The following is a 254,101-nucleotide window of genomic DNA, read 5'->3' as shown; positions in this document are numbered from 1 at the left end:
TAGGTTAGGAATAACACACGATTATTACCTGCATAGAGTAACTTATACTAGAGCGGTACTGTCATAGTAAATTTTGTAACCCCAGTAAATTCACTGTCATCTGTCGACACACTTTAAAACTAAAAATGAAGATTTATAAAAATACGATAGAATGTATTTAAATATAGATAAATGATTTTTTTTATTCGCATTAATTATTTTTATGATTTTGACCCATGTTCTTTCACTGATATGCGTTAAAATTGTTAAATAACAAACGAAACCGTCAACGCCATCTATACGACTGTAGGCCAAAACTAGTAGCGCCCTCTGAACGAGAATCAAATTTTCTTGATTTTCGAGGCACGTTTTTTCCTTAGACTGTATCCATCTATTACGGAGTTATATCTATCTTTATTACCTGTATGGTGTAGAGATGCGAGCACGGCGTTGGCGGCACGTTGCCGCACGGCGGGGGAATCGTCTTCCAACAAGATGGCTACCGTCGCAAACAGTAACGCAGACCACTCGACTGTAACAATATATTGTTAAGTATTATATCAAACTCTCCCTTTGTGAGGTAGGGCTCAGCACAGCGGATGTCATTCCAGATCTAGAGCAGAGCCCAACTGGGGAAGTACAGAAAACCGTTGCCAGTGAGTAAGGTTGCCAGAGCTCAACGAGGGTGCGGAGTGTTAGGGTCGGCAACGCGCATGGAGTTGCAGGCGTACATAGGCTACGGAGACTGCTTAATATCAGGCGGGCCGTATACTGGTTTTCCACCGGCGTAGTATTAAAAACTTAACTCCTATGACTTAGATAATGATCAACGTTAAATATTTGCATATGCATGTCTTATTCGCACGGGATCTACATCTAAATACATTTTCCCCTCACTAGCTCGGAAAGTTGTCTTTTATCCTTCAATACAAGCGGGGAAAAACGCGTTTTATCCACTAGTGGGGAAAGTAATTTGACCTTGGATGGAGCGTGTTTAAGTAGCTTAACAGATAACAAAACGTAAATCGTTTATGATAATGATTCGTTCGATATTAATTATCATTAAATAAATGGTTTGAGAATCTAATAAAAAATACCAAATTTAGCTTTATTTAATGATTTTAAGTCATAAACCTTAAAATTCCATAAGAAACGTTTGTTTTTTTATAATGATGTTAAATATAATTCTGAACGCACAAGTTGAGTCGATGCAATTTCAAAACGCATCGTTGACATTTCATACGTCAGAAATGTCAACATTGTCAACAAATTTTTTACTTAAAAATTTTTCTCACTGACTCGCGTAAAAATACACAACTTTCAGAGTTTTCTGTTATAATATCGTAAAGAAATAAGTGATTCCAGTGATGAAGATGATCTAACGCCTGTGGATGTTGCACTTTCCTCGCTATAGTGAGGTGAAAAGTTTTGTGTTATACACGGTTGCAAATGTATTTTACTTCTCGTGTGTTGAAACACTCGCTACGCTCAGGATTCTATTTTAGAACCACTCGCTTCGCTCTTGGTTCAACTATAGAATCCTTTCGCTTGCTCGTGTTTCAATTCCACACTCGCGGGTAAAATACAACTTTGCACCCTTGTATAACAAATAACTATTATTGCACAGGAAAATAGTCTAGATAAACGCTTTCTCGCTGCCGGTCAATTAGCTGCCTTTAGCTCTATGTCACAAAAATTACAAATACACCAGATAATAATTTTACATGAAGTTATTGCACGACCGGTGCGAAGATATGACAAACACACACACACACACACAGTAACAACAGACACACACACGCGGTGGGAGTGACAGTATAAACGAAAAAGTTGACTGGGAACTTCGGTATATCATATGGTTTCTAGAATAAGCCTTAACTAAAAATGTAATACTTACACATGTCCGCTTTTTTCGCACTCGGCTTTGCCTTCATCAGCGCCATCAAATGCTTTTCCAAATACCCCACCACTATTTCTCTAGTATTCTCCTCATTACCTGCCGAGCTACACTCATATAACAATCTGACTACCTCCAAAACTGGCTTTGATACGAAACTCAACAAACTAAGCAAGTAAATAGAGCTCAAACTCGCATGGCCATTTCTAATCGAATCTATCAACTCCAATATCACAGTTTCATCAGTTAATTCTACGTTATTTCCTAGCTTTAGTTTCACTATTTCTCTTTGCGTGTCTTTAGTTAACGCTAGCACTTTTAACGCTTTCTGTTTACACTCTAAATATCCGTTTTTCGTGACTTCACATAGAATTTCAACATAATTTGCATCACATTCTAACTCTAAAAGAGTTTCTTTGTTTAAGATTTTAGATAAGTGGTCTAGAAATGGGCAGGAATCTTCTTTATAGCCATGTAGGATGAGTAGAAAGTTAAGTGCAGCTAAGTTGACTTCGTAGTCCGTGTGTTGGAGGCACCGTGTTGTCAGTGAGGCAGGTGTAGTGGTGATGATAAGTGTCAGGTATGTGGCGTTTGTGAGGAACACTTCTCGGCCGCTAGTGATGGTGGGGGCGGGGCTGAATATGATGGTTTCGAGAAGAGATGACATTGATGGGAGGTCGTCGTCTAAAAGTTTTGGGAACCTGCAAAACAATGTATTTTGAAGTAATTTTTTTAAAATAAATTAATGAATGACTATGATTTACACAAGTTTAAACCTTTACGACGCCGTGTCAAACACAAAAGCTGTCACTCGGACGCCACGTCACCGAAGTGTCAAAACTGAAATTGCACTTTATGCACATGCACGTAGGTCTATGTTGCTCTGTGGTTTTTGACCGATTAATTGGTCTTTGGCGTTGGACCTGCGGTGCCGACATATCCGTCATTGGCGTCCAAAATGTTAACAACCATCGCTGGTGTATTAATCCGCATCTTCTCAAATGATTTGTGCGAGCGGTCGGCCTTTGTGTGCCATTGTGTGTTGTCGCGTGCCACAGCGCGTGCGGCGCTTACACACAATTGCCGACCGCTCACACAAAAGAGACAATGGCTTTTGTTTAACAGATTACCGTCTTAAACGTAAAAATCATTTGAGAAGATGCAGACTATACCACAAATCTCTTTTCTTCAAATACACAAGTAAATAGACAAAATTTATAACACCCCTCTTTTTTCGTCAAGGGTGCATATTGGCGCCTGCGAATCTTCTTATTTTCGGGACTTCGTTCGTGTCTTCGGGTGGTAAACTGTTAAATAATTGTATTGGCAGAGACACATTGTATAAATACCTTAGCAGGACCAAGTTAATAAACTTGAGCCACTCGTCAGCCACTAAAAAGCATGGTGCATCGCCCTTCAAGTGTGCGGGGATCCAGAATGTTCCACGAACAGCTGTCAGGAGCGTGGGTCTGGAGTCTTCGTCTAAGGTCACATCGGGTTTAAGGTCCAGTAGGACAGTTAACTGAAAAATATTAGGTAGGTTAACTTTTAAGTGACCAAAGATGGTCAAAGACGCGCACGGTTACGGTGTAATATTAACCTTCTTGTATTCTGATAAGGTTTACGATGGCGCGTTGTATAGAATAGGCGTCCTATGCTATATATCCTAATGTTTAAAAACTGATTTTTAAAATCGTAGGTAATTCATTACGTTATTTAAAATAGCGAACTCTTTTCTCTTGCTCTGGCAACATGTCAAATAAAAATTATTTTTAGCTATTCTTAAATAACTTTTAAACTATTTATATTTGTTTTAAAATTACAAAAAATATATTTAAGATTCTCATAATGAGCTCTTTCATTCTGTAAGGTGCATTTGTGTAAAATGAAACGTATTGAGTGAATGAGACAGTATACTTGAATAGACATTAGAAAGAAAGGGAAGAATGATTGATTGAATGAAAGAGATAGAAATAGTATTAGGTCTAGAGTAAGTGAAAGAGAAATATATTCATTATGGCCGAAAATGTTGTTTCTTTCTTACAATTCGATATGTAACACAGTTTGAAGTTTTATTTTTTAATTTTCTCATTCACCCCCCAAAAGTGGCCCCCATGTTTAAAGTTCATTTGTTTACGTTTACATGTCCGTCTTTGGGTCACAAACTTACATAGGTACCAAAAGTTTAAGTTCACCCCTTGTTTTTGGTACAAATGAGTACTTTTGTGCGATATGTTTTTGCAGTTCGGATGTCGAAATTTGTTTTCAACTGATCCGTTATTGTTTCCAGATATGTTTTTGATTAGTCAGGCACGTAAATTTCTTGCTTGCTTGCTACGCAAGTAGCAAGTAGCTACTTCCGAGCCTCGACAGTAATGTACTATTAGATTATGCGTAATGCGACGATGCATGTCGAATGACAGATACATTTCATACATTACCTACCTGACAAAGAAGTCCGTGGCAGAGATTCCTTTTGATCTTTGGATCGGAGAGTGTCACCAGCAATGACTGCATGTGAGCTATACATCTGTAATTAAATGTAACGTAACTGGTAATATGATTGTTACCCGAGTTATTATTAATAGCACAAAGAAAAAAACCTGTTCTTCGTGCGGAAATCGTCAACTTCCGGCACGCTGCGCTAAACGAAGTTGTCGCTTTCCGGCTCCGTCAGACAGAAAAATAGTACACTCCTCGGCCAACAAACTCCATCAAAGAGTGTCAAGCCCTTGACTGAGAGTGAGGTAATGGTCGGTGTCGGTGTCGGGTGTACATACTGACCGGTGCGGGGGTAGGAGCGGGGCGGCGTCGCGCGCGCCCGCCAGCGCCACCACGACTGAGAGTGAGCGTGAGGTAATGGTCGGTGTCGGTGTACATACTGACCGGTGCGGGGGGAGGAGCGGGGCGGCGGCCCGCGCGGCCAGGCGGCGCGTGGCGGCGTCGCGCGCGCCCGCCAGCACCACCACGACTGAGAGTGAGAGTGAGGTAATGGTCGGTGTCGGTGTACATACTGACCGGTGCGGGGGGAGGAGCGGGGCGGCGGCCCGCGCGGCCAGGCGGCGCGTGGCGGCGTCGCGCGCGCCCGCCAGCACCACCACGACTGAGAGTGAGAGTGAGGTAATGGTCGGTGTCGGGTGTACATACTGACCGGTGCGGGGGGAGGAGCGGGGCGGCGTCGCGCGCGCCCGCCAGCACCACCACGACTGAGAGTGAGAGTGAGGTAATGGTCGGTGTCGGTGTACATACTGACCGGTGCGGGGGGAGGAGCGGGGCGGCGTCGCGCGCGCCCGCCAGCGCCACCACGACTGAGAGTGAGAGTGAGGTAATGGTCGGTGTCGGTGTACATACTGACCGGTGCGGGGGGAGGAGCGGGGCGGCGTCGCGCGCGCCCGCCAGCACCACCACGACTGAGAGTGAGAGTGAGGTAATGGTCGGTGTCGGTGTACATACTGACCGGTGCGGGGGGAGGAGCGGGGCGGCGGCCCGCGCGGCCAGGCGGCGCGTGGCGGCGTCGCGCGCGCCCGCCAGCACCACCACGACTGAGAGTGAGAGTGAGGTAATGGTCGGTGTCGGGTGTACATACTGACCGGTGCGGGGGGAGGAGCGGGGCGGCGTCGCGCGCGCCCGCCAGCACCACCACGACTGAGAGTGAGAGTGAGGTAATGGTCGGTGTCGGTGTACATACTGACCGGTGCGGGGGGAGGAGCGGGGCGGCGTCGCGCGCGCCCGCCAGCGCCACCACGACTGAGAGTGAGAGTGAGGTAATGGTCGGTGTCGGTGTACATACTGACCGGTGCGGGGGGAGGAGCGGGGCGGCGTCGCGCGCGCCCGCCAGCACCACCACGACTGAGAGTGAGAGTGAGGTAATGGTCGGTGTCGGTGTACATACTGACCGGTGCGGGGGGAGGAGCGGGGCGGCGTCGCGCGCGCCCGCCAGCGCCACCACGACTGAGAGTGAGAGTGAGGTAATGGTCGGTGTCGGTGTACATACTGACCGGTGCGGGGGGAGGAGCGGGGCGGCGGCCCGCGCGGCCAGGCGGCGCGTGGCGGGTCGCGCGCGCCCGCCAGCGCCACCACGACTGAGAGTGAGAGTGAGGTAATGGTCGGTGTCGGGTGTACATACTGACCGGTGCGGGGGGAGGAGCGGGGCGGCGTCGCGCGCGCCCGCCAGCGCCACCACGACTGAGAGTGAGAGTGAGGTAATGGTCGGTGTCGGTGTACATACTGACCGGTGCGGGGGGAGGAGCGGGGCGGCGGCCCGCGCGGCCAGGCGGCGCGTGGCGGGTCGCGCGCGCCCGCCAGCGCCACCACGACTGAGAGTGAGAGTGAGGTAATGGTCGGTGTCGGGTGTACATACTGACCGGTGCGGGGGGAGGAGCGGGGCGGCGTCGCGCGCGCCCGCCAGCGCCACCACGACTGAGAGTGAGAGTGAGGTAATGGTCGGTGTCGGTGTACATACTGACCGGTGCGGGGGGAGGAGCGGGGCGGCGGCCCGCGCGGCCAGGCGGCGCGTGGCGGGTCGCGCGCGCCCGCCAGCGCCACCACGACTGAGAGTGAGAGTGAGGTAATGGTCGGTGTCGGGTGTACATACTGACCGGTGCGGGGGGAGGAGCGGGGCGGCGTCGCGCGCGCCCGCCAGCGCCACCACGACTGAGAGTGAGAGTGAGGTAATGGTCGGTGTCGGTGTACATACTGACCGGTGCGGGGGGAGGAGCGGGGCGGCGGCCCGCGCGGCCAGGCGGCGCGTGGCGGGTCGCGCGCGCCCGCCAGCGCCACCACGACTGAGAGTGAGAGTGAGGTAATGGTCGGTGTCGGGTGTACATACTGACCGGTGCGGGGGGAGGAGCGGGGCGGCGCCCGCGCGGCCAGGCGGCGCGTGGCGGGTCGCGCGCGCCCGCCAGCGCCACCACGACTGAGAGTGAGAGTGAGGTAATGGTCGGTGTCGGGTGTACATACTGACCGGTGCGGGGGGAGGAGCGGGGCGGCGGCCCGCGCGGCCAGGCGGCGCGTGGCGGGTCGCGCGCGCCCGCCAGCGCCACCACGACTGAGAGTGAGAGTGAGGTAATGGTCGGTGTCGGTGTACATACTGACCGGTGCGGGGGGAGGAGCGGGGCGGCGGCCCGCGCGGCCAGGCGGCGCGTGGCGGGTCGCGCGCGCCCGCCAGCGCCACCACGACTGAGAGTGAGAGTGAGGTAATGGTCGGTGTCGGTGTACATACTGACCGGTGCGGGGGGAGGAGCGGGGCGGCGCCCGCGCGGCCAGGCGGCGCGTGGCGGGTCGCGCGCGCCCGCCAGCGCCACCACGACTGAGAGTGAGAGTGAGGTAATGGTCGGTGTCGGGTGTACATACTGACCGGTGCGGGGGGAGGAGCGGGGCGGCGGCCCGCGCGGCCAGGCGGCGCGTGGCGGGTCGCGCGCGCCCGCCAGCGCCACCACGACTGAGAGTGAGAGTGAGGTAATGGTCGGTGTCGGTGTACATACTGACCGGTGCGGGGGGAGGAGCGGGGCGGCGGCCCGCGCGGCCAGGCGGCGCGTGGCGGGTCGCGCGCGCCCGCCAGCGCCACCACGACTGAGAGTGAGAGTGAGGTAATGGTCGGTGTCGGTGTACATACTGACCGGTGCGGGGGGAGGAGCGGGGCGGCGCCCGCGCGGCCAGGCGGCGCGTGGCGGGTCGCGCGCGCCCGCCAGCGCCACCACGACTGAGAGTGAGAGTGAGGTAATGGTCGGTGTCGGGTGTACATACTGACCGGTGCGGGGGGAGGAGCGGGGCGGCGGCCCGCGCGGCCAGGCGGCGCGTGGCGGGTCGCGCGCGCCCGCCAGCGCCACCACGACTGAGAGTGAGAGTGAGGTAATGGTCGGTGTCGGTGTACATACTGACCGGTGCGGGGGGAGGAGCGGGGCGGCGGCCCGCGCGGCCAGGCGACGCGTGGCGGCATCGCGCGCGCCCGCCAGCACCACCACGAGGGGGAGGAAGCGCTCCAACTGCAATACGGTATTTGACTACTACTCAAATCAATTTCTTTTTAGGGTTCCGTACCCAAAGGGTAAAAACGGGACCCTATTACTAAGACTCCTCTATCTGTCTGTCACCAGCAGGCTGTATCTCATCAACCGTGATAGCTAGACAGTTAAAGTTTTCACAGATGATGTATTTCTATTGCCGCTATAACAACAAATCTCTACTGAAAAGTACGGAACCCTCGGTGGGCGAGTTCGACTCGCACTTGTCCGGTTTTTTTTTGAATTGTCAAAACAATTTTGTTACTATGGAATTTATATGAAACACTAGCATGTGACACCACAATCAAATTGCCTACTCTTTATTTAAAAAAAAAATTGTGTCTAAAAATAACTGCTGTCTACGTTACTCCATTAATCTTCTAGTGCTTTATTTCATCCACGGTATAATAGTACATTATGATACAAGTGTGCTAAGTTGGTCATTACACACGAGGCGATATTGTGCGCGCGAGCTGTGAGCGAGCGCGCAATAAAAAAGCCGATGTGTGTAATGACCAATGCACACGCGTTTCATACGACGTTTTTCAACACACTTGCGAGAAAAAAAAGAGACTCATATTAATCAAATTTTAATAGTTAAAACAGTTAGTATTGTGTGTTTCATCTGTCATACTCGTACTGCCGGCCGCCCCTCGCCCCGGCCGCGGGGTGCGCGGCGGTCGGGCGCGCCGGTGCCCGCCAGTCCGACCAATTAAAGAAGGCTCCCTTTCCATGCATATTATTAGCAATCAGTTAGCTTCTTAACTCAGTCGGATAATATAATGAAAAAGCACGAGTGGAATAATACACTGAAAGAGCACGCGTGTTTAATATCTAGGATTATGAACCAAAAATCGGTGAAATAAAAACGTCGTTTTGAGCAAGTGTGTTATTATTGGCTTGAAATATGCTTCTATAAAAACATATTTCAAGCCAATGAAGAAGATGTCACAATTCCTGAGGCCTGTAAAATGCAATACCCCACTACAGATTGCAGGAGTGTACAGGCTGGACTGTGAGTGTGGCCTATCATATGTCGGGCAGACGAAACGGAGCATTTCCACTTGGGTGAAGGAACACATAGCTGATGTCAAGCACCGTCGACCTAGGTCTGCTGTCTGTGAGCATGTCATGAATAAAGCCAATCACTCAATCAAGTTTGATAAGCCTCTGATTCTTGCCAAGGAGAAGCGTAACGCGTAATACCCAGAATGCTGCGCGAGGCCATTGAGATTAAGAAATATCCAAACTTTAATAGGGAAGATGGCTTTTCTCTACCACCAGTTTGGTATCCTGTAGTCCATCTGATAAAGGAGCAAGCGAGACATAGACTGTGAGACCTTAGTGTTGGATGATGTTGGACATTCTGAGTATAATATGTTTTGAATAGATGTGTCCCGCCGAGTTTGTTGCCGGTCCCATATTGGGATACCCTCCTACAATTTAGGAGGGAATGAAATCTTCTCGGGTCCGTGGTGTAGGGTTGGAGCCGGCGTAGTTTTTATCGCGTATATATATATATATATATATATATCTTTACTTGAAAATAATTGTAGTGTATAACTAGCCTTATGAACCGATTTTGCATGTACAACCAGCCTTAAAGTTTATAGTCTATGATTGTTCATTATTTTTAGTATGTGGGTATTTTTGGACTTTGTAATTTTTCCTTAGTCACCCGTTGACCACGAACGCTGTAAAGGGTTCGAAACGTCGGGATGTATTATAAATTCAATATATGCGATAAAATCCGTTTTCGTAGTTTTATTTCATAAAAATATACCTTCAAATTAGACACAGTTCCCTCAAGCGCAGAAGGATAAAGACGAGCCAGTAGTAACAGCGTAGGAAACAAGGACGGTCGCAGTGTCGACTCCGGAGATACTGATTTTAATTGATCCTGAAACAGAAGTTATATGTTTGGAGATTAAGGGACAGTTGCACCAACAGCGATTGACGAATTGATCATCTTTACTTGCTCCGCTCCACTTGTTTTTTAGGGTTCCGTACCCAAAGGGTAAAAACGGGACCCTATTACTAAGACTCCACTGTCCGTCTGTCTGTCACCAGGCTGTATTTCATGAACCATGATAGCTAGACAGTTGAAATTTTCACAGTAGATGTATTTCTGTTGCCGCTATAACAACAAATACTAAAAAGTACGGAACCCTCGGTGCGTGAGTCCGACTCTCACTTGGCCGGTTTTTTTTTACAGTTTGTGCCTATTCAAACGGGCTACAGGAATGTCAATAGGAACAAATTTGTAATAAATCATCTATGGGGCATGCGTTCGCATCGACGGCCGGGCGCAAATGAGGCGTGCGCAGGCTGCGCGCTTGTATTTACGCAACGGTTGGAGCGAGATAGAAGACAGGGCGTGCTGCTCTCAACAGCAACAAAGTGAGATGCTCCGCGGAAGGGTAATCTTGAATTGCTGTATTTTCCACTACCCACTTCATGTATCCGGCGATCGTGAGCGGGATAAAAGACATGCCATCGCTATCGTTAGAGGCGCGATTTACGTCAAAGGGTAGATTAGATTCTACAGTTCTAAGTCCTATCTTTCAGTTTTCAATAAAGTATGGCAATAATATATAAGGCGACAATTTATTACAATAAATATTCACTATAAAACTGACCGCTGTCTACTTCACTCCTGCCTGGACTCCTATACATCATAGGATACTTTATGAATGTTATTATTGTTACCAGTAGAAAGTCGTAGAGCTGCGGGTAACGCAGGAAGAATATCCGGCCTGTCATAGTGTTACGTGCGGATAGCTTGTGCCCGCTGGAGCGCGCCACGCCAAACACTCTAACTGCAAGTGCACTGAAGAGAAGAGTTGATGAGTTGCGCTCCTGGAAATTAAGTAATTTAAGCTATTTGACCCACTTTTTGGCCCACAAATGGTCTCGCCGGAAGACTAGCGCCGACTTTAAGGTTAGCATTATGCTGAGGCGGGACCATTTCGTGGTAAACTAGGTATATACTTTTTTGTTTTAAATATACGTTTTCTTTGTAATACGTTTGTATGAAATGTAGTTTACCATGAATAAATGAATTCTATTCTAAGCTATTTGTGTTAAATCTCTCAACCTTCTTTTAATACCACGTCGGTGGTAAGCGTTTGCCGTAACCGGAGGGCGTCGTTAACTCCAGAGATGTCACATGCGCATTGTCGGCCGAATAAAAACTTGTTCACAACTTTTTTGACAAAACCCATACTTTAATCCTTCGAAAAAACCTAGGCAGGGAGTTCATTCCATCGCCGGAGAGTATTTTTTTCCAAAACCGCACAGTCTGCGAGTTGCGTTGCGACCATTTAGGCTGAAAGGTGTGTAACGAATCCACGCTTATCGTGTGCGGTGCGTCATAGTGAGCCTCCTCTGAATGCTTGAACCTACAACTTACGAGGGATTTAAATCTTCTCGGGTCAGAGGTGTAGGGTTAGAGCCGGCGTAGTTTTATTTAACGTTCATAAGCGCAACAATGCTTACTTGGAAAATAAACTATCTTTATCTTTGATAACGGCTTCGGCGGTTCATCGTGTACTCACTACTCACCGTCCAAGTGTCGGCCTCGAACCCTCTCACCGCCACCATGATGGCCTCGGCCGTGTGCCCGGCCGGCGGCGCGGTGTGCCTGCACAGCGCGCGCAGCACTAGATGCGCGCGCGCAGCGTCGGCGGGGCCGGGCGGGCTGCGCGCGCGCGCCGCGGAGAGGCACAGCTCGAGGCAGCGGTGCAGCAAGCGGCCGAGGGGCAAGGTCGACTCCGCTGCTAGCTCCGTTGTTACTAACGCCTGGGAAATAGAACACACATTACGCACAGAATAAGTAATAGTATTATCATACAGAACGGCCCCGCACCGCCCCGCCCCGATACGAATGACCTCGCCCCGCGACACCAGATTGACGACCTTTTGCCGACCGCTCAGCACTTGTTTTAAGCAACTTACACAATGACGCGTGCCGCGTGTACAGACGTGCCTGTCACACATAGAAACATAGAAATTTTGATGTATAGCGTGTCCGCCCTGTGCTTTAGGAGCAGCGACTTAATATAAATAGACTAAGCTCTCCATACAAAATGACTTTCTGTACAAACAGCAACAATCTTAACTGTACATCGGTGGACCTTATGCCTTTTGTAATAAAGTCAGGTTACTTATTAATGGACAGTTAAAAGTGTAGGCGATGGTACAGTTGAGTCTAGGTATGTTACGGAGCTCCGGTTCCGTCAAGTCGGAACTTCCGATAATGCTGCCTCTCCCCAGTCTCCCCACCTGAATCATGAAGGGCAGACCGGCCCCGCGACGAGTCGCGCAGTACTCGGTGGAACCGTCAGCCGGTATCACGAAGCCCCTCTCTATAGATGCGAACCACTGTAACGGCAGTTGGTGCAGACCGCTTTTGCATTTCCATAATCTGGAAAAGTGATTTAAAACATGAAAACAAGAAGCAATCGCTTTACTAGAAGCATTGTTAGACACTATCTCCCAAAGAGTTATTGTTACATTGATTGTAAAATAATAGTTATTTGTTTCACGAGGGGGCAAAGTTAACCAGTATGTTATACGTAATTATTATGTGGTGGGGGACACTAACCTGCCCAGGAGTAGCGTGAAGCCAACATAAGCCTGCTCGAAGGCCCCGCGATGCTTCACCGTGGACAGAAGCATGATCAGATGTTCGCCGACGTCTTCAACTTGCTTCGCGCTCAGCGTCCACGAGGGGGCTTCGCCCTCGATACATAAGCGAGCCACGATGGAGCCAAGGAGGAGAGAGGTCTGTGAAAGCAGAGAAATCGTAAGGTTCGTCGCTTGCTAAGAACCTGCTACTTTCAAACGCCCACATTGTTATATAAAATTAGAAATAATAAACTAAAACAGTGTTTTTTAATAGTATATTATGATACAAGTGTGCTAAGTTGATCATTACACACGAGGCGATATTGTGCGCGCGAGCTGTAAGCGAGCGCGCAATAAGAAAGCCGATGTGTGTAATGACCAATGCACACGCTTTTCATACGACGTTTTTCAACACACTTGCGAGAAAAAAAAGAAACTCATATTAATCAAATTTGAATAGTTAAATCAGTTAGTATTGTGTGTTGCATCTGGGGCATTTCACGTCAAGCGGGCAGCAAAAAAATTGTCAGGTTCTGGATTTTGTTCATAGTTGGATTAATTGGACCTATATGTGAATTAAAAAATTTGGCATCATTACTTTTTTAATATATTGCTTCGTTAAAAATTTATACGCATTTGAAAAAACTACAAAATTTGAGGAACGGATTTTTTAAAAATTATTATTGCAATTCTTTCAGTGGATTTAATTATAACTAAATAGTGATTATTTGAGAATATTAGTTGATTTCTTTGAAAATTTATAAAAAAAGTTTTTTTTATCTTTTTTTCATATAACAAACCGGAAGTTAGTATTAAATATCTTTTTTTTTCCAACTTCGCATTTTTTTATATTTTTTATTTTTACACAATAATGTAGCTTATGGTGTACTAATGTCCTATAAAAATTTTTATAATGGCATCTCGATTGGTTTTGAAGATTCATGAAGTAATTCGAAAGTACTGCGCGACGCTCCGTACTGAGCGGTAGTTCTATGTGGCAGTCTTTAATGGCCAATTACGGGTTTTTTTACTTTTGCGTAACGGAATTAGAGCAATAAACAATATTTCATCGGTTAAGATGTAGAAAAGCTAATGATGTATTATTCAATCGTGCCTTGTAGCGCTATCACTGATCAACCATATCTTGGAACTGAAAACAAAACGTTTATGTTTTAACAAAACGCTATAGGTAACTTAATAACTATAGCTAGGTTTAGGCGGGGTATGTCACATGCTTAAGAGGTCACTTTCGAGTTAGGTCACGTTCTGAGGACGTCACTTTCTGTACGTCACATTCTGAGTTTGTCACATTCCGAGCTCGTCACATTCTGAGTACGTTACTTTCTGAGAACGGCACTTTCTGAGGACGTCACTTTCTGTGAACGCCACTTTCTGAAGCCCTCGCTTTCTGAGTACGTCACTTTTATAGCATAGTAAGATTAAAGCGTATACCTGCATGAACAATGGATGCCAGCAATCATAACAGCTGTACGGCATACGGCCGTTTTTATGCCGTACAGCTAATATGATTGCTGGTATCCATTGTTAATGCAGGTATACGCTTAAATATTACTTTGCTATAAAAGTGACGTACTCAGAAAGTGACGAACTCAGAAAGCGAGGGCCTCAGAAAGTGGTGTTCTCAGAAAGTGACGTACTCAGAATGTGACGAACTCAGAATGTGACGTACAGAAAGTGACGTCCTCAGAACGTGACCTAACTCGAAAGTGACCTCTTAAGCATGTGACCTATGTGAGCTATAGTTATTAAGTTACCTCTAGCGTTTTGTTAAAACATAAACGTTTTGTTTTCAGTTCCAAGATATGGTTGATCAGTGATAGCGCTACAAGGCACGATTGTATAATACATGATTTGCTTTTATACATCTTAACCGATGAAATATTGTTTATTGCTTTAATTCCGTTACGCAAAAGTAAAAAAACCCGTAATTGGCCATTAAAGACTGCCACATAGAACTACCGCTCAGTACGGAGCGTCGTGCAGTACTTTCGAATTACTTCATGAATCTTCAAAACCAATCGAGATTCCATTATAAAAAATTTTATAGGACATTAGTACACCATAAGCTACATTATTGTGTAAAAATAAAAAAAATAAAAAAATGCGAAGTTGGAAAAAAAAAGATATTTAATACTAACTTCCGGTTTGTTATATGAAAAAAAGATAAAAAAAACTTTTTTTATAAATTTTCAAAGAAATCAACTAATATTCTCAAATAATCACTATTTAGTTATAATTAAATCCACTGAAAGAATTGCAATAATAATTTTTAAAAAATCCGTTCCTCAAATTTTGTAGTTTTTTCAAATGCGTATACATTTTTAACGAAGCAATATATTAAAAAAGTAATGATGCCAAATTTTTTAATTCACATATAGGTCCAATTAATCCAACTATGAACAAAATCCAGAACCTGACAATTTTTTTGCTGCCCGCTTGACGTGAAATGCCCCATCTGTCATACTGCCGGCCGCCCCTCGCCCCGGCCGCGGGCGGCGCGGCGGGCGGGCCGGCCGGGCCGCGCACCGCGCAGGCGCGAGGAGCGAGCCCGTGCCCGCCAGTCTGACCAATTAAAGAAGGCTCCCTATCCATGCATATTATTAGCAATCAGTTACCTTCTTAACTCAGTCGGATAATATAATGAAAAAGCACGAGTGGAATAATACACTGAAAGAGCACGCGTGTTTAATATCTAGGATTATGAGCCAAAAATCGGTGGACTAAAAACGTCGTTTTGAGCAAGTGTGTTGAAAATGGTTTTACCTCTTTGACAGACCGCCAGGCGCACAGTAGCAGCATTTGCGCGGTCACCGCGCGCCCGTCCGCCAGACGCGCGCCGCTGTGCAAAAATAAATTTAGTTAAGCCAGCATTAAAAAAAAGTTATTAAACCGGCCAAGTGCGAGTCGTACTCGCGCACGAAGGGTTCCATACCATTACGCAAAAAACGGCAAAAAAAATCACGTTTGTTGTATGGAGCCCCACTTAAGTATTATATTATTCTGTTTTTAGTATTTGTTGTTATAGCGGCAACAGAAATACATCATCTGTGAAAGTTTCAACTGTCTAGCTATCACGGTTCATGGTGACAGACAGACGGACAGCGGAGTCTTAGTAATAGGGTCCCGTTTTTACCCTTAATTTGGGTACGGAACCCTAAAAATTGTAAGATGGCGTCGAATGTTAGGAGCAAGTCCTACTCAAACTTGACCGCTGGAGCTTTTTTATTCAATTGGCAGGTGTTTAATTTCAGAAACGGCTTCTCTAAGTATGTTTGAAAGCTTTACCCGGAGCTGTCGGAGCTGGTGTCTCCTGGCAGCAGACCCTCGGGGCTGGCGGCCGCCACCACGCCCGACACAAGGCTGTTCACCACCGAGCACGTCGCGATCACGTCGGCTATCAGGGCAGACCACCGGTCGTTGTTGGCTATGGCACTGGGGATTGGGGAAAATTAATATGAAAGAAAGAAAGAAAAAGTATTTATTAGCATAACATAAAACTAAAACTAAGAATAATTACACAAAAGGAAGTTGCGATGGTCCTTAATTAGCTTAGTGTCACGGTATGAGCCACATGGCACATTCCGCGACGCTGATTGTCAGTAAGGCCCAGTAAATGGACGTGGCGCTCAGTAAATGCGTTATACCTAAGTGGACACAATGTAAAAAAATATCGCTGTTGAATGTTTTTCTCATCTAATTTTTTCTGAAAATGTTTTTATATTATTATTATCATATGGAGAGAAGCATGTTGAAAATCAGAAAGATTAAAAAAATACGGCACTCTAGCATAAGATAAGCATCTGGAGTAATAGACGCCCTAACCTACTCAAAAAGAATGAAATGGCGGTGGGCAGGCCACGTAGCCCGCATGAGCGACGGTCGCTGGACAACGGCGCTAACTAAATGGCCAGGACCGCTAGGTAAAAGAAAACGAGGAAAACCAAGAGCCAGATGGGAAGACGACATCACACATACGGCTGGCAAACAATGGATGACACAAGCCAAAGATAGAGACCGCTGGTCATCTCTGGAGGAGGCCTTTACCCTCAGCTGAGAGGGGTTCTCGCTTGACATTGCTATTTATACTTTATTATTATATTACTATTGACTATTGACATTTAAACTATCAATCTGCATTTTGTTGACTCTATTATTCTATTAATTATAAGGCATGAAAATATTCAATTTAATTAAATGTATTAAACTTAATTAATAATTAATTAATGCCTACTAAGGAATTTATCAAAAATTTGCATGACAGAATAGGGAGATATAGAAATGTACTGTAACTTTTTACGAAGCACCTTTGACTATAAATTTAATTCTATGAGTGTACTCTTTCTTATATCTGCGAGAAATAAAAGGCTTTTTTATTTTATTTATTTATTATTTATATTATCGTATCTTACCTAGCGTCGAGGCCTCCTATCATCCTCGCGAGGCAGTGCACGAGCCCGTACATGGGTGCGTCTCGGGCCGCGCGGAGTATGTCCTTAGCTCTAGTACATTGCTCTTTTAACTCGTTTAGAATCTTGTGTAGGAGACCGAAACATGCTGGCGAGGGCACATCACTGAAAACAAAAACGGGGTAAATTCACGTTCCAGTTTTACGTACGAGTAGAGTATCAATTTGCTACATTTGGGTTGCACCACGAGCAATTAATAAACTGACTGTTGAAAGTAACTATGTAGTAACTACGCGGAGTCTTATGAAATATGTGTTGTTTGTCTGTTGTTTGTATATTTTTTATTAGTTTTTTTTTGTGTAATTCGACATTTAGACTGGATACATCTCTAACAAAGTATCTAATAATATTGTCTTCGGTTACCGCGATAGTTACTCATGAAATAAAACTATGAAAACGGATTATATCGCGTATATTGAATTCATAATACATCCCGACGTTTCGAACCCTTTACAGCGTTCGTGGTCAACGGGTGACTGAGGAAAAATTACAAAGTGCAAAAATACCCACATACTAAAAATAATGAACAATCATAGACTATAAACTTTAAGGCTGGTTGTACATGCAAAATCGGTTCATAAGGCTAGTTATACACTACAATTATTTTCAAGTAAAGATATATATATACGCGATAAAAACTACGCCGGCTCCAACCCTACACCTCGGACCCGAGAAGATTTAATTCCCTCCTAAATTGTAGGAGGGTATCCCAATATGGGACCGGCAACAAACTCGGCGGGACACATCTTTTCAAGACATATTATACTCAGAATATCCAACATCATCCAACACTAAGGTCTCACAGTCTATGTCTCGCTTGCTCCTTTATCAGATGGACTACAGGATCCCAAGCTGGTGGTAGAGAAAAGCCATCTTCCCTATTAAAGTTTGGATATTTCTTAATCTCAATGGCCTCGCGCTTGTTAATTTTATTGCTTGTAAAAATTGACATGTAAAAGTGCCCCTGTGGCCTAGGTATATACTGAATAAATGTTTGATGTTTCATACAATATGTTTTTGCGAAGGTTTTTCTATGACATACGGTCTGCTGCAACTGGCACTTTACTTGGACGCGGGTGGAAAAATTACACACACACGGGTAAAAAAGTACGAACATTTTTCTTTTAAATGGCACTGACAGTCTGATGTCTACACGGTGGCTAAACAATAGTGCACTCCCGTTGCCACGAAGGTTTTGGGATTATACTAAGCAACTTTTACTATGAAACCAACCACAGAAACGCGAAAAAAAAAATTGGCTGTTTCTATGGGAGGGTAATTTTTAGTGTTCCGTGCAAAACTTTGTTTTGACAAACGGAACACTTATTTTTTTCGTGATTTCGTGGTTGGTCCCATAGTAAAAGTTGCTAATACCAAAACCTCCCTGGCAACGGGAATGCACTTATTTTTAGGGTTCCGTACCCAAAGAGTAAAAACGGGACCCTATTACTAAGACTCCGCTGTCCGTCTGTTTGTCTGTCTGTCACCAGGCTGTATCTCATAAACCGTGATAGCTAGACAGTTGAAATTTTCACAGATGATGTATTTCTGTTGCCGCTATAACAACAAATACTAAAAACAGAATAATATAAATATTTAAATGGGGCTCCCATACAACAAACGTGATTTTTTTGCTGTTTTTTTCCGTAATGGTACGGAACCCTTCGTGCGCGAGTCCGACTCGCACTAGGCCGGTTTTTTAGTTACTCTGTACTCTATATACGTTGTGTACATAACGTATTTTTATGTGCCTCATCCTACGGAGTAACACCTATAGGCTGCGAACAGGAATCAATCAATGAAATGAAGGTTAAATTTTATAATATTCATAATACATAAGTTATATTTAGTAATACTTACTGTTCTTTATAATAAGGTTGAAACTCCTTAGGCAGAGACAGCAGTAGCAGCAGTTTGTAAGAGGCGGCCACACAGTCCGTCGGACGCACCGATGAAGCTTGAACTATCGCGTCCGCGACGTAGTCCGGTGACTGTACTGGCTGAAAACAAGTATTTGTCATAAATAGGGAAAATATTTGTAAATGACAGGTTGTTCGGCGAGTTGAGAGAAAGGACTCGGACTCGCGCACGAAGGGTTCCGTACCATTACACAAAAAAAAACACGTTGGTTGTATGGGAGGCCTACTTAAATATTTATTTTATTCTGTTTTTAGTATTTATTTAGTATAGCGGCAACAGAAATACATCATCTGTAAAAATTTCAACTGTCTAGCTATCACGGTTCATGAGCTACAGCCTGGCCTGACAGACGGACGGACAGTTGAGTCTAAGTAATAGGGTCCCGTTTTTACCCTTTGGGTACGGAACCCTAAAAATATGATTTTTTTTCTTAAAAGTGATGACTACTTTGGATATATAATTGATCAACTCTTTACGAAAGCAATATTAAAAAATATCAGTTGATCTATTTAATATTAGTGTTTGAAATAGTAGCTGTGTTTTTGTCTATAAATGGGGTGATTAATTCTCAGAAATAATAACTACCTATCCTTATTTTATATGACAGTACATACGGGACAACCACCAAACAGCAGCTGGCTCTGAAAGTTAGTCACAGCAAACATACACCTACTGCTAACTCGCTCTCTACCCTTCAGGCATCGGGTTTGTATTGGTTTAAATGGTCATATCGCCCTTACGACACAAGCGGCGTGCGGCGTGCGGCGTGGCGAGCGGAAAATCCAGGCATAGACATAGACATAGACATTTATTCATAATATTTTTAAATATTACATGTCAACCATTATTCAGCTCGTATATAACATTAAAATTTTATAAAATATAAGGATTAAATTATTCAATTAAACACATTAATTGTTGGGTGGGTAAAAAAAATCTGTCATAGAAAGAATAGTCTAAGAGCCATTTTTTTTTTAAGAATATTTGCGTACTACCCGCGTTCTTTATCTCCGCTGGACACATTTACATACTTACATACTCGTATATTTGGACAATTTTGGGATTTGGATTTGGTGGCATTTGGCTGGCATACATTTGGACGAGGGCAATGGAATGTCCTTGCTTTGCCGGTCGCCGCGTCGCACGCCGTCGCCGCTTAGGTCCCGTCTTCGGCGTTTTTGCTTAATATATCTTTAATCCAACATTAATTTACCTTTATCAACTCCGCTGGGCAGTTCTTGAGCACCTCTAGGGCAAGAACTTTGTTGTTCTCATAGCTATCTTCTAGAAGATTATACAATATTTCAGCCTGCTCCTCCGTCCATGTCCTAAAAGAAAAACATAACTATTACGACATCTTACATTTTCCATTTAATATTGAGAGTTTTTTCCTGAAAATCTTGTTTAGTTCTAAAAGTGACTTTTGGAACACTCATTGGATCATTTAGACATTTCAGTCATGTGAGGTAGCTGTCTGTCCGTCAAAGGCAGTCAAGAATACACTTTTTCTGTCTGTGGCTTAACAACATACTGCTACTAGCCTTTGAATTGTAGATGTCCCAACCAGCTATAGAATGGTACGAAGCCCGGAGGCCACATACAAACTTCATGTAGTAGGCTATATTATACTCTGCTGAATTCCCATGACTAATGTACCATATATACTTTTACTGTCTATCTCTGAAGGTCGAAGTCAGGATACTTTTACAGCCTGTGTCTCGGAGTCCACATACAAAGTTTAAGTAGTACACTATATTTACACTCTGCTGGTTTTCTATGACTAATATTGTATACCATAGAGTAACTTATACTAGAGCGGTACTGTCATAGTAAATTTTGTAACCCCAGTAAATTCACTGCCATCTGTCGAAACACTTTAAAACTAAAAATGAAGATTTATAAAAATACGATAAAATGTATTTAAATATGGATAAATGATTTTTTTTATTTGCATTAATTATTTTTATGATTTTGACCCATGTTCTTTCACTGATATGCGTTAAAATTGTTAAATAACAAACGAAACCGTCAACGCCATCTATACGACAGCAGGCCAAAGCTAGTAGCGCCCTCTGAACGAAAATCAAATTTTCTTGATTTTCGAGGCACGTTTTTTCCTTAGACTGTATCCATCTATTACGGAGTTATATCTATCTTTGTTGTATACGTTTCCAGCCTGAACATACCTATCTTCTGCGAGTTGTAGATGTCCCAGCCAGCTAAGTAGCTGGAGCGCGATATAACGCCGTCCGTAGCTAGCGCCACCTGCCGATACACTGGCGAAGCTTGAAGCTCGGAGTTCCGATATAAACTTTAAGTAGTAGGCTATTTCTTTTGAGTGTTCTTTCGGTTTTCTCTTAAGCACTTTGTAGCTGTCTTCGAGACGTTTTAATATCTGGAATTTAAATAAAAACTATATGAGAAGTAAATGAGAGATGATAAGACTCATAAGACTGATAGCCCTCAAGTATTTAATTCAAATTTTGTATTGGAGATCAAACCTTCGCGCTTACAATATATTGATTTAAATTAACACGATTTTCTCTCATAATTTTAAACGTGTTTTAAACTAACATGGGACTTAATCGCGTAAAAATCGCGTGTTAGTTTCAAATTACTTCGCGCTTGCATTTTAGAAGTTGTTTGCCAGAATACAATGAGGGCTAACGCGTATGAATTCGCCGCTAGGGGCGCTAGTGTAGATGGTGGTCTTTTCCATAGTTTGAAATGTCAAATGTCACTTGTCACTTGACTGACAGCTGTTCTTTAGTCTTTTGGACCACCAGCAACAGAGGCGCCAGGAGTTGCTTGACGACCGCTGACTGATATGTGGCATGCGATGCATGAGGTGGTATGCGATGGCTGATATGTGGGCAAAACGAGCGATTGACATTGGATCAATAAAGCAGGAAATTTACAGTACTGACCTATTGAGTTGTGCGCTATCCAATATGTTTAATACATGGCAGAAGCAATGGGATACCTCTAGATTACAGACAGGTAAACATTATGGCTGTGTACAACCTCGAATTACTCGAAAACCGTGGTTCTATCGTTTTCGTACTTCTCCGAAATGGGTAATATCGACCATTTGTCGTTTACGCTTAAGTATGTACTCCGTTATTTCTGGCTATGATTGGTGTCCGTGCGAACTCATTGTGTGAATGCGGGTTGGATGAGGGTAACTTGGACCACATCTTCTTTGCTTGTTCAGGGTTTAGCTATTCACTGTACGATGTATTACCCGAAAAACTTCCACGACCTATATGCTTTAGCTCACTGCTTTGTCACATGGATACTAGGCTTACTTCTATACTCATTAAATATTTACAAACGAACAACATAACTCTAAATAGCGTCTTATCTTTTATAATGTAATGCGTCTAATTATTTATGTTTTATTCTATACTTCATATTTATTTTATATATCGTTTTCTTCTCTTCCACTTCCTTCATGTTGGCACTATTAACGTTCTGTCACCCACTTCCCGCTTTTCTACTAATTTTTGTATTCGTCATGTGTTTGTCTGTGATGTTCATAACAATTATTCGTTTTTAGGTTTTCCCAACCACACCTCCCAGACTACCGAACATTCTCCTCACGTGTGAAAGTCAAAAACCGACATTGGCAAATTCACCCCGTGCAAAATTGCGGGGAGTAAAAGCCAGATAGGATAAAAAAAAAAAAAAAAAAAAAAAAACAGAGGCGCCAACTGGTGAGCAAAAAAACGATAGCCCTCATTATTATTTCAAAATACCGCTATCTTTAAGCTGCAGTAGGTTCAGAAAACGGATTTAAAAAAAAGTCGTAGCGCTTTTTTGGATCAAAATACGTCTGCCATAAATTTAATTAGCAATCTTGAGGCCTTTCTCTAGGGACTTCAGCGATTCCAATCCTGAGTTTTTGACTTTCGCTGTATAGGAAAAAAATCACGAACATAGGTCACAAATGCACTTTAAAAAATTACATATAATAACTTTTGTACAAAGGCTAAACATATGAAAATTATATTTCTAAAAATAAGCAATATTATGCTTGAGGGAACTCGGCGATTACTTTTTTATTATTTTTAAAACAATTTTTTTTAATCAAAAACATGATACTCGCGTTCGCGGACACGCACTTCCATTGGCTCACGCTTACGCTGAGTGAGAGTGGGAAGAACACGAACTTACTGCACCTTAACGACATGACACTTGAACTAGTGCATAAACACGCAAGATATCTTTATGCTGATGATCTAAAGCAAAGAGGATATAACTAGTGGCTCTGTGAGCTGTAGACCTCGCGTTAAGCTTAGAAAATGTAAAAGTGAAAAATACTTAGTTTGTTGAGTCGTTATCACAGTGAACCCACAATGGCCTTAAGCGCCATATAGATAGGCACTTTTAAGTCTTTTATGCCAATTTCCGCATTTTGAAAAATTTCCTAAAAACGTGGATCGACAAAAAAAAATATTTAATCATAGAATCTGGTCACAAAATTTCACGAGAATCTGTTAAGAATTGCAACCTGGCCTTAAAACGAAGACCTTCATAAAAATTATGGCGGACTAAAAGGTCAGGTTGCGAGCCCTGAAAAGCTTAAAAGTCGCGCTTTCCAGAAGAGAAGACCCGAAGTATTCCTGAATTTCCAGCAAGTCGCGCCTTCGTTTTAATTTGAGGGAACGCCAAAGGTCGAGTAGCAGGAGAGCCGAGATCACATTGGTTCCAAGTTCCAAGCCAATTATAATAGCTCTCCTCTCCTCCAGCTCGGTCTTCGACCTTGCATGGACGCTCTTTATGCGGAGCTCGGCCTTTGGTGTCACTTTAACGTGGTCATTGTTCCAATTCCAAACACAGATTTTTCCCACCTCGACCTTTGGCTTTGCGCGGAAGAGCGCCACAATTGGACGATCCGGGACTTTAGCACTATGCAGAGCTCGTCTTGGCCATAGGTTTTTGTCCCAGCTCAGCTCCACTGAAGCTCGCCCTTTAAGTCTCTTGGGTCCGCAGAAAACTTTTATCATATTCGTAGCTTTTTAGGCTCCCTTAGCAGTGCTTTAAGCTCTGTTCTTCTGCAGTTGGGCCACACAGGGCAGTACACCGCTATCGGACGCTCCAGGTCTCCGGCTTTATGCAGAGCTCGGCCGTCGGCATCGCTCACAATTGGCTATAGGTTTGATTCCAAGCTCTGCAGAAAGGCACTGAGAAAAAAACAGGGTTTTGTGTTTATTTCATGGGGCATTGGGGGGCGGCAGAGGCCCAATGGCCCGGGGCGCCAAATATGTAAATACGCCTCTGCCCGACGGTGCCAATTTTTTTTTTAAATTTTAACGTTCTCTTTCGAGTTATTTTAAGCGTAAATATTTTATTCTTATTATCAACTGAGTGTCGCGAATTCTTCTACTGATAACTACAAAAACGCTTCTATGCTTAGTGCTGTTGACGTGCGAGTCACATTTTTGAGTTAGGTAATAAAAGTTTTCATTTAGTATATGGAGAAAACGTGAAATTTTATTCATATCTTTCTATCTCGCCAATCAGTCCTGTTACGTTTAAGAGGGTAGAATAGCTAGAGACAATAGGTACTTTTTTCTTACAATTTCCATTTCGGGAGAAAACGGTTTCCACTAACTAAAACTTAACAAATCACTTTGATTTTGATGTTGATCGCTTCAGCATAATATATTTCAGGTATGTAAATTTCGCTTTAAAAATAATTGTAGGTTGGATAGGAATGGAATTGATTGGCATAAAAAAATAGCATGTGAAAAATATAAGTTTTCATTTTCATACAAACTGTATGGGAAAAGTTTTCCTCGATTTCTGGCTTTTCTAGTCGGAAGTTTTTTTGGTACCATACAAGCTTTTGATCGTGGATAGGAATGGGATCGATTGGTATCAAAAAAACATGGTGATAGGCTGTAACAGGGATACAGCCGCAGTGGTTGATGTGAAAAGTGGCGTGGAAATTATTGCGAAGACCGCATAGGGACCTCATATTTACGCTATGAGGTCCCTATGCGCCCAGGCGCCCTGTATGTAATAAGACTTGAATGTTGGGCTTTGCCCTGCCCTACAGTAAAAAGTTTGTAGGTAAGAGAAAAAGGCGCCGCAGGCGGCCCTGTACGTAATATCTACAGTGTAAAAGGCGCCGCAGGCGCCCTTTGTGTAAGGCGACCCTACGGTGTCAAGCCTGTATGAAAGAGCGCTCTTCGCGCTCTTGAATTCGCCCGACCCTACAGTGTCAAGCCTGTGAGTAAGAGCGCGCTTCTTTTTGATGGACACTTTTCATACATAGAGATTTGGCTCCTTTATACAGTCTCCATGCTTATGGCGCCATCGCTCGATAAGATGACACCATACCTTTGGACTTCGAGTAGATGGCGATACTTTTTGATATTTAACAAATTCAACACATATCAGTGAAAGAATAAGAATCAAAGTCAAATGGCGTTCTAAAAGTTTTATTCATCTGTCAAAAGATGGCAGTGAATTGACTGTGACCACAAAATTGACTTTGTCAATATGTCTCTATTTAAGAATTAAAGAATAGGGTTGTTTCCACATGTTGGATTTTATAACTAAATCTCGTTAAAAAGATAGAAAATGAGCAATTTATCACAATAAATTGAAAACTTAAAAAATGGGAATATGGGAAAAATAAATAAAGACTTTGACCATCATTTGTGACTTTTGTATTGCTTTAAGACAATGGGTCCCATACATTTGATCCTCAAAACAAACCTGATCGACTGATACTGATACCATTAATAAAAAATTGTGGAATACCTTATTAAATGCATACCTTCTTCATATTAGCGAGCACCAGTTGCCTAAAGCTTGGAGACTGTGCGTTGATATTATAATGCAGGAAATGCAGTACGAAAGTAAGTTCATCCTCCGTCAAAGGTTGTGTCGAGCGAGGAGACTCCGATACCAGCGAGAGACTTAACACACGGCTCTGTGGACAGTCAAAATAAGGTTTTTGACAAACATTTAATTTCTAGGGTTCCGTACCTTCAAAGATAGATATAACTCCGTAATAGATGGATACAGTCTAAGGAAAAAACGTGCCTCGAAAATCAAGAAAATTTGATTCTCGTTCAGAGGGCGCTACTAGTTTTGACCTACAGTCGTATAGATGGCGTTGACGGTTTCGTTTGTTATTTAACAATTTTAACGCATATCAGTGAAAGAACATGAACATGGACGGACAGACAGACAGACGCATGAGTGATTCTATAAGGATTCTGTTTTTTCCTTTTAAGGTACCATAGAGTAACTTATACTAGAGCGGTACTGTCATAGTAAATTTTGTAACCCCAGTAAATTCACTGCCATCTGTCGACACACTTTAAAACTAAAAATGAAGATTTATAAAAATACGATAGAATGTATTTAAATATAGATAAATGATTTTTTTTATTTGCATTAATTATTTTTATGATTTTGACCCATGTTCTTTCACTGATATGCGTTAAAATTGTTAAGAGCGTTCTTACAAGAAAAGTCGAAATAATGTAAAATTGATGATATTCCCGACAACATTTAAGATTTTACGCTCATTATTAGAAAAAAAGAGTACTTGTTCCAGTAAGAGCGTCTTCTTATCTCTAGGAATATCGTTGTACATTTTAGAAAAAGGACTAATTAAATTAGTAATGATCTTTTTTCTGATGGTCGTTTACGAAAAACCGCGTGAAGCACTGAATTGTGAGCTCTTATTTGTAAATTTTGAGAAGTTTACTCTGCTAAAGTTGGATATTTTGTGTTACTAATATCCTATACTTTAGGAATATCGAACGATATTCTTCCTACATGCTTTTAAGAAAGAGAAAATCAATGTTAAACGAATTGAATTTTCTCTTCGAAACAAGTGTAAATTCCTACGAAAATCTACTTAGTATCGAAGTCATTTTTATACACGAGCAATCTACAACGTTTGCTTATACTGTTGGTATACATTTGTGTTTATCAAATTCTACTTTAATTTTTTGGCAATTTTTTGAAAACTACTCTATATTGCCGATGACGCGCGCTAGCGATCTCAGTACCGCGGCAGAGCTTGAAGAGGTCGGACCTGTGTCGGTCGGCGCCGCACGTTTTCGACGGCGACAACGAGGTTTTTTATCGTTGTGTGCGGCAGGCGCCGTGTAAAACGCTATACTGTGTGCGTGTAAACTGCGACTGAGAAACTTTGATCCGAGTACTGTATTTGTTGTTATAGTATTATAATATAGTACAGTAACATAACAAACTTCCGAACAACAATAAAAATATTTGAAATTACCTGACATTTTATAGGTAGTAAATTAAAAAAAAACAGCCAAGTGCGAGTTGGACTCGCGCACAAAGGGTTCCGTACTACGCACAAAACGGTAAATAAATCACGTTTGTTGTATGGGAGCACCACTTAAATATCTATTTTATTCTCTTTTTAGGGTTCCGTACCCAAAGGGTAAAAACGGGACCCTATTACTAGGACTCCGCTGTCTGTCTGTCTGTCTGTCCGTCTGTCACCAGGCTGTATCTCATGAACCGTGATAGCTAGACAGTTGAAAGTTTCACAGATGTATTTCTGTTGCCGCTATAACAACAAATACTAAAAACAGAATAAAATGTGGTATTTCCTATAAAATGGGACCTTATTGTCGATGGCGTTTACGCCATTATAAACGATGCTCCGATATAACTAAGACTGAACTTGTATAAGTTTTGACTTTTGAGTATGTATTACTCATCCTCCTTATGAACCCTGGCAGTACCTACTGGAACTTAGGTTTGGTGCAACATAGGCGCACACTGTTTTGATCATTCGACTCGTCTTGATGAGCAACTTGGGAGAGCAGTACTCATGATAGAGCTGATGCTGAACCGTGGCAGTACCTAGTGGAACTTAGGATTGGTGCAACATAGGCACACGCTGTTTTAGTCATCCGACTCGTCTTAATGAGCACTTAGGAGAGCAGTACCCATGATAGAGCTGATGCTGAACCCTGGCAGTACCTAGTGGATCTAAGGTTTGGTGCAACATAGGCACACGCTGTTTTAGTCATCCGACTCGTTTTGATGAGCACTTAGGAGAGCAGTACCCATGATAGAGCTGATGCTGAACCCTGGCAGTACCTAGTGGAACTAAGGTTTGGTTGACATATCAGTCAAATTTGACAGATTGACAGTTTTTGTCATTTTCAGGGAAAATTATCTTTTTGGGATAGAATTTAGCACCAAGTAACATTGTTAAGTGTAGATTTATGCTATCTGTCAAAATTGACATTTTTGACAGTTTTGGATCCCAGATCGAAACGGCCTGTCCAATTTTGATAAGACCTTCAACATTAGTCATGGGATGGAAAATGTAGTTTGACACATCTGTCAAAACTGTCAAAATTGACAGTTTGACAGTTTTTGTCATTTTTAGTGAAAATTAACATGTTTTGTTAAAGTTTTGTACTAAGTGACATAGTTTAGTGTTGTTTGACATATCAGTCAAATTTGACAGATTGACAGTTTTTGTCATTTTCAGTGAAAATTTTCTTTTTGGGATATAATTTAGCACCAAGTGACATTGTTAAGTGTAAATTTATACAATCTGTCAAAATTGTCATTTTGCGACATATTGACATTTTTGGATCCCAAATCGAAACGGTTTGTCCAATTTTGATAGGACCTTCAACATTAGTCATGGGATGGAAAATGTAGTTTGACACATCTGTCAAAACTGTCAAAATTGACAGTGACAGTTTTTGTCATTTTTAGTGAAAATTAACATGTTTTGTTAAAGTTTGGTACTAAGTGACATAGTTTAGTGTTGTTTGACATATCAGTCAAATTGACAGTTTTTGTCATTTTCAGTGAAAATTATCTTTTTGGGATATAATTTAGCACCAAGTCACATTGTCAAGTGTAGATTTATACAATCTGTCAAAATTGACATTTTGTGCCAGTTTGACATTTTTGGATCCCAAATCGAAACGGTTTGTCCGATTTTGATAGGACCTTCAACATTAGTTATGGGCTGGAAAATGTAGTTTGACACATCTGTAAAAGCTGTCAAAATTGACAGGTTTTGTCATTTTTAGTGAAAATTAACATGTTTTGAAATTAAACTATGAAAACGGATTATATCGCGTATATTGAATTTATAATACATCCCGACGTTTCGAACCCTTTACAGCGTTCGTGGTCAACGGGTGACTGAGGAAAAATTACAAAGTGCAAAAATACCCACATACTAAAATAATGAACAATCATAGACTACAAACTTTAAGGCTGGTTGTACATGCAAAATCGGTTCATAATACACTACAATTATTTTCAAGTAAAGATATATATATATATATACGCGATAAAAACTACGCCGGCTCCAACCCTACACCACGGACCCGAGAAGATTTAATACCCGAGAATACAAAAACTGTCAATCTGTCAAATTTGACTGATATGTCAAACAACACTAAACAAAACTTTAACTTCAATGGCCATTAACATCTCAAAAATTTAATTCGAATTAACTTTAATGCAATTGGTGCGTAATGCAATTGGTTAATGGCGGAACTAATGGTTAATGCAATTGATCAATGGTTAATTAAAATTAACAATTACGGCCAACACTGCTACATATAGCTAAAATAGTTTCGCTACCCAAGCGGTACGGTTACCCTGTACCTGTACCAAATGTAATGACGAAACATAAACAAGCGAGTATAATTTCTTTCTTAGGTAGTATAAAATAATTCTTTTATAATACAAAAGTAAGTACATTTGCACTGGATTTAGTATTTTCGTACCAAATAACAATAATTAGGATTTTAAAATTTAAGTACAGTTAGTGTCGTTATAATTGTTTTCAGTATGCTTCACGAAGGATCAAGATTATTTAATCCATCATTGTAGTGCGAGCGACAGAGAAAACGTGGTAGAAGGGATCGGCATACTGAGCTCGCACAGCCCGCCGCAGCGCGTAAAATACCTAAACTCGCTCAACGCCGAAATGTAATAGCGCTCTTAAATAACAAACGAAACCGTCAACGCCATCTATACGACTGTAGGCCAAAACTAGTAGCGCCCTCTGAACGAGAATCAAATTTTCTTGATTTTCGAGGCACGTTTTTTCCTTAGACTGTATCCATCTATTACGGAGTTATATCTATCTTTGGTATTTGTCATGCTACTTCAGTCAACGTCAGTACTTTTTGTACCGAGACTGACTGAAATAGCAAGACACGTTCCTATTAAGTTTCCGTGAAAATACGAATAAATTATGCTCTAAATCTGTATTATTCGATATGGTTGCTGGTTGACTTCCCGGTATTAACATGGAACAGACTTCCTACTGACAAACGGCATTGGGATAAGGTGGGGGAGGAATAATTATTCAATACTATATATTTCTGAAAAAAAAAAAAAATTGTTTGACATGTTAACATCAAGTTAGTATCATTACAAAATGTACTTTATCAATATAGCAATAAGTGACAAATTACCTCGTCATCAGCATCATAGGCGCAGTGCCTGAGATCGTCGAACGTAACTCCCTTGTACGCGACACCGGATTTTCGAACTACGCCCAGTACTAATAAGATGCATTTTAGATCGCTCCCCTGGTATGAGCTTAGGGCGCGCTGCTCGGGCAAGCTGAAAATAAAAGTATAATTACGAAATAGTAGATTTTTAACCAAGGGATGAAAGTCACTCATGTCTGCATAAAAGTTTTTAATAAATCTAAATACATGAAAAGTATCCCTAAGAACCGGGACACTACGTAAATATACTCGTAGGTTCACTAGTTTACTACCTACCAAGTTCTGTTTTTGCATCCCGGATGCTAAAGGAGCCCACTGACTATCAGTCCGCCGGACGATATCGGCCTATCAATTATTCGGAACTGTCAAATTTTTGTTCTAACTGACAGGCCGATATCGTCCGGCGGACTGATAGGCGGTGGGCCCCTTTAAAGTTAATTAGATAATACTACCTCATCCTGCTCTGGTACCAGTTTTGTACTAAAAAAACAAATTGGTTTGACGAGTAGGTTGCGAACTCACATATATCTTAGTACACCGGTATCCCACTGCACCGCCTTAGTAAGGATCTTCTCCAGTATACCGAGCACCACCGGGTCCGACTCGCACTTGACCGTTTCGAGGATTACACAGATCCACTGTTGGTAGATGGTCTCCGGGTCCGATTGTTGCATGTGCTTCTTTAGAAGGGTTTCTAGGAATGTTGTCGCCTGAAAAACATATAAATGAAAAAGTTCATAAACTAAAACTAAAAAACCGGCCAAGTGCGAGTCGGACTCGCGCACGCAGGGTTCCGTACCATTACGCAAAAGCGGCAAAAAAATCACGTTTGTTGTATGGGAGCCCCACTTAAACATTTGTTTTATTCTGTTTTTAGTTTTTGTTGTTATAGCGGCCACAGAAATACAATATCTGTGAAAATTTCAACTGTCTAGCTATCACGGTTCATGAGATACATCCTGGTGACAGACGGACAGACAGACAGATAGCGGACCCTTTGGGTACGGAACCCTAAAAATAACGCCCTCCAAAAAGTAGTAACAAGAAAATATTCTCAGCGTTTTTTTGCCCTTAATACCTTCATAAAGGGCTCATATTTACAAGTGAAGAATTAATAATTAAGACATCCGGCCAATGACAAATACAACCAATATCAATAACCAATCCCAATAAAAAATCGTTAGCGCGATGTAGAAATCGCCCCACTCGGTACAACGCTATCTAGTGTGATATTGGGAAAACCTTTTTGTGCTGTACGTACTCACAGAGTGCGAAGTCCGGCAATGGATTTGGCTTGAAGGCGTGCTCCGGACGTCGGGCCGACTTTTATACTGTTAGGGCGCCGCAGTGCCAATATTTACCACTAGAGCGGGCAGCAACATGGTGGCCAGGGGCCAGAGTTGGGCAAAAATTATCTATTTACGAATAACCGGGAAGATTTATTTAGATAAATTAGTTGGGATTTTAAATAAAAGATGAATGTCAGTAGTACAGTGTCAGTGTGAAGGTTTAACCCGACGTGACATTATATGTATAAATTTATTATTATAAGTATGGATGGTATAGAAAGGATGGCAGAATCGTTGCAAAAGTGACCGCTTTCAGCTTTAAATAATAGTTCCTAATCTCTCCGGTGGCGCTAGTTAGGCTCTGGGACATGAGTATAACATGAACCATATAAGGCAACAAATAACCCGACCAAATTACGTAGGTTGTTTTTGGGAGTATTTCGGTGTATGGTGGCGCCGCCTAATTACTGTTTTTTGATGGACACTTTTCATACATAGATATTTGGCTCCTTTATATAGTCTCCATGATTATAAGCTTACTTCGATAACAAACGAGGCCAGTTATCTTCAACTAGATAATTTATCTAAATAAAAAAGTTTTGAATGCACTATTTGTGATTGAATTAATCTTCGAATAAATTTATTTGAAATGATTTTATTTGAAATAATTATCTAGATAAGAAATTATCTAGATAACGCCCAACTCTGCCAGGGGCCGATTGCATAACAACTTGTAACTAATATTATTAGCGAAAGTCTAAGTCTATTCTTTCGCTAATATTATTAGTTACAAGTTGTTATGCAATCGGCCTCAGGTATAAAGAGCAATAAGGTGGTCTAGTACTCACGCAAGCCTGCACCGCCTGAGTGGTCAGCGCGTGTATGACGTCACGGATGACGCCCGGCCGCCGCGCCAGCACCGCAGCCCCCATGGCCTCCGCCAGCGCCGTTAGAACCACGTAAAAGGTTTTGCGGGAACTGTCCACTGTAGAGAGTGATGCGAAGAGGTGTTCTAGGGTTGAAGGATCACCTGCAAGAGAAAGTTATTTATCTCGCATCCATTATGAGTTAACTTAACACATTCACTGCCAAGAACATGCTAGGTGTGTTCATTTTGTATTGGAAATGGTGCGCTTGGCACCAAAAGCACAGAATAAGTAATAGTATTATCATACAGAACGGCCACGTACCGCCCCGCCCCGACTTGAATTACCTCGCCTCGCGACAGCAGATTGACGGCCGTTTGCCGACCGCTTAGTACTATTTTTAAGCAATTTACTCACACTATGGCGCATGACGCGTGTACAGACGTGCCGTTCACACATAGAAACGCAAGTGATTTTTGATGTATAGCGTGTCCGCCCAGTGTCCATGAGTAGCTTAACCGGGCAGTATTTAATTTAAACAGAGGGTCTACCGCGAAAATCGAGAATTCGTTGTTTGCTTCTCTATCGCGGTTGATTCGAACGAAAAACACGCCGAAACCGAATTTTTCGCAATCTTATGTAAACACATACAGGACATAAATGCGTTCATTTGCTAAAAATCAGTTTATGTGCCTGTTGGGCTGTTTTAATTAATTCGAGCCTAAACCCTGAATCCCGCTAGTGCAGACACTAACACACAACACACTAGAAGCGCCGCTAGATCTGAGCTACAGAGACTGCTGCTCCTAACCTTACGAGTTTTGATTCTAACCTTCCTTTTGCAGGCGTACCTACGGCCGCGGTCACCACTCGAGCTTGGTGAGTGGCGCGGCCAGATGCCGCACGTTGTCCATCTGGTGCGCCGCGCCCGCGCTTAAACTCCGGCTGATTGAGCCAGGTATAGGGCTCCTAAGAGTTTAATACTAACCTTCCTTCTGCAACTGCACAGCAGCGGCCACCACTCGCGCCGTGAGCTGCGCGGCCAGATGGCGCACGCTGTCCATGTGGTGCTCCGCGTGCGCCCAGCACCAGCGCGCCAGCAGCGCCGCCAGCGCCGCGCCCGCGCTTAAACTCCGGCTGATTGAGCCAGGTATAGGGCTCCTAAGAGTTTAATACTAACCTTCCTTCTGCAACTGCACAGCAGCGGCCACCACTCGCGCCGTGAGCTGCGCGGCCAGATGGCGCACGCTGTCCATGTGGTGCTCCGCGTGCGCCCAGCACCAGCGCGCCAGCAGCGCCGCCAGCGCCGCGCCCGCGCTTAAACTCCGGCTGATTGAGCCAGGTATAGGGCTCCTAAGAGTTTAATACTAACCTTCCTTCTGCAACTGCACAGCAGCGGCCACCACTCGCGCCGTGAGCTGCGCGGCCAGATGGCGCACGCTGTCCATGTGGTGCTCCGCGTGCGCCCAGCACCAGCGCGCCAGCAGCGCCGCCAGCGCCGCGCCCGCGCTTAAACTCCGGCTGATTGAGCCAGGTATAGGGCTCCTAAGAGTTTAATACTAACCTTCCTTCTGCAACTGCACAGCAGCGGCCACCACTCGCGCCGTGAGCTGCGCGGCCAGATGGCGCACGCTGTCCATGTGGTGCTCCGCGTGCGCCCAGCACCAGCGCGCCAGCAGCGCCGCGCCCGCGCTTAAACTCCGGCTGATTGAGCCAGGTATAGGGCTCCTAAGAGTTTAATACTAACCTTCCTTCTGCAACTGCACAGCAGCGGCCACCACTCGCGCCGTGAGCTGCGCGGCCAGATGGCGCACGCTGTCCATGTGGTGCTCCGCGTGCGCCCAGCACCAGCGCGCCAGCAGCGCCGCCAGCGCCGCGCCCGCGCTTAAACTCCGGCTGATTGAGCCAGGTATAGGGCTCCTAAGAGTTTAATACTAACCTTCCTTCTGCAACTGCACAGCAGCGGCCACCACTCGCGCCGTGAGCTGCGCGGCCAGATGGCGCACGCTGTCCATGTGGTGCTCCGCGTGCGCCCAGCACCAGCGCGCCAGCAGCGCCGCCAGCGCCGCGCCCGCGCTTAAACTCCGGCTGATTGAGCCAGGTATAGGGCTCCTAAGAGTTTAATACTAACCTTCCTTCTGCAACTGCACAGCAGCGGCCACCACTCGCGCCGTGAGCTGCGCGGCCAGATGGCGCACGCTGTCCATGTGGTGCTCCGCGTGCGCCCAGCACCAGCGCGCCAGCAGCGCCGCCAGCGCCGCGCCCGCGCTTAAACTCCGGCTGATTGAGCCAGGTATAGGGCTCCTAAGAGTTTAATACTAACCTTCCTTCTGCAACTGCACAGCAGCGGCCACCACTCGCGCCGTGAGCTGCGCGGCCAGATGGCGCACGCTGTCCATGTGGTGCTCCGCGTGCGCCCAGCACCAGCGCGCCAGCAGCGCCGCCAGCGCCGCGCCCGCGCTTAAACTCCGGCTGATTGAGCCAGGTATAGGGCTCCTAAGAGTTTAATACTAACCTTCCTTCTGCAACTGCACAGCAGCGGCCACCACTCGCGCCGTGAGCTGCGCGGCCAGATGGCGCACGCTGTCCATGTGGTGCTCCGCGTGCGCCCAGCACCAGCGCGCCAGCAGCGCCGCCAGCGCCGCGCCCGCGCTTAAACTCCGGCTGATTGAGCCAGGTATAGGGCTCCTAAGAGTTTAATACTAACCTTCCTTCTGCAACTGCACAGCAGCGGCCACCACTCGCGCCGTGAGCTGCGCGGCCAGATGGCGCACGCTGTCCATGTGGTGCTCCGCGTGCGCCCAGCACCAGCGCGCCAGCAGCGCCGCCAGCGCCGCGCCCGCGCTTAAACTCCGGCTGATTGAGCCAGGTATAGGGCTCCTAAGAGTTTAATACTAACCTTCCTTCTGCAACTGCACAGCAGCGGCCACCACTCGCGCCGTGAGCTGCGCGGCCAGATGGCGCACGCTGTCCATGTGGTGCTCCGCGTGCGCCCAGCACCAGCGCGCCAGCAGCGCCGCCAGCGCCGCGCCCGCGCTTAAACTCCGGCTGATTGAGCCAGGTATAGGGCTCCTAAGAGTTTAATACTAACCTTCCTTCTGCAACTGCACAGCAGCGGCCACCACTCGCGCCGTGAGCTGCGCGGCCAGATGGCGCACGCTGTCCATGTGGTGCTCCGCGTGCGCCCAGCACCAGCGCGCCAGCAGCGCCGCCAGCGCCGCGCCCGCGCTTAAACTCCGGCTGATTGAGCCAGGTATAGGGCTCCTAAGAGTTTAATACTAACCTTCCTTCTGCAACTGCACAGCAGCGGCCACCACTCGCGCCGTGAGCTGCGCGGCCAGATGGCGCACGCTGTCCATGTGGTGCTCCGCGTGCGCCCAGCACCAGCGCGCCAGCAGCGCCGCCAGCGCCGCGCCCGCGCTTAAACTCCGGCTGATTGAGCCAGGTATAGGGCTCCTAAGAGTTTAATACTAACCTTCCTTCTGCAACTGCACAGCAGCGGCCACCACTCGCGCCGTGAGCTGCGCGGCCAGATGGCGCACGCTGTCCATGTGGTGCTCCGCGTGCGCCCAGCACCAGCGCGCCAGCAGCGCCGCCAGCGCCGCGCCCGCGCTTAAACTCCGGCTGATTGAGCCAGGTATAGGGCTCCTAAGAGTTTAATACTAACCTTCCTTCTGCAACTGCACAGCAGCGGCCACCACTCGCGCCGTGAGCTGCGCGGCCAGATGGCGCACGCTGTCCATGTGGTGCTCCGCGTGCGCCCAGCACCAGCGCGCCAGCAGCGCCGCCAGCGCCGCGCCCGCGCTTAAACTCCGGCTGATTGAGCCAGGTATAGGGCTCCTAAGAGTTTAATACTAACCTTCCTTCTGCAACTGCACAGCAGCGGCCACCACTCGCGCCGTGAGCTGCGCGGCCAGATGGCGCACGCTGTCCATGTGGTGCTCCGCGTGCGCCCAGCACCAGCGCGCCAGCAGCGCCGCCAGCGCCGCGCCCGCGCTTAAACTCCGGCTGATTGAGCCAGGTATAGGGCTCCTAAGAGTTTAATACTAACCTTCCTTCTGCAACTGCACAGCAGCGGCCACCACTCGCGCCGTGAGCTGCGCGGCCAGATGGCGCACGCTGTCCATGTGGTGCTCCGCGTGCGCCCAGCACCAGCGCGCCAGCAGCGCCGCCAGCGCCGCGCCCGCGCTTAAACTCCGGCTGATTGAGCCAGGTATAGGGCTCCTAAGAGTTTAATACTAACCTTCCTTCTGCAACTGCACAGCAGCGGCCACCACTCGCGCCGTGAGCTGCGCGGCCAGATGGCGCACGCTGTCCATGTGGTGCTCCGCGTGCGCCCAGCACCAGCGCGCCAGCAGCGCCGCCAGCGCCGCGCCCGCGCTTAAACTCCGGCTGATTGAGCCAGGTATAGGGCTCCTAAGAGTTTAATACTAACCTTCCTTCTGCAACTGCACAGCAGCGGCCACCACTCGCGCCGTGAGCTGCGCGGCCAGATGGCGCACGCTGTCCATGTGGTGCTCCGCGTGCGCCCAGCACCAGCGCGCCAGCAGCGCCGCCAGCGCCGCGCCCGCGCTTAAACTCCGGCTGATTGAGCCAGGTATAGGGCTCCTAAGAGTTTAATACTAACCTTCCTTCTGCAACTGCACAGCAGCGGCCACCACTCGCGCCGTGAGCTGCGCGGCCAGATGGCGCACGCTGTCCATGTGGTGCTCCGCGTGCGCCCAGCACCAGCGCGCCAGCAGCGCCGCCAGCGCCGCGCCCGCGCTTAAACTCCGGCTGATTGAGCCAGGTATAGGGCTCCTAAGAGTTTAATACTAACCTTCCTTCTGCAACTGCACAGCAGCGGCCACCACTCGCGCCGTGAGCTGCGCGGCCAGATGGCGCACGCTGTCCATGTGGTGCTCCGCGTGCGCCCAGCACCAGCGCGCCAGCAGCGCCGCCAGCGCCGCGCCCGCGCTTAAACTCCGGCTGATTGAGCCAGGTATAGGGCTCCTAAGAGTTTAATACTAACCTTCCTTCTGCAACTGCACAGCAGCGGCCACCACTCGCGCCGTGAGCTGCGCGGCCAGATGGCGCACGCTGTCCATGTGGTGCTCCGCGTGCGCCCAGCACCAGCGCGCCAGCAGCGCCGCCAGCGCCGCGCCCGCGCTTAAACTCCGGCTGATTGAGCCAGGTATAGGGCTCCTAAGAGTTTAATACTAACCTTCCTTCTGCAACTGCACAGCAGCGGCCACCACTCGCGCCGTGAGCTGCGCGGCCAGATGGCGCACGCTGTCCATGTGGTGCTCCGCGTGCGCCCAGCACCAGCGCGCCAGCAGCGCCGCCAGCGCCGCGCCCGCGCTTAAACTCCGGCTGATTGAGCCAGGTATAGGGCTCCTAAGAGTTTAATACTAACCTTCCTTCTGCAACTGCACAGCAGCGGCCACCACTCGCGCCGTGAGCTGCGCGGCCAGATGGCGCACGCTGTCCATGTGGTGCTCCGCGTGCGCCCAGCACCAGCGCGCCAGCAGCGCCGCCAGCGCCGCGCCCGCGCTTAAACTCCGGCTGATTGAGCCAGGTATAGGGCTCCTAAGAGTTTAATACTAACCTTCCTTCTGCAACTGCACAGCAGCGGCCACCACTCGCGCCGTGAGCTGCGCGGCCAGATGGCGCACGCTGTCCATGTGGTGCTCCGCGTGCGCCCAGCACCAGCGCGCCAGCAGCGCCGCCAGCGCCGCGCCCGCGCTTAAACTCCGGCTGATTGAGCCAGGTATAGGGCTCCTAAGAGTTTAATACTAACCTTCCTTCTGCAACTGCACAGCAGCGGCCACCACTCGCGCCGTGAGCTGCGCGGCCAGATGGCGCACGCTGTCCATGTGGTGCTCCGCGTGCGCCCAGCACCAGCGCGCCAGCAGCGCCGCCAGCGCCGCGCCCGCGCTTAAACTCCGGCTGATTGAGCCAGGTATAGGGCTCCTAAGAGTTTAATACTAACCTTCCTTCTGCAACTGCACAGCAGCGGCCACCACTCGCGCCGTGAGCTGCGCGGCCAGATGGCGCACGCTGTCCATGTGGTGCTCCGCGTGCGCCCAGCACCAGCGCGCCAGCAGCGCCGCCAGCGCCGCGCCCGCGCTTAAACTCCGGCTGATTGAGCCAGGTATAGGGCTCCTAAGAGTTTAATACTAACCTTCCTTCTGCAACTGCACAGCAGCGGCCACCACTCGCGCCGTGAGCTGCGCGGCCAGATGGCGCACGCTGTCCATGTGGTGCTCCGCGTGCGCCCAGCACCAGCGCGCCAGCAGCGCCGCGCCCGCGCTTAAACTCCGGCTGATTGAGCCAGGTATAGGGCTCCTAAGAGTTTAATACTAACCTTCCTTCTGCAACTGCACAGCAGCGGCCACCACTCGCGCCGTGAGCTGCGCGGCCAGATGGCGCACGCTGTCCATGTGGTGCTCCGCGTGCGCCCAGCACCAGCGCGCCAGCAGCGCCGCGCCCGCGCTTAAACTCCGGCTGATTGAGCCAGGTATAGGGCTCCTAAGAGTTTAATACTAACCTTCCTTCTGCAACTGCACAGCAGCGGCCACCACTCGCGCCGTGAGCTGCGCGGCCAGATGGCGCACGCTGTCCATGTGGTGCTCCGCGTGCGCCCAGCACCAGCGCGCCAGCAGCGCCGCCAGCGCCGCGCCCGCGCTTAAACTCCGGCTGATTGAGCCAGGTATAGGGCTCCTAAGAGTTTAATACTAACCTTCCTTCTGCAACTGCACAGCAGCGGCCACCACTCGCGCCGTGAGCTGCGCGGCCAGATGGCGCACGCTGTCCATGTGGTGCTCCGCGTGCGCCCAGCACCAGCGCGCCAGCAGCGCCGCCAGCGCCGCGCCCGCGCTTAAACTCCGGCTGATTGAGAGTAGGGTGCGCGCTACGGCTAGGGCGTGGCTGGGCTCTGATGAGTATCTGTGAAAATGGAAGACTGATAACATGGGATTTACAAATTGTACCTAATAAGGGTAAAGTGGAAGTCATTATAATTGCACTGAAAATATTATGTGTTGCCAAGCGTGTAAATAAAGTTTTTACACTCAAAAAATCAGATCTTGTAGTGCAAGTTTAACTCTATAAGACCTACCTTTACAAGCTCTAACTCTAGTAAACTCAAGCATCTCTAATTTAGTAATATGGGTTAGCCATTTAAAGAACATGTTGCAAACTATACTCTATACTAATTTTACTTGATATACATACGTAATATACCTAACCTTACTCCATTTAATATGTTTTATCTAACTGATATAATAATATTATATAGCAATGAACCTGTCTCCTATGGCTAGAATCTTTTCAGTCAGATCTAGGACGGCAGATTGATTGTTAAGCATTGTGACCACCAATTCAGCAGGAGGCACCACAGTTGCCACAGCGGAGTATATTGACAGGTTGACTGTACCATTTTCAACACTTCGATCTTCCTCTAATATCTGTGAAAAAGTACAATTAAATAATATTGAGCAAGGATAAACTTGGAAGCGCTGGTGGCCTAGCGGTAAGAGCGTGCAACTTACAATCCGGAGGTCGCAGGTTCAAACCCTGGCTCGTACCAATGAGTTTTTTGGAACTTATGTACGAAATAACACTTGATATTTACCAGGCGCTTTTCGGTGAAGGAAAACATCGTGAGGAAACCGGACTAATCCCAATAAGGCCTAGATTACCCTCTGGGTTGGTAGGTCAGACGGCAGTCGCTTTCGTAAAAACTAGTGCGTACGCCAATTCTTGGGATTAGTTGCCAAGTGGACCCCAGGCTCACATGAGCCGTGGCAAAATGCTGGGATAACGCGAAGAAGATAAACTTGAAATATACGTTGAGCATTCAAATTGTATATACATACTCAATGACAGATGACAAAAGCATTTTATCGTCGATGGCCATATTAGTAATTGAAAAAACCCTTAAAAAGTTTCAAGAAAAAATGTGCCTCATAAAACAATAAAAATTTCGATCTGTTGCTCCGAAAATTTTAGGATATTTTTGAATTTTGAATAAAAACAACACAAATCGACAGGGAACATATACAATAAACATACAATTGCTTATTGCACATGTTTTATGTATTTTTTTAAATGTTTTCTAATAATAACTACTCCATAGAACTCACCGTAATCCAAGACCCAGGTCCTTTTTCAAATAAATACAATGTCACATATATTATCCCACTCACAGACTTCGTATCCATGGGCACTTCTTTGCCCAACATCAGTGCAAAAATAATGGACCTTATCCTTTCTGACATAGAGCTCAATTTTCTTCTGTTTTCGTCTCTCACTTTCTGTATCATGTACAGGAGAAGTCTTAGAGTCAGGTGGACTAGGTCATATATTTTGTTTATTTCTGTAGGAGCGAGAGGCTCAGATTTTACTTCACTGCTGGAAAAATATGAGTATAATATAAATGGTTATAATAAAAATTAATTTCATTAATCAAAGAAGACTAATCAGTAAACTTAAGCAAAGAGCTTGAGCAGTTTTTTCATGTTACTTTTATTTATTTTAAGAATCAATAAAGTAATTATAATATTTTTAATCATTATTTAATTTTTATTTCAAAATATAGGATAAACTGCAGACTTAATGTTTTAAGTCAATCTTCTCATATTAGCATATTACATATGTAGAATTTATTTATTTATTTTTTAACCCTTTTAATGGAAACACATTGCAGATGCAATCTCTATTTGTGCCGTTTCCAATCAAGAACGAAAATTGCTTGTATCTTTATACGAAAAACCTGACAGAGCGTCCTTATGGCAATTCTTTATGTATTTTTCGTCTCCTTGTCTACTCACTATACCCGTAACTAGACTATTAACGGGGGATCAATAGGAAGTACTGGTACAGGAGGGGCGCGACAGTATCCTCGCCCGAGAGAGAGATTAGTTAAAAAGGGGCGGGCAATCTATCTCGCGGCGAGATACTGTCGCGCTAGCCCGGCTGGTCTACACGAAAAAGTGTTTTCAGTATACACTAAACTTACCCAACATTTTCTCCTGCAGCATTATTCTGCAACTCAAGTGTTGAAACACAGGTCTCCAAACACCTTACATAGTAAGCAGTAACAGCAATTTCTAATTGACTCACAGCCTCAGCACCAGGTGGAAACTTATCTATAGCGGCATCCAGCCGAGTTACGGTATCAATGTAACCCCCATACGGGAGGGTAGTTAAGTTGTCTGTCTCTGAGATAATCATTGAGGTTAAGGTTTCAGTGAACGGTTGGCGTAGTGTTCTGGAGTCAGTTATGTGCCTGGAATAATCACACTCGAGTCCTATATATTATGCACTTTTAATCAAATATTTTCTGTCTTTATTTTTGCACCCCCTTTGCTTTAGGCCCACCTCATGCAGTGACAAAACATTGAGATTATTTATATTGTTTATCTTAGGCTATGAAATGACTATATTTATTCAATATAGTTTGTGAATACAATATCCTAGCTTTATCAAACAATGGCAAAGATTAGATGTTAGCTGGCTGGTTCCCCGTGGGGGAAAATGACCAAAACCCTCCAGAAAGTAAAATACCCAACCTACACAAAAAGTATAAAACCCAAAAACAATTTATAAGAAATTAATCCAAGAAGTAAAAATTAACAACATTTATACTGCAACTTTAAATGTGAAAACACTGAGTGGAGGAGGCCTATGTCAATGGATGAGTTGAAGTTCAAGTTGTGAAACCAAATTAATGTACTGTATGTAACTAAAAACTTCAATAATAAAGGCTATTATCATACCATTATCAGATGTTATTACAAAACTAACATAGCTCTTAAATACATTAAAAAAACTTAGTCAGTATGACATTTAATTCAAAATTACTCTGGTTTTCAATATACTTATTGATTTAAAAAATATATTGGTGGTGTTACTGTAAACTTAGCCCCATTAGATAAATTTAGTTCCACCAAATTTTTGATACTTACTTTTTTAAGAACCCCTTAACAGGATGTTTTGCATCTGCATGCCAGAAAAGCAAAACGAGAAATCTGACTGTTTCCTGGTCAGACTCATCTCTGTGGCTGCTTAGATACTGCTTTAGTAACTTTAGCTGGTTATCGGCACTGTTGCAATTTAAAAAGTTATTGAAAAATTCACTAGGAACACCTAAAACAATGATAGTAATGATTAATGTACATTTTCTGAAAAATGATTTTAAATTTATTATAATTACAATATGTACCTATCTATAGTTTGGCAAAGGACTGTCTCATTTCAATCATAGACAGAGAGAATCATACTATCTTTGTCTTATACTAGTACTAGCACCCAAAAGAAAAGGATGAGTATAGTTTTTTTTGTTATTATTTACTGACAATTTGGTTTGACCAACTAAATCTTTATTGCACACCACACAGGTGAAATACAGGTCCTTAAAAAAATAAAAATAAAGAAAAACACAGGTAGAGCTAGCAGCAGGCGGTGTTATCGCTAAAGAGTGATTTCTGCCAGACAACTTTTGGGTCGTTTTATTATTAAACTTAAGAGGGTGGTAGGCGGCAACATGCAGTGCGTGACCCATATGGTTTATGACCGCACTCTATGGAGACGGAGCATACATCGTCGGGATCTTCAGAAATGCGGGACCGAGAAAAATTAGGAATTATTGAACTGTTAATTTTTTTGGTATTTTGGTACAAATGCAACATGCATTGGTACAAAAATGCATGTTGCATTTGTACTAATCACTGAATAAATTGATTCAATATAGGAAATAAGAATAAGATAAGTTCGCCTTTGTACTGCGTATTTCTGTGCCATATTTGTGTTCTGTGTTTTGTACAATAAAGAGTTTATACATACATACATAAGAATAATCATACCTTTCCTTCAGGTATATTATACATCTCATAATCAGGTATATTATAATTCATATTTAATTGCATTAATTAATAAAATATTACAAAATCAGGAAGTAATTAGTAATTACACTAAAACTATAAGAACATAAACTTTACAAACCAGTGTTCCAATAAGGAATAGATAACGGCGCAGCGGGTTTTTTGACCTTTTCGCCTATCCCTCCGCTAACTCTCAAGTTTAGATCATTCATAATAAATATAATTTCAGTTCATAAATTGTATATCTAAAGAGAAAACGTGAACGTTTCAACAATAACATAACCTCAATTTTTAGACAAAAACTTTGGACAGTTTGGATTTGGACAAAACGACCACAGACAATATTGATTGACAGTGACAGTAACGGGCAGATTCTGTGACTGTGTGTTAAGGGCCCTCCACACTCGTGTGCGAATCGCGACGCGAAGCTGCGAACGCGAGTGTGGAGTCTAGTTCGCTTATCATTGAAATCGACTCCACACTCGCGTTCGCGGCTTCGCGCAGGACTTATTTCAAACGTAGACAGAGAGAATCGTACTATCTTTGTCTTACACTAGTACTAGCACCCAAGAGAAAAGGATTACAGTTTTTTTTGTTCATTTACTGGCAATTTGGTTTGACTAACTATATGAAAGTATTTTTTTGATGTTGTTTCTAAAAAAACCTACTTGTTAAATCAAAAACACGCCGAAAAGCAGAAAAATTATTTTATTTACTTATTTTTAATCTAATTACAACTATAGTTGGTCAAACCAAATTGTCAGTAAAAAAGAACAAGAAAAAACAATACTCATCCTTTTCTTTTGGGTGCTAGTACTAGTGTAAGACAAAGATAGTATGATTATCTCTGTCTATGTTTGAAATGAGACAGTCCTTTGACAAACTATAGAAATTAAAATAAAATATAAGTGTACCATAGATAAAGTATTAAAAGTTTCTCGATTTCCGGCTTTCATTTCAAAGAATTTTCAAGTGTCTTACTATTTAAACGACAAATTAACAAATTAAATTATTCGTTACTAATCAGCGTTTAATTAATTAGAAATGAAATATATTCTCAGTCTCAATGCACTGAAACGAGAAGTTATTTTCTCTGTTGCAAGTTTAAAAAAATGTTTATTTCCGGTGTGATTCAGTTCTAGAAACATAAGAAAGTGTACATTTTCATTTATTTTCTGTCGTCAATTTTAGCCACGGTAACGTGTAAGCGATTGTTGAAAATTAATTTTACTTTATGTTCGTTCGGAGCCGGTCGTAAACCGCATTCTAATTGCGTGCGATCTCCTTTTGGAGAGGTTTCACGAGGTGCTTCGTCATAGATAGTGGAAGGTACGTAAAATCGAAGTCGCACACGATGCTGCTATGGTAGATTATTTATGTAGGTATTCTAGATCCGTAGACCACGTTTTTGCCAGCTGGTGCGTACGTTGCGGGAGTAGAGATTGGTTAGAATAATAGTTTATAGTGACAATAATGCTAAAATTTAGTCATTGAGTGTTAGAAAGTGTTTACTGTGGCTGTAATAGTGATTATGTGTGCACTGCGGCAGGTTCTCGCGGCCGGCGACTGCGGAGCCGTGTTTTCCTGGTGCCAGCTTCAGTGAAGCCAGGATCAACGATTCATCCAGTCTGTCAGCTCTCGTCCAGTGGGGCGTTACCGTTTTATATGACTTTAGCAAGATATATAGGTGAGTACAACCTTAATTAATTAGTATTCGCTTATTGGAAATCGTATACAAATTGTTATTGCCAATTTTATCAGTCGCAAGTCGTGTAGTAATGATAATGCAGTTTCACTATTGTTTTATTTGGGGACGTGTTTGTTGGTCATATCTATGCCCTAATCCATGAATAAATGTAAATTTCAAATTATGAAAATATTAAGCTTAACTGCAAAATGTATGATAAACTTAAGACAGTTCCCAAAGGTATTAATTTTATATCATATAGTTTCTCTAGGAATATCATGGCATAATGCATACATATTTGTATTAAAATCATGGTGGTTGAAAATTTTAATCTAATTTTACTCAAGTTAAAATAACTTGATGAATTGAAGATAAGATGATAAATCCATACTATCCATACTAATATTATAAATGCGAAAGTGTGTCTGTCTGTCTGTCTCTCTGCTACCTCTTCATGCTTAAATCAATTTAGTTGAAATTTGGCATAGAGGTAATTTGAGTCCTGGGGAAGGACATAGGATAGTTTTTCATTGTCATCCTTAAAGAGAGTGAAAATGGGGGTGGAATTGAGAGATTTAATGAATTGCCTGATAAATGATGTCAAGCAATTAAGCTTTTGCTCAAATTGAATGATTGTTATTACACTTTATCCAGGCGCTAAACTTAATCTAGCTGCTGTTACTGATGCCACGCAGACGAAGTCACGGGCAAAAGCTAGTTAGAATTATTATTTTCAGTGTGTTATAGTAAAAGCATAAACATTTTCAGTAAACCGGAGTGGATACTTCTATAATGTAAAGATGCAAACAGAAAGTAACAGGGGCTTTTAAAATTTTTGTTTCATAACAAAATCGAAATGCACCAATGAAAACATATTTTTTTATTAAAAATGCTTTCAATTAAATCTTAAATTTCCATTTTCCATGAAAATACTAAATTTTGTGACATTTATTTATTTATTTAATCTTTATTGCACAAAAGAAAATACAAATGTACAAAAGGCGGACTTAATGCTACAAGGCATTCTCTACCAGTCAACCTTCGGGCAAAGCAGATAACTTGTAGGCAGTGCAACATCATGTTGTAATTACAAAACAAAGTAGGTATTTACATTAATTGTTTATCATCATCTCCCTCGCGTTATCCCGGCTTTTTGCCACGGCTCATAGGAGCCTGGGGTCTGCTTGACAACTAATCCCGAGAATTGACGTAGGCACTAGTTTTTACGAAAGCGACTGCCATCTGACCTTCCAACCCAGAGGGGAATCTAGGCCTTTTTGGGATTAATCCGGTTTCCTCACGATGTTTTCCTTCACCGAAAAGCGACTGGTAAATATCGAATGATATTTCGTACATAAGTTCCGAAAAACTCATTGGTACGAGCCGGGGTTTAAACCCGCGACCTCCGGATTGAAAGTAGCATGCTCTTACCTCCAGAGATGGGCATTAATCGATTAATCTTTTAGTTAACTAATCAATCGATTAAAAATATCAATCGTCATTTTTTCATCGCGATTAATTTAGTTGCGATTAAATTAGTTGTGAGAATGTTCAACTAACAACTAAATTAGTTTTAGTTTCAATCGACTAAATTTCACGATTAAATCTATATTAAAACTACGTAGTCGCCCGTTTTTGCATTTTTTATCTTGCAATATGTAACTACAAGTACGTATATATGTAACATACGGAGGTACTCGTATGTTGTAACTATGTTAGTTTGGGTTCCCCAGTTCTTATTTACCCTTAGATAAGAGAAATTTAATCCAATTTCAGAGAGATGCACTACTTTAGTAGCAAAATAATAGTGAGAACAGATCTCACTCCTTAGAAACGGTCAAAATATCGTAAGTAAGACTATTTTATTTTTAAACATCCGTTAAGATGTCCTAATCAGTCTGTCAACATAGCCATACCGAGGTATTCTATTCAATTTGCTTCTAACATTAGTCGCGAGAAAATAGTCTAACTAATTAGTCGATTACAAAATTTAGTTGTCCGAAATCAATCGGCAACTAATTTAGTTGCAACTAAATTAGTTGCACTCTATACAACTAAGATTGATCAATCGTCGTTTTTAATCGTCAGTCGCAATTAATTCTTGTAATCTTAATCGTTAATCGTTAGTCGATTACATTTTGCCCATCTCTGCTTACCACTAGGCCACCAGCACTCTCAATTTTGTGACATTAATTGTTTATATTGTTAATAAATTACTTTGATTCTAATCACAATTGATATGAGGTGCTGGTATGTTAGAATCTCTAGGCACATTTAACTAAGGGTGTTCTGTGCAAATTGGTGTCATGAAAGGTATCATCATTGCTTGTCTCGTTTGTTATTGTTTATTTCCTATTTCGTATCATTCTACATTCAGACGTACTCTATGAGTAACCACAGTTGAAATGAAACAGTACACAATATTCATCGCTTGTTCTTTATTAGTCGTTTGTTTTTTGTCATTATCTTCTTTGGTCAAAGTCTGTAACTTGTCACTCATAATATGTCCTATTAGTTTTTCATCACATTCTTTATTAAAAAGACAGAACATCTGATTATGGCTAAAACAGCCGATTGCAGATAAAATGAGACAGAAAAAAAAAAACGTTCTTCCATGGTGTAGTATTTCTAAACATATTTAGAGTAAAACATTAATATCAGTTTTGGTAAAGCTGGTGGATTGCCTCATTACATATTCCATACATGTTCATTAGCATACTCCACAACGGGAACACAGGCTTAATGTATATTTATGATATCACGCAAATTTCCCTCTCACCAATCACTGAGATACCTAATTTACTATTATACAAAAATTTAAAAAGCCTATAATAAGATTTTTAAAACACATTCTACTCTGAGTCGTGTAATATTACATAGCTGTGTTTATATATCTGGTGTATATGAATTAGGTAATTTCAAACGCTTCATAATGTTAGGTATTTCCAAATATCACCCATTAATTAAAGCTTTATTTATTCCATAATTTTTAACAGTTTTATTTATATTATTTGACATGAATGATAGTTTTATATGGACCCCGTTTGGGTAAAAGCCCATAATAACTGCATATTAGAGTCAATGTTTAGGGTTCCATACCCAAAAACGGTACCCTATTACTAAAACTCCACTGTCTGTCTGTCAGTCTGTCACCAGGCTGTATCTCATGAACCGTGATAGCTAGACAGTTCAAATTTTCACAGATGATGTTTTTCTGTTGCCGCTTTACAAATACTAAAAACAGAATAAAATAAATATTTAAGTGAGGCTCCCATACAACAAACGTGAGTTTTTTGCCGTTTTTTGCGTAATGGTACGGAACCCTTCGTGCGCGAGTCCGACTAGCATTTGGCCGGGTTTAGAATTACCTGAATAATTGGAAGTATTCGGAATTACCTAATTACACCTTCCGCCCTATACCTCTCAAATGTCCGGGATTCCATTGTCCAGTATTAAGAGTAGATGGATTAAATGCACTGCTTCAGGTGGGACTGGAACTTGCTGCTGACAAATAATGGCGTTATTCATAGTCTGTTAAATCTAAGAAACTCTTAATAATATATTGTCTTTGGTTACCGCGATAGTTACTCATGAAATAAAACTATGAAAACGGATTATATTGCGTACATTGAATTTTGCACATTGTAGTTTTTCCTCAGTCACCCTTTGACTACGAACGCTGTAAAGGGTTTGGAACGTCGGGATCTATTATAAATTCAATATAATCCGTTTTTATAGTTTTAATAAAACTGTTAATAATTCTCGGTCTTATTCTTTGTTTTGACATTTCTGTTAAATAGAGACAAAATTTAACAGGTTGAAAAGTTTTAATAATAAGGGTGTAAGTCCCGATAGCTAATAAAGTGCTTTGTAAGATGCCTACATTGTAGATTCATTTATTTTTTAATTTTCATAGTTCGGTTTTCCAGCTTGCTGGTATCGGAGTAGCGAGTTCAAGTGAATTATTTAAATGTTTCTTTCATTTCTAATATTGTTGATTTGTTGGCAGACGTCATTAACCAAATGAAAAAAAAATCACGGCACGCTGACGGTACCTATTCGCCACTTTTCGTAACGTAACCGAGGCCTTTGATAATTAATAATGCACCGACGTTGATTGAATCTTGTGATCATTCTATTCCGTCGTTAGTTAGATTGCGTGGATTTACGATGATACGTTCTATATTAATATGCATACAATTTATTGCCCCTTTTCAAGGGGTTCTGTTGGAAAATATATACATATTTATGACCTTCTCTGTAGTTGCGTCTTATATACATATATTATCTACCCTTCGGGTGTAGGCGCGTTTATATACCTACTAATATTTAACTCTCATTTCAAGAGTGTTGTAATATACAGATCCTTATGAGAGACTGCACACCGCTTGCGTGACGTGTGCGTGCGCGGCTCAAACATTTTAGTGCACGCGCACGTGCATGTCTACGCACACGCAGCCGGTTTGGGTTCCCTCATTGGGTTCAAGTCCCTCCCAAACCAAAATCCTAGATTCTACGCCTATGATTTGCTTATGATAAATCTAGATAAACCTTTCGTTTGTTATTTAACGTGGTTTCAAATTCAATCTAAAGATATGGATTACTTTTATTCAAAGTTCTGCTGGACTGGAACAAAAATAAATATTATTAGCTAGTTTTCGTTCTCTCCATCAGGCATAACGTTTGCTCTTCTCAAAATTTACCCTTTATTTCTGAGAAGCCCAGTTGTTTTTCCCAATCGATGCCTTTTATTGGGCATTTACGTCAAAGGCACTGAGCCGTGTATAATAAAATCATGCCACTTGGGATGCCACTGCGTATATGCGAGAAAAATACGATATTGAATTACTGCTCCCATTCGGAGATGACATTTCCCGTACATTCGAGAATTTATTACATGCGATGTTATACAATTACAATCCTATCGGAAGATGTGACACCCGAAGGTATGTTTGTTTTCCGTTGATTTCGAATTAAGAACGAACCCGCCGCCAAAAAGTATGACTGCTTATGAGGTTCTTGTGACTTTTAAATCGAAAACTAAAACGTGAAATTGACACTTTGTGGCAATAAACACTAAGCCTTTTGCCCCCTACAGTGCCACGCACGCTATGTTGGCTCGGCCTAGACAGGCCTGGATGTCACGGATGCGTCGCGTATCGATCGGCGCGAGGATGCAACCCCCGCTTGACTCTGCTATGTTTCATTTGGCTTTACTCCCCGCTACGCATCTTTTTAGCTTTTGATGAACTTTGTAGGTTTTGGTCACTGAGAAAGTTGCATTTGCTGAATGTTCCTTCCATATTACAACTTAATGTATGAAATACAAAAACGTAGGTGGGTAGGTATTTACATTGTATAGAATAGTATGACAAGAAAGGCATCTGTAGGAACGTTTCTTCCTCGTTTTCACTCTTGATGGAGTGACAAACATTTTATCAGGTCGTCGTATGAACTTTCTGATATTGAACAACGGGACATTCATTGTTTCTTGCAAAACTGAATACAGTTGATTTTTCTACACTTATTAAAACAATGCTAACTGCCTTATGTGATGTCTGAGAGCTTCCCCTTATCTATATTCATTACTGCAAATAGTACAAATAATATCCTGCTCTCAATTTCTTAGTTAGGGACCTTCGTAGCTTGGTACTCTTTCTCTGGCCCGAATGTGATGCTTAAAATTTCGTAGAATTTGTCTAAATTAGTACGCTTGACAATCTAATAGCCAAAAGCCACAACCGAATACAGAACCTCCTCCTTCTTGGAATTAAAGTCGGTTAAAGAATGCAGACCCGAGCCTAACTAAAAAAAAATCTAGCTTCGCCGACTTTCCCAAAATTCGTGCAATGTTAATCGATCTTTTCCCCTTCAAGAACACGTAATAAGGCATGTCTGCCACTTGTAATGTGACTTGCAAGGCGGTAATATCCTGATATCCCTGGACCAAAAAATATATATAAAACGTAGGGGTAAACGGGGTAGGTAAACGTTAAAAATATATATCCAGAGAGGAAAATGAGCGCTAGGTATGTTTGTATGAAAAGGCGATTTCGCGCGGGTCCTCCACTTTCGTCTTAATATTAATCGATCATGTTCTCTTGAAGCAGACGCAATGAGGCCTGTGTGCCACTTGCTAGGATGCTAGATGAGAAAGGCAGGTCGTTGACCGCCGTGACATAACAGCTATTCGGCGACTGTAACATTTTGTAGGTACGCCTAGTTCATGCCGAATTTGAACCTTATTTATTGCTATTTAAGGTTCATAGTTTGGCGTTGAACACGCTGAACTGATCCTAGAGAGGCATTCAGCAACTTACATGCTTTTAGTTTTAACCGAATGTCGAGAACAAGTATCACTTTCGTTCCTACGCTGCACTGCACGGGTGTCTGTAAAGTTCATGACGATTTTATGACTTGTATAAGTTGTATACAGACCTTTTTGATTGAGTATGGTAAATAAAGTATAATAGGTACACTGTTTCCCCGCCTTTTAAATTGGGTACAGTCAAATTCCAAAATCAACTGCGCATGAAGAACAGAATGGAATTTCTCGACGGTAAGCATTTTACGCCTGGTAGCTTGTAATTGTTATGAGATGCACTATGCTTGTAAATAATTTAAATGGCATTTCAAACTCTTGTGAAGTCGTTTTTTTTTTCTATTAAAGATTATCTTTCTCATATATATTTAAAAAGCTTATCCTATTACTTTGGACGTCTGGAGGGTGTGATACGTTACGTTACAGCATATTTATGTCATTGACACAGTGAAAAGTGTATGTATGTTTATGACCGTGACTGTAGCTGCCACCATTGTTGCCATTGTTGTTTGTGACAATAGTTGGTAGTAATATTTGGTTTCCAGTTTCGGCTTTGCTTAGTTTTGTGGTACGGGATACATGCTTTCAATTTCTATTTTGTTGCCGGAAGGAAGAACATTACAGTTCGATTGACCAGTTAACTAATTATACGTCAAATTTTAATGTACTTTACTATTTTTTATGTAAAAAGTGCTCTTTTTGTTTCATTCGTTCCAAAATTCCAACATCCGAACTAGTCTCGGTCCCAATTCGGATAACGGATAACCGAGGTTCTACTGTACATAAGTTTTTGGTATACATTTCTAGATATTTGTTTCACTTGAATGACTCGTCCAATAAAAAGTTATCCAATGCGGCAGCTAACTTCGCAATGCAGTTCCCGTTTCCCAAGTTCCATCTTCCACACAATTACTGAGTACTGACACATCTTAAACCTTATTGCAAATATATAAGGTGTACCGATGCTCAGTGTTACTGTTCAACAAGTTGGAAGTTGTGCTGCCCAATTTGCCGCGAGGTTAGTGGGCAAACTTGCATCTCTTTTGTAAATCCTAGTTCGGACTACGTTAGTAATTTAGTCGAGTGGCGAGTATTTGTGACTTTGCATGCCTCTTAAGGCATGCAAAAAGATGCAGTCACAAATACTCGCCACTCGACTAAATAACTAACGTAGTCCGAACTAGGCTTAACAGAGGTAAACTAAGTGAGCCTTTTCGACAGCGGTAGTAGACAACGCGTTTGGGTATAGGTATGTGTCGTGTCACCATATGGCACCAGATACATTTTATCTCTCTCTAATCTAGAGTAGCCCAATCGGGCTTCATCTTTTAGGAGACCACTAGCCTGTGAAAGCGGTTAGGGACCTGCATTTGTCCTTTAACACTTTGAATCCTCGTATAACAAGTAGTGGCATTAAAACATGTAACCGTCGACAAAACTTTATCATTATATGATAATTATTATGTGATGCTAACGTAACCTAAAGATAACAGTTGAAATTATGACATCTAATTATAAGGCGACTTGCTTGATAAGTTGATAGGTCATGCTTGCCCGAAACAATATCCGGTTAAACAAAGCTATTAACTACACACGTAAATGTCAGTTATGCAAGTGGATGCTTGGCTGATTCAGCGTCGATGTAGCACCAGTGTCATTTACGAACTCTACCCATTAAAGTTTTTTTCTAAAAATGCCAGGAAACCAAATTTTGGTTTGTATAAAATTACATAAGCTATTTTTACCCCGAAATGTGGCTTAGTAACCAAACCATTCAATTAGTGTTCGACCAAAGTTTCGGCTACGTGTTCGATTTCGGCATAAAAATCATGTTTCGGTCGAAATTAGCGCAAAACTGAACCAGACTTATATTGACCGGGATATGGACCGTGATTACTGTTTGTATTGTATTCGAGCTCACGATATTTCGACGCAGTTACATGCATCTTGTTCACGGGTAACTGAGGGTGCCTTTCGACCAGAGATGTGCTATGCTTCCTATGCTATGTTTTCATACATTTGAAACGCAGCTCTAGCTACAGCTAAACTGAACCTGCTGTTTCGGCGAAAAATCTTGTTTCGGTCGGACACTACATTTAATATTATGGCCTCAAAAATTGCAGCTATATAAATGTCTTGAACGGGAGTTTAAATCGAATTTAATTGACTAGAGTCTCAGAAGCCTACATACACGCAATCAGAATTCTGGTAAAACTTAGTCTACGGATTTTTAAACAAATAAAAACGGCAAAAATTTAAAAACACATTTAAAAGCTCTTGAAAAACGGCCGTAATGTTTGGTAAGTTTCCGACCCAGTTTGATACGCTAGTTTTGCGAATGTGTCCTATTACAATTCTTTTGGACAATGAGATAATAGCTCAATCGCCGAAATAAATTGAACGAGTTCCCCACCCAACCTTCCAAATCTGATTGAAACTGACGAATTCCTGTTTTTGTATAGTGAGGATTCTGCTTACTCTGCTCTGTTGTCAGACAGTTCTGCCTACAGTGCCTACTCAAATTAGGCTGTCTGACAGTATCTGAGCAACGGAATTGTTTTATATCGGAGTTAGTTGGATTTAATGTCGCTATTGTCTTATTTCAGCACGCCTACATATTTAAAGGTCTCGCCCCAACTTGTAGCGGTTTTAAGTTTGACCTTATTTATCTTTAGGTGACCTAAAGGCATTTAATATACTGCGTTTGTTTTGTTTAGAACTAGAAATGAAACGAAGAAACAGTAATCAGTGGTCGTCAACTTATTATAACATGGTGGTATTTAAATACGAATCAGGCATGTCAGGACCAGTAAGAATTTCAAACAACAATAAGATTTTATTCCAATTGTCGATGTTACGCCCATGGAAATACGAACCATGTCCTAAAATTATTAAGCTGTTACGAATATATATTAAACTAACAAAATAGACTAAAAGTCAGACCAACATTCGTCTTACTACTAGCATTTTTAGAAATAGCATTAGGTAAGCGACAGGTGTGGAATATTTCTGGGTCGGTTAGTAACCAAAATTAGGCTTACATCCCCGAAATGTACCTACTAAGTCTGTGAGCTCATAATGCGATCGATATTGAGCATATTAATCCGTGTTTTAATCCCATTTGTAATTGGATTTAGACTAGAGTAACGCGTCCAATTTCACGCACCGCTTGCCGGTAGAATGGGTTCAGTGTAAAGGTCACCCTGCACAAGGATGGTTTTCCGATCGCTGTTATAACTCATCGCCTGTACCCCTAGACCAGGAGTTTCTAACTAGATGGGTGTGCCTCGCTAGTCCCAATAGCACTCTCTAAACTACGGCCCGAGAGCACTTTCAGTCTCCCTTGCCAGAAGGAAGCAGAAGTAACGTAAGAGTGAAAGTAACAGCAGCCCAGAAAACCTATGTTTGACCTGCACGAATTTATCTAAGGAACGGCACTCCGGCCAAAATGTTTGCAGTCTAGGGTGCAATACTGCATGAATAGCCTGAAATGACTTATCATCAACAAGTTAAAAACCGTTGAAAACTTTACCTGACTCCCGTTTATTCTGGTATCGAACTTACTGGATTAAGCATAAGTAAAATGTAGAGCGAATGAGCCAAAATCTACTAGTTTTGACACTGACGTATCTCACGCAACAATACACAAAGCTATAACTACTATCCTTTGTCTTCCGTCAGGCTTTTAGGCTCCAAAACTGATAAATTCTGCATAAAATACTTAACTACCACCCTCTTCTCACTTCTCACACTGTATTTATAATTTAAAACAGGCGGTTAGTAAAGAAGTTACCCGGTAGTTTTAGAAGGTTTGGGGTCTTGGAGATGGCAATAGACTGGTCTGGGGAACTGCCGCTCGGATAGCGTTGGAGTTACTCCTGCACTCTGCAAGGGGTCTCTATTGTTTGACATAATTCTTGAAAGTCGTAAATGTAATGATTGTCACATTATCATTAGTCATAATTTGGTTTTTCTCAGAAACGTGTAACCTAACCTAACCTATCTATAGCCTCGTAAGACTCACCATATAAAGTTTTTCAATTTTTAATTTGAACCTTATTCTATAAGTAAGTTGGAACGAATTTCGTTTCAAATTTTATTTTAAATTATATTTTCAAATTTTATTTATTAACCAACTTTACATTTACAGTTAAACCAAACATGCAAGTTATGGGTTATAAACATATATGTACTTAAAACTAAAATAATATGCTTATCACTAAATTAATTAATATTAATAGTTGTGGGCGTGAATATTGATTCTAGGTAGCGGGCTGCTGTGGCTAGAAATTTCGGTTCTGATTGTGAGAATATGTCAAGGGTGGGATTATGTAAAATTATGTTATTAATATGGTTAAGTGCGATAAATAGAGGACTAGTGACTAGTGTCATTGTGCTGGTCTTGGGAATTACGAACATGGGTGAAAAGCGAGGTCTGAGAGTAGCTCTAACGAATGGTGTCGGTACCTTAAAATGAACATATTCTAGTAGCAATGGATTAACTATTGATCCACGTATTACTCTAAAAAAGTATTTTACTGTTGCAAGCTGCCTACGTACTTCAAGTCTTTGATATGAGACCATTCCCAATACAAACGGCGTTTGTTTTAAAACTCAGTAAAACAAAAGAAATGCTACTCTATTTGTTTCACCAAAAGGTTCAAATTAGATTACAATGAATATGTACATTTTAATGTACATTTAGACTCACGAGGATAGAATAACCCAAGGAAAATCCTGAAAAGTGAACGGTTTCAGAACTATGACTAATGATAATATGACAATCATTACATTATGACTTTCAATAATTATATCAAACAAGGGGACCCCCTCTGGAAGTCATGCCTCATCTGGATGATCGATATCACTGGGAAGGTTGCGTAGCAGCTAAAGTTTACAAGCAGTCGAACTAACACGCACGCACATAATTCCTAATAGATGTTAAATGACCCCGTGAAACTACACTGCCCCAATAGTGGCCACCTTCAATCTTAATTCCAAGCAACAGAAGTGACCATAATATGATGACAGCCCGTTTGTCACCTCTATTACACTCATATTATACCTACTCATATTCATTTTGTCACTGCAAACTTGGTACCAAGTAGACTTAGGCGTATTATTAAGAGGGAACGCTAGATAATCTGCCATTTTCTCTTTAGATGTTTGACATGAAATCATGTTTAAAGGGGGACATGACATATATCATGCGTAAAAAAGGAAGAGAAACCTTGCGTTGAATCGTGTTCTGCTTAATTTAAGTATTCTTGCGTGCTACTGACACTTAAATAACAGTGTAAATAGCGCTCCCAAGTAAACGCGATACGTCAGCCACATGCGGAACAAATTCAAGCTTATATATAGCACATATAACTAGCACATGGCACCAACACGGTTATTTTCACTATTTCTCCCTGCTACCTGCGAATTCAGTACCAGTAGTAAAAATTTCCAGCTACTGTAAGTAAAATTAATTTAGGGTTAATAATAAATTATAACTGACCACCGGTGGATTTGCAATAGGATTTATGAATACTGGAAAAGCACTGGTAGCTACTGGGAAAAAACATAGGTGTTTACCAGGTTTAACAAATTGGTGACCTGGGGGATTAACCTAACATGGCACATTCGATATTCGATTCGAGCGCAGTAATAACTTGATAGAGATTGAAAACGGCACAAATATCGTATAACTGTCGACCGTAATATTCTCAGGTCCCGTCCCAGGACATAAATCCCAGGTTTTACTGACTTCGACCCCTTGACAAAGCACATGCCAGTGCGAGCTCACCCTATATATTGTGGGTGGTATCGATTATAAATAATGTGGAAATTGCTTGCATTTATCCCTCGAGAGAAATAGAGCAGAAAACCAATGATTGTTCCGCCAATTGCTCGGATGTTCCTTATGCTCTATTCTCCTAAAGCTTTTACTGTTGCGGCAGCTTGCCGAATTTTTGAATGACCAAATTGGAGCAATTGCACTGTCAATGTCATCAGCGATATAAAAACAAGCTTTAGCATTAGGGCAACGACACCAGCAATGATGGACATAAATGTTTATGCAATCATTCTACCTAGTCGGCTCATAAGTTCTGTCATATACATAGTATCAAATAAAATCAAAAGTTTAAGTTTATTCCGTATAATTTGTACAGCGTTTGAAAGCTTATAAACTAGAGAATCTAAATGTATAAAATTTATTCAAAATGACCGCCATAATTATCTACACAGGCTTGAAGTCTTCGTGGCCAGTCGTCAATGGATTCACGCACCACTTTCATGTCGATATTGGCCACTGCCGTAGCAAGAGATTTTTTCAGCGAGTCTAGATTTGCATGAGGTTTTGAGCACACCTTTTCCTCTAAATACTGCCATATTTTATAGTCTAAAGGATTAAGATCTGGGCTAGAGGAGGGCCAATCTTCATGCCGTATAAAGTCGATTTTATTGGAGGCGAGCCAGGCTTGTGTAGACTTTGCCTTATGGGCTGGAGCAGAGTCCTGCTGGAAAACCCAATGCTGGTTTAGAAACATCGTATGGGATAGTGGTTTCACAATATTAGTCAACACCGTGTCTTGGTACACTTTGGCACTAGTTTTTACTCCTTTCTCACAAAAATGCATACTAGTGACGCCCGCATAAGAAACTCCCAGCCAAACCATCACAGATGAAGGGTAATGACCTCTTTGAATACGGGGAATGCTATTAGACGCTTCTTTACTATTGCGAGCGTACACTATCATTTTGTTTATTACAGTTTTCTTCTATGTCAAAAATTTTCTCGTCCGAAAACAGTATACAACGGTGCTTATTTTTAGCGTACTTCTTCAATAAAGCTTTAGATCTTTTAAGCCTTAAAGCTTTAAGCCGACCATTGAGAAGATGGCCAGTTTTTCGTTTATAAGCACGAAGTCTCAGGTCTTGATTAAGCACTCTTTTCACCGTGTTTTTGCTCAAACCCATCTGGAGGGCCATAACTTTTTGTTTCCTAGCGGGATTTCTGGCAATGCGTGCCCTAATTGCTTGTACAACCGCTGGAGTCCTAGCTGTACGCGGACGACCGCTTCTTTTCTTGTCATTTAAACTAGAGACCTCACTGTATCTTTCTATGGTACGATACACAAATCTTAGAGAGAATTTTAAATTTTCAAGTAGCTTAAAAATTTTAGTCGGCGAGTGACCACAACGATATAGTGCAATTATTGCGGTACGGCTATCTTTAAGCGTCCACTCCATGTTGAAGAAAACAGAAAATTGCAAAATTATACTACTCAAATATTTAATAAAGATTCGAAATTCAAATGCAGAACGGTTTTTGTTTTAGGAGTTCCAAATTTAAATTTTAAAGGCCAGTGACAGAACTTATGAGCCGACTAGGTATTTATAGCTGTATGATATTTAAATTAAGAACGGAGCGTCCATCATTATTGCATCTCATTAGTTTTCGAAACTCGTGCCATCAGTTAACAGTCCAAAGGTAGTCGAGTGTAAATGCGCCCTCTGTATTTCCAGGGCTTGGAAGTCTTGGAACTTTTGTTACGGTTTATTCCGTTTCGGTGAATTTTAATTAAAAAATTTCGAGGGGTATTCAAGAAACCGCACGGTTTGTTTCTCTTGAAACCGTTTTATTGAAATAAAGGCACTGGTCTGGTTTTACCCCCGACTTAAACAGACACCATTTTTTTTGGTATTCTAGAGAAGTGTTTTAGCTGCTCTTGTGTGTTCCGCTTAGTATTTGTGACTGTATAAATTGACTGATAAATAATTATGTTTAAATATAAAGAAACAACTAAGTCATTATTTCAGAATGTTTAGCACATCTTGCTGCGTTTAGCACGACTTGGCTATGGCCAATAAAGGTCATAGTCGTGTGTGCTAGACGCTAGTTTATTAGTTTACTTGCTATAAATAACGGTCTTGTAAAACTTGTGAAATAGTTTTATCGCACTCGTAACAATTTTGACTGAACATTGCCCCCTTTGTTAATTTACATTAACTTTTACCACGTGAATCTCGTAATTTCTTCATACAGTAAAGTTTTCCTGTTGTAACTAGATATAGGTCAAGTCAAGTGTCGTTTACGAGGACGTTATTTTTTTTAAAGTCTGCGGCGGAGTAGAGTACAGCGTCAATCGATAGTTCCCACCGCGCATGCTCCCCGCACTGGGCCTTAGGCGTCCTAGCGCTATGTTCCGTTTTACAGGCTTTCTACTGCATACTCGACCTAGCCAATGTAACTGGGACCTAGGTCTCATTTTATAAAGCTAAAATTTACTTGTTTACAAGTCAAAGCGGCAGCACTAACGAAAATGCCCCTCGATATTGGTCAAGCGCGTGTCACTCGCTGTTTTACATCTGTAAACTCGTAGCTTTATAAAATGGGGTACTAATTCGAGGTTATTTATGATAGTTCTTAGGTACTGTTGGCCTAAATAGGCGTCCTGGAGCTGTGTTAGATACGTTTTACAAGATTAAGACTTGGTACATGTAAAGCCAATTTTCTGTACATCTCCGGTCAATAAGTAAGGAACTGTCGTCCTTACGCTCTTACCTGTCCTTACTGTCGCTACGTACTGACGTGGCGTCAATGGGAGTTTTGAATGATTCACGGTTAGTTTCACTAGACTTATATTGACCGGGATATAGACCGTGATTACCTTTTGTATTGTTTATGAAAGGTAATCACGGTCTATATCCCGGTGTCAAAATAAGTCTAGTAGCGTCAATATAATACATATTTACTGGAAACTATTTGATTTGGTAAAGTATAATTGGAGAAAAATATAGAGTCTCCTAATCTGTTACACCTGTTGTGCGTATTCAGAGATCATAAATAGATTGGTTTGTTCCAACTTCCAAGCGAAAATTCGGTTACCATTTGGAATTAGCCTGAGTCCTTCCAGGCCCCAGAGGCTTCAAGAATCATTTCAAGTGTCCATTGTTCGGTTATGAATATCCCCTTTTCCAGTAAAAGGATTGCGGTTTTGCTTACTGGGCTTTACAAACGTTTTCTATTGTTTGTTACTTGACCGTGTCTCTTCAAGACAGTTGAATGGTTTCGTCTGTCCTAATGCTTTCGCATTTCGGTTTTGTTGTTGTCAAATGTTTACGTCATTACTTCTTATATAAACTTCGAAGATCGACTTATTGCATGTAGTGAAATATCAAATAAGTGATCGGTTATCTTTTATTATGTACCTATACAAAAAAAGTCAAGCACTTTTTGAATTAACATAGTCTTCTTTTAACATGTTAACGTCATACAGGCAGAAAATTTGGTGACAAGGGTCTTGTATAAATAAAGGCGAAGAATGACGGCCTAACCTAAAGCGAGGTTTAGACTAGCTAGACAGCATGCAATTTTCATTAAGTTGCGGTATCTAATAAACTTTTGAATGCAGTTTAACTTAGTAGTAGGCAATGTAAATTGCATGCAAGGTCTTGCTAGTCTAAACCTCGCTTAGCCCCAATGCTTTTCGTCCTATTCTAAGGATATCAAAATTTCATGTAAAAATGTGAATAAATTTCGTCCGTGACAACGGTAATACCGGGGCCACACTAACGGGAAACGGCGGGAAACGCCGTTGATTATCGTTATAATCCCAGTGTGGCCGTATAAAAAAAAGTCGAATTAACGCGTTTCCCGTGAGTGTGGCCCCAGCATAATAAGTAATCAGCTACTAATGCAACCGGCCTTGACTGGAAGTCATACATAGCGGTGTTGACCGACTTGGCAATTTGGTCGACTGGTCGTTGACACGTTCTCTCATCGCCATCACCGGTACTGTATACATGCCACTGCAGGGCAGGGACCTAGTTAAAGGTTTGGTCTATAGGCCTCCACTTAGTCTTATTCGGATTGTGGATGTTATAATCTAGAAGTTTCATAATAACCTGCTTAGTCAAACGGATCAAAGTTAAATTTACCTTAAACCCTTAATTAACACGAGTTGTCAACCGATAAAATTATCTTGTTGTTTAACTTGTTACATACTTTCATCCGTAGCCTTATTGCTGAAGCTCATAAGTTATTCGAAAACTTCAACAAACCGGTATATGAAATCTTTCTCATTAGTCTCATTACATATAAATGTATAAATGTGTATGCACTTTTTACCGTATTTCAATAAATTTACTGGACTGGTTTTACAAAATTTGTTCGCAAAGATCACAGTTCACTGGTTTGTCTAAGTTTTCGTCTCATGCGATACAATACTGGGCATAAACCGGATTTGTCCACCACTTAAGCGCAAGCCTCGGCTAAGTGCTCCCGCCCGCCCTCTGTCAATTTTAATACGACCGGCAAGATGCTTACGACGTTATCCTAGTAAGCAATTTGATATTATTCATTATTATAGAAGAGATGCTCTAACATATACGTCCTATCGTCACAGAATAAGTAATAGTATTATCATACAGAACGGCCACGCACCGCACCGCCCCGCCCCGATTCGAATGACCTCGCCCCGCGACAGCAGATTGACGGCCGTTTGCCGGCCGCTCAGTACTGTTTTTAAGCAACTTACTCACGCAATGACGCATGATTGAATACTCAAGTGGAGCGGATATCCATGGGCGAAACCTACGAAACGTCCAAAAACTCGTGAGCGTCAGGCATAAATTGGCGAAATCCGCAAAACTGTCACATATAATGGGACCGGCGGTTTACAACCGTCTGCCACCACACGTGACAGAAGCGCCGTCACTAAACAGTTTTAAATCCAGGCTAAAACGGTGGCTTATCGAGCACACTTTCTATAGTTTTGCAGATTTTATTAAATAGTTATTACCTAATGTTATTGTAGGTATACTTTTATTTGACATGTATATTGATAACGCTAATTGTAAGTTAATTGTAAATTATTTATTTTTTTATTTTGAATGTAATTATTGTATTTATAACGCTAATTTTATTTTAATTGTTATTTTTTATTTATTTAATTTTTAATGTAATTATGAAAACGACATGTAATACGAATTATTATGAATATACAAATATGAATATGAGAGGGGGCGTAAAGCCAGGAACAAAAAAAAAACAAAAGTAGAAGAAGGGGACAAAGGAAGAAAGAAATGGCAATGGCGCGGGAATTTACTTTTTATGACAATTACTCTGCAAAATCTACTTCTGTTTAAATTTTGTATTAAAATTATACAGCTGTGGTATGAAGGGTAGGTGACCCCGATATACAACTGAAAATAAATAGAAAATAAGGCATGTTTTCAATCAAGGCAAGCATCAAAATTCGAAGATTGATCTGCCTCTCTTTTTTCTAAATGGAGAACGAAACGGACTGGAAGTCGCCAGCAGCATGCTGAGATGGGGCCATTTCGTGACACTTTATTTTCACTATGTTCTTTAAATGTATGTCTATTGTGTGTGTGTTTACGAATAAAAACTATTCTATTCTATTCATAAAATAGACGGTGTCTCTGATGCCGCATGTCACGGGCTCACGGGTCGCATTACGCCGGTCCGCCCGCGCTCGGTGTGCATCGACAATAGCGATGGTGATGAGTTTCATGTCGCGAACTCGGTATCAGTATCCGGCGGGTGTCAAAACATCGATATTACCTGTCAACCGCCTATTTCTGCACCTTATTCCACCGACTTAAGGCATACCAATGATCAGTAGTGTGTGTGTTGTTAGTGTTAGCTTCCGGACAGCACACAAAGCGACCGTCTTCAGCGGCGCTCGATTACTGATCATGTGTCGAATTGGCAGGAAATATCGGAAACATGATGCGTGGAAACGCTAAAAATGTACTATAATAAAAAATATCATAACATATTGTAATTGTAGGTCTTAGTGTCAAATAGGGGTTGCGCTTTGATTCTTGAATGTTCTAATTTTTTAAACATTAATTGTTAGGCTCTTTCATTATCCATGCCACTGTTTGTCGTGTCGCCGTGTTGTAAGGCAGAAATGGCATCCTATAACATCGACTTTTGTATCTTTTCTTATGCAGATTTGTGAGACTGTATTGTCAATGAGACTGAATTGCTTTTTTTGGCCGTTAAATAATTAAAGCTTTTTCAATAGTCTATGCGATCCGATTTGTAAAATGAGACGCTTAATTTATTCTCTTCACATGTAAAACATAAAAATGTTATCAAAGTTATTTATCACGTTTGTTACGTGACTTTTTTACTAAGCATTATACGATTTATGCTCAAAGAGACGAGTCATATCGAGCAGCGAGCTTACGCGGGGCGAATACTTGCTACATGTTTTATTTAAGGGGCATATCCCAGTGGGACGTCTTGTGGATCTTTGACATGGGCAGAACATGCGAGTAATATTACTCTATGAATGTCACATATCACTTTAAAGACAGGCAGACATCTTGTTATAAACATACACAAAATGTTCTTCCGGACATAAATAGTAAACCTGATTGAAGAAAGATTTCTGGTCGCTTACCAGAAATCTTTTACAATGCACAATATAAACTACCTAGCTACCCACCTACATCTATTCCTGATGGATGGAAACCTAAGACGGGATTTGCAAATGGATTATCGATTATGTCAATCCATTACGGCTTAATGGAGAGTACATTAGGTTCTGTTGTGAATCAGATTATTATTTGCTTGTGACTGGCATCGTCAATAGATACCTACACTATTCGGGTGAGGTTGCAACTGTTTCTTGCTGCTTATGCATAATTTCAAACATCATGTTACCTTCCTTCTGTCGCATCAGCGCAGACAAGTCCGGCGACGGTATCGAGACTGTCATCGGACACGCGTGCACGGACCATGTGGTGCAACTATTATGGTATCAAAATATCTTTGATACATTTTGGGACCTGGACCTGGATGTGGCGGTCAGCTTAGAATCTGCAGATATATCAGATCTGCAGGTATAACCAGATCTTTGATGCCAATTCAACTCGCATAAAATATCATCCAAAGTTTTTGTACCTACTCATTGTTTAACTTGCAATGTTTCATGTTTGTGTTGTCAGATTGTTGAAGTGTTGGTCAGATTGTTAAAGTAAAATTATGAACAATACTTTGTTGCATACCTATGGGTTTCGACAATGGCGCCCGCCAGCCGCCTGGCCGCTATGGGACACTAATCAGTTAACAGATGTCAAATAATATATATGAAGGGCTCATGGAACATTCACTATTTTGCCCCTGCAAATTTGGCTTATAGTTTTTTCACGATTTTGAACACACACACACACACACACACACACACACACACACACACACATCGCACCTGGCCATAAAGAAACTTGCGGCTTATTTCTGAAACCAAAATTCAAAGATACTATTAGAAACTAGAAACCAACGTTTTGAAACTGCGTATGCTACCATTTAGTTCCTGTGATGTGTAATTAAGAAGTAATAAAAGTATTTTTCCCGTAGAAACCGTGAATACCTTCATTAGCGGGTTCCCCGCATCCATTGAGCGGTGTTTCACTTTGTTCTATCTTGGGATGTCGTTCTAATCGCAAACCGAGCTCGGGTGAATCAAAGGCTCACCGAGTCAGTATAAGGTTTAACTTTACATTATACTTCGTGTCTTAGGGCCACTTGCACCATTCACTAATCCGGGGTTATTCGGTGAAATTTTGCAGTTACCATGGTTACCAGTACAATTTGAGTTTTGACACTGGGTTGACGGTTTAAGCGGTTAACCCCGGGTTAGTGCAAGTGGCGTTTAACATTCCAAATTAGAAGGAGTACTTATTTCAGCTCTACGAGACTCAACACCTGTAAGAGTGTAAGTTGTAAGAGTTGATTTTTTGAGGCTTCGTACTAGTCCTTTTAGACTTACTCTTACCAAGGCCGTTACAAAATACACTGGTTTGCCTAACAGTCGTCTCGTGCGACCAACAAGAATGTACTGCCTGTGCGCCGCAGTGCGGCTGCTTGGTTGCTCCAGCTAATTGGACTGCGCTCGGCTCTTTGCTTTGCTCCGTCCAAAATAGAGCCGTTGAAAGATGGGATTGACAAACGTGCCTAACACGAGTTGTGTTTTTTCGTGTCCCTGTTAACGTAAAAGAGATAAGTATTTAACGTAGATTGGTCAACAATCATGCAAGTGTCAGTCATAGATATCTTAGCGCTTTCTAAAGGAGCTCGGGGTCCGCTTTGACAACCTTATCGTAAAAAATTGTTTACGAAAGCAAAGATGGAAAAAACGTGCCTCGAAAATCAAGAAAATTTGATTCTCGTTCAGAGGGCGCTACTAGCTTTGGCTTACTGTCGTATAGATGGCGTTGACGGTTTCGTTTGTTATTTAACAATTTTAACGCATATCAGTGAAAAAACATGGGTCAAAATCATAAAAATAATTAATGCAAATAAGTAAATCATTTATCCATATTTAAATACATTTTATCGTATTTTTATAAATATTTATTTTTAGTTTTAAAGTGTGTCGACAGATGGCAGTGAATTTACTGGGGTTACAAAATTTACTATGACAGTACCGCTCTAGTATAAGTTACTCTATGACGAAAGCGACTACTACCTGAGTCTAACCTTATAATCACGAGATGAAACTAGGAACCTGAATATCTATTATGAATGCCCTTTACTCCTGAAACCCCTCAAAAGCAAGTTAAACTTGATTACATTAGAATTAGATACTCGTAATCTTTGGCCTTGACTGTAGAGCCGATATTCGTACGAATAATATACTCTAAAACTGTCTCAGCTCCGATTTTTTCAAACTATACACTCAAAAAATTATTTTAAAGCAGCAGAAGGTTAAATAAGAAATAGCTGAATTATCTACGCAAACACATTGAAATTACCTAGTATTTTCTTTTCATGTTCACCACGTGACCCATGACGTAACATATTCACGCATCTCTCCTGTGTCTGTTTTGTCACCTGCAATTAACTTTCCGTGTTACGAGCCACCTACAATGGCATACATTATAATTTCTCTGCTGTAGTCACGAATTAATAAACTAGTGGATGTGAAATGACTCCTATTTAGTATGAAAACCAGTGTCGCTAAACTCACACATTCATAGCCACGTTAAAATACGTCACACACTTACAAAATTGCTCTGATTCGTAGCAACTTTCCATACCAAAAGGTTATTACCGGTGGACATTTCTCGAACGAATATCAACTGTAGGCTACATGAGTGACGGTTTAAAATATAATGTCAAAGCTATATGACATACGACTCTTTCATTATCTCATTCATCTCACAAAAGCTCGCTCAACGTTCACCTAATACAACTACTCAACACCAGATGGCGTTATTTTATATAATTTTAAAATCACTTACTTATTACAGGCGAGAAAAGGGCTAAAAAACCAGTATAAGTAAGGTCTAATTACGCATGGTTTGTTACGGATCTCACGGTCACGTTACACTGGTATTTTCGAGATCTCTACACGCCTGCGAGTAGCTAACCGTTGGAACTTCTTTCCATTCGACGATATAGGGAGGGGACAGTGTAATCGGAGTGTTTTATCGATATTTGTGTGTTCAGTTAGGTATTGATATTTCATTACCGTATGTTTTAACACATTTAGATGATACTTTATTTATGATTATAATATAGGTAGTGATAATCGTGATTGTATGAAAAATAATATGTAGTAAAGTACAACAAATATCTAACTAGAAATTTGTTTCTTATTAATTGACCAACTAGGTTGTTAATGTGAATATTAAATATATCTTAAAGTCAAACAGATAAAATCATAGTTCTTTAAAGGTCTATTAACTCGGTATTGCTGTTATTTTGTAATCACAAATCTGCAATTATTTACATAGGTAAGTATTCGTCTTTAACAATATATTTACTTGTAGCAGCATTTAAGGCCAATCTAGACGGAACAACCTGATTAAATTGTCAAATTAATTGTATGGTGTGAAAGCATACATGAAACTGGCTCATCGATCCCACTTGATTTGATTGTAAGATTGTGACCTATCAAATCAGAAAGGGGGGCCGAAAAATTCCAATATTTGACGCTAGTTTGCGTGGTACGGAACACTTTTTATTAATTTAGTGAGCCCGAATGTCACTAATAATTACTAAATTAGTAACTAAGTTTTAGGCGTGTGGACGCTAGATGAGATGTATGGCAATTTTATCCCCAGAAATCTTTCTCTAAGAAATGCTCCTAGCAAATGGTGCTATATTTTTGCGGAAACTAATTTTCTTGCCCAGTAGCATTGATTCATTTATTTTTAATATCGGCATCTTGTGGTAACCTACAATTATTAATAATAAATAAATAGAAAATATAAAACGTTTATTCATGGCACATTGCATGCATTGTACGCATAAGTGCATTAAGTACCTAGTCTAATTATATTAACGATGAAAATATGATGGGTGTAAAAAACAAAAACGTATGTAAAGGAATACGAAGGTTGGAAAGGTTGCCATGAAATGACCCTGACTTAACTTAGTGCTTGATGACCAGAGCTGCCAGATTTACTAAGACATTGATTATCCCAAATAATAATTAGAAACGTGTCTAAAATAATAATTTATTACCGAACCAAACATCAAACTTGAAATATCGTAACTTTAACTTTATCGATATAAATATCGACATTGCGCAGCATCTGAGTAGCGAAGTTATTTGACATTTAGGATAGCGAATATTCCAGATAAACGTAAAGAATAGTGACAAAGGATTGTGAACTCTAAGTTCTAACTGATAAAATATAGATTTACTTAACGAACATTCGTAAATAATGCAAAATAAACAGATTTTTCGTATTATATTTAAATAAATAACCACCGGTGATAGGAAATACCTCCACGTGAAAGATTTTTTAAACCGCTGTGATTTCTGCAGCTTTATACTGCACAATACGGCATTTTAAATTTAATTATCAATTTTTGTTAGACGAGCGTACGTACGACGTGAATGTCATTCGAGCATGAAGTTTACACAACAACTGAGCATAGTCTGTGCATAAAGTGAGTCGGTCGCTACTAACTGTCGGATAGACGGGAACGCCCACTTGCCATCTCCATCCTACTCCGTGGCTGTAGTATTTGTTCAGCTGACACGCGTGGCATGTAAACACCGTAATGTAGATTCATAACAATGATACAGTGCTTATTTTCTGTATGTAATAGGTACCTAAACACGACCTTGTCTTGTCAAGGCTATAGAGTGCTTGTTTAGATGTTTATAAACACCCTTAATATACAAGACTGTGTTAAAGAAAGTCGTCAACGCCGCTTTTCTTTTTAATTTGTTTTTTTTTTTGTTATTTATTTATATTCAGAATCAAGGCATTTTTCATACAAATACAAATACAAATAATTTATTGAAAAAAGTATTGTACAGAGGTTCATCTTAAAGACTAAGAGTTGTTAGTAGAGGAAAGTGGTTTACGAATGCCTGAACTAGGAGTTCCTGTGTTTCAGGCAGCGAAGGACAAAATTAATCAATTTTTAATTATTCACTTAATTATACATTAATAGTAGTACTTACACAATAGAAGTCATAGACGGTAATGGAATGGACGGTGGAAATCTTATGAAATTTTTTCTTTTGTAAAGATCGAAACAGCTTGCGATGAATTAAAAACTTTCCTAAAATAAAAATTGCCCACATTTTTGATGACTATACAAGTACTAACCTAACGGCAAGTTACTAGTTGCGCCACAGTTGGAGTTGGACCAACTCTCGCATCGCCATAAAACGCGTGAATTTCCTGCGTATCAAAACGCATACCTTTAAAGTCTAAACAGCGCGCCGTCCAATCACGAGCCTCCCACCAAGGCTGCCGCGCGATAGCGACGTTTGACAACACTTTTTAATTTAAACAACCACTTGCTACTCACAAGTACGGCTATACTAACCTTTGTGTCGTTTTTTAAACTGCTTTTTTAATCCTTCCTGGATTTAAACTTGTTGTGAAATCTGGCCGTTAATGGTTTCAGATGATCTACATATTCTACATGAATGTGATAAAGCCGGTACTGTATAGCCTCCGGTAGCTAATAAATCAACCTACACTTATTTATATGAATTGTTAGCTTACGGAGACTAGTATTTGGTTGTAATCCGAACCTTGATAACTTTCGCCGTGTTGACGTCAGTAGTGACATTATCAGATTATATGGAAGCTCTATTCATTATCAGGTCTGTCAACATTTGCTTACACCTACTTACTGGCTTTGTGCAGATTTTTGCTTGCGTCAACGTTTACGTAGTGGCCCACCAATTGTTTATCTGGATTTATCATATTTTTTAGTATCACTCGTTGCCATGGTTACGGTTAGTTGTCCAGGGAAACAAGAACTCTTTTAATCCTGATTTTATGGTATAGCATTTTTGTGTTAATTATAAGCAATTTCCATAACTGACAAGAATGCAAACAGATACTTTTGAATTTATAATATTATTTGTTTATTTATTTAATCTTTATTGCACAAAAGAAAAAACCTTACAGTACAAAAGGCGGACTTAATGCCATAAGGCATTCTCTACCAGTCAACCTTAAGGCTAAGCAGAGAGATTGTGGGCGGTGCTACAAATACAACAACAAAAATAAAATAAAAATTACATATAATCACATATATACAAATATAATATACATATATACTATATATAATATATATAAATAACGACGAGACTCATTATGAAGCTAATAAAAATACAATAAGAAACTTTCATTCATTCATTATATTAGTAGGGATATCACATAACCAATCACCACACCTTATAAAACAAAGTCCCCCGCCGTGTCTGTCTGTTTGTGTGTTTGTATGTTCGTGATAAACTCAAAAACCACAGAACGGATTTTCATACCGTTTACACCTATCAATAGAGTGATTCTTGAGGAAGGTTTAGGTGTATAATTTGTTAAGGTTTTGTGTAACCCGTGCGAAGCCGGGGCGGGTCGCTAGTGTTAGATATTATTTTGAATAAATTATATTTTGTGGTTTATCAGCGGTTTACAACGGATAGTCATGACTCATGATATATGTTATAATAATTATAACTCGCACGGTAAAATAAACTAGAACGTAGATAGATAACGTAATCTCGTAAGTACATACAAAGGATGGATGCAGTGACCCGATGACTGTCATGTCATGTCACAAACAAGCTGCAAGATGATGATTAGGGGTCAACGAATGATATTAAAATGATTGTTTATAGCTTATATGTATGTATCGTTTGTCTTTGTACCTTGTAAGGAGAGTCAAAAACGTTCCAAACTATTTTATTCGGCTTATTCTGCCAACAATATTTCTGCTGAATTTATCTGTCTGTAATCATCGTAAATTTCAACACTGTTTTCACCTAGGTCGCGTCACTCTACAGTATCTACCATACTCTAATAACTAAATAAAATGAGATACCTATGTCTCTAATTTTATTACTGTCAAGAAATTTTCCACTATAGTATATCGCCTAAACTTTGCGGCAACATATCGGACAGTGTGAAGCGACACGTATATCACGAATGCTTTGCGGTGAGCTCAACGATGATTTCTCGCTATCTCTTATCTGAAATATAGAACTATCAGCAGGGATTTACAATTGGCGTTGTCATGAGCGGCCTCTTAAGTGTGCTTCTCCGTAGGTCACCACCACTATTTTTAGTTATTGTGATATGAAGCAGAAATTTTCAAGTTCCAATTCATTATTTGAGTTTTCTGAAGTTATGCTTAATGTTTGTCTTGCATTTGTTACAGAGACATCAGTACAGTGCGAGGAGAGCGGTCGGTGCGGCGCGACGAGGAGAGCGGCCGGCTGCCGTCGAGCGTGCATGACTCACACAACACTTAGCACTACTGCTCGCAGGTACAGTTACTGTCCGACGTCGCACCTGTGTCTGTAGCGCGACAGTGACAGCAAAATAGTGCGAGATTGCTGTGGTCGGTTCTAGCCATCACTGTCTATCGAACTAAAAAATGACAGAAATTGGTTGCGACAAAACGCAAGACAGTCTCTATGCGCAGCTCACAGTTTCAGGTCGAATGAACGTCGAAGAGGTTGGTAGAGCCATGGGTGTTGGAGCTATCATCCAACTAACTCAACTAGACTTCCTTTTGTTGTATAAAGCGTAAGCCATATACGTTTTGGCGGAAAATTAGGAACATCCAATAAAGCTTACCCTCAATCGGACTGAAAGTTCAAAAATGGCAATCAATTGTCAGTCTTAATCAATGAATAAGTATAGAACACAATACATGTTAGAAGTGACACATTTAGTGCCAGTTGCATCATCCGCACTTGACAGACTGATCAATGTCTCCTGGCGCGCCGCGGCGGTTTACTATGAAACTTTCCATACAATAAAATTTTGCGAACTCTTAAACGATAACAAACAGTTTGGTGCAACCGACCCTTAGTCGCTAAATCGCCTCTGCCATGGTAAGGGCTAGAGTACCTTTTGACGTCTAAGGCAATAGTGAAGCTCCTCACTCGCCTTTGGAAAGAATCAACACAAGGCCATTCTCGTCCGCCTCAAAGACGACGTTTTGCGTTTAGAGAATTAAATATTCATTGCACAGAATACCAGCCCGCAATACTTTTACCGGCTAGGTCTCACCCTGCGACCGCGTCTGCCGCAAGCTTCAATTTTACATGAGAGGTAATTTAATGCGTTAACTACAGCGCTATAGATAGGCATTCTAGATTACGGCCCAGACAAAATAAGCCCAAAAAAGGGGTCAACCTTGGAATGGGAGATAATTGTGCGCTGTAAAATAGTTATTCTTGATTTTTTTTCGTTATTTCAAAAATTCATTCTGTACAATGTTCTTGTGCATGCATGATTAATTTTATTTTTGTGTTTGTATGGATCCAAATTTGGTATCATCAGCGAATGAGACCAAGCAAACCCGTGACGAAAAACGAATAAAACATTTTGACTAAAGTAAAAAAAGCGAACAAGACGAATAAAGAACGAGTGCCGAATACAGAATAATACCAAATAAGTAATAGACGTAAACGAATTATACCCCATGTTCTGCAGAATAAAACAGCCATTTTCTCTGCTGAACTGAGATTTTCGTGCATCAATGAAACAATGAAATAACGTAAGGTCTGATGATGAAGAAGGAAGGTTATATTACTGGAGCATGTTGAAACTGCCAAAGTATGTTTTTAAATTATCTGTACGTAATAATGATGGCTGATGCTTATCTAAGTATAGGTAACCCCATTACCCCAATAACTAAAAGGGTAAATTAAATGTCCAGACAAAAGCTCGTCAAAGACTCGTTTGTCATTGATCCATTGTCATATCGTCTCAGACGCCACACCCCGACCTTCGCCCGGTCGCCGGCCGTCCAGTAGCCGTTGGAAGCACCGTTGGTGCGTGTTCTGTTTCAGAAAATCAAAATTTTGCAGTAACCGCCATCGGAAGCTGCTGCCGCTGCGGCAGACGTGACTGCAGCCCGCTGTCGCGCACCACGCCACATGCCCCGCTAGCACTCCCAGCCCGGAACAAGGTACGTCACATTCACATCCAATCACAATCCATTTTTAAACTTGCTTTAAATTTAGGTCAGATGTCGGTAAATCGTAGCTCGCTGCACAATTACGGCTCTTCAAGCCACCCAAAGCTAACACTTGTTCTTATAACACTGAAATACAGCAAAAACTGGTGATACTTCTTGCGATTGGCTCTTCTCAAAAGTTTGCAGACCCCTGTTTTGGTGACTACTACGATTTCAAGAGAGTACGCCAAGATAAATGGGGAAACACTCCAAGATCTAACAGAAATTATAGGGATGTATTGTATGGAATTGCAAGTTTGCGTAATTATAGTCTGACCAACCTTATTGTTAGTAGCAAACGGCACGTAATTGAAAAATACTGTGTGATGAACGTTCAATTCAAAATCCGAAATGAAATTAGGTACATTTTTTGTTTGATTCCAAACTCTAAGAACATTAAAATTATTTTCTATGAAAATATTTTAATTTGTGTTTTCAGTTTATAGTTGATTCCAAACGGATTAGGGTTACTGAATAAAATTAAACATAAATTAACACTGATTTGCACTTTTGTCCGTTTCAGAAGCAGTGGGTACAACCCGGTTTAGTTAGTTAGTTGTATTCATAAGCATCAACCATGGGTTCGCTTAACGTGAACCGCAATGTCGCCGACGCCTTCTACCGCTACAAGATGCCGCGTATCTGCGCCAAGGTCGAGGGCAAGGGTAACGGCATCAAGACCGTCATCGTCAACATGCCCGAGGTCGCCAAGGCTCTTGGCCGGCCAGCTACATGTGAGTTTCACTGCTCTCGTTGTACTATAATATGCTTAGTTCAAGGGCATGGCATCAAGGTCATCATCAACATGCCCTTGATCGTCAAGGCTCTTGGCCGGCGAGCTATCAAGACGCCACGTCATCGAAGTATCAAAACTGAAATGTCAAAGTGTCATCGAAGTGTCAAACTTTATCCACGTGCATGTAGGTCTATGTTGCTCTGTGGTCTTTGACGGATTAATCGGTCTTTGGCGTCCAAAAGGTTAAGTTGGCTCACAGGGTAATCGTCATGAGTCATGAGGGATGTAGGTTCGACGGTAATTAGCGACCACCAGCTAATTAGCGACCGGCAATACGGGTTTCGCCGTGGTCGCGGCGCGGGAGACCTTCTTGTTTACCTCACTCACCGATGGGCCACCGCCATAGAGAGCAAGGGAGAGGCACTGGCTGTTAGCCTGGATATCGCAAAGGCCTTCGATAGGGTTTGGCATAAGGCACTTCTTTCCAAACTTCCCTCGTACGGGCTTCCTAAGGGGTTGTGCACATGGGTCTCCAGCTTTCTATCTGGGCGTAGCATTTCAGTCGTCACTGACGGAATATGCTCGGATTATAAGCCTATAAACGCTGGAGTACCCCAAGGATCTGTACTATCGCCTACCCTGTTCCTTCTGCATATCAATGATATGTTATTAACTAACAATATTCATTGCTATGCAGACGACAGCACTGGCGATAGCTGTTATACAGGTCGTGCAAACGCCCCCCCTGAGCAGGTGTCGGAGTGCAGGATGCGACTTGTGTCTGAGATCGAGACGTCCCTTGAACAGGCCTCCGAATGGGGTAGACGTAACCTCGTCCAGTTCAACCCCAGTAAGACACAAGTCTGCGCGTTCTCCGCCAAAAAAACCCCATTTGTCACGGCGCCAAAGTTTCAGGGCATTCCCCTTACCACCGCTAAAAGTATCGGGATACTTGGTGTCGACATTACGAACGAAGTCCAGTTTCGTAGTCATCTGGAACAAAAAGCCAAACTGGCCTCCAAAAAGCTTGGGGTGCTTAACAGAGCCAAACAGTACTTCACACCGGGTCACCGACTTTTGTTATATAAAGCGCAGGTTCGACCCCATATGGAGTACTGTTCTCATCTCTGGTCTGGCGCTCCACAATACCAGCTCCTTCCCCTTGACTCCATCCAACGTCGGGCAGTTCGTATTGTCGGCAATTCCGAACTTACTGACGGCTTAGAACCTCTTAGTCTTCGGAGAGACGTTGGCTCTCTTTGCATGTTCTACCGTCTGTACAATGGGGAATGTTCCGAAGAACTTTTTGATCTGGTGCCATCGTCTCGTTTCTATCACCGCACCTCCCGCCAAAGGAGCAAAGCTCATCCTCACTTCTTAGACACATGGCACACCATGAATAAGCGGGCATCCCGCTCGTTTCTTCCTAGAACGTGCAGAATGTGGAATGAGTTGCCTCCTGAGGTATTTCCTTTGTGCTACGACATGGGATTCTTCAAGAAGCGGGTATTTAGGGTTCTCAAGGGTCGGCAATGCTTAAGTGGCTCCTGTGATGTTGCTTACGTCCATGGGCGACGATGACTGCTTCCCATCAGGCGGCTCGTCTGCTCGTTTGCTGAACATCACATAAAAAAAAAAAAAAAAAAAAAAAAAAATTATAACGAGAGTAGTCAAAATTTTGCGAACTATTCTGGTGATGAAGCAGTTCGACCTCACCAGCTGACGGTAAAAAAATAACAATCGAATCTCTTACTCATTGAATATAGAAAGAACTAAGTGCCGCATGTGATTTCTAAATCGCCTCTGCCTTGATAAGGGGTAAGAAAATTCTCGTCAGTGGACGGTGTCAAGGACGCGTGAATCTTTCATTAGGCTGTAGATTCATCAAGTTTTTTTTATTTTTTATTACAGACCCGACAAAATACTTCGGGTGCGAGCTGGGCGCGCAGACGCAGTTCGACTACAAAAACGAGCGCTTCATCGTCAACGGATCCCACGACTCGGCCAAGCTGCAGGACCTGCTGGACGGGTACGTCCCTCTAATATGAATAACAACGGTATTTAATGTGCAGTGGGTTCAGCCAGCAGAGTTTTTGTAAAAATCGTAGCGCTATATTAGATCACAATACGGTTGCCAAAAAATATGAATAGCCAGCTGTAGCAAATATAGAAGTAAATATCTGGGACAAGAAGTAAAAAAAAAATACAATAAATGTATCTGATTTCTGTTCTTGATTCAAAATAGTGGTCTAGCCATACTCAACCTGTGGCTCGGGCCTATTTAGGTGGCCCTGTGGCGACAATTATTAGTATTTTTATAAAGAATATAAATGTAATAACATTCAAATACCGTTGCGGTTTCGCGCGATGCGAGCGCGGCGTACAGGTACTTGTCTTATCGCTCGGTTAGTTCCGCCGTAGATCGGCGGCCCGATCGCGCATTCGTGCGCGCTCGGAAATTCCTGCCAGTCGGCAATTTACTACTCTCGAGGCTGGACGCATGCGCTCGCGCCGCTCGAGCTAACGGTTATTGCTTACGCGCCGACTCGCTTGCATTATATTCGGTTTGCGTGCGCGCCGAATACGCTTATAATTTTAGTTTTTATGTACTCTCTCTTTATGTGCTATTTCTATCTTCTGTGTTTCCTCTGACTCTCTCTTCAACTATACTGTGCTGTGCTTTATACACTTACTTCTTTTCTTTGTGCTTGTGACTCTTGTGTGCCGCTATTTGACAATATAATAATTAATGTGGAACTAGCTGTTTCACTTATCTCCTTAGGCTAGTTCACCACATCATTGGTGACCTCTGTTGTATTGGACGGTTGTGTAACGGATATTTTAAAATTTTACCGTATAACGGACGTTTTTAAAATCTACCGTGTGACGGTCAGTTTTAAATTTTAAATTATTGGGACCGTGCACGACGACAGCGCCGCCTAGCGGGCGCAACTTTGGGATAATCTGTCACAAAATTTTCAAACGAGAAGTAAGTAAACATCGTAATAATTTCAATGAAATCTAATGATTTTACAGTAAATTAGACATATTTGGACGGTGGTTGTATTGCCAATTACATTAGCATTGTGGTTTTCAGTTAAAAATGAACGTGCTTGTGACGGAAACAGGGTTTCGTGCCATTACTCATGAAATTATCTTCCAGCCCGAAACAATGAATAAGGGCAAAAATTTGGTGTTAGCTGGGCACGTAGTGGAGGTGCAAGACATCCGGCAAGGCGACAGGAGCTACATGATCAAAGCCAGAGTGGTTCGTCAAGCCTCTGTGACGGCGACAGCGTACAAGACAGCCTTAATTCTTAATACCAATCGTCATGTTACAAGTGTAACATGCGATTGTGTTTATAACAAAAGTGGAAAATGCAAGCACATTGCAGCACTAATTTACTACATCAATCATGAAGAGAGTTCCACTAAAACCAGCCAGGAACAAAGATGGGGCAAGCCAAGTGTCCGACAATTTACGAACGAAAAGTATTCCAAAGGCAGATACTTCCACGAAATGTATCCTACATCAAAAAAACACAAGTGTGAGGCTTTTCAGTTTGGTGTCTCAGATTTTAAGGAAGATTGTGCCTTGAAACGTGTACTGGAAGCTGCTGCAAAAAATTGTGCAGAAGATATTGAAATTTCCGTTAGCAAAGTTGTCCAAAATTTAGTAGAACAGACTGATATTAATATTCAAAGAGAAGATTGTGTGACATGCCTTGAAAACTTTAATATTTTTAGAAAAGAGTTTGAAGTATACAAAAGTGATTCTAGTCTAGTTATAGAAAAAACATTAAAAAACTTTTATGAAACAAATGTTGTGTTGGAAGATAAAGACATTTTTAAATTATGTAGTGACACAATAGAACAATCAATGTGCGAAGAGTGGTACTCGGCGAGGAAGCTAAGAATTTCTTCCAGTACTAATGTACACAACATAAAAGTACGTAAAACAAAAACAGTGGAGAGACTAGCACAACAGATTTTATTTCCAAATCCAATTGATTGCTCAGCTACTCAGTATGGTAAAAATAATGAAAAGTATGCATTGGAAGAATACCAAATTTTGACAACCTGCAGAGTAATTAGACTCGGAGTGATTGTTAGCAAAGATCAGCCTTGGTTGTGCACTAGTGTAGACGGTGTAGTTGTATGCGATGAATGTGTCAGAATGTTAGTAGAAGTTAAATGTCCTATATCTTGTAAAAACCAACCTATTGTAGATTTTGATATAAAAAAATGTAACGTGCAATATTTGGAGTTTGTGAATGATGAACCAGAACTAAAAAGAAGCAAATTATATTATACCCAAATCCAAGTGCAAATGTATGTCACTGGTATGACTATATGTGATCTCTTTATATATTCACCAAAAGGTAGTTGCATAGTAAGAGTAGACAGAGACGAAGACTTTATTAAAGCAGCAATTTTAAAAAGTGAAGAATTTTACTTTGCTTATTATCTACCGCTCTTGTATTCTACAAGAACAAGCCAAAGTGAGAAAAACCAGCGTAGTTTTACAGGTAAAAATATAATTAATACAATGTTAGGTAATTAACATTTCAAATATGTAATAAAAGGTAACTATTACTGATCTCAATAAGTACAGTTAGCATCATTATTAAATATAAATGACATAAGTCAACTTCTACATTGTTTTCCTCTTCCAAGTCTTTGTGTTATGTTTTGAATTAAAGATGTTTGTGTAAAAAAGAATCACCTATTTATGTTGTTAGCTGTACTAAATACTGATTAATTATAAAATTTTAGTTAACAGAGTTAAATTATATTAATGTTTAAATGTTGTAATTGAAAATGTTTATTACTGTTTTTTTTATATGTACTTATAGGTATAGTAAAGTAGCTGAATATTGCAGTATCACACTAAGTTCAAAATTGCAATACACATTTCTAAATGTAAGTAAGGAACTTAACATTTTAATATCCTAGAATCCTAACATACCTAAATATATGACAAATGGTAGGTATGTACAGTCGAATTCATAAATATGCATACATTTCTTCACCTAATCCATTGCAATATGGTGATAAAATTTACACACATTTATGAACTTGACTGTACAGTAGACTTGTGAAGATCTTGATCAGTCCAGTGCTAGGTCATAACATACCTTAAATTGATTATCACATTTTCATAGGTCCACGGGCCCATGTTATAAATATGTGGTGTTCAATGCCTAATAATGGTTCCTTGTGCTCCATGTGCATAAGGGTCCATCAGGCATGAAAAGCAACATAACATTTACAGGTTTTATGTGTGAAATAAAAACAAATTAAAATGCAATGTTTTAATAGCTTTTTCAATAATGTACAAATACATAAGTATTGTAAAAAAAACTGTTGTTTTATTTGTTGGAAAATATAGGTGGTTGCAGGTTTACCAGTACACAACAAACATGTAAAATATCATCAATGTGATAAAATAAATTTTCAGGAATTTTATGTAAAATCTGATAAATTTTTAGTCGCTGCATTATTCTTTCAACATGAATTCTGACTCGAGCTATTTTATAAGTTGCATCTGTCTCTTCTCTTGTAAATTCACTTTTATTCTTGAGAAAAGGTGGCATAATAATAGCAATTTCTTTTCCACTTTCATCAATTACCTTTTTTATTGCCGGAAATCCCTTATCAGCCAATACAATGTCCCCATTTTCTAAGTAGTCGACTAATCCTGACTCTACTGTTATTTGTGAGTCACTTTTTCTTCCACCACTTACTTTTGACTTGAACGAAATGAAGCCTCCTGGAGTAATACCAATAAGCACTTTAGCTGTAAAACCCTTCTTATAGTGTGAGTAGCATAACACACGATTATCGACACTTGATGGTACTTCTATAGGAAACTCTGTACAATCAATAATTACTCGAGTGTTACTATACTCCGGACGGAAGCATTCTGGCATTGTCTGCTCCACAGCATTTTTGTTTGGCCAAAAAACCAAATTCGATGTAGCAGCTGCTATTTCTTCAACGTATGAGCAGAATATTCTTGACACTGTTGTTCTATGAATACCGAACAAAACACTCAGTGCTGAAAATGTGACACCAAGTTTCATTTTCATCAAGAAAAGTAGAAGTCTATCTTTTTCGCTCACCATATATTTGTGATTTTTTTGTGTAGTTTTTAATAAAAAGTAGAAGTTGTTAAGAGTAACACCTGCAAGATCTAGAAGCTGTTCATCGGTTTTAATAGATTGAAATCCAGCAAAATATTTATTGTCAGTTATGGTGGCTCGATCCACAGAAATACTTTTAGCAGTATTACAGCCTCGGTGTTTTGTTATTTTAAAATCCTTCATAATCTTTGTACTGATATCTATTTCTGTTTGAACTTCAGCATCACATGTTTCTTTTCCATAAAATATGTACCTGTTACAGGTAAACGTCTTTCCTGGATTTTGTCCATCTGGATATAGGTCCACTTGACATTCACTATCAATTTTTAAAGACACACTAACACTATTTTCTAGCAATTCAAACTCACTTGTATTACTAGCACTAGCACTAACTGCTTCTATTTTTTTCGCGTTTCTTCGTTCCATATAACGTTGAAACCTCGATATTGCGGCATTTTCGTCAATCCGCCTTGATTTGTACTCAGGGGGAAATATCCTTGGAACATAACTGGGACTGGCTTGTTCATCAGCTTTTCTACCACTGATAAATTGAGCACTGCAAATTCTGTCGTCCGGTTTTGGGTGCCATAGAGATCCATCGGGACTGTAACAAAATAATTCACCGTCAAAACTTCATACGATTACAACATAAATCAAATTATTGCGTATTTAAGGAAGGTATGATTTTAGAGGTTAGGATAGGTGACTTACTTTATTCTTCTTACGGCAATTATCCATTTATTGCGCTGTTCTTGTTTCCACAATGTTGTAGGAAATCTATAAAATTTGCAGTCACTATTTCTGCTAGTGTTTTCACAATTTATAACAACACAGCTTGCTGTGTAGACCATTTTTATCTTAAAAACATCGAATGTTTACTACAAAATCATACATTTGACAGGACATGCCTCCCGACGTAGTTGACTTTTTTAGCCGTAGTGAGCGCTGTGATCGTTTCGGCTTCCCTCACCACCCGCTTTGCACGGAGCGAATAACGAACGTTCGTGTTTTAAACTTTTATTGACTTTATTGAGTTTTGTTTTAACAAGCATTTAGTAAAAAAATCAGTGCAGTTTTAAAGTTTTAAATAGACGTTAAAATTATTTTAAATTGAAAATGCCTGACATTCCTGACAATGAAAGTACACTGCCTGAGGACGTTCCGAAAACGGCAATCACGACACCCTTTGGACTTTTCGAATTCCCATTTATGAGTTTTGGTTTGCGCAATGCGGCGCAAACATTCCAACGGTTTATGGATGAAGTCCTTAGGGGTCTTGATTTCTGTTTTCCGTTTATCGATGACGTTTTAGTAGCCTCAGTCAACGACTCAGAACATGAAGCGCATTTACGAGCGGTTTTTGAGCGTTTCAATGACCACGGTATACTGCTTAATGCTAACAAATGTGTATTTGCGGTACCTGAAGTAGAGTTTTTAGGTTACCTTGTTTCGTCGGAGGGTACTAAGCCTATAGGATCTAGGGTAAAGGCTATTCAAGATTTTCCTAGGCCTAAAACGATTAAGGATCTGAGGCGTTTCCTAGGGGCACTTAATTTCTACAGGCGATTTATTACTGGTGCTGCTAAATTGCAAGCTCCTCTCCATGCACTGCTATGTGGTCCAGGGGTGAAGAGCAACAGCCCGGTCGCCTGGACTCCGGAGTCGGAGGAGGCTTTTAATGCTTGCAAGACAAGTATTGCAAATGCCGCTCTTCTGGCGCATCCGGACCCTTCCGCTCCGCTAGCGGTAGTTACAGACGCTTCAGATTTCGCGATTGGTTCTGCGATTCAGCAGCAGGTTGAGGGACATTGGCAACCATTGGGATTTTTCTCTCGCAAGTTGACACCCGCTCAGACGAGGTATAGCGCCTACGATCGCGAACTTTTAGCCATTTATGAGTCAGTGAAGTACTTTAGGTACATGATCGAGTTAAAGCCGTTTTTTATACTCACTGACCATAAACCTATAGTCTCCGCTTTTAAAAAGTCTCTCGATTCGTGTTCTCCGCGGCAATTCCGATATTTAGATTTTATTTCGCAGTTTACGTCGGATATCAGGTATATATCGGGCGAAGAGAATGTCGTCGCGGACTCACTATCGAGGATTGGTGCCATCACAGACGGACTTGACTTGCAGCTTTTAGCTGCGTCGCAGGCCGCGGATACGGAGCTTCGGGACTTAATTAATGGCGGTTCATCACTGAATTTAGAAAGAGTTTCATTTGAATCTGTCAAATTATTTTGTGATGTGTCCCGACCAGCCCCGCGTCCCTTCATTACATCGGAGTTCCGGAAGCAAGTTTTCGATTCCCTCCATGGACTCAGTCACCCTAGCGCTAGGAATACTATCAGATTGGTGACTGAGCGTTACGTGTGGCCAGGAATTAAGAAGGATTGTAGGATGTGGGCGCGTGCGTGTATTCCGTGCCAGCGCTCTAAAGTTTCACGCCACGTGCACGCCCCGGTTCATGACTTCAAGCCACCAACTGGTAGGTTCTCGCACGTTCACGTCGATCTAGTTGGTCCTTTGCCTGTGTCGAATGGGTTTAAATACTGTCTCACGGCTGTAGATAGGTTTACGCGTTGGCCTGAGGCAGTACCCTTGCATGATATCACTGCGGAAAGTGTTGCCAAAGCTTTCATTTCGACGTGGGTTGCGCGTTTTGGCTGCCCTCAAAATATCACTACTGACAGGGGCAGGCAATTCGATTCAAATTTATTCCGTCAGATAGCAACAATGACTGGGTCGCGTCACTTGCAAACTACTGCGTATCACCCCGCAGCGAATGGCCTCGTGGAACGTTTCCACCGTCAATTCAAGGCTGCTATAATGTGTCACGCAGATGAATGTTGGACTGAAACCCTTCCACTAGTACTTTTAGGAATACGTGTGCATGGAAGGAAGACCTGTCTGCTTCGACCGCCGAGTTAGTTTACGGCGAGCCGTTAAGACTTCCCAGCGATTTATTGCAACCGACACCTGACCAACTCACGGACTATACCGATTTCTTATCGCGTTTGCGTCAGCACATGAAAAAGTTGCAACCGACAGCGGTTACTCGTCATGGCTCTGCCAAAATTTTTATCTATAAGGACTTGGCAACTGCAACGCATGTTTTTGTAAGACAAGATCTTGTTCGTAGGTCACTTCAGCCACCGTATGCTGGCCCCTATAGGATACTTGAGAGGTCAGATAAGTATTTTAAGGTTGACGTCGCTGGTAGGGAAGTATCAATTTCTATTGATAGGTTAAAACCTGCCTATATCTTGACAGAACCGTCTGGCCCTACCAAAACGTCATCGACCGTGTTGCCTAGCTCAGTTACCGTTCCTTCTGAACCTAAGGTGTCTCGTTCTGGTCGCCATATACGTTTCCCCGATTATTATCGACCTTAAAGGTCTCGGGGGGGCTGATGTGGCGACAATTATTAGTATTTTTATAAAGAATATAAATGTAATAACATTCAAATACCGTTGCGGTTTCGCGCGATGCGAGCGCGGCGTACAGGTACTTGTCTTATCGCTCGGTTAGTTCCGCCGTAGATCGGCGGCCCGATCGCGCATTCGTGCGCGCTCGGAAATTCCTGCCAGTCGGCAATTTACTACTCTCGAGGCTGGACGCATGCGCTCGCGCCGCTCGAGCTAACGGTTATTGCTTACGCGCCGACTCGCTTGCATTATATTCGGTTTGCGTGCGCGCCGAATACGCTTATAATTTTAGTTTTTATGTACTCTCTCTTTATGTGCTATTTCTATCTTCTGTGTTTCCTCTGACTCTCTCTTCAACTATACTGTGCTGTGCTTTATACACTTACTTCTTTTCTTTGTGCTTGTGACTCTTGTGTGCCGCTATTTGACAATATAATAATTAATGTGGAACTAGCTGTTTCACTTATCTCCTTAGGCTAGTTCACCACAGCCCGTCAAGTGATCCTGGTCTACATAACCTTGCCACCCAAACGTCACCTTTTAGCAAATTCATCTTGCAGCCCCGGGCTACAAGGCAAAACCGTCTTTGTGGCCCTAAAAATAAAGTTGAGTATGGCTGGTCTAGACAGTTAAAGAAGTGAAACATGTTGTTTGTATCAGGTTTATCCGCAAGTTCGTCCTCTGCCCCGAGTGTGACAACCCGGAGACGGAGCTGATCGTGTCCACCAAGCGGAACACCATCTCGCAGGGCTGCAAGGCTTGCGGCTACCACGGAACGCTGGACTTCTCCCACAAGCTCAACACCTTCATACTCAAGAACCCGCCCACCAAGGACCCCAGCACTGAGGTATTGTAACTTGGGGTTGAGGAAACACCATCTCGCAGCGCTTGCGGCTCCCAACTATTTCTAGCTAGTCAGTGTGTTCGCCGTTCGGCGTTATGGAATAAAACTTGAAGTTCACATTGTAGATATATTTATTGTCACGTTTATTTTTTATTTTGAATTACATTTGGAAATAACATTTTGGAGTAAAAAATATATGAAATATTAGGCACTAAGATCTTATGATATAAAAGCGTTTGCAAACTTCATGCATGAGGCTAATTAGTTAATTTACGTAACTCGAAATGACAGATTAAGAAACGGTTAATAGGTAATTGAGGCTTGTAGCGCGTTTATGTATAACGCCATTACTCTCCGTGTGAGTTTGTTTGAACGACCGTGTATGAATGTGTGTACGTTTCAGGGGTCCTCGCTGACGGAGGGCAACCGCGGCAAGCGCTCCAAGCGCTCCGGGCCCGGCGCCGCCAACGGCAACCACGACGCCGACAACAACGACGCCAAGCCTGTGAGTATACCAACTACCAGGGAAAATGACACACAACGAACAACGACAAGTGTTAATAAAGCTTATTGTCTATGCTTAACACTTTCAGTGCCAAGTGCCCCATTTCCAATACAAAACAAATACACCTAGCGTGTTCTTGGCAGTGAATGTAGTCACACAAACCTGGCCGCCGCCATACAATGGAAATTAAGCTCTCATTTTAAAACGATACTCATGATTTTTGACATGAACATTTGAGTAATATATCTATGTCCGGTACTTACCATGTAAGGATCTACCATGAAACAATAAAGGAGTCTCATGTATGATGTTACAGGAAAGCGAGACGCCAGCCACCCCCGTGGCGCCGACGCCGAAGAGCAAGAGGGAGCACAAGCATAAGCACGATGACGATGATGACGACGGCACCTGGACCGTCGACGTCAGCGACGCGGCCGTGCGGGCACGCATGCAAGGTACACCCCTCTCACTCACAAACCACCAGCAGGAGCAAGACAGACGTCAGCGACGCGGCCGTGCGGGCACGCATGCAAGGTACACCCCTCTCACTCACACGCCACCAGCAGGAGCAAGACAGACGTCAGCGACGCGGCCGTGCGGGCACGCATGCAAGGTACACCCCTCTCACTCACAAACCACCAGCAGGAGCAAGACAGACGTCAGCGACGCGGCCGTGCGGGCACGCATGCAAGGTACACCCCTCTCACTCACACGCCACCAGCAGGAGCAAGACAGACGTCAGCTACGCGGCCGTGCGGGCACGCATGCAAGGTACACCCCTCTCACTCACACGCCACCAGCAGGAGCAAGACAGACGTCAGCGACGCGGCCGTGCGGGCACGCATGCAAGGTACACCCCTCTCACTCACACGCCACCAGCAGGAGCAAGACAGACGTCAGCGACGCGGCCCTGCGGGCACGCATGCAAGGTACACCCCTCTCACTCACACGCCACCAGCAGGAGCAAGACAGACGTCAGCGACGCGGCCGTGCGGGCACGCATGCAAGGTACACCCCTCTCACTCACACGCCACCAGCAGGAGCAAGACAGACGTCAGCCACGCGGCCCTGCGGGCACGCATGCAAGGTAGCCCTCATTGTCTTAGGACAATAAGGGCTACCGCGTTTAATTTCGCCGCTAGGGGCACTAGTGTAGATGTAGGTCTTTCAAAATGTCAAATGCATAGAAGTTTTGGGGTTTCAAGATTTTTTATCGGGAATGTTTACTCCTTATTCATAAATTTCATAATTCATTGTTCATCTTTGTTAAAAACGGTAGCCCTCATTTAATAATAACACTAATGTGTTTTCAGATCTAACGGAGGGCGCCAAGTCGATGACTCTAAGCGAGGACAGCGAGAAGAACGAGAAGCAGCGCATGGACCTGTTCTACGCGTACATCAAGCAGAAGGCCGCGGCCGGGGACGTCACCTCCACCAAGGCCTGCACCGACTTGCTGCATGAGGCCGAACGGTCAGTACAGGCTATCTTACATTTTTTTTAAATAGATAAATATAATAATAAATAAAATACAAACTTTTATTAACAGGCAAGGATCATCCTTGAAAAAGTTTACAGACACAATTACATTATTTAGCAATATATACGTTTTTGTACTGTACCAGAACAGTTTTAAATTCGAATTTTTTATAGTAAAAATTATATAAATAACATATTTGCTCCGATTGATACTACAGCTATAAGAACGAGTAATTTTGAAGTTTTGTATATTATATTTATTCGAAACGGAGTTTGAATAAATATAAAATAATATAATTTAATAAAATCTTCTGAAATAAATAAAATAAATAAATAAATATATATATAATATACAAAAGAAGTAGTGAAGAAAAACAATATTTATGAAGTTTGTGTGACGGTATGGAAATTATGGGATTGTTTTTTTGATCGAAAAAAGTTGCCCCAACGTTAAATTTTTCAAGTTTCTAAGAAGATGCGGGGATTCGTTTTTTGTATGTAACGAATATGGAAATGAAAATCCGTCTGCTTCGATTGCAGGTTGGAGGTGAAGTCGAAGGCGCCGCTGGTGCTGTTCGAGGTGCTGGTGCGGCCGGCCGCGCTGGCGGGCGACGTGCGCCGCCACCGCGCGCTGCTGCTGCGCTTCACGCACGGCGATGCGCGTGCGCAGCGCTCCGCGCTCTCCGCCCTAGACGTGCTGTGCGCGCTCAACCCCGGCCTGGTGCCTAAAGTTGCCGGCGCACTCAAGGTACACACCTCCCCCACAGTATGCCCCCCCCCCCCCCCCCCCTACAAGCCCCATCGCGATACACGATTCGCGTCCACATTTTAAATGCTCCCGAACTGAGTTTACGAAATTTTCGCGCGTAACGTGGATGATATATTGCTAACGAATGGTGACCGGTGGTATATTTTGACAGCTACTGTACGACCTGGACATCGTGGAGGAGAAGGCGATCGTGGAGTGGTTCAACAAGCCGTCGCGCAAGGCGCTCAGCAAGGAGGTGGCGGCCGAGGTGCGGCGCCGCGCGCAGCCCTTCCTCGACTGGCTGCAGCAGGCCGAGGAGACCTCCGACGAGGAGGACGACGAGGGCGAGCTCGAGGTGAGGCCGCTGTACACCCCAAGTGTGCGGGAGACCCGTCCGCGATCATCGCCGGGACTCGAGTGGCCCCGGGCCCCGCACTCCTCGGTCACTTTTTCTTTCGTATGTGATATCTTTTGAAATTTCTCGCCGGAATAATCGTCCCCGGTCGACATATGTATCCTATAATCGATATCGATCCCTTCATGAATACGCGCGACCCCCGGTAATACCGTCGTGTACGTTTGCAGATCGAGTACAACGACCGCGCGGCGGCGACGCCGATGAAGGCGCAGGCCGCCGCCGCCGCCGCCCGCGTGCAGCCCGCGGGGGACGACCACGACCTAGACATCGACGCCATCTAACCTGCACTCTGTACACACACCACCCACCCCCACCCCCACCCCCACCCCCACCCCCACACCTCGGTCGGTTAACAACTGCTGTCTCTAGGGTTGCCAGGCGGACGGCGTTCGAAAGTCGTGATTCAAAAATTATCCGGCAAACTAATATCGGACCCATGAAACGTTTCGACATCCATAACGGTAGCGTTCTCAAAAATATTATAAACGTCGCCTGGTAATTTGGATGTCGATGAATGAATGAATCCTATTTTACTCCATTTGATTTACCGACCGGCGGGACGCTCTGAAACGCCGCAATAGAAATACGAGCACGGATGTAGTGCACGATTGTTTTCCATCGTATCGTCACGGATACATACGTGTCTTGCTATTTCAGTCGGTTTTGATACAAAAGCTACTGAGGTTGACCGAAATAGCGTGACATATACGAACGTTTCCGAGAAAATACGATGAGAAACAATTATGCCCTACATCTGTACTCGTATGTATCGCTTTTATAAAATATTAAGCATTTACTCCGTCTTAATCGAGTCATTAACGGATGTTTTTAATTTCTCGTAATGTGCAGGTGCCGTTTAATTTGATTATTCCTATAAAAACGTACACCTCGTTAAAATATCACAATAATCAAATAACTTTAAATACTAGTTCGTTACGCGAATCCCGTGCATTTATTTATCTGGGATTTCCATTGTATGGACTATCTAATTTACAAATTCAAAAACATTCTTGTGATATAAAGTTTTCGACACACATTACACATTTGATAAAGAAACTTAAAAACTTATGTATTTTATTGAAGCGATATACAAGTTTTTATCCATGGGAGAAAATATATTCACCTACAAGAATTGTTTTAGTTTGACTTATTTTAAAAATTTGTTGACTAATACCTAACGAAAACATAATAGAATAAAAGACCCGAGACTATCCGTTGATCAGACTAAATAAACTACTTTCCAGGTTAAATAATGTACAGGAAGCTAACATGGATATTCAGCTAGGTTATGTATAGTTCGGGTCTTTTGTTTAAATGCTCGAATCAGCAGTTCGACGGTTTTCGTTAAGTACGACCGTACAATCATCGACTACACCCGTAACCGGTCACTGTAATACCAAGTCGAACCAAGTAGTTTGACTACAGATTGCCCCCATCTGTGGCAGATTGTTTGATCTCGTCACATTTAAAACAATATCGTTTAGACATTATTTATTCGCTTGGGTTGCCGAACTGTATTCAAATCCATATTTTTTACCTACAATTTATTTCTATGCAATGAATTATTTCATTTTTGATTTTATTTGTAAAAATATATGAATGATAGTCGAATTATGTTTTAAACCGTCGATATGGATGTACGTGTGCGTCTCGTGGAGTATTTTGAGGCGTGTGCGCACTCGCGCAGGCGCGGCGCTAGGCTAGTCTGTAGGTAGAACCTAGTACCCGGCTTGTACCTAGCTAGGCTTAGATCGCTACCATTTTCCATTACCGAAACCTCGTTCCTGTATCTATGTAGATAATTTTATTTGATATATTTAATATTATATTCTGATTTATATACGCGGATTGTCACAAAACGACTGCAAATAAAATGGAAACGAGCATTTTAATGGAATATGTAAAATTGATAGACATTGGTTTAGAATTAATTGTACAGGGAATGGCGCGCGGGGTACGGCGAGGAAACTAACGGAATTGTCGTTCGTTTGGAAAATGGACTTAGTTGAGAATGACGGCTAAGGATAACTCCTTAGCTGTCATTCTCGTAACATCTGTAATTTTAATACATTTTACCACCTAAACGTTACTATAAAACGCGTCGAAATGATATCTCAGCGTCTGCGACATGTCATCAGAAACAGTCCATATTTCATAAATTTCATCAGATTTTAAGCAGAAACGTTTAAGATCTGATGTTATACATACTTCAAGTAAAGGTAACTCTAATGTTGGTATCGCAATATAGTTTAGTTTCCTGGGCACGGCTCGCGCTTTAGCACATGTAACTTAGGTTAGTTTATTTCCTATCATCCCTCGAGTTCTGCGTTATTCGGTGTTTTTATAAAACAAGATTAATCTGTCTGCTCGACAAGTTAATAAAATATAGTTATCCTTTTTAATGCCTTAAGTCAAAAACTTCACTCACACAACTTGACAAAAGTCCAAAAGGTTAAAGGAAGGTTTTTGTTTTCATTATTGCTTGATGTGTTGAAAATGTGCTGGAATATCAGTTTGCATCACATGCACAAAGTTACGATGAAAACAGCCGAGAAACGCAAACATACCAAGAAAAATGCATTTTACTCGTAAGTTATCGTAAAAACATGGATTTACCGATTTATGTTTGAAATTATTTGGAATGAGCATATTTTACAATTAAAATATCGACCTTATAGTCTAAGTAATAAGACCCGAATTGTAATGAAAGTGATGTTCATCTCGTGTAATTAGAAATATACTGAGTAACGCAGCATTGTGAGTTTCGTGAAGCGGCCGTGCGTAGCTTGCCTCTACTATCGTAAATTGCCACCTGACAACTATGCGTTTGTTTTGTATTCAATACATTTTTGGATTCTGAATATTGGAGTTTTATTTGCTTATTATTAAATCCCAAATTCTCCCTATCTCCATCTACGGGCGATTACTCGTAATACCCCGGCCGCGGCTACGCACTCGACGCTCGACGAGTGGTATGGGATGGGAACTGGGAAGTAGTGAGAGAAGTATGCTGGGCAGTATGGCGGCCGATGACGAGTAACGCGGCCACACTACGTCACTGCCTACTTCCCTCGCTACTTCCCATGCCACTCGTCGAGTATGTGGCCCGGGTGGGTATAAAGTGGTTAACCTTTTGGTCGCCAATGACATATGTATCGGCACCGCACATAGACATAGTATAGTAGTTATAGACATGAAACTGAGCGACCAGGGTTAAGAGAAAGACATATTCATGTATTGACAGGTTAATGTATGGCAGCATAATCCTTTTTCTCTTTTACTCTTATAAATTTCGGTATTTCGCCATCGCCTCCTATCTATGCTGCCATAACTCGACCATGAAAAAAAACCCGGTCGGTGATAAGGACAAAGCATGGCACTATTTTCTTTTTCCTCTTATAGGAATCGCAATAAGACTATCTTTCTCTATCAAAGAGTGTCAGGCCCTTGGTACCGCAGGTCCAACGCCAAAGACAGATTAATCCGTCACAGGGCACAGAGCAACATAAACCTAATAAGTGCATGTGCATAAAGTTCAATTTCAGTTTTGACACTTCGGTACAGTGGCGTCCGAGTAACAGCTTTTATGTTTGACACGGCGTCGAAAAGGTTAAGGGCGATGCGTGATGAACCGTCGTAAAAACTCAGCTGCCGCTCCGTTGACGGTCGGAGGAACGGTAACTACCCCAACACGGGAAAAAGTCATCGTTGGTTTCGCGATGGAAAGACCGTCAGCTGATGCCTAGACATCATTTTCATAAGTACGTTTGATTTTCACATGCACAAACTAACTTTGAAATACCTGTGCTGAAATAAGTAATATAAATTTGACACTTTATGTTCATAGTGTGTTCAAGAATATAAAAACAAAATACTAATATCGTTCAAGAAATGGGCCCCTGTATATAATCATGAGTGTGTTCAATCGGTGGCCATTTAATGTAACTGTTTGTGACTCGTTTGAGGAGACCGATCCAATTTAATTTAGCCAGCATAAGCAAAGCAAACGTTGTAAATGGTCTCGTGAAGGTAAGAACATTGTAATTACTATAATTTAAGTAAAGCAGCCATAAAAGCTGCAATCAGTATAATTGTTTTTAAGTTTAAATGCTATATTTAACAAATGCAAACTATAAAACGCTGATAAGCGGCATGCGAGGTTACTATTTTTACTATTAGTACCTAGCTTTTCCAACTTTACGATTTTTCATAATCATAACAAATATGTCGCCCACACGCCATCATGATCGGTTTTGAAGTTAACATCGCTATATGCGCGCATAGCGCTGTCTCGCTTACACACCAGAGCGGCGTGCGCGGATCCACATCAGAGGGTGTAGGGTTTTTCATGTTTGGTATTTAACATACCTAGTTTAATTATTTAGTAAAGGGAAACACTACACTGCGCTCCAGAACAGGCATAGCTGACGTAGGGGAGAAGACCGCTAGGCTGAAGTGGGACTGGGCAGGTCACGTCTGCCGCATGCATCCGGATAGGTGGGCTAGTATAGCCACCAAGTGGATGCCGCAAAAGAAGCGCGGACGTGGCAGGCCCAGGCGGAGATGGTGGGACGACTTAGACACCTTCACTAATAACTGGCCGGAAACAGCTCAACAACGGGAGTCATGGAAATCTAAGGGAGAGGCCTTTGCCCAGCAGTGGGATACTACAGGTTATAAAAAAAAAGGTAGTTTTGAAATTAAAAAGATTGGTGGGGTATAAAAAGAAACGACACTGCCGACGCGCTCAGTTGATTTGGAGTCGTGGTAACAAACAGTGGCGTAGCGAGAACATACTAGCCATGGGCGACCTCGCATCTGTGAGGCCCTTTTCTTTACACTGTCTCCGAAGGGGCCTCGCGCGAGTCCTCCCTTGGGGCGCGAGGCTGTGGGCGACGGCCCACTCCGCCCACCCCTAGCTACGCCACTGGTAACAAACGGTTAATGTAATAGTTGGAATGAAGAAAAGGAAATAAATTAATTAAATAATGATAACCGCGTCGGACTGAGTTCAATGACGACAATTGGTCCTTCGAGCCGGATTCCAATTTTAACGATAATTCGTACCTACCTATAATATTAATACCTAATACAGGATTCCACCATGTTATATTTATTTAATTTATTTATCGTATGGCTTCGTTTAGCAAGTCAGTGGATACAAAACTACCTATATTACACTAACAACTTAAAACCATGTTATATTATACTTGTACCTACTGCTGTGTGTACCTATTTAACTAATCGTTTAGTTTAGATAGAATATGGTATTGTTGTCATCAAACTAATATGCGTTATGCATAATTACTTGCATACCCAATGAGTTAGTACGCACTACGCATACACTCAGTACTCGAATGAATCAATAATCACTCAATGATATAACACGCGTGAGTTATTTTTAGCGATCATCTCACTAAATCAATGAAACTTGTCTGCCATCTTAGTTCAGAGTCAACGCCTTATTATTTACAATGTGGGAGCAAAGCTAATTATCGCTAAAAAGTAATTCTCAACAGTAGCAAATGCGTATGATGTAATATATCGCTATCGTTATGCTAATCGTTATATCGTTGTGTTATGCGCTGGCTTTATAGCTAGCATTATGCTGAGTTGGGTCAAATCTCGAAGCCACCGATACACTGGTTGCATTGAGCGTATCTACGACTCTGTAAGCGATGAAAATCCGCAACGGTCAGCATCCACGTTGCGTTGCTCATCAAAATGAAAAGCAAAACTTAAAACTGCAGTGTTGCTACAACATCCGCGTGAAGCGCACGCCTCGCGCTCCAAAATTACGCGATTTAAATTGTAAATAAATAAAAACTTATTGAGACAAATTATTGGTGTCAGTGAATAATATGGCTACGGAAACAAAGTTGGATATAATTTCGGAGTCTCCGAAGCGGTCGCCGAAGTTAGTGAGCCCGTTGGACCATGAAGCCGTGGAAATGGTTTTTGGGAAGCCGACATCGCTGAAAGTAGAGCCGGAGGTGCATGCTAAGGGTGAAAAAGATAAGGATCCGGTAAGTTGTTTAATTATTACAAACTTTTATTTATGTTGCAATGTTCGCATGTTCGCAAACCAATTTTCGATCACTTGTTGGTATTTGGCATACCAACTTATGTATAACCGGCCGGTGACAATGCGAGACGAGATAATACTATGCTACCTAGTTAAACCTTATACCTTAATAATTATCCACAGTTTTTATATGGTAGGTAGTTAAAATAATTTTGTAATAAGCAAAGACGTCTACTACCGATATAGGTACCACAGTGTTTGAAAGGGAGTCGAGAGTTCGAGTCTCGCCCGAGGCAGTTGATTTTTCCATTTTCCTTTATTTCATACATTGAGGTAGTTAGTTCACTAGTGACTCGAATAAAATAATACTGTGAATATTTGAACTTTGGTTCAAAAGCGCAAAATTTAATTTTCTTTATCGGCAGGTCCATGCAAAGTTCTTTCCGAGATAGGTATAGGTACGCTAACTTATAATGCTTACCTATAATAAAACCCGGGCTTTTAAAATGACACGTCATTCCTCTCCGTCTTGAGAGATAACGGAGGTAGAGACAAGATTAGTCAGTGTGTTAATTTTTATTCATTGCGGGAGAGTTTGACCTAGGTATACTTTTGGCAGTAAGTAAATTTCATGTGTGTGTCATTGTCAGTGATATAGTCATCTTTGCCGGCCGATTCGCTGAAATCAGACCAGTACAAATCTCTTCTATGATTACACAAAGTTAAACAAAATTCTCGCCTAACGAATCTCAAAGTTCGAGCTAAGTAGGTATTATTTTTGTATAATTAGAATTGGATGAAGGTCAATCGGTTCTCGCTAGGAATACGGGCGGCCGATTTCCTTTAATTTAAATTATAGTTATGTAGTGGTTAACGCGGTTTAGTTGTTTTTTTTTTGTTATTCCCCGCTACTAATACAAATTTCTTTCGCTCGCTTTTTATGCGAATAGCACACAAAATGGTGAAATGGATATTTAATGTGTATTATTTACTTAAATTATTTATTAAATGATTTTAAATTGTATATATTTGGGAGCGGCAATTTCATTGAGCATACTAACAAGCCTATATACAGAGAACTAGCTTATAGCGTAAATATACCTATATTTACAAAAAAAAAATAGCGAATTGTTTAATTCATAGTACTCGTCTCGTAGGCAATGAGGGCTAACGTTTCTGTGCTCACCAGTTGGCGCCACTGGAGATGTAGGTCCAGAAAAACAGATTTCAAAATAAATTCTTCTATGCTTATTTTTATAAAACCAATACGTTCTAATATACACGAAGGTATTTTGACGTCTAAATGTGTAATTTTTTTCAACCTGTTTAATTTTGCATATCTTTTAGACGGACCTTTTTTTCAACCACTAAGATTTATTGAGCTATACCTATTTATTGTTTACCATGATTAATCAAAGATAGACAAATATTTACCACAATTATGAATAAGGAGTGAAAGTTCCTGATAAAAAAGCTTGAAACCCCTAAAACTTCTACGAGTATGCATTTGGCATTTTGAAAGACCTCCATCTACTACACTAGCGTCCCTAGCGCATTTCATTTCATTTGATCCTGTGCCTGAATTGATGTGTACCTACCAGTTAATGGTCCAGCAGGCACATGAGAATCGATCTGAATCGTAAATTGCATTCATTTAAAATTACTACAACTGTGTAGCTCCTGAAAATTATCGCGTTTATGTACAGTCAACAAAACTATTAGTTTAGCATGCTACATATAATAACTTGCAAGATTTGACCCGTACAAACATAGTTACATATTACATACATACTTACTTACATAGACACGATTGCAGGTTAATAAAAAGCTTGTAAAAATGCATATAGGTACATTTTGGGTGGGTGGGCATACATTTTGACTGTACCAAAATACTTATACGGCATAAGTAAGGTGTTAGACAAAAATCATCATACTTACTTCTGCGAAGTTCTTTCTAATGCTAATAAAATAAACTACTTAAGTATAACGCCATACTAACCTTCATCATAATGGTCGAGTAAGTTTTTGGTAATCATTAATTAGGATAATTGAAGTCATGATTCACCGACTGCTATCCTTGGACCCTCGAGTTCATGACTAACTATGATGTCCCTTGTTTTAGGCGATGCTTAAACGAAGCTTTTGTCATGCTGTTTTGATAAGGTTTATGACATTGGTAGCACCGTTAGCTTGCGTCTCTGTACTTTTTGACCGTTTAAAGTTTAGCAACTTCAGTAATTAAGAGTTGTGTACAAAAATTTGCTAATGACGCAATAGTTGACTTTTTAGAAAACTCTGCCACAACCAGTAAGAACATTGCCTAGTAATCCGACTGTACTGATATAATTTTGGCCCGTAGTTCTTTTTATGGACTATGAGGTTGATATTTTACATTTCTAAAATGAATGCTGAAATCAAAAATCAATCCCGGTCCCGGTGAAAGTGTTATACATAAAAGCCAGGTAAATAGGCATCTACATACACTGTTTGCAACTAAAAACGTTCTGGGCCATGATAACCTGATAACCCCTGTAGTCGTACGTAAAAGTCACCTTAAATGTTGGTACGTACGTATCTAAATAACTATTACTTTGAAACACGGCATATTGTTAGTTTGAATGACTACTTTTTCTAGGAGAAATTGGAGTGATTCCAAAGTTATTTTTATGTGCGACGAATTTTTCTTTGAATGTATACATTTTGCGAAACAAACGAGATAAGCGAGATGTAGATAAGATACAATAAAACAAAAAGTCTACAATGTATGTACAAAGGCGAACTTATCCCTATAAGGCATCTTTTCGAGTCAACCAGAAAATTGTGGCAGAATACTTAAGTTATCGTTATATTACGAATTCAGTACAAAAAATACCTGTGCCGTGCCGTAGAGTTTTACGAAAATACATATTTAACCACAGCTTTTAATCAGGGAACATATTATTTTTCACCTCAGCAGCTCGAACAAGCCTACTTTCCTCACTCCAGGGTGTGAAACAAAGTATCTTTTTAATTTAGTGAAGGCCATCATGAACTGCCACTTCATACTTCGGGGTCTATTACAAATTCGAAATACATTTTAGCCTTTAATATGTTCTCACTACTGAGGTGAAAAATTATGTTTCACACGAGAGCAAAGTTATTTTACATCTCGTGTTTAAAGTCCCTCGCTACGCTCAAGATTTTAACTTAGAATCTTTCGCTTACTCGGGACTCAAAATTGAAAGAAAAAAGACACGAAACGCAAGAAAAACCAACTTTCCTCTCTTGTTGCACAAATAACTATTTACTATCGACCTTATCGTAAATACTCTTTCAATCTGTCAATACACCTGTCAGCCATTTAACTGACAGATTACAGTAGAGAAAGGTCATAAGAAGCCACAGTAAGAAGCGCATGCGCGGGTGCGTGCAGTAATCCGCGCATCGTGTGTGCGTGCCCATACTGCCCATTTCTCCGCTCTCAATGCACGATATCGAGAGAGTGGCAAATTGCAACCGAGAAATCGGCGCTCGATGAGTCGAGAAAGATTTATTCCATCACGGTAATGAGAATGCATAACATTACACTTACTTTAAGTTATAGTCTATTTTTTTATTCCGTAGACTAAAATGACATTTCATGTGTTGCTAGTTTTTTACGTCTTATAAATATAAATATAAGACGTAAAAAACTAGCAACACATGAAATGTCATTTAAGTCTACGGAATAAAAAAATAGACTATACGGGTCGACAAAGTTTTGAGGAGAAACGCAGCTGAAATCAGCAGTTTCAGCAATCTCAGTCATTATTTTTTAGGTGACTTAAAGAACAGGAAAACGTTTTCTCACCTATTGTTTTAAAATCTGTTATAGAAACAATTTCTATAGAGATGTACGAGTATTATCAATTAAGGTTGAAATAGCTTCAACATGTATGATGCCTATAAGGCAGACAGGTAATGATTTAACCCTTTTCCAGGCATAGTACGATTTATCGACCACATAACGTGTCAATTTAATATCAACCTTAGCAATCCGATTTAAGGTTCAAATTAATAAACATACAATTCATTGGAATATATTTGGATATTTTGGGAAATCTTCTAGATTGGGACTTGGAAAAGAGTTAAAGTTCCTCCTTATAGGTCTTCTGGAAACTAGACTAATATTGACCGGGATATAGACCGTGAGCTCTATCGTCAAAATATCGGGAGCTCATTAACAATACAAAAGGTAATCACGGTCTATCCCGGTCAATATAAGTCTAGTGAAACTAACCGTGAATCATTCAAAACTCTTCTGGAAACTAATTAATTACATTGAAGGTTGAACGGTAAAAGTAACTAATATTTTCCATTGCCACTTCTCAGACCACTACCTTGAGCCTTGGAGGATTCCAAGAGATCCACAACCAGTCAACCACTAACCAGTCATCTTACAGGACACAATGACTCAACATCGCTATGCCAAGGATATGCACTTTGCTAGTCTACTTGTATTACAACTTTAATTACTCAGAAATCAGGGCTAGTCCCTTGGTAGCAAACAGACTATGACATACATATTAATTAGATATACCTACTTTATTGTAATAAAATTGTAGTGTAGTTCGTCCTAATTAGAAACCTCGAGGAAAACTTTTTTCACGTCATAATTACATTGTTTATCGAAATTTTTCATCAGTGCGAAAGAGGCAGAATACAAATGAAAAAACGTGACCACTTTTGATATTCATAGCGGCCGCTAACGGCCGCTTGAATGTACCAAAGCGTAACCGGACTGGAAAATTCGAAAAGATCTTGGAATATACTGTAACATGAGCAAATAATATTAGACAAGCCAAGTTTTTCAATATTTAAAAATAAATTATTTTCTCCAGAAATTCCTTCAAAACAAGTGACAAACTGACAATTTCTCTAAGAAGATTGATACACAAACAATCTACTACATTTGCTGAAACTGTTCTTATAAATCATTTTGTATAATTTCTGTAGTTCCCAATAACAAGATGCTTCCAATAAGGAATTGTATTCTCCGGATGAGTTGGCAACTCGTTGATATGATTCATTAATACTTGAATGGAACAATAAACATTGTGTTGGTTTGGTTGATGGAAGCCGATTGATAGCGAGAGGTGACCTGCGGACAAATCGAATGGTTTGTCGTTAGATTCGACGCAGGTCGCACACCTTTACATAATAGTAAAAAAACACCTATTTACTTTGTACGACTGCAATAGCTCAAACTAATAATGAGTATCATGACTGAATCATCATACTTAATTAGTGAATTGATGGCTGAAATGTATCCAAGTAGCGACTACTCAACAGAACTCACTTTCTGTCACTGTCCAGTAAAAAAAATTGGCTTTAACCTCCACTTACTTAGTTAATTAAATCTAGTCATCGAGATTTTTCGCAAAACTGCGAGTAAAGTTATATGTTTCAACTTCTAAGCATACAAATAAATCGTTGGTCAGTCGCATATTTCGGAACAGCGAAAGAATAACGACATAAATAGTATAGTGCCCTAAAAATCCTTCGTTACACATACGATACGACGTTGTTATTCGAAAGTAAGTGTGCGTGTATGTTTGTATGTGGTGTGAACTGTGGAACCGGTTGTCATATTATTGGCAATGCCATCGCATCAACTCTCAATCGCAGCCTTTCGCGGTGACTTAGATCCCTGTGACGCTTGGGTAAAACCTCGTCAATAATTTAATCAAACATTAAATATTTGCTATGGTGAATCAGCCGACTATTCCTACGAAACCCAAATATTTAAAAATGATAACCAAATAACTATAATTGGGTTTTTTAACTTCAAAACTTTGATTACGTAGTAGGTACTTGTTCAAACTGGTTTTGAATAAATTAGTAAAAAGGTGTGTCTGAGTCTGATGTCGCTGGAGTCCGAGAGAAACGGTACTATAGTCTTTAAGAGAAACGGGGACGACGGCTCTGGATAATGACATTATGGAAAATATTTTCAAATAATTGGATGTATATTAACCATAGCTATGCCCCTACGTTTGACTTTTTTTGGATTTTTTGATTATGGTAAAAATTAGGAGCGAAAAACAGATTTCATACAAATTTTTAAATGCTCCTATTATAACTTATAATAATTAAAATTCGAAAAAAAAACGTAGAGGCATACCTGTGTGGTTGATTTACAACAAATTGTGTCAAAATATTTTTAAAATGTTAATATCCAGAGGAAAACGAGGACTACATTTGTATGAAAAGGCGATTTCGCGCTTGCAATTACGAGTACCTACATATCAACGGTGGAAATTTCAAATGTCGTAAGGGGCATATGGCCGTATGGTATGTCCCATACGACATTTGAAATTTCCAAAAGATTACCTTACCCGTATAAAATCAGAAAGTCGAATCGCAGTCGGTCTCGTTAACTCTGCACCATATTTGATAGCACAGAACGTGAAATTGTTATTTTAAACATCATAGCATATCTATGCTTTCTATGTATATAAGTGTTTAGCGGAAGCGAAGTGGAAGTTGAACTTCTTCAACTTTAACTTCTCACACTTCTTCAACTTCAACTTCTTCATTTTCTCCAAGTTCTTAAATTTCCACGACTTCTTCAAGTTCTCTAATTTCTTTAACTTCTCCAACTTCTCTTACTTCTTAAAATTCAACTTCAACTTTAACTTCTCCAACTTCTTCATCTTATTCAACTTTAACTTCTTCAACTATTTCATCTAATTCAACTTCAACTTCTACAACTTCTAACTTCCCCAACTTTTCCAACTTCAACGTCAATTTCTCCTACTTCTTTAAATTCTCCAACTTCTTTATCTTCCTAAACTTCTTCAACTGCAACTCCGCACAAAAAAACGCCTGTTATATTCCAACAGTGCATTGAGGATGATTGTTTGATCGTCATCATTTACTTACCTACCAGCCTGAAAATCGTGATATCGAGGAGTTAACATACTTACAGCTTAGCATTTTTATAAAGACAACAATGGACCATTTGCTGGCGTTTTTGCATTTAGAAACTATCGTGATTCGTGACAATAATATTTTTATCGTTATATGTATTTCAACAGTGCATCAAGAATGAAATGATTGTTTGATCGCCACCTACCTACCTTAATATATAAAAATTTTTTTTAGCGTGAGCCTTAAACTGATTCAATGTCCACGGTGCCACCCACACCACACCTAACCACTCACAAGCTAAGTACACCTGAGTACTTACCTTGTATAAAATTGTATACCAATGATGTGATTAATATTTCATTTCATCTTTAATAATCCCCACCTAATGCAACGTTCAAAAAGGCTAGAATAAGTATCTAATCAATTGCTTGAATCTTCATCACGCTCGAATATGGGTACCTGCAGACATGTACCTTATTGAGTATTCTAGAAATAAGTGAAGCGCCTATTTCCAAATCATGTGAAACGCTGACGCAACAAATCTTAGCCTTCTTACAATAGTCTCATACAGTTTTTGTTAACCGAAGGCCGCCATACAATATGATAAACAGTTGAGTCAATATTGTGTAGGCGGGGTCGATGTACTCCCGCGGATCACCTCCCGAAATATTAAAAATAGATCTGATATAGATACTAATCTTTAGTTACTATAACAGTATAAACATCAATAATATTAGCACTACTTTATAGGGTTTCTCAATAAGAGATGGGTAATTAACCACCTGGTCCATGGTTTTTGGCGTATGCACTGTTTTTTTTACATGATCTATCTAACCCTAAATTCAGGAGAGAAGAATGAAAATGTTTATTCTTGAGCATAGATGTTTAGGTACTTAGAACCTTGTCATATATTTTGATATTTCTTATAATAGGCATTCTTATGGAAATCGAGTTCCATGGACGCTTGATGGACGCATGGAATGCTGTCTATTTACTAGATTCGAAATCAAGGCTGAAACAAACAGACGGCACTTCTAACATAATATATTATTAAGGATTCCTATTCTAGTCGGGATCTCTTAGACCCATTTCGAGTGTATGCTTTTTAGTGTTTTAACTTTGTTCACGGAACACCTATTTTTTGTAGGTATGATATAATACGAGGCAAACGAGCAGACGAATCGGCTGATGGTAGTAGAGAGGCAGGAAGTTTCTGAAAAACGCACAGTTGATGACTGCCAACCGTCTAAGTGGTGAAGATGGAAATGTTGTTGCGATGGCGGAAAGAAGCGGCAGGGGTTAATCCGAACAATTCCTAGGAGCACCTAAGAATGACGAAAATTTATATGTGATAATAAATGTTAGGCACAAAGCTGTAGGGTCTGTCAGCTGTTTCTGGCCTATTTGCAGCTGTGACAATTACAGCGTTTGTGTAGCCATGAAAACAACTGGCCGTGGCCTCTGTCGTTTGTGACTTGTCTAAACTAAGTCTAAGAAACCATTGAAAAATAACTCTTAATGGCTTTACAATAAGGTCATTATGTCATTACTTTTGCCGTCTCCGTGTCTAGCAGATGCTAATCAAAACAGTTGAATACAGATTTTATATTTTGTGTTTATAGGAAGGTGCTATACTGGCTATACCTACTATAGGTGGTTGGTCTGAACAAGGGTAAAAGAGATAGCATTATTATGATCTTAGTCGCCAGTTGGCCAGTTGGTATTGCGGCAAGTATACCTAATATAGCTGTAGTTTACGCTTCAATACTTTTAGAGTTTTGAATGATTCACGGTTAGTTTCACTAGACTTATATTGACTTATATAATACAAAAGGTAATCACGGTCTATATCCCGGTCAATATAAGTCTAGTCAATACTTTTGTTTGGTTTAGGCACAGAATGTTAGGATTAAACGAACTTACCTGAAGTGAAGTTCAATCCTGATTATATGAAGTGTGATTATCTTATAGCCGAGCCGAGAATGCCGGAAAGGAGGAGTTTTATTCATAAGCAGTGGCTGCTTTTGCAGCAGTATGATGTATATACTTATTCAAAATCGATGCAAGTTTTCCGGTTAAATAATGCATCACCGCTTCCTACCGTGTCAAGGCCGGACTGCCGATAGCAAACTATGTCAAATCAGTGTACTTTAAAGAGGAATGATTTATTTAGCCCAAATGATAGGTAATTAGTGCACACGTGGTAGAAAGGATAATTCCTGGGGGCCTAGCCAAGTGATTATCGTTTATACAAAACGCAAAACGAAACTTAAATAATGTTTGGAAATGATCACGTCAATTTTCGTTGCTTCTGTCATCCAATTACATTTTCACTTTTCGATTGGTGTTTTTGGATACAAGTGTCATGTTGGCTACGACCCCAGGGGTAGGCTCAACTTGGTTGCTTTGTTGCAACTACCATTCATATTTGTACATAGTGCGGACACTCGGTGGCAAAATTTGTTTAACCCTCGTGCCTTGAAACCCTAGCAACGATCTTAAGATTCCAAATTAAAATTTAGGAATTTTCCTTTATAAACGACTAAGGGATCCAGGAAGATATATTACTGGATGGATAGTACAATATTAACCGTTGTCAATTACGATTCCAGCACGTGACCCTCAAGGACAAGGACTCGGAGCCTTCGCAGCCCCTGCTGGAGCCACATCGAGAGAAGCAGCAACCGCCGCTAGCTGGTAAGGCAGCTTAACAACGTCCAAAGTACTGGACATTACGTACATTAGTAGGTGACATTTGGATGACGACTGTCACCTTTTAGGGTGTCCGCCAGCTGGCGCGGGTGAACAGAGTGGGCGCCAGTTAGCGTTGCTCATAGGTATACTACAATATTTTGGCGTTAACCCACTCTGTGCAACTATGCGCCAGCTAGCGGGCGCCCTGAACTCAACTATCATAATAGTTGAACTGCATGAACTCTTTTATCCTTAAATTAGATTACATGCCATTGTAATCGCATATAACAATTAAAAATCCAAATGAATGCACTTTGTAGCGTATTCTCCTGGATTCTCAAGTATGCGTTTATTGTCGGCTGGTATTAAGTACTTGAAGATTAACAAAGAGGTAATTTAATGAATCATAATTATAGTCGTCACGACATACTTAAGTAGTAATAAAAGCCTTGCATGCATATCCTGGCCACGAAGTATAGTCAATTAGCTATAGTTAGATAGGTACCTACTAAGTAAGTGCTTTCAATAACTTATTGCTTCTAGCTTTTTTGTAAATTCAAAAACTATTTTTTTCGGATGCCCATGGATGTTCAATTAGCTTGTAGTCAGCATTTAAAACATTGTCACTTCGCTATAATGTAGGTAGATAATGTCCGTTTCTACGCAACTAGGAATCTACGGTATGTAAGTAGGTACCTACCTTACCTACTTACATATAATCGTACCGTACGAGTACAGCCCGGTTCACATAATGTTACTATACTGCGGGCTACCGCTACCGGTCTTGCAAATGTAGTTAGACATTGTTTGTATCTATGCAGTATTTAAAGGGTACACGGAAAGAACATAACTAGTCACTTTTTTCGGAAAATTAGATTTTCATCTCAAAATGTAGAGCTCTTAATAAGAGCTCATTAAGAGCTCTACAGTTATATCTTTTGCTACCACTGTATAATATATGTAACACAACTTTTTTTAGTTAAAAAGACGGTCATACATTTTGACATGGATCCATTTTTAAAACCGCCATTACTCAAAATGTTACTTAAGTGACTGGACATCAAAGAGTAGTATAAGGACTAGACATGTTCTTTCCGTGTACCCTTTATTTGTCATTGACCAAACAGGCCCTGTCAAAATTGTATGCGTCATTTCCGCGCCTGAGAAAAAACAAAAGACGTGCGAATGGCTTAGTTTTTTGTTACAACTTACAACCGGCCAGTGCGCGCGGTGGCTGCACTATGCAGGTTTTCCATGTTACAGTTTTTCAAACTATGTCGTGTTACATATCAAATGAAAGACCTTATTTTAAGAATCTCAAATATATATATTTTTTGCAGTCAAGCGTGAGTCGGACTTAATTACTTAGTTTTTGAATCGGCCCCTACGGGTTTTTTAGACATTAGACATTTCACTCACGTTTCACATAAAAAAATACATTGTTAAAAATTGTGTAATGTATGGAACCCTTGGAACGTATCACAACTTATTTTTGTAAGCTTCTTAATTTTATTTGCTTCACGCACGCTTCTTATCCTTCGTGCAGGTCCCGAGGTAGATGACCTGGAAGGGACTCCAGCAGCCCCCGCACCGTACCCCGGCATCGATGACGGGCTACTGGAACCAAACGACAAGAAACTAGAACTTGATGCAGGTTGGTTCTACAGGATTGTAATGTGGTAAATGTCCACTTTTAGTGTTGCGCAGTAACGCTATAGTTTACTGCGACATAAACGCATATTGCTTGTGTCAGCGACAACTTACATGTATAAAAGGTTAGGCATTATCAAATAAAGGGTTCTATGACTACTTGAGACAAGCCTTGTCACTGTGCTCCGCCTAATCCCCATAACGTCACGTTGCGCACCCTACAACGATATCTGGAGTTATCACAAACTTTTGCGTCTATTGCAGACGATTTATGCATTGCTGTTTAGACAGCGGGTTTGGTGACTGTGGAGGCTGTGGAGGCTGATGCGTGAGCGGCACGACCTTCCACATTTTTGGCAGAGAAAACTCATGCCACCTGAGGTTCCAGTCCCGGTTTGCTTTCTGCGAACTTCTATATTGGAGGACTTCTATACTTCAAATATTGGAGGATATTGTTTTAACCCTTTATACTCTACGGGGTGAATTTGTAGGTCACGCGGAAAAACTTTTATTATGAGACCAACTCGAAAAAGCCTATCTCATAGTTTATAGTTTTCTAGGGATTGTGTTTTTTTGTGATTTTGGGATAGTTCGCAGTGTGAGGCTAAAAGTCGAAAAATACAACCAACGCTGCACTTGCCGAGCCCTTATTGCTCCTGAAATTGCCGATATGCTTTTTTGCTAGCATATAGACGGCATTTCATATTAATGGTCAGTGTTGCATTTGAATCTTAGTTGTCAGTCTTTGTATTTGGTTGCGAGTAGTTGCGGTTGTAATTTTATCGTCTATCACCTCTATATCTTGTCACGTCGACAAAGTGTTTCAACGTCAAAATTAATGTTTAAATTTCTATGAAAATATGACGTTCGTTAATGACACTCCCACACTTTGGTCTATTCAAATCGGTGCAAATTTAGCTTAGAATGACTCTACATCCCTAATTGTTAGAAAATGACATTGACGACCATTGCTACGATGACATACGATAAGAACACGACAGTTGTAGGCCCGCAGCACCCAGCGCTAGATTTTATGGTGAAACATTTTTGGTGTTTATAAACCGCGCTATTTTTGTGACAGTCATAAATTTGTTGACTCCGCAAATGGCAAAGACTTATAAGGAAATACAATTATATTTAACACATAAACAAGGCTGTTATCTATTTGCCGCAAACCGCAGCGATAACGTTGTTGGTTTGAATTGAACTCACAGAGTCTATAGGTACCTAAGTCAGTACAATAATTAGATAATTACGGCGTTGTGATAAGTGCACCAATTGATGCTATGTTTAAAATCGGACACCTACCCACCCAACTTACTTACGTACTTAGACTATCTTTTCCTACTGACTCTTATTTGCCCGAGGAATAATAAAAAAACCGGGCAAGTGCGAGTCGGACTCGCGCACCAAGGGTTCCGTAGCATTATGCAAAAAACGGCGAAAAAAATTACGTTTGTTGTATGGGAGCCCCACTTAAATGTTTATTTTATTCTGTTTTTACACGACTGCCCAAAAAAGGAGTGTATTGTTTTTAGTATTTGTTAGCGGCAACAAAAATGCATCATCTGTGAAAGTTTCAACCGTCTAGCTATCACCCTTCATGAGATACAGCCTGGTGACAGACAGACGGACAGAGGAGTCTTAGTAATAGGATCCCGTTCTTACCCTTTAGGTACGGAACTCTAATAGTCCTTCGAGTCTTCAATCGCTCGAAGTTGTCGACTACTTACTTACCTATAATGGGATTTCTTCCGACGTATACATATGTATATAAATATGTATTAATGGACCTTCCCGCATTAGTCCCATAGGTAAGCTGCTAGAGTTAAACCAAGACATGTCTACAACTGCATTATGATAGCACACGCAGTGAAAGTGTTATTTGTACGTCATAATTTCATAGCGCAGTTTAAAATAACACTGCGTGTGCTTTCAAAATCGTTACGGACTTATGTTGGTCTAACTCTAACAAATCGACGAAAAAATGTGACAATCGTGGAGTTCTAAGCGATCGAGAGGATCTCCGAAAAATTACTAGAACCGTTGTCTCTCGTCACCATAAGCATCACTCCCACTCCCTTTTTGCTTAGAACCGCTATCCTATCCTACTAATTTAAATAATTAAGAAATTAATTCATTACTTCTGCACTGACTCAAGTCATTACTCCTGCTTCCCCTAGGTATACTTATTTTCAACACCATGGGTATAGCTTTAACATATTGAGATAGATCGTTGCTGGCTTGTTAACCTTGGTGTCAGGAAGTGGTGACCGTTGCCTATCCTTTGGATAACGGTGTCCTTAACCAACATAATGTGCTACTGATAATATTTCATTCAATCTTTATGCACACGGAATGTCGGTCACTGTATGACAATTTTATTACACACCATTAATAAGTTCTTCGAATTCATTAGAGGAACTCCTTTGTAAGGATCAGCACCTGCTTATTTAGGCATTAAGTGTTAAAGTTTTCGGATTACGTTACGCGGTGGCAAACCTTCGAACGAGAATAGTCCCGGTACTTACATGATAAGGTGGGTCCACACAGAACGAGCTGCCCGCGAGGAAATTGCCTCGGTCGGTCGGTGTAGACGCACTTCTACACAGACCGAGCTGCTTCGCGCGGCAATTTCCTCACGAGGCGGCTCGTTCTGTGTGGATCCGCTTATAAATGTATCTATATTATATTGTAACTAAAACTGTTTGTCTGCTTGGTGTTTCAGACAGCGATGAGTCACACAAGGAGCCGCCGGACTCGGAGCAAGAGGGTAAATGGCTGTGGCCGTCCGGGGACGACGAGCCCGACTATCCTGGTGACTGGACGCACTGTCAACAATATAGTTGAACGAGCACTCTGGATGGAACGTTTACGCCAATAGCGATAGAGATTGAGGGGCACGATTTTTGAAAAACTACTTTGGTAATAGCCCCTTCGAGTAAAATAACGGCAACAATCAATAAGTCGTCGTTGAAGAAAAAAAAAATAGTATTTTTATTTTGTATAAGTGGGGGAGAGTGGGGTACAGTGGATTTTTTGCAATAGACAACTGCTAATATTTCTTGTAAAGAGATAGCGCTCTACGTTTCACTACTCTTATTGGTGCCCTCATGCCCTGGCCATTATATTAGGGGTGTTTACCAAAGGTTTAGCAGAATCATTACGCTGACCTTTACGACCTTTCATTCATCTGGTATTCGAATATATTACAAGTTCCCGTGATCGCTCCGAACGGCTCGGCGTCGCTACTGGCACAAAATAAAATAGTACCCACTTGGAAACTACGCCAACCGTTTTATCATATTAAGTTCGAACTTCGAATCAGTCAAGTTTATTTTCCAGAGTGGTCTTTCAGGTAGTGATAAATACTTACGTGACAACGACTAGATGCCCGTTTGAGCTTTAAATTCAGAAATCAATGTGGATGACTGTAACATGTCTTGGTTTAAGACATTTAGGGCCAGTTGCACCAACCATACTTAACAGACTGATCAACATCACTCAACCAAGTACTATGAAAATTCCTATACAATAAAATTTAGCGAACGCTTTAACGGTGACAGACGGTTTGGTGCAACCGACCCTTACTCTCATAAGAATATTTACTTATAATTTCTATCTTCTTCTTCTTCAGTCTATCTTAGCCAGTTATCCTGAAGTTGCACGAATAGGAGGGTTGCGGTTTTATTATCTATCACATCGTGTCACTATCGCGCTTAGATACTTTGATTTATAACGTGACAACTGACGGCTACAATATAAAAGACGATAAAAACGAAACCATCATAGGCCCGCTGAAAATCCCCTTTTATTACTTACAATCAAGATTAAGTTGAAAAAAATCAATCAAGTCAATTTCCTATACCTTGTACGAATTATGATCGATGTCACGTAGGTTGATGTAATTTGCATGTTGTTATTTGTCTATGTTGTTGACAAATATACTATGCGCCAATTGCGCCACTATAGAATAATTATTTTACATAATGGAACAATTAAAGCTAGCTTCGTTTACTTTAGCTTGGATCAAAAAAAAACCAAAAGACACCGTAGCTACTAGAAATATACTTACTGTAAAAGATCTGTAAAAAAAACTGTTTGAAATCGATAGAATTATAAGCTATTTTAAGACAGGCCGATTTAAATTGTTCCTCGCATTACATTACTAGCATGGCATGTCGCATGTTACAAAGAATCTAGAATAAAGAATTAAATATTCCTATCGTACATTTTTACATACCTACAAGTTAAGTTATCTTTGGTATAACGTTGTACATCTAGCCGCAAAATTTCAGGGCCACTTTATGAATGAATTCCATTAATAATGTGCCCATGCTATTTTGCAGCTTGCTGTACCTATACGTACCCTGTCCATCTCAAATTTAAAATCGATTGTATTTTACTTTCTCCCGTTTCAAAGTAAAATACTTAAATCGATTTTAAATTTAGATGATATTTTTTATTTAATTTGGATTTAAAACTTACGCATGTTATCAATATTATTGCATGATTTAGCTTATAGTACAGACAGCATCAAAAGTAATGGATCAGACTACGCGTCAAAAGTATCTACATTCTCTAATAGATTAACAAAAATATATGATGTAGAGCAATGAAACTGTGACAGATACTTTAGAACAAAATATATCTATTTGGTAAAGAATTCCAAGACGGCAGATGCTTTTGGAGCGTTGTTTCATCTGGTACTATTGAAGCTGACATCGCTAATTGCGCATTGCATACGGATTGCGCCGAGTTTTTGACAACATAACATAAAGGTAGAGGGGTCGGCTGGGAGAAAAATCTAGCTCAGCCGAGTCGGGCATGCTGCCTGATAAAGGATACCTCTGACAAAAAAACTGCGCATTGCATTAAAATTTATCTGGTCAATAGCCGAAGTAGTCACTAGCTATGTTATCGTATAGTGCTCAAAATTATGCATAACAAGATTTACTTTTTTTTGTTTAAGTAAATCATGGGGGCTTTACCTCTGAATTTCGTCGCTACTTATTTAGCGGAGCTTTTAAGACATAAAGTCTAAATATGTACTATAATCATGTCAATGTGTGATTTCAGATGGCGTTCACGGTTTTAGCAACGGACTGGACACGCGGTTTGGTGTTGACCGTCCTGGGTCTCCGTTTCCACCAGGGGTAAGTATAGCATATCAATTACCTACAGCCTTTGACCGCCAATGACGTCAACTGACGCGAGCGGTTTTCCAACACGGTTTAAGATGACGCGCCGCACACTATATTAGGCGTTAGGCGTGGTTTTCAAAGGGTTACTGCAGAGGACAATATAAATCAGTTTATCTTTTTCCTGTAATATTTTTTGGCCAGGCATTGAAGCTCGTCTCAAAAGAGACTGACCCATCCTCCCACCATGAGCTGATGTTCATGGTTGCGGACTGGATAGCTTTAGTATCCGGCAATTTACGTGTTAATTCTTGCGTCTGATGACTTCGTTATTTCTAGACATTAAATTGGTAAAGCCACAGCTAAAAAGATTTAGATAGTCTTGTTTTAGATTTCTGTACATCTGTCATCTTTATTAGACCATTTCTTACTTTCACTTATTTCAATTTATGGTTGTACCAATTGTTACAAAATCGTGTTCCAGTCGATCCCCGATGTGAACACCTACCAGCAGAAGAAGAATTTGGCCCAAGGCATGATGGACTTGGCTCTTCTGTCAGCCAACGCGAACCAGCTCCGATACGTCCTCGAGTCTTCCAACGTGCACCCATACTTTTACCCGAGCCTGGCGTTTATATCCATCAGCATCCTACTGCAGGTTGGTTATTTATACTACAAGCCGTGACACAAGCCTACAAGTACAAGGACAGGGTTGTTCTGTCAGCCAACGCGTACCACTAACTACGATGTACCTCGAGTCTTCCACCACGCACGGCACGCACCCATGCTGCTACCAGAGCCTGACGTTTTATTAGTTTATAATTTATAATAGTTATATTTTAGCCCTAGTATATATGATATCCATCATGGTCGTTCTCGCAAACGTCAACCAGCTACGATATCTATTTAATACTTTTTCTACAAAACGAAGTGTGGCTTTTGCACTAAAGACTCGTTGATGTCTTTTGTGCTATTGTTTTGCTTTATCTTGTGTGGTCTGTGATTAGGCGAGTCCACACAGAACGAGCCGCCTCGGAAATTGCCACGCGAAGCAGCTCGGTCTGTGTAGATGTGCCTCGGCCGAGGCACGTCTCTACCGACCGAGCTGCTTCGCGCGGCTATTTCTCGCAAGGCGGCTCGATTCGTGTGGACCCGCCTATTGTTTCATTAATCATTATATAGTTGACCAAAGTGTATGCGAATATAATTTTCGGTTTACGACGTCGCAATTCAAATACTATAGTCAACGAGTAGAAACAATAGTGTTAACGTTATTTTTTTACGTTTTCAGATAGCAGTAGGCGTAGGGCTGATAATGAACAGCCGTTACGACGTGAACGACAAGAAAGACATCTGCAAGGCGGACAAGATCAACAATATGACGGTGCTGGGCGTGTTCCTCGTCACCATCGTCAACGTGTTCATCACCTCGTTCAGTGTGGCCACGCCGCAGACCACGGCTATAAATGGCGTTTAAGCCCTCGAATACCGGAACGCGGATCCGCGTACGAGGAAACTATTAGAAAAAAAAAACCCGGCACACGAGAGGTATGACCGCAGGCAACGAGACCACCTCTACTACTAGACGGAGCACATTAAGACAATCGAGGTCACCACACATAAACGCTCCCGCACAAATTTAGTATGGGAGCGCGATCGTTTATTTCAAAGTAAGCTTTATGGGCGTACCTGGGATGTTATGAAACTAATAAGTAAAGCCCTTGCTAGACGGACGCCGACAAGCCCCTCGGACTGCGTGGCCTTGGTCTGGACGGACCGTGTAGACAGTTGTTTCCAATAAAATTTAATACAAACATTACCAAGGTTAGACGGTCTGAAGGCTTGTCAGCGACCGTCTAGCACACTCTTAAAGCATACAAATATGTATGCAGAGGTGCTATAGTAAGCTAATAGTTTTGCTGATTGTACGAAAAACCTCAAAAGTTGCAAATAAGATAGTAAAACCTACCTGTAACTAAAATAATGATATTTTGATGCAACTAATAAAATCAAAACGTATTCTTAAGACCAAGATCTAAATTAGTGTAAGTACCTACAGTACTTAAAGTACATGTATGCGATTTAACTTATGATATTTACTTAAAGTGCCTGACAAAAATAGTTGTAGGTTTGTAAAGTACTGACAATGCAATAAATACTGTGGCACTAGACGAAATAACATTCTTAACTAATTATTTTACCGCCATACCTTATTAAATTAGGCGCCGCAAAAGCGTTTATCTCTGCTACTGTATGGCGCATAATGATTTCGTGTTTTGTATTCCCGTCGGGACAAATTTGTAAAAGATAGGGTTCTTAGTTACCTACTTTACCTAAACATTGGCAGGGCAGACAAGTGCTAAATTATGTATATTACACAACGCCATCTTGAGCCAGATTTATCAGACCCTGTCTTTCCCTCGTCTGTACCCTGTACTCCCCGTCTTTTTACACTGCTTTAAGTTATAATAGGGTAAGGAATCCCTTGAAATTGAAAAGTATAATAAGCATTTAACAATTGAATCTCAGCTACGATATTTAAAGCTCATACCTATAATATTGCATTTATACTTTTTAAGGCAACATAGTATAGTTGAATAAGGATTATATTTACTTTTTTTAAATAAAGAAATGTGGAACTAAGAAAAATTACTCAAGATTTGATCTGTATTTTTTCACATCTATTATGAAAGTTTTGTTACTTAATTATAGGATACAATTTAAATTATATGTATAACGAGTTAGTTCTATGTAAATATGTATTATATATAAGATAAAGTTGTAAAATTTATTTATAATCATAGTCTTCAGTTCACTTGGCGACACCTAGTCACAAAAAATGGAAGACCTACGTGGGTAGTTGTTTATTTTGTTGTAGATTTTTTTCTTTCAGATTTCGATAAAATTTAGTGGATAGATAATAGAGTTCCCTATTCTGTGCTTGAATAGTAAGCGCAATTTCACCTAGTCCTAAAAAACCTTCCACTGAATTGCGAAAACGTATCGTGTTTACGAAAACGTAATGGTGTTTTCACCGTACCGGCTGGTAAAGGCTCTCTTGATTGTTTAAAAACTGATGAAAAAATTTAATTTTATCCACGTGTGGGGCAAAGTAATCACATGCAAATTTTGTGTTGTTTCTTTATGTTAGCTGGTAGAATTTACTTTTAAATAATGATTTTGAATGACCAAGCTAACTCTGTGCATGGCATAGCTAAGACAATTAAACTACTTATGAAAATCTCATCATAAACTTTTATTCACACTTTGATCCGTAAAAGTCGGTTGCAAAGTTAGCTCAGATGAACTTTAACTCTACCAACATTAGTTTTGTCAACCAATATACATAGTATAAACCAAACATATTTTTGTGTAGAGAGAAAAAAATAATTAAAATGTGCAATAAAAAAATGTTTTTTTTTTACCAATGTATTTTAAATTAAATGACCCTCTATGTTTTTAATAAAATAAATAATGGCTACGCAAATTCCCGAGGCCGAAGGCCGAGTTCCAGTTTTCGTGAAACATTACGCTATCGGCTATACTAGCGGAGCGCCCCTAGCGGCGAATTCAGACGAGACAACCCTTTTTGCTCTAGGGCAAATGCCCCGGTTTTGGCCACCTTAGCACCCTTTTTGGCTAGTTTTAATTTTAATAAATAGATAGAAAACTATGATATTAACAATCTTTTCTTTTAGTTTTTAAAGCGTTGTGTGGTAACGAATAGTTTGTAATGATATATAACGAATACATTTATTTTATATTAAGATTAGTTTAGACAATAAACGGCCAAAACCGGGGCATCTGCCCAACGCCGTCAACGGGCTATCCCACACTTAATCTAAATTAAGATGAGATAAAACTATTAGTATCGGAACCTTATCTCCTAAATACTAAAATGAAAACGACCTCTGAATTTGGGCAAAGCCACCTTTAATAAAGGCAATATAATTGAAAAATAAGCGTTTAACAATAACATAATCATACAACTTAACGTTACCAAGTAATGTGCAAAATCACATCAAATAAATAGATGATAGATAAATTTTTAAGTCTTTCATAAGTTTCTTTTGTGTAATGGGGTTATTCTAAACCGCTGTTTTTACTATAAATAAAAGTAATAGATATAATGACCCTGAGGCTGGTACAGGTAGGTACCAAAATTAAAATTTAGTTTTTAGAAGCGTTTCTAAAACTCGTCAGTATTTCCATTGTCTATAGTCTATAGTAGCCTCACATGTTTCTCATTGCCCCATTTCACTGTAATTTTCGAGTGCTGACGCGTTGGCCACGACATTGCGTGACTGGCTTCGGCTAAGGCGACAACCACAGCTTGGAGCGAGACACAGCGATCGGACCATTCGTTCCCACCTATGGTTTTCGCCTTAGCCGCAGCCAGTCGCGCAATGTCGTGGCCAGCACGTGTGTCAATTTTAAATCGTTTGATGGATTTATAAATAATATCACAAACTAAATAGCTACGTAAGTAAATTTACAAATATTGGTCGCATCGCAATATATGAATAAAAAGCTGTTTACATAGGTATACTTATTTATAGACTTATAAATGCAATAAGGGCTTCTAGTAAATGTACAGTAAGAAGATACATAAAGAATAAGTAAATTGTACAACTAGTAGACATTTTTATATATTTGTATTCCTTTTAATATACTGTAATATTTTACAAAAGGCGCAGTGGACGCAACAACTGTGAGCGGTAAATTTTCATTTTGTTTGTTTATTAATGTCACTCTAATAGGTACAGTATAACAGTTTTGGGTAGATATGATGTTTTAAGTACCTACAATATATGATGAGTTGATTTGCTACGTTTTTGAAACTTTTGGAATTCTGTGTAAGATTATTAAGGGTTATAAGTTATAACCCTAAAATATTCACAATTTTGGTGTAGGTAGTTGACTTCGGGATCTATTCGATCCTCTGAAAACGTTTTTGTAAATTATTATTTAATTAAGTTTTAAGTGTTATTTAAATATTTCAATAGACAAAATTATTGATAAAATTCAAATATAAGAGCATTATAAATTCTATGGCAGTATAGATATATCACCGTGAGATAGTGTAAAATTGGCAAATAGATTCCAGTTGGTCAGATACAAAGTACTTTTCATATGAAGGCGCCTTTTTGACTAGATCAAAACAAATAAAAACACGTAAGTACGTTAGCTAGACATAATTGATTTTACTTTATAAAATTAAATACTCTGAAAAGTGTCTTCTGACCATTATTTCTCTATTTCTCTTATTTTCTTGCATATTTGTGCAAATTTGAACTAATGTTGTGTTATAAAATGAATATTATTATATCATACAGGTATCGACATTTAACGTAGCTACCAATCGCAATATTGGCTGAAATAATGTTGACATACAATATTATTGAAGTTTACAACAACTTTTAACACTTATATTAAAAACCTTAAGTGTATCGCCCCAACAGGATCCATATATTTTTAATAAGACTTAAACTAAGTACAATATTAATAAAAGCAATTATTTATTAAGTGTAATCTTGCATCCAGTCTTTCAAACACGCATAGAGTGCTTAATATTTATTATCATTATATTAATTTTCTTACAAGTTACCAAATATAATTCGCATATTTAGTGTGATCCCATCAGATAAATACACATTATAATCGTAATTGTTTACCCCGAAAAAATAACTAAATAAGTACTTCTCGAAATGGCCGTCTATAATATTAGATATATAATGAAATAAAACTATGAAAACGGATTATATCGCGTATATTGAATTTATAATACATCCCGACGTTTCGAACTCTTTACAGCGTTCGTGGTCAACGGGTGACATTATAAATTCAATATACGCGATATAATCCGTTTTCATAGTTTTATTTCATGAGTAACTATCGCGGTAACCGAAGACAATATTATTAGATATATAATTTATTTTACTTAACCTGTAATAAGCGCTTATCCTTTTTTTATTATCAGTACTTAATCATGTTCTCTTATTGTATTCATGTTGTTAATCATGATTTTATTTTCAAAAAAAAGTTACAAATGAGCTCAAGATAAGAGACCAGTCTAGATGGGATCATTTCCTTAACTTCCTAAGGCCGAAGGTCCTACATATAGTACTTCTTCAGTTAGTTAAAATTTAAATCATGTTCAATTGGAACAGTCGCTTTTGCTTTGTTTCGTTCAATTTTCAAACAACGCAAAATAAACTCTATTTCCTACACAATAGGTTAAAATTTCAATGGCAAATTTTAGATTTTTCATCTGTATGGTATGGCCTTAGGGGAATAAATATATACCTTTCAGAAAGGTTTATTGAAGCACTGCTACGGCTATATAGGTACCTACCGAATGTCATTTATTATTAACATCTATGAGGGCTATAAAAAATAGCTAAAAAAATATAAGTCGCTTAACTTCAAACTCGGGTTAATCCATTTGACCCTCTCAGCAAATATCTACCCTATTACCTTTTCTTAATACCAATAGCGCATAATCTGCCACATGTTTACCCGAGTTTGAAGCTAAGCGACTCGTATGTCAAAATCATTCTGTGAAAGTTACACTAGAATGCCGCTTACGAAATGCCATTCTTCCATAGACATAGTATAGTAGTTATAGACATGAAACCGAGCGACCAGGGGTAAGAGAAAGACATATTCATGTATTGACAGGTTAATGTATGGCAGCATAATCCTTTTTCTCTTTCACCTATAAATTTCAGTATTTCGCCATCGCCTCCTACCTATGCTGCCATAACCCGACCATGAAAAAAAACCCGGTCGGTGATAAGGACAAAGCATGGCACTATTTTCTCTTTCCTCTTATAGGAATCGCAATAAGACTATCTTTCTCTATCAAAGAGTGTCAGGCCCTTGCATTCTTCTAATACTTTTTGAAAGGTATTTGGTCTGTTCTGGTAATATTTCATTGCTTGTCTAACAAAGTGTCAGTGCATTTCGAACTATATTGTCGAGCTGTACGCATTTGACTGAGGTAGCCGCCATACAAGGCAAAAACATTTCGTAAGCGACAATGTCGTGGAAGGCCTCAAAATTGGCTTTCGTTTCCTACACACAATCATCGAAAAGAGGCACATTTAGCACTATCGGAGATAATATATATAATAAAATTATTTTGAAATTAATACTGGCGTTTGCCACATATAATATACTAGCGACCCGCCCCGACTTTGCACGGGTAGTTCAACTAATTTACACAAAACCTTTACAAATTATATATATATAAACCTTCCTCTTAAATCACTCTGTCTATTAAAAAAACCACATCAAAATCCGTTGCGTAGTTTTAAAGATCTAAGCATACATAGGGACAGGCAGCGGAAAGCGACTTTGTTTTATACTATGTGTGATAGTGATTATTTATCTATGTATAACTATTTATTTCGTTATAAAACTGCACATTGTTCCAGATATTCTTCATTTCTTTTTAAAGGCTATGGCATAAAAACTTATTTTTTACAGAATTATTAGTGTATAAATTACCGGTGGGCAAACTTATAACATCGTCAAAAATGCAATGGGAATGAACATACCCGTATGTATTGTAAATATTAAACAATTGTAAACTATGGCAAAATAGTCAGTTTACATTTCAGGGTGTATTATACCTACACAAACCGACTTAGTCCCACAGTAATCATTCTATATATTATATAATATACATTATACATGACATAATACATTTATAGATATTATGTAAATACTTATAAATAGAAAACTTCCATAACTCAGGAACGATCATTTGTAACAAACAAAAATGAATGCTCTTACCAGGATTCGAACCCGGCACCTCCTGCTCCGTAGGCAGGGTCACTATCGGTTAGGCTAGGAGGCCTAAAAAATACATAAAATTACGCTTTACAATACGAGCATATAATAATATAATAGATTATCGTTTTTACATCTCCATGAGTGAAGGTGCTATTAATAGCCAAGTTTTTTTAGTTAATAATATGAACAGGTCATTGGCGTATACACAGGTAATATATATAATAAAACCTATAAATTATGCCGGACAAACAAACATTTCTAATAATACCCAGTATCTTAAGACAGATTTTGACAAATCTGGTTCATCATTAGGTTCGTCCTTCGAAAGTAAACGCTTGTACCTATCTAAATATCTCTGTCCTATACACGGTGGCTAAAAAATAAGTGCATTCCCGTTGCCAGGGAGGTTTTGGGATTATACTGAGCAACTTTTACTATGGGACCAACCCCGAAATCGCGAAAAAAATTTGGCTGTTTCATACATTTTGGCTGGTCCATTTTCTATGGGAGGGTAAATTTTTTTTTCGCGATTTTGTGGTTGGTCCCATAGTAAAAGTTGCTCGATATAATCCCAAAACCTCCCTGGCAACGGGAATGCACTTATTTTTTAGCCATCGTGTATAAAGAAAGTGGTCAGCGTTGAATTAGGTAAGACACGGGAAGTTCTACGGACGCCCCGCCACCAAGTTGTGTATAAAGTAAGTTATACCTTCACATGTGTGGTCTAATAAGCTTTGTTAGGTCCTTCCATGTCGTCCGCGCTGCGCAGCATCAGGTAGTAGCTGTGGACGCACAGGATGGAGTACGCCAGAAATCCTGCCAATAAAATACTTATATTGTTAATGTCCAAAATTCAACTAGGGAACAAATCGAATTATTCTATGAAATATTTTATGATATTCAATTATTCAGTTCTATTTCAGTTTATGTCCAAAATTGTTAATAGTTGCTGTTTTCTGAAATATTTTTTTTTTTACTGCACCCACGTTCGAGAATATCTGTTAGTATAGGCCACGTGCGAGGGTATAGTAATTTAAATTGTATTTTTTCTGATTTACTCGTAATGCATGTTAATTGTACAATGTAATATTGAATAATAAACTATCTTTTTAATACAGTTGCGCAAAAAGTGCTACTTTTCGTAACTGTTTAGCGTGCGGAAAGTTGGTTTTCGCGAACTAGTGCTTTTTACTTTTCCAATTTTTTAAAATTTTTATTTGTTTCAATTCATGACTACTTATTGATGAGTGTTAATATTAGTTTCCTTTAAACGTCGTAATAAACATAAAAACCTACTGTTAATGCAAGAATACGAAAAATATGCATATTTCATATTTTATTACTTACCTCTTCATCATTATAAGTATTATAACACATTTATTTTTTAATGTTGAAAAACCGTTCTTAATAAGTTGTCTGAATGGAACGGAACGCCTGTCAAAGAAGAGGCGTATTTTCTTACTACAAGAATGTTTTAAGTTTCCAAAGGCAACATTCGATATTGTTTTTATAAATATACGATACACAAATAATCGTAAATAACGATATTTAGGTAATAATAGTACAATGTTTTATTATTTACAATTGTTTCTGTCTTATAGAACATTCATTTGAAAAAAAAAACTCATTGAAGTGGGTTCAATGATAATAACAAAATCTATTCTAGTCGAATAAAAGCTAGAAAAACCCCTCTTCATAATGTCAATGTCAATGATGTCACAGAATTAATAATATAAAAGTTTCGAATTCCATTCCTTACTTGTTGCTTTTCTTATTTTTTCGCAACTGTATTAAAAAACGTCGTTCGATATGTCATTCTTCACTCGTCCCGAGTCTTGCCACGAGCCGTAGGCGATATCTCGGTACTCGTGAAGTAATGACATACTTTCTGCACTAGCATCGAAATGTACTATTATCGTTGCCCTACAGTTGATTGGTCCTTCACTTGATCTCACCTTACAAACACCAAATGCTAGCGATCGGAGTTAAATATTCTGATATTTAACAGATCTTTGACAGAGTTTGAAATGTAGACTAAATTTTGTACAGATTGGTAGATAAGTGTCAGCTCAACACTAGAAGACCAGCACAGCCTGCAAAAAGGTGAGGAACACATCGGAACTCGAGGCGCTGAGGACGCGCATCACCGCCGTTATGACGATGTTATGATGTAGGTAAAGCAGAGCACACACGTAATAATATCAGAGAATTTTTTGAAGATATATAATATCTCTTTTGTGATACATGTGATCGTAAATTGATTGTAATTGTATTTAATATTGTGCATGGCAGATTTTATTTAAATGTAAAATAATTAATTAATTATTTGGCACATATGTAAATAATAATATGTATAATTTTAGATTAAATAAGTATGTTTCCCTATGTGGAACTATGTTGCCGTGCCCTAACAGGGCGTCACATGAACAGCTTATATTTAAGAACACCTGTACCTGCTATGTGATATGCAATAAATGATTTCAATTTCAATTTCACGTACAGTATGCACATGATGTGGTAAATAAGTATGAACTATAGTGAACGCTATTAGACACTCACCAAAGACGAGCACAGCCTGCAAAAAGGCGAGGAACACATCAGAGCCCGAGCCGCTCAGGCCGCGCATCGCCGCCGTTATGATGATGTAAAGCAGAGCACACACGTACAGTATACACATGATGTACACATATGCGCGGAGGATCGTGATATGACGCTGGAAAAGATAAATAATAAATAAGTTTTTGTTAAACATTTCGATTTGATCAAGCTTTTATCGGTAATTTTCTTTCAACAGGTTCTTTCAATCGGTATCAGCCTATTGAACGAACATTTTTTTTTTTTTTTTTTTTTTTTTATGTGATGTTCAGCAAACGAGCAGACGAGCCGCCTGATGGGAAGCAGTCATCGTCGCCCATGGACGTAAGCAACATCACAGGAGCCACTTAAGCATTGCCGACCCTTGAGAACCCTAAATACCCGCTTCTTGAAGAATCCCATGTCGTAGCACAAAGGAAATACCTCAGGAGGCAACTCATTCCACATTCTGCACGTTCTGGGAAGAAACGAGCGGGATGCCCGCTTATTCATGGTGTGCCATGTGTCTAAAAAGTGAGGATGAGCTTTGCTCCTTTGGCGGGAGGTGCGGTGATAGAAACGAGACGATGGCACCAGATCAAAAAGTTCTTCGGAACATTCCCCATTGTACAGACGGTAGAACATGCAAAGAGAGCCAACGTCTCTCCGAAGACTAAGAGGTTCTAAGCCGTCAGTAAGTTCGGAACCTACATGTCAAACCCATGGTATAATAATATACTCCGCCTGGTACTCTCTTCCGAGACTCGCGAACCACAACCCTACACACAAGCCTACGTCATCGTGAACCTTTTAACAGCACGATGACGTAGGCTTGTGTCAGTTACGTGGTTCGCGAGTCTCGGAAGAGAGTACCTTGTTTTAATATACCATGGTCAAACCTCAATACATTTACTGCGATCTTGTACCAGATGGTAGACGATATTAGCGTTATTCATAAACGTGTGTCAAATCTAATCCAACAAACCGGTTGGTAATCCTTTGTCGCTATCCGACTATTTGACATTTCCGTTTGTTAGAAAGAGACTAAATTTAACAGAGGTTTGTAAGTGGTTGCAAAATTTTATGAAAATGGGGGTATATTTATGTACGTATATACTATAAGGCACCTTCGTCACAACATATAACAGCGGCAGCGCTAACAAAACAAGCACTGTGGCCAACATCTATAGCGACCCGGTACCAGATGCAGTAGAGATGGTCGCCTTCCTTACCTTACACACATCTGACACATTAGCGTATAACAAGGCTAGCGCCAGCAGCACGTGCACTGTGGTCAACATCTACAACGACCCAGTACCATTTGCAGTAGTGAGTAGAGATGGTCTCCTTCGTTACCTTATACAAGACCAAAGCCAGTAGGACGTGCACTGTGGTCAGCATACCACCCGGCATAGCATAGCGACCCGGACCCAGGTGCAGTAAGAGTTCTCAGTAGAGAAGGTAAGGAAGGATCCGTACCTTATACACAGCGTATAACAAGGCCAACGCCAGTAGCACGTGCACCGTGGTCAGCACGGCCGCGCCTATAGCGATCCGGTACCAGATGGAGTAGATGTGGTCGCCCTCGTCCTCGATGGTGCCGACGTACGAGCCAGCGTCGTGCGCCATTAGCGAGGTCACAATTAAGAGGCAGCCTGAGGCGATCTGGAAAAGAAATAAATCGTTGAAAAATGAAAATAAGTTTTTTGTCAAAAATGTATTTTTTGATACAAGTTTTTATCGCTCCATGACTGTGCTTTTCTTTCGACAGGCAAGAAATACTCATCGAGACAATTCTAACAAACCCAAGCTTGTTGTTTTATCACAGATATCCTATGGCCGCCGCCTAGCCACTGTGTCCATCATCAGATCAGCTCGATGGGACCATTTATGGGTTTAAATTTGCACACAGAAAGCTGAAATACTTCACATAATTATATTGCACCGGCGAATCAGTATAATGAGAAAAAAACTACCAATAAAAATAACAACGAATATACTCAGGTTTAACTGATCTTATTGTGAATGTAGAGACCTAATAAAAACATCTACCACAAAAAACTTGTAGTTCCAAGTAAGCGCTGTTGCATAAATATAGTTATAAAACCTGTTGCTTTACTGATCTTGACAATAAGGAGTTTTTATTGAAGGGCATCGCAAGGTCTTGCAAGAATTGTGCCATTTACTCTTTATTATAAAAAGCTTTCACTTTATTTGGGATTTTTTGAATCTCGCAATCCGAACGTCACTGGGTCAAACAACATCAAAAACTTCAATGAATAATGCATACTTAACTTCCAATGACTGTGCTTACACATAAAGGAAATCGTTTCTAAGCAGAACAATGATAAGTATAAGATGTACCTATACAATTAATTCCTACAACTATTTATTATCCTTATATTTCTTATCAATTATCATCCTTATATTTTGCGTACTTTTTATTAGGGTTCCGTACCCAAAGGGTAAAAACGGGACCCTATTACTATCCCGCTGTCCGTCTGTCTGTCACCAGGCTGTATCTCATGAACCGAGATAGCTAGGCAGTTGAAATTTTCACAGATGATGTATTTCTGTTGCCGCTATAACAACAAATACTAAAAAGTACGGAACCCTCGGTGCGCGAGTCCGACTCGCACATGGCCGGTTTTTAGTGGTCCGTAATAGCAAACTTAGGTACTTCTCGGAATACTTATGACATCACATCACTGTCTGACCTCCCAGGCTTTTTTTGCATGAATCTTGCATGAATGTTACTATACTATAAATATAAAGAATGGTTTCGAGCACTCTGGAAAAAGGATCAAATACAGAAGACGGTATTTAATTATGAAGGCTTAGCACGAGAGCGCCGCGAGCGAGATACTTTTCTAACTATATATATTAATTAGAATTAGTCTATCTCGCGCGTGAGATACTATCGCTGTATACTCATGCTAAGCACCACATACGTTTTGAGCAAAGTCAAGATTTCTTCTCCGATCCTAGCCGCTTTGTATCTAGGTATGTTATACTTGTTATAGGCATTTGAGTACGTTGAAAAGATAGATGTCTGAATTGTGTGACTGTTGTTACAAAACTGTTATTCCGTATGTGCAAGTATGCGTATGTATAAGTGTGTCCAGTATGTCGTTGTCGAGTGATTGCTATTTAAATATGTATGCATGAACTGAATGATATCGACTATGTCTGAAATAAATTGTTACGAGTATTCATTGTCGAGTAACAACTCGACATACCTAATTGAACAGAATACTTAAAAAGGATGACTCAGTCGCTATTTATTGATGGGTTGAAGGCAAAGGGCGATTTCAGAATTTCTAGGCTTTTCTTATTATGACTCATGATGTACAGTTTTACCTCCGTCTTTCAATGAACAGTAAAACGAATTTCTGTTGACGTGCAGGCGGTAAATGCGGCTTTATAGTTTGACATACCTAAGTATATCACACAAATTCAATTTTGCACTTTCAAGTCGAATAATACGTAACTCCAGGAGTTCCAGGACACGTAAAACCGCCGATATCAAACTACATAAAGATGGGGTCTTGAAATTGAAACCGAATGGTAAATGAGTAGAATCACAAGCAAAAATAAAATCGAGATAATTCTAAATTTAGATGCTGATACTGTTATTATGTGGTCACTGGTCACTCTCTACGATTCAATACCTGTAGCATAAAATACTCTATACTTTTAATCGACTACTTTGCCAAGGGGAAAACTATATCGAGCATACTATTCATCACTTTTGGATCAGTTTACAGGCGGCAATAGCTGAAAAACGTCCAGGTTTGTCAAAATTGTCGAAGTTACAATTTGAACTTCTTCCATACCCTGCTTTTTCACTAGATTTGGCTCCGTCGGACTATCAACTCTTCCTGAAACTCGAAAAATTTCTCTCAGGGCGAAAGTCTAATGAGGAGGTTATACGGGAGGTCAATGCGTATTTCGAGGCCCTTGAAGAGACGTACTTCCGTGAAGGCATAGAGAAGTTGCAGATTCGTTGGGACAAGTGTGTAGAACTTCGGGGGGATTACGTAGAGGAATAAAATGGGGTCCCTTTGTTTGACATAATTATTGAAAGTCATAATGTAATGATTGTCATATTATCATTAGTCATAATTCTGAAACTATGGATGGTATAGAATATTATATAGTCTCCACGTCTGAAACCGTAAACTTTTCCGGATTTTCCTTAGGTTATCCTATGGTTAGGTTAAGTTAGGTTTGTTTAATGGCAATTCTGAAAAGTTACGTGTTTCTGAGAAAAACCAAATTATGACTAACGAAAATGTGGACAAATAATACATTATGACTTAAAACTATATGGGAAACAATAGAAAACCAAAGAAAATAAATACATTTGCAATATGATTATTTTTTCATATCAAACCAAGTCACTTGTCAAACAACCCTCGTATTTTATACATACGAAAGCCCAATTCGGGGAAAAAAATGTATGCAAATTATCCGCTGTTACGAAAATACCATCTGCTTTTGTAACGCTTGTGCTTGCTGTGCGCTTATCATGTACAGATAGGGAACTCTATCCACCAAATTTAACGAAACTCTAACGAAAAGGAAATTGACAACAAAATAAAAATCATTATATAATCTGTGCCCATATATTTTATAGGAAATCACGTTCTCCCTCTAACTAATGCATGAGTCGCATGACACGTTCCCTATCTCGCTCACTAGATGTGCTGTGCCTTACGAACACTTGAGTGAAACACCACCGCCTGTAGGAAAATGTTAGAACTCACCAAATGCATGGCGCCGACGACTCTAGCGCCGCTCTCCAGGCCCATGCACCAGCAGAAGGACGTGATGTGCGGGAGACCCATGCTCTCGACTTTGTGCTCCCTGGAACACAACAACACCATTATCAGTTTTTAGGGTTCCGTACCCAAAGGGTAAAAACGGGACCCTGTTACTAAGACTCCGCTGTCCGTCTGTCCATCTGTCTGTCTGTCACCAGGCTGTATCTCATGAACCGTGATAGCTAGACAGTTGATATTTTCACAGATGATGTATTTCTGTTGTCGCTACAACAACAAATATTAAAAAGTACGGAACCCTCGGTGCGCGAATCCGACTCGCACTTGGCCGGTTTTTTTTTTGTTGCGGGCACTAGGTACTTAGGTATAGGATATTTCGTCAGGTGACAAAGAAAACTCACTAATCACAAGTTAGTTGACATTTATAGTCATTTTAGTGTTTAGGATGTAAGAACAATGATTCATAATAGTTTTTGAGAAACTAAACTCACTGCCTAGCGTCCGCGGCCATTGTCGAAGATGCACTGAAATGCATCTGCATCTGGACAATTATCTGACATATTACCTACATACCTACAAATTATAAACGGCTGCACAAAAAGACGCCCTTCGCTCGATCTATCTTGTCTTGACTAAGGTTAAGTTACAAGCGGATTGCTTACTATAGGCACAGAATAAGTAATAGTATTATCATACTATAGGTTTACTCTAACGAGGCGAGGGAAAATCGTGTAAGAAAAAAAAACAACCCCCCCCCCCTCCCTTTTTCATTAGCGGGCGCCATTTTCAAAATTAATATAGCCTATGTCACTAACACAATTCTGACGAATTCAACCACATCTCGAATGGGTTATATAAATTTTTTAAATGGCGCCCGCTAATGAAAAAGGGAGGGGGAATGTTTTTTTTTTCTTACTATAGCAATATGGGTATCAAATGAAAGCTAGTGAAAAGACCATTTCAAAAATATATGTATTTACTGTATTTAGTCTGGTTTTTTGTTTGTTTTAATAATAGTTGCAGTTTAATGTAACAAAAAATTATACTTTTTTCAACTTGATGTACTTTTCTTATTTTTATTATATCTGGTTAATTATTTTAAACGTTATATAGAGGATATTCACAGTCACTTGGTTTGTATTTTGGAATGATCCATTCAGTCATTTTCAATTTAGAGCCGTTCAAAGTCAGCTGTGGATTGTGAAATTTTTGAACGTTTTCTAATAATTTGTTAGACGAAGTAGTGAAAATGTATGTTATATATTTGTGATCTACTCACAAAGCCCTTTCATTTGATACCCCACATGGTATGATTTAAAAAAAAGTAAAAAACTTTGTACTGCCGACTTTTTGACGTCACAGCAACTACCCCCACCACTTTCGCGCTTGTCATCTCATATATTTGTGTTCAGGACATCACACTGAATGCACTGATACCAAATATGTCCATATTTGCGACGACATGAGCGAAAAGTAACCTAAAGCCTGTTTCGCCAAGCCACAAAACGGGCCCACTAACTATCAGTCCGACGGACGATATCGGCCTGAAACTGTCAAATTTTTGTTCTAACTGACAGGCCGATATCGTCCGGCGGACTGATAGTCAGTGGGCCCCTAAGGGTTGAGAAAAAAACCCGTATACAAAAAGCTCTATGAGGAAAATACCTAAGTGTATGTTGGTGAATCTGGATCCATTGCATGCGTTTGTGCACAAGTATGTACGTCATTGAGCGGGTAAAAATAGATTAAAATCACCTTGCTGAAAAATATTTGTCCTTGGGGAAATTTTGGGGAAAACATCATCTTAGTCATAGGAATTTGTAATATAAACGCCAATAAACCACGGGAACGAAAAAACCCAAGCGTGTTACAAACAAAGCAATTATTCATTATTTTTATTATACAATAGTTCTTGTAGTAACGAAACGGCCAAGCCACATTATTTGACTAAGCTGTAGATTTGTGAAGTTAGAGTTAGAAGCTTGGCTCTACGATAACTTTTTGACAGTGCCAGCCTTATGGTTTCGTCTTGGCAACATTTTACATAAAAATGTTTTTGGTGGGATTACACTTCTTAAGGTGAAAAGTTTTGTGTTACACACGGGTGCAAATGTATTTTACTTCTCGTATGTTAATTTGTTGAAACTCTCGCTACGCTCAGGATTCTATTTTGAAACCACTCGCTTCGTTCGTGGTTCAACTATAGAATCCTTTCGCTTGCTCGTGTTTCAATTCCACACTCGCGGGTAAAATACAACTGCACCTTTGTATAACAAATAACTATTATTACTCGGCAACAAAGTTTGTTCACATGCCTTGACACGGTGATACCCTCGCACGTCGCAACGCTCAAGGTTCCACTCAATCTTTCGCTAGCTCGGGTCTCAATTTTGTCTCAATATTAGCACGTGGAGTAAGCAAAAACCACTTTACTCCCTTTCCCTTGTTAAACAAATAATTTATACCATCAAAATTTCAACATGTTTAATGGTGGTGACTGTATAAGTATAGGTGCCATCGCCCACACTGTCCATTGGTGGACCTTATTACAAAAGGTATAAGCTCTACCGATGAACAGTTAAGAGTGTTGAACTGTACAAAATGTACTGGAAAAACAGTTAGACGAAAAAGTTGCTCGAAAGGGTTGTGAATAGGTATAGGTACAGGTACTGCACGCACGGCTTTTTTCTTCGAACTTTGCCGGAAACACTGTGTTTAGATATTTCCCTTCAGTACCGAAAGCTACGGTCTTTAGACTTGGACCACACCACAGTTGCAACAATTAAGTACCGTTATAAGGGAGCCGCGTAGCTCAAGGTCACACATCTCGTTAATTGAGAACAAAGGGCCTACCGCGTACCACGTTCGACGTGCTGCCTCTGTCGCACTTGCAAATTCGTACGTAAGTGTGACAGGGAGGCAGCACGTCGAACGTGGTTCGCGGTAGGCCCTCAGGACAGAGGGCCTACATCACCCACCACCACAAGGACCACAAGTTGTGGTTACTGACGAGTCTGAGACCTGAGGGGGCCTACAAACACCGAAGTACGAAAATTGCGGGCATTTTTCTCTGTCACTTTAATTACGCCTTAATTAGAGTAAAAGAGAAAGATGCCCGCAAATTGCGAACTTCGGTCGCGGTACCACAACGGTAATCTACAGAAATGTTTTTCAATCTTTTTGACACGACGCTGTTGGCATTTTTTTTTGCGACGCCTACATAATGTAAGTACATAGTTACCGTCAACTGGAGTAACTGAGGACAAAGGGATATAGGCAATTTTTTACTATGAGAAGTTAGTTGAAAAAAAGACCCCACGACTGAGCACTGGGCCACAGCTCCATTTCGTAGAAATATTCTACTTCCTCGTTAGGGTGTGTTGATGTTGGCCAAATGTTGGCATATGTTTGATCAATATTTGTTTTTCATCCAATTAAAACTTTAAAACTGCGATCCTGATCCTGTCTGATGACTATTAATTCAGGCCATTCCTCCGCCGCCACCCTGAGTCAGCCATCCTGCTCTGATGCTAACTGTCCCTGTTCCCCATAGACCTAGCATTACATAGATGTGCTATACGCGTGCGCCCGTGAGGGACAGAACATACGCAATGCGACAAACGTTCCTGACAACATACCAAAAACAACCTACGTAATTTGTTCGGGTTCATTGTTACCCACCATAAAAACGGTGGGCAACAAAAAACTTCTACATCACTTAGGATTTTTTAGAAGTAGGCAGAAAGGAAACGTGAGACTATGACAAGGACAAACAATATCATAGTATCATAGGCTCGCAAAATCGTCCAACTCGTTGGGGGTTGTTGGCATAAAAATTTACAACAGCCTGAGCCGTGAAATAAAAGAGGCGGCTTCTTACGAGCTATTTGTTAAAAAGTTGAAAGCGTTTTTAATTGACAAAGCATTTTTCACGGTAAAAGAATTTTATACTGTTTAACATGAAATGATTCCCAGTGTATTTTATTGACATTTGTATTTTTGATTTTTAATGGTTTTTTATTTTTGACATTTGTATATATAACTATATTTTATTTTTTAATGTGCGATTTTGTTATTTAATTTAGGGTGTTGTGTATTTTTAATTCTATTTGTATTGTAATGACATGTCAAAGATAGATATATAACTCCGTAATAGATGGATACAGTCTAAGGAAAAAACGTGCCTCGAAAATCACGAAAATTTGATTCTCGATCAGATGGCGCCACTAGCTTTGGCCTACTCTCGTATAGAGGGCGTTGACGGTTTCGTTTGTTATTTCTAATTTTAACGCATATCAGTGAAAAAACATGGGTCAAAATCATATAAAAATAATTTATCCATATTTAAATACATTTTAACGTATTTTTATAAATCTTCATTTTTAGTTTTAAAGTATGTCGATACATGGCACTGAATTTACAGTGGTTACAAAATTTGCTATGACAGTACCGCTCTATCTTTTTATATCCTCTTTGGTGAAAGGTAAATTGCGGTTTACGATTTATGACGGACAACTGTCGGCGGCAGATCGTAAAATCGGGCATATCGAGATATTCCTAGGCATATCATGAAACGCCGCCCTTTCACGATCTGACTAAGAATAACCCAGGCATATCACGATCTGCCTAATAAAAGAGGCGGCAGATCGATCATACCAATTGCATTCGTTGATATTCCTAGCTTCATAGCGGGCACATCGTAAAATAACATGAAACGCCGGCATTTCGTGATCTGACTAGCGACAACTAGCCATATCGTGCAAACTTCAAGCTGAGATATTCCTAGGCATATCATGAAACGCCGCCATTTCATGATCTGACTAAGATTAACCCAGGCATATCACGATATGCCTTACAAAAGATGCGGCAGATCATAGGAGCAATGTATTCGTCGAAATTCCTAGCTTCATACCGGGCGCATCGTAAAATAATTGCATTTTTTACCAATGGTGGCGCTGCATTCTATGTGGCGCTGCGTCCGCCAGTGCTGCCAGATCGTACCCATTAGTGCAGAGCAAATTTTAAAAATCCAGACTTTGTGCGTAAATCGCGGCGCGACTTCGCGGAGATGACGTATGACTCCACACTCGCACAACTTCACGGCGATTAAGATGCGACGATCTTCCTAGGAATATCACACCTTGAAGTTTGCACGATATGGCTGGTGGTCGCTAGGCAGATCATGAAATTCCGGCGTTTCACGATCTGCCTAGGAATATCACGCCGTGAGGTTTGCACGTTATGGCTGGTAATCGCTAGGCAGATCACGAAATGCCGGCTTCATGATTTGCCTAGGAATATCACACCTTGAAGTTTGAACGATATGGCTAGTGGTCGCTAGGCAGATCATGAAATGCCGGCGTTTCATGATCTGCCTAGGAATATCACATCCTACTTATTTGATATGCCTAAACGTCGCCGGGCAAATCGTCAAACGTTGAGGTTTGAACGATATGGCCGGTAGTCGCTAGTCAGATCGTGAAATGGCGGCGTTTCATGATATGCCTAGGAATATCTCGATATGCCCGGTTTTACGATCTGCCGCCGACATTACCACCACCACCACTACTTACCAGATCTCGTTCAAACCAATTTTCGGTGGAAGTTTGCATGTTTGTTTACATCATATATTTTTTTCAGTTTTATCATTCTCTTATTTTAGAAGTTACAGGGGGGGGGGGACACTTTTTACCACTTTGGAAGTGTCTCGCGCATACTATTCAGTTTAGAAAAATATGATATTAGAAACCTCAATATCATTTTTGAAGACCTATCCATAGATACCCCAAACGTATGGGTTTGATGAAAAAAAAAACGTTCCAAGTATGGGGAGCCCCCAAAATTTATTGTTTTATTTTTTATTTTTGTATGAAAATCTTAATGCGGTTCACAGAATACATCTACTTACCAAGTTTCAACAGTATAGTTCTTATAGTTTCAGAGAAAAGTGGCTGTGACATACGGACGGACAGACAGACAGACATAACGAATCTATAAGGGTTCCGTTTTTTGCCATTTGGCTACGGAACCCTAAAAAAACGTACTGAGTCAGACCAAGAAAAGACTACAACGATTTTGATAACACACGCAGTGCAAGTGTTATTACAAGCTTTTTTATTATTTTATTATTATTTTTTAACTTGCAATGTACCTAGTATGTAAGTATGTATGTAAAATGTTTGTAAGGATCAAATCTTGCAAGTTAAATTTGACCCACTTGCCGGTTTCCGATGAAGCTGAAAATTTGCATACATATGTAAGTCGTGTGACAATGCAATATTATGGTACCATCGAGCTGATTTGATGATGGAGACAGGAGGTGGCCATAGGAACTCTGTGATAAAACAACGCAACCTAATTGTGTTTGGGGTTTTTAGAATTGTCTCGATGAGTATTAGTTGCCTGTGGAAAAAAAGTACAGTCAGCGATAAAAGCTTGTACCAAAAATGAAATTTTTGCCAAAAACTTATTTTAAACGTCAAACTTCTATGAAATTATGACGTACAAATAGAACTTGCACTGCGTATGCTATCAAAATCGTTGCAGACTTTACTTGGTCTAACTCTAATATCCTAATTATCCACTTTTGCACTGGAAACGATGATAAGATAAAACGAGTTTACTTTTAAATATTGTACAAACAGCAACACTAAACTGTCCACCGGTGGACCTTATTACAATAGGAATATGGTCCACCCATCGACAATTAACAGTGTGGCCGATGGTACAAAGTGTCTGTAAACAATTGAGAAACATTTGTTCTGTTGCAGTGTTGTTTTTAGGGTTCCGTACCCAAAGGGTAAAAACGGGACCCTATTACTAAGACTCCGCTGTCCGTCTGTCACCAGGCTGTATCTCATGAACCGTGATAGCTTAACAGTTGAAATGTTCACAGATGATGTATTTCTGTTGCCGCTATAACAACAAATACTAAAAACAATACACTCCTTTTTTGGGCAGTCGTGTAAAAAGTACGGAACACACTTGGCCGGTTTTTATTTTTGTTTTTTATGATTTTAATGTAAGTCTATAGGGGTTATGAAAGCGTAACTTCGATTGTATGGGAGCGGCTTTTTGGCGGATTTGGGGTTGGTTGGATGGGTCGTGTCTCTTAAATTTGTTTTCTGGTAATATATACCTAACAGCGAATAAACATGGAGAGACTTGTTGTTCAGGGACGGGTCAATGGCTGTAGGGCAAGAGGACATTCCCCAATGCGTTAGACGGATCAGATAAAAGCTCTTACCAACACCCCACTTAACACATGTGCCAGAGAAGCATCTGCCAGGGAGAACTGGCGTAGAATCGTTCGTCGTTCAACGTGACCACGACTGCTCTGCTAAGAGTATTTAGAAGGAGAAGAAGAAGAATAAACATTATGAATTAAGTCTTTGAGAAGATTTTTTTTATACCACGTTGATGGCAAACAAGCAAGCAATGGCAAGCATACGGCCCGCCTGAAGGTAAGCAGTCACCGTAGCCTATGGACGCCTGCAACACCAGAGATATTACATGCGCGTTGCCGACCCTTTAAAAACCTGATTAAATAAAAACTCATAATTATACACACACACATACTTTGCATTTGCACATTTCAACCAAAGATTCCAAACTGACCCATTCAACCCATTAACCTCAGTGATCCACAAGAATCCAACTCCAAACTTATACAATGCACTCTGTTACAAAGCTGTAAAGGACAGAATTTATTTGTCAGTTGAAATGTTTTGGACAATGTGTTTGTCTGCATTATAATTCAATTTAGTTGTTATGATGTGTATAGCCAAAATTACAATTATTTAGGAACACATTCCATTTGAAACTACCTACTTCATTTTCATTATCAAAAAGTACTAAGGCATTTAAATAAAATAAAAAACCGGCCAAGTGCGAGTCGGACTCGCGCACGAAGGGTTCCATACCATTATGCAAAAAACGGCAAATAAAAATAACGTTTGTTGTATGGGAGCCCCACTTAAATATTTATTTTATTCTGTTTTTAGTATTTGTTGTTATAGTGACAAAAGAAATAAATCATCTGTGAAAATTTCAACTATCTAGTTATCATGGTTCATGAGATACAGCCTGGTGACAGATGGACAGACAGACAGCGGAGTCTTAGTAATAGGGCCCCGTTTTTACCTTTTCGGTATGGAACCCTAAAAAACAGATTAATTTATTTATTCCACATATTTAAACAAGTTTACACTAAATAACAACAAAATAAACTAACAATTAAACTAAACTATACCTAATAAATAATAAATCATAAAGTAAACTTATAAATAAAAAATGGTCCCCAGGTCACCTTCATGCGTTATAGTACCCAGAAGGCTGGCAGCGTTACCTTTTTGGATAGCTAGGCATAAGCCTAGCCATGCCGACAACAAAACATTGCACATTGCAGAGGATAACCTCTGGCCGAGGTAGCTGTCAGCCCTCCGGTCACCTGAGGTGTCAACAAAGCGCTGGGAAATTAATTAAGATTAATTTTCATTTTAGTTTTAAATATATAGCATGAAAATAGTGGGCAGGTATTTGAGCTTGCAAAAGTAGGTAACTAACTAACCCAACGTTTTGTTGTCGGCCAATTACAATTTATTGCATGTATTTTCGAATGAGCTGTTATTTGAATTTTAGCCATAGGTATAGTAGAATGGTAAAATTGCGTTATAACCTTGTAAGGCCCAGGCTATATACAGGACATTTGATATAATAATGTTTTTTTGTCTGCATGCTTTTCTTTTTTATGTACTATGTTGTGGCGTCAAATAAATGTATTTTCTTTCTTTCTTTCTTTCTTTCTAATCCAGTGTCCTAAGAAAAGGCACATACATTAGCAGAGTTGGTAACTCTATTTATTTAAGTTAAATTAAATAGTTTGTGGAGTCATGCTTTTGCTGTATTCCAACATGATCTCTTCTTCTTCTTCTCTTCTTCCTCAGTGAGTATGCGCCCACTGTTGGGCATACGCCTCTCCAAAACTCCTCCAAGCAGCCCGATTTGCTGCTTCTCTCCTCCAGAGTGGGCCCGCAATCTTTTTAATATCATCCTCCCATCTTGTTGAAGGTCTGTGATCTGGTTCCAACATGATGCTATCATTTAACACCTACCCATGTTTTGGAAGTATTCTGGCAAATAGCATTAATTAATTATCTATTTGTATATGCTAAACAGTTCATTTTTTTTAAATTATTATTTTAAAATAGTTGTACAGCATAACAGTATGAAATATACAAAGTCACTGCAAAACTACAAACAAATTAAAAACAAAAACAGGTAAACTAATAATATTATATACAATTACCACCCTAAGATGCAACATACAATAAGCACATTCAAACTGTTGAAGGATGTCCAATCAATTACCAAATCTTCTCACAGAACCTCAACAATTCATCCCGCACTTCGCTCCACCTGCCAGCAAATAAATCACACTCGGGCGCTGATGCTAAGAGCGCATTCAGGAGAGGTAAAGGGCGAACAAGTGGGAATTTTCTGCGAGACACGGTTCGCGATATCGGGCCTACAAGTAGACCACGGTCCCGAGGCCGGAAGTTGATTCTGGTCGGCGTAGGGACAAAAAGACGCAGTAATTGCGCCACCAGTTCGGCACAGTCAGATTCACCTCGCAAGACGCAACAGGCTGTCGTAAGGAGCTTAAAATTTCGTCTTACCTCTAAAGAGTTCAAGCCTAATAGCCAGCAAGTATTTAGTTGGGTATAAAAACGGGTAATACCCAAATATTTTTTTATATAAGAACTGGAGAAATACTTTTTGTACCCTCTCCAAAAGCAAGACGTAGGATACCTCATGAGGATTCCAAACGATGGCAGTTGACTCAAGCTTGCTTCTGACTAGAGATGTGTATAGAAGCTTTATAGTACCCGACCTGGAAATCTCTTGCGTTCCTAATAATAAACCCTAACCTCTTATAACAATCACGAGCTAACAATATCATATGTTCATGGAAGTTGAGGTGGGTGTCAAGAATGATGCCAAGATCCCGAATAGTATTGACCCGGGATAATGGTTCCGATCCTAGATGATATTATTTGAATTTATTAACTGTGCCAGGTATCTATATATATGAAGTTTGTTTATTCGTTAAGGCCCACCCAGAACTCTTCAAAACATTTAAAGATATATACAACTTTCCTACAAGGTACCCAGATCGTCTCACTGGCCCTGGCCGTAAGACACACTTGTACAGCAATAACGCATACTGTAAGTCCATTGACATTTTTAATCGCCTGCATGATGATATTAAAGATCTGCCTATTAGTTTATTTAAGCGTAAACTTAAGAACTGGCTCATTCAAGAATGTTTTTACTCTGTTGAAGAATATTTCGATTACTTTAGACATCAAACTTGAGATTTTATGATATAATTAGTTATTGAATCTGTATTGTAGTTGACATATTGGTAATATAATTGTAATTTTGACATTTTAGTAATACGCTAGATTTAAGAGCACTAGAATATTAGTTGTAAGTACTCTAAATGCGTACCGTTGCATGCTTTCTTTTAATATTTAGGTACTTAAAATTTTGCATGCCTGTTTCTGGTGGAATGTGTGTGACCACGATATATTTTTTATAACATCTCTTGTACCACATTTTTAAGCAAAATAAAAAATATTCTATTCTATTCTATTCGTAGTAGAGTGGACAACGGGCTGTACTGAAAGTCATGACGGCACCCTTAGAGGCATTAAAGGTCAACTTATTTTGGCGACTCCATTGGTGCACTTTATCCACGTCCTCCTGGAGAGATACACAGTCGGATACCTCTTGCACACCGTAAATAACTTTGAGGTCATCAGCATAGAGCAAGCATCTGGCAGATTTAAGAACTGATGCAAGATCATTGATCATGATCCCAAAAAGCAATGGCCCAAGTATCGAACCCTGGCTGTCGCCAGAGCGCGTATATGTTTGTTTACCGATCTGGTAAAATTGTATTGAGACTAAACATGTTATCAAACTGTAAACATCTTTGTAAACATACAATTTATGGCAAATAAATAATGAATGAATCTCAACATAAACCAGAGTTCAAAAAAATGTCTCTAAAAATCTGATATCTGTTATTTATTCTCAATTCTTTGCGTGTGATGACAACAGTGAGATAACAACTTCCGGCCGTCTTAATAAAAATACTAGATTTACACAATCGATTGAATGCAAATAACATATTTTAAATTACTTACTTTTTCAAAAAATGAGGACTAAGCTCGTTCTTATCCAATTGTTTTATGTAAATATCACTTCAACAAAGCCTAGGTGAACACTTAGGCTTTATTAGTTTCTACTTTCACTATTTTTATTCACCCAAAATTCACGTAAACAAAAAACATACGGAGAACACGAACATTTAACTGCACCGCGAGTCGCGAGTTTTCTTTCGTTTCATCTTTTATTGACATGAACACCTTCCCGCCCCGATATTTTGGTATAGAGCGAAATAAAAGATAGACGTACGCCGTTGGGTAAAAGAGAAACAAGAAACAAATCGTGAAATCTTAATGACGTCAGCTTGATAACGCGTGACGTGCGATGCGTTTTGTTTACTAAATGCGTTTCGTTTAGAGATGTGTCAACTCGGTTGCCAACCCGGTTCAAACCGAGTTAAGCCCAACTCGAGCCGACCCGGTTTGTTAGTTCGCCAGCAAACGGAACGCAGCCTATGCAAACGGTCCAACATACAGATCGATCCAGTATATACAAGTAGTTATAGACGCGCCACCGAGCGACCGGGGGTAAAAAAAAGAATGTTCATATAAAATTTGGGCCGCATAGCCTCGCCTCCTACCTATGATGCCACCCGGTCGGTGATAAGGACAAAGCATGGCACTATTTTCTCTTTCCTCTTATAGGAATCGCAATAAGACTAGCTTTCTCTATCAACGAGTGTCAGGCCCTTGATTTCGGTATTTCGCCATCGCCTCCTAATCCTCCTATTCTACCTATGATGCCACCCGGTCGGTGATAAGGACAATAAGACTATCTTTCTCTATCAAAGAGTGTCAGATATGGTTGTAATGAAATAATCTTAACTAGCACACGTTAGCTGCTAGCTCCCTATCCAGACGGTTCTGTGACTCCGCTCTCACGATAAAGAGGCACATGAGTAGGTACGAAATATAGAATCATTTTATAGAATAGAATATGCGGTTTCGGTAAAGAAAAACATCGTTAGGAAACTGGACTAATCCCAAGAAGGCGTAGTTTCCCTTCTTACAGACAATTTAATCAGATTAGTGAAAAATTGTTCCCTTCTGGAGTGGCCTGATACTGATCTGTCCGCTAATTTGTGCATGGTTCGTGCTACTGGCTCCAGAGAAACAAACAAAAGTTTAGATAAATAAAGGTATTTATTTCTTAACTTTAACATTAAAGGTAAAACAGCATGCCTGGGACTCGTTATCTCCATTCCAGAGCTTGAACTTCACTGGGAACTTGGCCTGAAATAGAGTTAAATATTTTTAATAGCTTTTTTTGGATTGTACTGTAGGCCTAACACAGGACGGGCGCGACCGACAGTATCGCGAGATAGACTACCCGTCCCTTTTTAATTAATACAGTTAGAAAACCGGTTAGAAAAAAAAAGAAAGATAAAGAAATTTTGATTTTCGTTTTTCGCGGTAGGCCTCAGTTCTGTTCTGTGGCATATTATTATTATTATTTATTTCATTAACAATTTTTACATCGTGTTTGAAATGGTACTTATTAAATATATCTACAATTAATACTAACTTAATAATCAAATAAAACTTAAGATAATAACAAGAAAACAATGTACACACAAGATTGGTCAAACAATAAGCAAAATATACAATAAGGGAAAGATTGATATTATAAACATAAACAATTCAAATAAACATGTCAACAATATCAAATTACGAGTACTAAAAATCACTAATGTCATAACAGCATTTGTCTAATAAATATAATTTCAATTTTTCTCTAAAAGTTGCAGAGCATCTTATAACTTTAAACTCTGTAGGCAGTCTGTTAAACAGTCTAACCGCTTGAACTGCAGCGCTGTGTACTACAACCTCCAGGCTTGGTGCTACTTCAAAGAAATACATACTAAGACGCGAGACAGTAGTGTAAAATAACATTCATAAGGCTGTCTTAGTTCTATAGTGCCCTGACGGTATACACGGTATTTAAATGAGAAAGAGGACCCCTTGTTGGCAGACAGCCCAGACAGGGCTGGCCCTCGAAGAGTCGAAGCCCGTGAACGAATATTAATTTACACGGATTTTAGGTTAGGCGGGGCTTGAACCCAATGAGGGTAGGTTTAGGTAGGGACCCTAAAAATTTCGTAGAGGGACTCATAATATATGCTTTTGGGGCTTTTGGGGTTTCACTTGTTTTTAATACAGTTTCGACAGCGCTACGCCAGGTTGCAGGGGTCAGCAACTATTTCTAAAGTTTTGTCTTCAATGGTACTTACAGTGCCATGAGTCTTGTCCAACGTAAAGTGAAGGTTGAAGAACCTCGGTATGTTTTTGTCGACTGGACACGTCATCAGGTCGCAGGGGTCGGCAACCGTTTTGACAGTCTTGTCGAAGCTTCCGTCGTTGTTGTCGTCGCCGTACATCGCTAGACGCAGGTTTTGGGCTGAGAACCCTGGAATCAGAGGTAAATCACGGTAAGAGGTAGCTAGGCAGGGTAGGTAGTACACATGGGCGTCGCCTGCCCCCTGAAGATTACATTGGATAATTTACCTACATACATACAATCTTTCAATTCAATTTATACCTACTCTTGGGGGCAAAATCAGCGGTTTTCGAACAGCTTAAACTTTACAGTGTTTCAAAATGAGAAACAAAATAAAAATAAATGCTATGTACGGCACTTTAATTCCCCCCAAATACAATCATTGGAAAACTTGCCGAAAACTTATAATATTTATAACATGTCTGTATTGTCTGTTCCTGAGTCCTGACTAGAAAGTTACACAAAGTAATTAGAACACGAGGCTGGTTCATTAATTAAACATTATTGCTATGTTATATTTATTTAGATAAGGCAAGTAATACCTACTTATGTACTTAGTGAACATTATAATTCATATTAAACACCTAAATTGCTTGCAATTGAACCTTATCGCAATTCAATAAAATAAGGTCAAAAGAGCTAGTCTTAAAGTTAGGTATAATGACAATGTTTTCAACATCTGCTTTCAAAGTCCACAGCAAATACATATAATGGCATGTGTATTGTGTATCCGGGAACGCAACCTGTGACCTATTCGGTTGTAAATCGACTTCAGGTCAGCGGCCCCTGCTCCATTTGCCGTTTACCAATTGGTCGATTTCAAGAAAATTACGTTTTTCCGGCGATAATATGTCAAGGTAAACAACTCGACAGTCGACCTAATATTTACTTAAGAGATTCTCGATGGGACTTCTTGCATGTTTTATAAACAAAATCTTAATAGGTACATAAGGTCTGTCAACCAACCTTGCCAGTAGAAAAAGGCGCGAAATTCAAATATTCTATGGAACGATAACCTTTTTTCACCTACATTTTTTAGATTTGCCGCTTTTTTTCTACTGACGGAAATGGCTTTAGACTCTCTCTCTCTGTGATCGCTCCCTCATGACTGAGGATCGTGGTCATCAGTGGATGTGGATGCTCCACACCTGGTTCTTTTAATCTGCCTCCATCGGTGCCTGTCCATCGCGTCTCTGACGACCGAGCAAAAGCTGGTTGAGGATGGGGCCCCTCTTACTTGATCGCTCCATCTAGTTGGAGACCGTCCCCGGCCTCGTTTGCCCTCCGTGTTTCCAACGATGATCAGCTTTTCAAGGCTTTCATCTCCCCTCCTCATTATGTGGCCGAAGTAGGACAATATGCGCTGCTGACAGACTGTGGAGAGGCGAGTTTGGACACGAAGCTGTGAAAGGATCGATACATTGGTGCGCATGGCGGTCCAGGGTATCCTTAACATACGCCTCCAGCACCACATCTCGAATGCATCGATCCTTTGCCTTTCTCGGGCTCGTATCGTCCATGTTTCCACGCCATACAGAAATATGGGGAATACTAGAGCGCGTACTAGCCGGGTCTTGGTGGCGCTGGTTATACCTCTCTTCTTCCAGATGACATTCAGTCGGGTCATAGCTTCCTTAGCCATACCAATACGCCTTTTTATCTCCGGTACGCAGTCGCTTTAGACTACCTATAACCTATTTGGTCAAACCAAATTGTCAGTAAATAAGAACAAAAAAAACTATTACTCATCCTTTTCTTTAGGGTACTAGTGTAAGACAAAGATAGTATGATTCTCTCCGTCTGTGTTTGAAATGAGACAATCCTTTCACAGACTATATATAGTATGTCAAGTCATTTCCGTCAGTAGAAAAAAGCAGCGAATTTAAAAAATGTAGGCGCAACAGGCTTTTTCTACTTACTACTACTAATATTAATACTAATTTGCGCGACCTGTATGGTGCCTGTATGTATGCTGGTTTTTCTGGGATAATTCTTTATCATGATAAAGAATAATGATAATTCGTTATTCTTTATCGTTTCACATGTGAAACGATTTCAACAATTTGTTTTATTTCAAAGAAGGTGGTTTTAGGGTAATCTCATAGATATTTCAAGTATGATATAAACACCTCCAAATGGGCTTAAATTGCAAATTAAAGTACAAAATGTTTTTTGATAATTAAAAAAAAAGTATTCAAGATAGAGGTGTGATTATATTTTTCCTGTAATATTTATGATAATGTTATTATTGTGTAAAAATATTTCATAATTTTTGGTTGGTAAATTTCGGAGATAGGGGGGGGGGGGGATGAAAAAAAATTAATAAAATGTTTTTTAATATTCATATTGAGCTCTTTCAAATGATATCCTAGATCCTACTCGACCTAGCAACTAGACTTTGAAATTTTGCCCTCTCTTTTCCATAAATTTTCCATAAATAATAAAATACCATAAGGGTTCCTTTTGTACCTTTTTGGTACGGAACCCTAAAAATGAAAAAAAAATGTTTTTTAATATTCATATTGAGCTCTTTCAAATGATATCCTAGATCCTACTCGACCTAGCAACTAGACTTTGAAATTTTGCCCTCTCTTTTCCATCAATTTTCCATAAATAATAAAATAAAATAAAAATTACACTTTCAATATGTTTGAGTTAACGTTCTTCATGACTATTCCAAATTTCAAATCGATAGCTTAAGTAGTTCTTGAGATATTTAGCAATGTGACAGACAGACAGACGGACAGAGTCGCACCATAAGGGTTCCTTTTGTACCTTTTTGGTACGGAACCCTAAAAATGCCCCCAAACGCGAATAGGTACTTAGCGTCACAAATTGGTATTCTCTAAAACCTATGCTGGTGCCATCTGCAAAATACCTACTTCGACCGGCCAACTCCATTGGTAGATTCTAGAATGAGCTAGGTTATTGTGTGAAAACAAAATGACTAAAATGTAATAATTTCACGGTTTAGACACTTGTTTTAGTCACTCGCGCCACTAAAACGTGCGCGCGCGTTTGGCGCGAATGACTAAAACAAGTGAATCTAAACCGTGAAATTATTTAATTTTAGTATGTCTCACAACAGTTTAAATTAGACAAAATACTTACTTGGAGTGAAGTCGACGGAGAGCGTATAGGGCTTGTTCCTGTAGAGACTGCAGAAGTTGATGCCCTTAGGGCACGGGTCCACGTCCACACTGTGCACGGTGCAAACCGCCGGATTTACTGGAAATATGTTCAATATTACTTTTATATATACCTATTAAAAACCTTAACCGAACTCATTGAGTAACTCGAAAAAATAACCGAACTTAAGTAATAAATTTTGCTCAATATCCTACAACCGATTTTGTAACCGGTAACACATAGTTCTCAAGTTCCATATTTTGTGTAAGTAGTAGTAAATAACAAAATAAACAAACAATTTTGTTACACCTTAATTAGACCGCTCTCGACCTGCTCTCGACGCAGTTTTAGCATTTTAAAATTAAAAAATAAAGATAATTTTGAACATAGTTTTAGCTGCAGAATTTTTAACAAACAAAAACAAACATTGGTATTTTTCTCCTGATATTTCGGTTATTTTTTCATGAGTACTTACTGCAACTTGCAAGTTTAGCACGACAGTGTACAGTGTTCAACGTACCATCATCACAGAACTTCTTAGTAACAGCTTCGCAGGTGACTGCAGTCACACAGACGAGCACACACACGGCGCGGGCCCACATTACGACGGACCGCTGTAAACTAACCGAGTTCGCACCTTAGCATACAAGCCGATTTTATGTCGTTTTCATTGGTAAGGTACCTAAAGAGACGAGCAACCAGCATAAAGTGCGCTCTACGATTTATAAACTATTCAGCTAACTGAAAAAATCCAAAAACTTCAAAAATAACTTCGAGTAAGTATTTATAAAACGAGTAGGCATAGAAACTGGTACTAGTATAAGCTAGCCATTACTGGTTTTACCATTTACCAAAATGTTTCCAAAATTCCGCTCCGCTCCAGCCAAGGCAAGGTAACATTGGACTGTCGGAAGCTTGGTTTGTCCCCGTGCAATACGCCTCCGGCCTTTTTAGAGTTTTTTTAACGATATATGAGGCAAACGAGCAAACGATTACCGTTGCCCATGGACGCCCGTAACATCGTGGGGGTAATAAGTGCGTTTCCGGCATTTAAGAAGGGAGGGAGTGAGCTCTTTTCTTGAAGGTTTGAAGGTCGTAAAGGCCCGGAAATACCTCAGGCAACAGTTCATTCCACAGTTTAGCAGTGCGAGGCAGGAAGTTTCTGAAGAAACGTGGCTGCCAGCCATCTAAGTGGTGAAAATGGAAATGTTGTTTTACATTGACTGATTTTGGGCGCTCGACTCCACCTGCGTTTGGGAAGCAATAAGAACACACAGCCTGGCCAATTCATCATTCAACCGTCTTCGTATCATCGCATCGTCGAAACTCCTAACCCCTTCACACAAAAAGCCTATAATCGCTTGTTCCGTCTTCAAGTTAACTTGGTCGTCTGTGTAAACAATCCATGCCAATAATTACTCTGTTTCACGGGCAATTTAATAATTATATTACGAAATGTAGTACATTTTAAGAAGGTCTTAGGCATTTACTAAGACGTTTTTTTGAGAATAGAATTAAACACGAAACATTATTAGGAAAATAGTAACGCTGTTTCACGGGTTAAGTAACTGTCCGCGCGCCAATTCCGTGCATTCGGAGGTCGAGAAAGTGGGAGGGTGTGCGCGCCCGTACGTACAAAATGACACTACTACTCTGTCATGACGCCCAACATTCCTAACATTCCTCAGCCGTGCACGGAATTCGCGCGCGGACAGTAGGTAGGTATTTAAGCGTAGGTATAATGTAAGTAGTAAAGGTATATTACGAAGTTCTTAGTTGGATATTGCCTTTTCGTGTTATAGAAATGCACTTCACCATGAAACAGGTGTAGATATTTATATCAATTTTTTTTAATTTTTTTAATCGTACCTATTTACATAAACATTTCAAACAATCAATCAATAAATAGCTCAATTACCTACTCAGGCCCGAACCCCGAGATTGCGTCAGGTGACAGGTCAGGTGTTAATTTAAACAGATCTTCCGGGGCGCCGGCCTGGGAAATAGAGCACAGGGAAGCGCTGTATAATATGCTCCGTGGTTTGAGCCTCCTCGCCGCAGTCGCAGAGATTCTAGTCCCGCCAGCCCCAATTTGTAAAAAAAAGTACCTATAGTTACAGCGTCCGTGACCTAGCAGTCTGTTTACATGACACCAGAAATTTCGTGGCAGGCCGAAGCCGTCTGATTTAGCTGTGGGATCTATGGCTTGCAGGGTAGTTCCAGCAGTAATTTTGCTCCACTCATCCTTCCAGCTTTGTTCGACGTTAAAATCACACAGTATTAGGGATGTAACGCATGCTGGGTGGTAAGACTTGATGTTGGGGTGGGTAGGGTGGCAGAAGAGCTGGTGGCAAGGCGGACACTTGCGATTATACCTATTTTTATCGCTTCCTTTTTAGGGCTAGCAGTCTACGCAGTTGTGGCGGCTTGTTGTGTTGTTTTTTATTTTATATTATTTTACTCCAATAAACTAAATGTTGATGAAATCGTTACCACATGGTTGCAGCTAGGTTATTTTATAAACTCCTTTGTTCTCGCACACGGATGCTATCAGTAAACATGATGGACTGTGCTGGGATGTTCTTGTTGACCCGCTGTTATCATTATCATTCATGTTACAGTTACATTTTTATATATTAACCAGTAGGTATACGAGTATTATCGACGACTGTCTTAGTGGGTAGTGACTCTGCCTGTGAAGCCGATGGTCCAGGGTTTAAATCCCGGTAAGAGCATTTATTTGTGTGATTAACACAAATATTTGTTCCCGAGTCATAATGGATGTTTCCTATGTATATGTATATAAGTATGTCTTTATCTATATAAGTATGTATATTGTCACCTATCAGCCATAATGCATGCATTACGAAAGTATTAAATTACACGTGAAACTGTTAGTAAAACACTAATTTCGTAATGTGAATCCCGCTTTAGTTTCAGACTAGAATAAAAGGATACGGAGTTAAAGTGCTGTCAATTATTATTGTATTGTATCTTGACTCCGACCACTTTAGTTGTTGTTTGCATTTCCGTCTTCAAGTGACAATGGACTCCTGGGGCCGAGCGAGGCCGCGCCTATAATGTCTCAGTTATATATAAGTTACTCTATGCTATAATGCCGGGAACCAGGAATTATTCAATTAATACATAGGTACTTTGACATCCTACCAATATGACTTTGCCAAGTTGCCACCAAAGAGTATAATAATATATGTTGCCACAGTGACACTGACAATAGTATTCATTTATTTACCTAATTTATTTATTTATTATTACATACAAAATTTGTACACAGCGTTTACAGTAAAAACGAATACACTATACAAAGAAAAAGTATATACAAGAACTGACAAACAACAAAACAATTTCAAGTAACATCCACAGATTAGTAGATACGATACGCCAGACATGTCCGACATATATTTGCCCAGAAAGTTGCAAAAATATCACATTCTGGTGCCCATTGACATGGGCCATGACAGAAGCGAGTTCAACAGTATCAGGGCTCGCACGGCCGGAGAGTTTGTGTGCGCTACAGACGCTACCGTGCGTGTGGTTGGGATGAAACTGCCAAGAAATTATAAGTTCGCGGCCTCAGGAGAATTTTGGGCACAATTGAGATAGGTCAGTCAGCATCGCCACGTAAGACGCTGCACGTTGTACGGAGGAGGTTGGAATTGCGCCTTACTTCAAGGGAATTGAACCTAAGCGACCCTAACAGGTATTTAGTAAGATATAGTATGAGGTCCCTAGCGACTTTTGTAATTGATTGTCACTATGATAAGGTACGAAATGGTACTGAAATTAATTCTAGACTGTACACTGTACAGTCAGCACCAAAAGTTGCGGATCAGACTACGCTTCAAAAGTATTCTCTAACAGCTTAACAAAAGCATCTCATTTTTAAGCGACTTCAAGATTTCAAAAGGAGGAGGTTCTCAATTCGGTTGTTTTTTTTTAATGTTTGTTATCCATAACTCCGTCATTTCTGGACCGATTTTGAAAATTCTTTTTTTTAATATAATTATATACATACAGATTGGTCCCGTTTTTATCAAAACGCAGTTCTGATGATGGGATCCACGAGGAATCGAGGGAACTCCTCAAATGTTAAAGGCATACATATAGTGATTTTAGTATTTTCATCAACAAATCAAGCATTTACATTTAAAAAAGTGACATTTGATGAAGTGGAACTGCTGATGATGATCAGAACGGAACTCTTCAATGACGCATAGTTCACGTTTGGCTAGTTGTCCTCTTCGTTATGTTTGTTAAGCAAGTTAGGTTTTCAAGACACATTTTTGTCAAGCTCGAGTTCTGATGATGGGATCCATGAGGAACCGAGGGAACTCCTCAAATGTCAAAGGCATACATATAGTGATTTTTGTATTTTTATCAACAAATCCAGCATTTACATTTAATAAAGTGACATTTGATGAAATGGAACTGCTGATGATGATCAGAATGGAACTCTTTAACGACACATAGTTAACGTTTGGCGATTTATTCTCTTCATTATGGACCCAGACCCAAACTTGGATCCGGTCTCGGATCCGGGTCTGGACGTGGACCCAACTCGGACCCGGACCCGGACCGAAGTCGGACCCGGACTTGAACCCGGACCCCGACTCGGAACCGGCCCCAGACCGAACTCGGACCCAAACTTGGACCCGGACAGCCGGACACGGACCCGGACTCGGATCTGGACATGGTCGTGGACCGGAACCTGAACCTGGACCCGGACTAAGACCCGGACCCGGATCCGAACCCAAACCCGGACCCGGAAATGCTACTAGAAAAGTGGATTAGGGTGGGTTTCGAAGAACCGAATTGCTATCAGAAAAGTGGGTTAGGTTAGGTTAGAACTACGACCTTTACAGAAACGAAATCCTACTAGAAGAGTGGGTGGTTTTACCTCCTTTTCTACATAATTAGGAAAAGATGCTGTCTTTTTCATTTCATTGTCTGCATGGAATCTAAGTGCACAATCAACAATAAGTAACCTTTCAACGAATCCCCCATTGAAGTCGGTTTTTTTTTCTTAAAAATTATGTTAAGAGTACCTACTCTGATGAGATGCCTTTTTATGTAAGGTGCGTTGGGGACTGGGGTACGATTAAAAGAGTTTTTCATGCGGGGTAAGATGAAAAGTCGCCCGTAATGCTTCGCCATACGGACGATTTTTTGTCTTAATCCGCATGAAAACCCGTTTAATCTTACCCCAACGCACCTTATAACAATTAAACTTTTGAAAATACTTTTGTACGCGAACTATAGAGATAAATAGCTATCTAAAATAATAACAGGCAGGTAGAAAAAAAAACATAATTTAAGTTAATTAGTAAGTTTATTAAAATTATTGAAGCCTGATTCTGGTGATGAAGCAGCACATCTGCTCACGCTGAGCCTTGTTCCACAGCTCCCATTTGATGTCGTACGAACCCTGTACAAGAAGGAAATTATAAACTGAAATACTGAAATAGATGTCGCTTTTTAACACCTGTCACTGTGCCTGTCACTTTCGCACTTGCATACTTGTTAGAACGTGACAGGCATGGTGACAGGCGATAAAAATGCTACCGTGCTAAGCCCGGGCTGGGATCGAACCAGCGTCGTCTGCATTGGCGGGCAGATGGCTTGACCTCTGGGCCATCCGAGTTACGGCAAATTCAAGCCCCTCTTAGCGAAACCCATGGATCCGCCACTGTACGGTGGGTTTTAGCGACTCTGGGGGCCGAAGGGCTCGCTCCACGTAGGACTAAAAGCTCGAGTCCGAAATCCGGATTGCTGCAGAGCCGCAATCGCAATCGTTCGCCCTATTAGTCAAAGTGCTATAAAAACAATACTAAAAAAGTCGTTGCTTTGCGAAAGCCGAATAACCGAACGTCGATCCCCGCATAACTTTCGAGCGAGGACAAAACAAAAGCCGAGCAGGATGAGAGCTGAGATCACATTAGTTCAATAATTTTAAGATTCTGCTCTCCTTGTCAAATTCTCACGGAAGCGCCTAAATCGTGGGAGCTCTGAGCCTCCGGCCCAGGTGGAATACACTTGACCATTGGTCCAATTTCAAATTATGTTTTCCTCCATATATTCGTATACTATGTGTATAGTATAACAAAAAAGTATTACCTTAGCTACTTCCGTCCTTCTTAACTGCAGGTTATAGCTGAAGCTCTGCTTCTTGCCAGCCGAGACGGGGCACGCGGTGGACTTGCAGCCATCCTTCTCTAGCCCGGGGAAGTTTTGGGTGACGCCCGACACCAGGGTTGATACTTCGGTCTCCAGCTCTGCGGCGTCGAATGCTGGAATATTAAAATTAGGAGTAAATATTTTTCCAATTTCACTCAAAAAAAAATATATTAAAGGAAAAATGGGAAAATGTACATTTCCGGACAGTCCGGACTTACTAACTTACCTGATAATTTTCTACCGCTTTGTTGCGCGTTTTAATATTTATGTCCTATTTGTCTTTTATATATGTTTTCGACGTGTTTTATAAAAAATACCTACTGCAGTTGGTTCGCAAATATTTATTGAATTGTTTTTATTGAATTCCATATTACGTTCGCAGTTCGTCGCAACTAAATAGCAGTTTAGTTTCGTAAATTCGGATTATTCTTTCATCCTGGTCTTTCAACGGTCTTCAACAGAAGGACATGATGTCACGATCCTCACATTGAGGGAACGGCTGAAGAAGAGAAGATGACTAAAGGGGATATATTACCTGGGGTATAATCAAAGCTGATGGAGGCGTTTTTCCCAATCTTAAAAAGGCATCGCTCCTGTTTAGAGCACGGAGTGATCTGCACGTTGCTTACTTCGCACTGGGTCACTTCGCCTGTAATTAGTAGGTAAATATACAATTAATACTTAAATCAGGAACTTGGCTGTACTGGAACAAAGGTGTGTATTTAGGTGTACGGCAGTGCCCTCGCCAAGTCGAGCTAAACAAAGAAAGAAGGCACAGCCGCACCCTGTTTCCTCGAAGCCATTCAGGATATTTTCGAGCCCTTTCGACCGGGGGGTCGACGACGGGGGGTAACGAAGAGGGGTCTTTTTTAGGGTTCCGTACGTTAAAAGGAAAAAACGGAACCCTTATAGGATCACTCGTGCATCTGTCTGTCGGTCTGTCTGTCCGTCTGTCACAGCCTATTTTCTCCGAAACTACTAGACCAATTAAGTTGAAATTTGGTATACATATGTAAGTTTGTGACCCAAAGACGGACACGTAACATAAACAAATGAATTTTAAACATGGGGGCCAATGGGGGGTAAATGAGAAAATTAAAAAATAAAGTTTTTCAAACCATATCGTATTACATATCAAATGAAAGAGCTCATTGTGAGAATCTCAAATATATATTTTTTATAATTTTAGGATAAATAATTTAGAAGTTATTCAAGAAAATAGGCAAAAAATGACTTTATCTCCGAAACTACTGGGTGTAAAATTTTGAAAAAAATACACTAAATAGATCTTTACGTACAGATTACAGGAAAACCTATTAGAAACGTGCAGTCAAGCGGGAGTCGGACTTAATAACTTTTGATCCGACCCCTACGGGTTTTTTAGACATTTCACTCACGTTTCACATAAAAAATACATTGTTTAAATTGTGTAATGTACGGAACCCTTGGAACGCGAGTCCGACTCGCACTTGGCTGTTTTTTTTTGTTTACGGAGTGGGCGCCTGCTTTTACGCACCGTCACCCCGGCCGCGGGAAGGCCATTGATGGGGGGGTGTGTGGGACTCGCCGCTCCTGTCCCCTCTCAGCTGGCGAGAGGGGAGGGAGAACCTGGCCCTACCCACTAAACCCACTCCCGCGTTTCATCCTCTTTGCCGTCTGCGAGGGCGCCATGGGCTCGAGTACACTCCACCATGGCGCTCCCCGGCAGCCCCGGCTTGGCGCCAGGACACCCGCACAAAGTTAGAGGGGTCTAACTTCGTTATGTAAACCGCACAGTACGCGACCATTTAGGTTCTAGGGTTTGAGGAGCATGCGTACGTATTCGTACGTTACATACCTACAAACTCTGCGGTTCTTTAGTTACTTTAGTTACTTTAGTTACTTTAGTTACTTTAGTTACTTTAGTTACTTTAGTTACTTTAGTTACTTTAGTTACTTTAGTTACTTTAGTTACTTTAGTTACTTTAGTTACTTTAGTTACTTTAGTTACTTTAGTTACTTTAGTTACTTTAGTTACTTTAGTTACTTTAGTTACTTTAGTTACTTTAGTTACTTTAGTTACTTTAGTTACTTTAGTTACTTTAGTTACTTTAGTTACTTTAGTTACTTTAGTTACTTTAGTTACTTTAGTTACTTTAGTTACTTTAGTTACTTTAGTTACTTTAGTTACTTTAGTTACTTTAGTTACTTTAGTTACTTTAGTTACTTTAGTTACTTTAGTTACTTTAGTTACTTTAGTTACTTTAGTTACTTTAGTTACTTTAGTTACTTTAGTTACTGTAGTTACTTTAGTTACTTAGTAAATACTAGTTTAACAGAAACTTGAGACTCGAATGTAACCGGATACCAACAAGTCGTTAAAGTATAAGTCGGTATAGTGGAGGGAGGCAAGTTTATCGCGTCGCGCTTGACCCGGCTGATACAACTTGACTTGAACACATCTTGAATACGGCATGACACGTTATGGTGCTCCCATATTTATCATCATCATCATCATATCAGCCCTTTATCGCCCACTTCTGAGCATAGGCCTCTCTTCTAGTACGCCACTTGTCCCGGTCCGGGGCTAATCTCATCCAGAAGTGGCCCGCAATATCCGGATGTCATCCACCCAACGAGCCAACGGACGCCAGGGGCTTTTCTTTCATCCGAAAGCGACCACCATTCCGTTAACATTTTAATTTTTAGTCCACATGCCATCACCCTGCCTAGCAACATGTCCCGCCCAACTCCATTTTAGTTTGGTAATTATTAATTAAATGTTAATGTCAAGTTATAAAATGTTATACAATATGTGTACAATATACAACATCGTGTGACAGGGACAGCATGATAGTATTGACATAGAGTAACTTATACTAGAGCGATACTGTCATAGTAAATTTTGTAACCCCAGTAATTCACTGCCATCTGTCGACACACTTTAAAACTAAAAATAAATATTTATAAAAATACGATAAAATGTATTTAAATATGGATAAATGATTTTTTTATTTGCATTAATTATTTTTATATGATTTTGACCCATGTTCTTTCACTGGTATGCGTTAAAATTATAAATAACAAACGAAATAGTCAACGCCCTCTATACGAGTGTAGGCCCAAACTAGTGGCGCCATCTGATCGAAAATCAAATTTTCGTGATTTTCGAGGCACGTTTTTTCCTTAGACTGTATCCATCTATTACGGAGTTATATCTATCTTTGGTATTGATAGTGTTTTATTTTGCTGTCCCTGTCACACGATATTATTAAAAAAAAATATGTATAACATTTTATAATAGCTAATGTGGGAGCACCATTAGACAGTCCAATGCGTTTGTACCTAATTATTTAGGAGGATAGTGGACGGCCGCTTCTCCGAACAAACTACAACCCCATTTTTCTCACTGGATATTGACATTATGGAAAATATCTATATCATAGCTAATTAAGAGTTAGGAGCGAAAAACTAATTCCATACAATTTTTAAAAGCTTCAGTCTTAAAATAAATTAATAAAAAAATCAAACGAAGGAGCACAACTGTGGTTAATATCGGTGTGGCAAATATATCGTCGTTGCGCTTTCCAAAGCCTACGTACGCACAGTCATATCTGTTTTAGCATAGAGTAACTTAGTAACTTGTTTTAGTAAGCGCAACGACAATATATGTAATTATATTCCAAATTTTTATTTATTTAGATAATACTTTTATTTGATTTACAATATTTCTGGAACTCGGTAGGTTAGAAATGTTAGAATAAAAATAATACACACCCAGACAAGGCAGTTGCGAAGCTGGGTTCGCGAGGCTTCCCGCGATAACGCACACGAACACAATGAAACACACCGTACGAGACATAGTGACCGTCACACCAGCAACACCCCGACTGCCGGACCAACTCTGCTTATCAACTTTAAATAGAACTCCGTATCGGACTGAGATGCTATTCCTATGGCTTCATTTTGTCCAACAAAACAATATAAGCTCAAAATCTATAACAACTATGCGAAATTAAAGATCTCGCTTATGTTGGTTTGGTAGAAGCAGTTAGTAAGCAATGTTCATAACATCGTTGATATTCGCGACCTATTTGAACTTTAGATAGTTGGTATTGCCGTCTATTACAAGCATTATCTTAAAAGAAAGAGATCGAATTACCGCGAATGCTACTGGTAATTACTTAATGTAATTAAATTATGCTCCCGTTATGTCTATTTTGATTTACTAATGTACGATATGGCAAATGAGTTTGTTTGCTTGATGATATGTCAACATTTCCTAGTATTTCGCTTGCTCGTGTTTCAATTCCACACTCGCGGGTAAAATACAACTTTGCACCCTTGTATAACAAATAACTATTAAGCTCAAGATTCTACCTTAGAATCTTTCACTTTCTCGGGACTCAAAAACACGAGATGTAAAATAACTTTGCTCTCGTGTTGCACACATAATTTTTCACCTCACTCAAACACTCGCAAGAAAAACCAACTTTCCTCTCTTGTTGCACAAATAACTATTTACGTTTCCACGCTCCATCCAAGGTCAAATTACTTTCCCCACTAGTGGATAAAACGCGTTTTTCCCCGCTTGTATTGAAGAATAAACGACAACTTTCCGAGCTAGTGAGGGGAAAATGATGATTACACACGTAACCTCACAGAGTTTGGGTTCTTTACAAGTTAGAACAGTCTCAATGAGCCACGGCCTACACGCCAGTATCTCGACTAGTGAATAACGAATATGTTTATAATATGCTTATCTGTCAGCAGGAAAATTGCTTTTACAGCGTCCGCCATGACCACTTTAGCGGTCGCTGGTGTGGCAGCCTATTTAGTGGCTCTTGGCGTCCAAAAGGTTAAAGAAAGCAATAATAGTACTGTATTTCTGTGTTTTTATGTCCATTTAGTACAAAAACAAACTCGCACACAAACACACACGTCACAATGACAATCAATATGAAATGTAGAGATCTGCGACTGTAGGTACCTAGACCTACATATCAAATGAAATGGTACAGAAATCGAATTCCATTCCATGACAGTATTACCGTAGATTTCATGACTATGATACAATTTAATAATGTACCCATAACATTTTTCTATAAACAAAATACTCAACTTTATCTATGTGTAAATGACTAATTAAAGTACGTCATCACCCGTTAAATTCTGGATACTCAATGAAAAGTTTTGGATCACGTAATATTCCTGGCTCAGTCGAAAATAGCCCGCGAGATAGCAGCGTCGTTTCGTGCGCGCAAATAAAACAATATGGGTTGCGGCACTTGTGTTAAAGTTATAGTTTTCATCACCAATATATTACTTGCAGTGAGTAGTACTTGTTCCTTGTTCTTATACTTATGCTTGTGCCCGGTGTACGGTGTATAAAATACTGGACAGTTAGCATCAATAGCAGCGGATTCTATCTCTCTAATAGTTTTACAAATACATAGAGATAATATATTCATATCCTACTGTTCGTGTTGGAAAGTATTAAGACGACACCGGTCTGGCCTAGTGGGTAGTAACCCTGCCTGTGAAGCCGATGGGCCTGGGTTCGAATCCCGGCAAGGGCATTTATTTGTGTGATGAACACATTATTTGTTCCTGAGTCATGGGTGTTTTCTATGTATGTAGGTATATATATCGTCGCATAGCACCAATAGTACAATACAACAATAGTACAAGCTTTGCTTGAGTTGATCTGTGTAAGATGTGCCCTAATATTTATTTATATTTATATTAATTTATATGCACTGATTTAAATTTTCACGATTTACACACATTATTATTTACTTTAACTGGACTTAATTGCGTAGTACCTCCGACGTTTCGACCAAGGCATTCTTACATCCTTTCATGTCATTCAGTTTTTCTTCGAGACTACCTAGCTCAATAGTGGGAACAGATTTTTGCTCTAAAAGTTATGACACTTATGACGTATGATAATTCGAAAGATCGAAAAGTGATGCTTATATGGCATCGGACATATTTTAAAGCATATATTTGTAATATATGACGGAAAGTTGGAACGAGCGTTAGATCAGATATAAATTAGGTATTTATTATACGGGGATAATACCGTCCTCGAAACGTCTTGGACATTTTACCCGTAATTCATAAAACACAAAGTGTGTGTGTCCTTTTCTGACAAATACATGTCTACCTAAATGACAGATTAAGACAAACGATTAATAGTTAATTGAGGCTTAAATTGTAGCGCGTTTATGAATAACGCTATTAAAATGTTTATTAGGCATTTAGTATGTTTGGGTTCAGCGTATGTGTTGTTTTTAATGGATGATCTTAGTAAACCAGGCCAAGGTCGAGAGAGGAGCTTGGCCAAAACAAGTGCGTATTTCTGAGTTTCTGCTATTGGTACTTACTTAATACTTTATAGTCAATATTATACTCTGGCAAACGCACTTCTTCCCATTCACGCCTAAATATTTTAAATTTTGCCGCCTTTTTCTACTGACGGAAATGGCTTCAATGGCTTGCCAAACTATAGGTAACTAGATATTTAACCAATTATTAGCCACATCCATGGGCTGAAGACAATACAACTAACTATTACTACGTATCACCGAATATAGCTAAGGTTTGCCCCACACTAACAATCCTAAATCTATCTTTGGTCGCTCACTCAATCACTACATACTCCTACTTATTTGGTCGATTCGTTGGGACTGGGAGTGTTGGGACCAGATGCCCCAATGCATTGCAAATCACATGCGATTATCGCTGACGTCTGGAGTCTGGAGAGGCCGTTGGGAGAGAAATGGCGATTCTGTGTGTTTACAACTTTACACTCGCAACTATTATTAGGTACGTCCATTAAATTAGTTTCAATGTGTCACATCCATTAATTGTCTCTAAAGTATGACCTCATTGATTTTAACGTTTCAGAAGAAATCATTTCAAATTGTTTTTTGACCGCTTGTGACATGGCAAAGGCGTAGGTATATGTTATGGCTGCATGACATGATATGATAAGTCAACATATACGGTATATATATTAACTAAAACCATTTACTTAAACCTGTTAATGTTTAGGTCATAACTGAGCAACTTTTACTATGGGACCAAGGACCAACCCCGAAATCCCCTAAAAAAAATTTACTCTCTCATAGAAAATTTCAACGTCATATAAAAGTGGCCTTTCTTTCTGCTATAAGAGGGATCAAATTAGTGCCACTTTTAATAATACTTTTAAACTACTTAAATAATATTTTTAAACATACTAATTTCCTCATAAGTGATGTAAAAAGCAGTAGGTACTATACTCCTATGTGTCATATGGTAGCATTACTTACATCCATGTATGGTAGCAACATTATTTCCACCTTGGGCGTTAACACTTAAATCCCTCACTAGTTACGATCGGGATTCTATTTTAGAATCCCTCGCTAGTCTCGCTACGCTCGGGATTTTATTAGGGTCCTGCGTTTCGTTCAGGATTCAATGTACGCCCTCGTCGTAAATATGTCATTTTGCTCTCTTGTGACACATTCTACTATTCTTATTGCTCTTAGCAGAAAGTGTTCGGCGACCGGATAGATGTAATAAGTACTAAAGAACGTCTATAAGCGACACATATGACATGACATGCATGTCGATATGACTTATCTTGTGTGCTTTTTCTCGCAGTTGGCGAGCTTGGCGCTGATCGGCGTCGGCGTTGCGGCGTTACTAATCGTACACGGAGATGGCCCCATCGTTGTCATCGTTGTCGGCGCCATTGCCTTCGTCATCTCGTTCCTGGGCTGCTGTGGTGCCTTAATGGACAGCCAGTGCATGTTGTTCTCCGTGAGTATAGTTCGTAAATAGTGGCGCTGTGAGTTGTAGAATGGCTGTAGACCTCGCGAACCCCCATGGCTCCGACAATTTCTAAAAAATTCGAAAAGAGAGTTGACTAATGACATATTTCTCAATGGAGTTGACGAAAAAATTCATGTATTTCTCACAAAATTTAACGAAATTCAGTCGAGACAAGCTGTTCGTTGGAAGAGAACAGCCGGACACAGTAGAAGCATATTTGCCAAGCTTTAAAGGAAACGCCGCAAAAAAAAAAACTTATATATATTTCGACACTCTCAAGGGAATCAAAATTTATAGGGTAGGTACATGTAACATGCTAAAATTTGGCAAGTAATACCGTCATTCGTCATACACTATTTTACGCAATTCATCATTCGCTTGCCCTTGTCCCATTCACTTGGGGTCGGCGCAGCATGTCTTTTTCTTCCATACATCTCTGTCACCCGTCATCTCATCATTCACTTGCGTTAGTTTCATATCATCTTTCACACAGTCCATCCACCTTTTCCTCGGTTTTCCTCTCCTCGTACTTCCCTCCACATTCATTCTTAATACCTTTCTCGTCACATGACTTTCATCCCTCCGCATCACATGCCCGTACCATGCTAGGCGATTTGCCCTTACTTTTTCTGTTATGGGTGCAACTTTCAGGCTTCCTCTTATATACTCATTCCTTATCCTATCCATTCTCGTCACGCCACACATCCACCTTAACATTCTCATCTCCGCTACATGCAATCTCTTTTCATCCTTCACCTTTAGGGCCCAACACTCTGATCCATACATGACGACAGGTCTTATGATCGTTTTATAAATTTTACCCTTCAACCGAAGGGGCATACGGGCGTCACAAATGGTTCCCGTAACCTGTCGCCATTTCATCCATCCTGTGCTAATCCGGTTTTTCACGTCACGGTCAATATCACCATCGCACTGTACGAGCGAACCGAGGTACTTGAAGTCGGAGCAGACCGGCAATGTAACGCTATCGAGTTCTATGGCAGCAAAACTGGAGAGACCGCCAAAATCGCAGAACATGTGTTCTGTTTTAGATCTGCTGATCTTTAGGCCAACATTCTCCAATTTTTGCCGCCATTTCTCAAGTCTGCTCTGCATCTCTAGTTCGTTTTCACCTACAAGCACAATGTCATCAGCAAACAGCATACACCAAGGTGCCTCCTCCTGTATGTCCGATGACAGTGCGTCCATAACTAGCAGGAAGAGGTAAGGGCTTAAAGCCGATCCCTGGTGCAAGCCTACTGTGACACTGAACCTGTCGGTGGTGCCAGCTGCTGACCGGACGCGTGTACAACATCGGTTGTACATTGACCGGATTAGCTCCACATACTTCCCAGGCACGCATTTCTCTTCTCAGAGCCCACCACAAAACCTCTCGGGGTACTCGATCGTATGCTTTTTCGAGGTCAACTAATATTGCTTCATTGCCTACAGTATTCAATCCTGCTGATCATCCTGATGAACCTGAAGACCGCATTGGCGACGACGATCGTGGTGGCTCAGGACTCCATTAAGACCACAGCCACGGCTCTGCTGCAGCAGCAGTTCGAAACTGACAACCAGTCCATATCCTGGATTGAGGACGCGGTGAGTTAAAATTCATATTTACTGTTTTGATGTACCTATGTCAGAGACTGCTGAGACCCCCTTATATCCTAATTCCCAAGCAATAGCAGCCTGCAACTTTATCCTACCTATCGTCCTAATCTCTTTAATTTCTTCTCTTCCATCGGGTCTTCGAACCCTTACGGAAGGACAAGGGTCTTGTAATTCAAGCTCGATTCAACATTCAACCCGCTAAGTTATTTGTTGAGAGATCGGGCCCCTGTTTCAACACGCTGACAATTATCGCCTATTGATAATTCCCTGCACATTGCTGGTCCAACAAGTAAGCATTAACGCTATGCACCGTCGTTAGTTTACTGACTCAGCAGAGCGATGGAGTCATATAATATCATGTAGCTGACAGCTGGATAGATAAATAGAAGCTACTGTTCCCAGCGATTTTAAATAATTAATCGAATCAAGCGTTACTTTGCGAAAATCCATATTTAATTAAAACAATTATATTACTTTGTCAAAGCAATATTATTGTTTTAATTGACAGCGATTTAAACTTTAACCCAATTCCTTTTTTCTTCCAGTTGAAGTGTTGCGGCACGCACGGCGCCCGCTCGTACCCGTACCTGAAGCTGCCGGTGTCTTGTTGCAACGAAGACAACTGCACCATCGTCAACGCGTACCCTGGCTGCAACGGTGCGCTAAATGAGTTCGTCGAGGACTTCGGACTGGGCACCGCTGGCTGCTGCGTGCTGCTGGTCGCCATTGAGGTGAGTTGCAGGTCACCGTGAGTTGACTGTATTTTTCTTTTGAGCGGCTATATTTTTGGGTGGTGGGAGGTGGGTCAATAACAAAATGTTTTTGTCCCCCTAATTCTTTGAACATATTTTTGACGAAGTGTTTCGATATTTCTTTATGTTGTCGAATCCCACCAACCCACCATAGAAAACGGCAAAGAGGTCAAAACGCCCTTGATATTAAGTTAAGGGTAAGGTTAAAAGTCCCTGGGTTCGAAGCAGTAGTTGCGATGACGATGCAATAGGGGGAGAACTAGAAAATGAAAAGACTACTCGGTAACTCAAATAACTTTAATTATACTATATGCAGACGTTGGTTAATCAGGGGATATATGGTAAAAGACGGTGCACGCTACTTAGATGCTGGATGTTACAAAACATCTGCTCTGGATCAGCTAAGTTCTGGCTGATTTCGAGAAGCTATTTAGGTACTAGACTAGCAACATCCAGCCTTTAAACCAAATACACTCAATGAACCGGGTCACTGCTCTTAGATTGTGCGAATCACATGCCTTTGTTGATTAGTAATTGATCCTCCGGCACACAACAATCATACTATAATACCTACTCTAATGAAAAAATATAGATCAATTGACAGTTGCGAGAAAATTACGGAATTAAAATAAATACAGTATCAGTGAGTAAGAGATTATGGTTATGTCCGACTTGATGCATTCATCCCTCTTGCACTTACCTACTATAGAGTTTTTTTTTTAAGTTGGTGAACTACTGTATGAACCGCGGGGAAGCCCTCACTTTATTTTATTAAAAAAACACATTTAACCCTCAGCATTAATAGTACATTGTGCAACATGGGGCGCAAGTTAAATATTGCAAACGAGAGTATAGTTAAATCGCGACGGCTTGCCGGAGCGATTTATAGACTCGAGTTTGCAATATTATTACGCCCCAGGTTACACACAATGTTTTTCATCACACTTGCGATACAAAAATGAAGTATAAAGACAAAAAAACTGTTAATTATAATACTAGAAACTTCATAACTCCTTAGGGAAAACGCTTTTTCTATAGTTCCCGCTAAGCCTGCGTGCAATTCCTCATTTACTGAGCGAGTGTGATGAAAACTTTAGAGCAGCCCAGACCTCTGATTTAAGAATGCAACGGTAAAACGCTAATAACGAAATTTCTCTGTTTCAGTTCATTGCAGTGATCTTCGCCCTTTACCTGGCCAACTACGTGGCAAACAAGTATAAGAGCCGCTACTGATTTGATTGGTACCGGGCGTGGTGGAGGAACTAGAAGCGGTGATCACGCTCGTGGCACAAATGTGAAGTTTAGCGGGCCAACATTTTCATACTGTTGAACACCAGTGGTACACCACTCACATTTCACAACTACTTGTGTCTAGCTAAGACTAGTTTAGTTTTTAGTTGGAACGTTGTGTACAATGCTGTAGAAACCAAGCTAAGTATTAGGTAGGTACTGCCAATTTAACCACTTGTTACTTGGCGGGTTGTCTTTTTCACGAATCAAGCATTTCACTTTATTTTGTAAATAAGTAGGTAAGTATGTACTTTTTACATTAATGCTTTTAAATACCTGGTTATTTATGTTACAAGTTTGTAAGTTATTTTGTAAATAAGTATGTACTGTTTACATTAATGTTTATAAATGACTGGTTATTTATGGTACAAGTTTGTAAGTAGTTGTACTTTATTGTGCGAACTTAGTTTTCGGGTGTATTTTATAATATAGGGTTTTATGCGTGTTGGGGCTGTATTGTAATAGTTATCTGTTTTACAAGAGGGCAAAGATGTTGTTTAACCCCTCGTGATAATATTGATAGGTACCCGATTAAGCGACATTTCAAAAATTCAACCACGAGCATAGCGAGTAACAAACGTTGCTACCGAATGAAACACTTTTGTTCACCACACCAACGCGACTAAAATTATATATACAAACTATAAAACATTACAAATCAAATCCAAATGAACATTATTAAATAACTGTAAGTATATATTTTTCACCTCCACAGCTCGAACAAGCCTACTTTCGTCACGCCCTGGAGTGAGGAAAGTGCGACTTTCCTCACTCCAGGGAGTGAAACAAAGTAGCTTTTTAATTTAGTGAAGACCATGAACTGCCACTTCATACTTCTATTACAAATTCTTTTTTTTTTCTCTGTACTATTCTGTGTAATTCGAAATACATTTTAACATTTAATATGTTCTCACTACTGAGGTGAAAAATTATATGTACAACACGAGAGCAAAGTTATTTTACATCTCGTGTTTTTGAGTCCCTCGCTACGCTCAAGAGTCTAACTTAGAATCATTCAATTAGGATATTTCCCTTTCTCGGGACTCAAAATAAACACTCGCAAGAAAAACCAACTTTCCTCTCTTGTTGCACAAATAACTATTTTACGAGTGTAAGTATTCGTTTTTCATTGTCAATGTTTAATAATTTTTTTTTAATAAGTAATTTGCTAATATAATAGTATTTTTATAGTTATGTGTTTTTATTCAAGCCCAAGCATCACAAGGGTGATTCATCCGTAGAATCACCGTCATAGATTAGTATATGTTATTGATCACCGTATTCCTAATATCCCGAAGTTATTCTTTTTGCACATCATCAAACAGCAGGTACCTAGCTTCCTTGTAAACGATTTTTACAGTTTGACCAGCTTTCCTTTTTATCTGAAGACAAGATCACAAATCCAGATCGGGATAGGGAAAGGATAACCTTTGGATCTTTGGATATTCTATAAGGGCACGTCCGCGTCCCGAGTCCGACTGGATGATCAAATTGACAATTTGATCAGAAAAAAAAAATTGACGTCAATCCCATCTAGCGTACGTTTTTTACGTACACCATTTCGTAGTTGAATCGGCGAGCCAATATAATTTTTTTTTTTTGTTCACATCACTTGATTAAATTTGATAATTTAATCAGATTGTGCAAAAAATTGTCCCGTCTGGATCGACCTCTTGTCTATGAAAAGTGAAATTTAATAATGAAAAGTGTTATTAAAGTCTATGGAATGTTGACTTATGGATTTAAAAAAAGGAAGACTGTAGGTATATCTGAAACTGACTTATGAAATTTAATCTTACTGAAGAAAAGGCAGTATGGCCTATGGTCTTAGCCTGTCCAGAAGGACGAATAAAAAAAAAAAAGTCTATGGAATGGAAATTTGACAGTGACAGCTGATAGAGGTTCATTGACATGAGTGACAAGACAAAACAAAATGTCTTTCGTGTTTTCATTTAGCAATATTTAAAATATTACAATGATTCCTAGCTTCCAATAGCTATATGAGTATTTCTGCAATTCCATACAGTACAGGTTTTTTGGTTAATTGTTTTGAGGTTATCCCGGCCGCCATGGATTCTTGTATCGGAGTTGAACAAGATTTGGACAAAGCATTAACTAAATTCAATGGTTTACACGAACACACAAACAAGTGCCTCGAGGATGTTATTAAACAGGTTGAAGAGCTGAGGAAAGAAATAGCTAATCGTAAGATTTTTCCACGCAATAACGTTTTCTTTGTTCTCCTTGATATGACCTATTTGTGTACTTTGATGTTTGTATAATAACAGCCTAAACTCTAAAGTGAATTGATACTAAACGGTGGTTTATTACTGTCTGTATCTTTTATAGTATTAGGTTGATATCATATACATGCAAAAGCAAAAGTGAAAGGCCTATTTAGTATTCTAACTCTAATATGGTTTCAATGCATTTAATAACTGTATTTAAACTACAGATTTTTTTAAACCTAATACTTTTTGGGAGATTATTTAAAATGTAGCATGTCACCTAAGCCAACAAACATGTCACCTAAGCCAACAAAACCATTTGACACTACATTCATGACACTCAGCCGATCTGAGCAGCATATTAGGCTAAGCCCAATGCATATGTGCCATTTTCAATCAGAAGGATACTTATTGTCAGTTGTCAATACGGCACTATTTCCATATAGCTTCAATTTGAAATCAACCTTATGGATAAGAGACAATGTGGTACCTTTTGGTTGAAAATGTCACATATGATGGGTAAAGGTGTTTATAGTACAAAACAAAATTATGTTCATAGATAGATAGACATGCTATTTAACCATAATATATTTTTGGCTAACCAAAAATGAGCTGCCATATTATACTCAGAACCTCCTCATTCCATTAAGCAAATGTTTTACATGAATTTCAAATTTGGTTCCAGAGTGCGCAAATTCAGCATTGTCACAAGAGCAGGTGGCAGGCGTGAGCGAGCTGGCGGCCTCCATCAAGCAAAATGTTGCAAATCTCTCTACAGGTATCTAAATATTTTCTTGATAGAATAGAATAGAAATAATTTATTCGTTAGCACACACAACTAGAAAATTATACAAAACAGAGAAACATAAAAAAGAAAAAGTGCCACCAAATGGTTTCACCTCAGCATGTTGCTGGCGACTTCCAGCGCTGATCTTCCGGTGAGACTGTCCGGTGAAACAGGCACGACAGGTAACAAGAAAAACAACAAAATTAATATAACATACAAAAGACATAGACAGAAATAAGTTCAAAATACATTGATATGACATGACATCAAATTGATATGACATCAATACACATTCACAAAGGTCAATACACAAAGGTGCTCAATTTCGTTGGCAGTATAGGTAAAGGGTAAGGGTAAGGGGGGGAGGGGAAAGGGTATAACAACTTCATTTGAAATGATTAACCCTACGCTATGAGCATTTTGCAGCCCATGGCAAAAAAACTGTTATTACTTGAACAGTGAACACAGTACAGTTGACAGATAATTTTTAGATACTACTAAGTGTAAAATTAATAAATGTTACCTTTTCTAATAGGTTTTGATTTATTTTAAATGATTAAAAACTGATTTATCTATTATAACAAAAAATCTTGTTAAGTATGGGCGGCAAAATGCTTCCACGAAAAGGCGTGACTACTCTAGGGTTAAAATTACAATATGTGCATGTATCTAAATTCATTTTACAATTTAAACCCCAAACCAAATTGTAACATTAGGACAAAAAAAAACCCTATACTACCCATGTATAGACGAGTCTCGAGCTAATGATGTTTGTTTGATATTTCAAAGTTATTTAATGAATATGCTAGTCATTAGATGAGCCAAATTAAGAACATTTGTAAACCTGTGATGAGCCGAATTAAGAACATTTGTAAACCTGTTTATAATTGTATTTAAACTAAGGGGCCCACTGACTATCAGTCCACCGGACGATATTGGCCTGTCAGTTAGAACAATAATTTGACAGTTCCGAACAACTATAGACAATTATAGACAATGATTAAAATGATAAACAAGTAGAGGTTAACTTAACTTAGTGGCCTTTAGTCCTAATTTTTATAAATAAAATAAAAAATCACATCTCAATTAGTTACAGCCTAATTTTTTATAGACATAGACATAATTTATTGGTAATAAGGTATTACAGGCAGGTCACAATTTTTTTTTATAAATTTGTTAGTTGCGGCTTTTCTATGCGGACCTGCCTATTGACATGTAAAGATCCCTTGGCATACTTACAAATTATTGAATTTGCAAGTATGTCAAGGGATCTTTCAAAAAAATTCCACCTTCTAGATATTTTTCGAAGGTATTTATCTAGGATTTTTACCTAGTCCCTGCATCAAAGAATTATCGTATGCCACACAACAACTACCATACTGTTATAGATGTATCATGAATTGTTTTTGAAACTTGCACCTGGTTTTAAATAAATAATTAAATCAGATCACAGAGAGCTGCACGCGACGGTGTCCCGCGTGGGCAAGTCCATCGACCGTCATTTCATCGCGGACTACGCGTCCGTGGCCCCCAAGGCCGAGAGCTTCTGTAATGATGCCAATCGGCCTATCATGGAGCAGGCCATAGCGCAACATCTATACCGACAGGTAGGCTTTACCTAAGTCTTAACAGTCCGTAACTCCCAAAACCGAGAGATTCTGCATAGATAGCAGGCCATAGCACACCATCTATACCGACAGGTAGGCTTTACCGAGGTCTAACAGTCCGTAACTCCCAAAACCGAGAGATTCTGCAATGATGCCAAAAGGCATCATGGAGCAGGCCATAGCGCACCATCTATACCGATAGGTTGGCTTTACCGAGGTCTAACAGTCCGTAACTCCCAAAACCGAGAGATTCTGCAATGATGCCAAAAGGCGTCACGGAGCAGGCCACAGCGCACCATCTATACCGACAGGTAGGCTTTACCGAGGTCTAACAGTCCGTAACTCCCAAAACCGAGAGATTCTGCAATGATGCTAAAAGGCATCATGGAGCAGGCCATAGCGCAACATCTATACCGACAGGTTGGTCTTGTTTGTCACCGCCGTGGTATTAAACAAAAACCATCCATCATTCACTCCTTCTGTAGTTTCTGCAATGATGCCAACAGGCATCATGGAGCAGGCTATTGTACAATATCAGTACCGATAGGTAGACTTCACTGGGGTCTTGTTATGCTAAATATTAACGAGAACCATTCTGTCAAAGTTTGCTTGTATGAAAAGTTTGACAATTATAGTTTGGCAAAGGGTGTCATTAATTAATCAAAACTGAACCTCGTCACTTTGAAACAAAGCTCAAAATCATGTGGGAAATATATTCCCTCTGCCTTAAACGTGGATCAGTTTGCTAATTGTGTGTTTTGTTAATTTTATTATTCATCGACAGGGTCTAGAAGAAGCCGGCGACGCATTCGTGGCCGCATCCGGCTGCGGGCCGGTAGCCCGAGCGTGTACGTTCGCACTGCTGCAACGCTGCGCTGCCGCCTTGGCCGAGGGCGACCCTTCTGCTGCATTAGAGTGGGCGGAACGCCATTCGGCGGACTTACAGCACAGCCCGTTGCCTTTTACTCTACATCGTATGCAAGCCTTAAAGGTGTGTGTTTTCACTTTTGCTGGCGGTGGTTTTTGTGTAAAATTGTCTTATGATCTTTTCTCGTCAGCTGGGCCGCGAGCAAGGCGTGGGCACGGCCATAGAGTACGTGCGGCGCGTGTTCCCCGCGCACGCGGCGCGGCACGAGCGCGCGCTGCAGGCGGCGGTGTGCGCGCTCGCGTGGTGCGCGCCCGGCGCGCCGCCCCCGCCGCAGCAATACCGCCACCTGCTCGACCCTAAGGCACTGGGTGAGTGCAACCAACTAGAATTACTATAGATTCTATAGTTAGTAGTTAGTGACTAGAGCTCAAGATGGGGATCCTTTTAATTTACCAAAACTTTTTTGACCAAATTTCGTTTCTCAACCAAATTTTACCCACTGCACGTTTGTCAAATGAATCTTTCCCGTATAAACATTTGACAAACTTAAAATCCGACAAATGATCATTTCCCAAACTGTTACTTTGCAACTTTTATAAGACCCTGTTTGTCCCCAAATGTTTTATTATAATAAATGTTCGCCCAAATTTATTTTTGTCAAATAAATCATTGGACAAAATAATTTTGTCCAAATCAGGCGCGGAGGCGGGCGAGCTGTTCGTGCGCGAGGCGTGCGCGCTGCTGCGCCTGGCGCCGCTGTCGCCGCTGGCCGGCGCCGTGCTGGCGGGCGCGCGCGTGCTGCCCGCGCTGCACGACCTGCGCGCCAAGATGACGCATCCGCACGTCGTGGCCGCCTGGGCCGACGAGGAGCTGCCGCTCGAGGTGAGTGCGGTGCGGTGCGGTGCGGTGCGGTGCGCCATGCTGACATGGGCGAATCCACTTTTAGAACACTGATTTCGTGTTTTAGACTCCCTAGCAAAGAAAAATCGATTTTTCAAAAACAATGTTGGGTTTTTATTGTTTTGTTTACACGGGCATTATTAGGTACAGAAATATTTAATTAACACATTAAAATTAACAACTTGATCAGATAAAAGTTACATTTTGATACGGTAACGCAGCAGAAAAATACAAAAATGGTGTGTCCCTGATTTTTGTATGGGAGAAAACTGCTGTACAAAATGTAGGTATATTTTATCTGATCAACTTGTTAATTTTAATGTTTGGGGACTACATAAAGGCAGCATCCTATAACGCCATTCTAAAGCTTTGTGACTTAAGGAACAGCACTGTAAACAAGGCCAAAAATACTACTTTTAAATTACTTCAATCACTGAATTACACAGAGACAGGAGCTATACAGAGTGTCACCTAACCCTAGTTTATTTAAGTTTTTAGTTTTAAGTATTACATTTATATTTTAAATTTATGTTATATGATAAAGTATGACTTGCATACGAAACAAAATTCTGTTGTACAAATGTAACTGGTTCCCCGCGATACAGGTGCAACCTAGTGTGGGGGCCCCTGGTAACTATGTTTTGTAAATCTGTTTGTGAAATAAACTATTCTATTCTATTCTAAAATGTGTTAAATTAATACTTATGGATCGAGTATTGATTTTTCTATGCTACGGAGTCTAGGGACACGAGATTAAGTGTTCTAAAAGTTGATTCACGCACATATGTCATACGAGGGTCGATCAAGAAGTACCCGTGTTAGGAATAAAGACTCATTTCTCTTTTTTTTTCTTTATATTTCAACATTATGAATTAAAATTTTAGGTCTCTATACTTTTCCCAACGTCCATTTTTTTACCGCTACAAAAATACAATTTCTCAAACTGCGAAATACGCTTCTGTCTTGGTGATGACCTTTTTGAGCTGAATTTCTTATCCCCAAGTCACATTCTCATGTTAGAGAACAGGATAAAGCCGCAGGAAGGCAGATCCGGTGAATACTGCAGTCGCATCAAAAGCGATTCATTGTGCAAGATTTTTGAATTATTATTAATCGAATCTAACCATTGTAAACGTTACAAACAAACCGTTCCAAAACCATGAATTCAAATGAATACATTAATAATGAAAAAATATTTTAATTACACAATTTTTTGATCACAGAGGTTCTTATGAATGGACATAATTATGCTTGCTTTGTACTGCAGACTGCAATTGAATGTTGTAAAATAAATGAATCAGATGAAGTTTTCACCGAGACACCTCTAAAATGTACTCGTAACTACCGCTTTAATAATAAACATAAAGTCAGAATACCTACCAGAAAATACTCTATCACAGATTAATAAATAGTTACTACGTCTATCCAAACTAATATGGGATGTCAGCATATAATGGACGCGGTTATGGCGCGATAATGACATAAAACTGCGATGTTTTCTCTATTACATACCTCGCTTAACCGTGTCCATCATACGCCCTTACTAAACAATATTGAACCGTGTCGAAGTTCATAAACCTGCAGGTGGACCTCGGCGAGGACGGCGGCGGCTACCACTCGGTCTTCGCCTGCCCCATACTTCGCCAGCAGGCTTCGGAACACAACCCTCCGATGAGGCTGTTATGCGGACATGTCATCTCGAGAGACGCGCTTAATAAACTCGCCATGGGCGTGAAGTGAGTATAACTTTACAATAACAAGGCTATTTTAGTCCGTCTTCGCCTGCCCCATACTTCGCCAGCAGGCGTCGAATCCGCATCTGCATCCGCATCCGCAGATGTCAAAACATCGGCATCCGCAACATCCCTGAGTCGGATCACAACTCTCCCATGAGACTCTTGTGCGGACATGTCATCTCGAGAGAATCGCTAGAGTTTATTAAAATTCACCAGGGTCGTCAAGTAAGTTTACAGTAGCCAATGATACCACGGGTACTGCTGCCTTCGCCTGCCTCATGCTTCGCCAGCAGGCGTCCGGAAACAACCCTCCAGTGCGATTGTTATGCGGACATGTCATCTCGAGATATTTTATTTATTTATTTAAGGTTTACCAACAATTGTTGACATCGATACATTAATAATGTACTAAGCTAAAACATGTAAGGAGTGGTGTCACAATTACTTACAGGTAAACACCGCATGCATTTATTTTCTAATTATTTATGTTTCTAATTATTTGTGTTTTAAGAAATATTTTCGGACAGATGTTATAAATTTATTTAGTGGGTCACAGTGCATATCCGCCTTGTCACAGCAACCATTAGCAATTTTACATAACCTGCATATTGGAGAATTAGTGCCTGAAACTGTTCTTCTAAGCGGAGATATGCGCTTATTGCCACATGATTATAATGTTAACTTTAAAAATCTCTCATTGTCTTTTGGTAAATATAGTTGTGGTCTGCGGAGCTTACTTTTTCCATAGCAGTGTAATATTATTACTTACTTTGTTAAAAAAAAAGTTTTTTTATAGTCTTGTGCAGTTTGTAAGCATGATTGATACTGAGGTACTTTATTAGTTGTGTATTCAATTGTTACTTTTGTGTATCTTCATGTGGCAGTGCCAAACAAGCCCTTTTTCTACTTGTTATGAATATCAGTATTTTATATTTAATGGAACTGGTCTTATTGTACAGTCGCCATCAGATATATCGGAGCGGCCGAGGTGCTCACAAATATCTGAACACGCCTCTATTGTCAAGGCGTTAAGTGCGTGTTCAGATATTTTTGAGCACCTCGGCCGCTCCGATATATCTGATGGCGACTGTATATCTGCAAGTTTTAACATATTAGTATGTGACTGTTTCCTAAAAAAAAAACTTGTTAATTTAAGAGTGACTTTTGAATACGACGATGACGTACCCGCCGCCAATAACCCATACATTCGACATTTTAATACGACATGAAACATGGCTCCAACATTTACGTAACATGTATGAGTTTTGGTTGCTAAAAAGTTGCTTAAAATTATTTTGTAGTTATGTAAAACTTCTACTCGCTCTAACTTCTTTGCTTGCAAGAGATATTTTGCGAGTGTGTTATTCACTATGCACCCCTAAACAATCAAACCTAACTTTTTCCTTCCAGGTTGAAATGTCCGTACTGCCCGATGGAGCAGTCCCCGTCGGAGGCTCGCCAGATCTATTTCTCCTGAACGCGCGTTGTCTCCATAATAAAGTATGCAAACCACTCTTTAACCACTACTGTCTGCCTATTTTACCAACCTGACAATTGGAAGGAATTTATTGCGAATTGGCGAATTGTCATTGTCAAGCGACAAATGTCAGCATGGTGAAATAGGGGCTTGGTCACTATTAGAAGTAGAACTCGAGGCTTACACGTCTAAATTAGAACAACTCAAGTCAGTTTTACTGCCCGTAAGTCAAACTGAATTAAATGTCATATACTAAGGGGCCCGTTGCACCGAGCACAACTGACAGACTGATCAACGTCACCCGGCGCGCCGCGGCAGTTTACTATGAAACTTTCCATACAATAAAATTTAGCGAACTCTTTAACGATGACTAACAGTTTGATGCAACCGACCCTAAGAAAAAGTGACCAAGGCCTCCAGTGCCCCAGGCTGGAATCGAATCAGCGTCCTCCGCCATCGCGGCAGGCCGCGTAGCCAACATGCCAATCGCTTACGCTCCGTAGCGATCGAAACGCAACTGTCACTGTCGCACTAATATGGAAGAGTGATAGAGAGACACAAAGCGTTTCGTTGTCGTAGCGATAGCGATTGTCACCTTGGCTAGGCCGGCTGACGCCTGTGCCATTCGGCCACCGGGCCACAGCGGCATAGGTCGAATTTTTCCAAGTATATGCACTTCTTACTGAAAGCTTATGGCGCCCCCTGGCCATCCCTAAGGTAGAACAGTTTATAATCTATATAGTAGTGTTTCTCATGGAAATAAAAACAAATTAAAATATTTTCTGAAAATAAGTCATTGGAAAATCTGTACCCCTAGTGTAAATTTCATTCGATAGCGTGACGTGACGTACGCGTTTGCGTTAAGCGTCATTTTGTATGGGATTTTGAGTTACCAAAACGTCCCGCTTGGCGCGCTGTTCAAAATCCCATACAAAAATAGACATAACGCAAACGCGAACGCACGTCACGCTATCGAATGAAATTTACACTAGTTTCATTAAAAGTAACACACGTTTCATTAAAAATAGCTAAAATTGTCAGTAAAATGGATTGTAATTGTGAGGCCAAAACTAACGTGTCGTTAGGGCTATAAAAATAAAGTGAGATAGCTGCAAGACGCATCGTTATAGACAGCGAGTGCGAGTGAGACGGCCGGCCTATGATTTACGACTCTGCACGTTGATTTTGGCCCCACAATAGTCGTTTTTGTAAGACGCTTGACGGACGCCTTATACGAGCTAACCTTTTGGCTGCCATTTCTATCTTAACATCCTAAGGCCCAATGTCCTACCTATAGTACTTCTTCAGTTCGATGAAATTTAAATCATATTCAATTGGAATTGGAATCATATTTGATTGGATAGCTTTTGCTTTGTTTCGTTCAATTTTCAAACAACGCAATATCAACTCTATTTCCTAAACTTTAAATTCAAATTTCAGTGGCAAATTTTGGATTTTTCATTTGTATGGCGGGCCTTAGGTTAAATCGCGCTGTAGCTATATATGGAATCTAGGAAAACAGTAAAAGATGAGACTTGAAATTATGGAAAGGTAGCCATACGAACGAAGAAAGTTATCTAAAAATAATACACTCATGGACAAATTTAGAGGAACGCAAAAAAAAAAACCAGTAATTATACCTTTTTTTTGCGTTCCTCTAAATTTAACCATGAGTATAATATGGCTTAAATATTTTTGTAATCAAATTAAACTTTGTAACTTAGCAGCGTACATGTTTGTACCAATTTAAGATTTTTATAAAAGAAGCAATGGAGTTAGGCTCCATTTGGCTAGAAAATTAAATTAATATTTTGGCACTGTCATTTAGGGTAGCCATGAAGTTATAATATAGGCCAAATTACGCTTGAAAATATTTTTAATATTTTTAAATATAATATTTTTAAGGCAAGATGATACGCATACTCCCTGAGGGATGAAACTTATATTTTATGAAAGAAAATATGTTCCTGAACATAAATAAATAGGGTTGCCTAAAGAATAGTCAAGGCTATTTTTAATTAATTTTTGAAAAAAATAAAATACATCGACTTGCCTGACGAACGAAATAAGTTCCAATGGCCAACTTGAACAACATGCAACGGCATCCCACACCATAGGGTTGAAAAAACAAAAAAATCGTCACACACACACACATACACACACTTTTCTTTCATTCAAAGCGATTATTTCCGAAAATATTCACTTTCAAAATTAATAAAATATAGCCTAGACCATATTTCTTTAGGCAACTCTATTTATTAATGTTCAGGAACATATTTTCTTTCATAAAATATAAGTTTCGTCCGTCAGACGTATCAGTGAAGGTCGGCCATATATAACGTATTTTTCGTAACGTATCGGTTTTTAGCAAACCTTTGTTAAAATTAGTCCCTTTCTAACAAACAGAAATGTCAAAATAACAGATAAGGACAAAGTATTATCGTTTATGAATATCGCTAGAAATCATTATGGTGTAGTTTAAACTATTGCATGGAGTGTTTCATATTCATACAAATTATTATTTTATATTAATACGTCCACTTAAAGTGGGTGAACATTAACATCAAAACACGTTGCAATATGGCTTCTAATAGATTTGCCAAAATAAAAAGTCATGAGATTTTTAAATGCCTAAAATAACAGACATATATAATAGACAGTCATAGACCTTTTAACCGCTGACCATGAGTCCTTGAATAACAAAATGATTAGACATGATTTTCCGTCGGAGTGAATAGTATTTTTGCGCTATTTGTACTGTTCGTGTGGTAAAATGATGAAATCAAATTATTATTATTATACATCGGATCGGATTTGTTAGTGATTTAACTATGAATCGCGCCGAAACTAAATATGTATAGAGAAGATGAATGCTTAAAGCCAATTAAACGTTAATAACTGAGACTAGTTTAACTGTAAGATATTATACTATGTGGTAATAATAGTTATTTGTTTTTTTTTTATTATATGAAAATGATGGTAGCAATGAAAGCGAACAGTTTAGAAAAATAGGTATATGCAAGTGTGCACTGGATTTTATTTGAGACGAAATAAGGCCGAGTTTACATTTAGCGTATAAACAATTTATAAACGATTTTTTAAATAGACGGATTTAAGTTTGATATACAGTAAGGTTGTGGAATTATATCTAGACATTTTATTGTAATGCAGCAAATGTACGTAGAGAAGCGAAAATAAAATATTGATACCTACTCGAATGTTTTTTCTTCCTATTTTTTTAGGGTTCCGTACCCAATGGGTAAAACGGGACCCTATTAAAGCCTGACCAGGAATATATGATCACGCGCCATGTTGCGGAATTTCACTGGAACTAATTTTTTCATACTATACTGAACTGTCACCCTATACATGAGAATAACAGCGCCCTCTTGACAATGATCATATATTACCGGTCAGGCTTTACTAATACTCCGCTGTCCGTCCGTCTGTCACCAGGCTGTATCTCATGAACCGTGATAGTTAGACAGTTGAAATTTTCATAGATGTATTTCTGTTGCCGTTATAACAACAAATACTAAAAAACAGAATAAAATAAATATTTAAGGGGGCGCCCATACAACAAACGTGATTTTTTTTGCCGTTTTTATAGATAATGGTACGGAACCCTTCGTGTGCGAGTCCGACTCGCACTTGGCCGGTTTTTAATATTACTCTAAATCCTTTCGCAGACACTAACTTCATTTTTGCAAAATATGCATTGCTAAGGCAGTTATATAGCCCTTTCAATAACACACTTAGCACGTTAGTACAACGTGGTAAAGCAATGCTTCCTTTGACCGGCAAAGACGTCAACTGACCGCGCGACTACATCATCATCATATCAGCCTTTTATCGCCCACTGCTGAGCATAGGCCTCTCTTTTAGTACACCACTTATACCGGTCCTGAGCCAATCTCATCCAGAAGTGACTCGCAGTCTTCCGAATGTCGTCCACCCAACGAGCCAACGGACGCCAGGCACTCCTTTCGTCTGAAAGCGGCCACCATTCCGTTAACATTTTGGCCCCACCAGCCGTCACTCTGCCTGGCAACATGACCCGCCCAGCTCCATTTAAGTTTGGTAATGACGACTACAGCCCAATATCAACCTTCGTGCTTTGCGATAAGGTTAACGATGACACGCCGCAAATGATAGGTCCGGCGTTCAAGGGGCTGCTGTTAATGTACCCTGGCTAACGAGACAGAATAACAAGGAGAAACAGTTGATCCCCCCATTGAGTTATTATTACTTTAAAGAAGCCATACCATACAATGAAATTGTCGCAATCGCAACCTGTACCACGCGACCAAAACGTCGTAAGCGCCGAAAAAAATCATGGCGCTTACGCGTTTAGGTCGCGAGATTCACGCTCCGCTTCTATAGTTTGTTGGCAAAACAACTCGCGGCGCAAAATACTGGTTCTCTGTGCCGGTTCTATACGTTAGTACCTAATAATAGTCAAGTCAATATATTCTTTTCTTAAATAGGCCTAGCGACAAGCACTTTTAAACTAGGTACAACAACTAGTTCAATGGATCCTCCCTAATATTTTAGATAGGGGTTTATACGAAGATAAAGGAGACGTCACAGAGGAAGACCTAATAATGTATGTCATAGACGATTGTTCGATCGAAAGTTTAACCCTTAACCCATTCAGCGCTAATCACGACACGTTGTCGTTTTGCCTCTACGAAGTATTTTCGCTATATACCGGAAAACCCACGTTATCGGCTACGATCGTAGCTCAGCGGTGAATGTGTTATATTGGCAACGGGGCACAGGAGGCACAATTACCTTTGACAGCCTTTTTCTGAAACAGAATCATTGCTATTGAGCTTCGAGGGGGCTTGAACTGAAAACCTTTCCACGTTTGGTGCCAAACTAAACTTCGACATCAATTGAAGAAGTAGATTTCTTGAGCACCGTTTTCGACTGTTGTAAAAACTTAACTTTTATATAAAGAATAGACGAAAAAAATAAAACAAAATATGTACATAATCGAACACATTATAATATTGTAAATATCTACATTGAGGATAGTTTCGTGCTGTTCAGACAGCTCAAGATTTATAATCAAATATACATAAATAAGGGGTACATTCATATTGTAAATAAAACAACAGATACATCTATAAGGAAAGATATCTACACAATCCTAGAAATAAAATTGTGTAGATTTTTTGAGCTCTGTCCTTTTAGATATAAATGTTACATCTGAGATTAAACAATGTTTTAGTTAACTTTAAACTTTAGTCAATCCACTTTTATTTGTAGGTACTTCGTCGCCATAGTTACGTATCTTGGACAAGTGTTCATAAAACGATTATTATTTATTATATAACTTTATAAACTCATTATTAGAAGGCTATCTATATCTAAAGTAAATAATTAATGTGTAAGAATAATTCTAAGAAAGTAAGCGACAGCCCCTTGGCGTGAAATAACAACAAGATAAAGTAGATTACTCTTTTGAGAATCTATAAACAAGAAAAACCATTTGTGCGGCATATTTAAAACAAACTCAGTGTATTTCAAATTGACAAGTAATTTATTCCATTCCGAGTCCATCTCATTTGATTTCTATTTAAGACAAATTTAAATCTTAAAGCTATAAAAAATGATAGATGAATGACATTAACTACACGAATATCTTGACGTAATTTTATGATATCACAGTGCCGTCTACCTTCGCCCCGACAATTTCACTGTAACCATTTGAAAATTATTTTTCCATATTCTTTTTCATTTAAAGTAAAACTCACTGCAAGCTAAAAGTGATAATGCTCGACATGCTATTTCCCAATAGGTTAGTAACACTATGCTGTCACGTCTATTCTATTCGTAGGTTCAGGCCTAAGTGGCCAGTCAGTACCCTCTACGACCAGCCAGTTGTTAGGTATTACAAGCAGCGCACACAACAGCCTCTTTGGCGGGGCAACTAGGTTCTTCGACTGCTTCACTCTTTAACCTGGATTTCTCTCCCCCCTGCTGTAGGGTATGATGCAGTGCTCTCACCACTATTTCATCATGCCAACCCAAAGCCCGCGCACTAGTTCTTCATTTCAAGCTCAACACCGGCAAGTGATTGCTCAAACTCAGGCAGCAGTTGCATCAAAGCAGTCTTCAGTTGAATCTTAATTAGCACATTTTGCTGCTGCCCAAACCGTCAATAACCACCTTAACTCTCAGATTTCCAGTGCTGGTAAACAAAGCAATAGGTCAGGTTCCCCGGCGACTGCATCTAATTTTAAGCAACCGGCTTCATCAACATTCGGAAGTCAGACTGATAGCGCATATAGTTCAAGCAGTACAAAGAGTGGACAGCTTTCGTCACAGCAGGACTATGCTGGAAAACAACGGGGAAATGCGTCTTCGGTAGCACCCTCTTCTCAGCAGCAGAATCTTATCAGCACTTTACAAGACGCTACTTCAAAAAAATTGAAAAAAAAACTATGTGCCAGTCACGGGTCCAGGATCTGGTTTCATGGCTTCTTATTTGAAATTTTTACAAGGAGAGCGTGACACCTCTCAACCGCCGACCGGCAGAGGCGCCAGAAAGTCTACGAGTACTTGGTCGCGAACTACCACTAATAATACCGCCTTTTTCCCGTTCCGCGGGATGGCTTTCCCAATCATGCGACGCCATTTATTTCTATGTTAGGTGTCTTGTTCGTGGAATAAAATTTATCCTCATAACATAATGACCACGTCAAGTGTGATGGAAATCCCGCTCAGAGTTCGAACGGTGCAATGGGAGCGAACGTGATAAATTCGGCAATATGTAAGTATTCAGTGAAATTGTCAGTCGATTCAAACACTTAGGTACTCAGTCATTGCGAGATTTTGATCTGAAAGGATCACAAACCTCACCACTCTCACCAGTCTATCCTAGGAAAGGTAGAACTAAACAACGTTCTAAGTCTGTTTTATCCCTACCAAAAAACCGGATATTTATACTATTTTGTATCAACTTACGTATGCAGAGACTGATTAGTTTATCCCGTAAAATATTGAAAAAAACGAGGTTTGTTAACAGCAACACCTTATGTTTAGCGGCATACATGATTAAAAGAACCCGGCGTACAATACCCCTGTCATTGTACGCCGGGTCCTTTTAAAGCTTAGCTTAGCAGTTTTTACATAACTGCCCTAAAAAGGAGGATTATTTAGGATCATGACCTGTATGTATATTTCATCACGATTGCAGTTGGGGGACCTTTTAAATGGGCAAATGCAATACACCAATCGAAATGAAATATAGGTACACATACGTATATAAAATTATTTAGCTTTTCAGTTCGCTTTTAAACTGCAGTCGTGTTTTTTATTGGCCATATCTTTTGTTTCCTTTTAATTTATTGGCTTTACGCCCCCTCTTAAGTACAATAATCTGATAAAAACCCATGCATACGGAGTTCAACTGCAATCAGTTGAACTCCATTTGATTTTCAACTTTAACTCCGGTATCATAAAGTATCTAATACTAACCACTATATGTGGTATTTTCTATAAAAAGGGACCTTATTGTCGATGGCGCTTACGCCATTATAAACGATGCTCCGATATAAATACAATGCCCCGCGACGCTGCGCGGCGTAAGCGCCATCGACAATAAGGTCCCTTTTCATAGAAAATGTCCCATATCATGGATAGATTGTTAGTAAAAATAACTTTATTTGAATGGCGTTAAGGTAAACAATCAAATGAAAATAAAACAATAATCGGATGTCATATTGTAACATTTGTAACCTACACCCCACAGCACGCTTCGTGCCTACAATCTCACTATAAGTGATATATTAATTTGACTAGAAATATCTACATTAATTAATTTGGCTACAATTATTGAATAGTATTCCTAATATTAACCACTGAGACTAGTGGCGATATCGAAAAATATTGTCATTTTCACTCGACATTTTACAATACTTTTAGATCCCGACGCTCTGCCTGTGGAATAAGTTCCCTGCCGAGTTTTCCTCGGAGGACTACAGTATGGGGTTCCTCAAAAAAATAGTATACCTACGGGCTTTTTACAGTCGGTAACGCGCATGTAACACCCCCGGAGTTGTAGGCGTCGATAGGCTACGGTGATCGCTTATCATCAGGACATCCTTATGCTTGTTTGTAAACAAATTTAAACAATTGCGGACACAAAAATGTAGGTATAAAAGTATTTTGAGTGAAAATGACGACATTTTCCTTGAAATGAGATCTGCACACGAACAATATCAAAAACGGAATTAGAACAATAGTAAGGCTAAAGAAGGCTCTATGATCACAACTTTAGTGTTCATGTATACTTTGTATAATTAATAATTATTAAGAGAAAATGTCGAAACGAATTACGTCAATCGGTAAAGACATGCAGATTCCTATAATATTTTTATATTAATTAATTAGTTCCATACCCAAAGGGTAAAAACGGGACCTTATTACTAAGACTCCACTGTCCGTCTGCCTATCACCAGGCTGTAACTCGTGAACCGTGATAGCTAGACAGTTGAAAATTTCACAGATGATGTAATTCTGTTGCCGCTATAACAACAAATACAATTTTTAGTATTTGTTGTTATAGCGGCAACAGAAATACACCCACCGAGGGTTCCGTACTTTTGTACTTTTGTACGGAACCCTCGGTGGGCGTGTCCGACTCGCACTTGTCCGTTTTTTTTTAAATGTAAGCTGCGGTAATCAGTAATCAGTGTGTTTATTGTTGTCATAGGTATACAAGTTGGTACATTTTATTCGTTCAGCTATGAAACCCTGTAGGGCACTGCAATATAACTTAATTCTAACTTAATCTAACTTAAAAGGTAGGTAATAATAACCGAAAATCCTCGCAAATATGGCCATACGGCAACATCTACATTAATTTTAAATGTTGTCATGTCATAACTATCAATTGACGCAATTCTTTAATACATTTAAAAATACACACACAAAGAGAGCATTATTAAAAAATATGTAGACAAAGTTTTATGTTATAATTAATAAGATTTAGGTTTAAAAATAAGTAAATCGTAAATGATATTACTGGAAAATTGATTGTCTTAGTCAATACTACACACACTCAAATACTTTATAAGTTCCATGACTAGAATTTAAAGCAGTTTTAAATCACAATATTATCAACAAGGAAACTGTTATTGTGCTAGCTTATTTTAAATAAATTTTGACACAATAAAATCTGAATACACACAAAGGAATGTATAGGCCACCTTATATCTAAGCATATGTCTTTATGTCCATTTGTGCGAATTTACCTGCTTACGACAAATTTTTTTTGGCCATTTACTACTTAAAGTTACTCAACTTTGCCTTGAATGCTAAAAAATGCTTGGCTTGAAAATAAGTGTTTCTTTACTATACCTATACTTCATTTTTTTAGCATGGTAGGTACCATGTTCTTAGAAAAAAGGTAAACAATCTAGACGTCTTTTTATTATTATTGAAAACGCTTTTTTTAAATCTACGACTACTTATGAAAGCAAAATAATGTAAATGATCGTAGTTATACGATTTATAATTGTTTCATATTTGCCGTGACTTATTTTTCAAGTGTTTTTTAATAAAAGGACACATCAAGATCGCTTACCTTCTTTATAAAGCTAAAAAAAACGAAGTATATAAGTTAGATTTAGACAGCCGTTTGGTATAGAGACACTGCTTTTTTCACGACATGTTTTGCATAATATGCAATGTTGAGCACGTTTACGTAAAGAACGTTGTCCGTAGCCGCAACATACTTGCCATCATACTTAAAACAAAAACGCATCTCTACTATAAGAATTACGGTTCGAAATCGAATGACTAGAAAGGAATGTCAAATGGTTATAGGTTTAAAGGGACAATACGTTTCTCTTCCCCAATTAGCTCCATGCATGAATTTATTTTTATTTTTGGATTCATAATTTATATCGTTGGAACACCGGAAATGATAAAAATACTTTTGTAAACCTTAACATTATTTTATTAAAACATATTTAAAATGTTGAAAATTTTTGAGCGGTTGAAACGCTCATAATTTTTGGCGCGAATTCGACAGAGCGTGATGACGTCACACGTTGGGCGGCCCAACTGACGTTTGCTACTAATGACACTAATCTATGACGTCACGTGGCATTTCGAGCGTTTCGCTCACTAGCTTTTCGCGGGCAAATTTTTGTACTTTTTATTTATAATTTTAAGCAATTAAATGGTAATTTAAAAACGGAAATGCATTTGTAACATGATATAACGGTAACAAACATCCGAATAAAACATATTTCGTTCAAATATAAACTTCATGCATGAGGCTAATTGTTTGACAACTTGAAACTTCATGTCGTTACTTTTCTTTTACATTCAGTCGTCATATACACGCATAATTCTTTACTATATTACAATCCTTTTTCTACATCACGCTTATAACGTGTTTTGGTCTAGCATAATTATTTATTCTTCTATTCAGGAATGAGTCGTTTGCTGGTTGATATTTAATATCATTTTTATATTTAGCTGGACATTTGAGCGTTTGATCTATATTACTATAAACACGTATTATACGTAGTATATAAGAGTATTATCAACTCAATAATTATTTCCGTACGTCCAGCGCAAGAAAAGCGCGTTGATAATGATTCACATATATTTTAAAGCTACTATTTCTATTAAAAAACTGTATGCGTGAATCCCATCTCAAGATCTGTACTGAGCCGGTTATCCCAAAGATGTAGCCCGGCCAATCAGTAATAAAATTAAAGAATCACTTTTTAGGGTTCCGTACTCAAAGGGTAAAAACGGGACCATATTACTGACTCGTATTATTTTCAAGCAAAATCTTCTAGATTTTACTAAACCTTAAGCATAAGTTTTTTTTATTTCGCAACAGAACTACTTTGAAACGAAACGAAGCCTTATCGAGCAGGCATAAGAGCGGAATCCGGAGCGCAAACACGGAAGTTCGTAAATTGCGGGCATCTTTTCTTTTTTACTCCAATTAAGGCGTAATTAGAGTGACAGAGAAAGATGCGTTCAATTTGCGAATTTCGGTAGGCCCTCAGCTCGGTCTGTAGCAAGCGCGGAGCGTCGGGCCATCTCTGCCACTTAAATTGTGTAGTAACCTTTATCTCGACGACAGAAGAGCGAGATTAGCTTGGCCCAGAGACGCGAAGATGATGCGATGGACAGTGTGGTTTGCAGCCAGGCGCGGAGTCCCCGGGCTCGTTAAGCAGTCCAAATTGTACTGTAAGCCTTATCTCGACGACGGAAGAGCGGGATTAGCTTGGCCCAGAGAAGCGAAGATGGTGCGATGGTTACGGTGTGGTTTGCAGCCAGGCGCGGAGCCCCCGGGCTCGCTCGGCCACACCGTCGGGGTTGTCTTGCAGCGATTGCTCAGGCTGAAACAATAAAATAATAAATATAGTTTGGCTTATCATTGGCCTAAGGCCCAGCCATATAAGGAAAAAATCCAAAAATTGTCAGTGAAATTTGAATCTACAATGTAAGAAACAGAGTTTATTTTAGCCAGAAATAAATTATACACTGAAATAAAAATAATTTAATTTGTTCTAAATTATTACTGCACTAAATACACGAGTCAATCGTTCCGACGCACAATATCTTCAGTAGTGTAAAAAATAATTAAAAAAACGAGCCTTTTCATTTAATATGTCACACGATACAGATTGCAAAACTTTTTTTTATTGTCTAATTTACCCCCCAACCTCTATGTTCATAATTAATTTATTTGCGTTACACTCAAACCACGTCTATGCCAAATTTTTAACTCAATCAGTCCAGTATTTTCGGAGCAAATTGGATGTGACAGATTACACGAGTGACCGAGACCCTAAAAATATACTTACAGCGGAGAGAGTGAGCCGAGTGTGAGATGTTGTCGGTGCGTTGCACGAGCTCGACTCGGGTGAAGCTGTTATGGCTGCAAAAGAAATAAGATAATATTTATTCATTTAAAACTTATGCTAATAGGGAATATTACGCAAAACTCTGCGTAGGGCGCCACTACCACAATCTGAGGGTCTATTCGTGAAACAAGAAAATTTCTTTATCTAACTTCTCTGTCACTCTTGCATAATTCGAGCGATAAAGAGGCAGATAGCGAATTTTTCGGATTCGCGTTTCCCGGTAGGTCCTCTGTAAGCAAACCGCCTTGATGCATCAATGTCATATTATATTATCTCTGAAAACTTGTCAAAAACCTGTTAAAGGTACAGTATGTATAAGTTACTCTATGGTTTACTAAAAAGGCTAGTCCTGCACTCTGTTGGCAGAACATTGCAGTAATATTCCCTATTGGCGTAATACAATGGTAATTATACAATTTATACTTAAAATATTAGTACATTCATAGATTCAACTCAAAATAAGTACAGGTCAAGTTAAAAACTTTAATACCGAACGAATTTGTATTTTCTGTCGCTAATGGAAATTTGATAACAATACCTAAAGTAAGTAAACATTTACTTGTATGCACTTTTTGTAGGTCAATTTATCAGTGGAGATAGAGAGATATATAGATAATAACTAGAGATAGAATAAAAATGTATTAAAATTAACAACAAATGATCATTTTGGTCAGGGTTTCAATATATAAAATTTTGGGTGGAAATAAAATTGCGCCGATTCGATTTTCGTTTGGCAGACACGATTCGCAGATGAGTTCTGCAACAGAGTAATGTTTAGCAGAATTACATTACGCAGTGTTTCAAATTAATACTGATGCCAAATAACCTCAGCCAGCTTTAATTTCTCATATTAGCGTTGGAAGATTAAATTAATAAATACAGCATGTAAATTTTTAATTATTAAAATAAGAGTTTGGAGCTTTTCAAAATTTTTAAGTAATTTGTTTATCGCTCATAACTATTACGTAGTTCCCACGTAATGATATTGTAAGGAAGAAGATATAATTCACCGTGTGTATGGCGAAGCGGTCATCCACTTTCGTCTCACCCTTATTCATAAAACTTTACGGGCCTGATATAGTTAAATTATGTTTTATCCCTTTCTCACAAATACAAGTCAAAATGACAGATAAAGACAAACGATTTATACCTAATTCAGACCAGTGACGCGTTTATGAATAACGCTATTAAAGTTGTCGAGTAAATACACGGTGGCTAAAATATAAGTGCATTCCCGTTGCCAGGGGAGTTTTGGGATTATACTGAGCAACTTTTACTATGGGACCAACACCGAAATCGCGAAAAAGATTTGGCTGTTTCATACATTTCGGCTGGTCCATTTTCTATGGGAGGGTAAATTTTTTTTTCGCGATTTCGTGGGTGGTCCCATAGTAAATGTTGCTCAGTATAATCCCAAAATATCTCTGGCAACGGGAACGCAGTTATTTTCTAGCCAGCGTGTATAAGTAACCTGGTACTCTGGGGTCCCTGGCGTCGAGCGCGCGCCAGATGTCGCGCACGTCGGCGTGCAGCGCGCGCAGCGAGCGCAGCACGGCGCCGCCCGCCGCCGCCGACGACGCCGACGACGCCGACGACGCCGACGAGCCCGACGAGGCTTCCTGATGACAGGTATAGGCAGGCGTGACTCACTCCGCGATGTCATCGCGCCGCTACAACTACATGCGGCCGTCCCCAATTAGCTCCATGCATGAATTTATTTTTATTTTTGGATTCATAATTTATATCGTTGGAACACCGGAAATGATAAAAATACTTTTGTAAACCTTAACATTATTTTATTAAAAAATATTTAAAATGTTGAAAATTTTTGAGCGGTTGAAACGCTCATAATTTTTGGCGCGAATTCGACAGAGCGTGATGACGTCACACGTTGGGCGGCCCGACTGACGTTTGCTACTAATGACACTAATCTGTCGAACGCGTGACGTCACGTGGCGTTTCGAGCGTTTCGCTCACTAGCTTTTCGCAGGCAAATTTTTGTACTTTTTATTTATAATTTTGAGTAATTAAATGGTAATTTAAAAACGGAAATGCATTTGTAACATGATACAACGGTAACAAACATCCGAATAAAACATATTTCGTTCAAATATAAACTTCATGCATGAGGCTAATTATGGGGTCTAGCCATAGTAATTGCCGCGCACCGCTACGGAACGGACGCTTGTTCGCGCTTGCGCCACCTAGCGGTCATATCTGTGCTGCGCAGTTGCGTCAACGTTGCGTCGAGCAGCAGCCGTAGAATTGACTAGACGCCGAGGCTTGGGAGACGCTAGTGTGAGATGGCTCTTAAGGCCCTTCGCCGACTTGAGCGGGTGTAAAATCAGGAAAACGTGTTAAGTATATAAAGTTAAAACCCGCGCGATGGCGTTATATTCCGTCGCAAGTTTCGCGCGGCGCGCCATAACTTTTGTTCCCTTCTAATTTTCTAGCTTCACACCCCCTCTTAAACAAGTGCTACAGTGAAGTATATACATCGGTAGAATAGCAATAAATAAAACTAAATTCGGTTAGCGAGGAGGACGACAGTATGCAATAGTGTCTGAACTGAAATAAAATTACCGACGGATATGAAACAAAAACCGGACAAGTGCGAGTCGGAGTCACTCGCCGAGGATTCCGTACTTTTCAGTATTTGTTGTTATAGCGGCAACTGAAATACATCATCTATGAAAATTTCAACGGCTGTATCTCATGAACCGTGATACTAGCTAGCTAGTAACGACGGTGACAGACAGACGGACAGCGAAGTCCCGTCGAATAGGGTCCCGTTTTTACCCTTTGGGTACAGAACCCTAAAAAGTAATGCCAATTAGCAAATTTGCTCAGATATTAAGAAAAATATACTAAATTAAAACTAATTGGGGACTAAATGATAGCAAATTAGAGTAAATATTCATAAATAATGTAAAGAAAGTGCAATTTAACATGTATTTTTTGAAGATAAAATGTCAATCTACACCATGAGGTAAAAATAAAAGTGTAATTTTAACGTTGTGCGTTGTGCCTATAATCTGAAAAAATTAATCAGCCAGACAGCTAAACTGTAGAAGCCAAAAAATATCACCAATTTGAAAAACTTATATTTTGATTTAAAATTGTTAATGACTTAAAAGAACTACATGAAGTAAACAAATCAAACTAAAACGATAACCAACGCAGCTTGAAAGTAAAGATCAGAATCGAACTTTGGGGAAAAGTATGAATAGCGGATGACCTATGCAAAAGTGAACCAAATGATGAATGCATTGTTCCAACTCAAGCACATTTAAAGATAAAACTGAACCAAAACACTAGAAAGTGACAGTAAAATTAGAAACAAAACTTAGTTAACAAGTTTGGGAACAAATCAAATTATTTTATTAAATATTTTTGATTTGTGTTTTTTAAGTAGTCACACTACTATATATAAATTAAAATTAAAAACTGTAATAGATGTCATATATTAAAGAAAAACAGAAGTGGCGGGGTGGCCTAGGGGTTCATGGCGTTAGCCGCGATAGCTAAAGACGCCGGTTCGAATCCGGCCTTTACCACTGGAGGGCTTCGTCACTTTTTCTTTAATATATGACATCTATTACAGTTTTTAAAACTTAATTAAACGAAATATAAATGAATTAAGGCGATGATGAAGCGAAATTGAACCAAAATCTGCACCGCGAGGGGCTAGCGCCTGATATACTCGCCAAACAGCTCTTCGACACGAACGTGTGTAAGCAAAACTGAACCAAAATTCTATGCGAATAAATCAGAAACAAAGCTAAATTAAACTTTCGATGTGGTGATGATTTAAGCGAAACTGAACCAAAAGCCTATAAAACAAGTTAGATTATCGCTCGACCTGCACGGCGACCGGCGGGCGCGTCGCCAGCGCCCGCAGCGCGCGTTCAATGTGTCGCAGCCGAATCTCCTTCTCGCCCAGCAGTGCACGGGCTCGGTGTAGAGCAACCTCCAACTCAGTGGACTCACGCTCCTCCTGGCCCGTTTAATAGCACATCAGACTGACATCAGACACAAAACAAACAAAAATATATGCGATTCAACTCGATTAGTGAACAGTCATTTTGACGATGGTGCAATATGATTTCACCATAGATAAAGGACACGCGTATACGTAACTTTGTCGATACAATATCTGTAGTCGTTACCATAGCTTACAATAACAGACTTCATAGCTTGCAACAGTTGCAACCGGCGATAAACTTACCAGTCAGGTAGCTAATATTAAGGAGCAGTGAGTTCAGCCAGCAGTTTTTGAAAAATTTATTTTTAACGATGTCGAGTGGATTGGCTAGCCGGTAACCTCATTGACCTCGTTACGCGTAGATATTTTTTTTAATATTTTCCATTACTGGTTACTAAATTGCGTTAAATCACATAACTGGTTAGTATCATCCATGTCAGGTTCAGGGCAGACATTCTTCCGTCGACAAAGTTAACAAAAAATATTATAGTTATAACTTCGATTAAGTTTTTTAATGTAAAGATATAACTTACGCTAGGGGCTCTATGTGGTTCTCTTTCGCTCCTGGTCTGTTTGAGCGCTGCTCTGCGCCGCTTCAGCACCGCTCTCGCTCTGCGCATGCCTTCTCGCTCTATTAAGGCGCGGTGCCGCACGAATTCCAACTCGGGCGTGTCGGCGGTGGCTACGGCTCCTAGTTACAATGAAAGAATAAACTATTATGTGACTGCTACGTAATGAAAGGCATTAAAATACGAGTGTGGGTTTACACGAGTGCTGATGAGAGTAGCTGTCGTAAGGACTAAGACTCTCTTTTTCTCACTTTTCCCTGACCTCTCTTGAAATTTCCTGACTTTCCATGACCATCATTTCCGTTCCTGACTCTTCCCTGATTTTCCAGAAAGTGAACACCCTGGCAAGCTAAGTCCGGGAACTACTCTTCTAAGTACCTATAGTCTAGTTTTATGAGGTTGCTGTAAGGTCTCTATAGAGGGCTCGACCTCCGCCTCTGGATCTCTGGATACAACATACCTAGCTCTGCGAAGGGGTACCGCAGGCTGTAGGCAGGCTGGCAGGCTAAGTCCGGGAACTGGTCCTCTAAGTCGTCTAGTTTTCGCAGCTGCTGTCGTAGGGATTCTAGAGGGCTCGACCAGCCTTCGCCTCGTCTGGAATTACACAAGTTTGTTCAAATCTTATAAATACGTTAGTTCTTCCAGAAAAGATAACAAATCATATGAAAATTTAACCATTTGGACTCCAATGACCGATATATACGCGCCGTAGGTTCAACGCCAAAGACAGATTAATCGGTCATAGACCACAGAGAAACATAGACCTACATGCATATGCATAAAGTTCAATTTCAGTTTTGACACTTCGGTGACGTGGCGTCAGGATGACTGCTTTTGCGTTTTACACGGCGTCGAAAAGGTTAAAAATCCCCAATGGCTTAAACTTAGAGGTTATTGACATTTATTAATTTTATTATTTATTACTCGAGGGGGGGATTCGTATAGAGGGGGGAGGAGTATATTCCGTACATATACGATTATACGTACTTCGGTGAGTAGTTGAGTCGCGAAGTGGACGCTGACTTCAGTCTCGTGAAGCACCTGCGCCGCCCGTGACCTGCAAGGGCCACGCACGCTGAATTAAATCTTACGACACAAGGCACAAGGTTCACATTGGGATGATGACTAACTCAACATGTCTAATCGTCTTCTTTTTTTGAACTATAAAAAGCTATTGGTGTCGGCGTAAGTTTTTTCTGTTTTATTAAATAGTTTTTATTTTTTCAAAAAAACAGCAATGTACGTTTTTTTTATAATTTCCTAGTAGAGAAGGTACTTTATTTTCTGCATTTTAAAATATAAACTAGGGCAAGTTTGAGTAATCTTGAACTATTAAATGCTCTTGAAATTTGGCAGAAACGTACGTATAAATAGTTATTTAAGTAGTTACTTTGGTTTAGTAAAAACATGAGAAAGTCAGCCTGAAAAGGTTAAGGAGTTAGAGGGCTCGAAATATATGTGAGCATTTTCAGAAAAAAATGTACCATTTACTTTTAGAAAAATGAGAACTATCGATTTAGAAACGAAAAAAGTTTTTGACGCGTATTAAATACATTTTATATAGACCTTCGCAAAACACACTCAAAATTTGTATAAAAACTGGAGACACTTTTTTTTCCTCGTTTTAATCAATAGTTCTCCGGATTTTAAATGCAGTCAACATCCCTATTGGTTGGCCCGGGCACAGTATTACCGTTAATGGTCTCCTTCGGCTTGTCGTCAGCTGTCGTTGCGTCCGATGAATCTTGGAAGTCCGTAGTAGCTGTAATAATAGTACATTATTGTCGAGGCTCGGAAGTAGCTACTTGCTGGCTGAGGATTTGTTTTAAACGGACGACCTTGGGAGTCCGTTTAATTGAATCCGAAGCCAGCAAGTAGCCTTCCAGCCGAGTCATATATAGTGCTTTTCTCAAAAATGGCGCAAAAAATACAAATATAATAGAAATATTTTACAGAAGCAACGTTCTTATGTATATATTTTCACAGAAAAAAGTAAAAAGATTTGCTTTGCCGCCGTTTTATTTTTTCAATTATAAATAGAAGTGTATTTTTCTGCTGAAAGTACGCCAACCTATTTGAGACACCTAAATAGTCGCGGTACCAACATTATAATAATAAGTACTGATCATCTGTTTGGCTGTTTAATGGACCTATGCCTTCATTTGATATGGCCACTTCAACTTTTAAAAAGTTTGGAACTCGACAAATAATGGAATTTGTATGCAACATTGCAGTCCTGAAATCGAGACTGCACTGTTTTTAACTTTTAAATTTTTTGACTGACCATAAACTACGCACTTCGCGACCTACTTTTTAACCGGCAACGTAGACTTTGCCGTCCATTTTTGAGAAAAGTCATATTTTTAATGAAAAGTTTTTAATCGGCTTCAAAAATCAAAACAGAATAAATTAAGCGGGTGAGACAGAAAATTTTAACTTCGACGAAATAAGCAACGCTCGCGGAAGGCCACTGAATCCACTGATGGCGACTGCCAGTTAACAAGGAGTGAGAGTAACCGCGTCTCTCCCCCTCTTTCTCCTTCGCGTCTCTCCTTCTCTGTCACCGTGTCTCAGGCGACTGTGCCGCGTTGAGGTTTCAGCTTCGACCCTGTCACACTGAGTGCGAGTGAATAGTGTGCGTACCTATGTCTCTGTCCCTGTGGCGGTGGTAGTCGCGCTCGCGGCGGCGGCGCGGCGGCTCGCGGAAGGCCACGGCGCTGTCACACTGAGTGCGAGTGAATAGTGTGCGTACCTATGTCTCTGTCCCTGTGGCGGTGGTAGTCGCGCTCGCGGCGGCGGCGCGGCGGCTCGCGGAAGGCCACGGCGCTGTCACACTGAGTGCGAGTGAATAGTGTGCGTACCTATGTCTCTGTCCCTGTGGCGGTGGTAGTCGCGCTCGCGGCGGCGGCGCGGCGGCTCGCGGAAGGCCACGGCGCTGTCACACTGAGTGCGAGTGAATAGTGTGCGTACCTATGTCTCTGTCCCTGTGGCGGTGGTAGTCGCGCTCGCGGCGGCGGCGCGGCGGCTCGCGGAAGGCCACGGCGCTGTCACACTGAGTGCGAGTGAATAGTGTGCGTACCTATGTCTCTGTCCCTGTGGCGGTGGTAGTCGCGCTCGCGGCGGCGGCGCGGCGGCTCGCGGAAGGCCACGGCGCTGTCACACTGAGTGCGAGTGAATAGTGTGCGTACCTATGTCTCTGTCCCTGTGGCGGTGGTAGTCGCGCTCGCGGCGGCGGCGCGGCGGCTCGCGGAAGGCCACGGCGCTGTCACACTGAGTGCGAGTGAATAGTGTGCGTACCTATGTCTCTGTCCCTGTGGCGGTGGTAGTCGCGCTCGCGGCGGCGGCGCGGCGGCTCGCGGAAGGCCACGGCGCTGTCACACTGAGTGCGAGTGAATAGTGTGCGTACCTATGTCTCTGTCCCTGTGGCGGTGGTAGTCGCGCTCGCGGCGGCGGCGCGGCGGCTCGCGGAAGGCCACGGCGCTGTCACACTGAGTGCGAGTGAATAGTGTGCGTACCTATGTCTCTGTCCCTGTGGCGGTGGTAGTCGCGCTCGCGGCGGCGGCGCGGCGGCTCGCGGAAGGCCACGGCGCTGTCACACTGAGTGCGAGTGAATAGTGTGCGTACCTATGTCTCTGTCCCTGTGGCGGTGGTAGTCGCGCTCGCGGCGGCGGCGCGGCGGCTCGCGGAAGGCCACGGCGCTGTCACACTGAGTGCGAGTGAATAGTGTGCGTACCTATGTCTCTGTCCCTGTGGCGGTGGTAGTCGCGCTCGCGGCGGCGGCGCGGCGGCTCGCGGAAGGCCACGGCGCTGTCACACTGAGTGCGAGTGAATAGTGTGCGTACCTATGTCTCTGTCCCTGTGGCGGTGGTAGTCGCGCTCGCGGCGGCGGCGCGGCGGCTCGCGGAAGGCCACGGCGCTGTCACACTGAGTGCGAGTGAATAGTGTGCGTACCTATGTCTCTGTCCCTGTGGCGGTGGTAGTCGCGCTCGCGGCGGCGGCGCGGCGGCTCGCGGAAGGCCACGGCGCTGTCACACTGAGTGCGAGTGAATAGTGTGCGTACCTATGTCTCTGTCCCTGTGGCGGTGGTAGTCGCGCTCGCGGCGGCGGCGCGGCGGCTCGCGGAAGGCCACGGCGCTGTCACACTGAGTGCGAGTGAATAGTGTGCGTACCTATGTCTCTGTCCCTGTGGCGGTGGTAGTCGCGCTCGCGGCGGCGGCGCGGCGGCTCGCGGAAGGCCACGGCGCTGTCACACTGAGTGCGAGTGAATAGTGTGCGTACCTATGTCTCTGTCCCTGTGGCGGTGGTAGTCGCGCTCGCGGCGGCGGCGCGGCGGCTCGCGGAAGGCCACGGCGCTGTCACACTGAGTGCGAGTGAATAGTGTGCGTACCTATGTCTCTGTCCCTGTGGCGGTGGTAGTCGCGCTCGCGGCGGCGGCGCGGCGGCTCGCGGAAGGCCACGGCGCTGTCACACTGAGTGCGAGTGAATAGTGTGCGTACCTATGTCTCTGTCCCTGTGGCGGTGGTAGTCGCGCTCGCGGCGGCGGCGCGGCGGCTCGCGGAAGGCCACGGCGCTGTCACACTGAGTGCGAGTGAATAGTGTGCGTACCTATGTCTCTGTCCCTGTGGCGGTGGTAGTCGCGCTCGCGGCGGCGGCGCGGCGGCTCGCGGAAGGCCACGGCGCTGTCACACTGAGTGCGAGTGAATAGTGTGCGTACCTATGTCTCTGTCCCTGTGGCGGTGGTAGTCGCGCTCGCGGCGGCGGCGCGGCGGCTCGCGGAAGGCCACGGCGCTGTCACACTGAGTGCGAGTGAATAGTGTGCGTACCTATGTCTCTGTCCCTGTGGCGGTGGTAGTCGCGCTCGCGGCGGCGGCGCGGCGGCTCGCGGAAGGCCACGGCGCTGTCACACTGAGTGCGAGTGAATAGTGTGCGTACCTATGTCTCTGTCCCTGTGGCGGTGGTAGTCGCGCTCGCGGCGGCGGCGCGGCGGCTCGCGGAAGGCCACGGCGCTGTCACACTGAGTGCGAGTGAATAGTGTGCGTACCTATGTCTCTGTCCCTGTGGCGGTGGTAGTCGCGCTCGCGGCGGCGGCGCGGCGGCTCGCGGAAGGCCACGGCGCTGTCACACTGAGTGCGAGTGAATAGTGTGCGTACCTATGTCTCTGTCCCTGTGGCGGTGGTAGTCGCGCTCGCGGCGGCGGCGCGGCGGCTCGCGGAAGGCCACGGCGCTGTCACACTGAGTGCGAGTGAATAGTGTGCGTACCTATGTCTCTGTCCCTGTGGCGGTGGTAGTCGCGCTCGCGGCGGCGGCGCGGCGGCTCGCGGAAGGCCACGGCGCTGTCACACTGAGTGCGAGTGAATAGTGTGCGTACCTATGTCTCTGTCCCTGTGGCGGTGGTAGTCGCGCTCGCGGCGGCGGCGCGGCGGCTCGCGGAAGGCCACGGCGCTGTCACACTGAGTGCGAGTGAATAGTGTGCGTACCTATGTCTCTGTCCCTGTGGCGGTGGTAGTCGCGCTCGCGGCGGCGGCGCGGCGGCTCGCGGAAGGCCACGGCGCTGTCACACTGAGTGCGAGTGAATAGTGTGCGTACCTATGTCTCTGTCCCTGTGGCGGTGGTAGTCGCGCTCGCGGCGGCGGCGCGGCGGCTCGCGGAAGGCCACGGCGCTGTCACACTGAGTGCGAGTGAATAGTGTGCGTACCTATGTCTCTGTCCCTGTGGCGGTGGTAGTCGCGCTCGCGGCGGCGGCGCGGCGGCTCGCGGAAGGCCACGGCGCTGTCACACTGAGTGCGAGTGAATAGTGTGCGTACCTATGTCTCTGTCCCTGTGGCGGTGGTAGTCGCGCTCGCGGCGGCGGCGCGGCGGCTCGCGGAAGGCCACGGCGCTGTCACACTGAGTGCGAGTGAATAGTGTGCGTACCTATGTCTCTGTCCCTGTGGCGGTGGTAGTCGCGCTCGCGGCGGCGGCGCGGCGGCTCGCGGAAGGCCACGGCGCTGTCACACTGAGTGCGAGTGAATAGTGTGCGTACCTATGTCTCTGTCCCTGTGGCGGTGGTAGTCGCGCTCGCGGCGGCGGCGCGGCGGCTCGCGGAAGGCCACGGCGCTGTCACACTGAGTGCGAGTGAATAGTGTGCGTACCTATGTCTCTGTCCCTGTGGCGGTGGTAGTCGCGCTCGCGGCGGCGGCGCGGCGGCTCGCGGAAGGCCACGGCGCTGCGACGGGGCTGAGGTTTGCTCGTCACTGATGTGTCTGATGGTGCTGACTGAAACAATCACACAGGTGCAAATTTTGTCAGTCATCACCTCCCGGGCGAAAACTCGTATAGCGGTTAACGGCTATGTATGATGAACCCTCGTGAACGTCAGCTGCCGCTCCGTTGGTGGGTTGAGGAATGGCAGCCACCGAAACGCGTAACACGGTCTTTCCACAGCGATACAACCGGCTGACGATTTTGTTTATTCACAATAGCATCTAAACTATCATCTGACAAAGTATCAAGCGGGCCATGACTAAACTTTTTTTTATAGACTTTATTTGCTGCCATTCCTCAACCCACTAACGGAGCGGCAGCTGACATTCACGGGGGTTCATCATACATAGCCATTAACCACTATACGAGTTTTCGCCCGGGAGGCGATTGGTCATGGAAATCTGTTCCTGGCCCGCGGTCTATAAGCGTCTTTTCTATAGAACTCAAGGGCCTGACACTCTTTGATAGAGAAAGATAATCTTATTGCGATTCCTATAAGAGGAAAGAGAAAATAGTGCCATGCTTTGTCCTCGACCGGGTGGCATCATAGGTAGGAGGCGATGGCAAAATACCGAAATTTATACGAGTGAAAGAGAAAAAATCCTGTGCTGCCCAAATTTTATATGAATATTCTTTCTCTTACCCCCGGTCGCTCGGTGCCGCGTCTATAACTACTTGTATATACTATGTCTATGATAGAACTTAATGCTGTACCTACCAGGACCTATCGCGAAAAACGAAGTTCGAAATTTCTTTATCTGCCTCTCTATCGCTGGAAAATGCAAAAGCGATATCTCTATCGCTTTTGCAGGCAGACGATGTTTTTCGATTTTGTTTATGTTGGTGGTAGGTCTGAGGGTATCATTGTACGCTGAGAGTTGTAAGTAGTGTATACTCACGTGTTTGCAGCGTTCGTTGTTGTTGGCGTTGTTCTCCGAGCACGTGTCGTTGTCGTTGTTGTGAACGACCAAGTTATTGTTCACTCTGGTCGGCTCGGACTCGATCACGGCGCTTACCGATGTCTCATTTATCTCCTTGCACCTAAGCAATAATAGAACATTACTACAGAAGCCGTTATGAAGCCGGCAACCCCTTTTCACGCCGAGGTATGTATAATGCTATTCTCAAACATGCAATGAAATAATAATACAAATATGATGATGATGATGATTGTTTCATGTCCTAATGTGATAGGTTATTCAGTGCGTGGGGTGAGGTATCAAAGAAGGGGAACGAAAATTTGATTGTTTTTGCGCTACGACGCACGGTTTTGGAGATACAGCCCTATAAAGATATTAGACATTTAAAAAAAATACCTCCCGGCCTAGGCCTTAAATTTTGTAGGAAATTTCTTTACAGTTCTCTCGAGTTGCGCCGCCCGAAACACGATACTTTGAAGCCTGTTATAACGCACGTAAGGATGACATTTCATTGCATGTTTGAGAAAATATTATAACACAAATTAACAGTCACGTGAGTCACGAGGCCGCTAACATACAATCGAAGTAACGCTCTCATTTTAAAACGACATGGTTATATTACATTAAACTTGACATGAGCATTTATGTAACATTATCTATTTAACTAATGACATTATAATAGTTTTCGTTGCAAACATTGTTACCTATACAAAGAAATCATGTAAAACTTCTACAATGTATACAATTGCTAGCAACGATAAATATATTATTTTATTCAATTGAATGTTCATGTTCATTTAATTCGGTGGTTGCGAGCGGCACAGGATTGGTAGGAGTGGCGAGCCTTGAGGGAGGCCTATGTCCAGCAGTGGACGTCTATCGGCTGACATGATGATGATGATGATGAATGTTCATGTCAAAAATCGTGTTAATTCAGAATTCTTCTTAAAATAAGTTCGTAACTTGACTATGCATAATTTTTAGGCAACTATCTATACAGGGTGGTTAAAAAATAAGTGCATTCCCGTTGCTAGGGAGGTTTTGGGATTATCCTGAGCAACTTTTACTATGAGACCAACCATGAAATCGCGAACATTAAAATTTTCAATCAGAAATAAATATTATCTATCTATAGTTACCTTTCCAGCGACTGATTAGCTTTGTGCGAGTTAGACTTCTCAGTTTCTGATCCCGTCGTCATGCTCATTTCTCGGCGCTTGTTCCGCCGCTCGATGGACATCTGGGTTCATTCAATATTAATATTAAATAATAACTTATTATTCGTGAAAAAACCTCCTTTTTGAAAGATTACAATGTTGCGTATTCGCCATACAAATCCATTCCACCATTATTTTTGGCTTAGACAGTCAGGTAACCATTTAGCAAATTTCTATAAACAGCGACCAAATGTATTTAGACGAAGCTCTCAATGCTTCAAAAAACGGTCCTCACCAGTTTTTGGACAATCAAGAGAGCCTTTACCATCTGGTGTGGTGAAAAATGATATGTCTATGTAATAATATGAGCGCTCGCCTACATTGACGTGGTCGTTGGTCCTACATCACCAAAATGTTACAAGTACATAGATTTGAACCTTAAAACCACCACGATTCAGCCACTTCTAAAACGAAATTGTTGCTTTGGCACGCGCTCAGACACGGTAGCCCACCGCTCGCACAAAAGAAACAATGGATTTTGTTTAACAGATTAGGGTCTTAGGCGTAAAAGTAATTTGAGAAAATTCATACATGTAAGTTAGTTAGTGTGGGTCAAATCTTATCTTGAGTGTTACCTTGACGTCGTGTTTGAGGCGTGCGTACTTCTCCTTGAGACAGCGGTATTTGTCGGGAAGTGTTGGAGCGAGACGGTCGGACGCCAATCGTCCGCGGAGCTCTTCTAGGTGGCAAGCGTGTTGGGTGCGGATTCGCTCCACCTGTGACAAAACAATTAACGTTGTGGGAAATGTCGCGAAAGGATCATAATCAAAAGAACAATTGTAAAAAAGATTATAAAAAATTTTTTTTTTATATATAATTAACATGTTACCTAGATTTGGAGGGCAAAACCTTCGCCGACGCCTAGCTATGCCACTGTCGGGCGAGTCTCCAATTAGCCTCATGCATGAAGTTTACATTTGAACAAAATATTTTTTATTCGGATGTTTGTTACCGTATCATGTTACAAATGCATTTCCGTTATTAAGTTTTGGACCGTCCAACATCATCACGCTTTGTTGAATTCGCGCCAAAAATTATGAGCGTTTCAACCGCTCAAAATTTTTCAACATTTTTAATATTTTTCAATAAAATAATCAAAATAATGTGAAGGTTTACTAAAGTATTTTTATTTTTTCCGGCGTTCAAACGACATGAATTATGATTACAAAAATTTTAAAAAATCATGCATGGAGCTAATGGGGTTGGCAACTGTCAAAGGTTTGCATAGATGGCGCCGTCATAGCTTGCCCCTTTTTCTATGAGATTTGGCTTAAAGGGCTGGCATCCAGAGCATTAAAAAAACAAAAATTTGACACAATTCTAGGGATTGACAGGGCAAGCTATGCTGGCGCCATCTGCTAATTATTTCGACCGGCCAACCCCATTCGCAGAAATGTTTACGACGAAAGAAATATGAGAAATTTGAAACATTGCTACCTCTGCCCTATAGTCGTGTCGCAGTTCTGCGACCCTGCTGCTGTGCTCGTCCCTGAGGGAGTCTATAGTGGCCCTGTTCTCTTCCATCATGCTCGCTCGCTCTCTGTGCAGATTGGTTGATAGTTGTTCACGTAGCTCGGAGAGGGCGCGTTCGTTTTCTGTTAGAAAATAAATAAGAATTTTTACTATAATGACGTAAATGGTTGAGAATAAAGAATCGTGTTTACTTAAAAGAAAGACTGAATACATTTATTAATTTAACGGCATAATTGATTAAAATAGAACATAAACATTGGGCTGATTTTATGAACCTAACCTAACTTACAACTCAATCCAACCCTACATAGGAATATTGTGCTTTGAAGGAAAAAGCTGAAAATATGCATTGAAATATTCCTTTTCCCACATTGAGAAAAAAAGATTAAAAGAGCAAAATTATTATACCTGACAGTTTTTTGTAGCGCAAAGAAAGTGGAATAAACCAAAGGGGATAGGCCGGTAAGTATGGGGAATCGGCCCCAGACGTCAAATTGGTTACCGTTTTGCCTATTTATTTGCTCAGATACCCTCAACCCTCCCCAACCCTCAAAATACCCTCCCTCCCCAATCCTCTTAATACACACTCGGTAACTTTGCAATAAGCTTTATAAAATACCATTTCGTCAGGTGACAACCAAAACTCACTTATTACCACCACAAGTTCATAGCCATAGTGAACCATATAAGTACTGAAATAAGGTTGATTTTTGTTTAATTACTTTTTAGTAATTAGTGAGTTTTGGTTGTCATCTGATTGATTTAACAGTGTGGTCAGTGTTACCTATTTCAAGTTCATTTTGTTGTTCCCTCAGCTTAGTTCTGTACTGTTCTCGAAGTTTCTCTATTGCAGCTTGATGTTCGCTCTCCGCCGCTTCGGTATCGCTTATTATTCGCTCCTGTAGCGCTTTAGCGTGCTCTTCTATCGCTTTTTGGCGATTTTCTTCTGCTGCTGCTAACACCTGCCACAAACATTTGATTAATTAGGGTTCCGTACCTCAAAAGGAAAAAACGGAACCCTTATAGGATCCCTTTGTTGTCCGTCCGTCTGTCTGTCTGTCAAGACCCTTTATCTCTGGAGGTATCGAGTTGAAATTAAAACCATACTTAGGACTACAGTCCCTGGAAGCTGTACAAAAATCAAAGTTCTAAGTTAATATAAAAAAAGATACGGCTGTTTATGTCGCAAAAACGTATATTTTGACACTCTAAAGGGAGTCAAAATTCATAGGGTTGGCCCGTTGACCTAGAACTATGAAATTTGGCAAGTCATATCTTCTAACACTACAAGTACAGGGGAAAATCTCAAAAAAAAAACTTAGATTTCTACGGAACCCTCGGTGGGCGAGTCCGACTCGCACTTGTTCGGTTTTTTTATTGTTTCAGCTGTGTATTAAATAAATGACTTCAAATTAAGTTAGCTTTTTGTGACATTACGTCTGAAAAGGTATAAATGTTACCCGTTTACCTAGTTGTAACAATTAAGTCGTGATTGTTTCAATTCAACCACGCCGAGTCACATTTGGAAAGGATTCGAAATTACCAAAAACTTGTGTCATTTATAATGTTATGTTTAAAGATCTTAAACGTACCTCCTCCATCTCCCTCTTATGCCTTTCCGCCTGCTCCTCCAACCTCAATTTCTTCTCCGCTAAAAATTTCTCCTCTGCCTCCTTTAACTCCTCTTGCAACTCGGCCTTCAATCTCTTCTCCTTCCTCACCCACTCCATTCTTATCGTCTCTATCTCTTTCTGCAACGACAACTCCAGTCTTCTCCTCTCATCTCCTTTACTTCTCTCAATCATCTCTTTTCCCGGATCAGGCAAAGGTGATTTAATTTTTGAAAAACTGTCTTCCTGCTCAAATTGGTATACAACTACTACGTTATCTGTACTTGATTTACCTTGGGACAGTATAACACCATCTAGGCGAGGGCTTGTTAAACTTTTTCCTAAACTGTTAGCAGAGTCTGAAGATTTCAATGGAGATACAGGTTTCGGTTTAAATGACAAACTAGACCACGGTTTGTTAAAATCTCTCGGGGATCTATCAGGAATTGGAGACACTTTTAACTGAGGGCTTTTTAAGGCTGCCTCTAAACTATCCGACCTAGATTTGAGTTGCGGACTTTTTAAATCTACACTATCCGATCTAGAATTCGTTTTCGATTCATCATTCTTGAACTCTTTGAATTCTGATTTAGGGGAGCGGAAGAAATCTAACTTAGGAATTTTTATATTTGGCATTGGAATGTTATCTATTATTCTAGGAGATTTGGACTGCTTAGAATTAGTGGAATGTTCTGATAAATCTTCTTTTACACTTTCTTTTTTATCTTCTTTTTCTGGAACGTCGTCTTCCTGGTCGTTGAAGTCGTCAAGGTCGTTTAAGTCCAGATTGGCAAACTCTCTGTCGGGAGAATCGATGGAGGTCTCGGATTCTATGCTCTCCATGAGGTTGATGGATATTTTGTTCTTTTGAGGTATCATTGGAGATCTGAAACAAATGTATAAGTTAGCATAATACTCGCTAGTATACATGTCAATGAATATGGGTCAGAAACTAGCTTGGGAAACAATTTTGTTTATAAAAGTCTCACGATATGACACCTCCATACAATCGAGGTTACGCTCTCATTTTAAAACGACATTTTGAAATAAAATGTGTGTCATGTGGCTCTCGAGAAAACATCTTATTAAGGTCCGCCATATCCTGGAACTCATCTGGAACCGGTCTCGCTTGACGTAATACTGGACGTACCTTGGTCTAACTTCCTTCTCCACTGAAGGCTCTTCCAAGCTGTTAGCTGAAGCCACACTATGCGCCGAAGGTTCTATATCAGTAGACCGCACCAGGTCGGCGATCTTCTGGAAGTTCTTCTGGAACAGGTCTTGCTTGATGTAGTCGGCGGCGGGCGGGCGGAGCAGGCGGCGGGGGCGGCGGGGGCGGGGGGACGCGCCCGCGCCGAGGGACTCGCTCTCTGCTGAAAATAATTAACATTTGTATTTTTATGACAGAGAAAATATTTCAACCCTCTTACCGACATAATTCTTCTCGGACACTATTGCGAGGCTTTTTAGCTGAGCTTGCAACCAAGACAGACGCTAAAATATGACAGAAAAGACTTAAGCGAACTCACCAACAGAATCCTTGTCAGACCTCGGGCTGTCAACGTTCGGCCTCGGCGGCAGCGGCGGCCTCGCCGGCAGCGGGGCCAGCAGCACCCCCGGCCCCGGCCGCACGGGGGAGGAGGGGATCACGGGCGAGGGGATGGAGGGGACGATGGGGTTGCTGATGATGGAACCCTCGTTTTGTTCTGATGAGCTGTTCGAGCTCGGGCTGATGGTCGGGTCTGGGAGCGTTTCTAGTTTGAATCTGAAACAAGTTACTGTCATTCACACTTTTATCGCCGATTGTAATTTATCTCGCCTCGCGTGGGGGAGGCCTTTACCCAAAGCCACACAGAATCGGTTATCGTAGGTTAAGGAAAACTATAAATATAATATAAAATTGTATTGACCTGACTGACCTGATGAAAATGAAAAAAGAAAAATTATTTATTTAGGTAAAATATTTCGTTTTAACAATACAGTTAATGGAGTCTCCTAGTAAGTACAATATACCTGTGACAGGAGACCCCGCTCTTCCCAGACAACATTTCGTATAAGCAGAATAATAAATAAATAAAATTTTAACATGCAAATGACTAACCTGACACTCTTCCGATCGTCGTCCAAACTAGCGGCATGCCTCCCGAACACGGCGCTCTCGGCTTTCCTCTGCAGCTCCGGCTTGCCATCGCGCAGGATGCCCTTCGGGGGATCGCTCTTGGTCACAGAGTCTACGGTGAACGACTTGTCTGTGTCCGGACTGGGCAACTCAGACTTCAGTTTCAGGAACATGGTGCCTCTTCCTAAAATTAGAAAAATAGTCTTATAAAAAAAAAATTGTGTGTACCTAAACGTCGCGCACTCGATCAGTAGCACAAAGGAACGAGGTAATACTTGTGGTTGGACATGAGAATTTTCTGTTTTTCGACGATAACTTTTTATTGTCCTAACAAATATCTATGAAATTTAGCAAGGATCTTGGGAATCTGTTTAGGACTATCCCTCCCAAATTTTACGATTCTTTGTCGACACCATTCTCATGTCCAACGTCCAACCAACCACAAGTATGGCGTCGTCCCACAGTAAGTAGAGGCGGTGCAGTCGGTGCTCCTAGGCGATGATCCTCGAAAACGGATCGAAACAAGTTGAGCGTTTATTCGGCTTAGTAATATGTGAGTAACCCGTTTAAAATAATTGAAATATGGGGCATTTTCTATGAAAAGGGACCCTATTGTCGATGGCGCTTACGCCGCACAGCGTCGCGTGGCATTGTATTTATATCGGAGCATCGTTCATAATGGCGTAAGCGCCACCGACAATAAGGTCCCTTTTTATAGAAAATACCACATACAGTACCGGCCAATAATATATCACCTCTATGTTTTTACGGTACAACTTTTTTTATATATTTGTGAGTGACTTCCACCTCACTGCTTTAGGTAGTCTAGTAGTATTCCTTTGTACGGGCGATGAGAAAAATTGGTCTCATGTAATGGTTTTTTCATAGAGGTTTTTTTTAGTGTATTGTTAACTTCATTTTTTTGCTTCAGGTTTTTTAGTAATATTCTGAGTATCCTATTGTAATTCACAATATTTCACTGCAAGATTTATCATATATTTGTATAAAATGACTAGTAAAATATGCAATCTACAAACTAACCTATATTGTTTACTCTATACAAGCTCATACAAAGACACTCAAACGTGATATATTATTGGCCGCTACTGTATGGTCAAGTCTCATAAGGGTCTTATAGTTATTCCTCCGGACTAAGCATGCCCATCTTCATATCTATAATATCGTTTACAAAGGACATAGAAAAATAAGAGTATATCTTACCTGACAAAGGTAAAGGCAGTCCTTTCTCAACTTTCGCCGCCGCCAGCAACGGGTTATATTTCTCCTCCTCTGGACTCAAAACGCTCATTTTCAAGTCAATAATGTCCGTTTTAAAGGACGTTGGTCTGCTAAGTAACTCCCTGTCTGACGTGTTTCGGAAGAGGCTGGGTTTGGGCGACACTGAGCTTTCTGCGCTGCGCCGTAAGGGTGAGATACGAAGCTCGCCCAGTTTCTTGTCGAGTCGACCTAGGGGGGCGAGTGGTGGTCTTCCTGAAATTATTTATAATTAAGTACCTACACAATACACCTACTAACAGCCTCCTAATGAAGTCGGGACTGACCCTGGAAGCAGGACCTCCTGGGTTACATATTAGATTACCCAAGTGTGCTAAACTCACTGACCACCTAGCGGTCATATCTGTCGTAATAGACGCGTTTTATTAGAGAGTAAACCTTCTGTACCAAGTACTATTATTTATTCTGTGACTCTAGCCAAACTTTATAAATAGATTACTTTGGGTAAACTCGGGCTAACTTACCTAACGGTGCCAATCGTCTTCCCGGCATGAGAGCTGAATCCTTAACATCCGAGGGATGTTCAGCGCTGTCCGTCGATAGGTCTTCGTCGCTTTCTGCCTTCGTTTCCACCCGCTCTAGGTTTTTCGTGTTTTCTTCTGATGTTAGAAGTTCCTGAAAAGAATTAATTATTGTAAATCAAAGAGAATTTAACATAATTTGAAAACTATAACATATTGTAGAGAATTTTTTGGAAAATATACTTCTCCTAGTCATTTTTATTGTAGCTTTCACAGTTTTCATGAAAAGTTATAAGAACTAAATATGGGGATATAAAAGGGGGAGGGAGGGAAACAATAACTTCTTGGCGTGTTTCTACTTCTATTTATTCTTTTAACCCTTAAAGCTATTATGCATGCCAAGATTCGTGCTTTCTGCCGGATGGGACCATAGCTGAGCCGCACTATAGTGGTTATGTATAATAGGTACATACAAATTCTAGATATCAGTACAATGAAAAGGTCACAAAAGGTTAACGTCTTCTATAAAACGAATGGCAGTCATAAAATTGCGCAAAACAGTGTTCGTCACCTCATTAGTGGCGTGACCATCGGTAGGGCCATAAAATTGCTGATTTACTTTTCATTACTAGCTTTTATTTCTTTGTACTTCTTTCTTTGTATTTACGTTAGCTTTGTATTTCTTCTTTAGGTCATGTTTTCGTGGCCTAATTTAGTCGGTAAGGTTATTTAGAGGTGATATCAGTATAGTCAAAAAATATTATTGCCATTATTGTTTAATTGGATATATTGATGATGAAAGTACTGTAGCGCCCCATTTCCAATACACAGTGTGTTCTTGGCGGTGAATGTGTTAAGTGCGGACAACACGATGTTTCGCAGATATTATGTAGCCTAATTAATACGTACCTGCACGGACGCACACGTGTCGTCCATGGCGGAGGCGTCCCGCGCCTTCCGGACGAGCTCGCGGTACACGTGGTCCAGCGGGTGTTCCCATTGCGTCTTCTTCGTCTCGTCGTTGTAGTAGTAATGGACAGCGTACCTGCACGGACGCACACGTGTCGTCCATGGCGGAGGCGTCCCGCGCCTTCCGGACGAGCTCGCGGTACACGTGGTCCAGCGGGTGTTCCCATTGCGTCTTCTTCGTCTCGTCGTTGTAGTAGTAATGGACAGCGTACCTGCACGGACGCACACGTGTCGTCCATGGCGGAGGCGTCCCGCGCCTTCCGGACGAGCTCGCGGTACACGTGGTCCAGCGGGTGTTCCCATTGCGTCTTCTTCGTCTCGTCGTTGTAGTAGTAATGGACAGCGTACCTGCACGGACGCACACGTGTCGTCCATGGCGGAGGCGTCCCGCGCCTTCCGGACGAGCTCGCGGTACACGTGGTCCAGCGGGTGTTCCCATTGCGTCTTCTTCGTCTCGTCGTTGTAGTAGTAATGGACAGCGTACCTGCACGGACGCACACGTGTCGTCCATGGCGGAGGCGTCCCGCGCCTTCCGGACGAGCTCGCGGTACACGTGGTCCAGCGGGTGTTCCCATTGCGTCTTCTTCGTCTCGTCGTTGTAGTAGTAATGGACAGCGTACCTGCACGGACGCACACGTGTCGTCCATGGCGGAGGCGTCCCGCGCCTTCCGGACGAGCTCGCGGTACACGTGGTCCAGCGGGTGTTCCCATTGCGTCTTCTTCGTCTCGTCGTTGTAGTAGTAATGGACAGCGTACCTGCACGGACGCACACGTGTCGTCCATGGCGGAGGCGTCCCGCGCCTTCCGGACGAGCTCGCGGTACACGTGGTCCAGCGGGTGTTCCCATTGCGTCTTCTTCGTCTCGTCGTTGTAGTAGTAATGGACAGCGTACCTGCACGGACGCACACGTGTCGTCCATGGCGGAGGCGTCCCGCGCCTTCCGGACGAGCTCGCGGTACACGTGGTCCAGCGGGTGTTCCCATTGCGTCTTCTTCGTCTCGTCGTTGTAGTAGTAATGGACAGCGTACCTGCACGGACGCACACGTGTCGTCCATGGCGGAGGCGTCCCGCGCCTTCCGGACGAGCTCGCGGTACACGTGGTCCAGCGGGTGTTCCCATTGCGTCTTCTTCGTCTCGTCGTTGTAGTAGTAATGGACAGCGTACCTGCACGGACGCACACGTGTCGTCCATGGCGGAGGCGTCCCGCGCCTTCCGGACGAGCTCGCGGTACACGTGGTCCAGCGGGTGTTCCCATTGCGTCTTCTTCGTCTCGTCGTTGTAGTAGTAATGGGTTTGTAGTTTTTCGTCAAAGCTGTTCAAAGAAAGAATGGTCAGTGAAGTTGGTATTTTGTACTTATTTATAAGTTTTATAACACTTATAACATCTTTTTATAACACCTTCAAGATGGTTCTAAGTTTTTTTTTAGTATGTGGTCATTTCCGTGTTTTGCAGTAAACCTAACAATTGTTTTGTATTCTTAAGTACACTGTAAAGTGAATTGGCCAAAAAGAAAAACGAAACACTATAATTAATAATGATCCTTGTGAATGTGGAACTAGCTCATTAGTGTACATATTGTGTATAGTTTTCTCATTATATTTTATTTAGTCATTTATTCAATATTGCAGTCATATTTGTCATGTACAGTCGAAGGCAAAAATATCGATCCAGACAAATGAGTAGAATGAATGGAAGAAAAATATGTGAACACGACTTTATTGTCTAAGGTGTAAGAGCGTACACATATTTTTGAAACTTTGGGAATGTATGTATATTTATGCCCTTGACTGTACATAATGTGTTACACTTCATATAGCCATGCTAAGTCTACATATTATAATTAAGGTGACATAATAAAATTAACGTATTAGCGTATCAGTAGTTTAGTCACCTATTAGTTAGTCTCATAAATTAATTTAGTAACTTCAACAATAGCAACGTCAACAATGCACCGTTATAATAATGGCTGATTGAATTAATTTGTCAAAATTATTATAATCATTATTTATTTAATGAATGTAAATTTCTTTATCAAGTAACTTTCAGTGCTTAGTTTAACAGTAAATGCATCTTACTATGCCCTCCATGGTGTAGGCAGAGCTTGCATCAACCCATCTCTTGCCAGCGGCAGCAGGTGGCTCTCGCTGTCCGGGTCAATGCCGAGCTGCTGGGCATACTCTGATACCTCTGTCGACAATACATCAAGTTTAAAACACAAGTCTTATTGAGATGAAAAGTATTGTTTGTAGGGCATATTTAGATATTATATGGCAAAATTGACCACGCTATAACATCACGTTTTTGTAACTTTTTCTTATGCAGAATTATAGGACTAAGTAAGTAAATTAAATATTCTTTAATGTGCACCATAAAGTTAAAAAAATACACAAAGAGAGATAAAAGCTTAAGACTAGGTAACACAACAGGCGGTCTTATTGCTAAAAAGCGATCTGTTCCAGACAACCTTTGGCTAGCAGGTAAGTTAAGGACTGAGGCGATGAGGCTTGTAACATGTTCTTTTTTTAATCTTGACTGTTAAAGGGTTATTTGACCTAGCATTTATAACATTAAACAGTCAGCATCAAATAGTGGCCAAAGTGGCCATATTGTAACACCTTTGTTAGGTACAGTCAGCAACAATAGTTGCTAAGCGGGCGCGGTGATCAAAATGATCTTGATGCGACTTTATTGTGAAGAGAATAAGAGTGTGCCAAGGTAATTTTGAACACCTCGCCCGCTTAGCAACTTCTGCTGCTGACTGTACCATAGTAATAAGAATGTAGATATATCAATATATTTGGCCCATTTGGCTATCACTTTCTGTTTGATGCTGACTACCTGATATATTTAAGGTATCAATGACAGCAAATAGAATGTCAAAAGGATAATAAAACAAAAAGAAGTAAGTGAAAATTCTCTGCCTAGATTAATAAATAGGATAAAATTATGTTTTGTAGGAAAAATGTATTATGTTTGATTTCAATGACTAATACTCAAATATTTCTTGCAAGTCTGCTAATAAGAAACAGTATTTGAGCAACATTTTTAGAGTTTGTTTCTGTTTATTATTATATTATATCGTTTTTCTAGAACAGTACAATAATGAAACATTAAATACATACACCATATTATCAGGGCCGGATTTAGGGGAGGGCAACCGGGGCAACTGTCCCGGGCCTCCACAAAAGAGGGGCCCCCACAATGAACTTCGGAAAAGTAATTTGGGGCCAGGGGGCCTCCACACCTCTAAATCCGGCCCTGCATATTATGTGGTGATGATGTGATAATACAATAAAATATACCTACTTCATAACAAGCAGACTCATGTAAAAACCCTGTGCCCTCCGCGCGTTAGTCAGAATAGTTCTATAAATTTAGTTTTTAGTTTTATAAATTTATTTAATGCAATTTTGAAATCCAATAAGATTTCGTTTTCTGTATTAACATTTGAGTCTGTAAGAGAAATACTGTAAATGGTGTGCCTACCTTTAAGCAGTGGTGTACGAACGCTAGTGCCGGTCATGAAATATTTAAATTTCTTAATTATTAATACTTAACTGCGGGCGAAACACCGAAATCTGACGGGTAACTTTAATGATTCTAAAGACTCTTAAATAGGAATTCAGCAACACCAGCAAACATCTGCATGTATCAGACGTGCATTATGACCTATTACTAAAATACTTTATGACACAAATCAGAAGGTATTTAATTAATTATAAAAGGTACAAACCCTCTGCAGATGGTTGACTATTCTCATCGAAAACTTCGCGGCACACGATTGCTGCTGGAGAGCTCATGGCTTCCAGTATCACATTTTATTTAACTCTGAACGAAAACGGCTTCACATAGCCAAAAAATTTCAAATTCGGTAAAAAAATCATTATCTTATACGCTAAATCCGAGAAGAGCAAACAAAACCGAGCAAAATCTCGATGGAAACTTTGACACTGACAAGACCAGCGCGTTTGAGTAAACGGTAATAACGACCAATGACTTGGGTCGTAGGACCATCACCCTGCCTCTTGTGTTGCCAACCCGAATCTGCGATGATTATCTATGGATTTTGCAATTTGACAAGTCATAATGTACGTTCAATTACTAGCTCAAAGCTATTAAGCACTGTATTCATACATACTCAGAACCCTTTAGTGAATAAATTTATATTGTAAACAATAAAACAAAGTTATAGTATCTTATTTAAAGATAGATCATTATTTTTACATAAATAAAAAAACAGTGATTGTAATAAATATAACCGACATTAAAAGTTTTATTTTTATTTTTAATGTATTTACTAACACATAGGTATAACGATGGCACTAACAATATTGTATGGAATTTTAAATGTTCTGAAATAAAGATATTTTATTTTTATTTTTTTATTTATTTCATAAATAAAAAAAAACAGTGATTGTAATAAATATAACCGACATTTCAGTTTTTGAACAGACTTCGACATTCGACAACCTCAAATTTGTTGTGGAACGGGAACGAGTTAGCGTACAATTTTATTCTCCAAATAATTCAATTACATTTATAAATCGAAATGGCTTCTGTGACAGAAGTTGCGTCTTTATATCAAAATCTGAAAACCGAATGGGCAAAGAAGCCACGCAAGCTAGACAAGTGCGGGGAGCTGCTGAACAAAATCAAGGTACGTTCCGTTGTTTGGAATGACTTGTCAATTTTTAGATGTTTTTCTTCTAAAATCAGTTTGTTTTCTAGATTGCGTTGACGCATTTGACTTTCCTGCCTAGTAATAACACAGCGGCTAACCAGAAGGAGTTGATCTTGGCGCGGGATGTCCTTGAAATTGGAGCACAGTGGGCCGTTGCCGCAAAAGACGTGAAGGCGTTTGAGCGCTACATGTCACAGCTAAAATGCTACTATTTCGATTACAAGTCAGTATGTTTTACATATTATAAGCTAATTTATCTTCAGTAATATGCAAATCCAGTTGAAATTATTCCAGTATGTGTAAGTGACATGTTTCTTTCATGGATTATCTGGAGTCCTTTAGCTTCTGGAATTGTTATTTAATTTTGCAAGAAAGTTTCCCTCAAAGATTCCAATTAATTTTTGTGTTTCTCTTACTCAAAATTAACAGGACATTTGATATCTAGGTGGCCCCATTGGCATCATAATGCAAACCTAAGTGACTTTAATCAGTTTAATCTTAATTCCAGAGAGCACCTCCCAGAATCAGCATTCATGTACCAGCTCCTAGGCCTCAACCTGCTGTTCCTGCTGGCTCAGAACAGGGTGGCCGAGTTCCACACGGAGCTGGAGCGCCTGCCAGTGGATGTGATCAGGGCCGACCTGTATGTGAAGCACCCGCTTGCGCTGGAACAGTATTTGATGGAGGGGAGCTACAATAAGATCTTTTTAGCTAAGGTGTGTGATATATTACTCTTATATTGAGACAGTAAGACTAAACAAGTATTACATGTCTTCAGATCAGTATAACAGAGTGTAAGTACTTCACAAAACAGGGAAGAATTTGGAGCATTGTAGAAACAAACATCTAACTGTTGGCATTGGGAAACAACAAATTCATACTAGACTTCCGGTAGAAAAATGCTGCTCAATGACAAAATCACTCTAAATAGACATCCAGACATCAAAATTTTGCCAAGTTAAATGCAATTTTGATTTGTCAAAGTAAAGATTCAAATTAGAATTGAATGGCAGGCTTTTTTATAGGCCTCTGAGTAGCTAGAAGTTAAATATGAAATATAAGGCTTATTATTTACCCTGGACACCACATATAAAGATTTTTTTAATAAGAATTTTTAATAATTTCAATTTTCGATGACAGGGCAATGTACCAGCAGAAAGCTACACATTTTTCATGGACACCCTCCTGGACACGGTCCGTGGTGAGATAGCGGCCTGTATTGAGAAGGCGTACCTAAGCATCACATGCACAGAGGCTGCAAGGAGGCTGAACCTGGCTTCGCAGCAGGCGGCCCTGGAGTATGGAAAAAAGGTAAGACCATCCATCCATCAGTTCATTGTGGCCATCAGTTAACTTGACTAATTACAGGTCTTTAATTACATACATTTTTTTTGTAATTCACCCATTGATACAATATTCCATCAAAGTCGAAACATACTGTTCAAATGTTAATTATAAATAAAATAAAATAAAAAATAAAAAAGCCTTTTATTTCTGGGATGAAACTTAATCTAAATTTTTCTAAATGTCTAATATCTAATGATCACTCCAGAACCCTCCTAAGAGGTATAGGCCTCTTCCAGAATCTGCCATTTTCTTCGGTCTTGGGCCTCCCATATCCAGTTGGCCCCCACTGTTTTAATTATGTCGTCTGACCATCGTGCCAATGGCCGTCTTCTCTTCCTCTTTCCGTCTGGACCTTTCCAGGCCGTTGTGTGAAAAGTCCACCTCTCGTCTTGGAGTCTGGCAACATGGCCAGCCCATCTCCATTTTTGTTTCTGGGCCTGGCTTAGTGCATCTATAAGCTTAGTTTTTTCTCGGATTATGGAATGTCTGATCTTGTAAATTTTTCTTATTTTAAGTATACTCCGTTCCATGCCCCTTTGGCATGAAACTATGGTCCTTTTGGCCTTTGAAGTGAATTTCCATGTTTGGCATGCATAGATCATTGTTGGGAGTATGCACATATCCATTACCTTCTTCTTAAGCTTGATAGGTAGGTCGCTTTTTAGGGTTTCTTTTAGACTCCAGTACTTATTCCAGGTGTTTTTAGTTCTTCTCTCAATTTCCTGTTCGTTTGCATTTGGGTTGAAGCTTACTTGTTTTCCCAGGTATATGTATTGGTCGACATACTCTATATTTTCATTTTTTATAGTTATCTGATTTTTGTTGCTATTTGACATAACTTTAGTTTTGCTATAATTCATTTCAAGTCCAACTTTTTTGCTCTCTATGTTCAATGTGTTCATCATATATTCTAAGTCTTTACTACTTCTTGCAAACAGGGCCAGATCATCCGCAAATCTTAGATGTGTCAGGTTTTTTCCTCCAATATTTATGCCAAGTGATTTCCAATCTAGCTGTCTGAAAACTGATTCTAGCACGGCTATAAAAATGTTAATTATAAGGGTTTATATATTTCATGATGTTTTGGTGAGGAAATTGATGACCTGGGGGCTGATTTTTGAATTTAGAGTGCTCGATTTCTTGTGGCTCCCTTTAATATATCTCCACTCCTAGGCATTTAAATTCTACTAATAGAATTGAAAACGAGTGGTTAATACCACTAGATTCCTAATTTCAATTCCTTGTATTTCAAAAATATCAATTCTTTTCCACATTTTCAAGTGACGAAATCGAGCACTCGATATCCAAAAATCGGCGCCCTGGTGTTGTAGTCACGGCATTCCGATGTCGTGCCTTGACGACTGTGGCGAATCAATGATCAAGTAAAGCTAACTCTTTAATCTGATTTCTTTAGCGTGGATGGGTGCTTGGTCCTGACAACTGCTACCATTTCAACGCTGCCGAAGAGACGTCCGCGGCGGCCGCCGGCATCCTACCCTCTGCTGAACTGGCAGAACAGACCATAGAGTACGCTAGGCATCTTGAGATGATTGTGTAAATTTAAAGTATTTTAATCATAGATAATAAAGATTTTTTTTTCTATTGTCAGGATTATTTTGCTTGTTGTACCTGTAGACGTTAGATCCGAAATGTACGATTTCTAATGCAGAATTTGGTCTCTTTAAGTTTCTGACAAAATATCATAGAGACACATAGTGTGAACATCACATCGGTAAGTATGTAGTAGGTTCAATTGAATGAAACACACATAAGCCTTAAATTATCCTTATTTAAAACACAATTTGTTACGACGCTTGTGGTGCCGGCGTGCAGTCTTTAGGTGACGACAATGGCGCTAGATCGTCTACCTTGAGAAGCATGATGTAGTAATCCAGCGCGCTCCGAAGATCCCAATTTTTTAGTTCCAAGCATCTGAAATCAAAAAGACCATAAATATAATACTGATTTAAACTTTCGCGACTTTCACACATTATTATTTACTTACTTGCGGACTTAATCGCATATACTTAAGCATGCGTAAGCTTCAAAATTACCTCCGACGTTTCGAGCACGGCATTGTCCCCGTGGTCTCGGAGGTTAAGGCAACTAATACATATATGAAAACTTCCGTTTGGCTACAAACCATATAGTTTGTCAAGGGACTGTCTCATTTCGGGCGTGGACGGAGAGTCATACTGTCTTAGTCTTGCACTGGTGCTGGCGCCCAGAAGAAGGGGACAAGTGTAGTTTTTTTTGTTTCTATTTATTGACAAGATTTGCTTGACCAACTATACATAAAAATATACTAGGAGATTACCTTGCCCCGCGTTTTTTGTCAATATCCGCTAATTTGACGAATATGTCGGTTAGTTTAGACTTTAGCTCTTCATCTGGTGGCGACTCCAGTTTGAGACTTAGTTGCTTCGGCCGTACCTGAAACAAATAAATAAATATTTATTTAAAAGCCTGACCAGAAATATATGATCATGCGCCATGTTGCGGAATTTCATTGGAAATAATTTCTTCCACTGGCAATAATTTTAATGATAGGTCTTTTTTTTCCTCTTGATGGTAATGATAGGTTGTCAGTGTCATTGTGGCGGTTTACTTGAATAATGCTTAAGTGCTGAATATTAAATAATAAATGACAAAAATGCCCAAAACTATACATAGTTAGGAACGTAACATTGTTAATAATGTAATCTTGTTAACTGACAATGTAGCAGAACCTATGTAAGGTTACGGAATATATACCTACCTAGTAACATGACCATCATCATCATCATGGTGGCCTTTTGGTGACCCAATCTTGGATGTAGGCCTCGTCCCTTGGATAGACGAAATAATGTTTCAGCTGTAGAGCTGAACTGATGGTGTGGCTAATAGTAGTCACACCAACACCATCTGGTATATTGCGACTTGCGACTAAATTAAATATAATTATGTAAATTTATATAAATGAACCGACGGGCAAATCCGTGCGTGTATGGCTAGCTTTTGTCCTTATCACCGACCGGGTGGCATCATAGGTAGGAGGCGATGGCGAAATACCGAAATTTATAAGAGTGAAAGAGAAAAAATTCTTTGCTGCCCAAATTTTATATGAATATTCTTTCTCTTACCCCCGGTCACTCGGCGGCGCGTCTATAACTACTCGTATATTATTTGTATTGGTCAAGCAAATCTTGTCAGTAGAAAAAGGCGCGAAATTCAAATTTTCTATGGGATAATAACCCTTCGCGCCTACATTTTTTAAATTTGCCGCCCTTTCCTACTGACAAGATTTGCTTGACCAACTATGTCTATGTTCAGACTGTACTGAACCGTTGCCATATACATGAAAATAATAGCGCCCTCTTGACAATGATCATATAGTTTGTCAAAGGACTGTCTCGTTTTAAACATAGACAGAGAGAATCATACTATCTTTGTCTTACACTAGTACTAGCACCCAAAAGAAAAGGATGAGTATATTTTTTTTGTTCTTATGTTCTTATTTACTGACAATTTGGTTTGACCAACTATAGATAACAGTAGCCAGTTTAAAATTTTACTTTGAACTCTGATGACGTTTATAATTGTGACTGGAATAGCATGAACTTACACCATACCATAGACATGTTGAGCATAGGTGTTGAGTGACAATTTCCATCGATTCGGCGACGCACGCACGCACGCCGCTGTCAAACGTTGCGAAGGAAACAAAATAGTAACAGTATTCGCGTAATCTCAATTGAATTAAAATGAAGAAACAAGGGGGTCAGATGTTTAATGACCCGGTTATGGTATCGCGGGTCAAGAACTATCTCGCGGAAAATGTGGACAAGACCTTCGTTGACGTCCGCCAAATGGCGCACACTCTGAAGGAACGATATCGTGAATACGCTAATAGAAGCGACAGCGCTTTCCGTAAAAGCGTCGGCGGTGCCTACAAGATGGTTTTACAGAGCTACGGTCTCGACGACGCGTTTACGTCCGAAGGCTCCGAGGAGGAATCCGATTTGGAGTTGCTAGACGAAAACAACAGTGCGCTCAACAACCGTCTACTACAAATGTACAAAATGCAAGACAAGAAGCGGCCGGCAGTAACGGGGACCCGCAACAGCAGCAAGTCTGGCGAACCCATCGACATCCTGAGCAGCGACGAGGACGGCTCCGCGGCGCCCAAGTTGCCGAAAATCAGCGACCAAATCACAATAACACCACACATCCCCATCCGCAAGGCGAACAGCGCGGCGGCCGGCGACTCCCCGCGGCCGCAACAGAACCAAAATAGTTCTAAAAAACGTAAACCAGAGGTCAATAAACCTGCAGTACAAAAAACAAAGTCTGAAGTTGGCACATTGAAGAATGTAAAGGTTAGTTTCGAGGACATAGGTGGTATATCAGATATTATAACGCAAATTTGTGATCTTGTCCTGCATATGAAGCATCCAGAAGTGTATAAAGAGTTGGGTATTAAGTCACCTAGAGGAGCATTGCTTCATGGTCCACCTGGGACAGGAAAGACCTTACTAGCACATGCTATTGCTGGTAAATTGCAATTGCCACTAATTGCTGTGTCTGGCACAGAGTTAGTTGGGGGCATGTCTGGAGAGTCGGAAGAAAGAATCCGGGAACTCTTTGAAAGAGCTATTTCTTGTGCACCAAGTTTATTATTCATAGATGAGATAGATGCCATATGTGGTAACAGAATACATGCTCAGAAGGACATGGAAAAGCGAATGGTAGCTCAGTTACTTGCTAGCTTAGATAATGTGGGTGAAATCAATGCATCTATCTTAGTTCTTGCTGCTACTAACAACCCGGATACCTTAGATCCCGCTTTGAGAAGAGCTGGGCGTCTTGAACAGGAAATAACTTTAGGCATACCCACATTAAAAGCTAGAAAAGAAATCCTTGGTATATTATGTAAGAACATGACGCTCGGCAATGATATTGATGTGAACCATCTAGCTCAAATCACACCTGGTTTTGTTGGTGCTGATCTGCAAGCCCTTGTGAATAAAGCAAGCACTTATGCTGTAAAGAGAATTTTTATAGAAATTCGTGCAGCAGAGGATGAGGAGATTGCAAAAGAAGAGGAAAAAGAAAAAAACAAGGCCAGAGAAGAAGCAGCTGCTGCTGCTGCTGCTGCTGCTGCTGCTGCTGCTGCCACTGCCACTGCTGTTCCTAATGGTGAGAATGAGGGGGAGGCGCCCGCAGCAACAGAGAAGCCAGAAGAACCATCTGAGGCTGAGCCAGAACCGGAAAATGCAGAAGCAACCACCCAAGAAGTCAACGGAGATGTTATTGCTGTTGAACCTAGCCAGCCGCCTCAAGAAACTGTCAAAGTGAAACAACCTCTAGACCCAATGGCAGAAGTGCTGAGTCTGCTAGAAGATAACATGCCTTACACAAGTGATGAGTTAGCTGGAGTTTGCATAAGGCAAGAGGACTTCCTTAAGGCACTGAAAACAACCAAGCCTTGTGCTGTAAGAGAAGGTATTGTTACCGTTCCAGATGTGACTTGGGAGGACGTAGGATCGCTGAATCAAGTTCGCAAAGATTTGCAGCTGGCTGTTTTGGCACCAGTAAAGTATCCTGAACAGCTGAAGAAGCTAGGATTATCTTCGCCTAGCGGCGTTTTGCTCTGCGGCCCGCCAGGTTGCGGTAAAACGTTGCTAGCTAAAGCTGTAGCTAATGAAGCCGGAGTGAACTTTATCTCCGTGAAAGGGCCAGAGCTGCTGAATATGTACGTGGGTGAGAGTGAGAGGGCAGTCCGGACGTGCTTCAGACGAGCTCGGAATTCTGCGCCCTGCGTAATTTTCTTTGACGAGTTTGACGCGCTCTGTCCGAGGAGAAGTTCCCACGACAATAATGGTGCAGCGCGAGTTGTTAACCAGCTACTTACCGAAATGGACGGTATTGAGAGCCGCGAGGGGGTGTTCGTGCTTGCTGCATCTAACAGACCTGACATCATAGACCCGGCAGTGCTGCGACCGGGCCGCTTAGACCGTGTCATGTACGTCGGAATGCCAGCTAGAGAAGACAGAGTTGACATTCTACAGAAACTAACCAAAAACGGCACTGAGCCTCAGTTAGGTCCGGATGTAGATTTGACTGTGGTTGCTGGTTTAACTGAAGGCTACACAGGCGCTGATCTAGCTGGCTTGGTGAAAGCGGCCGCTACTAATTCTCTGACGACTCACATTTCAAACGGTACCCTAGATGGCGAAATATACGTAACGTTCGAAGACTTCCGAATGGCCTTGTCTAAGTGCAAACCGTCTGTATCACCAAAGGAGCAGTTACATTACGAGAAACTGCGATTAAAATATGCCTCTGGGCCCGATGACAAGGACATGGAGATGGAAACTGAAGCGACGAACGAAGAGTCCATGGACACCGTGTGAGAAACATTCAGACTTTGGATAATACAGACTTAGTAGTCTCCTTCAAGCCTCTTAGAAAACTTTGGTGTGCCAAGTTGATTTTAATTGCATAATTATTTTATTTCTGACCGGTCTTCAGTTCCTTTCTTCATTAAATAAGTTTTCTTTAGATTTAAGATGTACCTATCCACCTAAAGGTGCGTTTAAACGGGCCTTTTTTACAGCAATATGTCGATGACAAGTTTAGTATTGGAGTCTTTAACATCAAGCCCTCTATAGTTGCCGACCATATATATTGTCGTAAAATAATGCTTTTTTAAATGTGCCTTAAATCGGCTCTGTATATTCTTATGTAAAAACTGTAATAAATTTTCCGTAAAAAAATCCTCATGTTTTTCCTTAACATTAGTTTTAACTTATGATATGACCATGTATTTCTTAGTTTTAAACTGCATCCGAACAATTCTTAAGGGATTATTTAGACCTAACATATAAATACAGTGAGTGATATAGAATAGGTAAGCTCTTAAAGCTATTACAGAAAGAAATCAGCACATTTGTTTTTTGGTCAAGTAAATAAAAGGAATATTTTTTCTTATGTCTTGTTTTCTTTATGTCGTTTACCTATTTCAATCTTGACGTGTCTTAACAATTAGTAACTATGTATTATGAATATTTTGATAGCAAAATAATGTAAATGACTGTATAATATGATTTATAATTGTTACATATTTGCTGTGACTTGTTTTTCAAAAGTATTTTTCAGTAAAAAGACACGTCAACGTCAAGATCGCTACTATGACAGACCGCTCTACTTCTTACCATAGAGTAACTTATACTAGAGCGGTACTGTCATAGTAAATTTTGTAACCCCAGTAAATTCACTGCCATCTGTCGACACACTTTAAAACTAAAAATAAAGATTTATAAAAATACGATAGAATGTATTTAAATATAGATAAATGATTTTTTTTATTTGCATTAATTATTTTTATGATTTTGACCCATGTTCTTTCACTGATATGCGTTAAAATTGTTAAATAACAAACGAAACCGTCAACGCCATCTATTCGACTGTAGGCCAAAACTAGTAGCGCCCTCTCAACGAGAATCAAATTTTCTTGATTTTCGAGGCACGTTTTTTCCTTAGACTGTATCTATCTATCTTTGTTCTTACTAATGCAAAAAAACGAAGTAGCTATTATATTATACAGGATGGCCCAAAAATACGTAGATAAACAATTATGAATATAACTAAATGGTCCAAATTATTTTCGTGCTAACATTAAAAGCAGTCCTAGTAACTTCTCCTGGCACGTCGCAGTACAGCATCTGAGCATCTCGTTTATTTATTTAATCTTTATTGTACAAAAGGCGATACTTAATGCCAAAGGCATTCTCTACCAGTCAACCTTAAGGCAAAGCAGAGAGATTGGTGATTCGGCTTTACGTGTGTAACACTTAGCTCTGGTTTTAGTAATAGCAAAACACTGTTGTACAGAAAAGGAAAAAACGCTCATCATCAGTACAAAGGCGAACTTATACCTTTACGAGATCTCTTCCAGTTAACCTTTAAGCTTTATTTTATATCTCAAATACTAAAATCACGTCATTTGGTCAATTTACTCTCATCCTACCCAATCACCATCAACCTGTTTCTGTACCAAATTTTGTACACGTACTCGCCATTAGATCGGCCGAGGTGCTCATAAATATCTCAACTCAACATGCACTCTAACGCCTTGACAATAGAGGTGTGTTCAGATATTTGGGAGTACTTTGGCCGCTCCTATTTATTTGATGGTGACGACTAAAATGTCGACGAATAAATTTTAGTGTCTGAAATATTACAACACAGTTTCCGTTTCTGGTTTCTGTAATTAAAGGATCAGGATCTTTGTTGCATTAATAGTGCAGTTTTTTTTAAACTATGAAGTACACTGTAACATTTAAAATCTTTCGCGTTTTTAAAATCGGGTCTATCGCGAATTTATTTTGTTACCATTATTTACCGACGTTTCGACACAGGTTTCACTGGTCATGGTCGCGGCCACGTCGCGGCTAACTGATGTCCCAGCAAAATGTCAAAACAGAGATTTGTGTGGCTACCCGACGAAAAGAAAAAAATTCGCGATAAACCCGATTTTAAATGTGATTTAATATATGAAGTACACTGCCCATAGGAAAATAAAATATTATGGAACGCTTGTTTGTTTCTTGCATAAAGAAAAAGTATGGCGTAGGCAGTACTTTAGTTTATACCAAAATAAAACAGACTAGGTTTAACCATGTTTAACCTCTTCTCTCGGCACGTTCCAGTACACTCGCCTTCACCAAAAGAGTAAGAATGTTCTTACCGTGGTAACATTGAAGGCAGTCGGCACTTCCCATGATCTCAGATGATTTTTTCGGACTCGGGCCCTAATCTATTAAACAAAAGGTACCTATTGTTTCCTGTATACAGTGGTTACACTGCTTACTGCTAATAGTCCTGACATAAGTTACGGGAACAAGCCCGTTTAAAAAGCAAATTAACTCCTAATTATATGGTTCAAATTCATGAAACAGCCCATTCGGAGATAACACGTTTTGTTATCTACAAAGAAAATAGCATTCATGATTGTTCTCTGAATGAGCTGTCACATAAATTTGAACCTTAATACAATCACGATAGTTGTTTTAGCACGTGCTGAAGACCGCTCTTAAAAGAAACAAAGGCTTTTATTTAGAGTAGGGCCCGAGCCCGAAAAAATCATCTGAGATAATTCATACTATACTCCGCGCCGTTTTTGGAGTGCAGCACCACGGTCCTGGTGAACGTTTTTTCAGCCAAGAACTTGGCTGCAAGCTTGAGAAATAGAGGTTACTTCTGGCTTCTAAATAACGCAACCTACTTACTTACTTACCCAAAACATGTAAGATGTCCCTTACAGAAGTTATGTTTTCAAATTCAATATCTAAAAGAGGGTAAATCGCTAAGTGTGAGTAGAACACAATTAAAACTTGCAGCACGTCAGTTACTCCGAGAAGATGGCATGTGCACAGTGCAACTGTAAACAAATTATACATGGAAATAAAATGAAATAGTTATAATTAAACAGCGCAGGCCCGCGTGCTACCGCGGCTCGCCGCCACTCACCCTTGTGCGATATGATCAGCTCGTTGAACGGGTTTCTGAGTAACGATCTACAAGTAGATTTATTTACTGATTCCTGGTCTAAGCTAGCGTCCAGGTGCCTCGCTTACTGTGAGAATATGAACGAGTGAATGATGAATAATTTTTGCACGGTTACTTTTGTATAAGTGTGTTAATATTACGTAAATTGCAAGTGTAATTGGTGTAAACCGTTCTTGTAAATAATTAAAATAATAATAATAATAATAATAACGGTCAGGGTCTCCGTCTCCGGCGTGTCTTCGTCGGTCGGAGTGGACCCCAAGGGGACCCGCAGGACTCTCAGCTCTGGCTTGCCTTCATTGGCCGTCCAGAGGGGAGTCGTAAGAGCTATATGCTCCAGGGGTGGAAGTGAAAGATGCATAAGACGCGAGTTGGCACAGTGGCTGTTAACAGTCACTGGGTAGAAAGCGGCGCACACCTCTCGACACCCCTGAGCCGCTCACACCGGTGTTGCTCCTGGTCGTCTTCACGACGGCAGTTTCAGGGGCCCATCTAGTCAGCGGCAAGTCACCACCTGCCGCGATAACGTGTATTAACATTGTTATGGCAGGTGTCCGGAGTTCTTTACAATAGCCCAGTCTCATTGCCCACCCAAACTTCAATCCATAGACCGGTATACTGTTCACTTTTTCTGCAATAGTCCCAATGCCTGCTGCGACCGGTTCATGGGTGTCTATTGTTGCGCCTGTGAACGGGTTCCAGCAGGCGTTCTACATGACATTAAAGCTCTCCAAGGGGCCTCTACGTGTTGGATCTATATCCCCACGCAAGCCTATCAAAAGACCGGGATTTATAGGCCCGTGATATCCAAGGAGATACAAATAATAATAATAATGTTCTTACCGTGGTAACATTGAAGGCAGTACCGTCCTAGTGACCTCTTCTCTCGGCAGGTCCCAGTACCCAGTACAGCATCTCGTTGGTGATCTTATACTTCACCCCGGTCCCCGTTCTAGGAGTGCAGCACCATGGTCCTGGTGAAGGTTAGGTGTTTGTCTTCGGCTAAGGACTTGGCTGAGAACTTGACGATCAGGTTACTTCGAATCTGGCTCACATTGATCATACTTCACCATAAGGAGTAAGAATGTTCTTACCGTGGTGACAGTGAAGGCAGTCTTTGTGACTTCTACTCTCGGCACGTCCCAGTACAGCATCTTTTATTCTGCGCCGTTCTTGGAGTGCAGCACCACGGTCCTAGTGAAGGTTAGGAAGTGTTCGTCTTCGGCCAAGGACTTGGCTGCGAGCTTGACGATCAGGTTACTTCGAATTTGGCTCACATTGATCATACTTCACCATAGGGAGTAAGAATGTTCTTACCGTGGTAACATTGAAGGCAGTCTTTGTGACCTCTTCTCTCGGCACGTCCCAGTACAGCATCTCGTTGGTGATCTTATACTCCGCCCCGTTCTTGGAGTGCAGCACCACGGTCCTGGTGAAGGTTAGGAGGTGTTCGTCTTCGGCCAAGGACTTGGCTGTGAGCTTGAGCACGCCCCCGAGGCGGAGGATTGTTGTGAAGTCCTATTGAAAATCAGAGTAACTTAAGAGGAAAGGGGACGACCTGTTATCCGTACAAACGTAGTCCCCATTTTCCTCTCTCGATATTGACATTATGGAAAAAACAATAGACGTCTCTACGTCGTGATTACTTTTTGATAAAGCCTTTTTACGGTTGAGTAATTGAGTATAACAGTAAGCACTTACTTATATAAAATAAGACGAATGAGAATTAGGGAGCCAAGGAGCTGAGAAATCAAGCGAACTCAAGACGCTTGGTGGAATTGCACCTTCCCATACAAACCTAGTTCCGCTCTCATTTTAAAACTACGTGTTGGATTGTAATGAAACTTTGCACATACAATGACATGAGGTATATCTAGGTCTGGAATTAGTTTATATAGCTCCAGTTTATAAAACAAGCGAAATAGAGCAAAACAAACCTTTTTATGTGCAAATAAATGATTATGATTATGAAACAAGTTTTGTATGAATAACTTAAATTCGCAATATTTTTTTAACTATGGTATCTGAGGCTACATAAACTAATTACGGACATAGATATACCTTATCCTATTGTAAGTAAATACAAAGTTTCAGAGCAATCTAGGTAGTCGTTTTAAAATGAGAGCGGAACTACGTTTGTATGCTTGCCGGAGACCCTTAAGACACAATATAAACTTATCATCAACAATAAATTTCCATGTCCCTCTACAAGTCTACAGACATCACTAAGCTTAGGGCTAGCGCGACTTACGTCATGATGTATGACGTCGACAGAGATGGTGTATCTGTCGTGCTCGATGTCGGGCCACTTGCAGATGAGGGAGGTTATGGAGCCGGCGCCCACCACGCTGTCTTTCTCTCCCTCTTCTAGGCTCCGGGCGCGGAGGAATAGGTTTCGGAAGTACCGGAATGCTGTTCCGTAACCTGTTAACAAGTTTTGAATTTTAGTCATGTTTTTTCAACAAACAAAACTTAACACTTTTACTGTCCGTGCATTAGGGTAATTCCGGTAATTTTTCTTTAGTACGCTTCACGTCATGCTTGGGAGCAAAGATGTGACCAAAATTTTGGGGGAAAAAATTGTAAAAGTACGTAAAATCCTTGTTGATTATTTTGACTAGTGCGAATATTTTTTTAAAGGTTCATATTTTACATGGTGGCGATGCTAGTACGTCTAATTCTAATGGTGTTATTTGCTTTTGATCACTCCCAGACACCTCGGGAGAGATAGCCAATTGTAAAAAAAAATTGAGACACTTTTTCAAGCTGATATCGATAATTTTCTATTTGTTTCATTTTCGAAAGTCAACTGTTCAAAGTTTATGAAGATATAAAGATTTAATGTAAACTTATTTTTTTATCGCGTTCTAAAAAACTCTGTCACGTCTACGTGACGTCAGAAATGGATAGCTCTGTAAGGTTATGCATCACATATAATGCACGGACGTCTCGACCCATGTCATTGAAGAAAGCGAGGGACAGTAAAAGTGTTAATTGTGTACGTGTGGACACTAGAGATGACGCCAAATTAGTTTCTGATCGCATTGACAATTTGATTGTCCCGTATCTACTGGGTTTTAGAATGATGTTTCATCGTAAGCAGGTCGGTTGTCACAAAAAAGCTTAAAACAAAAATACTCACGTAATTTATATCTAAACGTGATAGTCAAGACAGCATCTTTGTCATATAAGTCCTCGATCGCGGCTCGGTCGTCGTCAGCCGCCTCGAGCAGGGGGAAGAACGTTTCTAGAAACTTCTCGACGACGGCCGCTGCGGCCTCCGGGCAGTAGTTGCGTTTCATTGACGGTAGGTCGCCTTTTAGAGTGATACGGACACCATCCTATGGGAGAAAATTAGGGATGTACCGACTAGTCGCCGACTAGTCGGGAAAGCCGACTATCCGGCCACATTTGTAGTCGGCGATTAGTCGGCGACTAGTCGGCAAAAATGGCCGATTAGTCGGCACTTTATAAGTGACAGAAAAAAAGGATAAAATGAAAATAATAAACGTAGCCTTGGAAATGCTCCCAACAAGGTGTAGTCATTGTCTGGTCAGGATCGCAAATAAAAAAAAACGAAATTGAATTAGAATCCCGGTGCTAGGCTTTTGAACCTTCAGAGCACCTTTTAGCAAAGCTATTATGATGAATAGCGCAACTAAAGGACCAAAACGATTGTTTGTCAAGTGTCAATTCTGAACTTAGATGAAAATAATGATCTGGCCGACTAGCCGACTAGTCGGCCGACTAATCGGCCATTCGAGCGCCGATTAGTCGGCTAGTCGGCCAAATCAATAGTCGGTACATCACTAGAAAAAATAAGATAAAAACCTTTCGCGCCACTTGCAACATCCCGCTAACCCGGGGTTAACCGGTTAAACCTGAAGTAACAACAACCATAACCACCATGGTAACCATGGTTACCAGTACAATTTGACACTGGGTTAACGGTTTAACCGGTTAACCTCGGGTTAGTGGGATGGTGCAAGTGACCCTTAGTCGGCCTTAGAACAAGTATTAAATTAAAAACGTACGCTTTATGCCATTCTATTATGCGCAAAATGCCTTACATCATTTTGGAAAAGAACTATACTCTTCAAGCTGAATATCCGTTAGAGAGCTACGATGCCACAGACAGACAGACATTGGCGTCAAACATATAACATCGCTCTTTTTGCGTCAAGGGTTAAAAACAGTTGAGAATGCGCTTAAAATCATATGTACAGACAACACATCATCATCATTCAAACCCTTTTTCTAATAGATTAAAAAAAAAATAGTATATGTAGATATCCACAATATTCACATAGAGTAACTTATACTAGAGCGGTACTGTCATAGTAAATTTTGTAACCCCAGTAAATTCACTGCCATCTGTCGACACACTTTAAAAGTAAAAATGAAGATTTATAAAAATACGATAAAATGTATTTAAATATGGATAAATGATTTTTTTTATTTGCATTAATTATTTTTATGATTTTGACCCATGTTCTTTCACTGATATGCATTAAAATTGTTAAATAACAAACGAAACCGTCAACGCCATCTATACGACAGTAGGCCAAAGTTAGTAAGTAGCGCCCTCTGAACGAGAATCAAATTTTCTTGATTTTCGAGGCACGTTTTTTCCTTAGACTGTATCCATCTATTACGGAGTTATATCTATCTGGTATTCATTATCTCAAGGTGAAAATATCCAAAAAAATGTGGAACGCTTCACGATTTTGCGTGTCATCCTTGCGTAGGCATCAATGTACCATATTCTGACAAATAAATATAAATACATTTCATTTCAGGGGCCATGCTAATCTCTGTATCGTTCCAATTTTAGTATATGTACTGCCAATGCAAGTACACTTAGCGTTGACATCCATTTCTATATATAGTAACAGACACCGAAAACTTTGTAAACGCGAGGTACAATTTTTGTATTTTAAAATATGTAAACATCAATAAATCGCAATTGTATGTTATAAAATAGGATGTATATCTTCATAGCTGTCAGGTATACAACTTATTAATTTACTTATGATAATTTGTTGAAAGATATTAACAAAATCGTTATAATTTCAGTGTTTAATGACAGTGGCGCCATCTAGTGGTGGGCCGATCAAACAAAGTTGATGACGTCAACCCTTATAGTCCCCCTTGTATTTATGCTAATTATAAGCCTTGCCAAAAGATGGTGGTAAAGTCTAAAGTATGCTACAGAAAAAAAGAGCTTTTTCAAAATAAATATATTTGTTCACTTTACTTTTTGGATTGTTGTTGCGTCAGTGTTAATATAAGCGCTAAAATTAATAAAATATGTACACAGAAGCAACTTGACTGTAGAATGTTAAGAATATGACTTGCTTATGTATGATTTGCGCGAGAGAGAGAGAGAGAGAGAGAGAGAGAGAGAGAGAGAGAGAGAGAGAGAGAGAGAGAGAGAGAGAGAGAGATTGCAATAGTTTTAAAATATATCTTCTAACTTTTCTCCTTGCACCATTTTTACATGTCTCTATTTAGCCCAATGCCACTGGTAGAGAAAGAGAATGCCACAGGGCAATAAGTCCGCCATTTGTATGTACATTATTTTTCAATTTAATGCAAAACAAACTTACCAACTCCATGACCTCATGAAACATCATCCTAACGACCTTGATATAGTGGCCAGGATCGATGTAGTCGCGGCACAGAGGATTGCCCTCAAGTCTGCAATAAAAAAAATGTGCAAGTACCATAGACATAGTATAATACAAGTAGTTATAGACGCGCCACCGAGCGACCGGGGCCGTGGGTAAGAATATTCATATAAAATTTGGGTAGCATAGGATTTTTTTTCACTAAGAATAAATTTCGGTATTTCGCCATCGCCTCCTACCTATGATGCCACCCGGTCGGTGATAACAAAGAGGATATAATAAGATATAGCGGTACTGTCATAGTAAATTTTGTAACCACAGTAAATTCACTGCCATCTATCAACACACTTTAAAACTAAAAATGAAGATTTATAAAAATACGATAAAATGTATTTAAATATGGATAAATGATTTTTTTATTTGCATTAATTATTTTTATGATTTTGACCCATGTTCTTTCACTGATATGCGTTAAAATTGTTAAATAACAAGCGGAACCGTCAGCGCCCTCTATACGACAGTAGGCCAAAGGTAGTGGCGCCATCTGATCGAGAATCAAATTTTCGTGATTTTCGAGGCACGTTTTTTCCTTAGACTGTATCCATCTATTACGGAGTTATATCTATCTTTGGTGATAAGGAGAAAGCATGGCACTATTTTCTCTTTCCTCTTATAGGAATCGCAATAAGACTATCTTTCTCTATCAAAGAGTGTCAGGCCCTTGGCAAGTACCTAGGTCTCAATAAAACATTTACATGAAAATACATAGAAACATTTATAAATACAAAAGCCAATAACTGAGTAAACATTCATTATAATAATCTTCAAATAAATGACCTTATAACATAGATGTATAGTATTTGGAGATGTAAAAAGTCCCCAATGTCAGAGAAAATATTAAGACTAACACTGCATACAAACTAATAAAATATGGAGGTGTAAAGGTTATCCAAGCGTCAAAAAATGTATGAAATAAGTGTTTCGCGTCAAGAAGTTTGTACAGCGAAATATAATACAATATTACAGAGACATACAGTTGAGCCATTTATGAGTTTACTAGCAACCCGCCCGGCTTCGGACGGGTAGTTCAACTAATTTACACAAAACCTTTACAAATTATACACATAAACCTTCCTCTTGAACCACTCTATCTGTTAAAAAAAACCTCATCAAAATCCGTTGCGTAGTTTTAAAGATCTGAGCATACATAGCGACAGACATACAGACAGCGGAAAGCTACTTTGTTTTATACTATGTAGTGATTTCTAAAGAACATCTTTTTAAAACGATGTGAGTGCCGCGAATATACGCCCTTGCTTCTATGGCTTTTTGTATTGTATAAAGGTACGGAACCCTCCATTTAATGGAGTCCATTTTGCATGGTCCGACACGCACTTGGTCGGTTTTTAGTGTTAAGCTATATTTTATAATATGTGCCATTTTCATTCAAAAGGGTACTTATTGTCGGTTGTCAAAAGTCGCTATTTCCATACAGCTTCAATTTGAAATCAACCTTATTGACAAGCGACAATGTGGTACCTTTTGGTTGAAAATGTCACATATGTATGCTAAGGTATATGGGGCAATAGTTGTCTGAAAATAAAGATATATTTTTTTCAAAACTGACAGCTTTTGGTCTACCTGAGCGAACGGAGCGGTAGGCCGCGAATAGGTAGCAGTAGAGTGACCTTATCCAGGTAGTTCTGGGATATGTCGAGACGCTTGAGGCGCGGCGTGTTCTTGTGAAGGTCGAACCCGTCGATGGAACTGGAAGAAAAACATTTGTGACATCTCCCCACCCACCCAATGGTGAATTAGGCCTGATTTCCTCCTGCGCTGAAGTCGGTCGAGCGTACAGTCGGAAGAAAAATCTGCCGCGGACGTCAGCGTCGCTGTGCGGGGTGCGGGGGCCCATAGAACACGTCAGCGACCAATGTCAGCGTAGGAGAGAATCAAGCCTTAATGCTTTAGTTCGACCATGTTCGACGACTGGTCTGGCCTAGTGTGTAGTGACCCTGCCTGTGAAGCCGATGGTCCTGAGTTCAAATCCCGGTGAGGGCATTTATTTGTGTGATGAACACAAATATTTGTTCGTGAGTCATGGGTGTTTCCTATGTATGTATGTATTTATCTATACGAGTATGTACGACGTCGCCTAGCACCCATAGTACAAGCTTTTGTTTAGTTTGGGGCTAGTTTGATCTGTGTAAGATGTCCCCTAATATTTACTTATTATTTATTTGGATTTGGATTGTGGAATGCTTTGCCCATTGATATAAGACGTGCTCAATCCCTACCCATTTTTAAAAAACTTCTAAAAGAACACTATTTAAAATCTCTTTCTTAGTCTTGGTCCTTTCACTTACACATATATATTTTTCTTTCTGTTCACGCTACCTAGTCGTTATTCTTCTCTTGCTTGAATTCTCATTATGTATTTATGTATTTTGTGTAGGTTTATGTAGTGTATTATTGTTGCTTAAATAATATATGTAGTTTATGTAGTTTATTTTTCATTGTTTGTTATTTATACTTAGGTATTTGATTTGTAAACTTTACACCTTTGTTATTTTGCACTGCCCATTAACTTATTTCTAGCCACTGAATCGCTATCTGAAGGTTGTCTGGAAGAGATCGCTTTTTAGCGATAAGTCCGCCTGTTGTTACCTACTCACTTATGTCCTGTCATTGTTTGTAACATGTATTTTTCTTTGTAGTGCACAATAAAGTATTTTATTATTATTATTATTATTATTTATAGTGTCACTCATTGCCATTTATCGTCCACCCTGTAGAGTGCTGACGACCGTTGAAGACGCTCGATGTGTGGAGTTGCGCGCGAGAACGCTACTCATGCTAGAGTTAAACCAAGATAAGTAAGCAGCGATTTTGATAGCCCGGACTGTGCAAGTGTTGTTTATATGTCATAATTTCATAGAAGTTTGACATTCATAAAAACACTTGCATAGTCTGTGCTGTCAAAGTCGTTGCAGAGTTATCTTGGTCTAATTCTAGCAGGTCTATTGGTAGTTGGTTTCTAAAATAGATATTGAAAACCTGATTTTCATTGATCCTGGTGTTTTTGGGTTCTTTCAACTCAGGATCACTAGCATAATCAATCCTGATGATTATAAAAAAAATGCCTGATTATAAATTTTCCACAGTAAAACGTGACGTAATGGAATGGCCATTTTGGGTCATTTTTTTAAAATGTCATTCAAATTCAAATGATTGAGAATGCTGTCGATTCTGAGAAGAATGAGCCCAAGAATGTCCAGATCTAAAAGAATCAGATTAATATTTATTTTAGAAAACTCCCACTCACGTGAGCCTGTTCCTCGACAGGTTGAGCTCGGTGAGGTGCTCCCACGTCACGGCGCTCTGTAGCTGGATCAGTTCCATCTGATTCGTAGCACGGTTTAGAGGGAAATACACGAAGTGGCTTACATCTGGAAAAAAATATAAATAAATAAGTACTTAGTACTGTTCTCTAGAGAAAGTTGTCACGTCAAGCCTACTTGCATTGCCAGACAGCCTAGTCGCCAGCAACATTTCGTGGCACTTTTTCTTTTTATTTATGTTTCTCTGTTTTGTATAATTTTCTATTTGTGTGTGCTAACGAATAAATTATTTCTATTCTATTCTATTCTATTCATTATCATCATCATCAACTGCTGGACAAAGGCCTCCCCCAAGGATCTCCACAACGAACGGTTGTTCGCTCAACCAACCAACGGTTTCCCGCGACTTTAACCAGATCGTCGGTCCATCTAGTCTGGGGCCTTCCCACGCACATTTTGTCGCAATAAATTACTTACCCTTTTCAATAAGAAACTCGGTGAGATCCACGTTGTTCTCATCTGACATGATCATCAGTCTTCTGCGTAAGACGAGGCGAGGGATTAGATCTATTTGATTCAGTCCTGTGTCTGTGAGCGATATGCTTAACGTTAGCTCGACGTCGTCCTTTAAAAAATAGAAAATAATATTATTGGCACAATAATTAATTAAATTAAGAAGCGAAACATTTGAAAGCTTAAACTTAACAATTTTTTTTGATATTATAAGGACATTCTTACACAAATTGACTAAGTCCCACAGTAAGCTCAAGAAGGCTTGTGTTGTGGGTACTCGGACAACAATACTCGTATATATAATATACAAATACTTAATACATAGCAAAACGCCCATGACTCAGGAACAAATATCTGTGCCATCACACAAATAAATTCCCTTATCGGGATTTGAACCCAGGACCAACGGCTTCATAGGCAGGGTCACTACCCACTAGGCCAGACCGGTCGACTAAGATTGTTGTAAAAAAAATGCCGCGCCGCTCGTGCTCTCTAGCCCACTCCCCGCTACCGCCGCGTTACAGTGGGACGAAACCTTTATAGCCAATCAAAATACAAAATTATCTTATTTTTAACCCCCCGCCCAAAACAGAGGATGTTATATGTTTGACGCCAATGTCTGTCTGTCTGTGGCAATGTAGCTCTCCAACGGATGGACCGATTTAAAATATTTCGATGCAGTTTTTTTAACGTGAAAACGAGTTCCGGTTGCGGTAGTTCTCAGCTTATGTTGATACAAATCGATCAAGTAGTTGGGAGAGTATCAGCTCTCTTTCAAAATGATGTAAAGCATTTTTGGCATCAAATGGATAATTTTTGGGATATAGCGTTTTTTTTATTCTAGTTATACTTCTTTATAATGTATCTTCTGTATCGTATATCTAATTTTAAAGATGTGATGGCCCCTCTGGCCAAGCAGGGTCTCCGCTGGCATTCGGCTGGCAGCAGACGGTCGGGGAGGCCGTGTACGGAGTGTGCTGTGTATGGAGGCGATCAGTTGAGAGAGAGGCTGGCTCAACTGGACTCTAGAGCTGGAAGTAGCCGCTCAAGATCGTGACAAATGGAGGATTCTTCAGCGAGCCCCATGTCCCTAATGAGGGATAACAGGAATGCATCATCATCATAACATACCTTACGTATGCAGAACCCGACTTTATGTATGGCGACCAACGCAGACTGGCAGCGGATGACAAGAAACCTGCATTTTTGAGAAGTGAACTCTGTGAATAGAGGGATGAAGCTCTTGCCCTTCACGCAATCTAGGACTGCGTCGAGAACGTCTTCTTTCGTCCATGTCTTTGGGTATCCTGTTACCTGAAACATAAATATTGAAGTAATATAAAAGTTGAGAGTAAATAATATTTATTAGGACTTAAAAGAAGGGACAGAGTGAGAAATGTTGACATAAGAGAAAAGACCAAATTCACAGATATTTTAAGATACGTTGAAATACGTATAAAATGTTGACTTACCACGACTTGTATAAACACGTTGTCTCTTTCATATCCCGCCTCCATCTGTTCTTGTTCCAAAATCATAACAGACTAAAACAAAAGAAAAACAAAGATGCATCAATATCCTCAGCCTCAATAACTCATTGTCACGCGTTGGTAACCGTGCGGTGCGGTAAGTTGTGCGGTTTCTAGTGACTAAAAATTTTACTCCGCAGGACTTGGGCTCCAACCAAAGAATTTTTTGGAACTTAAGTACGAAATATTATTTGATATTTACCAGTTAGATCATTGCACGTAAAAACGTTTGATTGCGTTTCAATGATGATAATTTAAGTGTCAATATATCTAGAGAAGAGTAACATTTGCCTAGATATAAATTAAAACTTAAATCTGCATTATGAATAAAAGGAACCCGCAACATATGGTGGCTCATGTTACTCTAGTAGGGTAGGGGACTACTAGTCAAATCAGATTCTTTTTTCGAAATGCCAAAACGAATTGCTACTATGGAATTTATATGAAACACTAGCATATGACGTCACGATCGAATTCCTACATAGAAATTGTGTCTAAAAATAACTGCTGTCTACGTTTCTCTATTAATCTTCTGGTGCTTTATTTCTTGCATGGTGTAAATTTGTAAAATAATTTATTTTAAACACAGTCAAATACCCTGTTGTGGAATGACTTATTTGCCCTTGAGAAAGAAAAAGCGTGGTGGGAAAGCGAACCTGTCACAACGGACTAGTTTCTCCTCTGGATTGGAAGGTTAGACGGCAATCGGTTTCGTTTTCGTTTCGTCGTGATTATGTTTCTGCAGATTCTTGGGATTACCTTAGATATCCTAGCGGAGACGGTCTTACGAAGCTGAAAGTTTTTCTTCCACGGCCAGAAAGGCAGGTATTTCTTGACGATCTCGTCTTCACTCTCGAGTATGTCCTTGCGGAGGTGCACGGGCACGTACCGGAACGACTCGTCCGTTTCGTTCACCACCTCTCTGGCGAATGAAATATAAAATATGGTGAAGACGTGGTCAGGCCAGAGTAGTAATAAAGTTGCAACAAGTATAGGGAATATTTAGATCACAATGGTTTCACTCACTAGTATTTTAGTCGCCAGCCGCGATGTCGCCGAAACCGTAGTGACTTAAATATTTTGAAATATGTCTCACGATAGTTTAATTTCGATTATAGATAGTATTTACCACGTCTTGTTTACATTGCAATAGACCAATAGTAGATTGTATAAGGGAGCAGAATGACATATTTACGGCGAGAGCGTACATTGATTCCTGAACTAAGCAAAGGATCCCGAATAGTTTAGTATCGATTTTTTAAATAGAATCCCGAGCGTAGTGAGCGATTCAAGCGTTAACGCCCAAGGTAGAAATATTTTTTTCTACCATGTGATACTACTTTTCACATCACCTATGGGGAAATCATTATCATTTCATTATAAAAAAAATGTGTCCTAGAACAGAAAAGTGGCACTTTGATCCGTCCTAGCAGGGAAGAAAAAGCACTAGTTCGAATAGATAATGTAAAAAGAATTATTAATAGTAGAGGTAAACAGAATAAGAATAAAATGTGTCTCAAATACATCGTAGGTACACTTGAATTTTGTGCTCATATCTCTTTGAACGACATCGAGTCATGATTAATTTCTTTGTTTTTGCTCATTAACGTTGTTTAAAGTGTAATACTGATAGCTTATTATGTAGTAAACTAATGTGGAAGTGTGCGGACAATGAAGAATTAATATTGATATGAGTTTATCCAGCGTTCTGGCTCCAACGCCAAGTAGCCCCACGTGTGACCCTTGTGTCCAGCTATCTCCTTACAAGAGCTAATAAAATCTTCGTACACTGTCTTGTACCTACTAATCGTACAATTTTATAAAGCTCCTAAGACCTTGATACTGGCGGAATAGTCCCACTCGACTGAAGCCATAATTTTAAAAGAATGAATGAATGACATTATTTACCTGACAGCCTGGTCCTTATTCAGCTGCAGGTTGATAGTGAGTTTGGGCTTCTTAGGCTGCGTCAGGGGGCCGAGCCGAGAGAACGCGCTCTGCCGTTTCTGGTTCGACTGGAGGAGGTCCGGCGACTCTGAGCCCTCTCGGGGTTCTGAAACATACAAGTTTTGATTTTTATTAGAATTTTCTCAAAATACCTACACAGAGGTAGGAAATCTCAAATTTGCGCGTTGTTTCATAGCATATTTTCATACCGAGCATCAGATTTGTAATCGTCTACCACTATAAACTGTTAGTGTTCCAGTGAACGCAAATTCACAGTAGTTCCATAAATACGTCTGTTGCTTGCTTATAGATTCCAGCAAAAAAACTCCTTCCGGTTTCAGAGATTTTGCCAACTTCAAGAGTATAGTTTAAGGGTTTTAAGGGGTCTCTATTGTTTGACATAATTATTGAAAGTCATAATGTAATGATTGTCATATTATCATTAGTCATAATTTGGTTTTTCTCAGAAACGCGTAACTTTTCAGGATTGCCATAAAACAAACCTAACCTAACCTATCTATAATCCGAGGAAAATCCTGAAAAGTTAACGGTTTCAGAATTATGACTAATGATAATATGACAATCATTACATTATGACTTTCAATAATTATGTCAAACAAAGGGACCCCGGTTTTAAGAGTACTGCTCTCTGATCTGACCCTCTGAATACACATCGGTAGGGGAATACGGTCGTTCTTCGTGGTCCGGCTGAACAAATGGTAACATTGGTGTTGGTGTGAACGTTTGGCACTAAGTTTTCTTATATCTGTTGCGGAGATTCGATTAAGAGTTAGTTAAGGGAGTTATTTACCGTCATCAGCCATCTGAATCTCCGAATACACGTCAGTAGGGGAATACGGACGTTCTACACGCTCCTGCTGCACAAATGGTAACATTGGGGGACCAACGTTTGGCGACAAGTGTTCGTGTATCTGTTGTGGAGGCTCGGGGGGTTGGCTCGGCAAGATCCAGCTTGGTAGGTCCATGAAGGCTGGTTGGCGTTGGTAATTGGGGTCTGAAAAAATTCTGTTAATCAATATTATGTGTCTCACATAAGCAAAGATTACGAAGAGACTATTGGCGTTATTCATAAACGCGTTACTGGCCTGAATTAGCTACGATTCGTTTGTCTTTATCTGTAATTTTGATTTATGTATTTGTAAGAAAGGGATACAACATAATTTTACTAAATCAGGCCCGTAAAGTTTTATGAATAAGGGGGTATGTCGCTAAGGCGGAACTGTGAATTTATGATACGCCGATTGCGTACGCAAACATACTCACTTATTGGATTTGAGCGAATGAACGTTCGGCCCTCGAAATGTATCTACTTAGTTAACGCTTTTTAGTAGGTATTCCTTTGTTATTGAAATTGAAAATATTAATTTCAGGCACAGAACAGAACCCATATAGTGTTAGTACAAAAAATATAATATGCTACCTATATCTATGTTAGTCTGTACACTATGTAGTAAAACAATAAATACCTAAAAAACTAATTAAAACTAATTATTTCGATGATGCGCTACAAGTAAGTTACAGGTAATACGTACAATTTACTAATACGTCTGCAAAAAAAAAACATCATCACATCATTGGACTGCGTCTATTGCAGACGATTTATGGTGTAACACCGGATATGTCTGGACATTCCACCGCCTAGGACGGAATTAAGGAAACGCAGGAATGCCCAGCACCTGCATTACCCTCTCGGCTTCACTGTCTTAACTCTTAACCAACAGGAATGGCGACCTAATACGTGTGGAGGCAGGTCGGCTGCAGGAATCTGACGCTTATTTCAGGTTGGAGCTTACTCGCGCCTTACGGTAACACAACAAATCTCCGCAAATGAAGCAAAAAAAAAAACAATAATTGGGTATTTGACTGTATTTAAAATCAATTATTTAACACCATGCATGAAATAAAGCACCAAAAGATTAATAGAGAAACGTAGACAGCAGTTATTTTTAGACACAATTTCTATTGTAAAACCTGTATAAAACTATAAATAAATTCCATAGTAGCAAAATCGTTTTGACAGTTCCAAAAAAGAAACTGATTTGACTAGTAGTCAAATACCCTATTATTAAAAATGAGCCGTTTGTACATATCAACCCGATTTTCCCGATCAATTAAGTGATTATGGGTATTGATTTGGTGCAAGTGGCCCTAAGAGTGTGTGTAGATGTCTTTGGACACCTCGCCCGCTTAGCTACATCTGCTACTGTACCTGCTGGGATCTGAAGAGGTATGGGCTGTGGCATCTCTTGCAATCTTTGTTGTTCTTGGATTAAGAAAGATCGAGGTATACCTGGCGACGAAAAAAAAAACCATTATTATTAAACGTTCTTTGATTTCGTCTTACATATTTATTATTATATCATGTCAATTGTTATATTTATTAAGGGCCAGTTGCACCATTCACTAACCCGGGGTTAACCGGTTAAACCACCATGGTTACCAGTACACCATGGTTGACACTGGGTTAACGGTTTAACCGGTTAACCCCGGGTTAGTATAGCATTTTTCTAAGTCGATGGGTAGGGCAGATGTCATTTCCATAGAATTTATAACCTAAAGACGCCAAAACTCGCAAAATTGTATTGAAATGACATCCTGTCAGCGTACCGATCGAGTTTGAAAATACTATATGGTACAAGTGGCGCTAAGCGTCGTTACATACAACAATTTATGGATTTTTCGTCAAATCGATGACATGCAAACTTTAAATGTGACATCTTATGACAAACGTTATGTAATTTATGTGCAGAGCCCGGATTTTCGCGGCAAAACAACACTGTCGCAATCATGCTAGAGTTAGAAACATTTTTTTATCGATATCGATAGTTGAGTAATGGAAGAAAGAAACGGTCCACCAAATTTTATACAAACCTCACAATTTTTTTGTATTCGGTTTACTGTCTTTTTCTTCTATTATACACAACTATCGATATCCATCAACATGTTTCTAACTCTAGCAACATTGCGACAGTCTTGTTTTGCCGCGAAAATTCCGGGCTCTGTTTATGTGGAACCAAAGATAGATATAACTCCGTAATAGATGGATACAGTCTAAGGAAAAAACGTGCCTCGAAAATCAAGAAAATTTGATTCTCGTTCGTTTAGGGCGCTACTAGCTTAGGCCTACTGTGGTATAGATGGCGTTGACGGTTTCGTTTGTTATTTAACAATTTTAACGCATATCAGTGAAAGAACATGGGTCAAAATCATAAAAATAATTAATGCAAATAAAAAAAAATCATTTATCCATATTTAAATAAATTTTAGTTTTAAAGTGTGTCGACAGATGGCAGTGAATTTACTGGGGTTACAAAATTTACTATGACAGTACCGCTCTAGTATAAGCTACTCTATGGTGGAACGGAAAACTTACCTGCTGGAAAGCTACAACCTGTAAATAAAACAAGAAATTCATTATACTGGGATAGAAAATAATTTATTCAACTACAGGACGAAGCTTACAGGATACTTTTGTTATGCTAAATTAATTTTAACGTCTGTGAACGATGCTATTAACAAGTTAAAAGTGGAAAAAGTCACTGTTTTGAGTGGTAGTGATACTTACTTGAACCAAAGATAGATATAACTCCGTAATAGATAGATACAGTCTAAAACGTGCCTAGAAAATCAAGAAAATTTGATTCTCGATTAGATGGCGCCACTACCTTTGGCCTCCTCTCGTATAGATGGCGTTGACGGTTTCGTTTGTTATTTAACAATTTTAACGCATATCATTGAAAGAACAGGGGTCAAAATCATATAAAAATAATTAATATATTAAATGCAAATAAAAAAAGTCATTTATCGGTATACATAAATACATTTTTTGATATTTTTGTTTTTAGTTTTAATCGTGTGTCGATAGATGGCAGTGAATTAACTGTGGTTACAAAATGTACTATGATAGTACCGCTCTACCCTATTATATCCTCTTTGCTTGAATCCACGACCACCGGATCGTCAGCCCGGTGCCCTTCCATCTAAGCTACTAAGACCTCACCCAATACAGCGAATGTTTCCACGATATATGAGCCTTAGGGAGGCCCTAGCGACATCTACCGTCGCGTCGTTTTGTAATGTCTGAACATACTCAAGTGGATTAGTTCTCTGGAGTTAGATTTATGATCTCTATATCTGTATAATATGTTATAAGATTAAATAAAAAAATACTCTGTGTGAATATGTAAGTAGGTCACACTGAACACCTTTTACTATGGGGCCAACCGCGAAATCGCGAAAAAGCTTGCGTACCGTAGAATATTTTTTTAAATAAAATAAATAATAGTTACACAGAATAGAAGAAGCACTGGTGGCCTAGCGGTAAGAGCGTGCGACGTACCAATGAGTTTTTCGGAACTTATGTACGTAATATCATTTGATATTTACTAGTCGCTTTTCGGTGAAGGAAAACATCGTGAGGAAACCGGACTAATCCCAACAAGGCCTAGTTTCCCCTCTGGGTTGGAAGGTCAGATGGCAGTCGCTTTCGTAAAAACTAGTGCCTACGCCATTTCCCGGGATTAGTTGCCAAGCGGACCCCACGCTCCCATGAGCCGTGGCAAAAAGCCCGGATAACGCGAGGAAAATGAGTTCCGTAGAAAACATTGAGATATGATATGCCGGTTTGTATGAGATGGCAGATTTTTTTCGCGATTTCGGGATTGGCCCCATGGTAAAAGTTCAGTGGGTATGACCTACATAATTACCCCTCATAGTATGGACAGGACAGTCATAACAAAAACACACTCAAACGGGTGGATCGATTTCGATGTGGTTTTAAGAGGCCGTAGTCGATTTTGGAGCAAAAATTTTAAATTGATAGATTTAGTCGTTGAAATTATACACGTTTTGTTACGTAATATCTAAATAACAAGTATTGATTTATATTAGCACGTCTTCTCATCTTGCCTTTTAATAATGAGCTCGCGACCGTGCGTCACCGGTAATGCATGAAGAGAAGGGGCAGTTTATAAAAATTCATCAAAAAATCATGGTGGTAAATTATACAAATTCATGTATAAGAATAGTTTCAGCAAATGTTGTAGATTGTTTAAGTATCAAAATTACGTTGAAATTAATTCGATTTTCAGAGAAATTGTCACTTGTTTTGAAGTAATTTCTGGAGAAAATCGATTTCGTCTAACTTTCATTTACACTACTTCAAAGTCATAATAATAAAAATGTAGTCTGATAAACGTCAAGTACAGGATATGTGTAATACAAAATTACCATGTTTAGCAGTCCAAACTTTACGAAATTTACAAATAAGAGCGACAAAATCAGTGCTTTACGCGCGTTTACCTAAACGTCCATCAGAAAAGAAAACATTTCTAATTTAGTGAGTATGTTTTCAAAAAACTGATCTGATAAAAGGTAAGATAAGAAGACGTGCTAATAGAAACCAGTACTTGTTATTTCAATTAGGCAACAAAAGGTGTAAAATTTCACGGACTAAATCTATCAATTTTACATTTATGCGACTAAAATCGACACCGGCCTCTTAACGTGATCGATCCAGTAGTTTAAAGAGTACCAGCTCTTTTCCAAAATGATGTGAGGCATTTTTTGGCATAATGGCGTAGTGAGTTTTAATGTTTATTTATTTAATACCATTATGGTTATCAAACCAATCAATTTGTTTAAGAATCATACCTGGGATCGGATGTGGAGCAACGGGATTATTTTCTTGTGGCAAAAATGATTTCGGTATACCTGGAGAAAAATCATATTACTGAGCGCGGGCGTCTTTTAAATACCGTAAAATAGAAGTACAACAATAAAAGAGAAATTATTTGATATATAGCTACGTTGCATAATGTATAAACTTACCTTTCGGGTAGGTTTCATAGGCTGAAATAAAATTAATAATTTTATTTATAAAACATAATATGAATGCATTTTATTACATAGGTATCAAATGTACTATTAGATAAGATAAGATAAGATAATATTTATTGTATAACTGTGTACGATGTTGGTAATAATACATTTAGGATTCAACAGTTTGTCCATCACGGATTGTCCATTAGGATTCCCATATAAAAAAACCGGCCAAGTGCGAGTCGGACTCGCGCACGAAGGGTTCCGTACCATTACGGAAAAAAACAGCAAAAAATCACGTTTATTGTATGGGAACCCCATTTAAATATTTATATTATTCTGTTTTTAGTATTTGTTGTTATAGCGGCAACAGAAATACATCATCTGTGAAAATTTCAACTGTCTAGCTATCACGGTTCATGAGATACAGCCTGGTGACAGACAGACAGACGGACAGCGGAGTCTTAGTAATAGGGTCCCGTTTTTACCCTTTGGGTACGGAACCCTAAAAAATGGATTATCCTGACATAAATCTGCATATCGCATACATTTTGTGTAGCTCGATCGATGCTCGGACTTCATTGCGGGGGAGAAAAGGTCTACTTTGATCCCTCTTAGCAGGGAAGAAAAAGCCCTGTTCCGATTAGGTGGTGTTAAAAAATATTTGCCGAATACTTTAAACCCAATCCCAACCCAATAATTCGGCAGAATACGAACATAGAAAAACATGCCGAATAATGAAGTCCCCGGCAAGCTCGGTTCTCCATACAAACGTAGTTACGTTCTCGTTTTAAAACGACTAGTTAGATTGGTCTGAAACTTTGTACTTACAATAGGATAAGGTATACAATATAGGGTATTTGACTGTATCTAAAATAAATTATTTTACACCACGCGTGAAATAAAACACCGAAGATTAATAGAGAAACGTAGCAGTTATTTTTAGACATAAATTTTATTTTAAAACCTGTATAAAACAATAAACAGTAGATAATTTGGTTGTGACGTCACATGCTAGTGTTTCATATAAATTCCATAGTAACAAAATCGTTTTGACAGTTCTAAAAAAGAAACTAATTTGACTAGTAGTCAAATACCCTATAGTAAAAAAACCGGCCAAGTGCGAGTCGGACTCGCGCACCGAGGGTTCCGTACTTTTTAGTATTTGTTATTGTAGCGGCAACAGAAATACATCATCTGTGAAAATTTCAACTGTCTAGCTATCACGGTTCGTGAGATACAGCCTGGTGACAGACAGACGGACAGAGGGTCAGACGGACAGCGGAGTCTTAGTAATAGGGTCCCGTTTTTACCCTTTGGGTACGGAACCCTAATACAGTGAATTTAAGTTATTCATATAAAGCTTGTTTTTGCTCTATTTCGTTTGTTTTATAAACTGGAGCTATATAAACTAATTACAGTACGTTGACTTTTCCACTCTACCATCGATCGATTGGCGTGGTAGACATAGAAGTTTTTGTGGCAAAATAAAGTGATTGACAAAATGAAATATCGACATGTCTGTTATCGATGTTACCTTAACGTTATATACAGTACCGGTCAATAATATATCACCTCCATGTTTTTACGGTATAACTTTATTTATTTATTTGTGAGTGACTTCGTGCTTTAAGTAGTCTAGTAGTATTCCTTTGTACGGGCGATGAGAAAAATTGGTCTCATGTAATGGTTTTTTCATAGAGGTTTTTTTTTAAATGTATTGTTTTCTTCATTTTTTACTAGAGGTTTTCTAGTAACATGCGCTGAATATCATATTGTAATTCACAGTATTTCATTGCAATATTCATCATATATTTGTATAAAATGACTAGTAAAATATGCAATCTGCAAACTAACTTATATTGTTTACTCTATATAAGCTCATACAAAAACACTCAAAGGTGATATATTATTGACCGGTACTGTATATTCATTACATGTTATATAAGAAGCTAGTTATCGCGATACACAATACGTTCTATATCTCCTACTCTTTTAATATATTTGTAGTTTACTAATCTATTGGCACGGTATACTACATGCTTGCGTTTTAATTTTTAAATACTAAATATATGTAATAAAGAAATTATGTACCGCTTTGTAATTGATTTGCATTCTTGAAATTTCTCGGTAACTTACGTACATTAGAAGTTACATCTTTTAAATATTAATCTATTACTTATCGATAACAGATTTATCGATGTTTAATTTTCTCAAACACTCGTTTTTGCCACAAAAACTTCTATGCCTGGGTGGTAACACCATTACTGACAAATTTGATTTGCCAGATTATACTTACACAGCTTGGACAGATGAATATTACTGTGCATATTAGGGGCAGGTTGGGGTACGGTGTAACCCGCGTTCGCGTTCCGCACTCGCACGTCTATTGGCTTCAAAGCTGAAACATTTATAAAAATAATAAATTATTTTCTTACAAAACTATTAAATGCTTCACTATTGTGAAACAGCCAGTATGAATATTATTTACTATGTAAGGACCAAAGATAACTCCGTAATAGATGGATACAGTCTAAGGAAAAAATGTGCCTCGAAAATGACGAAAATTTGATTCTCGATTAGATGTCGCTACTACCTTTGGCCTACTCTCGTATAGAGGGCGTTGACGGTTTCGTTTGTTATTTAACAATTATAACGCATATCAGTGAAAGAATAGGGGTCAAAATAATAAAAATAATTAATGCAAATAAAAAAAATCATTTATCCTGCCGTTTTCCCAAAAAGAATTTGGTCAAATTTCATTACCCAAACAAATTTTAGCAAATGTTTTATTTGTCAATGCTATCTTTGGCAAGTTTACAATACGCATATTTTCATTTGGTCAAATTTTCTTTAAGCAGAATATTACTACGAAAATTAACATTCAAGCATTTGGTCATTTGCTAAATGTTTTATTAAGGCAAAAAAAAATTACACAATAAACATTTAGTCAAATTACTTGTTATGACAACGAACGGCTTTTAAAGTAGGTTTAGGTTAGGTTAGAACTGCGACCCCACAGAAAACGAACAGCTTTTAAAGTAGGTTTAGGTTAGGTTAAAACTCCGACCCTACAAGAAACGAACGGCTTTTAAAGTAGGTTTAGGTTAGGTTAGAACTGCGACCCCACAGAAAACGAACGGCTTTTAAAGTAGGTTTAGGTTAGGTTAGAACTGCGACCCCACAGAAAACGAACGGCTTTTAAAGTAGGTTTAGGTTAGGTTAGAACTGTGACCCCACACAAAACGAACGGCTTTTAAAGTAAGTTTAGGTTAGGTTAGAACTGCGACCCCACACAAAACGAACGGCTTTTAAAGTAGGTTTAGGTTAGTTTAGAACTGCGACCCCACAGAAAACGAACAGCTTTTAAAGTAGGTTTAGGTTAGGTTAAAACTCCGACCCTACAAGAAACGAACGGCTTTTAAAGTAGGTTTAGGTTAGGTTAGAACTGCGACCCCACAGAAAACGAACGGCTTTTAAAGTAGGTTTAAGGTAAAATATGTTTTGCCAACTGAAACATTTTATTTAATGTAAATTGGTGAAAACACTACTTGGTAAGTGATTCATTGCCTTAACATTCTTAAACTAAATAAAACGTTTGCGAAACATTTTTTTGGGAAAAATAATATTGGCAAATCTTTATTTGGCAAATGAAATTTTGGGAAACATTTTTTGGGATCTGAAATTTTGGCATTTTCTTTTTGGTAAATCATTAGTAACCCCATTTATCCATATTTAAATACATTTTATCGTATCTTTATAAATCTTCATTTTTAGTTTTAAAGTGTGTCGATAGATGGCAGTGAATTTACTGTGGTTACAAAATTTACTATGACTGTACCGCTCTATAATATTATATCCTCTTTGGTAGGGACTTAATCGCGGCTACAGGTCGATCCACTTGAGCTAGCACATTAACCAAAATAAAATAGTAAAAACAGAATCAAATAAATATTTAAGTAGGGCTTCCATACAACAAACGTGATTTTTTGCGTAATGGTACGGACCCTTCGTGCGCGAGTCCGACTCGCACTTGGCCGGTTTTTATTAAACTGAACTGAAACCTACGTATCTCTGTTGACTTCCGAGTTGTTTTTAGTTCGACTTTCGTAGCGACTGCTGGTTTCTGTTGAGTGGCTGTGAATGTTTGCTGGCTGATCGAAGGGATCTGTGTTCGGAGGTTGGTATTTAATCCTGAAAAAAGAAACAGCGAGGTTAAAGGCCCGCAGATGTTAATTGGAAAGCGCATGTAGCAAAAATAAAAACGAAATTGTCCCAGTTCACGTATGCCTTATGCGAATTAAAAAAAGCATGCGACCTCAACACCGCCTTAACTGCTTACTATTCCTACGTCCATGCTTGGCTTACCTATGGTGTCATTTTATGGGGGAATAGCACAGATGTAGAAAGCCTATTCATATTACAAAAAAAATGTGTTCGAATCTTGGCTAACATACATATACCGGAAAGTAGTAAGCCCCACTTCATCGATCTAAAAATACTTACCTTAACATCAATATACATTTTGGAAACATGTAAGTTTGTAAAAAAATACCCTCAATTTTATACCAAACATTCAGACATACCCCGACGCTACGCCAGCAGGTTTGAAAATAAGTTGGTGCAGGTTATCCCCTCGAAACTAAAACTACATTCAAAAATAAAACTATGAAAACGGATTATATCGCGTATATTGAATTTATAATACATCCCGACGTTTCGAACTCTTTACAGCGTTCGTGGTCAACGGGTGACACCCGTTAACCACGTATAATCCGTTTTCATAGTTTTATTTCATGAGTAACTATCGCGGTAACCGAAGACAATATTATACATTCAAAAAGTCATAACTCGATGGCAATAAAAATATTCAATAAAATTAGTAACGAAATAAAAAACACCAAGTCCGACAATGAATTCTTTAAAAAATTAGCAGAACACCTGATTAAAAAAGCCTATTATACATTAAATGAATTTTTTCACGACCAATAATTATAATTAATAAAGTACCCATTGTACAAAAACCTCGTTCTCCTCTTGAATAAACTGTTTGCTGTGCCCTACAGGGTGTCATGTTGTACACGATTCTATGTTAAGTATAGGTTAAGATACAATGTGATATGCAATAAAGATTATGAGTATGAGTATGAGATAATAGCGCATATGACTGTATTTAAAATAAATTATTTTACACCATGCAAGAAATAAAGCACCAGAAGATTAATAGAGAAACGTAGACAGCAGTAATTAAAAGTCAATTCCACATACGGAAACAACTAAAAATTTGCATCTAATAACTTTGCCACTTGTGAATAAGATGCAATTTTCTCATCAGTTTTTGAGGAATAAAGAGAGCCTTTATGAGCTGGTGTTGTGATAAGGTACAAGTTTAGTAAAAAGGAATACTAAGACGCTTAACCTTTTCCAGGCATATTAAGTTTTATCGACCAAGCATCAAGCATCTTATAAGCGCCAATAGAATTTCAACCTTATAGCAATCCGATTTAAGGTTTAAATTACATTGATTTTTTCGTAAATGTGACGGCTCAAATTAATAATCAAAATGGGATTAATTGGAATATATTTGAATTTTTTGGGAAAACCTTGTAGATTGGAAAAGGGTTAAGATGTCTTGATTGGTTTGAATGTTCTGAAATAAAGATATTTTATTTTTTAAATAATATTCTGTATGTCAAACATCTTACATTTTGCTCGGTATTACAATATTTGACGTTGTCAACCTGTGCGCAGTACCTGCAGTTGAGTCGCTCGGAATCACTTTTGAGCTCTACTTAGGTTTCTAGTTATTATTTAAATACTAATTAGTAATTCTAGCTCGTTGGGTACAGCTGAAAACTGGTGCTACAATATTCCATCTGGGACTATGTTTTAATGTGATGTTGGTTAAAATAAAAAGTCTTACAAGTATATCAAATAAAACGTTTAATCACGTGTTATACACAATCTAGTTGCGCAAATTGAATAAGACAGTCATCTTATAAAACTTAAATTAATATTATCAAGTGTTGAACACAATGTATTGAAAATGATATCAAATTTATAAAACATCGGTTTATATTGTAGACAGTAACACAAATAAATAATAAGGCGAAGTATCCAAAATTATATTGGCGCGATCTTATTTTTAAAATAAGTGTGTGTAAATAATATGAACACTTCGCTCGCTTAGCAACTTTTGCTGCGGACTTTATGTATTATTTCATTTACAATCTAGCAAAGTGTGTTCAACACAAGTATCATTGAGATCTTAACTTAACTAATTATGCAAAATCACAGAAAAAATATTATGATCTAATCATAAAATATTTTAAGATCTTTTTACGATAATTTATGACTTTAATTTTAGTAACAAAGTCTTTAATAACTAAATAAAAAATAAAAATTGTAAAAAAATATAGCAGCGCCATCTGGTGAGTTATAGCCAAAGAACTATGGCTGGTGTTTTACAAATCCTTTTCAGAAGAACATTCAGTCTTGACTCGAACACAAACATACGAACAGCTTGGCGATCTAAACGCATATACCGTCTATGTTCTGTCGTATGCAAAAATAGTTGAACCAAGCTAACTATGCATGGCATTTGCAATGAGTGAGGCAATGTCATAATTAATGTCAAATTTCTATGAAAATATGACTTCATAATGACACCCTCTTACTCTGTTCGCTTTAAATTGGTCCAAAGTTAGCCTAGCCCTAACATTACATAGATACTGTTGTAATATGTATGTAAATCGGTCGCTGGCTAACTAATATTAAGTTTCTAATATACAGCGCAATGATTCCGTCTCTGTCTTCAGATAAACAAAGTTAACTGTAAGAAAAAGATAGGAGTTGCCTCTTATATGCGTTAAGTACAATTAGGCTATAGTCAAATAAAAACGATTTCTTTTATAACAATATCGACTCTAGGAATGAAACAGGCATACACCTAATTTTTGTGAATCTATCAATCATCAAATTGGCAGAAACTCAAATAAGGCAGCCCGTCCAGTAAATGTGACGTTTTCAATCAAAAGGTCGCATTGTCGCTTGTCAATAACGTTGATTTATAATTGAAGCTATATGGAAATAGCGCCTTACTGACAAGCGACAATAAGTACCCTTTTGGTTGAAAATGGCACAAATTATGTCATTATAGACTAATATTATTTATTATCAATCATCGCAATCGTATGCAATCGTTTTGACTTGTCAAGCCTATTTCAGTTTGGATGGCCAGCCTTAAAAATTATGTACACATTATTATTTTTCGGAAAGATAATGTATGTACATAATGCAGGTTCACGAGTCATGACAATTAAATTATTTAAAAAAAATGTTTAACTTTACGAGGACACTCAAACGAGAATACATACATTCATGTGTCACTCCCTACATAAAATTTAAATCTTATAAACCATTGGTTGAGAATTGAGATCACATTTTTCTAGTACTAAAAAATCATACTTATCCTAAATAGGCGTAAAATAAATTCTGTGTGTTTTGAGGAGCAGCATACACAACCTAAAAATTTCTTAGATTTCATATCAAAATCTTATGCAAAAGAAGTAGAGATCACAATTTTTCGGTTTAAAAAAAATACTAAAAAATATCAATTATAAAAACTAATCCTCTCACTTTTATTGTAATTCTATTTTAAAAGCATTTATCTTAAGTTTATATTAAATATGAATACTCACAAATTTTCACAGCCATTAAGTTAAAATTATTCTATTTTAATGTCAGCCTTTACATAGCCTAGTAAAAACGAAAGACGGCAGTATTTCTCCTTAATAAGCCGTATGTGCTTATGTGGTATATAAAATACACACATAAGGCCATTAGACTTGGCGTCCAACCATGTTGAAAATAGTGTCCAAGAGTCCACGTCGCACCAAGGATTTTGTCTTTTTAGAACTTTTAAAATAAAAGCTCCGTCTCCGGCGGTTGGTATGGAGACAGTCATTCTAGCTCTCTGTGGTGCGGCACCTTGCTGTTTAATAATCAACTTAGTTCCAATAGCTGGTGAAACTATTGATACTACTGCTTCTCTCAGCCATCTCAAGTCTCGGTCGCTTTCACACCAAATCTTCAAACCCCCTTTAAAATGCCCGGGACAGCCTCTGAAAGCTGGTATATATTCACTCTCCGAATAGACATCCTTCTCTAACTTGTATACTAATGCTAGCCTGATCATTTCTACTTCTAACACAGTCAGGTAGCGAAATGTTTCCGTTAAGACACATACTTGTAGATGCATGGCCGCATTACGGTATTTGAAAAGCTTTTCAGTATCTATAGTGTCATCGTCTGAAACTATAGCAAAGATGGATCCTAGTGAGTAAGCTACACGTCTATCCCTGTTGTCAATAATCATAGCTTGCATCTCCGGAACGCGATATTCTAAAGTGTAATTTGAAGGATCATCTCCTTGTTTCTCACTTTTAACAAGCATCCATGTACTCATATCATACCAATGGTTTTGCTTCTGCAAAAGATATTTCAGTTCTTCCAAATTGCCTGAGAAGTTAGGCACAAATAGTTTGACTTTTATCATGTTTGGTATTTCACTCTGAGGTTTGATCACTAAATTGACGTTTGGTATTGGGGAGGGTATGCTGGAAAGTGTTTCGTGCAGCCAAATTAGGTCTTTAGGTCCTTGACAATTGAGTGGTAGATATCCTAAATTGTGTACAGGAATTTCTTGGAATGTTGGGATGTATGATAGCAGTTGGTTGAAGATGGCATCCTGGATTTTGTTCACTAGGGCTTCATCGATTTCCTTGACCTGGTCATCATTGAGGTGGAGGTATGGTTCGGTGGTAACAGCCACATTCAGCTCCTTCATGTTGATGCGGTGGGCTGGGAGTTCCTTCATCTCAACATCTTCTTCGAATATGTATCCTGTTAGAGACAGTTTCTACTACATTTCCATGTTGCACAATTGTTCATAATACAAAGTTGTTAGTTTCACTTATGTCATAATCACTTGCACATTTTAATTATTGATAAAGTTGCTAAGATACAGTTTGTCTTATGATAAATCCTGTTTAAGCTAATATTTTTTTAGTTTGGCTATAAAAAACAATTATGCAGGTACAGTTTAAAATGCACCTTCATGCAATGCCAAAGTTTTACGACTACATGTATAAAATAGTTTTAGTCAAAAAATATTTGATGGATAAAAATATTCCAAGAGTTAAGACAGTTTATACCCTTTTCAAGCATAAGGGTCAGCCAAAAGATAATAAGGCTACATAATAATTCAACTAGAAATTGACCTTATCAAGACATGGTCAAACGGTCATGGCCTTTTGCCTGAATCAGGACAAAAAAACATCACACATGTGTACTTACCAGTATTAAAAGACTGGTCCTTATTGAGTTCCTGTTTGACCTCCTGGCTGCCTTCTTCATCGTGATCTGGAGAGGCGCCCCCAATCCGCTTAAACTTGTTCTGGTACTCGGACCAGTCTTGAGTCTTTGTTTGGGTGGTTCTTTGGAACCTGCAATATTAATAGGAGGAAAGCTATATAAATTTATTTATTAAATAAATGGAACTATGATACAATATTACAAATATCAATTTGACGACCTGCCTGTAGTCATTAGTGAGCCCTGCCTATGAAGCCCTGGTCCCGGGTTCAAATCCAGGTAAGGGCATTTGTTTATTGTTTTCTAAGTACCCACAATCCACAATACAAGCTTTATTGAGCTTACTGTGGGGCTTAGTCTAATGTCCTATTCCTATATTATTATTTACAATCTAGTCCAATATTGAGCTCAATAAGGCTTGTGTCATAAGTACTGAACAAAAGATAACATGCCCAATCTATCTACTACTCTTCTAGTTTGCATTTTATCCTTTCTGGTGGAGAAGTTTCTGGCCAGACATCCATCGTAGACTCAATATCAACTGGATTTTTATAACCCATATGACCACCAAAAAAGTCAACTGACGCGTTTGGTAACAGTATAATATCAACCTCCATGCATTCTGATAAGGTTTAACGCACAATATAACAGTTGTGGCGTTAGTAGTTGTGTAGTAAGTAAAAAGTACTAACTTAAAGTTTAGTTTATTTTCCACTGTAACGGGCAGGGTCTGAGTACCAGGCTGCTGCTGTCCCTGCCCCATGTGCGGGGCCAGATCGTCTGACAGGTCCTCCGGCTCGTCTTGGTGCGGGGCTTGGAACTGGCTCGTACTACCGCCATGTTTGTAGTTGTCAAACACATGCATATTCTGTACAGTGTTCTTTTTTTTGTTTTGCCCCCCTCTTCTGGTTCTGAAATAAAGTTATAATTAGACAGTGTCTTGTTTTCTTTACATCTTAGGGATATGTTGGTTGTCATTTACATTTATAAGAACATGATAGAGAGCATAGTATTATGCAAAAAAAATTTTTTATTCCAGACATCAGCCTCAGCTTTCTGTCTAACCTCTAGCTTTTTATGTTCAGAAAACGGTTTTAACGTATTATTTTCAAATATAGTCGTATTACTTTTGAAAAAGCAGGTAAGTACAATAACAATTTCATGTTGTGCTAAAATAGGCAGATACATCTACAATCTTCTGCTTATTCTTTTTTTAAATTAAATCTCAAAGTACTTACTTTTTAAAAGGGAACATTTTTAACGATAACCACGTAATTCAATGTATATTAATGACGAAATTAATATAAACAATTTTCTTCAACAAGCGGCGATTCCACAAGCAATCAAAGCAAAAGCAGTGACATGCATGACATTGACGTATTGGTAGGGTTGCTATTGTAGAAAAAATATATCGCACGAAAAATCTATAGACCGCGAGTTTGGCCAGAAGCATATATAGTTGGTCAAACCAATTTGACGGTAAATAAGAACGAAAAAAACTATACTCATCCTTTTCTTTTGGGTGCTAGTACTAGTGTACAACAAAGATAGTATGATTCTCTCTGTCTATGTTTGAAATGAGACAGTCCTTTGACAAACTATATCGACGCGACGGTCATCACCTCCCGGCTGATACTTTCAGATGAGATGATATAGTTGGTCAAGCAAATCTTGTCAGTAGAAAAAGGCGGCAAATTTAAAAAATGTAGGCGCGAAGGGTTAGCGTCCCATAGAAAATTTGAATTTCGCGCCTTTTTCTACTGACAAAATTTGCTTGACCAACTATATACAGTCTGGCAAAAAATAGTAGAAATAAAAAAGTGGCAACACTGTAGTGTCGTCCCGTTTTTCTAAGATTGATTTGAAAGGGACGACACTACAGTGTTGCCACTTTTTGATTTGTACTCTTTTGCTTTAGGTATTTAAAAGAACGTAAACAACCACAATTAGGTATTTTATTGGGAAAGAAAATTCTTTAAGTCAATTAATTTTACTCGAAATGCCAAAACTTACAGAAGTTTTACTACGATATATTACTACACTACGATATGATATATTAACACTATATGGATCAAAATGATTCGAAATAAATAATTGAATTGTTAATAGGAATATATCGAAATGATTTGATTAATCAATAGTAATTTTGTATTGTAATATACGCTACTACTTCGCCCTAGTAAAGAACCTAAAACGAGATCGAATATTTAGCCATTTGAGGGTAGATAAAAACATTACACGATTAAATGAAATAGGTTAAAGCCAGAACGATGAGGAACAGATCCAGGCAGTTTTATATTTGGTTGGTTAACTGATAAATGTTTCAAGTACCCGAAAATTTAAAAACACATTGTTTACATTTATTTAACTACCTAAAGATACAGACATAGTTTGCCAAAGGACTGTCTAGTACTGTACTAGCACCTAAAAGAAAAGGATGAGTATAGTTTTTTTGACAATTTGATTTGACCTACTATAGTTACTGGTCAAGCAAATCTTGTCAGTAGAAAAAGGGGCGAAATTCAAATTTTCTATGGGACGATAACCCCATGGTATAGTATCTCTGAAGAGGAGTAATGTAATGCTGATAATAATGCCATCTCTGGGTTATGCTGGACATCTATTCCTCAGCCGTGGTGCCCTGCTGAGCTAGAAGCGGTATCTCAATTGAAGATTGAATGCAAATAAGTACCTTAAATTTTAATCATAACGTTCCATTTCCAGTTCACTCGTTTTTGAGATACCGCCTTTTAGCATAAGGAGGGCTGAGTGTGGCTAGATGTCATTCTTGTGTGTGTATGGTAGAAAACTAAATATACCAAACAAATATCTAAGCAGGTAATTTAATCGTATTTAATTAAATCTAGAAGAATATTATTTTAATAAAAAATGATTTGATAGTGTTACTAACCTTACGTTGCAAATGAACTAGGAAACAAATTAAATTTGAAACTTAAAAGTAGTTTTTTTAATATCTAGCGCAAACACCGTACAATGACAGATTGACGTATTATGACGAATAAAAAAACCAAATGACGTTTGGTTTGACGGGAAATTTTAAAATTATTTCTAAGTTGGTTTTTAATATAAATTCCGTTTAAACATATTTTTGATCAGATTTATGTTAAGATATTAACTAACAGCGTTTCTTTATATCACAACCAACCTTGTGAGTTGTGTTGAGTTGTGCTCTTACTCATTCAACCAAACCAACGCAGGCAAGATGAAAAGCAATGGCGGCCGGGCCGCACCGAATATGTGTACCTTCTTGTATGTACATCGGTACAAGGACAAGGTAAGTAAATTTTCGAGTATATATATATATATATATATATATATATATATATATATATAGTGCCCCGGAACATTTATTTATTATTTCATCTTTATCAAAAGCTTTGATAGAGGCTTCGGGCAAAGCATATTTATGAAATGTTGGCGATGGAACATGGAACATTGTAACATTTCAAATAACAACCGTTGAACTAGCACCATTCTTAGTGCCCGTAAGGCCCGTCTTTAGGTACCCGTTGCTCTGATTATCATAACTAAGATACTGTTTTCCGTGGCTAGGTCTTAATCTGATAAATCAACTACAACCTGCCAAAATTGGAATGACCTACATCTAATGACAAAATCCATCCACAATATGTTTACCTTTGTCGACATTTTACATGAATTATATCCTGATTCACTGATTTCTTGTTACCTAACATTAAATGTGACAATAGCACACCCTTAAAATGCATGCTCAACACTCGCTATAAAATAATCTTTTTATAATTTTGATAACATCTTAACCGTAAATATATTTTCAGGTATTAAAAAGCTTCCAGAATAAAGTTGCGACACGGCAGGTATCGTGCTTTTCTTAGATAAGTTTTTCGATTTTGTCAATGGCAATTTCAGTGAACCTAAAAAAGGCAAAATCTACCTATGCGCTGTAACACCCAGATGACCGCACCACAAATTGTGGATAAAAAGCTGGAATGTTCTAAAAACTATGAAATATCCGACCAAAAATGGATCTAAATTAAATCAATAAAATGTTGGATCAATGAAGCTTTCCAAGTTATTTTGGGATCAAGAACTTCAAGAAGAAGAAATGAAATAGGTTGTCTCTGATTATTATTTAAAACATAGTCAGGAAATAAATTGTTACATACTATATTTATATACCTACTAGCTGTTAAGATATTTTCACGCTGTATTTGCATTTGTCTTAGTTACTTGGAATGGAACGTATGTAAATAAGTAGGTACTTATAAATAATATATTGTACTTGATTCAACATAAGTTTTCATTTATTTATTCTGGAAAACTGATTTATGTAGTTTTCTAAGCATATACAAATGGAATTTGGTACGACAAAGAAAACTACATAAATCAGTTTCCAATATTAAAATTGTTACTTGTAGGTAAATAACCCATAAGTATGTGTGTGTGTGTGTGTGTGTGTGTGTGTGTGTGTACATGTGTGCGTGTTTACTGCATATACAGTCTCTTTAGTTGAGAGCAGGACCGCTAGAGGCAGCACTAATAGAGACGTGAACGTGAAATGTCCGAGAGTTTCTTATCTATTACAGTAATAACATATACTAATCTATGGATAACCCCTCGCGCCTGCATTTTTTAAATTTATAGTACATAACGAGAAGTTCTATAAAACGTGACACTAACGTTTGATTGAGTTAAAACCTGGTTGTCAGAAAGAGAGGCAAACTGTATCTTTGTTTTGTAGAGCTAGACCAAGCCAGTGCAAGTGTTATTTTAATTGTTAAACTTCTATGAGATTATGACGTTTAAATAACACTTGCACAGTCTGGGCTATCATCAAAATCGTTGCAAACAAGCCGCATTCACATTTTTCTGTCGTGTTATGACACGTATAGGGCCCTCCACACCCATGCGCGAATCGCGGCGCGAAGCCGCGAACGTGAGTGTGGAGTCTATAGTTCGCTAATCAGCGAAATCGACTCCACGCTCGCGTTTGCGGCTTCGCGCCGCGTAGTCTGGAGCGCGCTTATCGGTTTCATACATTTCATATAGTTGCGTTCACATTTGTCTGATGCCTGGTGAATGCGGCTTTAGCTTGGTAGGTAATCTCACTATAAGTTTGCAGTAAAATAAAAAGCTAGCCATTCAAAATAAAAAATATTACAATGGTAGATGGAACTTTCGCACCTACATTTTAAAAAAAATGCCGCTTTTTCTACTGACAAATTGGGTTGCCAGACTATGATGCACTGCACCAAGCACGTTCGATATTTTACATCCGGGGTTTGAAACATGGTTGAAAAGTCATCATCTTCCTCGCGTTATCCCGACATTTTGCCACGGCTCATAGGAGCCTGGGGTCCACTTGGCAACTAATCCCAAGAATTGGCATAGGCACCAATCTGACCTTCCAACCCAGAGGGTAAACTAGACCTTATTGGGATTGGTCCGGTTTCCTCACGATGTTTTTCTTCACCGAAAAGCGACTGGTAAATATTAAATGATATTTCGTACATAGTTCCGAAAAACTCATTGGGCTGAGCCGGGGTTAGAACCCAGCCACCAGCGCTCTGTTGGTTGAAAAATAATACATATTTAAAAAATAATTAGTATAATTACTTACGGAATTATATTTGGGTTGACAACATGGGACTGGTTATGTTGCTGCTGGAAACTTTGTGCTGGTGTCACAATGTCTTGTGTGAAGTCTTCACTGCAAAAATGGTTATATATATGTATGATAGAAGAACAGAAAGTTATTATTTACTAATACACAAATATCATAGTAATGATATGAAAAATGGGATATTTTGTATGTTTGTATTGTACCTTTCTTTGCACAAAAAAGCTTAAACGGATTCTAATGAAATTTGGCAGACAGATAGTTTATAAAATTTTAATACTGATACTGTTTGGCCTGGAGTTCATTTCTTAAGAGGAAATAGGGGACGGCCGCTTCCCATACAACCATAGTCCCCATTTTCCTCCCTGAATATTGACATTATGGAAAATATTTTTGCATAATTTGATGTATATTTGATGGTTGATATACAACAAATAGTGTCAAAATATTTTCAATAATGTTAATATCCAGAGGAAAATGAGGATTACGTTTGTATGAAAAGGCGATTTCGCGCGGGTCCTCCAGTTTCATCTTATGGGGTTTGCAAGTGAGGACGAGAGTTCTAAGAGATACCACCCATCAGGATGAAGGTAGTAGGTAGGTTTTTATCTGATTGCCACACTTTACAAATTGCAGGGGTTATCTTGGTCTGACTCTAGGAGGATGTGGTTCTTGTATTAACTTAAATATAACAATATCTGGGAGACCGAGCTTTGCTCGAAAAACATATAAAAACTAAAATATGCTCGTTTTCCCAGAGATAAGAGCTAGATCGATTTTTCGCTCCCGAACACCCCCATATAGCAAATTTCATCAAAATCGTTAGAGCCGTTTCCAAGATCTACGAAATATATATATATATATATATATGTACAAGATTTGCTCGTTTAAAGGTACAATATGCAATATATGAATCTTACTTTATTGCTGGTGCTGTTAAAGTTGTTGTAACTGGTTTTTGTTGCTTTAGCGCTGCTGGATCAGCCGTTTTTGTGAAGGTTCTTGATTTATTGCCTATGTCTAATGACTTCTTAAGCTTAACTAAATGTTGGAATTTCTGCTCTGATGAGTCCATTTGTTCAATTTTACTCATCTCCCACGCTATTCTCTCTTGTTCTGTCTGGATAGCAGTAGCGGCAGATTTCTTTATTGTGTTTATCAAATACAAACACTTTTTAGTAGGTATTCCAATGATTCGTTGTTTAAATATTGAACTTTTAATTGTACATAATTTATAGTATTTGTCTATCTCTGAGTCCAGTCTGTCTACTATACTCATCTCCCACGCTATTCTTTTTTTTTCTGCCTGGCTAGCAGCAGCAGCAGCGTCCTGTATTTGGGATCGCAGTTTCAACATTCTTGTAGATTTCTTGTGTCCAAGTGCTTGTGGAGGTGGCGCGGGCTGAGCATTCTGATTCAGTATTGATTTGTTAATACTAACTAATTTATAGTATTTCTGTAATTCAGAGTCCAGTTGCTCTACTTTACTCATCTCCAACGCTATTCTCTCTTTTTCTGCCGGGTCAGCAGCAGCAGCAGCTTGCTGTATGTAAAATATCAAGTTCAACTTTCTTCTAGCCTTTTTGGGTCCAAGTGCTTGTGGACGTAGCGTGTGCTGAGCATTCTGTCCGATCATGTTTTGGTGCATCCCAGGCATTGTGTATGAACTTGGTGCCCCCACATTTTGAGCCAGATTTGGAGGTACAAAGTAGTTTGGTCCCTGGTGCGGAGCAAAGAACTGGGCTGGGGTTGTATTATTAAAATTTTGTAAGTTATTTATCTTGTTTTTTTTCTTTTTTTTGTTTAATGTAAATGGTTGATTTTGCTTCTTATTTCCTATAGGAGGTACCTTTTTATTTTTATTATTAGGCCTGTAAAAAAGAAATGCTTTTAATTTAATATTAAATTAGTTCACTAAAAGTTTAATAGGTAGAGTCTGTCCGTTTTTCTAAGATCATGCAAGTACGCCATAGTCAAGGGCCTGACACTCTTTGATAGAGAAAGATAGTCTTATAGCGATTCCTTTAAGAGGAAAGAGAAAATAGTGCCATGCTTTGTCTTTATCACCAACCGGGCATTTTTTCATGGTCGGGTTATGGCATCACAGCAAGGAGGCAATGGTGAAATACCGAAATTTATAAGAGTGAAAGAGAAAAGAATTATGCTGCCATACATGAAGCTGTCAATACATGAATATTTCTTTCTCTCTCCTGGTCGCTCGGTTTCATGTCTATAACTACTTGTATATACTATGTCTATGGCCATAATGCAACTGTTATGCTGTGAAATGTAATGTAATGAGTAGTAAATGTATGTCGAACTTGATCTTAGAAATCGGACAGGCCATACCTGTAAGTATTCCAAACTAAGTTAAAGATTTCTAGCACTGAGACTAGGATTTTTTAGACTTATTTATTATAAAAATGTATATATATTTATTTCCTTAACTTACAAAAAAAATATTTACAGTTGTGTTTAGTTTTAAAGAGTATATATATATCTAACTTAATAAGCTAAGGCCCCTTTCTGGGTATAGGCATATAAAAATGTAAATAATGATAAAGAATTCGAACACTAAAAAGGAGCACTAGAAGTGATTACATATTCAATGGATACCTTCTCATGTCGGTATCACGATCACGAGTAACGAGGAGGCTGACCGAGCGGCTACACTTGCAAAAATCGACGGTATTCTGTACTGTTGTCTACCAGAAAACAGCGAGGTGCTTAGGTAAAGTACTAAGTTGCAGGTTGCAGCCAGGTTTGAAAGTAATATTTAACACGCGCGATACAATTATTAGAACCCAGTGTTAGACAATAAGGGAATAAAAAATATTTACTCGTTTTTGACATTGGCGCCTTCTCCAGTCAATTGTATGTTAATTAAATTTGTAGACATTTTTAGATGTGGAGATAAAATTAATATGAACAAGACAAACAGAGTTATATGCGTTGCACTAACAGCTGAAATCCTGAAATTGTAGTGACAGTGACACCAGTGACAATGACTGACGTTTATGTAGACTTGCCATGTGTAGCTAATTGAGCTTTTTTAATTTAAAGTATTAAGGCGTAACACACCGTCGCACCGCACCAAGGTCATTGTGCGACGCATCCATAAGTAAGAGCAAGAAAGCTATATCTCTTTCTCGCTCTTTTTATGTGTGCGTCGCACAATGACCTTGGTGAGGTGCGATGGTGTGTTACGATTTTAAATTTGCACTTTGAGCATGAAGCTAGCTGGATCGGTCATGA

At 40.2% G+C, this 254,101-nt stretch overlaps 12 protein-coding genes and 1 non-coding gene across 23 annotated transcripts; 6 read left to right on the top strand and 7 right to left on the bottom strand.

Moving 5' to 3' along the window:
• The first annotated feature begins 44,492 nt into the window (after nt 1–44,492).
• Nucleotides 44,493–90,099, top strand: LOC134747862 (eukaryotic translation initiation factor 5). Of its 8 annotated transcripts, none has more exons than XM_063682533.1 (13): nt 44,493–44,773; nt 44,994–45,131; nt 71,123–71,231; nt 72,786–72,890; nt 73,464–73,668; nt 75,582–75,699; nt 83,905–84,091; nt 84,492–84,593; nt 84,910–85,048; nt 85,907–86,066; nt 86,613–86,820; nt 86,993–87,175; nt 87,406–90,099. In XM_063682533.1, the coding sequence occupies exons 5-13, from the start codon at nt 73,512–73,514 to the stop codon at nt 87,517–87,519; spliced, it is 1,368 nt and encodes a 455-aa protein (XP_063538603.1). In that variant the 5' UTR covers nt 44,493–44,773; nt 44,994–45,131; nt 71,123–71,231; nt 72,786–72,890; nt 73,464–73,511; the 3' UTR covers nt 87,520–90,099. The 8 variants fall into 8 exon arrangements, with proteins under 8 accessions (XP_063538603.1, XP_063538601.1, XP_063538602.1 ...); XM_063682531.1 differs by having other exon boundaries at nt 72,768–72,890; XM_063682532.1 differs by having other exon boundaries at nt 44,494–44,773; nt 72,786–72,886; nt 73,461–73,668.
• LOC134747709 (uncharacterized) lies at nt 78,977–80,714 on the bottom strand. The gene is made up of 2 exons (XM_063682321.1): nt 80,528–80,714; nt 78,977–80,420 (listed from the first exon to the last, which is right to left on the bottom strand). The coding sequence occupies exons 1-2, from the start codon at nt 80,665–80,667 to the stop codon at nt 79,043–79,045; spliced, it is 1,518 nt and encodes a 505-aa protein (XP_063538391.1). The 5' UTR covers nt 80,668–80,714; the 3' UTR covers nt 78,977–79,042.
• A 2,886-nt stretch (nt 90,100–92,985) lies between the features above and the next one.
• LOC134747866 (ninjurin-A) lies at nt 92,986–111,374 on the top strand. Of its 2 annotated transcripts, none has more exons than XM_063682539.1 (7): nt 92,986–93,264; nt 102,767–102,851; nt 104,395–104,502; nt 107,227–107,316; nt 109,578–109,654; nt 110,124–110,297; nt 110,931–111,374. In XM_063682539.1, the coding sequence occupies exons 1-7, from the start codon at nt 93,100–93,102 to the stop codon at nt 111,114–111,116; spliced, it is 885 nt and encodes a 294-aa protein (XP_063538609.1). In that variant the 5' UTR covers nt 92,986–93,099; the 3' UTR covers nt 111,117–111,374. The 2 variants fall into 2 exon arrangements, with proteins under 2 accessions (XP_063538609.1, XP_063538608.1); XM_063682538.1 differs by having other exon boundaries at nt 92,987–93,264; nt 110,124–110,301; nt 110,935–111,138.
• Nucleotides 110,858–159,661, top strand: LOC134747869 (23 kDa integral membrane protein-like). The gene is made up of 6 exons (XM_063682542.1): nt 110,858–110,867; nt 152,870–152,943; nt 155,266–155,424; nt 156,889–157,041; nt 157,599–157,784; nt 158,970–159,661. The coding sequence occupies exons 2-6, from the start codon at nt 152,887–152,889 to the stop codon at nt 159,036–159,038; spliced, it is 624 nt and encodes a 207-aa protein (XP_063538612.1). The 5' UTR covers nt 110,858–110,867; nt 152,870–152,886; the 3' UTR covers nt 159,039–159,661.
• On the bottom strand, nt 115,501–136,200 carry LOC134747802 (uncharacterized). Its single transcript, XM_063682441.1, has 5 exons — nt 136,011–136,200; nt 124,783–124,882; nt 121,493–121,678; nt 119,999–120,152; nt 115,501–118,255 (listed from the first exon to the last, which is right to left on the bottom strand). Exons 2-5 carry the CDS (start codon nt 124,861–124,863, stop codon nt 118,164–118,166), a joined length of 513 nt encoding a protein of 170 aa, XP_063538511.1. The 5' UTR covers nt 124,864–124,882; nt 136,011–136,200; the 3' UTR covers nt 115,501–118,163.
• LOC134747678 (MD-2-related lipid-recognition protein-like) lies at nt 137,156–142,072 on the bottom strand. The gene is made up of 4 exons (XM_063682285.1): nt 141,959–142,072; nt 141,421–141,537; nt 138,263–138,438; nt 137,156–137,264 (listed from the first exon to the last, which is right to left on the bottom strand). Exons 1-4 carry the CDS (start codon nt 142,038–142,040, stop codon nt 137,175–137,177), a joined length of 465 nt encoding a protein of 154 aa, XP_063538355.1. The 5' UTR covers nt 142,041–142,072; the 3' UTR covers nt 137,156–137,174.
• Nucleotides 146,770–151,538, bottom strand: LOC134747873 (MD-2-related lipid-recognition protein-like). Its single transcript, XM_063682547.1, has 4 exons — nt 151,390–151,538; nt 148,169–148,282; nt 147,574–147,746; nt 146,770–146,884 (listed from the first exon to the last, which is right to left on the bottom strand). Exons 1-4 carry the CDS (start codon nt 151,472–151,474, stop codon nt 146,798–146,800), a joined length of 459 nt encoding a protein of 152 aa, XP_063538617.1. The 5' UTR covers nt 151,475–151,538; the 3' UTR covers nt 146,770–146,797.
• A 1,311-nt stretch (nt 159,662–160,972) lies between the features above and the next one.
• On the top strand, nt 160,973–171,916 carry LOC134747801 (E3 ubiquitin-protein ligase RMND5A). 2 transcript variants are annotated; one of them, XM_063682440.1, is made up of 8 exons: nt 160,973–161,300; nt 162,009–162,101; nt 163,557–163,717; nt 164,502–164,708; nt 164,776–164,953; nt 165,283–165,467; nt 167,070–167,221; nt 168,632–171,916. In XM_063682440.1, the coding sequence occupies exons 1-8, from the start codon at nt 161,096–161,098 to the stop codon at nt 168,696–168,698; spliced, it is 1,248 nt and encodes a 415-aa protein (XP_063538510.1). In that variant the 5' UTR covers nt 160,973–161,095; the 3' UTR covers nt 168,699–171,916. The 2 variants fall into 2 exon arrangements, with proteins under 2 accessions (XP_063538510.1, XP_063538508.1); XM_063682438.1 differs by having other exon boundaries at nt 167,055–167,221.
• A 7,679-nt stretch (nt 171,917–179,595) lies between these two features.
• On the bottom strand, nt 179,596–205,465 carry LOC134747799 (centrosomal protein of 164 kDa). Its single transcript, XM_063682436.1, has 22 exons — nt 205,204–205,465; nt 203,546–203,657; nt 202,634–202,781; nt 200,504–200,654; nt 199,965–200,234; nt 198,726–198,927; nt 198,154–198,389; nt 197,775–197,994; nt 196,607–197,510; nt 195,799–195,976; nt 194,979–195,136; nt 194,117–194,257; nt 193,464–193,564; nt 192,304–192,445; nt 191,293–191,416; nt 186,855–186,923; nt 186,149–186,218; nt 185,622–185,755; nt 185,126–185,283; nt 182,079–182,226; nt 180,548–180,621; nt 179,596–180,079 (listed from the first exon to the last, which is right to left on the bottom strand). The coding sequence occupies exons 1-22, from the start codon at nt 205,268–205,270 to the stop codon at nt 179,996–179,998; spliced, it is 3,891 nt and encodes a 1,296-aa protein (XP_063538506.1). The 5' UTR covers nt 205,271–205,465; the 3' UTR covers nt 179,596–179,995.
• A 460-nt stretch (nt 205,466–205,925) lies between these two features.
• LOC134747797 (26S proteasome non-ATPase regulatory subunit 8-like) lies at nt 205,926–209,104 on the top strand. The gene is made up of 5 exons (XM_063682435.1): nt 205,926–206,127; nt 206,199–206,374; nt 206,660–206,867; nt 207,292–207,462; nt 208,913–209,104. Exons 1-5 carry the CDS (start codon nt 206,020–206,022, stop codon nt 209,054–209,056), a joined length of 807 nt encoding a protein of 268 aa, XP_063538505.1. The 5' UTR covers nt 205,926–206,019; the 3' UTR covers nt 209,057–209,104.
• A 165-nt stretch (nt 209,105–209,269) lies between these two features.
• Nucleotides 209,270–253,823, bottom strand: LOC134747795 (nuclear RNA export factor 2-like). 2 transcript variants are annotated; one of them, XM_063682432.1, is made up of 25 exons: nt 253,687–253,823; nt 251,767–252,717; nt 250,847–250,936; nt 245,919–246,137; nt 245,209–245,357; nt 239,920–240,045; nt 238,151–238,252; nt 235,861–235,881; nt 235,684–235,743; nt 233,405–233,422; nt 232,241–232,321; nt 230,822–231,025; nt 229,972–230,116; nt 228,823–228,985; nt 228,007–228,078; nt 227,666–227,848; nt 226,499–226,646; nt 226,006–226,129; nt 224,322–224,447; nt 222,660–222,750; nt 220,193–220,391; nt 219,302–219,474; nt 218,368–218,568; nt 209,816–209,931; nt 209,270–209,430 (listed from the first exon to the last, which is right to left on the bottom strand). In XM_063682432.1, the coding sequence occupies exons 1-25, from the start codon at nt 253,743–253,745 to the stop codon at nt 209,304–209,306; spliced, it is 3,948 nt and encodes a 1,315-aa protein (XP_063538502.1). In that variant the 5' UTR covers nt 253,746–253,823; the 3' UTR covers nt 209,270–209,303. The 2 variants fall into 2 exon arrangements, with proteins under 2 accessions (XP_063538502.1, XP_063538503.1); XM_063682433.1 differs by lacking the exons at nt 250,847–250,936; nt 251,767–252,717; nt 253,687–253,823 and adding an exon at nt 246,465–246,571.
• Nucleotides 211,134–214,470, top strand: LOC134747796 (nuclear valosin-containing protein-like). The gene has a single exon (XM_063682434.1). The coding sequence runs from the start codon at nt 211,242–211,244 to the stop codon at nt 213,891–213,893; it is 2,652 nt and encodes an 883-aa protein (XP_063538504.1). The 5' UTR covers nt 211,134–211,241; the 3' UTR covers nt 213,894–214,470.
• Nucleotides 221,754–221,908, bottom strand: LOC134748072 (U6 spliceosomal RNA). The gene has a single exon (XR_010128389.1). It is a non-coding gene; the product is annotated as a U6 spliceosomal RNA (small nuclear RNA).
• Nucleotides 253,824–254,101: the final 278 nt, after the last annotated feature.

This window comes from Cydia strobilella, chromosome 15 (genome assembly GCF_947568885.1).
Source record: "Cydia strobilella chromosome 15, ilCydStro3.1, whole genome shotgun sequence".
Lineage (NCBI taxonomy): Eukaryota > Metazoa > Arthropoda > Insecta > Lepidoptera > Tortricidae > Cydia > Cydia strobilella.
The sequence above is the reverse complement of the archived record's forward strand: the minus strand, read 5'-3'. Positions and strand labels throughout refer to the sequence as shown.

Coding starts and splice junctions, on each gene's coding strand:
- LOC134747866 (XM_063682539.1), top strand. CDS start 93,100: ATGGCTACGGAAACAAAGTTGGATATAATTTCGGAGTCTCCGAAGCGG. Junction 102,852..104,394: donor GCAGCAACCGCCGCTAGCTG/GTAAGGCAGCTT, acceptor TCCTTCGTGCAG/GTCCCGAGGTAGATGACCTG. Junction 104,503..107,226: donor GAAACTAGAACTTGATGCAG/GTTGGTTCTACA, acceptor TTGGTGTTTCAG/ACAGCGATGAGTCACACAAG.
- LOC134747678 (XM_063682285.1), bottom strand. CDS start 142,040: ATGTGGGCCCGCGCCGTGTGTGTGCTCGTCTGTGTGACTGCAGTCACC. Junction 138,439..141,420: donor CTCCGTCGACTTCACTCCAA/GTAAGTATTTTG, acceptor CTCTGATTCCAG/GGTTCTCAGCCCAAAACCTG. Junction 137,265..138,262: donor TGGACAAGACTCATGGCACT/GTAAGTACCATT, acceptor ACTCTATTTCAG/GCCAAGTTCCCAGTGAAGTT.
- LOC134747709 (XM_063682321.1), bottom strand. CDS start 80,667: ATGGTCTACACAGCAAGCTGTGTTGTTATAAATTGTGAAAACACTAGC. Junction 80,421..80,527: donor ATTGCCGTAAGAAGAATAAA/GTAAGTCACCTA, acceptor ATTTTGTTACAG/TCCCGATGGATCTCTATGGC.
- LOC134747862 (XM_063682533.1), top strand. CDS start 73,512: ATGGGTTCGCTTAACGTGAACCGCAATGTCGCCGACGCCTTCTACCGC. Junction 86,821..86,992: donor AAGTTGCCGGCGCACTCAAG/GTACACACCTCC, acceptor ATATTTTGACAG/CTACTGTACGACCTGGACAT. Junction 87,176..87,405: donor ACGACGAGGGCGAGCTCGAG/GTGAGGCCGCTG, acceptor GTACGTTTGCAG/ATCGAGTACAACGACCGCGC.
- LOC134747802 (XM_063682441.1), bottom strand. CDS start 124,863: ATGGGTCTCCCGCACATCACGTCCTTCTGCTGGTGCATGGGCCTGGAG. Junction 121,679..124,782: donor TCGTCGGCGCCATGCATTTG/GTGAGTTCTAAC, acceptor TTTCTTTTCCAG/ATCGCCTCAGGCTGCCTCTT. Junction 120,153..121,492: donor TGTTATACGCTGTGTATAAG/GTACGGATCCTT, acceptor TATCTTTTCCAG/CGTCATATCACGATCCTCCG.
- LOC134747796 (XM_063682434.1), top strand. CDS start 211,242: ATGAAGAAACAAGGGGGTCAGATGTTTAATGACCCGGTTATGGTATCG.
- LOC134747869 (XM_063682542.1), top strand. CDS start 152,887: ATGGGTTGCGGCACTTGTGTTAAAGTTATAGTTTTCATCACCAATATA. Junction 152,944..155,265: donor TCACCAATATATTACTTGCA/GTGAGTAGTACT, acceptor TTTTTCTCGCAG/TTGGCGAGCTTGGCGCTGAT. Junction 155,425..156,888: donor GCCAGTGCATGTTGTTCTCC/GTGAGTATAGTT, acceptor CATTGCCTACAG/TATTCAATCCTGCTGATCAT.
- LOC134747873 (XM_063682547.1), bottom strand. CDS start 151,474: ATGTCTCGTACGGTGTGTTTCATTGTGTTCGTGTGCGTTATCGCGGGA. Junction 148,283..151,389: donor TTCGCAACTGCCTTGTCTGG/GTGTGTATTATT, acceptor TACTAATTACAG/GCGAAGTGACCCAGTGCGAA. Junction 146,885..147,573: donor GAAGGACGGAAGTAGCTAAG/GTAATACTTTTT, acceptor CTTCTTGTACAG/GGTTCGTACGACATCAAATG.
- LOC134747801 (XM_063682438.1), top strand. CDS start 161,096: ATGAGTATTTCTGCAATTCCATACAGTACAGGTTTTTTGGTTAATTGT. Junction 165,468..167,054: donor ACGAGGAGCTGCCGCTCGAG/GTGAGTGCGGTG, acceptor ACCGTGTCGAAG/TTCATAAACCTGCAGGTGGA. Junction 167,222..168,631: donor AAACTCGCCATGGGCGTGAA/GTGAGTATAACT, acceptor TTTTCCTTCCAG/GTTGAAATGTCCGTACTGCC.
- LOC134747797 (XM_063682435.1), top strand. CDS start 206,020: ATGGCTTCTGTGACAGAAGTTGCGTCTTTATATCAAAATCTGAAAACC. Junction 206,128..206,198: donor AGCTGCTGAACAAAATCAAG/GTACGTTCCGTT, acceptor TTTGTTTTCTAG/ATTGCGTTGACGCATTTGAC. Junction 207,463..208,912: donor CCCTGGAGTATGGAAAAAAG/GTAAGACCATCC, acceptor TGATTTCTTTAG/CGTGGATGGGTGCTTGGTCC.
- LOC134747799 (XM_063682436.1), bottom strand. CDS start 205,270: ATGAGCTCTCCAGCAGCAATCGTGTGCCGCGAAGTTTTCGATGAGAAT. Junction 186,924..191,292: donor CCACAGGGACAGAGACATAG/GTACGCACACTA, acceptor CTATTATTACAG/CTACTACGGACTTCCAAGAT. Junction 180,622..182,078: donor CAGGGACCCCAGAGTACCAG/GTTACTTATACA, acceptor TTTCTTTTGCAG/CCATAACAGCTTCACCCGAG.
- LOC134747795 (XM_063682432.1), bottom strand. CDS start 253,745: ATGTCTACAAATTTAATTAACATACAATTGACTGGAGAAGGCGCCAAT. Junction 224,448..226,005: donor CTGTCGAGGAACAGGCTCAC/GTGAGTGGGAGT, acceptor TTTTTCTTCCAG/TTCCATCGACGGGTTCGACC. Junction 218,569..219,301: donor TCGACGTCATACATCATGAC/GTAAGTCGCGCT, acceptor GATTTTCAATAG/GACTTCACAACAATCCTCCG.